Consider the following 288,358-nt stretch of genomic DNA (forward strand, 5'->3'; position numbering starts at 1 on the left):
AGCGGCAGTTGGATTTTGGCCTTTTTGTATCTTATTGTTCATATTTTGCCCCAACTGTGCATGGGTGCAGTTATTTTTAGTCCCTTATCATTTCTTTGTATTCTGTTGCTGGAAGAGACGTTTGTCCAGGTGCAAGCACTGCAGCAAAGGGTCCCAGGTCCCAGGTCCCAGCCTGTCTCAGGAGAAGCAAGCTGTGACCTTATCTTGAATGGCCAGCTTTCAGATGGGTTAGCTACTGAGGACTCAGTAAATGCTCATCTCCCCATCACTGGTGAGGTCGGCAGCCCCCATGTTACCTCACCGGTTGCCTGCAAACAGCAATCAGCTGTGAGATGAGGGCATCTTCCTTTTTGGTTTAGATAATCATACCTAGTAGTGGGTAAACTGGCAGAAAGTATTCCTGGGCCAGACCCATTTTATTCCTGACTATAGCATCTGGCTCACCTGTTACGTTAGCCAGAGGATATTGGACATACAATGCAAAATACCATCACATAGGGACCAAACAGCTGGTGTAAGGGGACAGGTATGGCCAGGCCATACTCCATGTGCCTCTTTATGGGAGGCCAAATCAGAAAGGACAGGGTGGGCCTTCCTGCAGACTCTGGGTAATGTAGAGATCCTGTCCAATCCCCATGCCCCAGGGGGTGCTGGGGAGGCACCAGCCAGTCCATGCTGGCCACTGCTGAGGCCCAGAGTGAGTTATTTCTCTACATACACATACCCTTGTGAGGGAATTTTGGAGCCCAGGAGCAAGGTTGTCTAAAGGTCCATCCACTTCACAAATATGTATTGAGTACTTACTATGTGCTTGGCTCACCTGGCCACATTGAAAAAGACTTCCTACCCTTTTTCACAAAAGGGGCAAAGCCTCAAGGTCATGTAAGACACAGCCCTTCTCCCCCTGGAACAACAGTTGACTTGTTTCTGAAGGACTATTTTGGGAACACCAGGAAGTGTGCTAAAGCTCAATACGGTCATTGGTGTCTTGGGGGAGATTCATAGCACTTTGTCTCAAAGGGTTGCTTGGTGAGGTTCCCCCACCAGCCACTCGATGCCTGGAAGGAGGGAGCTAGAAGAGAGTGAGACGACCGTGCATGTCTGGAATGACAGAGATGTATCTGGGGACTACAGTGGCACAAAGTAAGGAAACGCATGGAGAAGGATGATGGGATGGTAACTTCTCAGTGGAGGACAGCTCTCTGCCGGGTGGGCTGCAGAGGGTGAAATCCCCAGAAAGTCTCCCAGTGAGAGGAAGATTAGGTGAAAGGAATTTGGTGCTGATGCTGAGCTCACGGTTATAATTTGTCCTGCATGGACCTTGGCTGCTCTGAGTGGTGATCTCTTCCTCACAAGGTACGAGGGTGGAGGGATTTAGGAGGCCCCCTGCCATCTCTCAGTGGGAGTGTTATTGATGCTAGTAGCAATGGTAATGATTATAGAACAACTAAGATTTACTGAGTTCTCACTGTGTGCCACACCCTGTTCTAAGTTGTCTATCCATTTCATCCCCACGAGAGCCTGTGAGGCAGGCATGGTGTTCCCTCTAGGTGCCCAGAGGACCTCCTGTAGGGACCACAGGCCTAACAGTCAAGAAGTGAACTGGCTCTGGGTCTTGGAAGCCATCAAGCTCTCCTTGGCCCTGGATGGAGGGTGTTAGGGGCCCAGACCTGGGAGGAAGAAGTATAATGGGCTGGAGCATCTCCTCTCCAATCAGCTTCTCAGGTACTTGTTCCCTGTGTGTGATTTGCTGAGATCCTGCCCAGGAGCCTGTTCAAAATACACAATGCCAGACCCTCTGCATTCGAACATCTGGGAGTGGAGCCAAGGATTCTGCATTTTCAACAGGGCATATTTGTAGGCATATTAAAGTTGCACGTCTCCACTGTAGGGTGTAATTCCTACCTTGAACAGTTTCTACTTTGTTCTACAGGAGAGGGTGGAGTACTGGGAAGACTCACATATAAGGAATATAATTTTATATTCCTGGCAGGAGGTGAATCGTTTATATTCAAATTTATTCTGGAAGCAGAGGAACACGAATGAAGGTTCCTGGTAACATAGGTAGGGTTGTTAGGTTGTGCCTCCAAAAAATCCCGGAGAGAGAGGTTTGAAACCTCATGATACGCTCCAGCAATCAGAGCGTAAATCCAAATGATGGCGGAGTTGCTTATAAGTGAAAAGGGCCATCTCAAGGAGATTGAGTCATCCCAGCCTTAGCATCACAAGCAAAACTTTTGCAGTGACACACTCTTGCAGGGTTCAGAGAAGGCCTGCCTGATGCAGACTCCTGGTTAAATGCCACCTTGCCTGGACACTCAAGGGGATGTCATGGGGAGTGAGCAGAAACCCCAGAGGCCTCTCCAGAAGTGTCTAGAATAATTCAAACATGCATACAGATAATTCTTAGGGAAAGTAAATAGATCATTGCCCAGGGAGCAGAGATGTGAGATGTGCCTCGGGAACTGGGCTGTTGGTAGAACTTGATGTGTTTCTCAGGATCTCAGCCCCAGCAAAACAGCAAAGGAGATGTTCCTCTGCTGGATGCAAGGTGTAGGTTAAATATATTAACAAAGAGAGGAGATGTGAAAAAGGAGGAGGAGAGAGCATTATTCAATTAACCCCCAGAGCAATCCCGGAACTAAAAGTCCCCAGACCACCAACCAAATCCTAGCCCTTGGGAAAGTAAAGGAAAAAGACCTCCTGGGACTTCCCTGGTGGTCCAGTGGTTAAGAATCTGCCGTCCAATGCAGGGAATGCGGGTTTGATCCCTGGTTGGGGAACTAAGATCCCACGTGCCACGGGGAAACTAAGCCTGTGAGCTGCAACTAGAGAGCCCACACACTGCAACTAGAGAGAAGCCTGCGTGCTGCAACAAAGAGCCTGCGCACTGCAGTGAAAGATCCCGTGTGCCTCAACTAAGACCCAACATGAAAGAAAAAGAAAGAAAGAAAGAAAGAAAGAAAGAAAGAAAGAAAGAAAGAAAGAAAGAAAGAAAAAGAGAAAAAGACCTCTCAGTTAGACACTGCCGTCTTTTGGATGCTGGGGGTTGGAAATAGGATATAAGCAAGAGTCTGAGGTTGGCCATTTAGCCCCAGAATATTCCTGGAACCCTGAATATCCCTGTGTGGTCCGTCTTTTGGAAGATGGTGAGCCCACTGTCCCAGGAAACCCACAAGAGAGAAGCAGCCCTAGAATGTAGCAGGATATGTGTTATTTCTGCCTTAGTTCTTATAGATCTAAAGATCACAGTACAGCATCCTTCAGATGGAGTCAGTTGTTTCCTCCAGGGTCTGCTGAAGTGTTGCCAGACAACACCCTGCCCAGTCCTCACCTCTGATCTCTCTGGTCCAGCCAAAGTGACACACAAAGGGCAGGCTGTCAGGAAGGGCAAGCTGGAACCCTTGAGCACTGGCTGAAGCTGCTGTCCACAGGAAGAATTTCTCCTTCATCGAGGAAGCTTCAGTTCTGCTCTCAAGGCCTTCAACTGATTGAATCAGACACACCCAGATTATCTGGGATAATCTCTCTTAAGGAAAACTAGTTATGGACTTTAATCATATCTACAAAATACCTTCAGGGACTTCCCTGGCAGTCTGGTGGTTAAGACTCCATGCTTCCACTGCAGGTTTCCACTGCAGGGGGCTCGGGTTCGATCCCAGCCCCCTGGTCAAGGCAATTGAATAAGAAAAGAACTTAGAGAACTGGTCAGGGAACTAAGACCCCACATCCCAATATTTTCAAAATATTAAAAAAAAAACCAAATCTTCATTGCAACACCTAGGTTAGTGTTGGATTGAATAACTGGGGACTGTATCCTAGCCAAGGTGACACAAGAAAAAAGACCATCAGAGTTTCCCTGATGACTAATGATGTTGAGCAGTTTTTCACGCACTTATGGCCAATCATATATCTCCTTTTGTGAAGTACACAATAAAATCTTAAACTTAAAAAAAATTGGGGTGGTCCGCTTTTTTATTATTGAGTTGTAAGAGTTACTTTGATACCCTAAATACCAGTTCTTTATCAGATAATATGTTTTGCAAATAGTTTCTTCTAATCTGTGCCATATTTATTCATTTCCTTCTTGGTATTGAGCAGAAGTTTTAAATTTTGATAAAAATTAATCTATTAATTTTTTCTTTTATGTTTATTGCTTTTGTGACCTTGACCTGGCAAAGAAATATTGGCCTCCTCTCATGGTCACAAAGATTTTCTCTTATGTTCTAGCTGTTTTTTAGTCTTAGAATTTACATATAGGTCTATGATACCTTTCAAGTTAATTTTTATTTATGGTATGATGGAAAGGCTGCTGTTCACTTTTTTTCATATGCTTATCCAGTATTTCCAGTATCATTTGTTGAAAATAATTTCTTTTCTCATTCAGTTGCCTTGCCACTTTTGTTGAAAATCAGTTGGCCATATGGCTATTCTTTCACCAACACCACATTATTGTTTACTGTAGCTTTAGACTAAGCCTCGAAATCAGGTAGTTTAAATCACTCAACATTGTCCCTTGTCAAGAATGCTTTGGAAATTCTAGTTCCTGTACATTTCCACGTCCATTTTTAGAATCAGATTCTCAGTTTCTATCAAAAAACCAGCTGGAATTATGTGTGCAATTACATTGAATCTACAGGTAAATTTAAGGACAATTCACATCTTAATAATCTTGATTTTTCCAATCTATAAACATGGTATATCTACTTATTTTGGTCTTCTTTAATTTTTCTAAGGAATGTTTTATAGTTTACAACATAGAGGTTGTTATTTTTTTGGTTAAATTTATTATATTAAGTACTTTGTGGTTTTGGACACTATTTTAAATAGAATTTTAAGAATAGTTTTTTTAACTTATTTACTGATTGTCATGACTTTTATTTCTTTTTCTTGCCTATTGCACTGACTAGGAACTTCAGCACAATGTTTAATGGAAGTGGTGGAATGAGGATCCTTCCCTTGTTCCCAGTTATAGGGGAAAGTGTTCATCCTTTCACCGTTAAGTGTGATGGTAGCTGCAGTTTTTTGTTTTTTTGGTAGATGTCTGTACAGGGTTTGAGGGATCTGGGGACTGATCAAGAAAAAAGAAATCATCAGGGGAGGCAATAACACACCACAACAAGCTATCCAAGTGGGTGACACTTGGATAGGGTTGAATGAGAGAAAGTCCCTCACACCATGAGGGCTTTCAAAGGCTTACAGTGAGGACCACGTCCAGAAAGCAGGCAAGGGACCGGCTGGGGAGAGGAAGGTCGGGGAGAGGGCTTCTGTGTCTAGGTGGAGTCACTCAGCAACAAGGCAGGGAGGGAGTCTCCGGGTGGGAGACCGCCAAAGGGCAGCAGCTGCTTGGGACCTAATAATTGCAAGGCCCTATCAATAGGTAGGGAACTGCTGTTCAGTGAGGTTTCATGGGGTATGCAAAGCAGGCAGGGTTTAAATAGCTAGGAATATGCTTGTTTGGACTATTTTAAAAGTAATTAGATGTGCAAAATTTTGAGTTTGGTGCCAGCAGGCTCTTGAGCTAATGGGTTTCTCCTAGACAGAAATAATTTATTCCAACATAAAGGATCATCTCCTATTTTCTTGAAAGTTTGTATCATGAATGGATCCTGAATTATGTCAAATACATTTTTCTCCATCTAGAGAGATGGTCCTTTATGTTGGAATGAATTGAATTCTACTCACAGAGTTTTGATTGTTAAAACAATCTTTCGTTCCTGGGATGAACCTGACACAGTCATGCGGTAGCATCTGTTTTATGTATTGTTGGATTTGATTAGCTTAATATAGTAATTTGCCTCTGCTTTAACTTTTGTTCTGATGTTAGAGTTATGCTAGGCTCATAAAAGTTGAAAAGTGTGAACCTCTTCCTCTATTTTCTGAAAGGGTTTGTGTAAGATTGGTGCTATTCTTCCAATCTTTGACAAAATTCATCAGTGAAACCATCTGAACCCAGAGCTACTTTTGTAGAAAGGGATTTGATAACAAATTACATGTCTTTAATAGATAAAATGATTTGGATTTTGTGCTTCATTTTATGTCAGTTTTGATTTGTTGTATTTTTCAAGGTCCATTTCTTCTTAGTTTTTGAATTTTTCAGGAAAAAATTTGCTCATAATATTCTTTCATTATGCTTTTTTTTATTCTTGAATTTTATTTTATTTATTTATTTTTATATGGCAGGTTCTTATTAGTTATCTATTTTATACATATTAGTGTATATATGTCAATCCCAATCTCCCAATTCATCCCACCACCACCTCCCCCTTACTTTCCCCCTTTGGTGCCCATATGTTTGTTCTCTACATCTGTGCCTCTATTTCTGCCTTGCAAACCGGTTGATCTGTACCATTTTTCTAGATTCCACATATATGCGTTAATATACGATATTTGTTTTTCTCTTTCTGACTTACTTCACTCTGTATGACAGTCTCTAGGTCCATCCACATCTCTACAAATGACCCAATTTCATTCCTTTTTATGGCTGAGTAATATTCCATTATATATATGTACCACATCTTCTTTATCCATTTGTCTGTCAATGGGCATTTAGGTTGCTTCCATGACCTGGCTATTGTAAATAGTGCTGCAGTGAACATTGGGGTGCATGTGTCTTTTGAATTATGGTTCTCTCTGGGTATATGCCCAGTAGTGGGATTGCTGGGTCATATGATAATTCTATTTTTAGTTTCTTAAGGAAACTCCATACTGTTCTCCATAGTGGCTGTATCAATTTACATTCCCAACAACAGAGCAAGAGGGTTCCCTTTTCTCCACACCCTCTCCAGCATTTGTTGTTTGTAGATTTTCTGATGATGTCCATTCTAACTGGTGAGAGGTGATACCTCATTGTAGTTTTGATCTGTAGGTCTCTAATAATTAGTGATGTTGAGCAGCTTTTCACGTGCCTCTTGGCCATCTGTATGTCTTCTTTGGAGAAATGTCTAATTAGGTCTTCTGCCCATTTTTGGATTGGGTTGTTTCTTTTTTTAATATTGAGCTGCATGAGTTGTTTATATATTTTGGAGATTAATCCTTTGTCCATTGATTCATTAGCAAATATTTTCTCCCATTCTGAGGGTTGTCTTTTTGTCTTGTTTGTAGTTTCCTTGGCTGTGCAAAAGCTTTTATGTTTCATTAGGTCCCATTTGTATATTTTTGTTTTTATTTCCATTATTCTAGGAGGTGGGTCAAAAAAGATCTTGCTATGATATGTGATATGTCAAAGAGTGTTCTTCCTATTTTTCCTCTAAGAGTTTTATAATGTCTGGTCTTATATTTAGGTCTTTAATCCATTTTGAGTTTATTTTTGTGTATGGTGTTAGGGAGTGTTCTAATTTCATTCTTTTCCATGTAGCTGTCCAGTTTTCCCAGCACCACTTATTGAAGAGACTGTCTTTTCTCCATTGTATATCCTTGCCTCCTTTGTCATAGATTAGTTGACCATAGGTGCATGGGTTTATCTCTGGGCTTTCTATCCTGTTCCATGGATCTATATTTCTGTTCTCATGCCAGTACCATATTGTCGTGATTACTGTAGCTTTGTAGTACAGTCTGAAGTCAGGGAGTCCAATTCTTCCAGCTCCATTTTTTTCCCCTCAAGATTGCTTTGGCTGGGGGCTTCCCTGGTGGCGCAGTGGTTGAGAGTCCACCTGCCGATGCAGGGGACACGGGTTCGTGCCCGGTCCAGGAAGATCCCACATGTCGTGGAGCAGCTGGGCCGTGAGACATGGCCACTGAGCCTGCGCGTCCGGAGCCTGTGCTCCGCAACAGGAGAGGGCACAACAGTGAGAGGCCCGCGTACCACAAAAAAAAAAAAAAAAAAAGATTGCTTTGGCTATTAGGGGTCTTTTGTGTCTCCATACAAATTTTAAGATTTTTTGTTCTAGTTCTGTAAAAAATACCATTGGTAATTTGATAGGCATGCATTGAATCTGTGGATTGCTTTGGGTAGTATAGTCATTTTCACAATATTGAGACTTCTAATCCAAGAACATGATATATCTCTCCATCTCTTTGTGTCATCTTTGATTTATTTCATCAGTGTCTTATAGTTTTCTGAGTACAGGTCGTTTGTCTCCTTAGGTAGGTTTATTCCTAGGTATTTTGTTCTTTTTGTTGCAGTGGTGAATGGGATTGTCTCCTTAATTTCTCTTTCTGATCTTTCGTTGTTAGTGGATAGGAATGCAAGAGATTTCTGTGCATTAATTTTGTATCCTGCAACTTCACCAAATTCATTGATTAGCTCTAGTAGTTTTCTGGTGGCATCTTTAGGATAATCTATGTACAGTATCATGTCATCTGCAAACAGTGACAGAGTTTTACTTCTTCTTTTCCAATTTGTATTCTTTTTTTTTTCTTTTTCTTCTATGATTGCTGTGGCTAGGACTTCCAAAACTATGTTGAATAATAGTGGTGAGAGTGGACATCCTTGCCTTGCTCCTGATCTTAGAGGAAATGCTTTCAGTTTTTCACCACTGAGAATCATGCTTGCTGTGGGTTTGTCATATATGGCCTTTATTATGTTGAGGTAGCTTCCCTCTATGCCCACTTTCTGGAGAGTTTTTCTTACAATAAATGGGTATTGAAGTTTGTCAAAAGCTTTTTCTGCATCTATTGAGATGATCATATGGTTTTTATTCTTCAATTTGTTAATATGGTGTGTCACATTGATTGATTTGTGTATATTGAAGAATTCTTGCATAACTGGGATAAATCCTACCTGATCATGGTGTATGATCCTTTTAATGTGTTGTTGGATTCTGTTTGTTAGTATTTTGTTGAGGATTTTTGCATCTATATTCATCAGTGATATTGGTATGTAATACTCTTTTTTTGTAGTATCTTTGTCTGGTTTTGGTATCAGGGTGATGGTGGCCTCATAGAATGAATTTGGGAGTGTTCCTTCCTCTGCAGTTTTTTGGAAGAGTTTGAGAACGATGGGTGTTAGCTCTTCTCTAAATGTTTGATAGAATTCACCTGTGAAGCCATCTAGTCCAAGACTTTTTTGTTGAAAGATTTTTAATCACAGTTGCAATTTCATTACTTGTGATTGGTCTGTTCATATTTTCTATTTCTTCCTGGTTCAGTCTTGGAAGGTTATACCTTTCTAAGAATTTGTCCATTCCTTGCAGGTTGTCCATTTTATTGGCATAGAATTGCTTGTAGTAGTCTCTTATGATGCTTTGTATTTCTGTGGCGTCCATTGTAACTTCTCCTTTTTCATTTCTAATTCTATTGATTTGAGTCCTCTCCCTCTCTTTCTTGATGAGTCTGGCAAAAGTTTTATCAATTTTGTTCATCTTCTCAAAGAACCAGCTTTTACTTTTATTGGTCTTTGCTATTGTTTTCTTTGTTTCTATTTCATTTATATCTGATCTGATCTTTATGATTTATTTCTTTCTACTAACTTTGGGTTTTGTTCTTCTTTCTCTACTTCCTTTAGGTGTAAAGTTAGATTGTCTATTTGAGATTTTTCTTTTTTCTTGAGGTAGGATTGTATTGCTATAAACTTCCCTCTTAGAATGGCTTTTGCTGCATCCCATAGGTTTTGGATTGTCGTGTTTTCATTGTCATTTGTCTCTAGGTATTTCTTGATTTCCTCTTCGATTTCTTCAGTGATCTCTTGGTTATTTAGGAATGTAATGTTTAGCCTCCATGTGTTTGTGTTTTTTACCTTTTTTCCCCTTGTAATTTATTTCTAACCTGACAGCGTTGTGGTCGGAAAAGATGTTTGATGTGATTTCAATTTTCTTAAATTTACCGAGACTTGATTTGTGACCCAAGATGTGATCTATCCTGGAGAATGTTCTGTGTGCACTTGAGAAGAAAGTGTAATCTGCTGTTTTCAGGTGGAATGTCCTATAAATATCAATTAAATCTATCTGCTCTATTGTGTCACTTAAAGCTTGTGTTTCCTTATTAATTTTCTGTCTGGATGATCTGTCTATCAGTGTAAGTGGGGTATTAAAGTCCCCCACTATTACTGTGTTACTGTCGATTTCCTCTTTTTTAGCTGTTAGCATTAGTCTTATGTATGGAGGTGATCCTATGTTGGATGCATACATATTTATAAGTGTTATATCTTCTTCTTGGATTGATCCCTTGATCATTATGTAGTGTCCTTCCTTGTCTCTTGTAAAATTCTTTATTTTAAAGTCTATTTTATGTGATATGAGTATTGGTACTCCAGCTTTTTTTTGCGGGGGGGTACGTGGGCCTCTCACTGCTGTGGCCTCTCCTGTTGTGGAGCACAGGCTCCAGACATGCAGGCTCAGCGGCCATAGCCCATGGGCCCAGACGCCCCACGGCATGTGGGATCCTCCCGGAGCACGAACCCATATCCCCTGCATCGGCAGGCGGACTCTCAACCACTGCGCCACCAGGGAAGCCCTCCAGCTTTCTTTTGACTTCCATTTGCATGGAACATCTTTTTCCATCTCCTCACTTTCAGTCTGTATGTGTCCCTAGGTCTGAAATGGGTCTCTTGTAGACAGCATATATATGGGTCTTGTTTTTGTATCCATTCAGCAAGCCTGTGTTTGTTTGGAGCATTTAATCCTTTCACATTTAAGGTAATTGTCAATATGTATATCCTACTACCATTTTCTTAATTGTTTTGGGTTTGCTTTTGTAGGTCCTTTTCTTCTCTTGTGTTTCCCACTTAGAGACGTTCCTTTCTCATTTGTTGTAGAGCTGGTTTGGTGGTGCTGAATTCTCTTAGCTTTTGCTTGTCTATAAAGCTTTTGATTTCTCCATCGAATCTGAATTATATCCTTGCTGGGTAGAGTAATGCTGGTTGTACGTTCTTCCCTTTCATAACTTTAAGTATATCATGCCACTCCTTTCTGGCTTGTAGAGTTTCTGCTGAGAAATCAGCTGTTAACCTCATGGGAGTTCCCTTGTATGTTATTTGTCATTTTTCCATTTTTGCTTTTAATAACTTTTCTTTGTCTTTAATCTTTGTCCATTTGATTACTATGTGTCTCAGCATGTTTCTCCTTGGGTTTATCCTGCCTGGGACTCTCTGAGCTTCCTGGACTTGGGTGGCAATTTCCTTTCCCATGTTAGGGAAGTTTTCGACTCTAAGCTCTTCAAATATTGTCTCGGGTCCTTTCTCTCTCTCTTCTCCTTCTGGGACCCCTATAATGTGAATGCTGGTGTTTAATGTTGCTCTAGAGGTCTCTTCACTGTCTTCATTTCTTTTCATTCTTTTTTCTTTATTCTGTTCTGTGGCAGTGATTTCCACCATTCTGTCTTCCAGGTCACTTATCCGTTCTTCTGCCTCAGTTATTCTGCTATTGATTCCTTCTAGTGTAGTTTTCATTTCAGTTATTGTATGCTTCATCTCTGTTTGTTCTTTAATTCTTCTAGGTGTTTGTTAAACATTTCTTGCATCTTCTTGATTTTTGCCTCCATTCTTTTTCTGAGGTCCTGGGTCATCTTCACTATCATTATTCTGAATTCTTTTTCTGGAAGGTTGCCTATCTCCACTTCATTTAGTTGTTTTTCTGGGGTTTTATCTTTTTCCTTCATTGGTACATAGCCCTCGGCCTTTTCATTTTGTCTACCTTTCTGTGAATGTGGTTTTTGTTCCACAGGCTGCTGGACGGACTGTAGTTCTTCTTGCTTCTGCTGTCTGCTCTGTGGTGGATGAGGCTATCTAAGAGGGTTGTGCAAGCTTCCTGACTGGAGGGACTGGTGGTGGACAGAGCTGGGTGTTGCTCTGGCGAGCAGAGCTTAGTAAAACTTTCATCTGCTTGTCTGCTGATGGGTGGGGCTGAGTTCCATCTCTATTGGTTGTTTGGCCTGTGGTGACCCAGCACTGGAGCCTGCAGGCTCTTTGGAGGGGCTAATGGCAGACTCTGGGAGGGCTCACGCCAAGGAGTACTTCCCAGAATTTCTGCTGCTGGTGAAACAGCAGCAGTGAAACAGAGCCATCCTCCGCCTCTGCAGGAGACCCTCCAACACAGGCAGGTAGGTCTTGTTCCATCTCCTGTGGGGTCACTGCTCCTTCCCCCTGGGTCCTGATGTGCACACTATTTTGTGTGTGCCCTCCGACAGTGGAGTCTCTGTTTCCCCGTCCCGTTGAAGTCCTGCAATCAAATCCCGCTGGCCTTCAAAGTCTGTTTCTCTGGGAATTCCTCCTCCCGTTGCCAGACCCCCAGGTTGGGAAGCCTGATGTGGGGCTCGGAACCTTCGCTCCAGTGGGAGGACTTCTGTGGCATAAGTGTTCTTCAGTTTATGAGTCAGCCACCCAGCAGTTATGGGATGTGATTTTACTGTGATTGTGCCCCTCTTATCATCTCACTGTCGTTTCTCCTTTGTCTTTGGATGTGGTGTATCTTTTTTTGTCACCAAAACAGTTCCAGTGTCTTCCTGTCGATGATTATTCAGTAGTTAGTTGTAATTCTGGTGCTCTCACAAGAGGGAGTGAGCGCACGTCCTTCTACTCTGCCATCCTGAACCAATCTCCCATTATGCTTTTAATGCCTGTAGGGTCTCTAGTGATAATTCCTCTTCGTGTTAATTTGTGTTGTTTCTCTTCTGTTTTACTAATTAGAGGTTTTTCTCTTTTGTTGATTTCTTTCAAAGAACTAACTTTAGAATTGGCCATTTTATCTTGCAGTTTCTTCTTTGTTCTATCGATTATTCAGAAATGTGTTTAATTTCCAAATATTTTGAGATTTTAATGAATATCTTATTGCCATTGGTTTCTCATTTAATTTCACTGTGGTCCAAAAACGTGTTCTGTATGATTGTAATTCCTTTAAATTTATTGAGACTTATTTTATGGCCAAGCATATGGGCTATCTTGGTAAATCTACCATGCATGCTGGAAAAGAAAGTTTTCCAGGATTTGGAACTTAAGTTGAGGTAGTTAAGATAATCTTGTTTATTTTAATTTATTTTATATTTTATTTTATTTTTATTTTTTAAATTTTTAGTCTACTTAAGTGTCAAAAGAAAAAAGTTAGTATCCACACCTATGTAAAATGTAGAAACCTTGCAGTCATATAAATCCATTTACCACTCTACCAGTTGCCTTTCAAGCCACAGTTGTCATATGTATTATATCTATATGTATACCATGAAAACTGAGAGGAAAAATAGTTAACAAATATTTCCTAGATACTTACCATTTCAGACGCTGTTCATTCCATCTTTAAGATCTGATTTTCTATATTGCATCATTTCTCTTCAGACTGAAGAATTTCCTTTAGCATTTCTTACAGTACAAGTATTCTCATAATAACTTCTCTTGGTTTACTTTTATCTGAAAATGCCTTTATTTTTATTTCATTTTTGAAGGATATTTTCAGATGATACAGAATTTTGGGTTGAGAGGTTTTATTTTCTTTCAACAATTTAATGATGTTGTTTCACTGCCTTCTAGCTTCTATAGTTTCTGATGAGAAGTCAGTGATTTCTAGTTATTGTTCCTTTATGTGATGTGTCATTTTTCATCTGGAAGCTTTCAAGATTTTCTCTTTATGTTTGGTTCTCAACATTTTAACCATCATGGAGTAATTTTCTTCTTATTTATTCTGTTTGGGGTTCACTGAACTTCTTGAATCTATAAATTTGTATCTTTCAAGAAATTTGTGGTATTTTTCAGCCAGTGTATCTCCAAATATTCTTTCCTTCCTCTCTCTCATTTTAAAACTCCAGTTACAAAGGGTATTAGATTTTTTGATATTCTCCAAAGTCCCCAAAGTCCACGAAAAAAGTCTTTTATCTCTTTTTCAGACCAAACAATTTCTTTGATCAATCTCAGTTCCATTAACTCTTTCCTTGGTCTATTCTGCTCATAAGTCCAGTCAGTGTTTTTTTTTTTTAAAACTTAAGATATAATTTTTTGTTCTAGAATTTCCATTTTTAACAGTCTTTTTCTCTACTGGGATTTCCTGTCTTTTCATTAATTATAAGCATGTTTTTCTTTACCTCAATGGACATAGTTATAATAGCTGCTTTAAAGTTCTTGTCTGATAATCCAACATCTGGGTCATATCAGGGTTAGTTTGTTGCCTTTTCTCTTGAAACTGGATCACATGTTTATATATTGAATAATTTAAAATTGTATCTCAGACTTGTGCATATTAGCTTGTAGAGATGCTGGATTCTGTAACATTCCTCAGAAGCCTAGATATTTTTGTTTTAACAGACATTAACTTTGTTGAACTTAAATGGAAATCCCTGCCTCTTTGGTGGCAGCTCAAATTTCCATGTAATTTTTTAACCTTGGATGGTGATCCTGTAACCTGATTGTGCATGTGTGGTTAAGACGTCAGTCAGAAATATGGGAAGAGTTTGTATACACAATATTTTTGGTTCCCTGTCTCTGGCTCTCTCCTTGCTGGGATTCTCTCTGCACTTTTCAGAAGCTATAGTTTTTCCAAACTCTGTTTTCTGGTTTTTCAAGTCAGAAAGACTATATGTTTTCATTCAGATATTAAACCTGCCCATATGGTACTGACCACGTCCTGCCTCAGGTTCCCTCAAGCTAAAAAAATATAATAACAGGAAACTCACTACATCAGAATCTGCCTGTCTTTGGTGACTTTTCAGGATCTCTGGGTAGTTGTTATTTGTATGCTGTCTGTCAGAGGGTTCTGTGTTAAGAGTTTACGTTTTCAAATGTACTGGAAGTGGAATTTCTCTTGCCTTTATTGTTGAAGGTTAGTTCCACTGAATATACAATTCCTTGTTACATATTTTTGTTATTTTCCTCTTTCTGTGTTAAGAGGGTTCTGTGTTAAGAGTTTATGTTTTCAAATGTACTGGAAGTGGAATTTCTCTTGCCTTTATTGTTGAAGGTTAGTTCCACTGAATATACAATTCCTTGTTACATATTTTTGTTATTTTCCTCTTTCTGCACTTTCCTGTCCCAATATCTTCTGGTTGCCACAGTTTTTGTTGAGAAGTCATTGATATTGTGTCATTGTTTCCTGGAATGTAACACACTGCTCTTCTCTGGTCACTTTCAAGATTTACTTGCTATCATTTTTCAGCAGTTTGACTGTGACGTGCCTGGAGTGGTTTTCTTTGTATTTATCATGCTTGGGATTATTTAGGCTTCTAGGATCTACTAATGTTTTCCATCACATTTTGGAAGTTTTCAGTCATTGCCTCTGAATATGTTTTTTCTTTCTCTTTTCCTGTCTCCTTTTCTTCTAGGTCTTCAATTTCACATATTTTGAAATCATCCCACAGGTCTCTGAGGTTCTGTTTACTTTTCTCTAATCCCCTTTCTGTTCTTTTTGTTGAATTGGGAAATTTTTATTAATCTATCTTCAAGTTCAATGATTCTTCCGATCTCTCCTCCTGCTGTTCAGTCCATTTAATATGTTTTGTTGTACTTCTCAGCTCTAGAATTTTCCTTTTGCATTTTTAATACCTTCACTTATCTATTGAGATTCCCTATACATTTCTTCATTGTTTTCCTTTAATTCTCTGTACATATTTATGATTGTTGCTTTGAAGTTTGTTAAATACAACATCTGGACTCAAAATTTCTATTGACTGTCTTTTAGCCATTAGAATGGAACACATTTTCCCATTCCTTTTCATGTCTAAGTTTTTTGATTCAGAAATAAGACACTGTAGGCAGTATATTCTAGCAATGTTGTAGTCTACTGTGTTCTTCAAGGTTTTTGTTGATTTATTTTTGGTCTGTTGTCTGCTTTTTTTTTTTCCTATTCTAGTAGGAAGTTAACTTGCCTGTATTCAAACTGCAAACTTTTCTCTCCTGTAATATGAAGCAGCTCACATTTTAACTGTTTTTATGGTCTGTCATTGCTGCTTTTCAATCCTGGCACCTTGGGTGTTTCCTCTATGGCTACATAATTTGGTGTCAGATTTTGGAGCTCACTCTTTCAGTGATTTCCCTCCTTAAATTTTCAACTGCATTGCCAGCCTTGGAGTCTGTCCCCTGACACTATAATCCCACAGGACTAGATTACTGCTGCCCAAGCTGTACATGATTTGGAAATACACTGCAGTTAACAAGGAGCCAACACACAGACTTTACTCCATGCAGTTCTATTTCATGAAATTCCTCTGTTTTCTGCCTATTTTGGTTTTGAATAGGGCTCCCTGGGTTCTCCCCTGTACATGCTTAAATAGTTTAGTGATCAGCCAGGAATAAAAACAGTTTATATTTAGATTTCATGACTCACTCTTTCTGTGGTTTCTTGCTGCCAAGATGTCGTCTGTAAAGTTTCGCTTCTTTTCTACCCTTGAACTCGTATCTCTGGCACCTTGAGCCAGTCAGACTGTAGTGTTCCGTGGCCTTGGCCATGAAAACTGGGGAGTGCCCTTAGGCCAGAGTGTCACCACCTCACAGTTCTTACCTCTTCCAGTTGCAGTTTTTGGAGACTAAACTCTCCACATTCTGTATGCTTTTGAACATTTTCTTGTGAATTTAAATACTTGTTGACTTTTAAAAACATTTTATCCAGGTCTTAAAATTAAGATTAATTAAGGGATTAGTTAAGGGATTTGGATTACCACTTCACATTGCCACATTTCTGGAAGTTCTCTAAATGTAGTTTTAATTTATATTTCTCTTAACATGAGTGAAGTTAAATATCTTTTCAAACTTTTAGGTTTATATATTTGCAAATAGTTGCTGTCCTTTGCCTGTTTTTCTGCCATGTTTTTGGTCATTTTCCCCCCTCAATTTTTAAGAGTTTATGATATACTAAACTCTTTATGATACATTAAATTTCCATTTTTATTTGGGTCCGTTTCTAGACTCTATTCTATCCCATTGGTCTATTTCTCTTTTCTTGTGCTAGCACCATACAATTTTAAGCGTGAAGGTGTTATAGTGTTTTATGTGTTCTTACAAGTCCGTCCTCATGGCTTTTCTTTTTCAGTATTTTATAGTTACTCTCACATATTTATTTTTCCATATGAACTTTATTATCAACTTTTCAAGCCTTATAAAATATTTGCTGTTATTTTTATTGGGATTGTGGTACATTAATAAATGAGCTCACGGGCTTCCCTGGTGGCTCAGTGGTTAAGAATCCACCTGCCAATGCAGGGGACACAGGTTCGAGCCCTGGTCTGGGAAGATCGCACATGCTGCGGAGCAACTAAGCCCATGCGCCACAACTACTGAGCCTGCGCTCTAGAGCCTGTGAGCCACAACTGCTGAAGCCTGCACACCTAGAGCCCGTGCTCCGCAACGAGAAGCTACCGCAATGAGAGGCTCACGCACTGCAACAAAGAGTAGTCCCCATTCGCCGCAACTAGAGAAAGCCCGTGCACAGCAACGAAGACCCAACACAGCCAAAAATAAATAAATAAAAAATAAATAAATGAGCTCAGGGAGAACTAACATCTTCATGATGTTGAGTCATTCTATCTAAAAACAAGGGATATTTATTAAGTGGAATTTTGTGTCTTTCAGGAGTGTTTTAAAGTTTTCCCCATATTGTTTTTGTTTATTGTTAAGTTTATTCAAGCTACAGTTGATCCTCATTATTCATGGATTTCATATTTGTGATTCACCTAGTCACTAAAACTTATTCCTAACTCCAACATCAATACTCAAAGTATTTTGTAGATATGCATAGGCTCAGAGTGGTGAAAATCTGAGTCACCTTTCTGTCTCTTGTTTCAGCTCTCTTACTGTAAAATAGTGTCCTTTTCATGGCATATTTAGTGCCATGTTTTTCACATTTTTGTGTTTACTATTGGTGATTTCACTGTTTAAAATGAAGTAGTGTTGAAGTGCTGTCTAGTGTTCTTAAGTGCAAGAAGGCTGTGATGTGCCTTACAAAGAAAATATGTGTTAGTTTCCTTCAGGCATGATTTATAGTGCTGTTGGCCATGAATTCTATGTTAATAATTCAATAATACATATTAAATAATGTGTCTTTAAACAGAAACACACATAAAAGAATGTTAGATATTGATCAGTTGGTAGAAATGATGTGACCAGAGGCTCACAGGAACCTAACCCCTAAGGGCCATAATTCAGTATTTGCTAAATTTAGTTTTAGAGATGACTTTATAGAACAGAACTGCCATTTTTAAAATGAGAATTGACTATATTTAGTTTTCTATGTTTCTACTGTAAATGAGGTTTTCATTACCAATATATCTTGTAATTGATCGTTATTTGTATATATGAAGACTATTGATTTCTGTATATTAAATTTCTATCCTGCCACCTCACTGAATTATTTTTTTGTTTCAATTAGTATTATTATTTATTCTCTCAGGTTTTTCAGGTATATTCTCTTATCACGTGCAAATATAGTTTTACTTCTTTTTCAATTCTATTCCCCTAATGAATTTTTCTTATCTAATTGTGTTTGCTACAACTCCTCCTCCCTTTTATAAGGATGGTTTTTCATCTATGTTGAACTGCTCTGAGTTGGTAATGGACTAGGTTATTGATCCATAGATTCCTGAAGTTGAAAGGAACTTAGAGGTAATGTTGGTGATTCTGCCAGTTGATGCATGAATCTTTTTTACATCATTCAAGTGGTCATCCAGTCTCTTCTTGAACCATCTGTTCCCTTTCTTCTGGTAAGAGCTTATCACCCTGTATGCATTCCACACAGTTCTGTGTGGCTACTTGTCACTTCATCCTGATGCCTCTGCACCTGACTTATGACCCAGGCCAATTATATAGGGTAGGCTATAAAATCTGGATATATAGCTATTATTTTTAACAGATTGAATCCCTTTTATTACTTCTTTTGTCACACGCTAAAAGTGCAGATTCATTCAGTGAAAATCAAATACACAAATTACCTGAGGCAATGCATACAGATGCACATGAAGGATGGACGGTAATGCATCCCCTCCATTTGCTGCAGCCTGGAAACTGTCTCTAGACAGTAAGTAGGGCACTCACAGGGCTCACTTCGATTGTTTCTCAGAGATCAATGCTTCTGTCCAATGTTTTGGAAACTGTTGTTACATACATTTTATCAGGTGTTTTAGTTGTTTCAGGTGGGGGATGGGGGTTGGGGTGGAAATCCAGTTCCTGTTATTCCATGCTGGCTGGAAGTGGAAATACGTAGTCATTATTGCAGTCTTCCCCAACACATAGAACTGGGCATTATCATTGAAGGACAACACACTGAACAAATCACTTGATGTAACTGAGCATATCATGCATTGTAACATAATATCAATACACTATTTCATATATTTGTCCTGTGGTTCATCCTTGCATCCCCGTGGAGATGAAGAGGGGTAGAATAGTCTCATGGTCTCTCTGCAGCCTGGCTCACTGTGAGCACTCAATTGCTTGTTGAATAATTGAATGAATACATGCAGGCTTACATGAATGCACTCATGCATGAATGAATCACTTTGACTGTGTGAATGGATTCTGTCCTACCTGCCCCACCCCCACCCCCCAATTCTCCACTGGGCAGACCAAACCCAGACGACTGCTCCAGAGCCTTCCTGCCCGGGTTCTGGGTGACAGGATGTCCAGTGACAGGACACTGTCCCCAGCCTTGTTCCAGATCATTTCCTCACTCCTCAATTTCTTCCTCCCTGCCTTACTACTTTTAGCCTGATGCTGAGCTGATGTCCCTTCGTCTTACATATTTTTGGAAGTGGTTAAATTCTTCACCATAACCCTGGTGACCCCCTAGCTTTTGAGAATGTAAGTATCACTTTTAATTAGGTTGTGGATTTTAGAGTATCACAACGCTGCCCTATCATTTCTTTTTCTTTTTTTTTTTTTTTCGGTACGCGGGCCTCTCACTGTTGTGGCCTCTCCCGTTGCGGAGCACAGGCTCCGGACGCGCAGGCTCAGCGGCCATGGCTCATAGGCCCAGCCGCTCCGCGGCATGTGGGATCCCCCCAGACAGGGGCACGAACCCGCGTCCCCTGCATCGGTAGGCTGACTCTCAACCACTGCGCCACCAGGGAAGCCCTGCCCTATCATTTCTATTTGTAAAAAGCATCCAATAGTTTTCTTATTAATAATCTGTACTCTATTATTATCTAGCCCTAGGGCTATTATTGACTAGAAGACAACAATTTGGGAGACTATTTCATTTTTAAAATTAATGATGCTAATTTTACTAAAAATTTTTTTAAGTGAATACTTTGGTACCTCATTGCTAAAATGTGTTCAAAGAAAACAGTAACAGCCCAATAGTTCTGAAGTGTTTCCAGTGTAAGAGTTTTTATTCTGGTTCCACGCTCAGAGGTACCTACAACAGACTACAGATAAAACTAATTAGGGAGAGCTCAATAAAAATTTTCAGAAAACAGTAAAATAGGCAATGTTCAGTCTTGCAGCTCTCAGACAAGTTACTAGGTCTTAATTTCAGTCCTAATATTTAATTATAAAATCTCTAATTCTGATGAGATAATCAATTTAAAACAAGACTGCAGGCTTGGATTAAAACTACATAATTTCAAGATTAGAACTACAGATTTCAAAAAATTTGAAAATCCTATGATGGTAATCTATCAGATTAAATTTATGGGTGTGGGGAGGCTACCAGAAGATGGTATTCAATCTGTTTTGTGGGGGCAGGGAAAATAATAGGATAAAGAATGGTCCAGAAAAGCCAGAACCAATAAGCTCAAACAGATCCAGGTGGAGGATGGCAGGGAAGTCTACCTTTGTTACAACCGGGGAAGGCAGAGGTAGAATGAAGCATGGCCTTACCTCAGCAGAGGGGCTAGTTCCACAATGTCTGGCGGCTGAGGGCAGCCCAGGAGGAACACTGATTCTCTTAAACATGGTTGCCACTAGACTGCTTTCAGGTTTCTCAGTGATGCTCCTCAGCCCTTTGCTGCTGTGGGTGGCTTTATAAGGGCAGGGCAGGGCTGCTCGAGGTGGAGGTGTAGCAGCGATGGTGTGGCTGGTTGACTCTTAGACCCCGGCCGAGGACCTCTGGGGAATCGGATGTAAGCGTTACTTAAGGGTGTTAGAGTTTTTGCTGTCCTGGGGCCTAAACTGGCCCGGAAACTGGGGAGTGATCTTACGTGCACTATCCTTGAGAGATGTTTCAGGGTGTTCCTGAGAGAAATGATGTTGTCCCTCTCCCAGCCTGGGCTTGGGGTGTGTTTTGGGGTAGGACTCTCGGGACCTGTTTCCATGGGAAGAGTCATCTGAGTCCGAGGAGACCATCTCCTGGAGAGGTAGCCTCTTGGTGGCTTTCTTTTTCTTCCTTCTAGGGTTCTCCTGTCTTAGTGCTTGTAAATCCCCAGTGTTAACTTTGATTGGCCGTATTAGGACAGTAGAGTTCTTTATCTCCATGTCTTCCCTAGAGACAGAGAAAGAGAGTGAGAGAGATAGATCAGGATTATCCTGGTCTTGATGGCTGCTGTGTCTACAGAAATGTTCAAGCCAAGGGATAACAAGTGTGGTGAGGATGTGGAGAAAAAGGAAACCTCCTGCACTGCTGGTGGGAATGTAAACTGGTACTGCCACTATGGGAAATAGTATGGAGGTTCCTCAAAAAATTAAAAGTAGAACTACCATGTGATCCAGCAATTCCACTTCTGGGTATATACCCAAAGGAAATGAAATCAGTATCTTTTTTTTTTTTTTTTTTTTTTTTTGCTGTACGCGGGCCTCTCACTGCTGTGGCCTCTCCCGTTGCGGAGCACAGGCTCCGGACACACAGGCTCCGCGGCCATGGCTCGCGGGCCCAGCCGCTCCGCGGCATGTGGGATCTTCCGGGATCGGGGCACGAACCCGTGTCCCCTGCATCGGCAGGCGGACTCTCAACCACTGCGCCACCAGGGAAGCCCTGAAATCAGTATCTTGAAGAGATATCTCCACTCTCATGTTCATTGCAGCATTATTGACAATAGTCAAGACATGGTAACAACCTAAGTGTCCACTGATGGATGAATGGATAAAGAAAATGTGATATACATGGAATATTATTTAGCCGTTAAGAAAGAAGGAAATTTGCCATTTGTGACAACATGGATGGACCTTGAGAGCATTATGCTAACTGAAATATGTCAGACAGAGAAAGACAAATACTGTATGATCTCACTCATATGTGAATCTAAAAAGAGCCAAAGTCACAGAAACAGAGAATAGCATGATGGTTGCCAGGGGCTGGGGAGGTGGGAGAAATGGGGAGATGTTGGTCAAAGGGTCTAAAAAAATAAAAGAAAATATATCAGGCAGTTTATTTATCTAGAAGTGTCATCCTTCAAAGAAGGCATCTTGGGAACACCACGACCCCATCTCAGCCAGGCCATCATGGCATACCATTTTGGGAACTTGCCTTTTCAGGGCCTTTAGGGTAAAGTAAGGACACCAGCTGTTCAACCTTATTTTGTTCCCATAATCAGTACCTGCCACCTTGATCACCCAGTTTTCCTTTTGGAAATTGTCAAGAAAAAAATTAGAGTGGAAAAAGATTTTTAGTTACTTTTTTTTTTTTTTTTTTGTGGTACGCGGGCCTCTCACTGTTGTGGCCTCTCCCGTTGTGGAGCACAGGCTCCGGACGTGCAGGCTCAGCGGCCATGGCTCACGGGCCCAGCCGCTCCGCGGCATGTGGCATCCTTCCAGACCAGGGCACGAACCCGTGTCCCCTGCATCTGCAGGCGGACTCCCAACCACTGCGTCACCAGGGAAGCCCAGATTTTTAGTTACTTTTAAATAGAAAATTTCATCAATCAAATTCCTCTTCAAAGGATCAAGATTCACCACATGTGATACTTTTCAAAGATTGGCTCAAGGACTCAGGAAGTGATTTCCAAGAGACATTAAAAAATTGGCCTGACCAGTTCACATGCATTAGGATAGCTATTGCCAAAAAAAGAAGAAAAAAAATCAGGAAGTAACAAGTGTTGGCAAGGATGTAGAGAAATGGAATCCTTGTGCACTGATGGGAATGTGAAGTGGTACAGCTGCTGTGGGAAACAGTGTAGCAGTTCCTCAAAATACTAAAAATAGAATTATATAATCCAGAAATTCCACTTATGGGTATATACTCACAAGAATAAAAGCAGGGACCCAAACAGATATCTGTACACTGATGTTCATAGCAGCATTATTCACAATAGCCAAAAGGTAAAAGAAGCCCAAGTGTTCATTGACAGATAAATGAACAAACAAAATATGATATATACATGCAATGGAATATTGTTTAGCCTTAAAAAGGGAGGAAATTCTGGCATTTGCTGTAACATGGACAAACATTAAGCTGAGTGAAATAAGCCAGTCACAAAATGGCAAACACTATGATTCCACGTAGATGAGGTACCCAGAGTCGTCAAAATCACAGAGACAGAACATAAAACGGTGGTTGCCAAAGGCTGAGGGGAAGAGGGAGTGGGGAGTCCGTGTTCATGGGTGCAGAGTTTCAATTTGAGAAATTGAAACAAAGCTCTGGAGATGAATGGTGGTGATGGTTGCACAACCATGTGAATGTACTTAATGCCACTGAACTGCATGCTTAAAAATGGTTAAAATGGTCAATTTTATGTTATGTATATTTTACTACATAAAAAACTTGGCCTTAGCAATAGCAGTAGCATTGGAAAAAGGCTTCCCAGGAGACCACCAACAAGATTATCTTTAAATATAAGGCCAGCGCCTGTGTGGATGGGTAAGTTCTGTGAGGCCAGGTTCTCAGAGACTCAACTTGAAATCATGCTGCAAGACTGTAATCACCAACCCTGTTCTTTGAAATCTAAAATCTTATCCACCACACTACCATCAATTCTCCCGCAAATCGCTACCCTGCTCCAGAGGAGACTAAGTTGATACATACTATTTCCTTTTCAGAGGTTTTCTCTGTTTCCCATATATTAGAATTGGCCACAGTCCAGTCTATAACCTATCAGCTCTCCGACAGAAGAGCAGCAAGGAAGGAATGCGAAGAAGAGAGTTTTCCAGGTGTACTAAAGGCACCCAAAGAGTAAGGTAGAGGAGGGGCCTACCTGCCCACCTGAAGGACACTAGGAGATGATCTTGGAAGGAACCCAGGAAGAAGAGCATGAAAGACCAAGAAGCAATGTGTGTCCAGCCCTCCCTCAGTAGGGGGTTGGTCACATAAGTGGTGGACCACCTGAACAATTAAATTTGAGGCAGGCAATAATGAAACAAGAAGTGCCCTTGTCATGTAAAGATGCAAGTAACATATTAAGTAGAAAAAAATGGTGCAAAACAGAATGTATGTTACATGTTCATTTCTGTTATTAAGATTGTGAATATGGGGGATGATTGGAAACCTTCACATCCATTTCTTAATAGTTGCCTCAGAGAAATGGATTCCAGGAGAACTGTCACTTTCTCCACATTAAGAAATCTTTTTTCAACTGTCATAAATGATTAAGAGAAACAAAGGTTTCTATTTTGAGGAAAAAGAAGCAAAATAGCAGAGAAAACACTCTAGAACGATATACATCAAAATGCAAATGGTGATTACTCTTGAAATGTGGAACTACGGATGGTTTTTATATTCCTTTTGTTTTTTGCTTTCAATTCCTAAATTATATTAACTATGCATTACTTTTTGAATAAGAATAAAACAGTATAAGTTAGCATGATTCGAATAAAAATGGGCCGGGATTTTGATCAAGGAAAAGCCTTTACATCAACCAAGCAGATGCTGCTAGGCCACCCTATTATATTCCCCAGAATGACTGATGTAGACCAAATTCAAGATATTCTACAAGGAAATGTCCTCTTATAGGATGGGGGAGCAGGGTAGGTATGAATCTGATGTGAAAGCTCTTATCCACGCCCCCCGGCCCCCCATGCACCCTCACTCTGCTCTGTGGGAAGGGGAAGGGTGGCCATGCTCCCGACTTCAGCCAGTGGACATTCTCCACCAGCACACCTGGAAGGGCCCTGCTAAATGGCTTTCTTTTGCCCTATTTCATGCCAAAACCGAGTTAGATTTAGTGCCCTATTAATTATTTTAGGCTACAGAGTTGGTCAACACTGCAGGGGATCATGGAGGAGCCAGGCACTGTGCCTTCACGGGCTCTTCAGAGCAGCTCGTTCCACTTTGGGGAAGAGTTCTGAGCATCCTGTCCATTGGGTCAAAATCCACCGCATTCACCTGACCGGGCATTGTCAGTTAGCCCATATTCTTGTTGGTTCCCTGAGGCCTCATGTCTACTCTGCCCTAAGTGTGTCTCTGTTGGCAAGGCCATCCTAGAACATGAAGAACAGGAGGACGTCTGGGGTAGGCACCGGATAGACATTTGATGAGGACCAGGAGGCCCCTGAGTTTTAACAACGGAAGGGGCATAAAAAGGAGAGACTGATAAGAAAAGGCAGTTTTTGCTGTCCAGGTTGCTCTCACCGGCCCTCCGGGGTAACGAACCGCCATGACTCTCTGTGTTCTTGTCCCAAGTACCAGCACGCCTTCTGAGGACAGGCAATGGCACCTGTCCCTCTGGATAAGGTAGGACACTCACAGACAGGGTTATGGCGGAACTGCTTGTTTTCCAGGCCTTAGGAAATGGGGCTCCTAATCTGACCAGAAGGGACCGAGGGAGCTAATGACATACACAGGCTTAATGATTTCCAGAGGCACAGCTCCTTCTAAGGGAAAAATAGTCAGTAGTGACCGGGTGAGAGGATGGGAAGTGATTCATCTCAGAGGCAGCACTGAATCTTGAAGTTTTAATCGATGACAATATCCCTGCTGTCAGGAAGGCAATGTGAGGCCAGGCTACATGGATAAGGGGAGGAGGGTTCAACAATATGGGAATTATCATTTCCTTTGGGGGCACAGTCCTAAATCCGAATAGCTTGATGGAAAATTGCTAAACTGCTCAAAGAAAGGTATCGAGAGGCTAATATTTTGTGTAATAGGAATTAAGAGCTGGCTGCAGACCCAGACAAACCACATCAGAACGCTGGGAGGGGGCTCTCCCCTCCAGGATTCTCCTACCCAGCCACGTCCCCAAGACCACACAGTTACAATCGTGCACCAAGGGAAGAACACTCTTGTCTTCAGGATCTCACTGCCCAGCAACCTCCTTCAGACGCCCAGTGATTTTTCCGGAGCACAGAGAAAATGATTAGTCCAATCTGGTTTTCCTGTGATCCCATTTAGAATGCTGCTCAGTTTTTCGAGAAATCAAACTCCCTCTGTGGTGAACCTTCTTAAAGAGGAAACTTGAAGGTCATTTGCCCAAGCCTTGTTCTGTCAACAAGGAAGGGAGGATGGATTCCAGCTCGGCTGGGAGGGGTTTCCTGCCAGTTACATGGCACCAGAGGCGCCCTGCCCAGAGGAGCACGTGGTCCCCACCTGCGGGTGGTTGAGTAACACCTGCTAGAGGCACTTCCCTTCAATGGAGAAAACCGGAAGTCAGAGCATTAAGCCCACCAAACACGCTTTCCCTGAAGGAGCCGGAGGCCGCAGCCTTCTGATGTGAACAGGACCCCAGGGCAGGTAGTCAGGGAAGACCTCATGCTGTGAATCTCCTGCCTGGCAAGGAGGGAGGATGCCAAAATGAAGGAAAATTCCTTCTGGCCCCCTTGCTTTTTGGAGTTAGGAGAAATTACATGTGTGTTCTCTAAATGGAGAAAGTTACTGACAGGTTAGGGAATATTTTCATTCAGAACAGACATCTCTGATGGCATGAAATGCAGAAAAAGCTCAGGGACTTTCCTGAAGGTAAGGCAAGGCAAGAGCAATCATTTCCCTCCACCAGACACACCTCTTTCAGTGGTGCAATCAGAGAATGCAATCATCAGGTTTCCAAGGAAAGAGAAAATTGGAAGAGCCTCACCTGACTTCACATCATAAACATGGTAATACTAAAACTCTCTCCTTTAAGGACTAGTTATTTGGAATTTAGCAAAATGGGTAACATATTTTGCAAGACAACCTTGCTATAAGTCTTCAAGAATCATTTGTGTTGGGCTTCCCTGGTGGCGCAGTGGTTGAGAGTCCACCTGCCAATGCAGGGGACACGGGTTCATGCCCCGGTCCAGGAAGATCCCACATGCCGTGGAGCGGCTAGGCCCGTGAGCCATGGCCGCTGAGCCTGCGCGTCTGGAGCCTGTGCTCCGCAATGGGAGAGGCCACAATAGTGAGAGGCCCGCGTACCATAAAAAAAAAAAAAAAAGAATCATTTGTGTCGAATTTTGAATTGAAAATGAAAATTTGTATCAGCTGTGGCCATATTCAATCAATTTTGAACCCTTTACCTTCTAAATACTTTTCTTCCTGCCTCTCACTGTGTACCAGCCTTGTTAGGAACCAGAGGAAGGGCTTGCAGAAAATACTCTCAGTGACCCCAAACTGAAGACCCCAAGAAGGAAGGAAAAGAGGAGGGGCGGAGGGTGGAGAGCTGGATGTCTGGCATCCTGCTCCACAGCTGTTTGGGGCCATATACCCCTTGTCTTACCAACCCCAAATGGATGGTTATAGTGGATTCAGTATTTTAAAATTAAATTTAGCCATATGATATCCCGTTGAAGTTGTAACCTACAGTACATTTCTTTAATTAGCCCATGAAGAAAGCACCATGACTTTTTTTTTTTTTAATGGTCTCATCTGGGGTAAGAGTGTGAAGATTATTAAAGAACAACCAAAGGGAGGTGGCACATTTAGAAAGGAAGTGAGAAAGAGTTTCTGATGAGAAAGGACCTACCAGAAGGAAATCCCAGTGTAGATACAAAATAAGACCTACCCCTTTATTCTGTGTGCTCACATCTACCAGCCCTGATTATGGAAACAGAGACAAATTAAGCTCTGAACATAGTGGGCTGGATGTGACCTCTGTTTAGGAGAATTAAGTGCAGTCTCTTTCTAGCGGAGAGGCAGCTAGAGCAACAAAACAGTGGAAATTACAATGGGAGACAAGGGGGTCAACGAACGCTTCCGCTGTGTAAAGCCCCAGGAGCTGGGGTAGGCAACTAGCAGCAGAGCTTTAAATAAGGCCTGGGGTAGTACTAAGGCAGAAAATAATGAAAGGTTTTTCTCAGCATAGAAAGAACTGAATTTTAATTCTAAAATAGTGATTGATAATACTGAGTTTAGTGAAGATGGTACCTAGACAATACCTAGACACATGTATCCATAGTCCTTTATAATGTACTGTAATTTGGATATCATATTGTTTGAGTAGGATTTTGATACCAAGAAAAGTGCTCTTATTTAAAATGATACATTCATCTAGAAAAGGACTGAAGGATTGTAGAATATATTTTCAACAATCATACCTAATAGAAGCTTCTCTGTGGAACTACATGCCCCTCAAGGAGCCTTGCTGGGCATCCCCTAGTATTTGTGTGTTCATGGGTTCATTCTTCAAAGAGTCCTCGGGTACATCCTGTGGGCTGGACCCTGGCAACCAGGATTTAGAAGCAGATAGAACCTTGCCCCCGCTTTCAAGGACTGACGCCTAGTAGGGATGATGGTCCTGAAAGTACATGGCCCAACACAAGGTAAAATTCCTATAATAAAAACATCTACACAGGGCTTCCCTGGTGGCACAGTGGTTGAGAGTCCGCCTGCCGATGCAGGGGACACAGGTTCGTGCCCTGGTCCGGGAGGATCCCACATGCCGCGGAGCGGCTGGGCCCGTGAGCCATGGCCACTGAGCCTGCACGTCCGGAGCCTGTGCTCCGCAACAGGAGAGGCCACAACAGTGAGAGGCCTGCGTACTGCGAAACAAACAAACAAACAAAACATCTACAGGATGCAGTAGATCACCTCACCACACAGGGCTGGAGTCCTGGAACACAGGGCTTGTGTTCAATGTTGGAGTTCCCCAGGTGGCCAAGAGCAAGAATAGCATTCCAGGGAGGAGATACTTAAGTCTCTGCAAAGGCACAGAGCCTTGAAAAAGCACAGCATGGGAAAAAAACTGCAAGGTTTTTTTTTTTTGCGGTATGCGGTCCTTTCACTGTTGTGGCCTCTCCCGTTGCGGAGCACAGGCTCCGGACGCGCAGGCCCCGGATGCGCAGGCTCAGCAGCCAGGGCTCACGGGCCCAGCTGCTCCGCAGCATGTGGGATCTTCCCAGACCAGGGCACGAACCCATCTCCCCTGCATCGGCAGGCGGACTCTCAACCACTGTGCCACCAGGGAAGCCCTGCAAGTTTTTTTAATGGTTAGTTTACAAATTTAGTATGGTTAGTGTGCAGAGGGGCTTTTGGGAGGTTTGTTGGGGAGTGGCTAGGGGAGAAGTAAGGCCAGCTAGGCAGGCCTGGTTCAGGGCAACAAAAGGCTAAGCTAGGATAAGAAGAGGGATTGGGCGGGGGGGGGGGGGGTCGTGGGGGAGGGGCTAGAGCAGATTTACATGTGAGGAAGATTCCTCTGCTCAGCACTTAGGGGAGATGGCGGGACCTCAGGGCAGGAGGAGGTGGGAGGAGGAGGCTTCAGGAAGTGAGAGCACTGAGAGCCAAGCTGAGAAATATTTGCAAGCTGTTTACGGAATGTGTATGTCTCTAAATAAATCCACTTCTTACCTATCACTTTGTCTCTTCACTGAATTCTTTCTGTGATGCGACATAAAGAACCTGAGCTTCCAGGTGTGTGAGACCAGGTGTGTGATCTCAGTTAAAATACAGTGGGTTCAACTCCCAATCTGGATTTTGGCTGGATTCGATCCCAGCCCGTGGGTTCAAGTCCCAGTCTGGGTTGTGCGGTTTCAGATGTGGGTGGCGAAGGGAGAGGAGGGTGCTGGGTCACACTGCAGCAGGCAAGGAGGTCTAGTTATTTAGGATTGTGTGTGCACACGTGCATGTGTGTGTGCAAACAGAAGAGGCAATTTTGGGGTTTTGCAGAGGTGAAGGAATCGGTGGAGAGGAGCTAAGGAGAGAGGGGAGGAGAGTCCAGGGGTAAATCACAGAGCAAGGACCTGGGCAGTGGGGGACAGGCCTGCTGGACGGATCAGCATCGGAGGAGGAGGGACTCTGACATCAGGGGGAGAGATCCAGGCTTCCACAAGCCCAGAGGTGAGGAAAGCAGCACAGGAAGAGAACGTCTGGTGGTTTCTGTTTATGAAGCACAAGGTGAGGCCACTGGGAGATTGAAGGTTGGCACCCAAAGACGGCTCAGCCCGTGCTCAAAATCCACCTTCACCTCCAAGGTCAGGGCTCTGACTCCAACTTTGATGCCCCTCGTTGGCCTCATGGACTTGGTCTCGCCTGCTCTTCAGGCCTCAGCTTTTTCTTACTGATTTCGTTTTAATCCATCTTTCCAGCTGTTAGTCATCCTGCTGCCTCTGATGAAAATGTGTTTACCCCACTGTTGCCCCTGGAAACCACCAGCCACCCACCCACACTCACCTGGGCACAGGCAAGCCAGGGCCAGCACCTCACTCTCACCCCCAACAGGGAGAGGTGATGGGTGATTAGTCCCAAGTGCAACTTAATCTAACCTGTGCTTTATAGTGAGGCTTCATTAGAAGACCTTGAATCCTTACAAATAAGAGGAAAATAATCCCTTCAGAGTCATGACAGGATTGAAAGCTTTGCTGAAGGGTCAGTAAAATACATAATGTTGAATTTGAGATTAGAACAAGATAGACAAATAACCAGCAGGTAAAAGCTGTGACGTTGAAGGAACAATCATCATGGACTTGCACTTTGGTAGGAAGTCCTCCACCTCTGCTTTTCTCCCCAAGTATGTAGAGATGGTGGATCTCAGATTAAAAGATTAAGAAACAGATTAAAAGTGAAAAGATATAAATAAAATTCAGAAAGTAGAAAGTTGGGTCCACTTACACTTTTGAATCCTCCTGAATTGGGGGAGACTTAATATGAGCACAAGAGAGAGCATGTTTCCTTTGGCTGATCTTAATAAGTGCACTCCGAGGGCAAAATTCCTGTAATAATACCAAAAGAGTTCATTCAACTTAAATCAGAAATGTCCACAATTCAGATGTAATTTTAATCTAGCTCAACCCACTCTAATAGCTACCAGCCATTATCCTGTTCCGGTGATACTTAAGAGGGCAGCGTAAATGCAGAGTTTAGCTTGATAATTTTACGCTGAATAAAAGTCATCATTGAGTCCTTCCTGTCATTTCTCCACATCCTGGATCATTTGTCAAGTCCACCATTTGTCAAAGTGTGTGTGTGTGTGTGTGTGCACGTGCATCCACTGATGTACACGCGTGCACACAAACACACACAGACACACACCTTCATATAACCACCTTCCTTTCTAGCTTAATTCCAGCCTTGGCCATCTCTTTCCTGGACTTATAACGTATCGCCACCACCCCATACTGTATGTCCCACTGTCAGCCCCTGGGTCTCCCAGAATTTCTATCAGAATTGTCCTCAGCATCCATCCCCAAGACCATGCCATCTAGTCCAGAGCCCCAGTGCCAAGGGGGGTAACCTCCAAGGTCCTTCCTGGGCTCTGAGGCTCTTCCTCAGGGATCCTGGGTCACCAGCTTCATCTCTCCCCACACCTGGGACCCACCCACGGGCATCTCATCAAACGTCCCTTGATCTGCTTTCTCCTCTCTTGCCTGGTAGATGTCCCTAGAGCAGGGCCACCTGGAAGCAGAGATGCTTCCCACCCGCTGCCCTTCCAGGCTCCTTCAATGTCATCCAAACAGCTCCAGGAAAGTCCATTATCTCTCACGGTTTTTCCTGGGTTGATGAGAAGATGCCCTTTCTCCCTCTTGTTCTGTCGGATGGGATACAGTGCTCCTGGGGCCACTGGCTCTGACAGCCTTCACTCATCCATCCTACATTTCATCCCTTCATCCTAAAATTCATTCATCATGACCCCTTCCCTGATGGACATACCCCATGCTACAGTCAAGAATCGATTATAGAGAGTCACTTTGTTATACAGCAGAAACTAACACAACAATGTAAAGCAATTATACTTCAATAAAGATGTTTAAAAAAAAGAGAATTGATTAGATATTTTTGTTCTGTTTACTAGGCAGATGGGCATAGACATTTAGAGTGCGGGCCACAGAACCAGACTGCCTGGGTTCAAATGCCTGTAACACCGCTCACCCTGGGTGTGACTTCACCTCTCTGCTTCAGGTTCCTTATCTGAAAATGGGGATAAGAGTACCAACCTCACAGTGTTCTGAGCAGCCAGCTGTTCACTATGTGTGAAGCACCTGGGTTAGTACCTGTGCCACATAGTAAGTGCTGAATAAGTTAGCACGACTCTTTCGTTTGCTGCTTTTCACTTGCCAATCCATTTTCCAGGCGTATTAAGTGGACCATCAAAACATGTTATTTCCGTTAGAAAACATCATTCATTCAAGTACCTTTTAAAGCAATTGTGAGAACTTGCTCTTCATCAGCAGCGGTACCAGGGATGCAAAGATGGATAGGACCCGGTCCCTGCCTTTAAGGAGTTGGGAGATTGGTGAGGGAGCCGGGGCAGGAGGAAGGCAGGACAGTGTGCAGGGGAACCTGAGGGCCTCAGCAGAAATCAGGCAGTGTCTTTGGGTGACAGGAGTTTTTATGGAAAGAAGATGGGGAGGGCGGTCCAGGAAGGGTTAAAACCCAGGGGCTTGGGAAAGCCCACTGTGTTCGGGAAGCAGTGAACCTTCCATAGGGCTGGTAGCCAAGCTCACAGGGCAGGCAGGGGGTCGGGCTGGGCTTTTCCTTGAGGTTGCTGAGAAGTGTGTGTGTGTGCATGTGTGTAGGGGGGTGAGGGACAGGGGCCACGTCAGGTAGGCAAGTGACATTATCAGATTTGTAAACTGATAATGATTTTTTTCGAAAACTTTTAGGAAAAATACAGAGGGAACAGCAGCAGTAGCAGCAGGGAGAGAGAGTGGGGCTGTAAGAACCTGGGGAGGCTGTTGACGAAGCCAGAATTGGAGCGAGCCTCCCCAGACCCCAAACGTGGAACGAGAGCCCCAAAGACCATCTGACAGAGAGGAGTTAGGAGGCCAGGGAGACCTTAGCAAAGGCGGATTTTATGTTGTACAGCAGACAGAACTCTAACCACAGGGGGTGGACGTGCAGGGGGAATAGAAACAGCCAGGGAGATCGCTCTTCCGAGACATCTGGCGGTGCCAGGAGAGAGCCAGGCATTGCCTGCAAGAAAGGCAGGGGTAAAAGGAAGCCACTTTCTGCCTAGCAAGAATGTTCGTTTCTAAGTGAAAGTCTACTTACTCTCCGGTTGTTACATTTTAAAACTGTGTAGACTTTATCTTCAGCCACATCTGGATTTGGAACTGCTATGACAATGGCGGGGACATAGAAGTCAAATCTTCGGGGTATCACAATTTTGGCAAACACATAATCTCCAACCTGTAGATGAGAACATCTTTCACGGCAAATATTTTGCTTATCCATCTTAGAGACAATATGCATATAAGCTTGTTTTAAAACACCCCAAGATGACGAGCAAGTACTGATGCTAGAATTCAAAGACATATTTTTTTTCCTCAGTTGGAAAGAGTCGCTAGTTCCAAAATTCTCTGGGCTCATTGGGCCATAGCTGGAATTTTGTGACCAGTTTGGGGAAGCCGCATTTTAGCAGGGCTTCCCCTGACAAGGGTCTCAGGGACAGTCAGCCAGATGGTGAGGGGTCTGGAAACCATATCTTACAAAGACTGGTTGAAGGAAGCTGTCATGTTTCACATGAGGACCTGGGAGAGAATGGACGGTGCCCTCCTGTGTCTGAAGGGTTATCAGGGACAGAGGACAGGAGCAGATTTGTTTAATGTGGTTCCCAAGCTCACACCTGGAATCCATGGGACAAAGGCACAAGAGAGAACTTCCAGCAGAAAGAGAGTCTTGTGAAGGGACATACAAAGCTGCAGGGCATCTGTCAGATGGGAGAGGATTCACGGTCGGGGGAAAGTGCACTGATGTGCCCTCTGAGTCTGCCCAGGGGAGGTGGGAACAGACAACCAATGTGAATCCTATGAGCACTCCTCAGCACTCTTCCTCCTGGCTCACACTATCCAAGAAACAGCAGCAGTGCAGCTTTGGGGGGTTTTCTCTCTACACTCTCGCCTTGGTGCGGGGATGAGGATAGCACAGGAGGATGTGCCAGACACGGCGCAGCTCTGATGAATCTATAAGCAGATGAGAACACATCAGCCTGGCTCACCCCTGGAATGCATGTTCAGGGGTAACTGCATTATGGCATCAAGGTCTGGCATCAACTGACTACAACGTCAAGGAAAGGGCTACCTCTGCCTTTGTTATTAAATCTGTTTTAGTATAATCTTCTGCAGTGAAAGCTTCAAGAGCACCAGCAGTTACAGCAACTCCCGCCGATGACCATCTATTGTCTGTAAAGCAACAAGAGCCTCAGGGGCAATGCAAGCAGGTCTGTACAGTCCTGAGCTATTTAACCGGGCGTTAGCAGATCAGGGTCAGGAGCAAAGAAATTGCTAGGCAAGGGGTCATAGGAACAGGGGTCACTGTTATCCAGAGCTCTAGGAACGGTGAAAAGGGGCCCAGGAGCAGATGGCTGGAGCAGGTACCTGGAGCAGTGGGCAGGGCATGGCGCCCCCCACAGGTGTGATGAACGAGATGGGCACGACCTTGGTGTTTCCATACCTGAAGCCCACGAGCACGTGGGTGGGGCTCACACACTTCTTCACAACCCCTGTAAAGAATCACATTTAAAATAAAACAGAAAAGCAATGCCTATTCCCTTAGGCTTGCCCCATCCTGTTGGTCAAGCTGAGTTACAGCACTTTGCCTGCTTACATCAGTGTGCCCCTTGGTTTCTCCACCAGATAACACTGGATACTCTATGATGCCTGCTGGGGTTGACCAACTCAGAGTGCAGTGCCATGCTCTGCTCTAGAGCTGAGCTGGGAAGCTAAGAGGATGCATGGAAACTTGTTCAACCAGCATTACCAGCAGCCATCCTGCTGGGTACAGTGTTTCTAGAAATATCCTTTCCCTGGACACTTCCTAACGTCTGATTCCCTTATTTATTTTAGTCATATTTCCTTCTGTAATACTTGGAGACAGAAAATCGTTGTTAGTATACACACTACTATATATAAAATAAATAACTAATAAGGACCTACTGTCCAGCACAGGGAACACTACTCAGTTCTCTGTAATGACCTATATGGGAACAGAATCTAAAAAAGAGTGGATGTAGGTATATGTATAACTGATTCACTTTGCTGTACACCTGAAACTAACACAACATTGTAAATCAACTATACTCCAATAAAAACTTAAAAAAGGAAAATCATTGTTAAATTGTGAAAGTGAAAGGAAATATGAATTTTCATCCTCAGCTTTTCATCTAATATTACACACCCCGTAGTGTCCCTAAAATGTACAATCAGAAAAGGAAGAAAAAAAGAAGTAAGAAGTTTTCCTGTCTTTTAGTTATGTGCAGAGATTATTGTAACAGGAAAAGAAAATATTGGTGTTAAGGTTCACATATTTTGTCATTTATCCTAGTTGAAATTTATTATATTTTCCCATTTAAAAGGGATTATAAATACTGGGGGGACGTTTTGACTTCCCCGGCAGTAACAGCTGCACTTGGACCCCCTAGTTTGAGACAGAAATGTGCTCATCCCCACTGGGCTCCCACAGCATGAGTGCCCGGCATCCTCGCCCCAGCTCACACACCGGCGTTGGCAAAGTCCTATATGCTTTCAGGTGGCAAAGAAACGGCTGCTGATTTTCATCTCAAGTCCAGGTGTCTTGTTTTAAATGGCCAAAGAAACGGAAAACTTACTTTTTTAAAAAACACCACACGCACATGAAAACCAGCTTCATATTGTCTGTTTTCTTATTGGACTAAATGTTTCTGAAATATTCTTTACACATGGTTCACACACTTTCTACCATAAACTGACTCTACCCTTTTAATTAGGAAAACTAACAGTACTTTTTAGAAAGAATTCCTATTATGAAAGCAAAGAACCCCTCTGAGTTGAGGAGAATCCTAGCATCCCCAGCACACAAGCCCATCCCAACCCACCCCGACCCTGGCCCTGACCCAGGCAGGCGTAAAGGTCTGGGCTGCCAAGATGACCTTGTTGGCCAGTGGGACCCTCCTCAAATTCTTAGCCTTTGGGACTTTGTAGAATCCAGTCTTAAACCTGGGATGCAGTTTTTCAGGTATCTGCCTCAGGTGAGTAGCTGTGCAACTGTATGGCCCGCAGCGTCTAAGTCATGTATCGGCTGCCTTTTACAGAAGAAGGCTGCCGACCCCTGCTCGAGATCGTTAGACCTAGACTTTTGGTATGTTACTACCAGCTTTTTTTTTTTAATCTCTTTCCTTATCTTTTATTCTGATAACAAGCAAAATAGCTCACTTAGTGTCTTGTATTCTTTTTTTTTGAATTTTATTTTATTTATTTTTTATACAGCAGGTTCTTATTAGTCATCCACTTTATACATATCAGTGTATACATGTCAATCCCAATCTCCCAGTTCATCCCACCACCACCTCCTCCCGCCACTTCCCCCCTTGGTGTCCATACGTTTGTTCTCTACATCTGTGTCTCTATTTCTGCCCTGCAAACAGGTTCATCTGTACCATTTTTCTAGGTTCCACATATATGCGTTAATACACGATATTTGTTTTTCTCTTTCTGACTTACTTCACTCTGTATGACACTCTCTAGATCCATCCACGTCTCTACAAATGACCCAATTTTGTTCCTTTTTATGGCTGAGTAATATTCCATTGTATATACGTACCACATCTTCTTTAACCATTAGTCTGTCGATGGGCATTTAGACTACCAGCTCTTTTATGTTCCAATCTCTGCATGTGTGGACCTTTGTTCGCCTCCAGAAATTAGTGTAGTTTCTTCCAATCTAACTCTAGAACCAGCCTCACGGTGTTGACACCTGGCTGTCCTCCGAGGCGGGAGGACCCAGAGCTGCTGGCCTGTTCGGTCGTGGCTCAGCCTCTGCACTTACCCCTTCTCCACCTCAGTAAGGAGTTGCTACCATTTCTAGGCCCCGATTCAAGATCACCTTCCGATTTCTGGCTGCCCTTACACTGCAGTTTCTCTTTGCCCTCAGCCTCAGAGAGGTGAGATGGTGTTTCCTGCTCTGAAACGTCTCCTGGGACCATGTTACGTGGACTGGGCTCTGGAGGTTGGACCAGCAGGCAGAAAGAAGCATCTCTACTCCATCATCTTCCTGGGTACGAGTCGGCCTCCCCACCTCAGCCAGGGGGCTCTCCTGTACCCAGGTGCGGGGGAAAAGGGGGCCCACCTTAGTTGAAACCCTCAGCAAAAACACTGCCTATGCCCAGAGGCCAGGGGAGTGAAGAAACAGTCTAGGCAGACAGCATGGGTGAGTCCATTTGGTGAAAGAAGCAGGAATGGTTTTCAATCTTCGCTCCAAACAGGAATTTCTCAGGCTGGAGAGTGGATTTTTTTTTTAACCTCTGGCTATAAGAACCTTCTGATATTCACAGCCCGGCTTGAATCCCATTTCCTGAAAAAGGCGTCAGTTCTGCTCCACCAGAAGCATCCCCTCCACCTGCCCCCCTCCACTGAATGCCAGCCTACACGTCACCACATTCTCTTCTTCTTTAGTCTCAGAGGTTTCCTCTATAGCCCACTGTTTTGCCTTTTCAAATTGCTCTTAAAGGTTTAAAACTGTTGTTAAAGTTTTTAAACTGCAAGCAGCTCCCTCTACCCCCAGGTGAGTTGTTTATATCTCCCAAGAGGAGGTAATAGAAATACGCTACAGGTAATGAACACTTTCCAATTTCAGGATGCTGTACATTATCATATTTAATCTACATCATGATCTTATGGGGGGTTTAACTGTTTTAAATCTCATTTGGCAAGATATGGAAACAGGCTCAGAGAACTTCAGTGATTCCAGTCACATGGCTGGTAGAGGCAAGAAGCAGACTTCGAATAAATAAAAACTTAGGATTGTGTGACCCTAAATCATGACCCCTAAGAAAGTATTCAGTCCTCCCCTGCCCCAGCCTTTTTCTTCCGTTATAACTTGTTCCAACGACATAGTGCAGAAATCTTGCGGCCCAGACTTTTCATCACTGTGAATTTCCTGAGATAAAATGCTGCTTCTTGCTGAACAATGGGAAGGATGATCCAATTCCTACAAATAACGATTTAAAATAAGGTTCTGAAGTGTGTCTGCCTCCTTGCCTTTCAGCATCCTAATAAGCCAGTCCATCAGCTTGTCCCTTCTGTTCTGCACAACACAATCCTTCCTCAACTAGTGAATCCGCACTGACCCCTGAATGGAGTTAGTCATACGGAAATCCCTGCCCTGATTCCCAAGGATGGCAGCTGCAGCTGGGCCAGCTCTGCTCTAGTGTAGACCTGGCCTTGACTAAGGGATGCTCGGATCTCATTGCTCCAAAGCCACCTTCTGCTCAGGTACAGTTTAAAGCTATTTTTCATTAAAAACATTTAGGAGGTCTTGAACAAAAGTTATCAGAAAAGGAGTCATCAGTAAATATCATGCCCCAAAACTCTATGTGGCCTTCTTTTTTGTAAGGGGTAAAAATAGTCACCTGCAGTGACCAGGTGATCTAAATGAACATCACTAATGAGGGCATGTGGACATCATGTGCCTTTGGATAGGTTGCCCTGAGAGGGATGTGGCATCAATGATATCACATAACATTTTGGCTGGAAACACATAACCCGAATCTAATTTAACCCAAATTGAGGAACATTCCATAACATAATTGGCCTTACTGTTAAATAGTGTATCATGAAAGATGATGGAAAAGGCTAGAGAATGATTCTAGATTAAAGAAGACTAAAGAGAAATAACTAAATGCAATAACGATTCTGAATTGGGACCTATACTAGAGGAAAAAAAATGCTATAAGGGCTATTCTTGGGACAATTAACCAAATGGAAATATATAGATAAAACTATATAATATTAACTTTCCTGAATTTTATAACTTGACTGTGGTAATATTAAGAGAATACCCTTGTTCTTGAGAAATACACGTATTAAGGGGCAAAGGGGCATGATGTTACCTAATCTCAAATAGTTCAGGAAAAAATAATGTGTGTGTTACGGTAGAGGGAAGGAGACAGAGAGAGAGAGAATGGAAAAATAAAATAATAGATTGGTAAAATAAATGTGACAAAATGTTAAAAATTGGTAAATCTGGGTAAAAGTATACAGGAGTTCTCTATTATTCTTGCAAATTTTCTGGAAGTTTAAAATTATTTTTTTTGAAAAAATAACTCTATGAGGGTAAAATAGAGTTGAAGTTCCCAGTTAAAGAAAAGATACATTGACTTTGTGGTGGGGAGGGGAGTGTAAAGGGGGGCTGCGGGGAGGGAAACAGAAACTAAGTCCATCCTTAACCGATACATCATCATTTAATTCAGCTGAGTCAATATTTACTAACTCGCCACTAATCAAAATAACTGATTATATGACTAAATTCAAGTGTTTATGTTATTAGCTTTTTTTTTTTTTTCTGGCCACACTACGTGGCTTGCAGGATCTTAGTTCCCTGACCAGGGATTGGCTGAACCCGGGCCCTGGCAGTGAACGTGACAAGACCTAACCACTTACCACTTGACTGCCAGGGGATTCCCATCAAATATTTATTACCTTTCAAGTGACTTACCTGAGCCACAGATTAAAAATTCCCAAATAGCCAAATCCCATGGAGCTATTAGGACTGTGTGCTGTCTGCTTCTAGCTGCATACTTAAAAACAACCAGGGCAATAATCATTGCTGGCATGGCCTTAGGTATTGCATGTGGCTATGTGTTACCTGTTTCCTCTACTTCCCCAGATCAGCAGCGGTAGGTCTTCTGCATTTCCTTATCACACAGGGATGGTTGGGGGAAAAGTTTGAGCAATATTATTTTTTTCTGGGACCCTGGCCAGCAAACTGATCTCAAGCCCTAGTCCAGCCATTTGGAATCCTGTCATTTTCAGCATTTTCATTCAACTGTTAAATTAGCCTTGGATCCTGCTCCATGGCTCAGATTCAGAAAACCAAGCACAGGTGGCCTCCTATGATCACCTCTCAGCAAATCTAAGCCCCAGAGAAATAGGAGGTTCTCAGGCCCTGCTCTGGCAAAGAAGAGTTTCATGCCTCAGCCTAGGAGCTCATCTCAAATGCCTGGATCCATTTTTCTCTCAACCAGTCAACTTCAAAGCACAGTTACCAAATTTCAAATAAAATATCCTAGTTATAAGTTCTACACATATGCCTGCTGGAAACCCAAACTCCTGATGAAGTATTTTTCTCACTTAAAAAGCAGATTAAATTAAGTTTAATAAAGAACTACTTAACTGGTGATTGACAGATAATGCCTACGTTAACATCAGCTGTATTTTGAGGTACAGTCTTTCTGCTTGACAGCTCTTCCTCAGGGTTCTTTCTCTAAGCTCTCTTTCCCAATAGGCCTTTACCATGATTTCAATGACTACCTTTGTGCTGACGTGTCAAAACTCTCTATCTCCCGACAGATTTCCTCCTCCAGACTCTGGACCCATTATCTCCAATTGCTTCTCTGACAACTTTAGCGTCTTGTGGTGCACCTACAATTTGTCACGTCCCAGACACACCTCGTTATCTTCCTGTCCATACCACCATCTCCTATAGGTACCATCCTTTACCTTATGACTCAAGCCAGGGACCCGAGTGACATCCTAATCCACTCCGTATATACTCTTCACACAGCGCTGGGAGGGAGCCTTTTAAAACTTCAAGTGTGATTGTGTTTCTTCCTGCTTTAAATGTGACTCCCCAGTAAAGTTCAAACTTCCTAACATAACCCTTTATGAACAGCCACACACTCACCTCTCCGAAGAGCTTTCTTACTTTCTACCCTTCCTTTGCATTCTAGGTTCCAGCCATAATCTATTTTATTTCTCCAGGCATAAAATGTTTTTCTTCACCTCTAGATCTTCACACATATCATTTTCATTATTCATGAAGCTCTTGCTTAACTTCACCTGGCTGATTCCTTCAGGATCACATGCCCCAGAAAGTCTTGGGCAAACCTCTCGGGTCCAGTCACACTGGCCTCTTCCTTCAAGGAAGAGGGTGTCATGGGCACTCCATCCTCAGGACTTCGTACTGATGTTCCCTGTGTTTAGAACTCTCCCTGAGATAATCTCATGGCTCCTTTTTTTTTTGCGGTACACGGGTCTCTCATTGTTGTGGCCTCTCCCGTTGCGGAGCACAGGATCCGGATGCGCGGGCTCAGCGGCCATGGCTCACGGGCCCAGCTGCTCCGCGGCATGTGGGATCTTCCCGGACCGGGGCACGAACCCGTGTCCCCTGCATCGGCAGGTGGACTCTCAACCACTGCGCCACCAGGGAAGCCCTCGTGGCTCCTTTCAAAACTCCTTATTAATATGCCTTCCCTGGAAGCTCTTCCTTGACCACCATATCTAGAATCGCGAGCTTCACCTTTGACACGCTCAACCCTCTTCGTAGCTTCATTTCCCCTCATAGTCCTGTATCTGACACACTACGTATTTTACTTATTTGATTGCTTGTCTGTCTCCTCTACTTGCATGTAAGCTTCATGAAAACAAGGATTTTCTTCTGGGGTCTGCTCACTACGCTAGACCAGCACCTTGGGGATATTACATATGTGGAACATAGTAGGTATGCAGGAAAACTTTACTAAACAAAAGAAAGATTAAAGTAAGTTTTTCTGGCTGTGACTTCCCCACAAATATGGGGAGAAACTTCATCATTTCAATTTAGAAGTGGAATACCTCAGCAGAGCTCATGAAGTGTTAGTGTGCTAGGGAAAGCAGAGTGTGAGAACTTCTGGTTCCCCATATCATATTATGTAACAAAGGAATCTTACAAAATAAAATACCTACCTGGAAAATAAAAGCAATTTTCGTCACATCTTGCAATAACCTTCTGGCCTTTGAGTGGATCCAATTTTTTGGATTTGTTTTTCTTTGTTGAAGTTCCTTGAATTTTCTGTTGCTAAAAAAAAATAAAACATTAATAGTTGATAGAAAAAGTAAGTGCCGACAGTGAAAGTCACAGATACAGGATAGCGTGCGATTCTTTACTTAGAATCACACTGTTGAGGAATTACAGGACATGCATATACTGTATATTTACTCTGGAGTACTTTCTGTTCTATGCTGTTGGGAACAGGCTTTTAAAACTGAACTGATATGGGAAACACTGCACATAGAAAATGAGGCAGAATTTACAGTCTAAATCTAATCAAGCTTTGTTAAAACAAAACAAAAAAAGGCAGCCTTTTCCAGAGAATTTAAACAGGATCCAGAGTTTTAAACTATAATATTCAATATATGCATACACGATCCAAAATGCAACATACAAAAGAAGCAAGCAAACATGACCAATTCTCAAGGTAAAAGGAAATCAACAGATCACAGTATTTAGATGGCTCAGGTGTTGGAATAATCAGATTAAGATGCAGATCAGCAGTTACAACCATAGTACATGAGGTAAAGGTAAATACTCTTTTTTTTTTTTTTTGCAGTACGCGGGCCTCTCACTGTTATGGCCTCTCCCATTGGGAGCACAGGCACTGGACGCACAGTCTCAGCGGCCATGGCTCACGGGCCCAGCCGCTCCACGGCATGTGGGATCCTCCCGGACCAGGGCAGGAACCCGTGTCCCCTGCATCGGCAGGCGGACTCTCAACCACTGCACCACCAGGGAAGCCCAGTAAATACTCTTGAAATGAACAGTAAGGTAGTTGTTTTCAGCAGAGAAAAAGGAACTATAAAAAAAAAATGGAAATTTTAGAAGTAAAAAAAAACAACAACAATATCTGGAAGGGCTAAATAGCAGAATTGATACGATGGAGGAAAGAGACCTGTAGACAAATGAACAGAAATCATCCAATCTGAAGAACAGAGAAAAAAAGATATTTAAAAATGAGCAAGGGCCTTTGTGTTCCAGATAACCCCTTCAAAGCCCAGCTCAGTTATAATCTCTCTGGGAAGACTTCACCCCCAGGCAGTTTCAGAAAAAACAAAGGAAAGTACTGCTCTGTTATTTCCAAATGCTACCACATGAATCAAGGCTTGGAGTGAATGTGATTGCTGTGTCCACTACAGGAAGAAACTGTTAGCTTCATTTTTGATCTGTAAAGTCCAATTCTATCTAAAGTCCTATTTTCTATGCTTGATGACTGATCATTAGTAGAAAGACCCAATCTCCACTACTCCTCCAAAAAAACCCCAAAAGCCTCCATTCCATCATCCAGAAAAGTCATTATTTTTGATTTCCAATCAATGTGAGGACCAACGATCTTGTAAAATAAATTTAAAATGAATTACTAGAAAACAAAATAAAAAACAGACATATAGTGTTTGGGTTTCTAGGTAAAATCTATTTAAGAATTCTGAAAAGCGATTGGTAGCAAATGGGTTGGAAAAGAAGACAAGAATTCAAAGTACCACCAAATTGGTAGGGTGTTTACCATTTTTTTTCCTCTGGTATTCCCTGGCCTGACCTCAAGACAGCCCAAAACACAGAAGTGGGCTCCAGGGTATAGACAGAGAGAGCTCTAAAAGAAGCCCTCTAGTTCTGGCTTGAGGAATGGGAAAAGGAACTCCTAACCCTTGGAGAGAATACAGAAATCCTTCTCCCCTTTCTCCCTCCATACTCAGACCTCAGTCCCTAAGCAATTCTGTGCAGTGGCAGCAGTGTTGGCAATACGAGCCTGAAGGAGCCAAAACTCTGCAGGAGTGGAATCTTGCTCCAACAGGGTGGGTGAACCCCCACGGTTCTCTCTCTCTATGTATCTAGCCTCTGTTTGGTCCCAAAGGCAAGCACAATATGTGGAAGCACATGACTGAGTTAGGGACATAAAACCCTGGATTTCTGGCTGAAGGACTGAAAAGAGGAACCCTAGGAAACCAGAAATTACTAAGAAGGTCACTTATATTAGAAAAGGGAAGGCCAAGTATTACCCCAATACCAAAACAGGCAAAGACATCACAAGAAAAAGAACACTACAGTCCTATATTCCTCATGAATATAGATGCAAAAATCTCTTAAGAAAATATCAGCAAAAAATCCAGCAACATATGAGAAGAATTATACACAATGACCAAAGAGGAGTTATCCAAGGAATGCATAGCTAATTTAACATCCATAATTATGCATCCACAGTTAATGTAATACTCCAAATTAATATGGTAAAGAATAAAACCATATTATTATCTTAATGCATGAAGAAGGAGCATCTGACAAAATCCAACAGCCTTTCATGATAAAGACTCTCAACAAACCAGGAACAGAAGGAGACTTCCTCAACTTGATGAAAAGCATCTGTAAAAAGCCTACAGCAAGCATGACACTTAATGGTGAAATATGGGATGATTTCACCTTAAGATCAGAAACAAGGCCAGGCACTCTTGCAACTTCTACTTAACATTGTACTTGATGTTCTAGCCAGTGCAATCAGGCAAGAAAAAAATAAAGGCATCCAGATTGGAAAGGAACGGGTAAAGTTGTCTTTCTTCATAAATGATATAATCCTATATGTGGAAAACCCTGGGGAAAGCACACAAACACTACTAGTGTTAACAAGTTCTGCAAGATGTCATGATGCAAGTTAAATATACAAAAAAGAAAAAATTGTATTTCTGTGTACTAATAATGAACAGTCTGAAAATAAAATTAAGAAAAGAATTCCATTTATAGAATCAAAAAGAACAGACTAAGGAATAAATTTATCAAAAATAAATGAAAAGCTCATACACTGAAAACTACAAAACACTGCTGAGAGAAATGAAAGATCTAAGAAGCTGAATATCATGTTCATGGACGAGAAAACTTGATATTGTTAAAATAGTCATTTTTACCAAACTGATCTATAGATTCTACATAAATCAAACAAAATCCCAGTATTTTTTTTTGCCAAAATTGAGATGCTGATCTTAAAATTTACACATAAATGTAAATGACCCAGAAGAGCCAAAATAATTTTGCAAAAGAACAAACTGGTGGACTTACTCTTCTTAATTTCAAAACTTACTCTAAACCTTCAGTAATCAAGAAAGTGTGCTCCTGAATTAAGGACAGTCATATGATCAGTGGAACAGTATTCAGAGTCCAGAAATAAATCCTTACATTTATGGTCAATTGATTTTTGACACTTTGGAAAAGCTTTTGGCAGTTTCTTTAAAAATTAAACATAAACTTACTGTATGCCCTGGAAATACCACTATTAGACATCTAGCCAAGAGAAATAGAAATTTTTCTTTCTTTTTTGCGGTATGCGGGCCTCTCACTGTTGTGGCCTCTCCCGTTGCAGAGCACAGGCTCCGGACGCGCAGGCCCAGCAGCCATGGCTCACGGGGCCAGCCGCTCCGCGGCATGTGGGATCCTCCCGGACTGGGGCACGAACCCGTGTCCCCTGAATCAACAGGCAGACTCTCAACCACTGCACCATGAGGGAAGCCCAAGAAATAGAAATTTTTATCACACAAACACCTTTATGTGAATGGTCATATCAGCATTATTCACAATAATGGAAAGATGGAAATAATCCAAATGTCAGTGGACTGGGGAAATGGGTAAACAAATGTGGTATATCAATGCAATGGAATATTACTCAGCCATTTATATACGAAACTTACAGAAAACACAAATTTATAGAGACAGAAATTGATTAGTGGTTAGCTGGGGCTTGAGGTGTAAATGGAGACTGGCTCCAAATAGGCATGAGGGATATTTTCTGGGTGATAGAGATGTTCTGAAACTGGATTGTAGTGGTGGTTGAAGCTCTGTCAGTTTTGCTAAAAATCACTGAATTGAAATAGGTGAATTTTATGGTGTGAAAATTATATTTGTATACATCTGCCTTTTTAAAAAAGGTTAAAATAGGCAGCCATCTACTTCTTGTTTCCTCTGTGTAACTGCTCATGGTATTTTGCAGATAGTGGGCTGAAGAAGTGAATGAACATAGAAGTTTCTGAATCTACTCTTAAATAAAAAAATAAACAAAATAGGCCTTTTTCTTCAAATTGCTATATTGTAGAAAATGGGGGTCTTCCCACCCAGATTTTTTTTCATTTTTTTCTTTCTTGACCCTTAACTTATTAATTTTTGGATTTCTCAAAGAAATTAGTCCTCCAACCCAATCAAAGCACCCAATGACATCATTCACCAGCTTCTCATCTTTGCAGACCATCAAGTGCCCCTCTTCTCCATGATACAAAGCCAATATAAACTGTTTTCACATGCATTTTGATGCCATCTTTTTGCACTGCTATAGCTATATCATCAATAAAGTATTCGATGCATATTTTATGAGTTTATCTGCTGGCCTTCACTTAAGCAAGTCTCTAGTTTATGAGGCAATTGACAATAAAAATTTAAATAACTTCAGGTGGTGTGAACACCACTTACTCTTGGGTCATGATTCATGTTCAGTATGGTTTGGGCTCCTGAAACCTGCAGCTCATTTCCCTGGTGCCCTGATATAACTGAGCATTTTGCAGCCATCTATCATTTGTATCTGTTTGGTGATACTTTTCAGGTTCACTAAAAGAAATGGGAGTATGCTTTATTTCCTGGGAGCTGAAAAGTTAGAGCTAGGTCCTCAGGGAAGAAATAATGAACTAAGGGCTTAAAGTCTCTTGCAGGATGGTGGGATATGATCAAGTCTTCAGACCTGTGTTGCTTGTAGCCTTTGTGGCCACAAAATGTAAGATGAACACCACCCTTTTGTTTATGATGTTCCCATCTAGTTGAATTTTGCTGGGGACCCTCTATTCTCATGGAATTTCTATTTTTACCGATGTACTCAATACATCAAAGAGGATGGCCCAACATCACTGGTAGCTGGTGAATGTCATTTGCCTGTTCCTGGGCTTCACCCAGAGAAGAAACCTAAGCACTCCTTCCCATGGGCAATCAGAATGACCTCCTGCCCATCTGAAATGGCCTCAAAGGGGGGAGACTGGACCAGGGGACAGGAGAAATGGGACTGAGTGCTGTCCAGGTGGCTGTGTGACTTTGGGCAGTCTATTAACATTTCTGGGCTTCAGTTTCTACATGTGCAAAATAAGGGGATAAAATAAATGATCTCTAACATCCTCTTATATCTGTCCAGGAGAGTCTAGGCCTTACTAGCCTTTCTGCAGTGCTGGAGAAACCGTCAGGCTATGTGTGTACACGGACAGGAACACAAGCATGATACCCTTGCTTGTAGTTTTTACAATATAAAGGAAATGTAATGGCCAGAGCTGTGACAAGAATAGCAGTGTTTTCCATCATAATACTCCAAAGAGATGCCCACACCACAGTTTCCTACAGTCAGTTCCTCGATGGAAGATTCCATGTACAGTATATTCTCATTATTGATAGAATTTAGAATCTTGAGAATTTGGAATAAGCCAAATTAAATCAGCTGTTGCATAAATACCTCACCTGTACATAAAGTGAACCTCCAAAGCCACCTTACTTCACACCATCAGTGTTCATATCAAAGACCAATCAGCCAGGGAGGTGCTGTTGGTCCCTGAGGCATCAGACAGTCTTATCACCTCCAGACCAGTAACAACCTGTTATTACAAAAGATGTCCACATCGATTCCAGAAAGCGAGTTTTCCCCTTTAGATTTCATCAACAGACCAGACATTTGTTAGAACCTATGCCTAGATACATTTAAAACTCCTTTTCAAAATTCTAAATGAGTATAATCACATAATTTATTTAAATAGCCCCTTTTGATCTCTAGATTCCAAATACTGATTCTCTCAATATACTAGCCAGAAGCTAACCAATGTGATTACTTTCTACAGTTTCACATGTACAAATCTGTGAAGTCAGTTGCCAGAAATCATCAGGGAGCTCTTTTTTTTTTTTTTTTCCATAGTTGTCACTCACTTCCCAATTCATCTGATATAGGAAAACCACTCACTCTGTGAGGACCTTCCCTGCAAGGGCAGCAGCAACGAACAGAAGTGATACAGAGGGCTGCCGGTGTTCAGTTTTAACACACTGAAAATGCCACCTAAGAAACTGCCTTTTTAAATCGCTGAAAAGTGTCACCTCCCATTCGAGTCATTCACACATCTTCGAGTTTACCTGAAAGAATCATTACAGCTACTAAAGGGCTTTGCACACTCACATTCACTCTGCTCTTGTTTCCAACAGTTACTACTATGGGCAAGAATTCATTTCTGGCTGTTTCCACAGCACGTAGCTTTATGGAAGGAACTGCTCACTGTACACTCAGTGATTCTTCCATATCCCTGCAGAGGCAACTCACCGACACCACAGATAGAGCAGAGAAGCCGTGGCAAAACAAACCAACAGGGCCAGCATTAATACAATGGTTCATTCACAGAAATAGAGCATTGGTCTTCCAGGATGGAAGGACATCAATCAGGGCAGCTAGACACACCATCCCTTCAGCCACAAAGTGGACAGCACCTTTCCAGAAAGATGACATCCCTCTGTTTTTGAGTCTTGCCGAAGACTTTAGAGACCCCTTACAGCCCATACTAGAGGACATTAGCTTCCCTGCTCCTTTCCTGCCATCAGTCACCTATGCACGTGCACAATACAAGCATGCTACTGGGCTTTAGAATGAAATCTATGGGGACTTCCCTGGCAGTCCAGTGGTTAAGACTCTGCACTTCAAATGCCGGGGGTGCGGGTTTGATCCGTGGTCCAGGAACTAAGATCCCACATGCTGCACTGTGCGGCCAAAAATAAAATAAAATAAAAATAAAAAACAAAATAAAATAAAATAAAATAACATTCTTTACCAAAAAAAAAAAAAAAAAAAATCTATGGAGGACAAGGGGATGGAGAATGAGAGAACAAGAAATGCTAGCACTAAATAAATAAGCCGACCCATCTCTAGGTTCAAGTGCCTGGGAGTAACTGCATGCCAGTTTCAGTGAGGAAGTCAGATAGGCAATGATGCTGGCAGTTAGGGATGCTGTCCACTGGATAATTTGATTTTGCCTTGTCTCCAAAATTCAGAGAATCCAATTCATTTCTTTGCCAGATTCAATTATCAGGTGATGCAGATCAGGATCCAACATGGTCTACCCTCCTTTCATTTCATTACTTAGTTTCAAGGTCATGTTCTCAGGTTTGCATTGGGGAGTAAAGTTACTAAATGTTTGATGCTTTAGAATTTTCCATTTAATAAACAACATGTTTTCACATCAGGTACAGAATGCACTTCCATGATGTAACTAGAACTAGTCTTCGGCTCAAAATCTTGTCATAAAACCACTATATTTTTTCCTGTCCCAAATCACTGAACTCTGCTGGACCCAATCCCCAAACTGTACTAGTGGCAGTTCCAAGGGCTTGTCTGTCCATGTTTTGTCCTTAAAGCCAAGTAAAGTCTGTGACTGTGCTAATCAAGATAATACACGTAGTGTCAGGCATGTTCTGACCTTTCCTCTCGCTAGGATACCTAATTATAAGACCAGAATATTTGCAAACTGTCTCTGAATAATTCAACTCTTTTTAAAACCTTGGTGAGGAGGATACAGCCAGCCTGGAGCATTTTCTGACCTTCACTATCTCCCCCTTCATTTAGATTTAGAGGGGTTTCTCCACCACAAGAGTATCCAGGGTCTGCATCCCTTTTGGAAATGGGTTCTGGAGAGAAAATGAGAAAAAGGCCTTACAGGAAAACGTAAATCAGGGGTGGCAAACTCCTGCCCTGCCCCTCTAGGCAGCAGAGTGACCGACCCATGGTAAAGAACTGAAAGGACTTGGAGCGCTTTCCTTCCTAGGCTATTTGCATTTTAACAGGAGTCAAACCATAAGGCTAAAGAAGTGAAGCTCTGGGTGGAATTTCCAGCCTCAGCCGCTCCGGTCTGAAGAGGAAGCTAAGACTCCTTGCAAGATCTCTCACAAGCACAGCAGGTCGGCACTGGGCTCCTGGGGACACTGAGGACACCGTGCGTGAGCCCAAGGCTTAAGGCGGAAGCTGCGGCCAGGAGGACGTGCAGAGAGAATTATCGTCCCCTTTCAGAAGCCTCAGGCGCTTAGCCGTGCTTTAAAATCCAAAGCAGCATTAGGGTCGTGCTTTTTCGGAGCTGTTTCCCCCTCCTCCTCAGGGAACATCATAACTTTAGGAAACACAGCATGAGCAACACGTGTCCCCAAAACTTCTGTGCGGGTTTCCACTTCCCCTCTCCGGGGGCTGCTTCCTGAGCAGATCAGGACTGGTGAGCTGCTTGGCCTTCCCCTCTTCCCGATGTGGTTCCTGTGCTGTGTGAGGGGCTGCTTAGGAAGCTCAGGAAACAATTACAGGCTGATGCCCTGAACTACCAGACAGCCCCCAGACAGGTCCCCAGCACTGGGCAAGGGAGAAGACTTAACCATGCTGACAGTAAAATCTCCAGTCAAATCTCAGTCAATAGCAACTCAAAGGGCTTTTGTGGGAGGGTGAACTTATTTTGGGTGGTTTTTTTTTGTTTGTTTGTTTTGGTAGTAGCAAAGGAACCTAATAAATATGCATTAGATGCTGAATCGGACGATTTCCCTAGCTTGAAGAGCACACTTGTAACATCTTCTCAGGGAATACTCCCTTGTTGCTCTTTTAGGGAAGAATCAAAGAGAGAAAAACTTGAAATGTTTTAAGTATTTAAACCTGAACATTACTACAGCGCTGTGGCCTGCAATTCGGATGTTACTGACATAGTTATCTACAGGCAGCTACTCCAGAGATGCACCACAGCCATACACTGGAGCCACTTCTGTGTCATTGCCTGGAGCGTGGACCACCGCCAGCTGTCTGCTGTGGTTGTATACAGATACCTCACACGAGGTGATGGCATAAAAAGAAATGCTGGGCCTTTAAGAAAACTTTTCAAGAGATCTCTGTGCTGGTTACTCTGGGCCATCCACCTGCCCCCAGGTCCATTCTCTGCCCTGCCCCGCTCCATGCCCCAGGAGGCTGAACCCCCAAGGACAACATGACCCAATTTCTCTTGTTGGCTGACTTTCCAATAGGCTGAGCCAATGGGAGGTGAGAGGTCAGAGGGCAGCAGGGGGAGGAAGACTGGGGTATTGGCTCTGTGCTCCCTCCCTGCCCTTTGTCTCTCTAGGAATACTTCCTACTCTGGCTAGTGGCCTTCACTCTTACAGGCTCCAGTAGCACTATTTTCCTTCACCCTTCAAGTCTGGGGGTGGTGACAAATTCCTGCTATTGCCAGTGCTGGGGTGAAATCCCCTTTTGGCTGCCGTAGACCTGCCTCCGCCTCTGCAAATAGCCCCTTCATTAATGTTTCTTCACTTGAAGTGACTGAATGGGATTCTGTTTCCTGCCTGGACCCTCCTGATAAGCCCTCCACATTTGGTTCTCCTCCTTCAGACTGGGAGGTCAATGACCATCCCCAAACCTGTTTAGGGTAGAATTTATGCCAATGAAAAAAGATGAGCCTTGTGGCAAAAGAGTGCTAGGGTCCACCCAGCTGAAATCTCCAGCCAAGATGGTTGTCTCCAGCTTTAGAATGAAAAGACAATCTGGCAGTGATTTTTGTCCCTGGAGCTGATACCCTCCTTCCCACTCCTAAACATCAGGATACTAGACAGAAACCTTTCTGGATACTATTTAGAGTTGGTGTGAGTTTTTCTTCCCTTCTGTGAATTTCCTTCAGTGGCTGGTCTTCCTGAGCAGGATCCTCTCCTTAAATCCCCAGCTAACTGTGGCATGATCATGACATGGCAGCATCTTCTCTTTGGCATCCTCACACATCCCATCCAGGCACCTCACTCTCTCTGGGATTTCAGTCCCACCCTGGCCACATGTCCTACCATTATCTCTCAGGAACCCATCAGGGGTCTGGTTTCCATATGTTAATGTATCACCAAGGCACTGGCCTGAATGTGCATGTGTCATTCTCTGTGTGATGGCATCACTGATGCACAACCCACACCTGCTAATGCCCCACCCTTGCACCAGGGGATCTTCTGTGTCACTGTCACTAAGGAGTCAGTCCTCCTACCAGACCCAAGTATCAGCAGAAGAGACTAAAGGTTTTACTTGTGGAATGAGAAAGGCCGGCTAGTCATAAAGGGTTAAGGTGTGATGCCTCCGTTCTCCCCTTAAAGAGGGAATAATGAGAGCTGTAAGAGGATGGGTTACAATGCAAGGATGACAAATGGTCCAATTATTATTTGGGAGCAGATATAACAAATGACGCTACTTATTCTGACTTCATTTTATATACAACTCAAAAGAAATTTCTCTCTAAGTCTCCCCAACTAACGTTCTCCTGTGTAGTGTCAAAGTCACAACCCAGTATAATGTTTTCAAATCCACGTGGTCTCTTTTCGTCCCTTCATTCTCCATTTCCCATCTCACCCAGCCTCCCCCATATCCTCCCTCCTGCTGTGCATTTTCCTAACACTCTCTTTCTCCTGGACAGTTTTCCATGGAGTGAAGCACTCAATTTGTCATTCTTCAAAGCTAGAGACTCCACAATGCTTGCCAGTCTCAACCTGGAAAAGTAACCACGTACAGCCAACTATGTAAGTACATTTCCAAGGCCTCTATTAGGGTTGTTTAGAGCTACTTAAAATTTAACAAGACTTTCTGCCTCCGAGTTTTTCAAGGCAGCCAAGGTTGGGTGCAGAAAGCCCGTTGGATCTTTCTGGGCCTGGATTCTGTGGGATTTGCTCTGGAGAACAATCCTTATTTACTAAGGAAATGCTGCAGGACAACATAGCTGGAGCTGCCCTAGACCAGGCTCCCAGCAAAAACTTGGGAAAGTTAATTACAACTCAGATGCCCTTGGTGATTTCCACCATACTGCAGCTCTGAGGGCTCAGGAGTGGCCGATGACGTTGGACTCTGCAATCATGGCAACAAGAGGGGTGCTGGTGAAGGGAGCTTTCAAGTGGAATTTACAATTTCAGAATTAAGATCTTTCATTATGTAGTCAGTAAGCCAAGCACCTGTCTCCAGGGATGCCACAAAACTAGCAGATTACAGAAATATGGAGGGACAATTAATCATGGAATGTGTCCAGTATAAGGTGCTGGGCAGAGCAGGTGGGATAATGATTCTTGCCCTACATCTGATCCTGAGGCCAGCAAGGGACTGCCAGTGAGAGCCTGAGTGGAAAAGCAGAGCGCATTCTAGCCAGACACTGGCATGTATAGCCACTTCTCCCCACCTCTGATCCTCACCAACAGAAAAATCATGAAGCTGTCCCAAACTCAGGAACCAATGCGGCAGCTACTCTGGGTGCCAGCGTACTGTAGGGGAAAGAATCAGAGAGCCACAGACCTCCAGACTCCATAACATATTCTGGAGTGGATCCAATAGTGACCACTCCCTTCTGAACACATGTGGGCATTTCTGATTGGGCATCCCATTCCGACCAACTTTGATCACCTTTTGTTACTTGTTATCAATAAACTCTAGGGGGGTCTTAATGAAAAACAGATGGTTTCTTCCTCTCCAAATTACAGTCATTGATCAAAATCTTTGGCCTCTGCTAAAAAAATTTAAAGTGAGACTTTTTTTATATGAGTCAATAAAAATGACTTGCATCTATGATGGATTTTCACCCCAGGATCTCAAAAGGCCTTGCAATCTTGAGCTTTGGTCCGAACCATTTTTCACGCTGAAGGATGAGACTTGTTAGCAGGTCATGAAATCAACTCAACAGAGCACGATAAAAATGGAATAAAAATACCACACAATAGGGCCTCCCTGGTGGCGCAGTGGTTGAGAGTCCGCCTGCCGATGCAGGGGATACGGGTTCGTGACCCGATCTGGGAGGATCCCATATGCCGCGGAGCGGCTGGGCCCGTGAGCCATGGCCGCTGGGCCTGCGCGTCCGGAGCCTGTGCTCCGCAACGGGGGAGGCCACAACAGTGAGAGGCCCGTGTACCACAAAAAAAAAAAAAAAAAAAAAACCACACAATACATCACACATGGTAAGGAGAAGTACCGTTTTAAGAAAATAATACAGAAAATCTTCCATTGCAGAGGGCCATGTTGAGAGTGGAAAGAACTGTGTAGATGAGCTGCCACCTATGAACCCCTCCCCGCCCATCATTACCTACGGGCTATTGTCCTGGGCACATGGGTGCTTTCCTGAACTGACAGTGGGGGCTCTGGTCACCCTATGTAGGGACAGGGCAGTGAAAGGACAGCCTTAGCCCCTGACCAAGAAAGGGGGCAGCAGTGGACCCATCAATACCATTACACAAACTCAATGTCTTCCTCACTCTGGCTCCCACATCAAGTTCCCTCCAGGGCTTCCCTGGTGGCGCAGTGGTTGAGAATCTGCCTGCCAATGCAGGGGACACGGGTTCGAGCCCTGGTCTGGGAGGATCCCACATGCCGCAGAGTGGCTAGGCCTGTGAGCCACAACTACTGAGCCTGCGCATCTGGAGCCCATGCTCCGCAACAAGAGAGGCCACGATAGTGAGAGGCCCGCGCACAGTGATGAAGAGTGGCCCCCGCTTGCCACAACTAGGGAAAGCCCTCGCACAGAAACGAAGACTCAACACAGCCAAAATAAAGAAATAAATTAAGTTCCCTCCATTTTTTCTCCTTTGCTTTCTAGGAAGATCTTGAACAAAAAGTCTGTACTTCCTGTATTTACTTTCTCCACTGCTCTCTACTTCTCCATCCTCTGCACACTGGCTTCCACTCCCAAAATGCCACCAAAATGGTTCTGGCTAAGATCACTAATGATCTCCCTCTTGAAAATCAAATGGTTTTCAGACATCATCCTGTATGACTTTCCAAACTCCTCAGTAATATTTTAACAATGGAAATAGCAATGACGGGCAAGGGGTGTTGAGGGCATTTCCTGTTGAGCATTTAGCATGGCACACTGTACTGAGCATATTATGTGCATTGTCTCACAACCATCTTGCAGGTGGCTACTATGATTTTTCTAATTTAAGGATGAGGGATCTAGGCTTAGAGTGCCTAAGGAAGGTCCACGTCGGGAAGTGCTGAGACTTGCATTCAGGTCTCTCTGACTCCAGACCCAGGGCTCTTGCTGTCTCTCCTCCTCAGGCTCTGACATCAAAGCTCCCTACCCTGGGCCTTCTGCTCCTCTAGCTTTCCTGTCTTGGCCCTCTCCACAGTCTCCTCTTCCTTTCTCAGCACCTCAAATGACCTCCAAATCTATCTCTTTAACATGGACTTCTCTCCTAAGCTCCAAACACATGGCTGCCTGTCGACCTTTCTTGCCGGGATGTCCTGTGGACATCTAAGAATCAAGAGGACCTAAAGTGAGTTACCTTTCCCTGAAAATCCACTCTGCTTCTCATGGTACCTCTTCCTCTTGTTCTTTCATTCAGGTATTCATTCGAATACCTGGGAGTGCCTACAAGGTGCCAAGCAATACTCCAGCAACACTAGGAATACCCAGAACACAAGGGACCAAGTCCCACCCTCATTCCAGATGATGAACAGATGATGAACAAATACGTACATAATGTCAGGTGGTGAAACGAAACGTGCTGTGAAGAAAACAAAAATGTGGAAAGGGGTTAGAGAATGACAGAGGGGCTGTCTCTCTGTGGAGCAGAGGTGACACGGATGTGGTGGCTAACCGTGCCTCTGTCTCCCAGTTGTCCAAGACGGGAAGTTTGTGGGTATCCTCAACGTTGCCCTCTGGCTCACCCCACACATTCACTTTCCACCAACTGGTACCTCTTTCACCCATTCCCTCCCCACTGTACTGGCTTGACTCAAGGACTCAACGCCTCTCAGTGGAGTCTGCACCTGGTTTTGGTCTTTCCCCCCTACACTGAGCCTCATCTTGCTGCCAAAATAATCTTTCCAAGACACAAATCTATTCATGTCCTCCACTTGCTGAAAATTCCTTGCTGGTATCCATTTCCTACAGACTTGGTTCCTGATCCTAGGAGAGATTTCCAAGTTCCTTGTATTCTGAGGCCATCTTCCCTTTCCCGTCTTGTCTCCTGCCACGCCCCTGGTGAACATGCCATGTTCTTTCCACCTTCCTGCCTTTGCACAAACAGTTTCTCTCACTCAGAACATTTCTCACACTCCCCCCCTCAAATTCCTACACATCCTTCCAGACCAAATTCAATCATCCCCCCCATGAAGACTTCCTCAACGCCTCAGCCAGAATCGTTCGCTTTTTCCCATCTTCCAGTTGTTCTATGGCTATGCCTCTGTTGTCATATTTATAATACTCTGCTATAAGGATCTGGGTTTCATTCCTTCAATAAATATTTTTGCGTGTCCACTGTGTGCCAGGCATCATTCTCAGTGGATGTAGCTATGGATACAGCTACAAGTAAGGCCAGACAAGGTCTCAGCTCTCACAAAGGTTATGTTCTATGCCAGTATGTCTCCTCCACTAGGCTGGGTCCATGTCTCCATTGCTGTTAACAAACCCCTATTTTGTGTCCAGTGTATAGTATCACCTTGGGAGGCCCCAAGGAAAGAGAGAAGAATGTGGCAGGCTGAGACCACCTGTGCCAAGGACAGAATTTGATCCATGGTAGGGAGTGAACAAATGTTTTTGGATGAAGAAATTGTGGAAATTATTTTAATTCCCACTCTGTGGACAAGGGAATAAAGAAATAGAGCAATTGATTCATATCCCATGAACAATAAGCTTTTGATTCCCACAAATTCAGGAGACTACACTACGTTCTGAAACACAAGAGGCTTCTTTTCACTTCATTAGCAACACTTCCCATTTTAACATTTAATATAAAGTATAGATAAAAGAATAATGCTTGCAAATTCTGCTGTTAGGCAGTAATGTCACCAGAGCTCAACATGCAAAAGTCCATCATTTAGAACCTATCTGTTCACCTCAACTAGAATAAGAGTGGGACTTGGTCCATGTGTTTAGGTACCTCTAGTGCCTAGAATAGGGCTTGGTACCTCATAGGAACTCATACATATTTCAATGAATAAATGAAAGAACAGAGAGGAAGAAGCATGAGGAAAAGAAGAGCAGATTTCCAGGGAGAGGGATTTAATGCATTTGAATTCAGTCTTCTTGATTCTTGGTGTTTACAGGGCATCTACGTGAGGAAGGCCAGTAGACAGCCACATGTTTGGGGTCATCAGATGGTGCCTTCCAAAGAAAGACTGAACAACTCTTTGAGAAGGTCACTTTGAATAAAAACAACCACCCCCCTCCCAATATATATAAATAAATTAAATAAATAAAAACAAAAATATAAATAAAAATAAAGATATGATAAAACTTTTGTACTCTGCACAAAAGAAATAGCTTTCTACACTGAAGGAAAAAAAGCTATTTGCAGGGGAAAAATTAAATTAAATAAAAATAAGCAAATAAAACACAAGAATCTAGAACAGCAAATACAGAATTTAAAACCAGGCAAAGCTGGTATCACTTAGCAAAGACTGAAATCAAAAAAGATGAATCTCAAAGGTCAGTTCCTTGGATATATCTTTTAGACTATCATATGGTGAATATATGAAAATTATATAGAACTCAGTAAGATTCTGCATGAACTGTTCCAGGTTTACACACACCCTACTATAGTCAGAAAGAGGATATTACACAGGCTGCAAGTATTTAGAGCCCCCAAATGTTCATGTCCTTTGGTCCAAGAATCCCACACCTAAGAATTTATCCTAGCAAAATAGTTCAACTATATGCACTATAGAAGCATTAAAACATGATGTGAAAGAGAAGAAAATTGGAAAAAAACCTCAAATGTCCAACATCCAGTGAAGAGTTAAACAAATCAGGGTATTTACACACCATGGAATATTATGTAACCACAAAAAATATCAGTCTGATGATTCAGCAAAAACACAGAGAAAATACATGAGACAATGCTAAATTGAAAAGCAGACCATAAAATGATTATGGATACTCTAACTGCAATTATGTGTAAAATTTATTCAAGGAAGAAAAACAATTAAAAGTAAATGATACAAAGTGGTAATAAATAATATGGCTGCCAGAAAATAAATTTTCCTTGTAGAAGGTCTGTTTTACTAGTAATAATAATTGCAAACACTTATGGGGGGAGCTTTCAATATTAAGTACTTTAAATGCTCATTTTGCTTCCATAAGAAGCCTATGAGGCAGATACTATTAACACTCTTATTTTACAGATTAAAAAAATAACCCTAAGGTTTAGAGAGACACAGTCACTGGCCAAGATCACACAGGGATTTATTAGGTGGCAGATCTGAGGCTGGACTTTGGTCTGGCTCATATCAAAGTCCAGGCTTTTAATCACTACACAATACTTCTGTTTAGCTTTATTTTTCAATTAAAGCATGTATTGTTTTAAAAATAAGGCCAGAGTAAAATCAAATGGCATTTCCTTTCTGTTGAAAGAAGTCCTGAGACCTTAAGTGGGTTGGCTGTAACTCTTAGAAATCAGTGCAGTGGGAGGTGGGAGAGAGGGGAGGCCAGCACAGGAATGGCAAGGGCTTGGGATAGGAGGGAGGGAGGGAATACAAACACCTCCACGGTACACACCTCTTCAAGGGCCCTGCTCACATGATTCTCCTTCCTGGCAGCCTCCTGGAGCTCCATGGCCTGCTGCATGTACATTTTCCCAGCTAGGATTTCATTCTCCAGCACTGACAGCTCCTTCAATGAAATGGGCCAGTTCAACCGTTCTAATGCCTTGTTTAAAGCTGCCTTGTTTTCTAAGTAACGCATTGGTTTGTTTGCACCTAACCTAAAAAAAGAAGAAGAAGAAAGAGAAACATAAAGTGATCATAATAGAAAACATATGGAAAGATGTTTTTTCTGTAAACCCTCCCGAGAAACATCTGTCAAAGCAGATGGCAGGTGTCAGTTGACAGAATCACAGCCATGCCTTCTGGCCCGCCAGGGCTTTGGTAGTTTATGCAAGTTAGAAACAATCATCTCCGAGGCATGGTAGGCACTTTTCCCCATTACCTAATTTGATGATCTGATTTTATAGAAGTTTGATACACATAAGTTATTTTTTCAACAATTTTTTCACCGTATTTGGAACCCATTCCTTTCTCCCTAGGTCTAACATTTGGCAGAACCAACAGTGAGTTTCAAAGAAATTTCACACAACTATGCCTAGCAGTGACTCTGGAAAACAAAGCAAACACTAAACTCAAATATTTGTCTCAGTGCAGTAATTCTCCTATTAGCTCATTTTAGCTATTTTTATCTTCTCTCCTCTTGTAAGCCTAAATAGGCCTAAACTTTCTGGCTTCACTGTTTTGGTACACAAAGAACAGAAGCCAAACTTTCTATCAGCTGATGAACAAGCTGTGTGATTCCAGGGGAACCCAGTGGGGTGTGGAGGTCCCAAGTCCTGGATTCTGTTTCCAGTCCCAGTACTTCTGAGTCAGATACTCATGGAAGAGGGTACAGAGATTGACTGATTGAGGGACATGGGGGAGGAAAAACATTTCATAATTGTCATTCTCTTATTGTTGAAAATGTCATGGCATTTTTTAGACGTTGGGTGTTGGAAGAGCACACTGTTAAACCAGTACAGTCACAGGACTCAATCCACAAACAAACTTGTCAACAGAAGACATTAAAAATTCTTATTAAAAAATCTAAATTGGTGTGATGTCAGCAAAATGGTGAAATGAGAAACCCCAGGCCCTCATTCCCACAAAGATGGTGACTAACCATATAAAGACCAAACTGCCTTTGTGAGAATTCTAGAAACCAGTTAAAATGTACCTGCCCTCCAGGAGCACAAAGCCAAGAAGAGTAGGCATTGAAGCGAGTAGGAAAATGTGTTGTATTTTGTCTGGCCAAGCCCATCACCTTCCCTGGCACACTGCAGAGCAGCTGGGAGAAAACTCCTATTCAACATGTATCCAAAATTTTGGTCTTTTGTGGGGCTGCCCGAGAGACTGGCTTCTGTCTCACTTGACTCAGAATGTTGATAAAAATGGCAGTATACTTTGGATGCCAGGTTGGGGCAGCTGAGAACAAAGGCAAATTTCATGGGTGGTTACAGCATGAGAGATACTGCAGTACTAAAGACAGACACCAGGGAGAGCAGAGATTACGGGTTCCTGAGAAAAAAACAGGGGCAAAACCTCTTCAACTGGGAAATGACATGCACAAGCCTAGAAAAGACATATCCCCAGAAAAGGTGTGAGAGGGTCCCAGAATCTCTAGCCAGAACGATTGGTGAAGGTCTTCCCCTGTAAGAAGCCATCTGTAAAGACTGGGAGAAGTGTTTGTTTTATCAAATGCCCAAATATTGCCTAAAGATACTAAGGCATACAAAGAAACAGAGAAAGATGGCCCAATCAAAGGAACAAAATAATCTCCAGAAATCTACCCTAAAGAAAGGAGATCTATGAATTACCTGACAAACAATCGAAAATAACTGTCTTAAAAATGCTCAATGAGCTCAAGGAGAATACAGACAACTAAATGAAATCAGGAAAATGATGCATGAACAAAATGAGAATATCAACAGATATAGAGATTATAAAAAGAACCAAACAGAAATTCTGGAACTGAAGAATACAATAACTGAGCAAAATGGATGGCTAGTGGGAAGCTGCTGCATTGCACAGGGAGATCTGCTTCGTACTTTGTGACGACCTAATGGGGTTGGATAGGGAGAGTGGGAGGGAGGCTCAAGAGGGGATACGGGGATATATATATATACATATAGCTGATTCACTTTGTTGTACAGCAGAAACTAACACAACATTGTAAAGCAATTATACTCCAATAAAGATATATATATATAAAGAATACAATAACTGAAAAATTCACTAGAGAGCTTCAAAAGCACACTTCGTCAATCAGAAGAAATAAATAAGCAAATTATGACTATTTTAAGTCATAAATTGTTACAAGGACAAAGAAGGACATTATATAATGGTAAAAGGGTCTATCCACCAGGAAGATTTGACAATCATAAATATATATGCACCTAATTTCAGAGCTCCCAAATATAGAAGCAAACATAAACAGAATTGAAGGGAGAAATAGAAAGAAACAGTATAAAAGGAGGAGATTTCAATAATGGATAGAACCACCAAACAGAAGACCAATAAAGAAACAGAGGACTTGAAAAACACTATAGTTTAATTAGACCTAACAGACATATACAGAACACATCACCAGCGAACAGCAGAATACATATTCTTCTTAAGTGCACATGGAACATTCTCTCCAGGATAAACCACATGTAAGAACACAAGTGTTAAAAGTTTTTAAGATTAAATCATATAAAGTATAATCTCCAATAACAATGGAATAAAACTAGAAATCAGTAGCAGAAGGAAAACTGGAAAATACACAAATATGTGGAAATTAAACAACCCACTCTTAAACAACCAATGGGTCAAAGAAGAAATCATAAGGGAGATTATAAAATATCTTGAGATATTTAAAAATAAAAACACAACATATCAAAATGTCTAAGATATAGCAAAAGCAGTCATAAGAGGGAAATTTATAGTGCTAAATATTTACATTAAAAAAGAGGAAAAATCTCAAATCAACAACCTAACTTTACGCCTAAAGGAACTGGGAAAATGGAGAATAAACTAAACCTAAGTTAGCAGAAAGAAGGAAATAAAGATTAGAGCAGAAATAAGTGAAATAGAGTATAGAAAAACAATAGAAAAAAATCTATGAAACTAAGAGTTAGATTCTGGAAAGAACAACAAAACTGACAAATGCTTATTAGCTAGATTAAGAGGAAAAAAGAGAAGATTCAAATAACTAGAATCAGAAAGGAAAGAGAGAACATTACAACTGTTGTCACAGAAATAAAAAGGATCATAAAAGGCTACTATGATCCATTAGACACCAACAAAATGGATAACTTAGAAGAAATGGATAAATTCCTATAAAATTATAACCAACTAAGACTGAATCAGGAAGAAATAAAAAATCTGAACAGACCTATAACTAGTAAGGAGACTGAATCAGTAAGCAAATAATTTCCAACAAACTTGAGCTCAGCACTATGTAGCTTCCATGGAGAGTGCTACCACACATTCAAAGAAGAATTAACACCAATCCTCCACAAATACTTCCAAATATTTAAGAGGAGGGAACATTTTGAAACTCATTCTATGATGCCAGCATTACCCTGATACCAAAGCCAGACAAAGATACCACAAGAAAACTACAGCCCAATATTCCTTGTGAACATTGATTCAAAAATCCTCAACACAATACTAGCAAACCAAATTCAACAGCATATTATGAAAGGATTATACACCATGAAGAGTGAGATTTTATTCCTGGAATGCAACATACAAAAATGAATCAATATAATACATCACAGTAACAGAATGAAGGAAAAAAACCACTTGATCATCTCAATTGATACAGCAAAATTATGACAAAATTCAACACTCTTTGTGATTAAAAATTCAAACACTCAACAAACTAGGAATAGAAGGAAACTATCTCAATATAATAAAGGCCTCATAACTTACTCAAACCTTGCTTTAGATAGTGAGGAGGGAAGTGATGTCATGCAAGATGGTGGAGTAGAGAAGTCAAGGAATTTGTTTTTTCACCAAAACAACTATTGATAGAATTAGCTATTTTGGAACTCTGGAATCTAGTTGAATACTTACAGTATCCAGGGGAATGCTTAATGAAGAGAGAGGCTGGCATTTAGGGAAATCTCTGTCAGGTCATGGGCTGACCACAGAGATGAAACAATACTTCAGTGAATACACATGACAAGGAATATAGACTTTGCAAAAATAGTGTGGAAAGACACTAAACAGACAACTGCAGCCTTCATCAGGCAACAACAGAAATTTCTGGGGAGGGTAGAGAATCTAATTTCCAGAGTTACTACGTTACAATGTCCAAAATGTTCTGTTCTCAATAAAAAATTACAAAGAATACAAAGAAGCATGGAAGTATATAACCCATTCACATGGAAAAAAATAAACTGACAGATGAAGTCCAGACACTGGATTTGGTAGAGAAAGACTTTAAAATAACTGTCTTAAATATGCTCAAAGAGGTGAAGGGAACCATGGACAAAGAACTAAATGAAATCCTGAGAATGATGTATGAGCAACTACACAATATCAATAAAGAGAAATTATGAAAATGAACCAAACAGAAATTCTAGAGCTGAAAAGTACTATAGGTGAAATGAAAAATTCATTAGAGGCTTTTAACAGTAGATTTGAGCAGGCAGGAGAAAGAATCAGCAAACTTGCAGATAGATCAAATGAGATTACATAGTGTCTGGAGCAGAAAGAATACAAGAATGAAGAAGAGTCTAAAGGACATATGGGATTCTATCAAGCTTAACAACATGCATTATGAGAGTGCCAAAAGGAAATGAGAGAGAAAAGGGTGAAAATATTTGGCAAAAATGAAAGAATGGCCAAAAACTCTCCAGATTTGATGGAAGACATACATCTACACAATCCAAGAGGTACAGTGAAGGAAAAGCAGAATACACTCAAAGAGAGCTATACCAAGACACTATACTATAATCAAACTGTTGAAGACAAAGACAAAGACAGAGAATCTTGAAAGGAACAAAAGTGGCTCATGAACAAGAAATCCTCAATAAGATCAACAGCTGATTTCTTATCAGAAACCATGAAGTCCAGAAGGCAGTGATAGGGTTTGTTTGTTTATTTATTTAGGCCGTGCTGCATGGCATGTGGGATCTCAGTTCCCTGAACAGGGATTGAACCCATGCCCCTTGCATTGGAAGAGCGGAGTCTTAACCACTGGACCACCAGAGAAGTCCATTGACATGGTACATTTAGAATGCTGAGAGGAAAACACTATCAAGCAAGGATTCTATATCTGGCAAAACTATCCTTCACAAATGAAGGAGAAATTAACACATTTGTTAAAACATAACAAAAACCAAGGGTGTTTGTTGCTAGTAGGGCTTCCCCATACAGGAAATGCTAAAGAGAGCTCTTCAGGATGAAATAAGAGGACACTGGAAGACAAGTTACACTGGCCATATGAAGAAATAAAGATGACCGGCAGGGCTTCCCTGGTGGCGCAGTGGTTTTGAGAGTCTGCCTGCCGATGCAGGGGACATGGGTTCGTGCCCCGGTCCGGGAAGATCCCACATGCCGCGGAGCAGCTAGGCCTGTGAGCCATGGCCGCTGAGCCTGCATGTCCGGAGCCTGTGCTCCACAGTGGGAGAGGCCACAACAGTGAGAGGCCCGCATACCACACACAAAAAAAAAAAAAAAAAAAAAGATGACTGGCAAAGATGACTACATATGTAAATATAAAAGCTAATATTCTTGTATTTTTGGTATGTAACTCCTCTTTTGTTTCCTATGTTATTTAAAAGACAAATGCATAAAACAATGATTATAAACTTATGTTAATGGACACATAATGTAAAAGATGTAATTTGTGACAATAACAATATAAAGAGGGGATGGAGCTGGATAGAAACAGAGATAATGTACACTATTGAAAATGAGTTGATATCAATTCAAACTATTTGTTATACATTTAGGATGTTAACTGTAATCTCCATGTAATCATTAAGAAAATAATGAAAAACTATGTAAAAAAGGAAATGAAGAGGGATCATAATGATACATTAGAAAAAAAATCAAATACAAAAGAAGGTGTTATTGGAGGAATTGAGAAACAAAATAGACAAGACATATACCAAACAAATAGCACAATGACAGAAGTAAGTCCTTCATTATCAGTAGTTACTGTAAATGTAAATGCATTAAACTCACCAGTTAAAAGGCAGAGATAGGCAGAATGGATTAAAAAAACCACGATCCAACTATATGCTACTATAAAGAGACCCACTTTAGACTTAAAGACACAAATAGGTTGAACATGATAAAATGAAAAAAGATATTCCATGCAAATAATAACCAAAAGAGAGCTAGAATGATTATACTAATATCAGATAAAATCGATTTTAAGTCATATACTTTTACAAGAGAAAAAGAAGGACATTATTTATATTAATAAAAATGTCAAATCACCAAGAAGACATAACAACTGTAAATACATATGCATCTATCAACAGAGCCCAAAAGTATATGAAGCAAACATTGACAAACTCGAAGGAAGATACAGACAGTTGTACAAAAAGGAGACTTCAATATCCCACTTTCAATAATAGAACAACCAGACAGAAGATCACAAAGGAAACAGAGAACTAGAAAACACTATAAAACAACTAGACTTATACATAGAACACCTCACCCAACAACAGTAAAATAAGTATTCTTAAATGCACATGCAACATTCTCCAGGATAGACCATATGTTAGGTCATAAGGAAATTCTCAAAGTATTTTAAAGATCAAATCATATAGAGTACCTTTTCCAGAACAGTGGAATGAAGCTAGAAATAACAGAGATTAAACTGGAAAACTGGAAGTATATATGTATAAATTTAAACACCACACTCTTAAACAACCAATGGGTCAAAGAAGAAATCACTATTAGAAATTGGGAATTAGAAAATACGTTGAGATAAATAAAAATGAAAACACAACATATAAAAACACATGGGATGCAGCAAAGCCAATGGTCAGAGGGAAATTTCTGGCTGTAAATGTCTAGTAAAAAGAAAGAAAGATCTCAAATCAACAACCTAGGTGTACACCTTAAGGAACAAGAAAAAGAAGAGAAAACTAAACCCAAAGCCAGCAGAAGGAAGGAAATATTAAAGATTAGAGTAGAGATAAACAAAAGAGAGAATAGAAAAATAACAGAATCAACAGAATGAAAAGTTGGTTTTTGACAATATCAACAAAATTGGCAAAGCTTTAGCTAGGCTGACTAAAAGGAGAAAAGACAGAACTACTAAAATCAGAAACAAAAGCAAGGACATTACTATTGATCTTACAAAAATTAAAAGGATTATAGAGAATAATATGAACAACTGTATGTTTTCAAATTAGATAATCTATACAAATGGACAAATTCCTAGAAACACACAAATTACCAAAACTGACTTCGCACAAAACAGACAATCTCTACAGCCTATAATAAAGACATTGAATCAGTAATCAAAAATCCCCCAACAAAGAAAAGTCCAGGACCAAAAGGCCTCACTGATGAATTCTACCAAACATAAAAAGATCAGTTAACATCAATCCTATTCAATCCCCAAAAAACAGAAGAGAGGAGTCACTTCCAAATACATTATATGAGGACAAGATTCATCTGATACCAATGCCAGACAAAGATGCTAAAGAAAAGCAAACTACACGAACATTTCTGCTTATGAATATAGAACTAAATAGCCTCACCATATTACTAGCAAAACAAATCCAATAGACCATTAAAAGGATTATACACCATTACTAAGTGGGATTTATCCCAAGAATGCAAGGGTGGTTCAACCTAAGAAAATCAATTGATTTAATACACTACATCAATAGAACAGAGGAAAAAAATACCCACATGATCATCTCAATAGATGCAGAAAAAGCATTTGACAAAATTGCACAAACACACTTTCATGATAAAAACAATCAACTTGGAATACAAGAGAACTTTCTTATCATGATAAAGGGCATTTATGAAAAACCCACGACTAACATCCTGCTCAATGAAAAAAGACTGAAAGTTTTCTCCCTGTGATCAGGAACAAGACAAGAATGCCTTCTTTCACCACTGCTATTCAATATTATACTGGAGGGTTTCCCTGGTGGCGCAGTGGTTGAGAGTCTGCCTGCCGATGCAGGGGACACAGGTTCGTGCCCCGGTCCGGGACGATCCCACATGCTGCGGAGTGGCTGGGCCCGTGAGCCATGGCCACTGAGCCTGCACGTCTGGAGCCTGTGCTCCGCAATGGGACAGACCACAACAGTGAGAGGCCCACATACCGCAAAAAACAAAAAACAAAAACAAAAACAAAAACAAAAAAACAATATTATACTGGAATTCTCAAATCAATTAAGCAAGAGAAAGAAATAAAAGACATACAAGTTGGAAAGAAGTAAAACTATCTCTGTTTGTAGATGACTATTTCTATACATAGAATATTCCATAGATTCCCCCTGCTGCAAAACTACCAGAACTAATAAAGTCAGCAAAGTTGTAAGGTACGAGATCAACACACAAAAATAAGTTGTATTTCTACATACTAGCAATACTAGTTGTATTTCTATATGCTGGAAATAAAATTAAGAAAACAATTCCATTTACAATAGTATCCAAAAGAACAAAATAATATAAAGGTAAAAGACTTGTATACCGAAAACTACAAAATATTGCTGAAGAAAACTGAAGACTTAAATAAATGGAGATATATCCCATGTTCATGAGTTGGAAGACTTATTGTTAACTTGGGAATACTCTCCAAAGTAACCTACATATTTAGTGTAATCCCTATCAAAATTCCAATGGTTTTTTTGCAGGAATGAAAAAGCTAATCCTCAAATTCATATGGAACTTCAATGGGCCACGAATAACAAAACAATTTTGAAATAGAAGAACAAAGTTAGGAGACTTTCACTTCCCAATTTCAAAACTCACTACAAAACTACAGTTGTCAGAAGAGTGTGGTACTGGTATAAAAATAAGCATATAGACCAATGGAATAGAAAGAGAGTTCAGAAATAAATGCAAATATATATGGTTATTGGTTTTCAACAAATATGCCAAGACTGTTCAATATAGTCTCTTAAACAAATGACACTAGAAAATAGTCTCTTATACAAATGTTACTAGGAAAAAAATGGGTATCTTCATGCAAAAAAAAGAAGTTGAACCCCTACCTCACTCCATATACAAAAATTCACTCAAGATGGATCAATGACCTAAATGTAACAGCTAAAACCATAAAAGTATTAGAAGAAAACACAGTGGTAAATCTTCATGACTTCATATTTGGCAATAGATTCTTAGATTTGACACTAAAATCAGGAGCAATGAAAGGAAAAATAGATAAACTGACTTCCTAGAAATTAAAAACTTTTGGGCAAAAAAAGGACATTATCAAGAATGTGAAAAGACAGTCTATAGAATGGGAGAAAATATTGGCAAATCATATATCTGATAAGGCTTGATATCTAAAACTCTTACACCTCAACAACAAAATACAAACTACTCAATTTACAAATGGGCAAAAGACCTGAATAGATATTTCTCTGAAGAAGATGTACACATGATCAACAAGCACACAAAACAATGTTCAACAGTATTGATTGTTAAGGAAATGCAAGTGAAAACCACAATGAGATATTACTTCACACCCACTAGGATGACTTCAGTTTTTTATTTTTATTTATTTATATAAATTTATTTATTTATTGGCTGCATTGGGTCTTCGTTGCTGCACACAGGCTTTCTTTAGTTGTGGTGAGTGGGGGCTACTCTTGGTTGCAGTGCGTGGGCTTCTCATTGCGGTGGCTTCTCTTATTGTGGAGCATGGGCTCTAGGTGCGCGGGCTTCAGTAGTTGTGGCATATGGGCTCAGTAGTTGTGGCTCATGGGCTGTAGAGCACAGGCTCAGTAGTTGTAGAGCACAGGCTTAGCTGCTCCGCTAAGGGGATCTTCCCGGACCAGGGCTCAAACCTGTGTTCCCTGCATTGGCAGGTGGTTTCTTAACCACTGCACCACCAGGGAAGCCCAACTTCAGTTTTTTAAAACAAGAAAAATAACAAGTGTCGGCAATAATGTGGAGAAACAAGAACCCTCATACGTTGCTGTATGTATGAGGTGGGAACGTAAAAAGATCAGTTGCGGAAAGTAAATGAGACGTTTGGCAGTTCCTCAAAAAGTTAAACACAGAATTACTCTGTGACCCAGAATATCCACGGCTAGGTATGTACTCAAGAGAAATGAGAACACATGTCCACACAGAAACTTCTAGGTATTTTGCAGCATTGTTCATAAAAGCCCCAAAGTAGACACAACCCAAATATCCATCAATGGGAGAATGGATAAACAAACTGTGGTATATACATACAATGGATCATTACTCAGGCATAACAAGGAAGGAAATACTACATATGCTTACAACTTGGAGGCACCTTGAAAACATTAAATTTTTACATTAACTAAGTAAAAAGAAGCCAAACACAAAAGGTCACATGATATATGATTCCTTTCATGTGATATATCCAGAATATGCAGATTCAGAGAGACAGAAAGCAGATTGGTGGTTACCAGTGGGGGGAGAGGAACGGGGAAGGAGTACTTAATGGGTACAAGGTGTTTTCTGAGATGATAGAAAAGTTTTGAAACTAGAGGGAGGTGGTGGTTTGCACAACATTTTGAATAACTTAAATACCACTGAATTGTACATTTAAAAACTGTTAATTGTAGGTTATGTGAATTTCACCAAAATTTTAAAAACTTTTAAAAAGTGAGAAGAAACTGGCTTACTTTTTCTTTTCCTCTTGAGATAATGCTTGCCAAACAATTTTATTCAGGCGCCTGTTTTAAAAAAAAATCAACAATAGTTATTTAGTAGCAACAGTTCATTTCATGACAAAAAGCTGACCCTGGGCAGCAAGATCCCAAGCCACGCAGCACCACCACCGCTGGACCACGTCATTGCCACTCGCTCAAAGAGATTGGATGTGTCTCCCTCCCATCCTCAGCATCACTGCAGACGCCTCATGGCTTTGTGGCAATCCCGCTAAATATTAAAGGAGGGCACAGCTCTCAGCTGGATCAGGTAAAACCCGGGCTGAGAAAAGGCAGCAAACAAACTGGTCCTCATTATCTCTGCATGAAGATATTTCTAAACACCCACTGCTTTTCTTCATAAGGAAAAATATGTGTGCCCTTAGCCTGCCTTCTGTAGGCATTCTTCTGTCTGGATTCTCAGAGCAAAAAAAAAAAAAAAAAAGGTTAATAGGGTCATAAATAAGAGGATTGGGACACACTTTAGAGATCAACCAGCCTGATCTCCTTGTTTTCCAAATGCGGACGCTAAGAGGGGCAGACAGATGAAGCGCCTTACTTATCCAGCACCGAGAGTTGGTGGGGCTGAGACTAAAGCTCACCGAACGTGTTTGCAGAGAGATGCTGGCAACCCAAGAAGAAACGAGGAAGTTGGAGCCAGTGCTTTCTATCAGGTAGTTACAGCTCCTTTTCTTGTTACTAATCAGTGGTGCTTTTTCCAGAGCTTCCAGCCCAGTTCTGTAGTGCTACATCATCACCCAAATCAGGCTTACTGGGGCACAGGGCACAGAACACTGGCTCCACAGGTGGTGAGCTGGTGTTCCATGAAGCAAAAAAGCTTCAATAAAATGGGGTGGGAGAATACTGCCTCTCCCCAGGAGGCATGCGTCTAATCCTTGGACCCAGCGTCTGTGGCACAGGGCTCTGGGAGCACACTTTAGGTGGTGTTATCCTGCCCTGATCTCCCATCACAGGCCTGGTGAGATCATGGAAAGGGGGTCTGGCATGGTGGTGAAAAGCACAGACCCTGGAGCCAGACTGCCTGGGTCCAAAGCTCAGCTAGCTCCTCCTCTTATCAGCTGGGAGACTTCGGGCCAGCAGCCAACTTTTCTGTAGAAAGGGGGTAATCACAGTACCTCCCTCACAGTGCTGCAGTGCAGACTCAATGAGCAAGTTATGTGCACCACACACAGAATTGTGTCTGACACAGGTAAATGCTCTGTAAATGACAGAAAGAGTCAGGAAGTGGGAAATAAGCCAGCTCGGCTCCTGTGTCTCTTGATGTTCTTGGTTCTTTGGGGCCTATTTGGAAATGGTTTTCTTTAATGATGTGGTTGATGAAACAATGATCAGGGCTTCTAAGGCTTGCGTGCATTGCTGGGGAAAAAAACAAAACTGTAAATCCTTTTAAGTCTAAACCTTGAAAGTGCAGGCAGTAGAGTAGGGAGGCTGGGAGTGTGACAAGGGCTTGGGAGCTACGTGGGTCTGGGTTCAAATCTCAGCATCTCCACTTTGCCACTGTGTGAACCTGTTACATAACTTTTTGAAACACTGTTTTCTTATTGATAAAACAAAGATAACACCACCTACCGTTGGAGTTGCGAGGATTAAGTGAGCTGTATGGTATAAAGTGACCAGGAATAACTAAGGCTCATTCCCTCCAGCTTCTGAAGGAGGGTAAGGCTTAGACACTCAGAAACAGTTGGTGAGTGTGGGTCCAATTAGCTAGGACATGTCTCTAATTTTAATTCGGTTCTTCAGAAAATATTTTTCCAAGAGGGTATTTTCATAACCTCTATTATTCCTCTGTTTTCCGCCTTCACTGAACTATTTCAAAGCACACAGGGCAGAAAAAGCGAGTGGGTGTGAGCTGAGGGCAGCAGAGAGTGTGTGAATCCCGGCTCCACTGTCCCGGAAGGCAACCGTGGGAAAGCCTCTAAGCGTGCGGGACGAGGGCAGTCCTTGTGGGATGCTGGGATTTGACAAACCACAGTTTTCCTCTTTGTTTTAGGAGATTGAAATTTGGCTGAGCGTAGCGTTTACTAGCTTTCTCTACCTCTAGTTTGCAAATCCACTTGTACCGAGTGGCTCATTTGCAAAGCAACTTGTAACTAATGACACTTCAGAAGTCTAGTCAGCAGCCCAAGCAAATCGATGATAAGCAGAGGTTACTATGCCTGGTCCCTGAGCCAGAACTGATGCTTCTCCTGTGGACCTGAGGGCTGAGACCTTGACCTTAGATTCACAACACAAGCTGTGGAAAAATCACCCCAGAATCCAGCCAACCCTGGTAATCCTCACTCAGAGCTTATGCTCAGACTCACAAAGCCAAAACTGCTTCTGCAATTCTTAAAATATGGAACCAGAAGGACTCCTACACATGGGCACTAAGTGTGACCAAAACTGCTAGTTTATGTCACTATTTTGGCCAGAGGACTGTGAGCTTCCCACTCATTTGGTCATCCCTAACCATACGGACTTAGGGTTATATCTGGCTTTCTTGTGGTGGGAAACTCCTTAGAAACGTTTTATTGGGGATGAGATGGGGATAAACTAAGTTTCATTAATTACTTTTCATCTTTTCATATTCTGCATATCTTTAGAAACATGAAGCAAGATGGAAAAGGGAACTGACATTTATGCCAGCAAAATTCTTCAATACTATTGAATACAGAAGATCAGGAAGCTTTGTTCTGTATAATATTAATGTTAATATTATTAAATAACAATATTAAATAAATAATTCATTCAAAATAAACATCAAGTTATTAATACCAAATAATTAATACTAATGCAATCAATAATATCAAATATTAATCATATTAAAATAAATGTTAATGATCATATTTAAATTAATATCATTTTAATAAACAATATAGTATAATATTCCTCTAAGGGTACTAAAAGGCTTTTCTGGATTCACTCATTGGAAGTAAGAACTGGAACAAATCACTACTATGTCTGTATTTTGGTTTTGCCATTAACGAAGGACTCTCTTCTGCCTGGGAAGGAAGGGTCCCTGTCCTTCTGGAAACTCTCGGGAAAGGGTCAGCTCAGTGGGAAGAGCTGTGTGACCCTTCCATTCCATGTATTTATGGTTATTTTAGCATCAGCAGATATAGGGAATGAAAGAGGGAAATAATTAACATTAGTTGCTCTTTATATACAATTTACGTAACCCTCACAACTGCCCCGTGAGCCAGACTTTGCAAATGAAACTCACAAGTGTCATATGACCTGTCAAGTAGCTGTCAGAGCCAAGAATGAAACCCCCGAGCTATCTGACCTCAAAGCCCCAGTTCATGGCCTTGCATCAGGCTTTCACAGATCAGGTAATTACAGCACCCAAATATTTGAATGAGTCAAACAAATTAAATTACAATATGAATGATATTATTATATGTCATTTTGAATAACTGAATTGGAGCAATTTTAATAAGTAAAATTGAATTAGATCAAATTCAAATTAAATTCCAACAATCAAATATATATATAATATATAGTGACACCTGCTAGGAAGAGAAGAAGACCAGGGGGAACGCAAGCAGCCCAGCCCCTGCCTTCGGGGGCCGACATCCTCGCAGGGAAGGGACAGGCCTGTACAGAAGCTGTGAGCGCTCCGAGGGCCACACGCAAGGTGGGTGGTGCAGAGTCGTTGGGGAAAGGCCTCTCTGCGGAGGGCCATTGGCGCTGAGGCAGGAAGGGAAGAAAGAGGACAGCTGGTGGTGGGGAGCAGGAAGAGGGGCAGTGGAGCTTCAAGGCAAGGGAAGGACTGCCTGGTGCAGGGGTGGGGAGGCGGAGAAGAGGGCCAGCACCAGTAAGAGAGTAACTACAGAGCAAAGTCTCAGGCCCACGGGGGAGGGCGAGCCTTGGCAGAGTTCAGCCTGCCTTTGAGAGAAACGAAGGGCCCACAAAGACTCAGAGAAGTCCTGAGAAGCCCGTGGAGGCAGCTGCAGGAGCCCATGCGACACAGCCTCAGTTCTCAGGCAAGGGCAGTGGAGGAGGCTCAAGTGTAAGGAGATTTGGAGAGGACTGTGATGGGCGTGGGGTGGAAAGGCCAGCCTCTGAGCTGGGTCGTGCACTCCAGGCAACAGAAGTCAGGCTTTATACTTTTTTTGAATACACAGTAGACACACTGCAAAAATGACAACAGATCAGTAAATGCTGGCCTGGGCCCCGTGGTTCACTTTGGCGTACTTTATTACCTTTTTCCCAACCACATGGTAGGCAATGAAAACCCAATTGCACAGCTTCCAGAACCAAGAATAGGCTTGCCTGGAGGCGCTGGGTAGCTCAAAGTTTAATTAAGCATGTGCACCAAGGGCTAATTAAGTGCTGAGGGGCAGGGTGCGGAGGTGATTAGAGAGCTGGGCGAAGGTGAGATTCCAGGCCCAGAGCTGTGTCCTCCACCAACTCTCCAAGGCAGGCTCCCAGGCCAGGCCGGAAGGAGCCAGGCCCCAGGAAGGGGCTGGGATTCGAGGACCCTGGGTCTCCTTCCCATCTGGGTCTCCTTCTCCAGCCTGGCAGTTGCCTGGCAAACCCTGGGTTATTTGCCCTTGAGAAAAAAGGCCCCCTAACTCAGTACTAACACAGTGGCTATTTAAGAGTACAGTTTTCACTGTAGTCAATTTGGTCATCTTCTTGATTTTGATATAAAAATTGTTTAAATAAATTATCTCATTATTGTGGCATTTTATCTCTTTATTGTGGTGTGGTGTCACTTTACAGAATGTTAGATGCTAAAATGGTCCAATTCACTCTGCTAAAAGCAAAGCTTTAAAAAGTTCATGGAAACATGAGATTTCTACAGAGTTTGGAAAGGGAAGATGGTTTCTTGAAAACCCTGTTGGACATACTCAGGTAAAGTGTTGGGTTGGCCAAAAAGTTTGCTCGGGTTTTTCTGTAACATCTTACGGAAAAAACCCGAACGAACTTTTTGGCCAACCCAGTACTCAACGCAGTGCTGGCACAGAGGAAGCCCCTTATGTTAGCTGCTGCTACTGTTAATATTCCTTATGGGTCACTGTTAAATAGCTGCGCCAGATGAAAAATTTACGCTAAAAGAAGAGAAAACAAGCCAAAACAAATTCCACATCCATTAAAGAGTAGCCAGGTGTAATACTCACTTTTCGTAGGACTTAATTGCCTGTTCCACTTTTTGCTTGTAGATATTAAGCTTCACTCCTTGGGGGTTAATTAAAGTCATCTTATTTGTGTCATTGCACACATGTGCCAGAGGGAACACCTATATGCCAATGCCAAAGGAAAGGGTCACTTGATAGGTTAACTCGTGCCTTCAGAAATGGATCTAATGGCTGTACAGTATGTTTTTCTGACTATAAAATCAATACATTATATTTGTAGAGAAATTAGAAAATACAGAAAATTAAAAAAAAAGAATCAGAGATATCACTGCTAACCTTTTCCTTCCAATTTTTAAAACTACATATTTAAAAAATACCACCCCCTCCCCCCAAAAAAACCTGTTTCAGGAAACCCAAATCAGAATCAAGTGTTATCTTAATAAGCCTCTGTCAAATAGAAGGGCATAGGTGATAAGAAACAGAATCTCATTGTTGCTACTTTGTAAATTACTAGCTGGGTTAAACATCTTTCTCACATATTTATTTTAAATTTGATTTTCTCTTAAGAATATCTGATTATAGCTAATATCTTTTGACCATTTTCTTTATCAATTTATAAGAGATCCTTATACATGTCAAATAAAGAAGGCTTAGTGATCAATGAAACCACTTTCTGTAAGAACAACAGAGTACCAGAATGAGAGGGCAACTTTTTGAGTTCTTTCTGTGTCTGATGCTTCCTTCTGGGTTTGGGGATGCCTCTAATTCCATGCTATCTTAATAGTACCTGTAATATTTTACATTTACCTGTCTGCATATTACTTTGTTTCATTCACTGCTGTATTCCTATCACCTAGAACAGTGCCTGGCCCTCAACAAATATCTGTTGATAAATGAATACATGTATGTTTGCAAAAAGGCTTCTTCCATATCTTAATAGTTACATAAAAAGAAGAAGTCTAACAGGAGAATACAAGGTCTAACAGTGTTTCGATACTGTGTATGATTCCAACCACGAGGAGCATGTAGGCATTTTAGAAAGGTGGGGAATCAAAGCAACTATACACCAATAAAAATTAATTAAAAAAAAACTAATTAATCATAATAAGATGAAAGAAAGCTTTGGCCTTGACAACAGGGACCTGTGATATTTACTTTCAGAATATTTTCTATCAGTAATTTCAATAAATTGATATGTTAATTTTAAAAAATGTGGGAATCACTTTTTTTTTTTTTTTTTTGCTGTAGGCGGGCCTCTCACTGTTGTGGCCTCTCCCGTTGCGGAGCCCAGGCTCCGGACGCGCAGGCTCAGCGGCCATGGCTCACGGGCCCAGCTGCTCCGCGGCATGTGGGATCCTCCCGGACCGGGGCATGAACCCGTGTCCCCTGCATCGGCAGGCGGACTCTCAACCACTGCGCCACCAGGGAAGCCTGGGAATCACTTTTAAGAAGTAAATTTTTACTTCCAATCCAGATGATACAGAGCTCATGTTTTATGTTCCCCTTTGCCTTCAAAATCATACAAAAATTGTATTGTTGTTATTTAAGGAAAAAAATGCATAAAAAGAAAGGAAGGAAAGGAAGAAGGAGAGAAGGGAAAGGAAGAAGGAGAGAAGGAAAAAGAAAGATGCATGGTTGATGTATTTCTAGAGACAAAAAGTTGAATAAGTCAGCAGGGCTGAAGTTGTGTGTTTGTTGACTCTCGTAGGCAAAGATGGCAGGGGCGGTGGGAGCTCAACTCCCGGAAAGCAAGTGGGACTCTGAGTCAGGCTCAGTGCCTGAAGCCAGCACTAGTATGAGGTTCTCTCACCCCTGCAAGAAGGCCCTGCCTGGTGAGAGAGGACACCAGTGCAGTCTAACAACCAAGACTGAACCAAGCCACCCTCAATCTACACTATCCCAGTATCATCATGGGACAAGAGCTCTAAATACCAATGACTGGGATACAAGGGGATGGATTTTGGTAACTTCAAAACAGAAGACAGAGAAAAAAACAGATTTTTTAAAATCTTGTCAAAATGTGCCAACAGGGCTTCCTTGGTGGTGCAGTGGTTGAGAGTCCGCCTGCCAATGCAGGGGACACGGGTTCGTGCCCCGGTCCGGGAAGTTCCCACATGCTGCGAAGCAGCTGGGCCCATGAGCCATGGCCGCTGAGCCTGCGCGTCCGGAACCTGTGCTCCGCAACGGGAGAGGCCACAACAGTGAGAGGCCCGTGTACCACAAAAAATATGAATTATGATTAAAATTAAGTATGATTAGGTCGTTCAAAGATGTAACAGTCATATAAAAGTGTAAGAACAGAGTGCCGTTACGAACAAAAGGATGAGAAAAAGAACAGTATTTTAAATAATAAAGTCATGTAAAAAAATAGATATTGAAATTGCAAACTACATAATTTTGCAATTAAAACATCAAGACCAAAAGAAACAAACAAAATAGCCAAAGATTCAGAAGGCTGAAAAGCAAGAAATTTAGTTTGGCTGAATGGTCAAACCTTGCTACTTGTCAGACACAAGAATTCATCATGTGGCTTCTAAGCAATCTTTGTCAAAGAGAAGAAGCCAAAACAGTGGGTTAAAAGTTGAGTTGACTGGACTTTGAAAACTTAATGAAATTTGCAGAAGTGGAATAAAAAAACCCAACCAAACAAACAAAAAACACCATCTCTTAAAATTTCACACAAACTTTCAGAGGAAAAATAATCAGTCTCGGGCTTCCCTGGTGGCGCAGTGGTTGACAGTCCGCCTGCCGATGCAGGGGACACGGGTTCGTGCCCCGGTCCGGGAAGATCCCACATGCCGCAGAGCGGCTAGGCCCGTGAGCCATGGCCACTGAGCCTGCGCGTCCAGAGCCTGTGTTCCGCAACGGGAGAGGCCACAACAGTGAGAGGCCCGTGTACCACAAAAAAAAAAAAAAAAAAAAAAAAAGAAAAATAATCAGTCTCAACAAAATGGAAGACCCTTACATATTTATCTCCCCTGGGAAAAAGACCCCTCTAGAAGTCTATAAATAGCTCTGCAAATTGCCAGCTTATGGCTCAACTGCAAATCAACACCACGAAATATTTAGCAGCATTGTACCATTTCACTAGGATCCGGTGGATGCCTTACTGATGGTGAGTAAAGAAAACCCATTGTTTAATGTTCTACCTCCCTCTTTGGTGGATTTGGATCTCATGCCTTGCGTGGCCATCATGGACTTCAGTGTGGGAGGAGTTCAAATTTGGCTCGTGTGCACTCACTCTCATTCATTTCTGCATGCAGGTTTGGGGAAAGACAAAGTCATACTCCACACGTTCAGTCTGTGGTCTTAGTTTTTACAACATGGTAGTCACGTGGAGGTCCCATGGGCTATTCCCTTAATGATGTCAAGTTTTGTGTGACTATGAGGTCATAGGGGTACTCTCACAGGGACTTGGGGGATCAGAACAATGGCTTCCCAGCTTCTGTAGGGAAGCAGGTGGGGAGGAGAGTGTGATTAATGAGGAAATTGACACTATTTGAGAGGGAATGAAACCACCTGGTCACACCTCCTGAACATGTTTTACTTGTTACCTCTTTCTTTTTTTCTCTTTTTTTTTAATAAGAAGAGGGAAATGTAGACACAGAGACAGAGAAGGCCAGGCCATGTGATGACAGAGGCAGAGACTGGAGTAATGCAGCTCCAAGCCAAGGGATGCCAAGGATTCCACTACCAGAAGCTAGGAACAGTCAAGGAAGGGCTCTTCCTTAGAGCAGTCAGAGGAAGCATGGCCCTGCCAACACTTAGATTTCAGACTTCCAGCATCCAGAATTGTGAAAGAATAAACCAATTTCTAAGCCACCCAGTTTGTGGTACACTTTGTCACAGCAAATCTAGGAAAGTAATACAGAGATATGAATACATATATAGAACTGTTTATGTTTTCAAAACAAAATAATGGAACAACCAACTAGCTGCTGGCTGATCTAGGAATGACTTCTTAGAATGACTGGGGGGACTTGGCTCTGCCCCACGTGTCTCTAGCTTGACCAGGCATGTTCCCAGGCACAAATGAATAAGCAGAAATAGCCAAGAAGCCTTAATGCCTGTGCTTGGAACTGGTATACCCTTGCTTCCATTTCATTCTATTGGTCAAAGATACTTGCTACCTCTTATAAGGCAAATCAAGCATTAACAACTAATGGGAGACCCCTCTGGACACTGTTTGAAAATAAAAGGGAACCTCAAGGTATGACCTACTTCAATTCTCTTGAGGTAAACCTAGAAGCCTTACCAAATTGATGCTAATCACACCCTGTGTGAGATTTTAACTGTGAGGGATGGAAGGCAGAGGGAGGAAGGGGGAGGGCAGGGGGGAGGCAGGGAGTGAGAGATACTGACCATAATTCCTGGAATTCATGGACAGCCCTAGTTTGGGTTGATTCTGTTAGAATTTTTCCCAGTGTTAGACCAGAGAAACACCTTAACCACTAATTTTGTCAATAGGTGAGAATAGTTTTATCAATTCTATTAAGAATAGTTTTATCAATAATGGGATTGTAGCTTCAAGATGGCAGAGTAGAAGGACATGTGCTCACTCCCTCTTGCGAGAGCACCAAAAGCACAACTAACTGCTGAACAATCATTGACAGGAAGACACTGGAACTCACCAAAAAAGATACCCCACATCCAAAGACAAAGGAGAAGCTGCAATGAGATGGTAGGAGGGGTGCAATCACAATAAAATCAAATCCCATAACCGCTGGGTGGGTGACTCATCAACTGGAGAACACTTATACCACAGAAGTCCTCCCACTGCAGTGAAGGTTCTGAGCCCCACGTCAGGCTTCCCAACCTGGGGGATGGGCAACAGGAGGAGGAATTCCCAGAGAATCAGACTTTGAAGGCTAGCAGGATTTCACTGCAGGACTTCAACAGGACTGGGAGAAACAGAGACTCCACTCTTGGGGGGCACACACAAAGTAGTGTACACATCAGGACCCAGGGGGAAGGAGCAGTGGCCCCAGGGGAGACTGAATCAGACCTACCTGCTAGTGTTGGAGGGTCTCCTGAAGAGGTGGGGGACAGCTGTGGCTTACCGTGAGGACAAGGACACTGGCAGCACAAGTTCTGGGAAGTACTCCTTGGCATGAGCCCTTCCAGAGTCTGCCATTAGCCCCTCCAAAAAGCCTGTAGGCTCCAGTGCTGGGTCGCCTCAGGCTGAACAACCAACAGGGAGGGAACTCAGCCCCATCCATCAGCAGACAAGTGGATTAAATTTTACTAAGCTCTGCCTACCAGAGCAACACCTAGCTCTGCCCACCACCAGTCCCTCCCATCAGGAAGCTTGCACAAACCTCTCAGATATCCTCATCCATCACAAGGCAGACAGCACAAGCAAGAAGAACGACAGTCCGGCAGCCTGTGGAATGAAAACCACATTCACAGAAAGAGAGACACAATGAAAAGGCAGAGGACTATGTACCAAATGAAGGAACAAGATAAAACCCCAGAGAAACAACTAAATGAAGTGGAGCTAGGCAACCTTTCAGAAAAAGAATTCAGAATAATGATAGTGAAGATGATCCAGGACCTCGGAAAAAGAATGGAGGCAAAGATCAAGAAGATGCAAGAAATGTTTAACAAAGACCTAGAAGAATTAAAGAACAAACAAACAGAAATGAACAATACAATAAATGAAATGAAAACTACACTAGAAGGAATCAATAGCAGAATAACTGAAGCAGAAGAATGGATAAGTGACCTGAAAGACAGAATGGTGGAAAACATTGCCATGGAAGAGAATATAGAAGAAAGAATGAAAAGAAATGAAGACAGCATAAGAGGTCTCTGGGACAACTTTAAATGCACCAACATTTGCATTATAGGGGTCCCGAAGGAGAGGAGAGAGAGAAAGGAACCAAGGAAATATTTGAAGAGCTTACAGTCAAAAACTTCCCTAACATGGGAAAGGAAATAGCCACCCAAGTCCAGGAAGCACAGAGAGTCCCAGGCAGGATAAACCCAAGGAGAAACATGCCGAGTAATCAAATTGACAAAAATTAAAGACAAAGAAAAATTATTAAAAGCAACAAGGGAAAAATGACAAATAACATACAAGGGAACTCTCATAAGGTTAACAGCTGATTTCTCAGCAGGAACTCTACAAGCCAAAAGGGAGTGGCATGATATATTTAAAGTGATGAAACAGAAGAACGTACAACCAAGATTACTCTACCTGGCAAGGATCTCATTCAGATTTGACAAACAAATCAAAAGCTTTATAGACAAGCAAAAGCTAAGAGAACTCAGCACCACCAAACCAGCTCTACAACAAAATGCTAAAGGAACTTCTCTAAGTGGGAAACATAAGAGAAGAAAAGGACCTACAAAAACAAACCCAAAACAATTAAGAAAATGGTCATAGGAACATACGTATTGATAATCATCTTAAACGTGAATGGATTAAATGCTCCAACCAAAAGACAGAAGCTTGCTGAATGGATACAAAAGCAAGACCCATATATATGTAATCTATAAGAGACCCACTGCAGACCTAGGTACACATACAGACTGAAAGAGAGGGGATGGAAAAAGATATTCCATGCAAAAGGAAATCAAAAGAAAACTGGAGTACCAATACTCATATCAGATAAAATAGACTTCAAAATAAAGAATGTTACAAGAAACAAGGAAGGACACTACATAATGACCAAGGGATCAATCCAAGAAGAAGATATAACAGTTATAAATATATATGCACCCAACATAGGAGCACCTCCATATATAAGGCAACTGCTAACACAGCTATAAAAGAGGAAATCGACAGTAACACAATAATAGTGGGGGACTTCAACACCTCACTTACACAGATGAACAGATAATCCAGACAGAAAATTAATAGGGAAACACAAGCTTTAAATGATGCAATAGGACAGATATATTTAATTGATATTTATAGGACATTCCACCCGAAAACAGCAGATTACACTTCCTTCTCAAGTTCACATGGAACATTCTCCAGGATAGATCACATCTTGGATCACAAAACAAGCCTCAGTAAATTTAAGAAAACTGAAATCATATCAAGCATCTTTTCCGACCACAATGCTATGAGATTAGAAATAAATTACAGGGGAAAAAATGTAAAAAACACAAACACATGGAGGCTAAACAATATGTTACCAAATAACCAAGAGATCACTGAAGATATCAAAGAGGAAATCAAAAAATACCTAGAGACAAATGACAATGAAAACACAATGATCCAAAACCTATGGGATGCAGCAAAAGCAGTTCTAAGAGGGAAGTTTATAGCAATACAATAAGAAACAGGAAAAATCGCAAATAAACAATCTAACCTTACACCTAAAGGAACTAGGGAAAGAAGAACAAGCAAAACCCAAAGTTAGTAGAAGGAAAGAAATCATAAAGATCAGAACAGAAATAAATGAAATAGAAACAAAGAAAACAATAGCAAAGATCAATAAAACTAAAAGCTGGTTCTTTGAGAAGATAAACAAAATTGATAAACCTTTACCCAGACTCATCAGGAAAAAGAGGGGGAGGACTCAAATCAATAAAAATAGAAATGAAAAAGAAGAAGTTACAATGGATGCCACAGAAATACAAAGCATCATAGGAGACTAGTACAAGCCAATTCTATGCCAATAAAATGGACAACCTGCAAGAAAAGGACAAATTCTTAGAAAGGTATAACATCCTAGACTGAACCAGGAAGAAATAGAAAATATGAACAGACCAATCACAAGTAATGAAATTGAAACTGTGATTAAAAATCTTCCAACAAACAGAAGTCCTGGACCAGATGGCTTCACAGCTGAATTCTATCAAACATTTAGAGAAGAACTAACAACCATCCTTCTCAAACTCTTCCAAAAAATTGCAGAGGAAGGAACACTCACCAAATTCATTCTATGAGGCCACCATCACCCTGATACCAAAACCAGACAAAGATACTACAAAAAAAGAAAATTACAGACCAGTGTAACTGACGAATATAGATGTAAAAATCCTCAACAAAATACTAACAAGCAGAATCCAACAACACATTAAAAACATCATACACCATGATCAGGTAGGATTTATCCCAGGGATACAAGGATTCTTCAATGTACACAAATCAATCAATGTGATACACCATATTAACAAATTAAAGAATAAAAACCATATGATCATCTCAATAGATGCAGAAAAAGCTTCTGACAAAATTCAATACCCATTTATGATTAAAAAACTCTCCAGAAAGTGGGCATAGAGGGAACCTACCTCAACGTAATAAAGGCCATATATGACAAACCCACAGCAAACATCATTCTCAATGGTGAAAAACTGAAAGCATGTCCTCTAAGATCAGGAACAAGACAAGAATGTCCACTCTCGCCATTATCATTCAACATAGTTTTGGAAGTCCTAGCCATGACAATCAGAGAAGAAAAAGAAATAAAAGGAATACAAATTGGAAGACAAGAAGTAAAACTGCCACTGTTGGCAGATGACATGATACTGTACATAGATAACCTTAAAGATGCCATGAGAAAACTGCTAGAGCTAATCAATGAATTTGGTGAAGTTGCAGGATACAAAATTAAAGCACAGAAATCTCTTGCATTCCTATCCACTAACAACGAAAGACCAGAAAGAGAAATTAAGGAGACAATCCCAGTCACCATTGCAACAAAAAGAATAAAATGCCTAGGAATAAACCTACCTAGGGAGGTAAAAGACCTGTACTCAGAAAACTATAAGACACTGATGAAAGAAATCAAAGATGACACAAACAGACAGACAGATATACCATGTTCTTGGATTGGAAGAATCAATACTGTGAAAATGACTATACTACCCAAAGCAATCTACAGATTCACTGCCATCCCTGTCAAATTACCAACGGCATTTTTTACTAGATGGAGACACAAAAGACCCTGAATAGCCAAAGCAATCTTGAGAGAAGAAAACGGAGCTGGAGGAATCAGACTCCCTGACTTCAGACTATACTACAAAGCTACAGTAATCAAAACAATATGGTACTGGCACAAAAACAGAAATATAGATCCATGGAACAGGATAGAAAGTCCAGAGATATACCCACACAGCTATGGTCAACTAATCTATGACAAAGGAGGCAAGCAAACACAATGGAGAAAAGACAGTCTCTTCAATAAGTGGTGCTGGGAAAACTGGACAGCTACGTGTAAAAGAATGAAATTAGAACACTCTCTAACACCATACACAAAAATAAACTCAAAATGGATTAAAGACCTAAATGTAAGACCAGACATTATAAAACTCTTAGAGGAAAAATAGGAAGAACACTCTTTGACATAAGTCACAGCAAGATCTTTTTTGACCCACCTCCTAGAGTAATGGAAATAAAAACAAAAATAAACAAATGGGACCTAATGAAACTTAAAAGCTTCTGCACAGCAAAGGAAACTATAAACAAGACGAAAAGACAATGCTTACGATGGGAGAAAATATTTGCAAACGAATCAATGGACAAAAGATTAATCTCCAAAATATATAAACAGCTCATGCAGCTCAATATTAAAAAAACAAACAACCCAATCCAAAAATGGGTAGAAGACCTAAATAGCCATTTCTCAAAGAAGACATACAGATGGCCAAGAGGTACGTGAAAAGCTGCTCAACATCACTAATTATTAGAGAAATGCAAATCAAAACTACAGTGGGGTATCACCTCACACCGGTTAGAATGGGCATCATCAGAAAATCTAGAAACAACAAATGCTGGAGAGGGTGTGGATAAAAGGGAACCCTCTTGCAATGTTGGTGGGAATGTAAATTGATACAGCCACTATGGAGAACAGTATGGAGGTTCCTTAAAAAACTAAAAATAGAATTACCATATGACCCAGCAACCCCACTACTTGCCCAGATTAGGGCAAAGCAGGAAGCCTTGATGCAGTGCTGGTAAGACATAATGATGATGGTGGTGGTGGTGATGTAGTGGACTTTTCAACGATGCAAACTAATGTTCCCAAATTGTTTCTTTTTTTTTCAAAGCCATGGGCAATAAAGAGCTTTAAATTCCAGATTCATCAAATAACTAAAGCAGTTTTACTCTGTATATGACTTGGTGATGAATTAATCTTTTTGAAAAAGCTAAGATTAAACTTATCTAGTCCACTGAAAACTGAAAGTGCCAGTTAGCATCTTGTAATGAAGAGTTGCTAGGGCAACCTCCCTGCTCAACACTTCATTTCCGAGGTGACAGATTTGATGCTGGTCCAAGAAACATGAAAACCAAAATAGCATTGTGTTGCAGAAGAAGAAACAGCCCATACCTAAGTCATGAATGAAACAAGTAGCTGGGGATAAAGCCAAATGCTGCTTTACGATTCTACCCAGACAGATGTGGCTGCACATAGAACACAGGAGTAAAAGGCAATTACAATTCTCAGTGAAGTGGGTTAAGATTCATGTTTCCTTTTCAGCTCCAGTCTACTTTTTCAAAAAACTGTGAAGTCCAAATCTCAGAAATCTATGTATCTCACTCAGTGGGATTATATTTTTCGATCATTGTTTTCCCATTCTTTCCATCAGAGGAAATATTAAATAAAAGATGTAAGTGTGCTTTGAGGGTGAAATTGGAATTTATTGCAGTATATTTCCTTCATCACCGTGATTCTTGCTCTTATGAGCAATAATGGAGGGGGGAGAGCATGTCATGTGCTACGTACCCACAGGCTTGTGATGAGAATTTACAAAGCCACAGAAGGCACGAGCACAGGTGCCCGTGGTGGGATGCACGTGAAAAAATATACATCCTCTTCCCTTGGCTTTGCCTTCTGTAGTCAGAAGACAAGTTCTCCAGAAAAACAGGACCCTCATTACTCTTCCGTTTTTTCCTTCTTGGAAGTCACTCAACATTTCTCTCTCTCTCTGCCCCATGTGGTTTAGTCCTGTCGACTTGACTTTATGTAGAGCCTTGGATCCATCCTCAGCGTTGTCACCTGGGTCACGGGCACCTAGACCTTGCCTCCTGAGCCCCCCATCGTCCCAGCCTTGAACCTCTACAACCCTTTTCCACATAGTAGCCAAAGACCAAACCTGATCTTCTCTGTCCTCTGCTAAAAACCCTTTCGTTTCCCTCAGGATGACCTTCAAAAAATCCTTAACTCGACCTTCACCAGCTTTCACACCTTCCTCCAGTTGCACTAAACTTTCTTTGGAATGGCAAACTTCCTCTGACCCTTAGACTTCCCCCTAGGTCACTCCTCACTCCCCTCCACCTCATCACCCTCGTAACTCCTCCTCCCCTAGGTCCAAACCTGGACTGATCAGATCCCCCAGGTCTGAACTTTCCAGGCCAGGTCCAAAGCCCTCTCTGCCAACTCAAGGTGGTTAGGGGACTCTGAGGCATCTTCACTCTGCTCTTCCCACTCATCACATTTAACTAGAACTTCTTATTTTAATTGCTAGTTCCTCCATGAGACTGTAAGTTGTGATTGGGTAGGCTGTAGTCTAGCCCAGCTCAGAGCCTGCATACAGTAGGCAATGTAATATTTATTGAATATTTTTATAATAAAAGCCAACGTTTATTCAGTGCTTGCAGCCCATTACATGCATTACTTCTTTTTATACTACATATATATACCTATACTATATATATTCATTATACTATACACAGTATAACAGTCTCAGAGTAGGTATATTATTATCCCCAGAGTCCAGATACATTGCATACAGCCTGGAGAGCAAATTTCAAACTGCTGCAGTGAGTTACTATGTTTATTTCTTCTAAATATGAGATGACAAGTTGAATAAGATATCAGGTCTGCACACTATTTTTAGGGTTTTCAAAGTATCTCTACACTTGTAGAACTAATGCTTATCAACAAGTATGATATACAGTTCCTCTTAGGAAAATGGCTGTCTTTCTGAATATAAACTAGTGGAAATATAGAATCTATTTGGACGGTGATTTGGTTTAATCTGTCAAATATTTAAATGTACACATCCTTTGGGTCCAGCAATCCATCTATCACAAAGACAGACTTGTAGACATGCCCAGAAGTCTCTGTGCAAGGAAATCCATTACAGGATTGTTTGTAATAGGGGGAGGAAGGACACAATGTAAATGTCCATTAACAATGGGGAAGAAATTTGCAACTAACAAAAATGAGATAGACCCATATCTACACACAGAGAAAAGTCTCTAAGACATATGTTTTTAAAAGATAAAATAGCAAAGTTAATAAGGAATTACCTTATTAAAACTGTTTTGTATATTAAAATTGTTATGTGTATGTGTAAAAATATATATAATGTATTCTTATATATGTGTGTGTGTGTGTGTGTGTGTTGAAAAGGATTAGCAGGATATTCATCAAACTATTCAGAGTGTTTCCTTCATAAATGAGGTTGGTGGAGAGAGAAGCTTTGACATTTTCCTCTAAAGACTTCTATATCGTCATTCTATACAAGAATGTACTCATATATTACTCATCAAATAAAAATAAACCAATAAATTAATTAAAAATCAAGTGTCCTTTGCATTTAAACTATTTTATCTCTTGTTTCAGGTCTGTTTTTCTTAACTTTTTTTTTTCTCAGCATATCATTAATGTATGTTCAGAGTTGAAAGAACTACAACAAAAACTAAAAATTATATAAACAAACCCCCAGATCTCCAATAATCTCACCCCTTAGATAAACACTAGTAACATTTTGGTCAAAGAGAAAAGGGAGAGAGAAAGAGTGCTATGTCTGCATCATACACACGTGTAACCAAATTAATGTACTATCTATGCGGTTTTGTACCCTGATTTTTTCATTTAGCATTGTATTGAGAGCTTTTCCCCATGTCATTACTTATTCTTCAGAAACATGATATTTAATGAACGTATGACATTCAATCATATGGGTGTACTTATTGGATATTTAGGTAGTTTTCAATTTTCTCATTGTTAGATATAAGGCAGCAATAATTATTCTCTGAATATATTCTTCAGTATTTCTGATTATTTCCTTCTGTAGATTATGGAATATCTACATATGAATTTGCTGGAGGAAAAGTTGTAAGCCCTTAACACCTCTGAATGTATTGCCAAGGTTATACCGACTTATACTCCCCCCAGCAGGATGTAAAAGTTCTAATTCCATTCTATTTTCACCACCACTGTTTATTAGTATTTTTTCACCTTACAAATTTGATGATGGGGGGAAGTTGTCTAATTTTTTTTAATTTGCATTTTTCCAAAAATGCATTTATTTGGTTACCAGCAAGAAATATTTTTCTATGTGGTTTTTGATTTTTTATTTTTAAACTTTTTCCCCTAGATTTTCCACTAGGATATTTATCATTTTCTTATTCCTTTATGGTATGGGTGCATGTGCATGTTTGTGTGTATACTGAACTCTGTTTTATACACACGCACACACCACATGCATGTGTTAACTTACGTGAATACACACATGCAAACACATATTTAACATATTACTCCTGTAACTCTTTGTTGTATATGTTAAAAATATTTTTCCGAGATTTGCCTTCATTTTATTTATATGTTTCTAATGTAAAATAACATTTTTATGTATTCAATCTATAAATCTTTCCTTTGATTTTATGTGCTTGCTTTCCTACCTTCTCATATTTGTTTTTTGAGTATTTACTTTTCAATGTATCTCAGGTTGTTGGGAGGCTTAGAAGGAGACATATAAGTACCAGAAAATTCTATTTCCAGGGATAGTTCACCAAATATATTTTCTTTCAAACAAAACTCAAGAATATTAATAAAATAAGTGCACAGAATATGAGAAGCTGTCACCAAACTTCCTAGAAGGAATAAATCAGCATTCAGTTTCTCTCTCTTGCTTTTGGAAGAAGTCGAATTCAAATGATAAGTTGGTATCTGACTTATCAGGTTAGAGTTCACTGAAGGTAGAAATAGAATCTTCCAGTCACAAGGTCACAGCCAGGGATAGGACCGCTCACCTTCAGGCAAAGTCATCAGGAACCCAGCCTATGGGGTCATATACCCAACCTCCAGAGCAAGAACTGCTGGTCATGTCAAATCAGGATGCATATCAAACTCCATGGGTATAATCTCTTAAATGTGACTAACAGAAAAAGTCCACCAATTTATCTGCTTCTTCCAAATACATCAAATTTCAGCTATTGCAAGACCAGTTAGATAAAGCCTTTTTTTAAAAAAAATTTCCCTGCCTTTGCTTTTTCTCAACTTTTTACTATGGAAACCTCCAAATATATAAAAAAGCAGAGAGAATAGCAGAATGACCCTCCCCCGACTCAATATTCTTATTATCCAAATTTAACAATTATCAGCTCATGGCCAATCTTGCTTTATCTACTCCTCCCTTCGCCCAACTACTCCCACCATCCAGATTATTTGGAAGCAAATCCCAAATTTCCTACATACCCTCTGTAAAATTTCAGCATGAGATAAGGTCTTTTAAGGTGGATATTATTTCAATTCAGTGACTGTAAAGCTTGACACATTCCTATTTAAATCATTAGTTGCTGCTATATTTGCCGGGAAGCACCAGGGTTCAATCTTCCTATTCTTGTTTCTCTTGTGTTCCTCATCTCTGTGCAATCTGGCTGCTCCACTGGATCCGTTCTTGCGTAGGGCAAGGACTTTCCAGTTGCCCAATTCAAGGCAAACTTTACAGTGCTTGGCTTTCCTCCACAGTTAACCCCAACTTGCGCCCTCCTACCGGAAACTTTTTTTCTCCTTCCAGGACATGACTCTCACTTTCTCATGGCTCTTGTGCTCTGGCTCACTCCCGATCCTCTCTCTCAATCTCTCTCTTTTTCTGTATCTTTGTCTCTGTGTCTCTCTCCCTACCTCTTTCTGACTTTTTCCTTTGGAGACTTTTATGATGGAAAAGATGCCACTGTATTTAGGAAGAGAAGGTAAGCAAAGGATGGACAAAATCTCTCACAAGCTCTCCCTGTCCTTTGATACAGACTGATATTCACTCGTGACTCATGACTCTGACCTAGAGGCTTTTCAGACATTTCTGCAGCTCCACAATGCCACCCATCAGCAACGAGCCATGAACTGCCAACCCAACAAAGAAGAAATTGTTCCTCTCAGTTTAGAAGCAAAAATGCTTAAGAGCTTCTCTCTCTCCTTTTTACTGCCTTTGCAAATAATTTTTTCCCAATGGCTGAAATACATTTCTGTTACAACTGTACAAGATGTCAAGTGGACGACTATTTAGGCAGGAAATGAAAACTATATCAAGCAGGGACATATAGAAAATCAGTTTTACCTTATCAAAGACCTTGGAAGCGACATGCTTGTCCAGAACGAGGACGTAGGTGGGGCTGTGAGGGATGGCGGTCATGGATGGCATCCATGATGGTGAGCTTCTTGGCCACCAAGCCATGGATCTTGAGCCAGTTTGCTGAAGACATTCCTGCAGAACTAAGAACAGGAGACTGTGACATTTTAAAATTTATATCAAACAAAAACACAACAAAACTGTCCCAGTAAAATTACTCACTCTTGGTGATAAACTAGGCTTCCTTCGCTAGTCAGTCTTTCTAATGACTTGTCATCTGGAAACTCATTTGTCAGCAGGATGCCCATTTCTGTGGAAAGGGAAATGGCAGCTGTATAATTTCCTCCTATATGGGGTTTATATCAAAATGCAAAAGGATCACACTTATCTCTGAGTTCAGTTGTGACTGAGGGCTAATAAATGGACTATTTTTCCCAGAACTGATCTGTCAGAGGGGGTTCTAGGTAAGATTCATTTGCAATGGACACTAAAGACCAATGCAAGAGTAAATAGGGTACTCTCATTGCTTTGCTAATCTATCTCACCCCATACCCATTGAGATCTCTCTCCATAAAAGGATGAGACATACTCATTCTCCAGAAAACATATTTTTAAAATGTCAAGTAAGAATACCATGAACCAATAATTGTTCAATGTGGCCCTCACCACTGAAGAACACAAGGTTTGATTAAGCTATGGCTCAGTAACAACAGGTGTAAATTTTCCCTCAGGTGCTTCCTACTACTTAGGGGCTTGTGTGGATGTGTGTGTTTAGCTGGGGGTTTATTATTTATCAACTCTTTGAAAGATAGGGAAAAGTGCTACAGGAATTAAACTTTTAGGAAATTTACTCTTAAAATTTACAGTTTTAAGAATAATGATATTATCAATAGTCAAAACAATTGAGTGGAAAAGTCTTGTTTTCCTCACATTTAGCCCCCAAACGGCTGACAATATGGATCAGAGAGGGGCTTGTCGGTTGGCGCCACCTGTGAATGAGGGGAAGAAAATAAACCAACTATGAAGTATTAGGTTTTCACATTCAAACCACGGAGTGACAGCAAGCATCACCACTAGTGCCGCGGTTACACGAGCCACGGGTATATTAAACACCCAGGCACCATATATGCAAGTCTGACCTTAAGAAAATCCAGTTCACTAAAGCAAGACGACCTGATTTACAAGGGAGTCCTTTGAAGCGGAAGCTCTCTGGACTCACTTAAAAATGATTTGTTTCCCCCCAAAGTACCTCTACCCAGCTCTTTCAGGAGCAGACACACTGGGGAGAGGAGACCACCCTGGGCTTCCCGACATAGAGACCCTTGCTGGCTTGCCTCTGTCACTTGGAGTGTTCCAGCTGCTGGAATTGGAAAGGCCGTCCTTCCTCTCACCGCAAGCTGAGCTCCTGAGGGTGGACAGCTGGCTCCTGAGTAGGCTGGTTTTGGTTGGTTCTGTGGGTACCACAGGGAGAAGGGTAAAAGGAATGTGGGTTGGAAGGAGGTATTTCATGAGATGCAACTACATTCTTGGATCCTTTAAAAAGAAAGCAGGTTCAGCCTCCCAACCCTCAGGGGGACAGTACTGTCACCAAGTAAATGCTGCGGTAACGGCTTGTTCCACTGATCTGAGTTCAAACTCTGCCCCTCTTGGAGAGAAATCTGTTTCCGAGCTCATTCAGGTTGTCGGCAGAATTTATTTCCTTGCAGTTGCAGGACTGAGGTCCCATTTCCTTGCTGGCTGTCAGCTGGGGTCCTGTCTCAGCTCCTTAAGCACCCCCATTCCTACTTATGGGCCCCCTCTATCTTCAAGCCAACAATGGCACACCGCTGCCCCCATGCCCCAAATCTCTCTGACTTCCTCTTTTGCCACCAGCTGGTAAAAGACCCTGCTTTCAGGGGCTCACATGAGTACACTGGGCTCTCCTAGAGAACCTGGCCGAGGTCACATAACACTCTTATCACTCCCAGAATCATGGGAGTGATGCCCCATCACATTCACAGCTTGCAGGGTTTAGAGCAGGACATCTCCGTAGTTCATTTTATAAACTCTGCTGACCACAGTTGCTGTCTAAGCCTTTATTTATATTATTTTCTACCCTCTGTTGGGTCCTTTCAACTAGCAAGTAGACACTTATCACATTCTGACATTGAATCTGTGTGCTTTAGAGTATAATAAGTTTGTACCAAGACATGTTGATTACTCTTCCCATGTGGTCACAGAAACCACACTAATTGTAAATGTGTTCTGTACTTCACGACCTGGATGCCTTCTGTAGTACCAAGGCATTAGGTAGTATTCATAAATGAAATGCGTCCTATTTTCGACAAGAAGGGACTTACCCTCTCTTACAAGAAATTAGACAATTAGAGTGAAAATTAGCTAACAATCTGCATTGTCTATCTTTTTTTTTTTTTTTTTTTTTTTTTCAGTACGCGGGCCTCTCACTACTCTGGCCTCTCCCGTTGCGGAGCACAGGCTCCAGATGCGCAGGCTCAGCGGCCATGGCTCACGGGCCCAGCCGCTCTGCAGCATGTGGGATCTTCCTGGACCGGGGCACGAACCCGTGTCTCCTGCATCGGCAGGCAGACTTTCAACCACTGCGCCACCAGGGAAGCCCTGCATTGTCTATCTTTTGCACAGGAAGATAACACCAGTAGTCTCCATGCATGGAGTTAGGAGTGTGCTATGTGTTATTTGTTTTCCTAGGCAACAAACAGGGTGATTCCTGTTTTGGTTGCCTCTGTAACAAGCAATTAAGAAGGATAAATTTTCTCAGGAGCTATGTCTGTGAGCAAAAGAGATGAATGATCCACATAGGAGAGTTGAACTCCTGTCCCTGACTACACCGGCAGGCCACCTTGATCAAAATCGCTGGGCAAAAACAAGAGGTGTGTCCAAATGAAAATGAAATTTAGCTCCTGAAGTCCCCAAACATAACAATTATACTATTCCCAAACTTTGCATATAATGAGTAAAAGTATATTGATCTGGCAGTGGATTCAAGCATTTAACTCCTCCCCCAGCTCTGTACAGTCACTCACCAGATTTCATCACTCTTCTAAATTATAAATTGAAACAGAATAAAAACTCAGCACAGGGATGCCTACCAACAGCAACAATCCCAAATCTAAGTGACATGGTACAAATGACAAACGGCCATTAAAATGTTCAGGATGAGTGGCAAGTAGCATTTCTAGCAAAAGTCACGTTTACTGGAATGGGCAGGCAAGACGGGCAGAAGGGATGCTGCTGCACAAGTGGCCCAGTATGGGAATCCTCTTTGTCCCCACGGGCTTAAGACAGAGACACCAGGGCAAATGGACAGATCATGCAAGAGGGATCAAGCTTCAGCCAATGCCTCTTGGTCCCTATAGGGTTGAGGCTCTCTTCTCCTGCCCAGAGACATGGGGACACACAAGAAACAGTGTGTGTGTGGCAGGGGAAGCCACCACAACCTTCCTCCACTGAGAGGCATCCAGCATCCTGGCCTGGGATACTCCTCTGTTTCCTCAGGCAGCACCAGTAGGAGCCCCAGTGACACCAGGAAACCAAGCACCAAAATAGCACCACAAAGGCTGTGAAAATGAAATTACCACCGGAACCACAACCCACAAGAGCAGGTCATGACCTATGGGCTAATTTTAAACAGGACAACTGCTTCCTAAAATAAAAGATTTACACAGCATCCAGGGTCCCTAACGTAATAGACAAAACATTCAGGATACTGTAAAAAAAATCATCCATCATATCAGGAATAAAGAAAATCACACCTTGATAGAGAAAAAACAATCAAATGATGCCAATACCATGATGAGTCAGAAGCTGGAATTACCTGACAAGGATCTCAAAGCATGTCAGAAACATGTTTCAGCAATTAATTACAAGTTCTCTTGAAACAAATAAACAAATAGAAAACCTCAGCTAAGAAACTGAAGTTATAAACGTTTCCAAGTGGAAATTGTAGAACTGAAAAATAAAATAAGAGAAATTTTAAAAATTTGTTGGATGAGCTCCATAGTAGAGTGAAAATGGCAGAGGGCAGTATCAGAGAACTCTGGGGACATAAAAATAGAATTCAGCCAATTTTAACAACAGAGAGAAAATACAATAAGAAAAGATAAACAGAGCCTCAGGGACCTGTAGAATAATAGCAAAATACCCAACATTCATATTATCAGAGTCCCAAGACAGGGAGGAAAAAAGTGGGGCTGAGAGACCATTTGAAGAAGTAATAGACGAAAACTTCCCCAATTTGGTGAAAGATACAACATACAAATCAAGAAGCTGTGCAAACCCCAAACAGAGTAAACCCAAGGAAATCCATGCCAAGATGCGTTATAGTTAAACACTGAAAATTCGAGACAAAGAAAAAAATTTTAAAGCAAGCCAGAGAGGAAGGACCCAGTACCTAGAGGGAAGCACCAGTTTGAACAACAGCAAATTTCACATTTAAAAAGTAGGAGGCCCGAGGAAGAGGCACTATGTTTTTCAACTACAGACAGGAAAGAACAATCAACTGCAAATTCTGAATATGGCAAAAATGTCCTTCAGGAACGAAGAGAAAATAAAAACATTCCTAGACAAAGAAAAAATAAAAAAGAATTGTGGCTAGCAGACCTACCTTTAAAGACTGAACACAGGAAGTTCCTCAAACAGACAGGAAATGATAAAAGAAGGAATTTTGGAGAATCAGGAAGGAAGAAAGAACAAAAGAGAGCCAAAATATGGGAAATACAATAGATTATCCTTTCCTCTTGAGATTTAGAAATCATATTTGATGATTTAAATAAAAATTGTAGTATCACCTGATACTCAAGACAATGATATTTAAAACTGGGGAAGGCAAAGAAACCTAAATTGAAGTAAGATGTCCACACTGACAAAAAGTGGTAAAATGTTGATACCAGAAGAGCGTTATAAGTTATATTTATATGCTGTTATACCCAGAGAAACCATTACAAAAACCATACAAAGAGTTACACTCAAAAGCACTGCAAATAAACACTAAGGCCAAGTGGAAGATATCCCAGACATACAAGGCTGCTTCAACATTTCAAGCAATCAATGTAATCCACCATCATATCAATAGACTAAAGAAGAAAAACCATATGATATATCATTTGACACAGAAAGAGCATTTGACAAAATCCAGTACCAGTTCATGATAAAAACTCTCAGAAAACTGGGAATGAGGGGAACTTCCTCAACTTGATAAAGAATATCTACAATAAACCTACAGCTAAAATCATATTTACTGGTGAAAGATTGAGTATCTTTCCCCCTTAAGACCAGGATAAAGGCAAGGATGCCCACTCTCATCACCCTTATTAAACATAGTACTGGAAGTTCTAGCTTCTGCCAACAAGGCAAGAAAAAGAGATAAAGCCAGAAAGACTGGAAAAGAAGATAAAACTGTCCAAATTTGCAGATAACATATTGTATATGTGAAAACAGTAAGGAATTCACACACACACATCAAAATTTAAAAAAAAACACCCACAAAACCCAAAAAACTCTTAGCATCATTAAGTGAGTTCTGTAAGGTTGTTCATTATGGGATCAACACACAAAATCAATCACATGTTGATACACTAACAATGAACATACAGCAACCTATATTAAAAAACCAATACCATTTGTAATTGTTCCAAATACTAAAATGAAATAATTAGGTATATACTTAACAAAATATGTACAGAATGTGTAAGCTGAAAATTACAAAATGCTGCTTGTAAGACGTCAAAGAAGATTTAAATACATGGTCATGGTCAGGGGTCATGTTCATGGGTCATGCCACATTCAGAGGCTGGATGAATCAACCTTGTAGAGATGTCAGTTGTTCCCAAATTGATCTACAGGTTTAGTGCAATTCCTATCAAAATCTGAGAGGTTTTTTAGTAAACAGAGACAAACATATTCTAAAATTTAAGCAGAAATTTCAGGCCCTAGAATAGCTAAAATAATTTTGCAGAAGAAAAATAAGGTTGGAAGAATCACTGTATCTGATATTAAAGCTTACCTTGTAGTTACATTAATGAAGACATTGATCAGTGATCTATGTGGAGAGATATACACATAGATCACTGAAACAGAACATATAATCTAGATTTAACCCATGCAGATATGCCCAGATGATCTTTGGCAAAGGTGCAAAATTAATTCAATGGAGTAAGTATAGCCTTTTCAACAAATGCTGCCGAAGCAACATCTATAGGCCAAACAACAAACAAACAAACATAAAAACCCTTGATCTAAAACTCACACCTTATACAAAAATTAACTCAAGTGAATCATGGACTTAAATGTAAAATATAAACCTACAAAATCAGTAGGAAAAAACATAAAACCTAATCTTCAGGAATTAGGGTTAGGGAAAGAGTTCTTAGATTCGACACCAAAACCATGATCCATAAAGGAAAGACTGATAAATTGGATCTTATCAAAATGAAAAGCTTTTGCTTGGCCAAAGACCCTAATTAGAGGATGAAAAGACAAGCTACAGACTGGGAGAAAACATTTTCAAATGACATATCTGATAAAGACCTAGTATCTAGAATACATGAAGAACTCTCAAAATTCACCAATAAAAAACAAACGATCCACGTAGAAAATGGGCAAAGCACATGGGCACAGACATTTCACTAAAAAGGATATATGGAAGAGGATATTTATTTCACTGAAGAGGATATATTGTGAATGAGCACATAAAAAGATGTTCAATATCACTAGTCATTAGGGAAATGCAAGTAAAAACCACCGTGAGATGTTACACACCTATCAGAACAGTTAAAATAGAAAATAGCGACAATCAATACCAAGTTCTGGCGAGAATGTGGAGAAACTGAATCACTCATTCTTTGCTGTGATAATTTAAAATGGCACAGCCACTCCAGCAAATAGTCTGGCAGTTTCTTATAAAACTAAACATTCAATACTATACGACTCAGCAATGGCACCCTTGGGCTTTATCTTAAAGAAATGAAGAAGTATGTTCACATAAAACCTGTACAAAAATGTTTATAACTGCTGTATTCGTGATAGCCCAAACTGGAAACAACCCAGATGTCCTTCAACAGATGAATGGTTAAACCAACTCTGGTACATCCATATCACAGGATACTACTCTGTAATGAAAAGGATTGAACTGTTGATACCCGCCAAAAATCTGGATGAATCCCAAGGAAAATATGTTCAGTGAAAAAAGCCAAAACCCAGAGGTTATGTGCTGTATAATTCCATTTTATATAACATTTTTGAAATGACAACATTTTAGAGATGGAGAACTTAGTGGTTCCCAAGAGTTGGGAAAGGGTGTCAGAGGGAGATGGCTGTGGTTATAAAAGAGCAATGCCAGGGATTCTTGTGGTGATGGAGATGTTCTGTATCTTGACTGTGATGGTGGAAATATGAAACCATGTATGATAAAATCATATACAAGTACACACACACACACATAAATGAACACACGTAAAACTGGGGCAATCTGAGTAAGATCGTGCATTGTATCAATGTTGATCTCCTGGTTGCAAAATTGTACTATTTTTTCAAGATGTTACCGTTGGGGGAGGCTGGGTGAAGAGCAGATATACGGGAGCTCTCTGTATTATTTCTCATAACTGCATGTGAATGTATAATCACTTCGATAAAAATTTCAATTAAAAAAACACAGGTTTAGTCTTCTTTAAAAATATTATGGGGCTTTAGCTTTATTCTACCTTCTTGCATTGAAGGAAAACTGGTAATGAGAGTCAAACCATTTTGTTCACTGATACCTGCATGGAGGACTTTCTTTTTCTGAATCTTTTGACTTGACAGGTCGCCTGGTACTTTTGACATTCGTGTTGATTCGACATCAGCGTGAGATTTTGCACATTTTTCTGGGGTTGAAACAATGGAACAGATTTCTTTTTGATGCCTGTTTTAGATAAAAAGTAGACAAAGAAGATGAAAGAAAAAAAAAGGAGGGGGAAACAAAATTTCCATCAAGAAGGCAGAGTTAGATCAATACAATCGTGTTGAATGCTGCAAGCTTAAGAAGTGAGTCTCTCCCCTTATATTTGGTTAAAATAAGAATAGTCATTTATCTCTGCCCCCGCAGAAGAGTGGACAGGAGCCCAGCCCTGGCTCACACCACAGCTTTGTTCCTTCCCAGCTAAGTGACTAAGTGCAGTCGCTCAATCCTCTAAATTTCATCACTTCCCTCACCCTCAAACTGAAGGAAACATCAGCTGGGCCCTAACAGCATGGAGCTGATGAGAGGATTAACTCCAGAAAGAGTCTGTTGTAAAGCAGAAAGCATTATAGAAACCCTTTTCTCTAACTAAAGGGTTGAACAGCTAGCTCTTATAAAAGCCAGAGAAGGGAAACCCCTGCCTTGAACCCTCTGCCAGCACCAGATCATGGCAAAACATACTGTTGAAGATCTCGGGCCAGGAGGGATCCCCAAAAATTCCTAAATATTTTCCCAGACACACCTTCTCTGACACTCTGAACACAGAAGCCACAGAAAGGAGTTTCCAGAACAACCTCCTGCTCCAACACTGTAAAGCACGCCCTCCTTCCTTCACCTCCCCCTCCAAGCCCATCTCCACGGAGCACCCGCCCAGTGTCCCATGATGCCCCACCACACTGCATCCTGTGACAAGCGCCCAGGCTTACATTCATCTGTGCACCCCAGTTCACCTGGCGTATGATTTGTACTCAGTAAATGTTTGAAAAAAGAAAGAAGGGAGATGAGATTTGGAGGCTGTAACATTTATTCCACCTGGTAAAAAACTCAAACAATCTGTTTTCAACCACAGCTAGGTAGGCGAATTAACTTTTCCTAATGATATGTTATAAGGAAGTACAGAAGCATAATATCTATAGAATGAGGCACTGCATTTTACTCTTTTCTTTATATTAATTCAGAGCTCTTATTATGTGCCAGGCATGCCCTCATTTAATCCACCCAACAACCCTATGATGACCATTATTCCCCTCTTATAGATGAGGAAGTTGAGGCTCAGTGAGGTTAAGTAGCTTGCCCAAAGTTACTAACATGTAATGTAACATGTTGGAAGCCTGGATTAAAATAGTCCTCTGCATGACTCTAGAACCTGCTCCTTATAGCCCCTAAAATATATATACATATAAAAAAATCAAGAATACATCTACTAGTCAATCAATAGCAGATACAGTCAACTGACCAAACCAACTTCCAAGCAATAGCTGGTCATGTTGTCCTGAGATTTTTTAGTTTGATTAAGCAAGGGGAAGAAGACAGGTAAGGTACTAGCTTAAAGTATAGAGAAGATAATTGACACTGATGTGCTGCTCATTTATTTCTTAGTTTATTTGCTTAAACTCTCCAGATTTAGGAGATGTATCTAAGCTTTCCCAAACAAATTTAAAAAAAGTAATGCTGTAAAATCTCATTATAAGAGATGCCTGGTATAACGTTTATCTTTTTACTGATTCCATGCTCATGCCCTGCCCCCAGCCCATATTAAATGCTTAGTTTGCTAAGAGGAAGACAATAAATTTCGAAGAAGGAGAAATCCTGATTAATATGTATTTTCAACTTCTTTCCATTTTGCTATCCCTCTTTTAAAGAAAAAGACATCCTCCTGATGGGGTATTTATATGAAGCTGTGACGCTTGAATATGTGTACAATGTGAAATCATTTAAATAAGATTTGACACGTTTTCTGAGTGTTTGTTAGGGTGGTTTTGATCTTTATTTAAGAACTACTAGTTAGAAACATATTAGAGGGAATTCCCTGGCAGTCCAGTGGTTAGGACTCTGCGCCCTCACTGCCGAGGGCCCAGGTTCAATTCCTGGTTGGGGAACTAAGATCCCACAAGCCATGTGGCACGGCCAAAAAACCCTCAAACCAACCAACCAAACAAACAAAAAACCCCCCAAAATAAACATATTAGAACGCAGGATGGGAAAAGACCTGAGGAATCATCTATCCCAAATCCTACCACCACAGCCATCATTTTAAAGATGAGGAAACTGAGACCCATGGCAATGGACAATATGGAGATCCACCAAGGTCACACAGAGTGAAGTCTGGACCTTGGCCTCCTGACCCTGAGTCAGATCTCCTTCATGACACAGCACTTCTGCTCTGCTCTGTCACTGCTTCAGTTGGTGGGGGGTATTGTCCACACTGGGTGGAAATGAGACATCCTTAGGGTCCATGCAAGGGTTTCAGAATCTACATATAAGGATGACTCTGTGGCCTCTCTAAGCCAATCATTATTATTTTTTTAATATATTAAAATTTTATTTATTTATTTTTATTTTTGGCTGCGTTGGGTCTTCGTTGCTGTGCCCGGGCTTTCTCTAGTTGTGGTGAGTGGGGGCTACTCTTCATTGCCGTGCACAGGCTTCTCATTGCACTGGCTTCTCTTGTTGCAGAGCACGGGCTCTAGGTGCATGGGCTTCAGTAGTTGTGGCACGCAGCCTCGGTAGTTGTGGCTCGCGGGCTCTAGAGCACAGGCTCAGTAGTTGTGGCACACAGGCTTAGTTACTCCGTGGCATGTGGGATCTTCTCAGACCAGGGCTCGAACCCGTGTCTCCTACATTGGCAGGCGGATTCTTAACCACTGCACCACCAGGAAAGTCCGCCAATCATTATTAATTTACTAGATTATGAGTTCCCTTTGCTTAAACAAAAATCCTAACGTAATCATACTATGTGATTCTTTAAATCTCACAAAGCATTGCAGAAAGAAGTGGCAAAGAGATCCAGCAGAGCATCCTAGAGGACCCCCTGTGATGGGGAAGTGGGAGCTCTGCTGTGCTCACCTGTCTCCATCTTTTTCTCCGTTGTACCACCAGTCCATGACCAAGGACTCCGTGTAAAGGTCTTGTACCTTCTCCAGGTCACTGCGTCCCTGCTCCATTTCCTTAATTAAAAGAGTCAGATCTTCATTATGCCAAAATAAGTTAATGCATTACGAGATTAGAGTTCAGATTTCAAACATTTCTAACAGAAAATGAACTGTATCAGGAAAAGAAGAATCTAAGGAATTTCATGTAGTTCTTATATTATTCCTTCTTTAGACAGCCCAATTGAGGTATAATTCATTTATATTATAATAAACTGAATGTACGTGAAGTGTGCCATTTGAATAGTTTTGACATTCACACCTGTGAAGTCATCACTGCAATGAAGATAATAAACATATCCATTACCCCCGAAAGGCTCCTAGTTTCCCATTGTAAATCTGCCTTTCCTTTGCCTCAAAACCTCTCTTCCCCCAACCAACTACTCATCTCCTTTCTGTCATTATATAATATTAGTTTCGATTTTCTGGAATTTTATTTAAATGGACTCATATAGTATATACCCCTTTTTTGGTCTAGCTTGCTTTACTTTTATAATTATTTTGAGATTCACCCATGATGTAGCATACATCAGTAGTACATTCATTTTTATGGCTGAGTAGTATTCTATTACACACCGAATTCAAAATTTAGTCACCTGTGGACAGACATTTGAGTTTCCAGGTTTGGGCTATGATAAATACTAAAGCCGTGAACATTTGTGCACAAGTCTTTGTATGGACATCTGCTTTCATTTCTCTTGGGTAAATAAATAGGAATGGAATGGTTGGATCATATGGCTGGTTATGTTGTACTTTTAGAGAAACTATCAAACTTTTCCAGAATGGTTGTACTAGTTTACATTCCCTCCAGTAATGAATGAGAGTTCTAGTTCCTTCATATAATTGCAAACACTTGATGAGGTCGGTTGTCTTAATTGTAGCCATTCTAATAGCTGTGTAGTGGTATCTCATCATGGTTAATGTGTATTTCCCTAATGACGAATGATGTTAACCATCTTTTCATGATCTTGTTTGCCATGCATATATCTTCTTTGATGAAGTGTCTGTCCAAATCTTTTGCTCATTTTTTGTTTCTTTGAGTTTTGAGAGACCTTTATATGTTCTGGATACTAGTCCTTTATTAGATATACAATTTGAAAACATTTTCTCCCAGTCTACAACTTGTCTTTTCATTATCTTAGCATTGTTTTTTTAAAGAGAAGCTTTTAATTTTGATCAACTCAAATTTATCAGTTTGTTCTTATACAGACTATGCTTTTGATATCCTATTAAAAATTTTTGGGGGGCTAACACAGTGTCTCAAAGGGTTTTTCATATGTTCTCCTTTACTTGGAAAAAGACCTAGATTTTACATTTGGATCCATGTATCATTTTGATCCATGTATCATATTAATTTTTGAATATGGCATGATGTATGGAGGAAATTGTGTTTATTTTGTCCAATTGTTCCAACACCATTTTTGGGGGGAATAAAAGCTATATCCTTTTCCCACTGAATTGCCTTTGCATCTTTGTTGAAAATCAGTTGTCTACATATGTATCAGTCTATTTCTGGTTTTGCTATTCTGTTCTGCTGATCTATGTATCTATCTTTACACTAATACCACCCTGTCTTGATAACTATAGCTTTATATGTCTTGAGATCAGGTAGTATTAGTCCTCCAACTTTGATTTTCTTTTTCAAAGTTTCCATGGAATTAGTTTGTCAATTTTTAATTTAAAAGGTCTGCTGAGATTTTGATTGGGATTGTGATGAATCTAAAGATCAACTGAGAGAGAATGCACATATTAACACTGTGATGTCTTCTGACCTGTAAACAAGATACATCCCTCAGCAATGTTTTGTAGTTTTCAGTATACAGGCCCTTTCACATATTTTGACAAATTTGTCCCTACATGTTTCGTATTTTTGATGCTATTGTAAATGATAACTTTTATTTCAATTTTTATTTTTCTTTGCTAATATGTAGAAACAAAATTCATTTTTGTATGTTGACCTTGTATCCTACAATCTTGCTAAATTCAATGATTAGTTCCAGCAGCATTTTTGTATATTCCACTGGATTTTCTACATACATAACCATGCTGAATGAAAATAAAGACTGTTTTACTTCATCCTTTCCATTCTGGATGGTTTTCCTGCCCTCTGGTTTATTGGGCTAACTAGAATTTCCATTACACTGTTGAATAGGAGTGGTGAAAGCAGACAACCTTGTCATTTTACTGATATGAGGGGGAAACCGTACAATCTTTTACTATTAGAGTATGGTGTTAGCTGTAGGTTTTTCCTAAGTGCCATTTAACAGAATGAGGAAGTCTGTTCTGTTCATATTTTGCTGAGAGCTTTCATTAGAAAAGTGTGTTGGATTTTGTCAAAACTTTTTCTGCATAAATTGAGATGACTGTAAATTTTTTAATAAAGTATGTTAATTTGGTGAATTGTATATCAATTTTCAAATGTTAAACAAAACTTGCATTTCTGGGATAAACCCAACTTGGTCATTACGCATTCGACTTCTGTATGCGTAAGGAATATTAGCCGATAAGTTTCTTGTCTGATTGTATTTGTGAGGGTCTGGTATCAGGTTAATGCTTGCCTCATATGAAAGTATTCCCTCCTTTCATTTTCCTAGAAGAGTTTGTGTAGAACTGATATTATTTTCTCCTTTAAATGTTTGATGTAAATCAGCAGTAAAGCAATCTGGGCCAGGAGGCTTCTATGCATAAATGTTTTTAACTACAAATTCAACTTCTTAAATAGATGTAAGGCTGTTCAGGTTATCTATTTCTTCTTGAGAGAGTTTTGGTAATTTGTGTCTTTTGAGCAGTTTATCACTAGATGTTGAATTTATTATTATTTTTTGCTTTACCAGTAAATTGCCTTTTTAAAATTAAATAACTGTAGATTTCATGCAGCTGTAATAAATAATACAGGGTACTCTTCACCCAGTTTCTCCCAAGGGAACAGCAGACACTCCCAGTCTTTTCATCCTGTTAACAGGGTCTTTTGCAAAGCAAAAGGTTTTATTTTTGATGAGGTCCAATTTATCAATCTTTTCTTTTATGGATCATGCTTTTGGTCTCAAGACTAAAAATTCTTTGCCTAGCCCAAGGTCCTTGAGATTTTCTTCCATATTTCTTTCCAGAATTTTTATAGTTTTATGTTTTACATTTAAGTCCATAATCCATTTTGAGTTAATATTTGCATGAAGGGTGAGGTTTAGGTTGAGGTTCACTATTTTGTCTATGAATGTCCAATTGCTCCAACCATTTTTTGAAAAGGCTCTCCTTCCCCCATTGAATTGCTTTTGTACCTTTGTCAAAAATCAGTTTGGCATACTGTGTGGGTATACTTCTGGGTTCTATACTCTATCCATTAGTCTAGGTGTCTGTTTCTCCACCAAAGCCATACTGCCTTAACTAACACAGCTACACTGTAAGCCTTCATACTTCAATTATTTCTCCCACTTTATTCTTCTTTTTCAAGATTTGTAGGGTTTTCTAGGGCCTGTGACTTGCCATATAGATTTTAGAATAAGCTTGACCATGTCTGTAAAAAACCTTTCTGGGATTTTGACAGGAATTGAATTAAATCTATAAATCAAATAGATCTCTAATATGTTCAGTCATCCAATCCATGAAGAAGGTATATGCCTGTCCATTTATTTAGGTTTTCTTTGATTTCTTTCTTCAGCCTTTCGTAATTTTCAGCATAAAAATCCTGTACATATTTTTAAAATATATATCTAAGTATTTCATATTCTTTGGAGCAATTGTAAATAATATTGAATATTTAATTTTGACTTCTCAAAATGTGATTGAATTTTGTGTGCTGATCTTGTAACCAGTGGCCTTGCCGAACTCACTTAATAGTTCTAGGAGTTTTGTTTTGTTTTTTAGCTCCTTGGGGTTTTATGTGTAGAAAACATGTTACAAGCAAATAGGGACAGGTCTCTTTCTTCCTTTCCTATCTGTATGCCTTTTGTTTATTCCCTTGCCTTGTTGTCATGGGTACAGCTTCCAGTAGTATGTTAAATATGAGTGGTGAAAGTGGATGCCTTTGCCACTTTCTTGATCTTAGGAGGAAATTATTCAATCTTTCACTATTAAGTATGATTTTACTCGTAGGTATTAAGTTGATGTAAGTTGAAGAAGTTCCCCTCTATTTCTATTTTGCTGAGAGATTTTTATTATTAATGGGTGTTGCATTTGGTCAAGGCTATTTGTGCGCAATAATATGACCATATGATTTCTCTTCTTTAGCCAGTTAATATGCTTGATTACATTGACTGATTTTCTAATGTCAAACCAGCCTTGTATATCTGAATAAAATCCCCCTTGGTCATAATGTATAATTCTTTTATACACTGCTGAATTCAGGTTACTAATATATTATTGAGGATTTTTGCATCATTGTTCATTGGTATATTGGTCTGTGGATTTTTCTTTTTTTTTTAATACTATCTTCTGGTTTTGGTGTCAAGGCAATACTGGTCTCATAAAGAGAATTAGGAAGTGATCTCTCCTATTTCTTTTTTTCTTTTTTTTTTTTTTTTTTGTGGTACGTGGGCCTCTCACTGCCGTGGCCTCTCCTGTTGCAGAGCACAGGCTCCGGAGGCGCAGGCTCAGCGGCCATGGCTCACGGGCCCAGCCGCTCCGCGGCATGTGGGATCTTCCCGGACCGGGGCATGAACCCGTGTCCCCTGCATTGGCAGGCGGACTCTCAACCACTGCGCCACCAGGGAAGCCCTCTCCTATTTCTTGAAATAAATTGGTTTAATTATTTTTTAACTGTTTGGTAAAATTCTCCATGGAGCCATCTGAGCCTTGTTATTTCTTTTTCAGAAGTTTTAAAATTATAAATTCAGTTTATTTTATGATTTTAGTGCTATTCACATTGTCCATTTTATCTTGGTTGAATTTTGGTAGTTGGTGGATTTTGTGGAAGTGGTCCATTTTTTTTCTAAGTTGTCAAATTTATGAATGCAAAGTTGTTTGTGGTATTCCTTTTATTATCTTTTAATGACTGTGAGATCTACTGTGATGTCCCCTATTTCATTCCTGATATTAGTGCTTTGTGTCTACTCTCTTTGTCTTTGTCAGCCTTCTGAGAGGTTTTATCAAATTCTTGAATCTTTTTTCAAAGGAACAGCTTTTTGTCTCATTGATTTTCTCTACTGTTTTACTATTTTCAATTTCACTGATTTTATGCTCTTATCTTCCTTGTTTCCTTCCTTCTGATTGCTTTGGGTTTATTTTGCTCTTCCTGTTCTAGTTTCTTGGGGTGAGAATGCAGATTGTTGATTCAGTACGTTTTCTTGTTTCCAACATAAGCATTTAGTGCTATAAATTTCACTCCCAACACTGTTTTAGCTGCGTTCCACATAGTTTGATGTGCATTTTTGTTTTCATTCTAAGCAAATTGAGAACTTTTCTTTGAGCCATCGATAAAGGGTTTTCCTGGAGTGGACACTTTGCTTGGGCTGGGTCCCTCCTGCCTATTTTTCCCTCCCACTCTGGTGTCTCTGTACAGAGGTGGAGTCTCAGGACCATGGGGATAAAGAGGCTTCCCAGAGAGGGCCACCTGTGGCTGTGTCCCTCTGGCTAGTCCTCTCACTCCAGTAAACCTGTTTTTCTGGAACACGTTTTATACATTTGGGAACTTTTATAGTTAAAGTTCATTTTCATTTGGGCATACCTGTGTATCTGGTGATTTTTTTTTTCAGCTGTTTTTTTTTTTTTTTTTGTGGTACGCGGGCCTCCCACTGTTGTGGCCTCTCCCGTTGCGGAGCACAGGCTCCGGATGCGCAGGCCCAGCGGCCATGGCTCACGGGCCCAGCCGCTCCGCGGCATATGGGATCCTCCCAGACCGGGGCACGAACCCGTATCCCCTGCATGGGCAGGCGGACTCTTAACCACTGCGCCACCAGGGAGGCCCTCAGCTGTTTTCATCAAGGCAAACTGTCACAGTGGCCAGAATCAGGAGTTCAGCTCTCTTTTCGTGGGACAGTTATCTCCACTTTGTTCACAGTCAGAGCTCCTAAGGGTAGGAGTTAACAGAGCACTGAGTAGTCCCACATAGCACACCTCCTTTGACCTTGTTGATGCCGGATAGAGGTCGAGGCTCAGCTCTCCACTGGGGGAGGACCGCTGTGGGGTTAGTCCTATTTCACACTACCTCATCTAGCTTATGCTGGTGGGTGTTGTGGAGGCAGCTTCCCACCAAGCCTCACTGACACAAGGGATGGGGGAAAGTGGAGTGTCACTATCCCTAGCCCACACTTACTTTTTCATTTTCATTGATGCTGGGTGTTTGTGGAAGCTTAGCTCCTTGCTGATCCCTCTGCCGTGAAGGCTGTGGTGAAGAATAGCAGTGATGCCCCTGATCTCACAGTGCCTTGTTAAGTCTCAGTACTGCCTGGTGAGACAGTTGTTCAGCTTGCCACTGGACACCTTGGACAATACCCTGCTTAGGGAATGAGGGCACTGCTTACTTCTACTGGAGTGGGGCGGGATGGATGATCAGCTTCCCTCTCAATCCTCTGATACTACCCTAGCACAGGATTTGCAGCACACCTGCTTCTCCCTGGTGGGGTTTGGAGAATCAACTTTCCATTCAGCCTCGCTCACACTACCCAAGCAGAGAAGCATTGCCACTGGCTTCCACCATGTCGGGGCTGGAATATTAGCTCTCTGGGCAGATATACTGATACCACCTGACAGGGATATCAGAGCACCATCACTTCCTTCCATGGAGCAGGTGGGTGGTAATGGAAGATCATCTCCCTGTTCAGCTCCACTGAAATCCTGGGGAAGGGGATGTAGTCTTCCCATTGGTGTATGGCTGGAGTACGGCAGGTACTGCCAAAAAGGTCTTTGGCTAAGCTAGGGGAAATAGGTTGTTCTTGGGTCATTTTTTGGGTCTGTGCCTGTTAGGGATTCCAGGTTGGAGGCTTCGTCAGTGCCCCAATCTGGGGTATATGGAAGACAATAACAAAACCCAGAGAACTCATGCCATGTCATTCCTTAGGTTCTGAGGTCCTCAAGGCATTCCACCCCCTTCTTTCTACTTTTCAGAGTCTTCCTTTGCTTGTTTGTTGTGTTATGTCCAGGGCTTTTAAGCTGTAAGACAGAGGACCTAGGAGGAATGGGGCTACCCCATTATTGCTGGAACTGGAAATCCCTCCAGTTATTTATAATTAGATTTAAATAACAAAGTAAAAAAACTTACATATTTACCCATGCAGTTACCATTTCCTTTGCTCTTCATTCCTTAGTGTAGATCTGTATTTCTATCTTGTATGATTTTCCTTCTACGTATAGTACTCTCTTTAACATTTCTTGTACTGCAGGTTTATCAGTAATGACTTATTTCAGTTTTTGTATATCTTTATTAACTTTCCTTTTTGAAATATATTGTGTATAGATTCTACACTGACAGTTGTTTTTCTTTCAGTACTTTAAAAATGTCACGTCACTCTCTTTTCACTTGCATTGTTTCTAATGAGAAATCTGCTGTCATTCTTATCTTTGTTCCTCTGTACATAATTCACCTTCTTTTAAAATTTTCTCTTTGTCACTGTTTTTGAGAAGTTTGATTCTGATGTAACTTGGTGTAGTCTTCTTCATGTTTATTGTGCTTGGGATTCATTGAGTTTCTTGGATCTGTGGATTTACAGTTTTAATCCAACTTGTAAAATTTCTGGTCACTATTGCTTCATATATGTTTAAGCTACTTGAATTTTTCCACAGCTCACTGATGCCTTGTTTTCTATTTTTCTGGGTTTTTTTTTGGTTTTAATTCTTTCTTTTCTATGTTACATTTTGGATATTTCTATTGCTATCTTGAAGTTTACTAATCTTTTGTTCTGCAATGTCTGATCTGCTGTTCATCCTATTACATGTATTTTTTTATCTCATACATGGTACTTTTTTATCTCCAGAAGCTTGATTTGTGTCTTACTTGTATCTTCCATGTCTCTCCCTAACTTTTTGAACATATCAAATACAGTTACAATAACTGTTTTCATGCTCTAATACTAACATCTGAGTCAGTTTTACATGTTTCAATTTTTCTGTTTGTTTCTTCTCATTATGGACCTGTATTTTTCTGCTTCTTTGCACACCTTCTACTATTTGATTGGATGTCAGAAATTGTTGATTTTACTTTGTTGAGTGGTGGATATTTTTGCTTTCCTATAATTATTCTTGGGGTGTGTTCAGAGATGCAGTTAAGTTCCTTGGAAATGGACTGATCCTTTCAGGTCTTGCATTTAAGATTTTCTAGACAGAACTGGAGCAGTGTTTGGTTGTTCCCACTGGTAAGGGAAGATCATTCTTTAAATTCTACCCAATGCCCATAAGATTAGGAGGTTTTCCAGTATAACTGATGGAAGTAGTCAGTATTCTCTGCCTTGTGTGGGCTCAGAGTACTGTTCCCTCCAATTCCTTTGGATGATTCATTCCCCAGACTCTGGTAGTTTCCTCACATGTAAGCATTGATCAGTACTCTGGTTTGTCACTCCTTAGAGCAGACAGTAAGACAAAAACCACATTCTCTAGAAGGGCATTCTTTTTTTTTTTTTAAAGGATTTTTAAATTTTATTTATTTGTTTATTTATTTATTTGGCTGTGTTGGGTCTTTGTTGCTGCGTGCAGGCTTTCTCTAGTTGTGACAAGCGGGGACTACTCTTTCGTTGCGGTGCGTGGGCTTCTCATTACAGTGGCTTCTCTTGTTGCGGAGCATGGGCTGTAGGCGTGCGGGCTCAGTAGTTGTGGCTCACGGGCTTTAGAACACAGGCTCAGTAGTTGTGGCACATGGGCTTAGTTGCTCTGTGGCATGGAGGATCTTCCTGAACCAGGGCTCGAACCCATGTCTCCTGCATTGGCAGGCGGATTCTTAACCACTGTGCCACCAGGGAAGCCCATACAAGGGCATTCTTGAAATGCATATCTTCAGGCCAAGACTGGAAGACTGGAGCATAGAATTTTATTTACTTTCTCCCATTAGTGCATTAGAATGGATTGCTTTATCAGGTGTCATGTGGTTATATAGCCTGAGAAGTCAGAAGACAACTACCTAACATCTGAATTTTTTGAAAGTTTCCCACAAATGTCTGTAAACAGGCAGTGGTTAACAAACTTTATGTATGGACCCCCAGGATGCTTGTTAAAAATACAGATTCCTGAAGTTTGGCAAAATGTTGATAATTGTTAAACTTGACTGATAGGTACATGGTCCATATACTCTCCTACTTTTGTGTTTGTTTGAAACTTTCTATAATAAAAAGCATAGAAAAAACCAAAATATATTAAGATTCCTAGGCCTCTATGCCTAGAGCCTGACTTAGTAGCTCTGAAGTAGGACCCAGGAATCTGCATTGTCACAGGTGGCTTAGCTCAGGTGGTCCTTAGACCACAGTTTGTAGTACACTCACTGTTAAGTGATTCATTTTCTCAACTTAGTTGTCCTTGTGGTTGCTGTTTTCCCAATTAAAGTCTCATCCATGGGCCTCCAGCCATTAGTGCTGAAATAAGTGAACACTCTCTTCTCAGCCCATTAAGCTCTTACCTGAACAGCCTCTGGAGAACAGGGATCCTTGTAACCGAAACTGTAAGAATGGAACTCTCCTCCAGTCCAAGAAGCAAGCTCTTTCAAAAATCCATCTGCAATCTCATCATTGTAACAGAAGGAGATGGTGTAAATAGGAACTTTCTGAAAACCTTTGGCCTGCTCTAAAACCATTTTAGGTGGCTGAAATGATACATTTTGAGGGGGAAAGGGGAGATGGAAAGAGAGAGGGAGACAGAAAGAAAACAAAAAAAGACATGAAAATCCCTAGTATTTGTTCTAGATAGTGAAATTCTCAAATAGTAATCCTGTATACAGTGGACAGTGACTTCTTGGAAAGGTGTAAATTCAATTCAATAAACAAAGCAAACACTGCCAGATAGTGAGAGTATGAAGACCAATGACTCAGCTCTTCCCCTATGAGGGCTCACAGTTGGTGGGAAAAAATCTGGGAGAAATATTTGACTAACCAAACTACTCAATTTCAGTGCACCTAAGCCTAGAGTCCATGCTTTTAAAGTGCTGGGCTATACTTCTGAGCACTTAAAGTATTAGGGTCATGGGTAATACACCTTGGCTACTGGGATTCTACAGAGTGAGGCCACCAGATCTCCATGTGGCTTCCAAAGCATCTACTCCCAAAAAGTAATTTCTAGACCATGGTCAATGTGTCTCCCACAGAGTGAAAAAAGAGACATTGATTTAGGGTCCTTCCATGTGCTGGGCACTCTGTTGGGGACATAATATCCCAGTTAATCCTCACAACCATCTTGTGAGAGAGTTTTGGAAAGACTGCTAGTTGCCTACCTCTCCTTTTTTTACTGTCAGAGCCCTGGTTTTCTTTTCATGGTAGCAACATACTTAGTTAAAAACAAACAAACAAACACAACACATACACACATACAAACTCATCTTCTGACACTTTTTTTGCAGCTAGGTGTGGCTAGGTCTGTCCATTGAGATATAAGCAGAAGTCTCAAGGGAGAGATTTTTTTTGGCAATAAAAAAGACAAAGACTTAACAAAAAAGTGAATATCCTCCCCTTTTCACCCCTGCCCCCTGGGAAGTGGACACTTTGCCTAGAAGTGGAGCAGCTCTTTTGTGACCATGAGGGTGGACGTCACACACAAAGACAGTGAAGCATAAAGATTAAAGAAAGCCTATTTCTTGGAGACGTCCTTGAATAGCTGTATAACCTAGACTACCTTCTGCTGGGCTTCGTAGCCATAGGGATATAAATCTCTCCATTGTTTCAGCCATCATTGGTCTGCTCTTTTGCTTTTTTTCCCAGTAACATGAAACCCTAATTGGCACAGTAGGTATGGATATGGACTCCACTTAAAGATGGAGAAATTGAGGCTCAGAAGGATGAAGTTTCCTAGGGTCATCAACCTCTTAAGTGGTAAGACTAGATTCAAAGAGTTTTTACTACTAGAAGCAATGCCAGACTATTTGTTTCCCCACCGTTTGCAACAAAGACCGTCTCTTGGTAAGGACTGACTCTCTGTAAACATGACCCGACTCTCAGGAAAGATGACTGATGAACTGCCCTGCCACCTCTCTACCAGCACCACCACACCCAGCTGAGCACCCTCAGAAGTGCCTCTGATTGTCTTGCTTCCACTGCCTCTGTGTTTCTCAGTCATTCTTTGATGGACCCAAATTGCTGGCTCCTTCAGCCAGTTCCCACTCTCCACCCCCAGTTCCTATCCTTTGACTGTTAACCCTTCCTATACGTTTTCTATGAGCCCTGGGGAGGCAGGGGGATGAGGGAGGCCTCTGGACTCACCACTGGGAGATGGCCAGTTGAGTGGTCCCCCAGAGACTGGTCTCATTCCAGCCACCACTTACACATGGCTTCAGTCTCTGTATCTGACCAGCCTTGAACCTGTCCCTGCCCATAAGCCCACCCACACCTCTCCTCCTCTCTTCTCTCCCCTCCCCTCTGCCCATCGGCTCGTTCCTAACCAAACAGCAACCTAACCTATCTGAGGGCTGATCCCATCCCTATTGTCAACTTCAAGGACAGAGCAAAGCCCTCTCTGCTGCCTGCTCTTCCTTCAACCTAGCTTCCGTTTTGAGGACTTACCATGTGCTGGGCACTAAGGGCTCTGCTTGTGCTCTCTCCCTGCATCCCCCCTACAACCCACCATGGAAGGTACTATCATTATCCTCATTTCTTACAGGACTCCTGGCCACTGCCCCTCAGCCCCATATACCAGACTGGAGATGCTAGACCTAAATTCTGTTAATTTGATAGATAGGGTTTTAGCTAGACATTACTCCTACACTGACTTACAGCTGAGATATTTGGGAAGGGAAAGAAACTAACATTGATTTAGTGCCAACAGTGTGGGTGCCAGGGACTGTGGGCAGCATTTTCATCTATACGCTACCTGACATTATTTCATAGAGTCATTTGCTCATTGCCTATCTCACCATAAAACAGAAGCTTCACTGAAGGCAGGTATGTTGTCTATCTTCCTCCCCACTGTATCCCAGACTGATAGCAGTAGCTGGCATATAAAAGGTGCTCAGTAAATAACCATAGAATGCCAAAACAAAAACAACCCCCCCCCAAAAAAAACCCCAGTGTTTAGGGACTTCCCTGGTGGTCCAGTGGTTAAGACTCCGTGCTTCCAGTGCAGGGGGCACAGGTTAGATCCCTGGTGGAGGAACTAAGATTCCACATGCCGGGTGGCAAAAAAAAAAAAAAAAATATGTGTGTGTGTGTGTGTGTGTGTGTATAATCTCCATGTAATGCATTCACGAGAACATCACCTCATTCACTCATAGCAACCCTTGAGGAGGGAGCATTAGCTCTAAGTCACGGATGAGGAAATTCACATCGGGGGCACTTGCCCAGGGTCACTCAGATGGGCAGTGCTGGGGATGAACTCTAACCCAGGTCTCTGGCTCTAAAGCTGTTTATTTCCATCAGTCCTGACAGCTCAAGAGAGCATGAGCATGAGAAAGTCTCTTACGTGCATCGCTGTGAGCCCCCTACCAGCACACAGCCCCAGGTAGTGTTTGCTAAACTGGCACGAGGTTCTAGTGCCCAGCGTGGTGGTGGAGAGTTGGGCAGAAGGTGGGGCTGCACCTTGATTGCAGAAGGAGCTCCATCCCTGCAACGGAAGAGAGCCACGCCTGTCCTCCTGCCCCAACCCTGCAGCCCCCAAGGATCCTTTTTGCTGGTGGGTGTCCTCACAGCTTAAAAGAAGACTCAGTTTGTTGAAGTAAGCCTTTCACCACCAGAGTCTGAGTCACCCTGACTCTTCCCAGCCACTTACTATAGTAGCTCAGCTCGCAGGGCTGTGCAATGCGGGGGCCATGTCTGTAGGACACCGAGGAAGCCTTTCTCAGCCCAAGAGTCCTTAGTCTGTTCCCCTCAGAGGTCCTGTCGGTCCCTAAGATGGGGCCAAGCAGCACACCCGAGACACTCTCCCCCAGTGCCCTCATCCCGAGTCTAAACAGGTGTGCGGCCAGATGTTCCTTTCACCACAAAGGTCAACTTGGGGTGCCAAGAAAGGCAGGGATGGTTCTCCCAACAGCCTGAAGGAGGTTTGTTTGTGCAGAGGGGGTCACCCTGTGCCTTCCCCTGCCCTCATCCCTCACATACCCTACGTGGGGCTTTATTATCCATCCATTTTTGTTTAGAACGGTGCAGATACCTTCCTCACGTCCATTCTTGCGAGGGTGAGTCCCTAACTTCAAAGAAGTCCCAAAATAACCACAGCCAAAGATGTGCTGGGCTGCTCCTGACAGAGGCCCTGCAGTGTCCATCTGCACCTACAGATGCCCACCAAAGGACACCTAGCAATCCCAGGTTCATGAAGAACCCTTTGAACTTGATTAATTAAAAGACTTATCTTCTATATAATTCTGCCCTGGACATTTAATAAACAAGCAGCACGCTGATGTTCATGGAATTGAATCCTGAACAGCATCTCTGTGTGTTCTTCCAAGTAGAAAATTCTGTGGAGTACCAGGAATAATGACATTGGTCTTACATATTCAGGTCCTACAGTCAGTGAAAATTCAAAAACAAATCGAGATTGAGTGGTACATCTTAATTTCCTCTATATAGAACATGAATATCAAATATCCGTTTGTTTTTCTGAGAGAGTCTGAGGAATAATGCAAAATAAGTAGATTGCTTGTGGGGAAAAGGCAGATACAAATATGAAATGCCTGAATAAGAGTTTATAAATCACTTTTTCAGTAACTTGCATATTTCTGATTCCAGCTCATTCATTTCCCTAGTGCCATATCGTTAAGTGGACCACAGACCCTCTGGGAATTTGGGAGCAAGCTACTGATCTTCTCCCCAGAGAAATGTATGAGTGCATTTTTTATATAATTTTGGGAGATTCCAGACCCTCATAAGTCTATGATGGACTGTAGACCAAGAATCCTTCTCAAAACACTGCTGATACAGTGGTACTTGGTAAATCTTCTTCAAGGGCTATTTGGCAGTATCTACCAAAACATATAACTTTTAACTGAGTTCACTTCTCAGAATTTATGCTACAGATACACATGTGCAAAATGATATATGTGATATATACTTTTGCAACCTTGTATATAACAGGATGATTGAAATAACCTAAACATTCATCACTGGGGGACATGACTAAGTAGCTGTGTGATGGAATAGTAGGCAGCTATAGAAAAAACAAGGAAGCTCCTTATGAAATGATATTAAGCAATCTCCGAGGTATATTGTTTTATTAATACAGTTGCAGAATTGTGCGTGTAATATGCTACCATTTATGTATTTTAAAAGGAAATATACATAAACAAATATCTGTCTGCATAGCAAACTATCTCTCAAAGAAGATGCAAGAAACTGGTAATATCACCTGCCTCATAGCTGGTGAAAGGAGGTGGGAGGGAGGATTTTCTCTACATTCTATCCTTTCGTACCTTTGTCATTTGTACCATGTGAATGTATTACTATTCAAAAATTAAATCAAGTCAATTTTTAAGGTAGTTTTATTAAATCTATGTCATTTAATATGATGCACTCATTGAGAATGATGTTTCTGAAGAATTTCTCATGACTTGGAAAAATGCATATATTAGATGAGAAAGAGCAGAAAATTGAATTATGAACAATTTACATCTTATTCTTCCTTATGATTATATGCTTACTTATATTTTCTAAATTACAATAAAATCAGTTAGGATTTATTAACAAGAAAAAGATCCTCTGTCCAGATGACTTGCAAGTCAGAACCTGCAGCCTACTTCTTCCCCCAAATGCCAGCCCCATCCTTCTAGGGGCTTTTGGACAGCCGTAAACTCCAGGTGCTCAAACTCAGCTTCCTCCACCAGAAACTCCCAGGTCTCTCCTTCTTTAGATTTCAATCAGTTAATAACAATCACTAGAAACCAGAAATCAGTCACCTTAACCCCTTTCTCCCTTGTTCCTCACCCAGCCCCACACCTCCTGCCCCCAAACTGGCCACCAAGTCCTTTGATGCTACTTCTATGATCTCATCTCTGAAGGGTCCCCTCCTCCACATTTCTGCCACTCCTCCCTGAGGTGGGACCTCACCAGCCCAAGATCTAGTCTTTCCCTGGCTCTCCCATCCACCTGTGCATTAGAGGCATATCTCTAACGCACAGGTGGATGGGACCATCTGCTCCTCTGAGAGTCCCTACTGAGGTAAAGCCCATCCTTTCTGTGTGACATTCAAGGACCTTCACAATCTCCCCCAACCAAACCTCCGAGACTCGGCCCTGACACTTTTCCGTTCATTGCTCTCGGGTTGTTCCCCAGAGCAGCCCACATATTTTCACACCTCTGTTCCTTCTGCCCAGGATACCAGTAATCTCCCCTGTTTAGGAAATTTCTTCTCCTTCCAGACACAGCTGAAATGCACCCTCCTCGGTGGAACCTTGTCTGGCCTTCTCTCCATCGTGTACAGCAGAATTCATCACTGTGCTCCCGTACAGCCCGTAGCACAGGCAACTCCACTCCCTATATCTCATCAGAATTAACTGTATATGCTGGCACATCCTCCAATGTGTAAGCTCCCCTAGGGCAGGATATTATTCACCTCTGTAGCCTCAAACGTGCAGCCGCCACACAAGGAACATAAACAAGGCACGATAAATTGCCTCTGAATAGAAAGTGTAGTGAAGTTGATAGGAAAATCATTCCAAATAAAATTTCACTTTATACAACTTCGTGGCCATAAATCTAACACTGTAGTAAAATCCAGTTGCTTTAGTATTTAAGCCCTGGACCATTTGACACCGGATATTTTACAATATTTGTCTAGCAGTCTTCACATGCAGACATTTCACAATGAAGGAAACAAGTTGATACTAATTCATTTTAGTGGTTAATTTACATTGTACTGGCCTGCACATCCGTATATTTATTTAATGCCCAGAGCATTAGTCTTTCATTCACAAAGCTCAAAAGAAGATGAACAGACGCCGCTAAAACTTTTCAAATATTTTCCAGTCAGGCTAAACAAAACAAAGAACATTTCACCAGAAAGGCATGCTTTTGTTTAAATGATTACTGAGTTAAAATTAGGGATAAAACCAAGGACACTGTGCAGTGACATGTTTTAGATTCAGCGTCCCCAAAGGAAAAAAATCAAAAAGAATCTCCTCACTCTTAGTTTATAATAAAATATAAACTAGTCTTCCATGGAAGGCATACATCTCCTTTCATGGGGTTGGTCTCCAGGTCTATGGGTGTGCATCAAATTAACCAAACAACACTCACTGTCACTTAAATTCTCCACACTGTTGTAGTAGACAAAGGAATTTCTTAGTGTGTGTGTTTTTACCTCAGTTCTGTGTCCCTAAGCCAAGCAAGTATCTCTCAACAGCTTTTTAGTAGCAGTGGAAAAGGTCCCCCAAACCCACTCTCAGCATTCACTTTCAGGGGATTAGTGAGTCCCTCTTTGTTCCCAACTTTGATAAGTACCTGGTCAGGTCTCCCATCTGTCAAAAGGTAGATTACTTGTGTTTCTTTATCAGCAAAAGCAATTTGCAGGGCACTCAAGGTGTTTGTGGAACTTCCAATCTACAGAAAAGAGAGAGAGAGACATACCAAGTACATACTTGAATCTCAAAAAAGATCTCACAAACAAGTGTTATTTATTCTCTGCTTCCAAAAAGAAAAGTACTTGTGAAATAAAAGATACACTTAAATTAGTTTGAGATAATAATTTAAGTCCAGGAATTCCAAGAAGACAAATCCCTGAATATGTCATAAAAGCATCTATGCAGACAGTCCCAGGATAGCTAGAAGCCAGGACGATGGATTTCCTGGCCTGACGACAGAGCTCTTAATTCAATCTTACCTTTGTGTGTTTCTGTGGCAGACACTAACTCAGTTACTGTTCATTCATCAGTCAGCATGGCTTAAACATGCAGCCTGGATTCCCCCCGGGCGGGGACCATGTTAGTTTCCAACCAGGATTGATTCACGACACCCAGTATTCAGCAAACATGAGTGTGGTGTCATGAGCAATCCAGAGGTACAGGAAACTGTAAAGTTGTAAAACTCCTGCAGTTTCTGCCCAGGGAGGTACAGAACTGGCAAAGGTGTCACTCCAAAACTCAGAATGAAAAAAAGCCAGACAAACAGCAAGTACATGACTTTTGTTACGCCCGTGAGGGCGCTCAGGTCACAGGGCAACCAAGTGGCCCCAAATCTGGGGAGGGATGGGCCCCTGGAGAGTCAGGCAAGAGGCCAGCCTTGGCTTTCTGGGACAGGATGCAGCCAGACACTAAAAGAAGAGTTGGGCTGGGGTGACTGGTGAATCAGTGGAGGCTGCCAGGTGTACGTTGGCGAGAGGCCACAGATATGGGGGCATCCGCGCTCTCTTGAAGGCTGTTTCGTCACAAACCCCACAGGGTGCTAACAGAATAGACTAGGAGAGTCTAGAGAAAGTCTTCTTCACAGTGCAGAACTGGGGGAGAGAAGCACAGGAATCTCCATAGAGACCCTCTCCTCGCTCTCCCCAGCAGAACAAAAGCCTTAATCTGTGTGTGTATATGGGGTGGGGGGCAACAATGAACACGCTCACCCTAGGGCACTGGTCAAAACCCAGGAAGGCTGGGGGAAGGAAAGAGGAAACAACAAACTCTCTACACCTGCGGAAGGAGCAGGGCTATGTGCTGGGCTCAGAGACACTGAGAAGGCCACACCCCTGAGACTCCTGGACACCATGCCTGATTAAGACTGAGGCTTATTCAGAGAACACCCACCCCATCACTCCCCTAGAAACAGCAACTAACAAATAACTTTCAAGAGAAATGCTCTCTTTGAGGCCCAGTGTGAAGGGAAAAATCAAAAGCCGAAGATGAAGCAGACAACCCTCTGGCAGGTCATCCCCTACCCTAACACAAAGTGTCGCTACAAGAATTAGAGGGATATGGTGCAAACAAACAAACCTCAAACCCAGCCCAACTCCTAATTAGAGTAATTTTAACCCACCCCACAAAGAAAGGCATGCTCATTTCCAGGCATTAAAAATATTTATCTCAGTCTCTATATACTGCACATGATGTCCAGCTTTTAACAAAAAATAAGCATATAAATAGAAGAGTAAGCAACATACTACCGAGAGACAAAACTACTCATCAGAAACAAAAACAGATATGACACAGATGCTGAAACCACCTGACAGAAAATTTAAAATAACTGTGATTCATGCATTTAAAACTTCTAATGGCAAAGGTGAACAACATTCAAGAGCAGGTGGGTAATTTCAGCAGAGATGGAACCTTAAGAAATAATAGAATAAAAATGCTAACAATAAAAAACTCAGTGGGATGGTGAAGAAGTCTTTCAAAGAGTTCAGAGTACAGTTGTTCCTTGGTATCCACAGGGGTTGGTCCAGGACCCTCTCCCTCTGACAGATACCAAAATCTGCAGATGCTCAAGTCCCTTATATAAAATGACATAGTATTTGCATATAACCTATGCACATCCTCACATATACTTTATTTATTTTTAAAATAAATTTATTTATTTATTTATTTTTGGCTGCATTGGGTCTTTGTTGCTGCACGCGGGCTTTCTCTAGTTGTGGTGAGCCGGGGCTACTCTATGTTTTGGTGTGCGGGCTTCTCATTGCAGTGGCTTCTCTTGTTGCAGAGCACAGGCTCTAGGTGCACAGGCTCAGTAGTTGTGGTGCACGGGCTTAGTTGCTTCGCAGCATGTGGGATCTTTCCAGACCAGGGCTCGAACCCGTGTCCCCTGCATTGGCAGGAGGATTCTTAACCACTGCGCCACCAGGGAAGTCCCATCCTCCCATATACTTTAAATCTTCTCTAGATTATGTATAATACCTAATACAGTTCAAATGCTATGTAAATAGTTGCCAGCATGCAGCAAATTCAAGTTTTGTTTTTTGGAATTTTCTGGAATTAAAAAAAAATTTCCATCTGGGGTTGGTTGAATCCATGAATGAGGACCCTATAGATACAGAGGCATGACTGTAGATTCAAAACAGCCAAGGAAAGAACTAGTGAACATGAAGACAGAGGAATAGGAATTACCCAAATTAAAATACAAAGAGAAAAAAGAGCAAATCAAAACAGAAAAGAGCATCAGAGAGCTGTGGAACAGTATCAAATGGTCTGATATACATTTAATTGGAAACATAGGAGAAGAGGGAAAACAGGACAGAAGAAATATTTGAAAAAAAAATGGCTGAGAATTTTCCAAAAACAATGACAGACATAACCCCTTGGACCCAAGAAGGTCAGATAACACCAAGTAGGATAAATACAATAAATCACCTAACACTTCTGCCAGAGTGGTATACAAAGAAGCCAAGTAGTGAGCTGGGACTTTCATCCCCACCAACCGTACCACGTCCTCCCTGCTCCATGCTGTCCACTCCCACCCAGCAGTAACAAAGTACTACTCCCCATCAGGTGTCAACAGAGTTTGAGTGGGGAACCTGAACTTCAACCTGCACCTGGAAATATGAGGCAGGGCCCACCCATCCCCCTGACAGAGCAGTGTGAGACACAGCCAACTAAATAGGAGGCTAGAAGAATATCCAGAGTCTCATAACATGAAACAAAAATGTCTAGGATTCAATTGATAATCAGTCCATCGCACCAAGAAGCAGGAAGCTCTCAACCTGAAATGAAAAAGATAATAGATACCGACAGCAGGAAGACAAATATGTTAGAATTATTCGACAAAAATTTTAGATTAGCCATGAAAAAAATACTTCAGCTAGCAATTACCAACAATCTTGAAACAAATGAAAACTAAAATGCATCAGCAAAGAAAACGAAGGTCTCATCAGAGAAAAAAAAAGACATGAAGGAGAATCAAATGGAACTTTTAGAACTTAAAAATAACAATAACTAAAAACTTTTAAATTCTCTGACCCAAGGACTGGCTAGGCCAGCTGACCACTGCTCTGTGACACCAGCACACGTCAGGCTCAGAATGTCTGAGTGTCGTTCCTGAACTTACTGGGTTGATTCCTGGGCCAAACCAGTCCAAAGAATAATAGAGGAATCTGGTCTTCTTGAAAATGAATTTTGCACATTCAGCAAGCAAGCAAGCGTTCTTCAAACTTTTGAAGAGAGCACAATCACACTTTACAAAAAAATGAGCTGACATATTTTTAGCCACTTAGATGGCTGATACTATTCACCAGTGATTTTTACACAAAGCAGAACACACTTATGTTTTTACCCAATGAGATTACACATATAATATCCTGTTATCACAAACCCTAAATTAGTGGGCTCTGAATTAAGATATTTCCTACTGTAAAAGAAGACAACATATATCCCAAGGAACTTCAATGGATAATCCTGGACATTTAACAAATTGGTTATGAATTTAATATTCTATCCCAGTTAGGACAAAATTTTACAGGCATTAATATTTCTTATAGATTTCCTCCCCCCATCTTAATTTTATTTATTTATTTATTTATTTGGCCATGCTGTGCAGCTTGTGGGATCTTAGTTCCCTAACCAGGGATCGAACCCGGGCCTTTGGCAGTGAAAGCACGAATCCTAACCACTGGACTGCCAGGGAATTCCCCCTCCTTCCATTTTTAAAAAAACAAATCCCAAGGGAACTCCAGAACATCCCAATGACAGTGCAAGTTCTGCTTGGTTAATACTCAGGGAGCGTCACTAACGCCCATGTGTGGCTTCCTGTCAAATCCAGGACTCGAAACTCAGGCACTGAACTATTGTAAAGATACTTGCGATCCATATTGGACTTCTAAGAATAACTCTTGGTCTCAGTTTTAGTATATCTTAAATATCTGGAATGCTATGTGGTTCTAGAAAAAGAACTTTTAAAATTAAGTTCAAGACAAGAGAAAATTTGAGGAAGGGCAAATTCTCCCCAGTAGTCTGTGTAAAGGCCAAGAGCAGCAGCTTTAAAGTTCTCCAAGTAAAATGCAGACCTGAAGAAAGTATTTCACCTTCTTACGATATCCTGATGCCCTATCTCTCTCCTTGCTTTCAGCCCTTACCACTCACACTGTATTGTATGTTTCCACAAGTTCATTACTTTTGAACAAAGTCCACTGTTAAAAGCAGCTGTAATATATCATTTGAAGCAAGAATGAAGCATCAGAAGAAACAAATATGAATGTTTAAGTAAAAAAAAATTATACTTTGAAATTTGTTTTCATAAAAGTGCTGAGACTTGAGCCAAGAGCAGTGCTGTCAACAGAAGCTTATCTAAATGTTAGATAGTGACAGAAAAGATTGAATTAACATGACCTCTGTAAGCAAAATGAACGTCTATGCGAAGCCATGGCTATCCCTGGTGTTCAAAGCACTTTCTCAAGCATTTCTATCCTGATCTCTATCCTTCTTCTCCCAGACCCAGCCTCCTTCTTACCTTAATGTCTCTAACCCAGGCCTGGGCCCCTTTCAAATTATCCTCATCAATTTCAACAAGTTTTTCCCGCCAAGCAACGGCTTAAGCATCAAACTGCACAAAATTGAATTTCCTTTTATACTTCAGCTGTTCCTGTAAGAGACAATTATTATTTAGCCATGAAACTACTTATGTGTGAGAAAAGATTAGGACAGGTCAGGGTTTGATACATTTTAATCGTTTGATATCTCTTTTCAGTTCTAGAAGCTAAAAATTACATTCAATAGAGAAAATCTTTTCTAGTTCAAAAGGCATTTAAATAAAATTTACACACAGTTTGGATATTAAAAATTTACAAATGTATATATGTATAAACATATATATATATCACATATATGTATAGGTTTATATATATAATGTGATATTATATCTTGTGTTTAATACTGACATTAATGGTATACCGAATATGCACACTAAAGGCTTAAAAGAATCCAAAACAGGGTTATCGCTTTGGTCAACATCTTTTTGGTAAAGCTATTTTATTCACTTGCCTTCCATCAATCAGCTCATGTTTCTCCAGCAGAAGTTCATCAAATTAAAAATTCTATTTTGTATTTGTCAAACACTCCCTGCAATTGTTTTCTATGGTTCCTACTCACATCAGTACTACCAAGTCATGAGAGTACTCTGATACCCATTTATATGTGTGGGAACTAGGAGGTAGGGAGTGTTAGCAGCCTGCTTTGGGTAGCACAACTCAGAGGCAGCACAGGTGGAATAAGGACCAGAAGCTCCTGACCATCAGCCCACGCTCCTCCCACACGTTAGTTCTGGGGCCAGTGCATGCAGCATCCCTAACACGCACTGGTAATTAAAATAAGCATGCCGAGCTGGAGAGTATCTGGAAAACAATGGAGGCGTGTGCACACCATAGATTCCAGGATAGAGAAAACTTGGGGCAACGGACGTAGAAATTTCCTTAGCAACCCATATATATTATAGGAAGGACCCACAGAAGGAAGGGTCTGCTTGCAAAGAACCGATGATGCTCTCACTGGCAAAAGGGAGACTTTTTCTGAAGTGGCTTTTCTGTGATTTCTGAGTGCAAACCTGGCCTGTGCATCTCTGATAACCACTACAGGTGTTGACTGGCGGAGATGCACTCATGATACTCAGGCCCCCAGGTGCCTGATCCTGACAGCTCCATCTCACCTGTATGAGCTGGATGATCTTGTTCTTCACCAGGTCCAGTTTCCCCTTCATTGAGTGAGATGTGTCAATGAGAATGTAGACACAATCACTAGGCACTTTTCCAAAAAGGACTTGACTCCCATCCTGTAGCCATTTAATCCTAGGCAGGAAATAGCTGAAAGGGAATGGTTAGAGCCTGTGGCACTCAGAGCATCGTCCTAAGAACTTAACGATACATCTACAGAGGAGAATCAATAGGACAGAAAAATAATTCCAATACTGGGCTCCAAGGCCAAAAGTAAATTACTTCCAGTCATCTGATATTTTTGAGGCCTTTAGCTATGACTTCACACCATTTATTCTTCTAACCCTGCTGACTGCAGTCAAGCTAGTAATGCCAGCACATTCCTGAAGCTTCAGTGAAGCTTATGGATAGAATCAAGCAACCCCAGATCTCAGTAATAACCAAGCGCTAGGTGGTCATGTAAGCAGGACTGCTTCTGTGGTCCAGGCTCAGGATCCCATCACAGGATGTAGATTAAATTCATGGTTGCAGGCAAACCCTGGGGGAGAAGGTGGGGCAGACAAAAAAAAAATACTTGAAACTGAGTTCCAAGTTCAGCAAGGCCCAATCACCTAGACTTTACAGGGCAAAACACTGAAGAGGAGATCACTGCATAGGAGAGAAAGAGCGTCAGAGAGGGATGGAAAGAGAGATTGAAAGGGAGAGAGAATGTGCCCCAGATATCTGCAGAAGGATGCCCTGGAGATTCTGGCTAAGTTATGATCAGGGCAGTGTGTGAAGAAACTACTGAAGCCAGGGAATAAATCACCAAAAAAGTAATAGATGGACCAACCCCTCAGAGCTCACACAAGTCTAGAAATAGTTCATCTTCCAATCAGCCAGAGTGGAAAAGCCTCCATAATGCATGTGGCCTCAAGTAGAGTCCTCACAAGGGTATTGCCTTAATAATAGGACCAAATTAGTCCTGAACTAAAGGCTCCCCTGCACCTACACTGACATAACTTAAAAGCAAGCCCCAGAGTAACTTACTGCATTCCAAGTAACAACTGCATCACAGAACACACATAAAAAATGCATCAAAATCCAGTACCCAACAATGTAGAATTCAAAATATCTGGCATCCAGTAGAAAATTACCAGGCACACAGAGAAGCAGGAAAATATGACCCATAACCAGAGGAAAGACACATCAAAAGAAACATACCTCAAAATGACACAGATGATAGAATTTGCAAAAAAGGATGTTACGCAGCTATTGCAAACATAATCCATATGTTCAAGAAGGTAAAGTAGGAACAGAATGAGGAGAGGAATGGAAGATCCAAAAAAAATCCTCTGAGGAAACGTCTAGAGATATACAATGACTGAAATGAAAAATACACTGCATGCTATTAACAGTGAAGTAGACACTATCAGAGGAAAAGATCAGGGAATTTTAAGAAAGACATAGTAATAGTAAACAATTCAAAATAAAACACTGAGAGAAAAAGGTTTAAAAAATATAACAGAATAAGCAACCCATGGAACAATATCAAGGAGTCTAACACGTGTAATTAGACACTAAGGAGGGGGAAAGGGGCACAGAAAAATATTTAAAGAAATACAATCAAATGTTTCCAGTTTTGATGAAAACAATACACCCACAGATCCAAGAAGCTCAAAGAACCCAAATAGAAAGAAAAAAAAAAAAAACACAACACCATGACACATCATAATATAATGGCTGGAATTTAGTGATAAAGAAAAAAATCTTAAAAGGAACCAGAGACAACATAGGAATAATAGGTGACTTCTCATCATGCAAGCCATAAAGAATGGGGAACGATTTTTAAAGTATTAAAAGATAAAACTGTAAACCTAGAATTCTATATTTAGCAAAAATACCTTCCAAAAATAAAAGTAAATTCAAGAGTTTTTCAGACTAAAACAGCTGAGAGAATGCATCACCAACAGACCTGTGCTAGGATCTATACAAAAAGAGTACAGAGCAACAGAAATCACAAATATGTGAATAAATACAAAATACATTTATTCTCATTTTAAATCTGTTTATAAGACAATTGATTGTTTATAATGTATTTTGGGTTTATAGCATATGTGGAAGTAAAGTGTAGGACAGCAATAGACAAGTCAGAAAGGGAATGGAAGCTGAAGACTTTCATGATGTACGTGAAGCAATATATTATTATTTGAAGCTAGACTGTGATAAGTTAAAGATGTGTATTGTAAATGCTAAAGTAGTCACACCACAACAAAACAAGACAAAGAGGTAGAGTTAACAAGCCAATAGTGGGGATAAAATGGAATCGTAAAAAATACTCAAACAAAAGTAGGCAGAATAAGAGTAAAAAGGGAACAAAGAACAAATAGGTGGAACAAATAGAAAACAAACAGCAAGATCTTAGGTTTAAATCCAAGTAAATCAATAATCACATTAAATATAAATGATCTTAACACTCCAATGGGGCCTCCCTGGTGGCGCAAGTGGTTGAGAGTCCGCCTGCCGATGCAGGGGATACGGGTTCGTGCCCCGGTCTGGGAGGATCCCATATGCCGCGGAGCGGCTGGGCCCGTGAGCCATGGCCGCTGAGCCTGCGCGTCCGGAGCCTGCGCGTCCGGAGCCTGTGCTCCGCGACGGGGGAGGCCACAACAGTGAGAGGCCCGCATACCGCAAAACAAAAAAAAACAAAAAAAAACAAAAAAAAACACTCCAATGAAACGCAGAGATTGTCAGATTGGATTAAAAATAATATCCTTACATATTCTGTTGACAAGAAGCCTATTTTAATATAAGATACATATAGGTAAAGGTAAAAGGACAGAAAAAAGAAAAATCCTGCAGAAAATAACAAAAGAAAGCCAGAGTAGCTATACTGATACTAGACAAAGCAGATTCCATAACAAAGAATATTACCAAAGATAAAAAGGGACATTTCGTAATAATAAGGGAGTTGATTCATCAAGAGGACCTAAACTAACAACACTAAATGTACATGTATTGGCTAATCGAGCTTCAAATTACATGAAGAAAAAATTTTAGAACTGAAAGAAAAATTGGACAAATACACAACTATAGTTGGAGATTCTAACACCCTTCTCTCAATAATTTATAGAACAATTAAGCAGAAAATCAGTAATAATATGGAAGATTTGAATAATACTATGAACCAACTTGAGCTGAGATATTTAAAGTATACTCCACCCAACAAAAGTGGTTTTTTCTTCACGTTCTGGGCCACAAAACAGATCTCAACAGATTTATAAGAACTGAAATCATACAGTATTTCTCTGTCCACAGTGAAATTAAAAGCTATCAGGAAAAATCCACAAATACTTGGGAAGTAACCCTTTGGTCAAAGAAGAAATCAAAGGGGAAATTAGAAAATGTTTTGAAAAACATAGGCAGAACACTCTATGACATAAATCACAGCAAGATCCTTTTGGACCCACCTCCTAGAGAAATGGAAATAAAAACAAAGATAAACACATGGGACCTAATGAAACTTCAAAGCTTTTGCACAGCAAAGGAAACCATAAACAAGACCAAAAGACAACCCTCAGAATGGGAGAAAATATTTGCAAATGAAGCAACTGACAAAGGATTCATCTCCAAAATTTATAAACAGCTCATGCAGCTCAATAACAAAAAAACAAACAACCCAATCCAAAAATGGGCAGAAGACTTAAATAGGCATTTCTCCAAAGAAGATATACAGACTGCCAACAAACACATGAAAGAATGCTCAACATCATTAATCATTAGAGAAATGCAAATCAAAACTACAATGAGATATCATCTCACACCAGTCAGAATGGCCATCATCAAGAAATCTAGAAACAATAAATGCTGGAGAGGGTGTGGAGAAAAGGGAACCCTCTTGCACTGCTGGTGGGAATGTGAATTGGTACAGCCACTATGGAGAACAGTATGGAGGTTCCTTAAAAAACTAAAAATAGAACTACCATATGACCCAGCAATCCCACTACTAGGCATATACCCTGAGAAAACCATAATTCAAAAAGAGACATGTACCAAAATGTTCACTTCAGCACTATTCACAATAGCCCAGAGCTGGAAACAACCTAAGTGTCCATCATCGGATGACTGGGTAAAGAAGATGTGGCACATATATACAATGGAATATTACTCAGCCCTAAAAAGAAAGGAAACTGAGCTATTTGTAATGAGGTGGATAGACCTAGAGTCTGTCATACAGAGTGAAGTAAGTCAGAAAGTGTCATGAAGAACCTAGGGGTAAGACGGGAATAAAGACACAGACCTACTTGAGAATGGGCTTGAGGATATGGGGAGGGGGAAGGGTAAGCTGTGACAAAGCGAAAGAGAGGCATGGACATATATACACTACCAAACGTAAGGTAGATAGCTAGTGGGAAGCAGCCGCAGAGCACAGGGAGATCAGCTCGGTGCTTTGTGACCGCCTGGAGGGGTGGGATGGGGAGGGTGGGAGGGAGGGAGATGCAGGAGGGAAGGGATGTGGGAACAGATGTATATGTATGACTGATTCACTCTGTTATAAAGCAGAAACTAATAAAAAAAAATTAAATAAAATTAATTTTAAAAAAAGAAAATGTTTTGAGATGAATGAAATGAAATACAACGTATCAAAATTTGTGAGAGACAGCTAAAGCACTACTCAGAGGGAAATTTATCAAATTAAATGTTTCTATTAGAAAAGGTCAAGATCAGTGACCTAAGTATCTATCTTAAAAAACTTAAACCCAAAGTAAAGAGAAAGAAGGAAGTAATAAAGATAAGAGTAGGAATCAATGGCATGGAAAGGAGAAAACCCTACAGAGAAACAAAACAAAACAAAACAACAGTGAAACCAAAAGCCAGTTATTTGAAAAGACTGACAGGACAGATAACCTCCAGTCAGACTTAGAAAATAAAGATGACATAAATGACCAATATCAGCTCTATGTATATTTGAAGACATTGAATGCAGAGTTAAAAAACAAACAAACAAACAAACAAAAAAACGTTCCCACAAAGAAAAACTCCAGGCCCAGATGGCTTCAATGGTGAATTCAATGAACATTTACGGGGGAGATGATACTAATTCTCCATGAAGTCTTCCAGAAAATACAAGAGGAGAGAAACCTTCCCAGCAACCCTTGATACCTGGTGGGAGGAGAGGGACAAACAGACCCAGGAGCTGCCAGGTGGGGTATCTTCTAAGCAGCTTCCTTTTCCCCAGACTTGAAATCCAAACTACTCTCCTTAGGGAGTCAATCCCAAAACCACAAGCACAGAAGACTCCAGAAGCAAGGATTACTTTTTCTGAGTAACCCATCACCAGCTGGGTTTTGAGAAACTGGGGCTCTGCAGAGTATATATGGGAGGAGACAGGTGTCTGCAGCTTGTGGTTTATAACAGAAAACATGGAAGGAGGGAAAAAGCTCTGATTGCAAGTGACTACTACAGGCTGGGTACTAGCCTAAACTCATTACACTTAGTATCTAATCTAATCCACAGAACACATTTGTAAATGGCATTATCATTCCTGCTTTATAAATGAGAAAGCTGATGTACAAAGACACTGACTAACCTGCCCAGGGTCACAGAAAATAGCAGACTGGGATTAGAATCCAGCTCTATCTGACCTTAGGGCCCATGCACTTAAATGGATGTGGTCTTCATATTCTAGAGCATCATCTAGAGCACCTCCCTTGGCATCAGCGAGATGAAAGCATTGAGCTAGGTCACCCCATGGAGCTGATGTTGAGGTCACAGCCTAGTACACTAGACTCTTATGAGCATTACCATATTTTAAGAACCAGCAGGGTTGAGAGGGATCACATGAAGTTATTTTTAGCAGATTTCTAATATGTATATATATATATATTATTCCATTGCATATAAATGTTTCACAACATTGTAACAGTTGCCTTGAAAGGTAATATTCAAGAGTACAGAGGACAGGTGTCATACAGTCTGCTATGTACCTGAGGCCCACAAAAAATGCAAGACATAAGCAGAAGTGTTCCTTTGCCTCCTACAGTGACGCACAATCAACATGATAACTACATCTTTGTTTGCTGTTTTTCAGAGTCTGCACTGGCATCAAGGCGGCTCAGAATCTGCATCCAAACATACCCTTTGGTTATTAACAATGAGGCCAACAGCAAACCATCAGATGGCAATCTTGACGTAACAATGCTTATTGGCCATTTTTCTTGGTTGGGCTTTACCAACAGCTCAAGCAGACTTGAATTTCAAGAGAGACTGGATCATGCAATGTACCCTCATGCAATACACCAACCTCCTCTGGATCCGGGCCAGGACTGCATGAATTCTCTCACTGCACCATGTGTACTTCTCCTTGGTAATGCAGACGTGGACCAAGCTCCCATCCTTCCAGGGAGCATGGACAAATCTGCTGCAGTATTTCGCATGCACTGTCTTCTTGTTGGTCTCCTAAGGAAAAGACATAGGACAGAAGCCACTCAGAAACCATTCAAAGAAGAAAAGTCCCCAGATGGTACCTCCACCTCTGCCTTATTTATACAGCTCCTAGCACTCACTCCTACCATAAAATCATTCAACAGTTGGTTCAACCAAACATATTACCGGGGCCTACTCCATATGGAGCCCTGTGCTGGATGTCGTGAATGACGGTCAGAAAGACACGGACAATCCCATTTGTGCCCAGAGAAGCTAATGTTTCCAGCAGGGAGATGCTAAACACACACACAGGCACACACCTACATATACAAACACATAGAAAGTAGCAATGTAGAACACTAGCACCCAGTACCTGGTCCTGGGTTGAGACAGTAATGATTGGGCAAGTTCTGTCAAAGCAGAAAGAGTTCACAATGGACTAGAGGGTCAGGGAGATCTAGAGGAGGTGGGACTTAAGACACCCCAAGCATCTTTCCACTGTTACTCCCAGACCCAATCGAAGAAAAGTAGTAAAGAACCCCACACCACATCTAGTGTCCTTCCTGGACACACGGAACTGGCCCAAGGACAAAGTCTTCCCACAAAGAGAGCTTTCTGAAGGACTGTCTCTATCACTCATCCAACCAGTTTATAAATGCATCAAGCACCACTCCGCCAGGCCCTGTTCTAGGCACCAGGAACACAATCCATAAAAGAAGACCAGAATCCCTGCCTTCCTGGAGCTCACATGACAGGAAAAGAGCCAGATGATAAACCAATACTCATCTAGCAGGTCAGAGGATGACAAATGCTGTGGAGACAAATAAGGCCAGGAAGGAGAAGAGAGAATGCTGAGGGACAGGGGAGGGGAAGGGGCAAGTTAAAACCTAGAAGGGAAAGCCTCAAAGAGAAGATGAAATATGAGTGAAACCTGAGGGAACAAAGCGTGTGGCCCTTTGGAGGTCTGAGGGGAGTCTGAGGACACATCAACGACAAAAGCCCTTAGGTAAGTGTTTGCCTAGCATGTCTGTAGACTTTTAGGGAGGGCAGTATAGTCGAAACATAGTGAGGGAAAGAGCAAGATGAAGCCAGAGAAATAGGAGGAGAAGGACCAGGAAGCAGATGCTGTAAAGCTTGCTCACTGATGGAAATGATTCTGGCTTGTCCTCTGAATGAAAAAAGGAACCATCCAAGGGCCTTAACATAAGAAGCGACACAATGTTTTAAAATTGAGATACAACTGACATTTAACATTTTATTAGTTTTAGGGGTACAACATAATGATTTGATATATGGATATACGGGGAAATGATCACCATGATAAGTTTAGTTAACATTCATCACCCCACAGTTACAATTTTTTTCTTGTGATGAGAACTTTCCAGATCTATTCTCTTAGAAAAATGACACAATTTATACTTGTCTTACTCACAATTTAAAAGTTTCATTTCTAAACAGTTTTCGGGTTTTTTAAAAATAAATTTATTTATTTATTTATTTATGGCTGCGTTGGGTCTTCATTGCTGTGCGCAGGCTTTAGTTTCAGTGAATGGTGCATGGGCTTCTCATTGCGGTGGTTTGTCGCGGAGCCTGGGCTCTAGGAGCGCAGGCTTCAATATTTGTGGCACGCGCCCTCAGTAGTTGTGGCTCGCGGGCTCTAGAACGCAGGCTCGGTAGTTGTGGCGCACGGGCTTAGTTGCTCTGCAGCATGTGGGATCCTCCCGGACCAGGGCTCAAACCTGTGTCCCCTGTATTGGCAGGTAGATTCTTAACCACTGTGCCACCAGGGAAGCCCCCTTTTTTCATTTTAAAGGATAACTGTGGATACTCTGCTGAGAATAGACTGTAGATAGTCAAGGACAGAGTCAGGAGATCAGTGAGGCGGCGTGGACCAGGGGTAGGAATGGTGAGAAGTGGCCAGATTCTGATTTACAGATATATTATGAAGGTAGAACTGACAGGATTTAATGAGAGGTCAGATGTGGGTATGAGATAAAAGAGGGGAGTCAGGAATGACTCCCAGGTTTTTGGCCCAAAAAACTAAAAAAGTGGAGTGGCAATAAATTGATGGGAGGAAGATTATGGGAGAGCAGCCTTGAACGGAAAGATGGGGATTCAGTGTCTGATGTGTTAGGTCCCAGATGCCTATTAGACATCTCAGTAACATGGCAAGTAGTCCGGCAAAGGCCACGGAAGGATGCAGGGCTGGAGATTTAAAGTTGGAAATCACCAGCACGTACCCAGTATTAAAAGCCACGGGGCTGGGGGCTTCCATGGTGGCACAGTGGTTGAGAGTCCGCCTGCCGATGCAGGGGATGCGGGTTCGTACCCCAGTCTGGGAGGATCCCACGTGCCGCGGAGCGGCTGGGCCCGTGGGCCATGGCCGCTGAGCCTGCGCGTCCGGAACCTGTGCTCTGCAACGGGAGAGGCCACAACAGTGAGAAGCCTGAGTACCGCAAAAAAAAAAAAAAAAAAAAAAAAGAGCCATGGGGCTGGAGGAGGTCATCCAGAGAATGAGAGCAGATAGAGAAGAGGTCCAGGGACTGCGCCTTGAGGCCCTTCGGCAGATAGAGAGTGGGAAAATGAGAAAGAAATAACAAGGAAGACTAAGATTAGCCAGGATGAATTGGGAGATGGGGATTGACATTTATACACAATTGATACTATGTATAAAATACATAACTAATGAGAACTGGCTGTATAGCACAGGAAACTCTACTCAGTGCTCTGGGGTGACCTAAACGAGAAGGAAATCCAAAAAAGAGGGGATATATGTATACATATAGCTGATTCACTTCGCTGTACAGTAGAAACTAACACAACATTGTAAAGCAACTATACTCCAATAAAATTTTTTTAAAAAAATAAAGTGTTTCATAAAATTCTCTGATTTAAAAAAAAAAAAAAAGATTAGCCAGTGAGCTAGGCAGAAAAACAAGACAGTGTATTTTCTGCAAGCAAAAGAATTTCATGGAAGTAACCAACAATAGCAACTGGTGATAACAGGTCAAGTGAGAAAGAGACTGAGAATTAACCTCTGAATTTAGCAATTCAGGGATCCTCAGAAAGAGTGAGACCTTTGCCTGATTGGAGTGTATACAAGAGAGCATGGGAGAACTATGGAATTAGAGAAAAAGAATTTACAAAACTATTGAGGCATTGGGTTCCAAAAATGAACAGAGGAATAAGGCCAAAGAGGCAGAACCAGAGACAAAGATGGGGGTCAAAGAAGTGCATTTTTAAGATGGGAGAAGTACCGCCATGTTTTTATGCTGACAGGAAAGATCTAGAAATGAGGACAATATTAATGACACAGACTAGAAAGGGGGAGAATGGATGAAAGAGGGGATAGGGGTCAGTGCACACGTGGAAGGGTTGGTTGGTGAGGACAAGTCAGCCATCCTAGAAGAAACAGGTGCAGATGTCCGGGGATTTGTAACGTGCAGGCAAATGTTCATGGATGTTCACTTCAGTGTTCAGTGAACTGCGAAGCAAGGTCTCCTGCTAAGAGCGGGTGGGGAGGAGGAGGTGTTGGAGGTGTGAGGAGAGAGGAGGCAGGCATCTTAGAGAATAGGAGTCAGAGTGGATTGTAAACCCGAGCAGGATGCTGGGCAGCGGCACAAAAGATCTGCCTGAAATCAGACGTCAGGCATTTAAAGTGAAACCAGGTGGCTGTGAGTTTTTCTCCAGTTTCCTTCATCAGAGTCAATTGCACGGGTATAAGGCAGAAAGCTGGGTTTAACAAAGGTTGGGGTTTTGCCACATGAGTGCAAGAATGTAAGGCAGGGGGAGTAGCTGAGGATGATGAGAGGGACAAAGGACAGAGGACAGAGAAAAGGTCACAGAAACAACCAGCTGTATATCCCCATGGGGCTGAAAGACTGGAATTAGGGTAGTGGAGGAAATGACCTAAAAAGAGTGGGACCTCTGGAATTGATTATGTGGGTTATGATTACACAGTTATTTGCAACGACGAGGTCAAGGGTATGCCATGGCAGGATGGAAGAGAAGGAATGGAGGAGAAAGTCACTGAACAGGTCAGAGAAATGAAAGGTCTGGGTATGGGAAGGGTCATCCACGAGGAACTGACATCACTAAGGACGGAAACAGTTGGAGCCAGTGACAGCAAGCCAGAAGCTATAATCTTCAGGGATGGATGGGGGTGACCTGAGGCTCAGTGGGTGTCAGATACAGAAGGTACCTTGGGTGGTACATTCTGATGACCTGGGAAGAGAGAGGGAGAATGATCAAGAAACAGCAAAGAGGAACAAGGAGGTCACCACCCTCCTCTGTGCCCACAGATCCAGGGAGAATGGGAGAGAAACTAGGGTCCCTGAGCAAGAACCCAGACAAGCAGGTGAAGGGAACATTTCAGAGTATGCGAGGCTACAGAGGGTTTGCTAATGACTTCCAGTTCCAGAGAGCACAGTGGAGGGGTTTTAAGAGTCAGCGGGGGATGGAAGAGGCTCACAGAAAGGATGCCAGAGCCACACAGGGATGAGAATCCGGGGGTCCAGGGGTGACTGATGTAGGCAGCGTTGAAGCACATAATGGGATCAGTCCTGATGTTCTCAAGGCAGCCAGGAAGGCGAACCATGTCTCCAGCGCAGTGCAAAGATGGAAGGAGAAACACATCCTCTCTCTGTCTCACCATGTGCTCCCTACTCTGAATCCCATCACGTGGCATTTCCCAACCGTGCCTCGTGCATTTCCAAATGGAAACACACCAGACCAGAAGTTACAAGAACACAGGTGCCCAGCACCAGAGTGTCCAAATGGGAAAAGCACAGTGTTGAGAGCCCAAGAGATGTGAATTCAAACCCTGCCTCTACTTACCACGAGATCTCAGCTGAGTCGTCTAAACCCTTGGAGGCCCTGGGACTTCATTTTCTCATGTGTGACACAAGAGCACAAGGATTCACCTTGCATATAAAGTGGGTAGGCATTCCATAAATGCTCCTTTCTGACTCACCATGTTTGTAATAAAGAAAACAAGGAAGGCAACATCTAGTGGGCATCTCCTAAGTGCCAGGCACGGTGCTCATACGTTCAAGTTTCAAATTTAGACTTTACACCACCCATTTTACAGATGTGGAGAGTGAGACTCAAACAGGTTAAATTATTTGCTCAACATCTCATATTTAGGAACTGGTAGAAGCAGTATTTACACCCAAGTCTTCTCATTCAAGTCCGGTGTACTTTCCACCATACCACACTGCCTGGTACATCGTGAAGGCTCAATAAATATTTGTTGGAGGAGTAAGTGATGAGACTAGGGTGGGTCTCTGAACATCAGGGCTGGCTTTGTGCTCAAGCAACCTAAGTGGCCATGAATGCAACGTGACTTCAAGGGGTGCCCCAAGACATCAAGTTACTAGACTTTGCCTGCAACTCCCTAATTAGAAATGCATTTTTGTCTCCTCTCCTCCCCTGCTCATCCATCTTAGAAATGCTACACAGCAAGGCATTTTTCGTCGTTTATTTCCCAGTGTCTCAATTTCCTGGATCCATACCTACAAAGCAGTTTTTATAGTTAAAAGTCTAGGGGGTCCTTCCCAGTGGGAGTCTGGGGGAACCCTGAAGAATCAACCTATTTTACAGCTTCAGTTTCTTTCTACCTTATATACACATAACAGTTTTAGGTATAAATCCAGTTTCAGATACATAGCCCCAAATACTAAAAATAAAATTGTCGGGCTTCCCTGGTGGCGCAGTGGTTGAGAGTCCGCCTGCAGATGCAGGGGACACGGGTTCATGCTCCGGTCCTGGAAGATCCCACATGCCGCGGAGCGGCTGGGCCCGTGAGCCATGGCCGCTGGGCCTGCACTTCCGGAGCCTGTGCCCCGCAATGGGAGAAGCCATAGCAGTGAGAGGCCCATGTACCGCAAAATAAAATAAAATAAATAAAAAATAAAATTGTCCCTTTTTCATCAATATTGGTGAACAAGGACAGCTATACTGTACACTTCTCAACTTTCACTATATTATAGTTTGTTAGTGTCAGAAGTTTGAGGTAAAATTCCCCATTTATAAAGCCAAATTCTTCAAACCATCCCTGTAAAATTTCATTTAAATTTGTCAAGAAAGCAAAGGAAAAAATCAGTATTAGAGAAGACCTGTGCATACCACACTGTTGGGAGCCTGCAGTAGCTATGTTCAAATTGACACGAATTCATATTTTAAAATATCCAGGGCCTAAAGTATTTTAAAAATGAAAATTTAATTAGGTATGATTTCCTGAACTAATAACATTACTGAATAAGGTCTACAAAATCAGAAAACGGTACTGGGGGAGGAAACCCACAAATGAGATTTCCCTGCAATGTCGCAATTACTCTGGATCCCAATATGTAAGCCAGGAAACAAGTCTTGCGTCAATTCTGCATTTTTTCTCATTCAATTTCGATATTCTCCTCCTTGCAGTTCATTGTAAAAGGCAATCAGAGGGCAAAAACACAACGTCATGTGGCTAATGTGGCCCCAAAGAAAAACAGCACTTCCTCGGGTGGACGTGTGGAATCAGTGGCCATGCAGCCTAAGAGGGAGTGTCAAAGAGACTGGGGTTTCACCTCTGTAGGATTGAGAGACTTTGCAGTGATGATCTTGACACTGAATCAGAGCCTTAGAGAATACATAAAGGGACACTGCATTTGGGAAGGACATTGATTTCCTCTCCAAGTAGTCTCTGCTGGGCTGCCGTGACTGACATGTCTGCTCTGTCGCTTGCATTTTAGCTCTCACTTCAGTGTGTACCTGGGTTTTCACGACCTTCTAAAAGAGATTTCCCTCAGTTTTACAAATTTACAATATTCATTTTACCCTGATTTTCTGTTTCATATGGAGACACTTTTTAGTCTTTCTATAATTCTAAGCTTTGGACAGTCTTCTGGGTCCTGTTCTACACATCAGTGTTTCTCAAAGTGTGGCTCCCAGATCAGCAGCTTCAGCATAATCTGGGGATTGTTATAAATGCACTTTCCTGGGCCCGGCCTCAAACCCAGTGACTCATGCACACTAAAGGTTAGGAGCCACTACTACAGATCATTATCCTTCCACTACGAGCCAGAGTCAGGCATTTTGAGAAGCTGTATTCCTTTCAGGCCCATTGTCACAATGGAACTACACCTTTCAAAAGTTTACAGTATAGACCCTTACCACACTATAACCCCTTAGAGAATATAATTTTATGTTTACTGGAAATCCAGTAAATGCTGGCTGGTAGCCACTTGAATAATGTAGCTCCAATATAGTGACGGTTTAAGAGGACCGTAGAAATGCCTGCTTTGGGGCATATTCACCAGCAGTTTCTCTCTTCCATTCAATATGGGGAAACAAAGGGCTTCTTTTTTGACACAATGCCTGAATTTCTATAAGCACAGCTCCTGGCTTATGTATAATTATTGTCTAATTCACTTATATCTAGAGGCCATTCTCAGACTTGAGCTCCACTCCCACAAGTAGCATTCAGAAAAGTGTAAGGCAGGGAACAGAGAGGCATCCTTCTTCAAATGCAGCATTCATGCTGCCTTTCAACCTTGGTCCTGCCCTGGGTCCAGCCCTGGTCCTAGATGCCCCTCTCAGGGCATCCCCGTCTAGGGGTTCACTTCACTTACCGCACTGGTCTGCACCGACTTGTTCTCTGGTTTGGCTTTTATATCAACAACTCCATCAGCATGGCGGAAAGAGCAGTCAGCAATGACATCATAAAATGACAGCTTCTGGGATTTCAAACCGTATTTCTGTAGCCACTTCTCAGAGTCCCAGGCGTCCTCTGGATTTGACTCATTTTCGGCAGAGGTTGCTCCTAATTGTAGTTTTGGAATCACAATTCATCAGCCGTTCATATGACACAAGACTTTCATATGTCATCCTCAACTTAATATTTTAAAGAAACATGTTCTTTGTTAGCTCACATTCTTCTCAGGAAGCATGCTTTCCAAAGCAGGACTGGCAGAGAATTGGTTCACAAGACTGGAAGGCAGGAATCTGCTACTTTTCATTTCACTTCCTCTGCTGCCTAAATTGACTGGACCCATGCAGAGGGGTAGGTGGCTGATAGGCAAGGCAGGAGAGCATTAACCGTAGGGTCAGAAGCTCTGGGTTCAAGTCCTGGCCCCGTTACTTACTAGCTTGGGCAAGTTGCTCAAACTTGGGTGAGTCACCCCATTTAACCTCTCTGAGCTTCAGTGGAATTCTTCACCTGCAGGTAGCATCTGCTTGGCCTTTCTAAGGGCGTCGAAGTGATTCAATATGAAAAGTTATGTGAAAGTGCGTTGTAATGGGGGGGGAGGGGAATCAGGGACAGGAGCTCCCCTGTTAACTTGGTGAATTTGTCCTGATTCAGAGCCTGGCTCTCAACTCTGCAGGCTCAAGAACCCCATGTCAGCTCAGGCGCCTGGATCTGTATCTATGACTCACTTTAGGCTCACACGATCAATTACAGCAAGAAGGCCAATTGCCCAAATATCCCTAGCCTTAGGCGCATTCCCTTGGTGTTTTCCAAATCTTATCTGTACTCTAAGTGGGAGGAGGTGTTATGTTACCTGCGCAGAACACCAGAGAAGCCAGCTTATCATACAAACAGCAAAGTATCTATCCATGTGGCTCAAAACCCCTATGGCCACCTAAGGGAGAGTGGGGTATCTGAGGGTGGGCACAGAGGAGGCATGGTGTCTGCAGCTGGCCTGTGAGAGCTGACTGTGCCCCTTCCCTCCCGACTCCAGGCTCAGTGGTAGCGCGTGGTGAAACTGACCATGCCTGCCGGGATCATTTACAAAATCTGAAAATCAGCAGATGCTACAAATGAGGGCTTTCTTATTCCAGAGAGTGGTTGACAACATTTGTCTGCATGCCCCTGGAAGGAAGGCAGAAAGGACCCTGAGCTCTTAGCCCCAGTGGGACCAGTAGAGCCTTAGGAGAACTGGGAGAAGGTGCTATGCAGAGAGGTGGTTTTTAAAACGGGTACTACCACGTATTAGGTCCACCAGCCCTACAGAGTTTATTTTCACTCGGATCAGTGGTTCTCAACCCTGCACACTGGAATCCTCTGAGGAGTTTTAAAACATACTGATGCCCGGGCCCCATGCATTAGATTCTGTTTTAACTGATCTGGACATTGAGATTTTTCAAAGTTCCCTAGGTGATTATTCTGTGCAGCCAAGCACTAGGGTAAGATGAAAAGAGCTTTTTCTAAATTATGATTTGGTGATACCTTCATTTATGCTTCTATCAGACAGATTCAAGTTAAATTATACTTTTAATGGGAAACAAAAATATTACCCATAGTTATCCATTACTATATTTAAGGGGATATATAATTACAATAATATTTGAAGAAATAAAACACTTGAGAGCCAATTATTTCTCAATAATACATAAAGGATCTGTCCATTAATGTTACATATGTCCTCAAATTTTAATAGAACAGCTTTTAAATAATGCACTCTGAAACCTCCTGGAGCTGGAACTTCTCAAAGAAGCTTGATTTTGGCTTTTGAACTTTAAACCAATCTGGCATCAAAAGCCCCTCTGGACACCATCCCCGATGTCAGCAGTTGGTTTCTACATGATTCACAAAGTGTCTTTTCAATCTGCACAGGGGACTGAAATCAGAGGTTTCCCAGAGCTTCTGATCCCAAGGTTCTCGTGCAAGTTCTCCTGCATCGCAGGGAAAAAGCAAAAGGAAATTGGAGGCATTTTTGTCAGTGGGGTCAGCCTCCTTGGAGAAACCTTTTGGGTGACTATTTTTCCTCAATTACTGCTGATTACATTCTGAGCCTTTGTCTCCCCTTTACTCCTACTTTATTCTCCTCCCTCCTTTATGATCAATAGGTGTAGTAGGAAATAAACTTTTCATTCAGTTATTTCCATAGCAACACACACACCTATCACATGCTCTGCTCTGTTTTGGGTTGCTTTCTTTTGAAAAGACAAGAGCCTTTTATCAATTAGAAATTCAAGCCAATCATAAAAGAATTTCCTAAAAACACATCAAACAAATTCTAAGAAGGGATTTTTAAAGAGCCAGAGACTAATTTTTGACTGTAGCTTCACCCAGGACCAGGCAGTGCAGTCACCCCGAGGGTATGATTCAGGCTCCCAATTACCCTCTGAAAAGGGGTTGGAGGAAGACCCCAAAGCAACTTGAACTTCATAAAGGCAAGAAGGGGCAGCCAAGCATACAACAGCAATGAGCCTAGGTGCCCCAAAGCTGAAGAAAGGAGAGAAAGGGTGAAATCTTTTCACTTTCAATGCTAATTACACCACCCCCATCTGAGCCTCATTTTCCCAGGGAGAGGAGAGGAGTGTTGAGGGAGTCATCCATTCATTAGAGTCACTCACTAAGGGGTCCTTCCCATTCCCCTGCAGTTATCTTAATTAAATGTGCTACATAAATTCTCACCTATGGAGCCAAGGAAAATACCTTCACTTATGATAGAGATGTGACCTCACAGTGCATCCTAGATTCTCTCTAATCCATGGGCAGATCACATCCATGTCACAGGCTAACTTACCTGCCACCCGGCCCCTGTCCCACTTATCAATCTCAGAACATTTTTCAACGAGTAAGACCTACCGGCCAGTGCTTTCGAAACATCACAGCTACAGCCAGGGCGCAGCAAAAAGACAAACTGGACACAGTCCATCAGTACCCACTCCTCCCCTAGAGGCTCACAGCCATCAAGGGCTTAGAGCCACCATAATTACCCTCCCCTTGGCGATGGTTAATCTTATGTGTCAACTTGGCCGGGCCACACTACCCAGATATCTGACAAACATTATTCTAGATGTTTCTATGAAGGTATTTTAAAAGTGAGATTAATATTTAAATGAACAGACTTTGAGTAAAGCAGATAATCCTCCATATTGTGAGTGGGCATCTCCATTCAGTTGAAGCCTTAGTAGAAGACAGACTGACATCCCCTAAGGAAGAGGGAATTCTGCTTTTAGACCCAAACTGCAATACCAGCTCTTCCTTGGGTCTCCAGCCTGCTGGCCTGCCCTGCAGATTTTGGACATGCTGGCTTCCACAGTCATGTGAGCTAATTCCTTAAATCTCTCTCTCTATACACACATGTATACATACACACACACACACACACACACACACACACACACACACACATATCCTATTGGTTTTGTGTCTCTGAAGAACGATGACTAAGAGGCCCATCCTCCTCCGCTGAAAGTTACTTGTCCAGCACCTCATTCCTGCCATGGTCCATGTGCCTTTCAAGGGAACATTCAGCTAAGGACTAAACTACAGCTCTAGATCTGGAACCAACCTCACAGAGCATCAAGTTCAATGTTTCCCACAGTGTGTTCCTCAGACTCTACTTCTACTGCATGTCAGTGGCTATTACTCAGAAAGAGGGTTCCTTAGCACAAAGTTTGGAGAGCTTGAAAATAAACAGTTTCAACAGATTTTTCAAAGAAGGGCTTGTCTAAGTTTTTGTTGTAGGAATCAGCAGTGGGTCTGACCATGAGCAGAGGCATGAATAGTATTTCCTAAAGGCATTTAGTCTAGGCCCTTTCTCCACAAAACATTGTGTAGGGCTTTTATTTGATAGATCACAGCTTGGTACACACTGTCCAACATCCCTGTTATCACAAGTGTCATGAGACAGTAAACTAACCCTTGGCTACCATGTGGAAAGTGGCACATGGGAAGTGGCACAGGAAAAGTGGCACACCATGTGGGAAGTGGCATTGTGAAACAGTTACAAAGAAGCTGGAAGTGGTGTCCAACAGCAAGCAAGCGAGAGAGAAGAGAAAGAGAGAGGAAGGAAGGAAGGAGGGAAGGTGGGAGGGAGGGAAGGAGGGAAGGAGGAAAGGAAGGAAGGAAACAGAAGAGAAGAGAAGGAAAGAGAGAGAGGGAGGCAGGAAGAATTGAGGACAGCTGGGAAGGGAGAGAGAGGAAGGAGAAAGGGTGCAACTGCCAGGGAAAGAAATCCGGACACTCCTGCTGGTGAGATGGGTGAGATTTCAACAGGCTCAGCAGGGCAGCAGCTGGTAGGACTGAGGGTTCTCTGAGGGTGGGACGATGAGGCCCACCTGGGTCAGGAGCCCAAGAGACAGGTGCTGACAGCGTGGCTCAGGAGAGTAGACTGTCTCCAGGCAGTTACACACTTTGTTCACTGCACTTGATGACTGACTGATATTTTCTGTTCATCTACACTTGTTAAAGCACCGAGGGCTGAGCATGTTTGCCCGGCACTGGGAGGGGAGCCAAGCCAGGGGGAGGAGGAGATGGAAGGGCAGAGAAAGGTAGCCACTGAGATTCTGCACAACCGATTCACTTGGCAGATTGGGGTAAAGGTTCTCTGGAGTGCCCCAGGGGTTGCACACATGAGGGCAGGGGTACAAGGAGATGCAGTGACGGGCCTGAAGTCATATCTCTAATATGTGCCTGAGTCCAAACTGGCAGCTCTAGAGTCTGCCCTGAGTGGACTGTTGAATAATCTTGGGAATGACGATTAGCGTGTGCAACCATTACGTTCATGGGAGATTGGGAAAGAATCTTGATGAATTCTAGGCCCTTTCTCCCCTGAAAATGATTTTTACTTCCTACTTGTAATGCTTGTAAAAATCAAAGTAGAATCTGTTGAAAAGAAGGGTTCCGTGGTTTATGCAACTTCTATAAACAAGCAGAAAAACGATCCCAACCCTGAGTTCTCTAACTCCTATAATCTTCAGGGGGTGTAAGCAGGAGGGGAAGGAAGTTAAATGAACAAAGAGGCAAAAAAGAAGCAGATGCAAAAATAAAGAACATAAAGCACGGATAATGGATAGGATGTGGGAGAGGAGCTAATGCCTCTCGAAGATATCGTTCTGTTTTCTAATTTTTTTTCTTCTGCCTCGTGATTCTGAAAGGGGGAAGCTTAAAAAAAATTACAAGTAGGCTGTGGATGAGGCAGCTGCAGGAAGAATGTTTCCTTTCTGATGATACCTGCAACTAGACACTGAGAGATAAGGAGCAATAGCACATGACAAACCTGCATGAAGGCGAGGAAGAACCCCCCAGTAGAGCACAGACTCCAAGAGAAGAATTTCGAAAGCCACGCATTTCATGTGTCTATGTCTAAAATGACATTGAAAATAAATTCAAAATAGTTGAGGATCAGTGACATAGGCAATAAATTATACCAAAGGCAACTATTTCTTTAAAAGATAGCATGACACGGCAAGAGAAACACAGACCCATTCAAGATGTTTGGTACCAAGTGAAAAAATCAAGATTAAGAAATGAGAAAAGGATTAATGGAGTTTGGGAATTTAAGGTTAAGAACCTGAAATTCTTGCGGTAGTGAGAATGGCAATTCTTAGAGTGGGAATACTAAAATTAAACCAAGACAAGAGATCTGAATCTGCTTCCCTTGGGAAATTAAAATATTTGCCACTTTTTTGATCTTACATCAACAGAGCACATGTTTTGTATTATTTTAATCCTTTTAAATGTATCGAGACTTATTTTATGGTCCAACATATGGTCTCTTCTGGAGAATAAGCTGGGTGCATTTGAGAAGAATGTGTATTATACTGCTGTTGCGTGGAACAGATATCTATAGATACCTATTAAGTCTAGTTGATTTATTGTGTTGTTAAAGTTTTCTATTGATCTTCTGCCTGGTTATTCCATTCATTTTTTTTTTTTTTGCCACCTTGCAGCATATGGGATCTTAGTCCCCTGACCAGGGATCAAACCCATGCCCCCTGCAATGGAAGCATGGAGCCTTAACCACTGGACCACCGGGGAAGTCCCTCCATTCATTATTGAAAGTAGGATATTGAAGTTTTCAACTATTTTTGTTGAACTATTTCTCCTTTCAATTTGCCAGTTTTTGCTTAAAGACCTGCTGTTAGGTGCATATATGTTTACAATTATAATACCTTCTTGGTAAGTTGACCCTTTTAATATTATCAGATGTTTCTTTCTAAAAATTTTTTGTTTTATAATCTATTTTGTCCAAAATTAGCATAGCTACTCCAGCTCTTTGATTGTTACTATTTGTATGTCTTTTTCCATCCTTGACTTTCATCCTATTTGTGTCTTTCAATCTAAAGTGTGTATTTTGTAGACAGCATACGGTTGGAACATGTTTTTTTTTTTTTGGCAGTATGCGGGCCTCTCACTGTTGTGGCCTCTCCCGTTGCGGAGCACAGGCTCCAGACGCAGAGGCTCAGCAGCCATGGCTCACGGGCCCAGCCGCTCCGTGGCATGTGGGATTTTCCCGGACCGGGGCACGAACCCGTGTGCCCTGCATCGGCAGGCAGACTCTCAACCACTGCACCACCAGGGAAGCCCCAGCATTTCTTTTACTAAATTTTTTTGAGTTATATTTTTAGTGGCTGCCCTCAGGACTACACTTAGTATCTTAACTTACCACAATCTAGTTCGGATAAATGCCAAATTAATCTCAATAGGTACACAAAAGTTTTGCACCTATATAGTTCCATTCTCTCCCCACTCCTTGTGCTGTTATTCTCATATAAATTATATCTTTATACATTATGTGCCCATCAACACATATTTATAATTATTGCTATGTGCAGTTGTCTTTTAAATCAAATAGGAGAATAAGTTCAAACAAAAGCTACATTTATACTGTCTTTTATATTTACCCATGTAGTTATCTTTATAATGTGGATTCAAGTTACTCTCTAATACCCTTTCATCTCATCCTTAAAGACTTTCTTCATTATTTTTTATAGGGCAAGTCTTCTAGCAATGAAATCTCTCAGTTTTTGTTTATCTTGAATGTGTTCATTTCTCCTCCTTTTGATGGATAATTTTCCCAGATACAGTATTCTTGATTGACAGACTTTTTCTTTCATCACTTTGAATATTTCATCCCACTGCCTCTGACCTCTATGGTGTCTGATGAGAAATCAGTTGTTAATTGTACTGAGGATCACTTGCATGTGATGAGTCACTTGTCTCTTGATGCTTTCAGGAGTCACTTTTAGGGCCTGGTGCTTTCTGTTGTGGACAGTTGTTTGTTATTGATTCAATTTCTTTAACAGATATAGGCCTATTAAGATTGTTTGTTTCTTCTTGTGGGAGATTTGACAGATTGTGCCTTTCAAGGAATTGGTCCATTTCATCCAGGTTATCAATTTTGTAGGCACAGAGTTGTTCATAATATTCCTTTATTATCCTCTTTTTTTTTTTTTTTTTTTTTTTGTGGTATGCGGGCCTCTCACTGTTGTGGCCTCCCCCGTTGCGGAGCACAGGCTCCGGACGCGCAGGCTCCGGATGCGCAGGCCCAGCGGCCATGGCTCACGGGCCCAGCTGCTCCGCGGCATATGGGATCCTCCCAGACCGGGGCACGAACCCGTATCCCCTGCATCGGCAGGCGGACTCTCAACCACTGCGCCACCAGGGAGGCCCTTTTATTATCCTCTTAATATGGGATCCCTAGTGATGTTTTCTCTTTCATCTCTGATATTTGTAATTTGTGTGTTTTCTCTTTCATTCTTAGCTAGCCTGACTAGAAGCTTATTTATTTTATGGATCTTTTCAAAGAACCAGAACCAGCTTTTGATTTTGTTGATTTTCTTTACAGATTTTGTTTTCAACTTCATTAATATCTGCACCAATTTTTTTTGGGGGGGGGGTTGCGGGCCTCTCACTGTTGTGGCCTCTGCTGTCGCAGGCTCCGGACGCACAGGCTCAGCGGCCATGGCTCATGGGCCCAGCCGCTCCGCGGCATGTGGGATCTTCCCGGACCAGGGCACGAACCCGCGTCCCCTGCATCAGCAGGCGGACTCTCAACCACAGCGCCACCAGGGAAGCCCTCTGCTCCAATTTTTAATCATTATTTTCTTCTGTGTACTTTGCCTTTAATTTGCTCCTCTTTTTCTAGTTTCCTAAGGTGGAAGCTTATTGACTTTGGATCTGTCTTCTCTTTTAATTTAATTGCATTCAATGCTATAAATTTCCCTCTAAGCACTGCTTTTGCTGCATCCCACAAATCTTGATAAGTTGAATTTTTATTTTCATTTAACACAGTCACTTTCTAACAACATGATTCTAGCTTTGACATTTCATCATATCTTGTATTACATTCCAATAACCTTCCTGAATTAAATGCACCACATCTACAGAATCCTAATGAAATAATTCTTCTTCCACATTTTGGGGGGATTTTTTCAGTGAGAGCCTTAACACTGATTTGTGGAAGCTTTACATGCTACTCTTATGCAGATGTTTTTATGTTTGTGTTTTTTGTCTAGAAAATACAGAGCTCACTACCCATGAGAAAACGTATGCTTGAGTTAAACAAAATACTGGCCCTTTCTAGCACTCTCACTTGCTGCTTATTAATCAGCTTCATCAATATTCATCTAGGAGCTTAGCTTTGACACCTATATCTTCTTTAGCCCTAAGTCCTGCCAGGTTCAATATTTGAATTCTCCCTCAGATCTGCCCGTTTAGCATCATCTTCACACACTATCACCCTAGTCCAATATTCTTTCATTTCTTGTCTATACTAACATCCTAACTCTCTTCCCTCATCCTCACTTGGTCCCTCCCCTCCAATCTTTTCCCACACAATAGTCAAAGTGGTTTTTTTTCTAAATGCAAATCTGATCTTATCATTCCCTTGCTTAAAAGCTTACACTGGGTTCCCATTGGTCTGAAATTAAGAACTGACTTCTCATGCCATGGACTCCAGACCCAGCATGGTCTGGTCCTTATGTACTTTTCCAAACTCATCACAGGCTAATTGCTAACTTGAATTCTGAGCTCTGGCCACACTCATCTTTTCCAGCTCAACTAAAGTGCCATGCTCCTTCCTGCCTCAGGACCTTTGCATGTGCTATTCTGCTGCCTAGCATAAATTCTTCCCTTACTCCCACCCTTCATCTCATTAACTCACCCCCTCAACCCTCAGATATCAGCTCCAGGGTCATTTCCTCAGCGAGGCTTTCCTTTACCCCAAACACCTCAGGAGCTCACCCCTTTCCTTAGTCATACTACCCCAGGTGGGAATTATACTTCCATGTGTTTCTGATTTTCTACCCTTTCTGAACAAGAAATGGTACAAGATCTTGCTTTATTAGGGGCCATTCCATGTCTGTTTTTCGTCATTATACTCACTCTCTGGCACAGAGCTACGTATGGTGAGTATTCAATAAACAAAAGAATAAATAAATGGATCAAACTTTTTTAATGCTATCATTACATTCTATGTGTCAGCACAGTTCTAAGTGTTTTACATATATTTTCTCATTTAATTCTCACAACAGCGCACTGGGTAGGTATTATCGTTATCCCACTTTTGCAAATAAGGAAACCGAGGCACAGATGATAAATGTCTTGCCCAGGGTCACACAGGAGTGTGCAGAACCAAGATTAATGTCTTTGTAACTCCAAACCTGTGTACTTCACCATCACCAATGACTACAGGGAAATCCGGCCAGTTATTTAACACGATGCCAATAAAAATGAGCATTATCTCTTTCTCCACTTGTTAAAAAAAATGCTCAAAACTCCCATAGAGCTCCTTGACGGAACTTCCTACAGAGCCTGAATGGACCTTTTGCCTTTTCCTTGTCTTTTGACATTGAGTTTGATATTCTGAACCAAGTATGCAGTTATTTCCAGTGTCCTTAATTCCTTTGTGTAGAACCATATCACCATTCATTTCTTTCCATATAAAAGTATCACATGCTCCTTCTGCCTGAAGGATTCCCTCTAACTTTTCGTGCAGTGCAGATGAGCTGATAATGAATTCTTTCAGCTGTTGTACATGTGAAAATGCCTTTATTTTGCCTTTGTTTTTGAAAGATATTTTCACAAAATATAGAATTCTAGATTGAGTTTAAGGTACTGGATGAAAAAAATAAGATGTTACTCCACTGTCTTTTCACTTGCAACAAGAAATCTGCTGTCATGCTTATCTCTGTTCCTTTTACAGAAAATGTCTTTTTTGCTCTGCTTGCTTTTAACATTTTCTCTTCATTAGTGGTTTCAAGCAAATTGATTGTGTTGTCCTTTGGTACAGTTCCCCTCATCTTCTTGTACTTGGCATTCATCAAATTTCTTGGATCTCTAAGTTATAATTTTCATCAAATTCGGAAAATTTTCAATCTTTATTTCTCCAAATATATTTCTATTCTCCCTCCTCCCCTGTCCTCAGGAATTCCATCTAGATGTATATTTGTTTACTTGAAGTTGTCCTACAGTTCACTGACGCTCTTTTGTTATTTGTTTTTATTTGTTATTTATTATTGGGTTTTTTTCTCCGTATGTCTCATTTTGGACAGTTTCTATTGCTATGCCTTCAAGATCACTAATCTTTTTCCCTGCAATGTCTAATCTGCCATTGATCCCATTCAGCATGTTTTCAAGTAAGATATTTTCTTCCCTAAAAATTTTCATCTCTAAAAGTTCAACATGTATTTTTTAAAAATACTTCCCTGGGGCCTCCCTGGTGGCGCAAGTGGTTGAGAGTCCGCCTGCCGATGCAGGGGATACGGGTTCGTGCCCCGGTCTGGGAGGATCCCATATGCTGCGGAGCGGCTGGGCCCGTGAGCCATGGCCGCTGAGCCTGCGCGTCCGCAGCCTGCGCGTCCGGAGCCTGTGCTCCGCAACGCGGGAGGCCACAACAGTGAGAGGCCCGCATACCGCAAAAACAAACAAACAAACAAACAAACAAACAAACAAAAAATACTTCCCTGTCTCCACTTAACTTTTTGAACATATGGAATACAGTTGTAACTGTTTGAATGTCTTTTTCTGCCAATTCTAACATCTGTGTCAGTTTTCTTCTTTTCGTGCCTAGTAAACTTTGATTGGATACCAATTGTTGTGAATTTTACCTTGTTGGGTACTAGATGATTTTATATTCTTATAAACCTTCTTGAGCTTTGTTCTGAGATGCAGTTAAGTTACCCATAAAGAACTCTCCACTTTCATGTCTTGCTTTGATGATTTCTTAGAAGGGCCCAGAGCTCAGTTTAAGGCTAGTCAGTCCCCATTACTGAGGCAAGACCTTCCCAAGTAGTCTACCCAGTGCTCTGTGACATAAATTTTTCCAATCAGGCTGGTAAGAACAGGCACTGTTCCTAGCCCTGTGTGACCTCTAAACCCTTTCTTTCTAATTCTTTCCAATGGATCTTCCCCAGCCTCAGGTAATTTCCTCATAGAATGATCAATATTGAGCAGGAATCACAAGAGGGGCTCTTTGCAGATTTCCAGAGTTCTCTCTCTGTGCACCTCTCTCCTCTCTGGTACTTTGTCCCGTGAAATCTTGATATCTTGATCTCCCTGGACTCCTAACTCTATCTCTCAAACCTGGAAGTTTGCTGTGCTCTACCTGGGATCCTTCTCCCTACACCAGGCCATGGTGTAGGGAGAAGGATCCCAGGTAGAGCACAGCAAACTTCCTCTCTTCCTCTCTCAAAGCACTAAGCATTAAGGTGGGACAATCAAAGTTTACCTTGGATTTTCCTGTATCTCAGAGACCACTGGCCTTTGTTGCTTAGTGTCAAGCACCTTTAAAAACCAATGTTTCATATATTTTTGTCAGTTTTTTTTTCCCTGAGGGAATTCTCATGCACTGCTCTTAGTAATTAAAAGAGGTCAAAATTACCAACGGCCAGATTGTGTGGCCTCTGCATCTTCTTATTCCAGGTATCAGGCTGATGAGCCATCCCTGCCAGGAACTGCCCTCCTGGTCCTGGTCCTATAGGTGCCAGTTGGTCCCTGAACCAGTGCACCCAGCCGAGGGGGCAGGCGGGGGCCGCTATGTCCAGGAAGGAAGACTTTGTCTAATTCACATGAAGGTTCCACGTGTAATGACAGCTCACCTGATCTCCTCCATCCTACCCTTCCCCTCTCCAGATGGCTACCATATCTCCTCTGGCCTGCAGGCTTTGGGCAGGCAAAAATGGAAAATGGCTGCTGCCCTCACACAAAGCAGATGCAGGGTCTTGGGCTGACACAGGCTTTGCTTCAATAACATTGGGCTGTGGGCGGCAACGGGAGCAAGTCAGACGCTACATGTGGCCTTTGGGGCCAAAGCAAGGTTACAAAAGCTTCTTTTGGTAACCAACAGTGGAAAGGTCCTGACCAAATTTTCCTTTTTAAATAGAAATGGTAGTGACTTCCCTGGTGGCGCAGTGGTTAAGAATCCGCCCGCCAGTTCAGGGGACACGGGTTCAAGCCCTGGTCTGGGAAGATCCCACATGCCGCCGAGCAACTAAGCCCGTGCGCCACAGCTACTGAGCCTGAGCTCTAGAGCCCACAAGCTACAAGTACTGAGCCCACGTGCCACAACTACTGAAGCCTGCGTGCCTAGAGCCCATGCTCTACAATGAGAGAAGCCACCACAATGAAAAGCCCATGCACTGCAACAACGAGTAGCCTCCACTCGCTGCAACTAGAGAAAGCCAGTGCACAGCAACAAAGACCCAACGCAGCCAAAAATAAAAACAAAATAAAATAAATAAATTAAAAAAAAATAGAAACGGTACATTTAAAGCATCTTTTGGGACCTCCCTGGTCGTCCAGTGGTAAAGAATCCACCTTCTAATGCAGGCAACACGGGTTCAATCCCTGGTCGGGGTATTAGGCTCCCACATGCTGCGGGGCAGCTAAGCCCGCATGCCACAACTACCGAGCTCGTGCACCTCAACGAGAGAGCCTGTGCGCCACAACTAAGACCCAATGCAGCCAAAAAAAAAAAAGCATGTTTTGAAAGTTTATGCTTGGAGTTATTTTGGTTTTTAGTTCTGTGTGTGTATTAGATTAAAACAAAGGGATGAGAAGCTATCCTTCTAAAGATTACGGAGGCCAAGAGCTCTTCTGTTTCCTTTAGAAACAACATCTAAAAACCTTCCGTTAACCCTCAAGATTACCCCAAGCTTCAATATTCCTTCTGTCAGTCTGCTCAATATGCCATAACAAAATACTAAAGACCGGGTGGCTTAAACAACAGAAGTTTATTTTCTCACAGTTCTGAAGCCTGGAAGTCCAAGATCAAGGTGCCTGCAGGTATGGTTTCTGGTGAAGCATCTCTTCTTGGCTTGTAAATGGCAACCTTCTGGCTGTGTCCTCAAGTGATGTGTGAAGAGAGAGAGGTCTCCAGTGTCTCTTTCTCTTCTTATTAGGACACCAGTTCTATTAGATTAGGGTCCCACCCTTATGATCTCATGTAACTTTACCTCCTTAAAGGCCCTTTCTCCAAATATAGACACACTGGGGTTAGGGCTTCAATGTCTGAATTTGGGGGAACAGAGTTCAGTCCATAGCACTCCCCCAAACAAACACCTTAGCAGCGAGTATTTGTCTGGCATGAATGTTTGCCTTATCCCAGGTCCCCTGTTTCATTTTCATTCTCTCAGGATGACGGAGGACTCTCTGAGTCCTTGACTCTACGCTCACGCTGAGGGGGGGACGGGTGTCACCACAAGTGAGCAGCCCCTCCAGACAAGCCTGATTGGGCCCCTCCTTGGAAACCCCACACAGCTGGTCCTGGGGAAGCAACTGCAGCTGCTGCTGCCCCAGACCCAAGTCAGGACACCCACTCACAGGAAAAAGTCACTGTTGCCAGGAATTTATTAAGTCGCACAGGGCAAGCTCACCCATGCCTTCTATCTCCTCCTCCCTCTATTCATGTCCCCTTCCCCGCTTCTCCTCTTCAACTGCATCCCTGACCCCAGCCAGCCTGGCCTTCTTGCTCTCCTCCCCCACTGATGCCTCTGTAACACAGGCAGGGTACCAGGAGGCAATACAGCATGGCAGGAGCTTCCAAACTTTGCTGCACATTAGGATTGCCTGGGGAACTCTCAAAACTCCCAATGTCCAGATTGCATCCTTCATGGATTAAATCAGAATGTCTGGGGTGGGAGCCAGACATCAGTATTTTTACTAAGGAACTAGGTTTTGAATCCTGGCTTCGTTACTTCTAGCTTGGCCTTGGGCAAGTTACTTAACCTTAAATGGAGATAAAAGTAGCAGCTATCTTATAAGATTGTGGTAACGATGAAAGCTAATACTCGTGAAGTGCTTAGAACAGTGCCTGACATGTAAGGTATGTGCTTTGTTAGCTACTGTTTTTACCAGCCGTGCCCTAAATGAAACCAGTCCCCTACAGAGGAAAATCCTTTACTACCTCAAGAGCTCAGGAAGAAGAATCAGTATTCTCACCGCCCTAACTGTGAAAGAGAAAAGATCGAGCTAACATTTACCAAGTACCTGTTTGGTGCAAAGCATGTATTCTTTTACTTAATTTTTACAATAATCTCTTAAGACTGATGTTATCAATTATTTAACAGGAGAATAAATTAAGGCTCAAAGAGATTGACTCAGGTTTATCTAGTGATGGAGCTGGGATTTACAACCAGATTTCTCACTCCAAACTCAGGCTCCTCTGAATCCTCTTTTCAACTGGATCTTGACCTATGGACTTCCGTGTTTGTCTTTGCATAGCCTAATTTTAGCAAAAATCCTGAGAAGACAGTTTACCAGGATCCCCCACCCTCCATACCTGAGCAAATTCCTCATTACCCCTGTCCCCCAGGTGATGTCTGGTCACCCCGGCCTTCAGCAAGAATCCTGTCAGATAGGTTTATCCAGAAATCCCCTTTTAACCCTGATGTTTCTTCTCGGTAATTTTCCACCCACCAACCCTCCACCCTGCTCCTTGGCTGTAAATCCCCACTGGTCCATGTTTATTCATAACTGAGCCCACTTCCATACTGAGGTCTCTTTTCCCCTCTTGCAATAGTCCCTGTATAGAAGTCTGATTTTGCTTTGACAACCTACAGACACACACATGTGCACACACATACACACACACACAGAGCACAGCAGAGCTCTGGAGAGTCCCCTCAGGAGCTGGGCTAAGGAGCTCTCCTTGGTAAAGGAACACGGAAACAGCCCCCATCCCCAACCAGTAGCAGTTATGACTCTTTTACACTCATGCCCGTAAACAGCACCCACCGTGGTCTGTTGCGGCCACGTCGGTATTGGGAGGCTCAGCCACCAGACTCTGGATCTGGGCCAACGTGCTGCTGGCTTCCTGCATCTCCCTCCAGATGAGAAACATGTCCTCTCTGACCCCAGCTCCTGGAAGGGAAACACGTGTGAGCAGGCAGCTGTGGAAGGCCCCAGAATGCTCTGGTGGTCCTAGCAAGCCTGGCACACCCTGGCCAAGTTTCTAGAATATTTCTGAATATCATCTTCCATTTGCCCCACTAACGTCTTTCTGAGATTCAGAAGTGAAATCCCTAAGAAAATGCTGTCATCTCAAGAAATCATAAATGCAGACTTTAGGAGGTAATAAATCCTTATAAAGTAAATATTTGTGGCAGCCAGGATATTTTAAGATGAATTTATTGATAATACTCAAATAAGATAAAGAATAAAAATATTCAAAAGCACCCAATAAAAGCCAGGGTGATCACTGTGGGCAAGGGAAACTCAATGGTATATGAAACTAACAACCCCTCACCTTTCTTGATTAAGCTGAGATTTCCTGCTTCTTTGAAACCACCTTCACAACTCTATTTTTCCCTAATGTAGTAACAACTCTTTGGCCTCCTTTTCTGGACCTCTCCTGTCTCAGTTAAGGGTTTGGTTTGGCTGTATGACATTTTTTAAATGATATGGCTTAATTAATATAGATACTTATATCATTTCAGCAATCAGTCAATAGACGTTCATCCCATGGGTAAGAAGTCCAAGGCTGGGACACTCTGCCTCCACCAAGATCCTGGCTCTAACAGATTAGTAATTTCCAGAGGTTAAGGAGGGTGTAGGAGCAGGAGGGGGATGGGTATGACTGTAAAACGCAACACGCGGGAACCTGGGGTGGTGTCCTGAGAGCATCGATATCAATATCCTTGTTGTGATACCGTCCTATAGTTTTGCAAGATGCGACCATGGGGGAAACCCAGTAAAGAGCACGTGGGCATTTCTGTTATTTCTTACAACTGTATGTGAACCTACAGTTCTCTCCGCCAGAGCCTGCTGTGCATACGAGGCCAGCAGTGACTCCAACAGGCAACCGTGCTTAGAAGATGCCACTCACCCATTTTCAGTGGCAGCCGCGGGCCCAGTTGCCAGCCTGGCACCACTCACAGCATCGTGGGGGCTACAGGGGAGTCCCTGCTCTGGGGTGCTTCTAAAAGGTTGCTCAGACAAGAATTTAGCAGACGTATTCTCTAGTTTTAAAGACTCCATTCCAATAAAAGTTTATTTAGAAACAAACATGCACAAGAAATCTACTTCACAGACTGTGTACAGTCGGCTCAGAGAACACTGATGCTGTTATTACTTAAGTAAGCTGAGTCCCGATTCTCTAATGATAAATGCCTTTTTGGGGTACCTGCTACGTGCCTGGCGTTGTGCTTAGGCCTTTCGAAACTGTCTCATCTCTCCTCATGACAATTCTCCGGGCAAATTCTATTTCTGTCCCCATTTCACAGTTGTGTAAACTGAGGTGCAGCCAGTTAGTTGTCCAAGGTCATACCCTCAAGAGTGGCAGAGCAGGGTGTCAAACCCAAGTTGGTGTAACTGTACCAACTCAGCCACCCTGACTAGGTGTCCTGGAAAAGGGACGGCTAGTTTATAGAGGTACCTACCCAAGCTGCTGATGGCATCCCACTTAACAGTCCACAGATGCCTGAGATCCCACAACCACAGAGAAAGAGAACAGCCATCAGGTGTAGGGGCCGCCCCAGGAGATTCGTCCACCCTGGGCCAAAAGACTGAACTTAAGCTACCAGGGCAGACCAGAGTTGATGTTTCTGACTTTTAAAATGTAGTCCAGAAGGGTGGGGCGGAATTAAGGGAAACCAGAGCTCTGGCCCTCCTGAAGTTGGCCAGGTCAAGTGAGAGAGTATTAATAGCTATATTTATTAAGAAGCAAGTGACGAGCCCTGACAGAGATGGATGGCCATCAGGGCTCCACAGCCATCAATAGCCCGAGGAGTGAAACATGATGAGTACCCAGCTCCACGCTGGAACTCCAAAAATATCGCAGGCTGCTGCCCATTGCAAACCTGGAGCCCCCAGGATTTTCTAACCCTGTGAAAGCAAAACTGGCTTCCAGCTGCTTGCTTTAGCCTGAAGGTGTTAAGTAGCAGAATTCTCTCTTTAAAAGTTTCAAATGAGTCAAGGCTTTCCATTTCCCCCAGGCTTGTCAATAACATCGCAGACTACTCCTTCAGCCTCAAAGGAAGAACTTCCAAGGAAACACAGCTGCCGCTGGCTGATCCAAGGACAAGAAGGCGCGTTTACGGGGCAGCAGTGACCTGGGATGTGCTCTCCTGAGCAAGCGGTCATCGGACTCTCACTCCACTGGTTTAGTCGTTATAATCAGGCAGCTACAGATTCCTACGCTGGTGATCAGAAAACAAAACAACTCAAAACTACCCATTTCACTTGGTTTGCTTTAAAAACAAAACATAATGAAACAAAACCAGCTAGCAGACAAGAAAAACCACAGGCAATAAAAAGCCTGACTTAGAAGGTAGAGGTTTTATTTCAAGTTATTCGACAGGCAGTCAGGAAGGGCTGCCATTTTTATCTGGGTCACTTCTAAGGAACTTAGCTGGGAAATCAGACAGCTGCAACCAAGGGGGACAGCCCCACTGGAAACGGAAGAGCGTGGAGGACAAGGCACAGGAGATTTCAGTATTCAGAGAGCTTTGTGAGTTTGAAGTTCTCCAGGCCAAACCAGAAAGGAGATGAAACCACAGCGGATCCTGCTGCGCACAGAGACAGGATATGGCTCCTCAAACAGACACCCAGGTGACCTAAAAGGTCCTCCAACCCCAACTGCCCCCTCCCACCCCAACCCCTGACATCCCCCATAGGCCTTGTGGTAACCACCTGAAGGCTCACAGAATGCTGACACTGGCTGGAGGTGATGCCACATCAAGCTGCTGTTTGTTGTCAGCACCGGGTACTGACTGGCTTGTTTAACATATGAAGGAGACCCAGGTCAGATACGTTTTGATGTGTCAGGGGAAGAGCCCACCTGCCACCAAATACCACCTCCCTGTTAAATCTTCCTTGTCTCACTTGTAGGATAAAGTCCAGTTGTCAGAGTCCAAGTCATTCATCTATTCACGTGGCAAATATTTGTTGAGCACTTAGTATATGTGGTGGGTGGGCACTGCCAGTGAACCCTGAGCTGGCATTCAAATCCAGGGTTCAAGGCCCCCGCCATGACACCCCCTCTAATAGTCTGCCACCATGAACCCAGTAGGAGCACCGTCCTCCCAGCCCTCCAGGGCCCCTGCACTCCCTCGTGCTCCCCATCAGGGGGCTCGGAGCCCTCCACTGCACTCACCCAGCCCCACCCTTCATTCAAGGCAGCAGCCTGACTCCACCATCAAGCTCTGCCCCGTCACCTCAGGGAACAGCCATCTGCCTCTTGCTCCTTTTCAATTCCCATGAAATGAACCAGCCACAACCACTGCTCTCCGTGCTTTTGCTGCCAGGACACACTGTCAGGCCACACGCAATTAAAGAGGCTGGCGCCATATGCAATTTCTGGCTGCTTGGCAGGCCAACCTCCAATTCCAAAGAGCATAAAGAAGCATCAGCCGGAGATGGTGAATTAGTGCATCCAGACCTTGAATTCAGGCTAATTTAAGTCAGTCCTTCACAAACACGAGGCTTTATTTTTAGTAAGCAGCTTCTTACAACACAGCTCACTACTCAGCGGTGGGTCCAGGGCCATCCTGGGGCCCGAGAGCTGTGATCTACAGCTTTCCTGCAGTATCAGCCTGCTGTGTCGGATTACGGTTTATGTTTGCAAGGGCAGAATGTCTCTTCTCTCTTTGTATCCTCCACGGCACTCAGCACAGGATCCAGGGTTTCCAGGAAGGATTCCTATCCTTCCTGCTTTTCATTTCTCTTTACTATAAAGAAACAATGACGGAGCACCTAATGCGTTCCTTCCTCAAGGGATTGCTCTCACAACCGACAACCCCCAATAATGCAAGAAACTCTTCTGAATGGTAACAGACTTATATCATTTGAGCATATGGCTATACCCTAGGTGTTCCAGACAGTAACAGTGACATGCCCTAGAGCAGTGAGTCATTTCTTTTTAGGTCCTCGTGCCACAGCAAGGCAAGGCCCCCACCCCCCCACCCCCATATCTGAAATATTACCAATACCAGGGGCAGGAAGGGAAGGGATATTAAATTAAATTAAAACCACCCTCAGCAACCGTGAATCCCAGACCATCCCCTGGGTCCCGCTGTGGCCCTTTCCCCATCGCCCAGGACTCCTGGGGGAAGAACTGGCCCCCCTGGGTGGAGACTCTGCTGACTGCCTGAGCCCTAAATGCCTACTCAGTCTTGAGGATCTGAAAGAGTTGAATATGACTATAAAAGGCAGTATTTTCAGGAAAACACAGCACCTCTATTTTCAGAAAGTGATATAACATCTAAAAATAATAATGAACAATGAGGTAATTAAAATCCCCAGAGACCTAAAATTATAATATGCATCTGGTAAAGGGTATATATTACATCCATAAAGGGATTGAAAGTGGTGAAATCAGTAGTTTTTGTTGTAATGGAAGCATTCCCAGTTCCTTGTGTTAAATTACATATTAAGATATTTTGCTCAGTCTCGCCCTATGGAAATTAACCATTAATTAATTTAAAGCAAATAGAGTCATTTCACCATCTTGATAAATATCAAACGTTTTCTTGGGACAATGAATATATGTGTTTCACAAACATCATGATGCCTTAAAAGCAGTTTCAAATATCAAGTATAGACAACTCTTAATAGGCGGCTATGGTACCATCTCCTGGGGCCTCTTTCTTCTAAGTTTAACACTGTAAAATGCAAATGGAATGCAGTCTAATTGTTCAATATTCACATAGAAAACCTGTATATAAACCATAACTCTTCTCCCCACGGTAGAGAGCAAGTGTTCCACAAAACTCAGTAAGAAGCATGACCCCAGACTCTGGGGGCTACTAGCAAACAGGTGATAAAGACACAGGCACAAGAACAGAGAAGCAATATCTAAAGAGAAAATGCCCCAAATGCCCATGAATAAAGTTTAGTTGGATAAATCTATTCTATTTAGAATCACTAATGCCATTCAGAAGACACCAACTCAAAGGTAAGTGTTTTAATGAAATGGTAAATTCGAAGGAACTTTATGAGTTTCCTTTAGAGCAAATTTATCAAAGTTTTTGTTTTTCAGCTTTTCTAATCACATAAAAGGCCTGCGCTTCTTTTGGTTCTAAGGGACTTACAGTGCCCCAAAAGAATTATAAGATGCTCACAGGGCTACTCACTGATTTCTATCAACCAACTCTGAACCAAGAGAGAAACAGTAAGGCTAGGACTGCTGTTTTGCGGGAGCGATCCCACGCTAGCATCTGCTATGCCTCCTGCCCTCAATGGAAACCCGTTTTGGGGATGGTAGGTCACACGGGCTACTGGGGACTGGGTCTCACTCACTTAGAGGGGTCTCTTCCCAGCTCTGCCAGGTCATTCAGGAATGAGTACGTTTTAGGAGATTCATTATTTCTTCAAATTCACAAGAGTCTAACCTAGAAACCAGGAAGCCAATCATTTAAAAATATACTTTTCACAACAGGACATCTTCTCGGAGAATCGTCATTCATTCATTTCTTCAACAAAACTCAATCAACGCCCATGATATCTGGGCACTGGAAATACACAGTGAATAGGAAACAGTGTGAGCTTTGAAGCGGCTCCCCCTCCAGAGTGGTCTTCCCAAAGTGTGGTCCTCAGAACTTGTGTCAGAACCCCCAATCAGCTTATCAAAATGCAGATTCCTAGGCCACACCCCAGACTCACTCTGAGGGTGGGAATCCAGGAAACTGTACTCTTACAAGCATCCCCGTGATTCTCTTGCAACAAAAGTTTGCGAAGCTTTAGTCTCTCAGGCAAGTCAGGCATGTACGCAAATTATTTCTAGCCAGCATATGCTTGGAGAAAAAACAAAAAAGTTGGGTGATTTCTGGGAATGGTATTCTAATACCCTGATGTCCCTACTTCTGCCCTAAAGAAATGCTCCTGAAGAGTCAGAGCTCTTTTTGTGTCTGACCTTCAAGGTGTCAGACAGTCCTTGACATACCATCTTCCAGATACCCGTGCCAGGCCACTCTCATTGATATGGTTCATGATATTCTACTATTTCTAAGAGTGTCGTTTATTTTAGATGTATTTCATAATGGCTGCTTCCTGTTGATACATAAAGAAGGAGGAAGGGGGGAAAGTAAAACTGACTTTGTACCTACTATGTGCCAGTCACTGTGTTGGGCACTTAAACATACTACTTCATTTGTTCTTACAACCATCACCCAAGTAGGGCTCATCACTCCCACTTAACAGATGAGCAAACTGTGGTTCAGAGAAGTTAAGGAACTTGCCCAAGGCCACACAACTAATAAGTGATGAAGTCAGGCTTCAGCCTCAGGTCTGTCTCAACTCCCCCTCCCCATACTCTTTCCATGTGGAGCAGTGTCCTTGTATATCCTCAAAAATTACCACAATGCAGGATTTGTGTAAGCAAACCTCATCTGTTATGTACTGGTTGCTTTTAGTTTCCTTCAAGGGGCTTATAGGCTCATCTCTTCCTGGTATGGAAACCACCCAGTTTGTAATTCTGATCTGTAGACGATGATGGTTGGTGAGTTGTACCACCAAGGTCAGGACCTAATGCAGCACTCTGCTGAGTTGTAGCACACACCTGCTTGCTTAGCTGTAATCTGCCTGCGCTGGGATTGGCAGTCACCCACAGGCAGCCCCGATGGGTTCTACTAACTCTGAGAGCTCTCCAGTGTTGAGCTTCTACTATTGGCATACTGCATCCCTTATCAAACTGTTATTACTTTGAGGACAGACTACGTTTACCCCTTTTTGTAACTACTCTCCTTGGTACATCCCTGACACCCTGCAGGCTGCTCCAGAACATCAGCTTCTTGAAGAGAGGGACCCCCTTTTTCATCATTGTAACCCCGGAGCTCAGCACAATGCTCCACTTTCAAATAATATATGTGGAGGAGATCCCTCACCTTGAAATCAGAACAAGCGTATTCAAATGTAATCAGAAATCTACACTAGCTCTTTTTCCTAGTAATTCAATTTAATTTTTAAAAGATTTTTCAGAGGTTTCTCTATGCTTCAATGTTTTGTTAGGTGATGCAGGATGTCTGAACCCACTTGATTATTTCAGTGTGATTCTAAGAGATTGATTATCTTGGTGACTAAAGAACTGAGCTGAGCCCACCACTGCCTGGTGCCAAGAGAGGGTTCCAGTGAGCAGTGCAGGGGTCCTGGTGACAGGCTAAGAATAAACAAGGAACCCAGGATTTAAACCCACTATGGGGGAAAAAAATACAGGGGGTCCCTGCCCTTAAAGGGACTTACTCTCTGGTGGGGAAAACTATACCTTCCTACACATTAGGTGAAGGTGTGAACTAAGGGAACAAGAGGGTTGAGTGTAGGTGGGCAATTCTTAAATCCTAAACTGAGATCCTGCAGTTGTGATGGGAAGGAGCAGCTTTTTTTCCCCACTTTTATTATTTTTTAATTAATTTTTATTGGAATATAATTGCTTTACAATGTTGTGTTAGTTTCTGCTGTGCAGCAAAGTGAATCACCTATACATATACATATATCCCCTCCTTTTTGTGAAGGAGCAACTTTGAAATCATCAAGCAGAAGCATAATTGATATCCTAAGAGTTTAGGGTTCCCTGAATAGGAAACTTGTCTTTTATTCCTTCTGAATCTCCTCCTCACCCCTAGTGAGACACTAAAGCACACAGAAGGCGCTTCATAAATGCTTTGCTAACAAGAGGACTGTCTCACAGCAGTAATAAGAAATCCAAGGCAAGCCATTATTAGAAGGAGCAGGACTTCGGAGATAAAGTCTCAGCCTTGTAAACTGGAATGTGGCAGCAATTTTGGAAGTGCAGCTGCTCCAGCTCCGTCCACTGAATTAAACTGAGTTCTAGGGAGCAGGAAGGAGACCTCTGAGAGAACTGCTCTCGGTAGCCCATGAACAGGCACCAGTCAGTGCTTCTATATTAAATTAGAGCTTACAAACAAAGAAGCCAAGGCAAGCCTCAGTGATGGGCCAGCAAACTTTAAATATCTAATTAAAGATCACAAGTGTCTTCCAAAAATGAGGACTTGGTTGTTTTTTCTCCTTAAGCCTGCCAGCCTGAACATACCTTAAAACAAATAAATTCTGGTTTTGTAATATTGAGTTTCGTTCATGCATTTTTCTCCACCGACACACAAAAAATTGCAGTTTCCAAAGGCAGAATCAGCCAAATTTTTACAGCTACACCATTTTTGGACTTCAGAATAATACTGTTGAGCAGAACAGATTTTCTAACACCATTTTGCCAGAAGTACTGGACACAAACAAAAACACTCTCAGAAAAACACTGTCTTTTCCTATTACCTGAAATTCACTCCTTTTTTCCCCATTTAAAAAAAATTGAAGTATAGTTGATTTACAATGTCAGGGGTACCGCAAAGTGACTCAGTTATACTATACATATATGTGTGTGTATATGCTTTTTCAGATACTTTTCCATTATAGGTTATTACAAGGCATTGAATATAGTTCCCTGTGCTGTACAGTAAGTCCTTGTTGTTTATCTGTTTTGTATATAGTCATGTGTATAGTCCCAAATTCCTAATTGATCCCTCCCCGACCCTTGCCCCCTTGGTAACCATAAGTGTGTTTTCAATGTTTTTGAGTCTATTTCTGTTCTGCAAATAAGTTCATTTGTATCCGTTTTTTAGATTTCACATACAAGTGATATCATATTTGTCTTTCTCTGACTTACTTCACTTAGTATGATAATCTCTAGGTCCATCCATGTTGCTGCAAATGGCATTAGTTCATTCTTTTTATGTCTGAGTAATATTCCATCATATATATGTACCACATCTTCTTTATCCATTCATCTGTCAATGGACATTTAGGTTGCTTCCATGTCTTGTCTATTGTAAATAGTTCTGCTATGAACATTGGAGTAGATGTATCTTTTCAAATTAGAGTTTTCATCTTTTCCAGAACTCACTCCTTTTTACTTATTCATTGCAGGCTTTCTCTTATCCCATGAGCAAAATATGGTGATGAGCACACTGAACCTATTTGCTGCTTCTGCTCAAGGAGCAGAGGCTGGCCAGCATGCTGGGCTGAGCTGGCCGAGGGGAGTCCAGGCTCAGAAGGAAGAGGCGATCACAGATCTACTAACAATGGCTGATGGCGGGAGATGGGGCTAGAAGCGAAAGGTGGTGAGCTGCCTAACCCTGACCTGGAGCCATGAGGGGGTCCTGAGCTGTGGGCTGTGGTTGTACATATGAAACACGCTAAAGTTAAGACTGCCCCTCAAGTGTCTGCATCTTCCTCTTCTTCTTCCTCCCCCCCCCCCACCCCTCCCCTTCCTCCTGCTCTGGTATGAGATACCAGCTCTGGCTTGAAGTGGGAGCTCAGAGCTCCAACCACGGCCATCAGCCTGGGTGCTCATCCTACCGCTGGATGTCTTGCATTCTCAATTCTGAAGAGCCTGGCATGGAAAAAGAGTCCACTGCCAGCTTCACCGATGAGTCCGGATTTCGAGCTAGCCACATCAATGCCAAAATTATTGATTTTTGTTTAGGCTGATGCCAGGCCCTCAGTGAAAAATTTTACTCTAATGTGATTTTCTCAGTCCATACTTACTATTTCAGTTTAATTAAATTTTTTTTTTTTTTTTTTTGCTGTACGCGGGCCTCTCACTGTTGTGGCCTCTCCCGTTGCGGAGCACAGGCTCCGGATGCGCAGGCCCAGCGGCCATGGCTCACGGGCCCAGCCGCTCCGCGGCATATGGGATCCCCCCAGACCGGGGCACGAACCCGTATCCCCTGCATCGGCAGGCGGACTCTCAACCACTGCGCCACCAGGGAGGCCCAGTTTAATTAAATTTTTGAGGACAAAACAGGAAGAGAAAAACCAAAGTAAAAGATGAGGTCTGCTCCGAACCCTAGAGATCAGAAGCCTTTTTCCTTCCTGAGAGGGAGCCCCCAGACCACTACGTAGACCCCTCACTCTGGGCCCACAAGGCTTTCCTAACTTAAGGAGCAGCTTCCCATGGAATTAGGACTGTACCCCTTAAAGATACAGTCCCTGGAAAGGACCAGCAGTTAAAGTTCCTTCCCAAGTCAGCAATAACCCAGCTCCCATGCAGAACAATCCATCCCATGCAATCATGAAAGCTTCTGAGAACTGAAAATTACCACGTCCAACTGACAAATATTCCTGCACCATTCACACCTCTCACTGCACCCAATGTGACAATAGGGAAATGGGGGAAAGTCATGCCCAGAAAGGGCCCCACAGTATAATCCTATGTACCACTGCTAGTAGATGAACAGGTGCTCCTGATTTCCTCTAGAAAGGTCCTGGTCACCTACCCTTAATATAAACCTTGGAAATGGATCCACCTCCAATCAGGACGCAGCTAATCAGTACAATATTCACTTCCTACTTCCAAATTCCGATTCCCATCCATCACTATGCATGCGAATAAACTGGTTAGTATCATAACTAGTCTGAAAATGCTCACTATCCTGTTGGATTATTTCACTTTCTAGAGCCAATGTCTACAATAAAAGCCCACTTGGAATCCTAAAAGGAAACTAATATTAATTGAATGTCAATTTTGTACTAAACATTACCATGGGTGTTATATGCCTTAATTCCCCCAACAATCATATGAGGTAAATGTGATTTTTCCCATTTTTACAACTAAGAGAACATAGCTCAGAAAGATTAGGTAACTTACCTAAAGTCACACAAGTAGTTAGTGGCAAAACTAACTAGGGTTTGAATCCAGGTCTGCCTCCAAAGTTGATTCACTTTCCAGCAAACACTGTTTGCCAGAGCCAAAAAAAGAATCATACAAGAATAAAACATTGTGAGAGCTTGCATTATTGTTTAGCGAATATTCATTTCCCTGCCCACCTCAGTGTGAGTGAAGTAGATGTCCTCATCTGCTTGATGTGGGACTTGGTCATGTCATTTGCGTTGGCCAACAGAATATTAGTGGGTGTGACATGAGCAGAGGCCTTAAGTAGGGCTGCATGGCTTGGCTTGACGCTTGTGCTCACTGCTCATGCTGACTGCCACAACAGAAATATATCCTGGAGAGCACTAGTTAAAGGAGGACACGTCCCTCCTCAATTAATCAATCTGCAGTTGACCTGTAGACCTGTGATCAAGAAATAATGGCGAAAGTATTACTAATTTGATGAAAACTATAAACCAGCAGGTCCAAGAAGCTCAGTGAACCCCAACTACAAGACACAGCCGTCAGGATTGGAGGGGAGACTCAGTGGCAGGCTTTGCTCTTGAAAAGAAATGTTGAGAAGCTTCAGGAGGCAAAAGGAAGAAACAGAAGGGAGGAGCCAGGGAGGATGTATGTCACTCTTTCCTCTTCCAGTGGCTCAGCAGCAGCTATTAAAATATCACCTAATGGGGACTTCCCTGGTGGTCCAGCAGTTAAGACTCCACACTTCCAATGCAGGGGACAGGGTTCGATCCCTCGTCATGGAACTAAATCCTGCATGCATGCCGCAACTGAAAGATTCCCACATGCCACGACTAAAAAGATCCTGCATGCCAAAACTAAAGATCCCGCAGGCCACAACTAAGACTCGGCACAGCCGAATAAATAAATAAATATTTTTTTAAAAGAATCACACCTAATGAAGAGTGTGCGAGGAGGATGGTGGGAGGGAATAAAGAGAGGAGCTGAATTTTCATCCAGACTAGCATGGAAAAAGCAGACACAGCGCCAGGCAAACAGAGGATCCCAGAGGGCAAGGAGAATAGAAGGGTAGTCCCGCTCCCCTAAGAGTTCTCAGAAATCCAGGGGAAGGTCTTTGGACAGCACAGAATCAGAGGTGAGAGGCAATTTACTCTTGATTCCTGAGGTGGGCAGCACCACCATATGCGCAAGTGCTCAGCGGGGCTGACGCAGTAGGTGCCATGAACCTTAGTCCTCTTCCTGTCCTCTCTCTAAACATTCCTGACAGCCAAAGAAAACTGCCCATGAACTCTTAGGAAGTAATGTAGGAAAAATTTTTTAATGTAATGCACTATTTAATGTACCACCCTAAGTAGCACATATTGCCTGTGTCAAAACACTGGAAAAGCTTTCTATCACCCAAAAAGAGCAGTCCTGGGAAAATGAGCAAACAGGAAAAAATTCAATCTGGGGGGAAATTCTTCCAAGTACATATAAGAATCCAAAGCAAGCAGAGAATAAAGAAATGATTGTACACAATGTATCTATTCCTGTCTTTGCAAGGAAGCAAGAAACAAGACAAAATTGTTCTCAGCCTATAACTACTTTTTGCTATCTGAGGGTAAGAGGATGATGTAAGGATTTGCCCCAAAATATGAGGCCTAAAAGTTCGTTAAAATTCACACATAATTAACTTATTTGTAGATACTATGACGATTCATTTATCAAACCCATTACAAGAAATGCAGATTCCTACAAATATCTATTTATGTACAAGTATCACTCATCAAAATTATATGAAATAAGAACCTGTAGCTATGCATTTATCTAATTTATCCAGTCACCCCTAATCTGAGTTGGAGTAGCCCAAAGGACTTCGGAAACTTTAGAGAATAATTATAGCCTTTTAAATCTTGAATCCGTAATGGGCACAAATGCAATATAATTGGTCCAAATTTTTAAAGGCTTTATAATACACTGGCAAGGAAAGCTGCAGTAAGCAAACTGCTGATACAACTCAGTCTTTTTTTATTTAAACATCTTTATTGGAGTATAATTGCTTTACAATGGTGTGTTAGTTTCTGCTTTATAACAAAGCGAATCAGCTATACATACACATATATCCCCATATCTCCTCCCTCTTGCATCTCCCTCCCACCCTCCCTATCCCACCCCTCTAGGTGGTCACAAAGCACTGAGCTGATCTCCCTGTGCTATGCGGCTGCTTCCCACTAGCTATCTATTTTACATTTGGTAGTGTATATATGTCAATGCCACTCTCTCACTTTGTCCCAGCTTACCCTTCCCATTCCCCGTGTCCATAAGTCCATTCTCCATTCTCTACATCTGCATCATTATTCCTATCCTACCCCTAGGTACTTCATAACCATTTTTTTCTTTTTTTAGATTCCATATATATGTGTTAGCATACAGTATTTGTTTTTCTCCTTCTGACTTACTTCACTCTGTATGACAGACTCTAGGTCCATCCACCTCACTACAGATAACTCAATTTCATTTCTTTTTAAGGCTGAGTAATATTCCATTGTATATACTGCCACATCTTCTTTATCCATTCATCTGTTGATGGACACTTAGGTTGCTTCCATGTCCTGAATATTGTATATAGAGCTGCAGTGAAGACTGTGGTACATGACTCTATTTGAATTATGGTTTTCTCAGGGTATATGCCCAGGAGTGGGATTGCTGGGTCCATAAGGTAGTTCTATTTTTAGTTTAAGGAAGCTCCATACTGTTCTCCATAGTGGCTGTATCAATTTACATTCCCACCAACAGTGCAAGAGGGTTCCCTTTTCTCCACACCCTCTCCAGCGTTTACTGTTCGTAGATTTTTTGATGATGGCCAGTCTGACTGCTGTGAGTTGATACCTCACTGTAGTTTTGATTTTCATTTCTCTAATGATTAGTGATGCTGAACATTCTTTCATGTGTTTGTTGGCTGTCTGTATATCTTCTTTGGAGAAACGTCCATTTAGGTCTTCTGTCAATTTTTGGATTGGGTTGTTTGTTTTTTTGATATTGAGCTGCATGAGCTGCTTGTAAATTTTGGAGATTAGTCCTTTGTCAGTTGCTTCATTTGCAAATATTTTCTCCCATTCTGAGGGTTGTCTTTTCATCTTGTTTATGGTCTCCTTTGCTGTGCAAAAGGCTTTGTTTCATTAGGTCCCATTTGTTTATTTTTGTTTTTATTTCCATTTCTCTAGGAGGTGGGTCAAAAAGGATCTTCCTGTGATTTATGTCCTAAAGTGTTCTGCCTACATTTTCCTCTAAGAGTTTTATGGTGTCTGGCCTTACATTTAGGTCTTTAATCCATTTTGAGTTTATTTTTGTGTATGGTGTTAGGGAGTGTTCTGATTTCATTCCTTTACATGTAGCTGTCCAGTTTTCCCAGCACCACTTATTGAAGAGTCTGTCTTTTCTCCATTGTATAGTCTTGCCTCCTTTATCAAAGATAAGGTGACCATAGGTGTGTGGGCTTATTTCTGGGCTTTCTAACCTGTTCCATTGATCTATATTTCTGTTTTTGTGCCAGTACCATTCTGTCTTGATTACTGTAGCTTTGTAGTATAGTCTGAAGTCAGAGAGCCTGATTCCTCCAGCTCTGTTTTTCTTTCTCAAGATTGCTTTGGCTACTCGGGGTCTTTTGTGTTTCCATACAAATTGTGAAATTTTTTGTTCTAGTTCTGTGAAAAATGCCATTGGTAGTTTGATAGGGATTGCACTGAATCTGTACATTGCTTTGGGTAGTATAGTCATTTTCACAATATTGAATCCTCCAATCCAAGAACATGGTATATCTCTCCATCTGTTTGTATCATCTTTAATTTCTTTCATCAGTGTCTTATAGTTTTCTGTATACAGGTCTTTTGTCTCCAGAGGTAGGTTTATTCCTAGGTATTTTATTCTTTTTGTTGCAATGTTAAATGGGAGGGTTTCCTTAATTTTTCTTTCAGATTTTTCATCATTGGTGTACAGGAATGCAAGAGATTTCTGTGCATTAATTTTGTATCCTGCTACTTTACCAAATTCATTGATTAGCTCTAGGAGTTTTCTGGTAGCATCTTTAGGATTCTCTATGTATAGTATCACGTCATCTGCAAACAATGACAGCTTTACTTCTTTTCCGATTTGGATTCCTTGTATTTCTTTTTCTTGTCTGACTGCTGTGGCTAAAACTTCCAAAACTATGTTGAATAATAGTGGTGAGAGTGGGCAACCTTGTCTTGTTCCTGATCTTAGGGGAAATAGTTTCAGTTTTTCACCATGAGAACGATATTGGCTGTGGGTCTGTCATATATGGCCTTATTATGTTGAGGTAAGTTCCCTCTATGCCTACTTTATGGAGGGTTTTTATCATAAATGGGCGTTGAATTTTGTCAAAAGCTTTTTCTGCATCTATTGAGATGATCATATGGTTTTTCTCTTTCAATTTGTTAACATGGTGTATCTCATTGATTTGCGTATATTGAAGAATCCTTGCATTCCTGGGATAAACCCCACTTGATCATGGTGTATGATCCTTTTAATGTGCTGTTGGATTCTGTTTGCTAGTATTTTGTTGAGGATTTTTAGGTCTATGTTCATCAGTGACACTGGCCTGTAGTTTTCTTTCTTTGTGATATCTTGCTCCCAAAGTCCACTGCCTCAGTTTGGGATGATTCATTGTCTATTCAGGTATTCCACAGATGCAGGGTACATCAGGTTGATTGTGGAGATTTAATCTGCTGCTCCCGAGGCTGCTGGGAGAGATTCCCCTTTCTCTTCTTTGTTTGCACAACTCCTGGGTTTCAGCTTTGGATTTGGCGCCACCTCTGCGTGTAGGTCACCTGAGGGCGTCTGTTCTTTGCTCAGACAGGACGGGGTTAAAGGAGCAGCTGATTCGGGGGCTCTGGCTCACTCAGGCCTGGGGGAGGGAGTGGTATGGAGTGTGGGGCGAGCCTGCGGCAGCAGAGGCTAGCGTGACGTTGCACCAGCCTGAGGCACGCCGTGCGTTCTCCTGGGGAAGTTGTCCCTGGATCACGGGACCCTGGCAGTGGCGGGCTGCACAGGCTCCCAGGAGGGGAGGTGTGGACAGTGACCTGTGCTCACACACAGGCTTCTTGGTGGCTGCAGCAGCAGTCTTAGCGTCTCATGCCCATCTCTGGTGTCCGCGCTGATAGCCGCGGCGCGCACCCGTCTCTAGAGCTCATTTAGGCGGTGCTCTGAATCCCCTCTCCTCGCGCACCCCGAAACAACGGTCTCTTGCCTCTTCGGCAGCTCCAGACTTTTCCCCGGACTCCCTCCCGGCTAGCCGTGGCGCACTAGTCCCCTTCAGGCTGTTTTCACGCAGCCAACCCCAGTCCTCTCCCTGCGCTCCGACCGAAGCCTGAGCCTCAGCTCCCAGCCCCGCCCGCCCCGGCGGGTGAGCAGACAAGCCTCTCGGGCTGGTGAGTGCCGGTCGGCAGTGATCCTCTGTGCGGGAATCTCTCCGCTTTGCCCTCCGCACCTCTGTTGCTGCGCTCTCCTCCGTGGCTCCGAAACTTATTCTCCCCCGCCACGCGCAGTCTCCGCCCGTGAAGGGGCTTCTAGTGTGTGGAAACCTTTCCTCCTTCACAGCTCCCTCCCACTGGAGCAGGTCCCATCCCTATTCTTTCGTCTCTGTTTTTCCTTTTTTCTTTTGCCCTACCCAGGTACGTGGGGAGTTTCTTGCCTTTTGGGAGGTCTGAGGTCTTCTGCCAGCGTTCAGTAGGTGTTCTGTAGGAGTTGTTCCATTTGTAGATGAATTTCTGGTGTATTTGTGGGGAAGAAGGCGATCTCCAGGTCTCACTCCTCCGCCATCTTGAACGTCTCCTCACAACTCAATCTTTTATTTGCTTTCAAATTATATCACTGGACCTACCCAAATCTATACTAATAAACAGGGTAGGGGAGGAGTGGAGAAAAGAAAAAGAAAGGAAGAAAGGAAAATGTATTGGGGGCAAAAAATGAAAAGCTTTAAAAGCCAGTGTATATTATGAGAAAAAGCATGTGTTGAATAAGACAGCACAGAAACCAAGAATATATGTGCCCACCACTTAGAATATTCAGTCCAGCAATACACAAAATGAACGTTTATTCGGATAACATCAAACCCATTTTTCACATCTACAGTAAATATACAGGGCAGATAGAAAAACAAATTGAATGTCAAAAGGTCATTACCAATCAAGAGTAGAGTGCGACAGGGCAATGAAGCAGAGTAGATGGCCCAGGGCAAGCCTATCACATACAGGAATGTAATAATGATATATTGCAAAGGAATCCACATACATCAGTGGAGAAAGAAAGGTTAATCAGTGAATGGTGTGAATATCTTTTTTGGTGGTGTATTTCTTTCTGTACTTTAGACTTCTGGGGGAGATAGATTTCTAGTAGTGAAAATACCAGATCAACATGATTAAACATTTTGGGGTAATCTCTCACACTGAATTGCTTTCCAAAAAAAAGTTTTAAGACAATCTAAGTCACATCAGCAGTGTATATGGAATACCCATTTCACTGAACCTGAATTAGCATAAAAATAATATCTCACTGTTTCCAGCTGAATTTGCTTTGATAAAGAAATTAATGTCAATTAGTAGTGAACAGTAGTGAAATTGAACATTTTTGTATTTAACTTCTTTTGCCCATTTATCTGTTGGGGTCTGCCGACTTGGTTCAGAAAGGCAAGAGGGAGAGCATCACAAACTATCACCCAGAGAAAACTTATTTGCAGGAACCACTCTCGGTAACAGCAAAGAAGAGTGCCTTTAGCCATGAAGCATAGCCCCTTCCCCACACCATCTGCCATATGAACCACCAGCAGATACCTATCTTGTGTCCTTTCAGTGGTGAATAATAAAGAGGAAGCCAGCACACAGCATCCAAAGAAGAACATAAGAAAAAAATGAGGGGAAGAGCAGCAAAATTACCAAGAGATGAATAACACTCACTAAAAATGTTACCAGGGAATACATGAAAATTATGATCCAATATTTCACTATGAATTTAAAAATATATATGAAGCCATCATTTCCCTGAAGGAAGAAAACAAAGCAGACATGCAAAAACTCAAGAATGTGATGGCAAGATAACAGGAAGAGATGAAATATGAAAAAGTCAGGAAAGAAGAAAAAAAATCACAGAAATTAAGATGAAAATGGTGGGAAATCAACAAAGAAAATATATGCTGGAACTCACTATAAGAAATCAGACAAGGTGAACACAAGCAGAAATAAAGTATTCTAAAACATTAGAGAGAAAATAATAGGAGACAGTCAAAGGAGAGCTATCATACTTTATACATAAAGTGAGTCACCAAAGAAGAAAACCAGCCTGGCACAACGGTTAAGAAAATGAAGTGTTTGACTTCATGTCAATGAAGTGAATGTGAATTTGGACAAGTTTCTTAACCACTTTCTTTCTTGGTTTCCCCATCACTAAATTGAGGATAATATTAGTACCAACTCCATAGGGCTGTTAGGAAGTTTAAGTGGGTTAAAATTTGATAAGAGGCTGGAACAGTGCCTGGCATATTCCATGCAATGTCCAAGTGTTTGTTAAATTTAAAAATAGTAATAAATAAAACAACAGAGCAGAGAAGTATTTTAAAGTATAGTTCAAGGAAACTTGCCTGAAATAGAAGTCTTAGATGTTCATATTAAAGGGTACACTACATACCAGGGAATATCAACCACAGCAGTCAAGGTTGAGACATATCCTAGGACTTAATGGATTTAAAGATAAAAAAAAGAATCCTTTGGAACAAAATGGCTGAATAAGATATTCCTTGATCATAGCCCTGCCTCAACAACAATAATTTGGCATCCACCCACAGACAAAAGTGCCTTCATAGGAGCTTTGAAAGTGCCTTCATAGGAGCTTTGGGATCCAGGTAGGAGATTGTGAAGTCCAAGACCAACAAGAGGTGTTTTGAGAAGGCAGGTCTGCCCCATGCTGCTGACTTACCAACCATGATCCCCACTACAAAAACAGAAACAGCTTTGTGCCCCTGAGGACTTGACTACAGCCCTGTTTGGCTTGGTCCTGTCCCCAGCACCATATGCCAAAGGACCCAGGAGGAGCCATGCTCACCCGAGTATCAGGTAATAGACATATAGCCCTCGGTCCCAGCTGTGGACCCTGAATTGGCCCGTGAACCAGTTCCAGCCCCTCTTGGCCACAATCTGGGAGCCCCTGGAGGTAAGCCCCCAAACTCAGTCAGACTGTAGATTCTGAATAGGCCCTGTAATTGGGCTCCAGCCCATCCCAGCCATTGTCCACAGTCTTGCTGGCACAGGGATCCTACAGGAGAAATACCTGTCTATATCCCCAGAGATCCAGAAAGGGCCCCATACTTTCCTCTAACCCCCTCACAGCCTCCGTCTGCCAGCAGTCCTTAGGGTCCAGGGCCCCAGTGGGACACTCTCCAGTCTGAACTCCCAGAAGGGCCCTGTACTGGGCTCCCTGTACTGGGCTCCAACCTCAACACAGCTTCAGTCCACCAGCAGACCTGCCAGCAAGGGACCCAGTAGTACACACTACTGTCTGTGCTCCAAGAGACTCTGAAAAGGACATATACTCAGTTCCAGGCCCTCCCAGCCTCAGTCCACACCACTGAGCCCAACCTGCCCCGGGACCTGGTGGGAGACATACACATCTGTGCCTCCAGGGCCAGGACTGCAGACATCAAACATCGCTATAGAATCTCAAACAACCCTGGGGCCCCATTCCAGCCCCTCTCAGCCATGATCCAGGGCCAGTCCTGCCCACCTAGGGGCCCATCCAGTGACCAGGCATCAGTCCTCCCAGGGATCTAGTGGGAGCCATGCCCCCTGCACACCTAGTAATAGACCTGCTGTCTAAGGACCCAACTGTGGAACCTGAAGAGGATCCAACCTGAAGAGGATCCTTATCCCACAACATTCTACTGAACAAGGTACTGGAGGTAGTCCCATTCACCCAGAGACCAGACAGGATCCACACCTGTCCCAGCCCCTGATAACAAGCCTGCCAACTGAAGATCCCACTACAGACCCAGCAACAGCCACATAACTGGGTCTAACCCAGCACAACTGAGATTTCAGAGGTAGTCCATCAGCCCAGGGAACAGACAGGAGAAGGTTTTTACCTATGGAAACCAATCTGTAAAGACTGGAAGAAGTGTATGCTTCTTCAAATGTACAGATACCAATGCAAGGCTACATGAATCATTAAGAATCAGGCAAAGATGACACCATCAAAGGAATTAATAAAGCTCCAGTAACTGACCCCAAAGAAATGGAGACCTACAGATTACTTGAAAAAGAATTCAAAATAATCATCTTAAAGAAGCTCAGTAAAATGCAAGAACACAGATAACTAAACAAAATCAGGAAAACAATGCATGAACAAAATGAGTTTAATAAAGAAACAGAAACCATAAAAAAGAACCAAAACAGAAATCCTGAACCTGAAGAATACAATGTCAGAACTGAAAAATTCTATAGAGAGCCTCAACAACATACTTGATCATGAAGCAGAATCAGAAAACTTGAAGACAGAACACTTGAAATTAGCCGATTAGAAGAACAAAAAGGAAAAAGAATGAAAAAGAGTGAAGAAAACCTATATGAATTATGGGACACCTTCAAGCAAACGAATATTCACAACATAGGAGTCCCAGAAGGAAAAGACAGAAAGGGGCAGAAAGATTATTTAAAGAAATAATAGCTGAAAACTTCCCAAATCTAGAAAGAGATATGGACATTTAAGTAGAAGAATCTCAAAGGACCCCAAGGACCCCAAGCAAGACCAACCCAAAGGAGATCACTCTGAGACACACTATCATCAAAATGTAAAAAATCAAAGACAAAGAGAAAATTTTGAAAGCAGCAAGAGAAAAATGACTTATCATGAACAAGGGAACCCCATAAGGCTATCAGCAGATTTCTCTGCAGAAAGTCTGCAGGCCATGAGGGAATGAGATGATATGAAATATTCAAAGTGCTAAAAGCAAAAAACTGTCAATCAAGAAAACTATACCCAGCAAAACTGTCCTTCAGAAATGAAGGCGAGATAAAGAATTTCACAGACAAACAAAAGCAAAGGAAGTTCATCATCACTACATCTACCTTACAGAAATGCTAAAGGGAGTTGAAATGAAAGGATGCTAAGTAACAACTTAAAAATATATAAAAGTATAAAACTCACTGGTAAAGGTAATTATATAGTTCAATTCAGAATACCCAAATGTTGTAATCGTGGTGTGTATATCACTTTTATCTCTAGCACAGAAGTTAAACAATAATATTAAAAACAACTATAATAAGCTACAATAATAAATAAGCTACAATATGTATAACAAAACTAAGACAGTATTTTGGAAAGATAAAATTGACAAACCTTTAGCTAGACTAAGAAAAAAGAGCAAAGACTCAGTGATCATGGGTTGCCTGTGCCCTGGTCATCGATAGTACTGGGAGAGGAGTCACTGAAAGACATTTTTCCATGTTTGAAGGGCCCAGTTGTCCCTTCCAAACCCTGGATCTTTCACACACTATCTTTTTTCTCCTGCCATTCCCTTCAGAGCTCAGGCCTTTGCTCCCCATCCCACCCCTGTGATATGGTGACCAGGCTAGCGCCCCGACTGCAGGGATTCACTTTGTCTTTGAAGTTAAGGAGTCTCCTGGTAGAAACCAGTCAATACATCTATATTTGGGTCTCACACTGGAACGAGTTCAGATCGGTTCGGTGGGAGGTAGAAACCCTGAGACAGTGCCTTTGCTTAGTAGACTCCACAGATGCAACATGGTGCCCCCAAGAGGCATGTCTGGCTCACAGATAACAGGTCAGCCTTAGATCTGGAGACTGTTGAGGAAGTCCCATGAGTCAGTGACCTTGGGGTGACTTGGGATCTGGGATTGCTGGTATTTCTCCCCAAGATTCCTATTGTTCGTGGACACCAGTGGGGCAGAGAATGGACAGTGAGGTCTCCATGTGAAGAGCTCCCTGCTGCCTGCTCAGAGCATCAAAGGAGAACTGTTCACTCAGCATGAGAGATCAGGGGCAAAGCGCTGGGACTGGGGGCTTGGCGTCCCCTTTAGCTGGCTCTGAGTCCTGACAGCAGTGCCCTTGCAGGGCCAGGGAAGGCTGGCCCTGGTCCCTCTGCTGTGCCTGGATGACTTCAATAACCAAGAGTTTTTTTCTTGAGTTGGCAGCTGCTCATCATCATCATTTTCTCTCCATCCATCCATTCAATAAACCATATGGACCCCCCCAAAAAAAGAGCAAAGACTCAAATAAAATTAGAAATGAAATCTAAATATGACACAATAGAAATACAAAGGATCATAAGAGACTATTATAAATAATCACATGCCAACAAATTGGATAACCTAAAAGAATGGATAAATTCCTAGAAATACAGAAACTACCAACACTGAATCATGAAGAAAAAGAAAATCTGGGCCAGGTGCCTGGAGGCATGTCGTTTGGGCCTTCGGCGGGCTTTTCGGGGACAAGGATGGCTATGGCCAGTGGTTTTTACCTACGCTACTATGTAAGGCACAAGGGCAAGTTTAGACACGAGTTTCTGGAGTTTGAGTTTTGGCCGGACAGAAAACTTAGATATGCTAACAACAGCAATTATAAAAATGATGTCATGATCAGAAGGGAGGCTTAGGCACACAAGAGTGTAATGGAAGAACTGAAGAGAATTATTGATGACAGTAAATTACAAAAGAAGATGATGCTTTGTGGCCTCCCTCTGACAGGGTTGGCCGGCAGGAGCTTGAAATTGTAATTGGAGATGAACACATTTCTTTTACCACATCAGAAATAGGTTCTCTTATTGATGTTAATAAGTCAAAGGATCCTGAAGGCCTTCGAGTATTTTACTATTTGGTACAGGACGTGAAATGTTTAGTTTTTAGTCTTATTGGATTACATTTCAAGATTAAACCAATCTAAACTGTAAAAAAAAAAAAAAAAAGGAAAATCTGAACAGATTAAGAATTAATACCAATCCTCCTCAAGCTCTTCCAAAAAACTGGAAAAGAGGGAGCACTTCCAAGCTCATTTTATGAGGCCAGCACTACCCTTATACCAAAGCCAAATAATGACACTACAAGAAAAGTTTACTATAGACTAATATCACTAATGAATATGTATGCAAAAATTCTCAACAAAATACTAGCAGACAAAATTCAACATCACATTAAAAGGTTCATACACCATGATCAAGTAGGATTTATCCCTGGGATGCAAAGATTGTTCAACATACACAAATTAATAAATGTGATACACCAAATTATGATTCTCTCAATAGATGTACAAAAAGCATTTCACAAAATTCAACATTCTTTCATGATAAATGAACACAAAGTGAACTTTCAAGAAATTGGGTACAGAAGGAATATACCTCAACATAATAAAAACCATATATGACAAACTCACAGCTAACATACTCAGTGGTGAAAGGCTGAAAGATTTCCCACTAAGATCAGGAACAAGAAAAGAGTTTCCACTCTCACTACTCCCATTCAGCATAGCACTGGAAGTCCTAGCAAGAGCAATCGGGCAAGAAAAATAAATAAATATATCCAAATCAGACAGGCAGAAGTAAAATAGTCTCTGTTTGCAGATGATATGATCTTAAAAACTCCACCAAAAAACCTATTAGAACTAATAAACAAATTCAGTAAAGTTGCAGGATACAAAATCAACAGGCAAAAATCAGTTGTGTTTCTATATACTAACAACAAATTATCTGAAAAAGATATAAAGAAAACAATCCCACTTATAATAGCATCAAAAATAATAAAATACTTAGAAATAAATTTAACCAAAATGTTGAAAGATCTGTACACTGACAAATTATAAGACATTGATAAAATAAATTGATGAAGACACAAATAAATGGAAAAATATCTCGTTTGTGAATTAGAATAATTAATATTGTTAAAGTGTCTATATTACCCAAAGCCATCTATAGATTCAAGGCAATTCCTACTAAAATCCCAAAGGGGGCTTCCCTGGTGGCACAGTGGTTAAGAATCTGCTTGCCAGTGCAGGGGACAGGGGTTCGAGCCCTGGTCCGGGAAGATCCCACATGCCGTGGAGCAACTAAGCCTGTGTGCCACAACTACTGAGCCTGCGCTCTAGAGCCCACGAGCCACAACTACTGAGCCCACGTGCCACAGCTACTGAAGCCCGCGTGCCTAGAGCCTGTGCTCCCAACAAGAGAAGCCACCACAATGAGAAGCCCATGCACTGCAATGAAGAGTAGCCCCCACTCGCTGCAACTAGAGAAAGCCCGTGAGTAGCAATGAAGACCCAACGCAGCCAAAAATTAAATAAATTAACTAATTAATTAATTTTTTTTAATTCCAAAGGCATTTTTCACAGAAATAGAAAAAACAATCCTAAAATTCATATGGAACCAAATAAGACCCTGAATATCCAAAGCAATCCTGGGAAATAAGAACAAAGCTGGAGGCATCATGATCCCTGATTTCAAGCTCTATTGCAACACAATAGTAATCAAAACAGTATGGTACTGGCATAAAAGTGACACACAGACCAATGGAACTGAATAAAGAACCCAGAAATAAACCCATGCATATACAGTCAACTAATACCTGACAAGGGAGCCAAGAATCCTCAATAGAAAAATTATAGTCTCTTCAATAAATGGTGCTGGAAAAACTGAATATGCACATGCGGAAGAATGAAACTGGACCCCTATATTATACCACTCACCAAATTAACTTGCAACAGATTAGAGACTTAAACATAAGACTTGAAACTGTAAAATACTAGAAGAAAACATAGGGGGAAAGCTCCTTGATACTGGTTTTGGCAACAATGTTTTTGGATATGACACCAATAGAGCAAGCAACAAAAGCAAAAATAAACAAGTGGGGCTACATCAAACTAAAAATCTTCTGCACAGCAAAAGAAACAATCAGCAAAACAAAAGGCAACTTACAGAATGGAAGTAAATATTTACAAACCATCTATCTTAGAGGAAGTTAATATGCAAAATATATAAGGAACTCATACAACTTAATAGCAAAATACAAACAATCCAATTAAAATGGACAAAGGATTTGAATAGATATTTTTCCAGAAAAGACATACAAATGGCCAACAGATACATGGGAAGGTACTCAACATCACTAATTACCAGGGAAATGCAAAAGATATCCCTGCACACCTGTTAGAATGGCTATTATCAAAAATACAACAGTGTTGGTGTGGAGGTAGTGAAAAGGGAACTTTTGTGCCCTGTTGGTGCGAAATGTAAATTGGTGAAGCCACTATGGAAAACAGGATGGAGGTTCCTCAAAAAAATTGAAAACACAAGTACCATATGATCCAGCAATCCCACTTCTGGGTATATACCCAAAGGAAATGAAATTACTATTTTGAAGAGATATCTACACTCCCATGTTCATTCCAGCATTACTTACAATATTCAAGACATGGAAGTAACCGAAGCATCCAATGACAGATGAATGGATAAAGAAAATGTGATTTTATATATTTTTTATGGGTATAAAAATTTGAAGTGTATCAATGCAATATTACTCATCCATGAGAAAGAAGGAAATCCTGTCATTTGCAACAACATGGATGGACCTTGAGGGCATTATGCTAAGTGAAATAGTCAGATAGAGAAAGACAAATACTGTATGATCTCACTTATATGTGGAAACAAAAAAAGCCAAACTCATAGAAAGAGAGAGTAGAATGGTGGTTGCCAGGGGCTGGGGCTGAGAGAAATGGGGAGAAATTGGTCAAAGGGTGCAAACTTTCAGTTATTAGATGAATAAGTCCTGGGGATCTAATGTACAGTGTGGTGACTATATTTAACAATACAGTATTATACACTTGAAGGTTGCTAATTGAATGTTCTCACCACACACAAAAAAATGTAATTATGTGAGGTGAAGGATGCATTAACTAAGCTTAGTATGATAATCATTTCACAATATATATGTGTATTACATTGTACACCTTAAATTTTCACAATACTATATGTCAATTTTATCTGGTGGAATAAAAGAAACCTCTGAGCAACCAGGCAAAAAGATAAAGTCACTTACAAAAGAAAAAAATCAAGTTGGCCTTGGATTTCTTCTCAGCAGCACACACTATGAGAAGACACTGGAGCACCACCCATGACACACACAAGACAAACAAAAAGTGAGCCAAGGGCATTCTATCCAACCAAGCTGTCCCTTAAGTATAAAGACGTAGAAAAGAACATTTGGAAACCCTGGGAATATTGTTCCTCTGATTCCCTCCTTGAGGAAACTATTAGAAGATAAATTTTAGCCAACCAAGAGGTGGCTGGGGAAACCAAAGGAGATGGACTATAAGTGAGAACAGAATGTACTTAATAGCAGAACTATTAAAAAACTAAAAACAAAAAACTATTAAAACAAACATGAGAATTGGGATGACAGAAGAAAAGTAAAGGTGATAAAAAAAACTTAGTCTTTAAGTTGCTTACCTAGTGGTAATAACAGTAGGGTAACCCACAGGATGATGATGGTCATGGCCATAACAGCAGTTATAATTATTGACTGGCTAACTATGTGCCAGGTACTACATAAAACACTGTGTGTGTGTGTGTATACACACAGTGTTTCATACAGTGTATACACACATATACACATATATACACACACTCATATATATATATATATATATATATATATATTCCTAACAACCCATAAGGTAAACATCATCATCCCCATTCATAAATAAGAAAGCTAAAGCTCAGATTAGTTAAGTACCTCAACCACGATCACACAGCTAAGTGACAAATCCAAACCCAGGCCTGACTCCAAAGCCCAGGCTCTTGATTTTACTGCATTTGCGTTCATTGAACATAGGACAGTGCCTTATTCCTCTCTGTCTCCTCATCATTTAACACAACTAATATAATATAGCATAATATAATATAGTAATAACAATCTATTATTCCCATTTTATAGATGAGGAAAGGAAGCAGAAAGGTTAAATGACTTTCCCAAAGTTACACAGCTACTTAATCGACGGGGCAGCTAGCATGGCTCTAGAGCAGCGCTATCCAATACTAATTCAATAGTAGGTGAACCACATGTATAATTTCCAATTTTCTAGTAGCCAAATCTTAGGAAAAACTTAATTTTATTAATATATTTGATATAACCCATATGTTCATATTATCATTTTGACATATAATCTATATTAAAAACTATTTATGTCATAATTTACATTTTTTTCCTCACTCAGTCTTTGAAATCCAGGGTGTATTTTATACTTACAGCACATCTCAAATTGGACTCACATTTCAGTGCTCAGTAGCCACATGTGGTCAGTGGCTCCCATATTTAACAGAACAGCTCCAAAGCTACATGTGGCACCAACTTAATAGCACACGAACTCTCCATTTTCCATTCTCCAGCACTGATTCCTGAAGTGTTATTTTATAAAATCAAAAAACAAAGTAACTAGTTATATTATCTACCTCCACAGAAAACCCATCCTGGGGTTAGGGTTTCACTCTCATAAAAAGGTCGTACTTATGCGTGTCGTTGGATCATATTTTTGATGGTAATCTGTTATCCCTATACTTCCTCCTCCCTACCCACTCCCTCCACATTCAAGCAGCCATTCTCCTTGCCCTAAAGAAGGCAGAGCAGAAAGATAAAATAGGCTGCAAGACATTCTGGCTTTTTCTTTTTAAGCCTAACCCCTGAGGAGAGGCACTGGCGTTTACCGAGCAGGCAGCTTTAAGAAGCAGGAGGTAGAGAGGAGTCATCCCAGATTAGAAGGAGGTTCCCCTTGGCTTGGGGGAGAGGAGGAGAGCATCCCAGGAGAGGGTGGGAACTGGCTCCGTGTCTTTGCAGCACCTTGGGAGGAAGGCGCAGGGTGAACGGGGGTGGGGCAGAGTCTGCAAACGACTCCCACATCCAAAGCCAGCATGGGAGCAGCAGAGAACTGCTCAACCTGGAGTGGCCGTGAGACAGGGGACAATGGGTATTTATAGGGCAGTTTTCAGGAAGAGATGTCTAATTACTAGACACCCCTCCCGATGCCTTAGCACTGCCTAGGATCTCCAAGCTGTGGGAAAAGCTCAGGAGGAGTCCCTGGGAATGACTGGGGTTAATTTCCCCCCAATCCCCTGGAATAGAAGGGCACTGGAATCAAAAATTAAACTGAATTCTAGAAATCAAAGAAAGTGTCTGGCTGGACTTGTTTTTGTGACCAGACATTCATATCTGTCACTTAGGGGGCCTCACTTGAGCCTGCCAGAGGCAGTGGGCAGTGTCCCCCAACAAACCATTACACCGGAGCCAGTTCATCTCCAGTGGATGGCTGTAACCCAGGAGGAACTGGAGTGCTGAGGGGTGTGGCCTCTCAGAAGTCACTGCTGACTTGGGGAACACCAGTGGCCTGGGATGAAACCAAGTTTCAAAGAATATCACAGAATACTTTTAAGTCCTGATCAGACACAAAGCAATCAGCAAAAAGGCCACTTGTTGGAGTTTGCTTAAATGATTAATTTCCCTGACTCCCCGAGAAGACCCAGAAATAGAGGGGTGTAGAAGATGATTTTCAGGCCACTATTTCAGACTCTGAGGAAAGAAGGGCTATTTCAGCAGCAGCAGCAGCCAAAGCTCTACTAGACAGGACAGATGAAGACCATCACTGCAGCCAAGCCCTGGCTGACACTGTAACAGGGAAGAACAAATCTGACTCCATGTTAGATCTGTTCCTTTTACTTTAACCCTTTGTGCTTTGTTGCTTGTGCTTAATCATGCGGGCTCTGCACCTTTTGTAAAAGAATGTTGCCTATAGCCTGAAGTATACAGGATAGCCTACTCTCAGGACTCTGACCTTTAAGAGTCCATTCATATAGAGATAAAAAGTTGCAGAACAGGGCTTCTCTGGTGGCGCAGTGGTTGAGAGTCCGCCTGCCAATGCAGGGGACGCAGGTTCGTGCCCCGGTCCGGGAAGATCCCACATGCCGTGGAGCAGCTGGGCCCGTGAGCCATGGCCACTGAGCCTGCACATCCGGAGCCTGTGCTTCACAAGGGGAGAGGCCACAACAGTGAGAGGCCCATGTACCACAAAAAAAAAAAAAAAAAAAAAAAAAAGTTGCAGAACAGAGAATAACATTTGTCTTGTTGGAGGTTTACAGGAACATCGTGACCTGACCTATGTGGACAGCTCCAAGAGCAAAGGAATCCAACACCAAGAAGCCTGCAACAACTAACCATACCCCTCCCTCACCTGGCCTTTAAAAGTGCTTTGCTGAAACCCTTCAAGGAGTTTGGGGTTTTGGGGGCACAAGCCACCCATCTCCTTGTGGGTCCCTGCAGTAAACCTTTCTCTGCTCCAAACTCTGACATTTCAGTACTGTTTGGCCTCACTATGGATCAGGCACATGAACTTGCATTCAGTAACACCATGTTTAAAGACTTTAGGAAGAGAGGCAGGAGCACTGTCCACAGATCTCTACAAGCCAGGTGTCAAGACAAGGAGACCCCCGCTACCTGCCCATCAGGCCTACTCCTTAAACTGCAGTCAGTGACTGCTAGGAGACTGTGGGGGAGGGAGAGCCCAGACCCAGGGCAAGAATGGGGAAAGTGTTGCTCAGTCCTGGAGAGAAATCTTTTCCAAGGAAAAATGCCTGGAGTTCAGGGAAAGTCAACATGCCTCTGTTTTATTTTGCTTATAAGTGAGATGAATATTTCACAGTACACAGAGACTATGAAGAGAACCCACACTCATTAACAGGGAAGGAAACCCAAACTTCAGGAGACTGGGTGGCTCAGAGGAGCTCCAGAAGGTAGCATCATCACTCTGGTCCCATAGCAATCTAGGCTCTGTTGGCACCCTTTCCCCTCCCCAGTAAATAGTCAAAGAGAGTAGTTAAACAGAGAAAGAGGCAAGGACACCTACATGGAAGGTGCTGGCTACACAACAGAGCAGCCACCCCCCTGCTGTATGCCCTGTGAATATAAACATGAGCAGGGACCCACCCAACTCTGGGCGGAAAGCCAAGGGGAAGGATGGCTATGAGGAGGAAAAGTGTAGAGCTACAGCTTCAGGTCAGCGTCACCTGCCATATTAGATCCCCCACGCTTCTTACATCTAAATCACAGATCCTGGGCTTCCCTGGTGGCGCAGTGGTTGGGAGTCCGCCTGCCGGTGCAGGGGACGTGGGTTCGTGCCCTGGTCCGGGAGGATCCCATGTGCCGCAGAGCGGCTGGGCCCGTGAGCCATGGCTGCTGAGCCTGTGTGTCTGGAGCCTGTGCTCTGCAACGGGAGAGGCCACAACAGTGAGAGGCCCGCGTACCGCAAAAAAAATTAAAATAAAAATAAATAAATAAACAAACAAATAAATAAATAAATCACAGATCCTGCTCCACCCAGTGAGGGGAATCCATCTGAGGCTGATGGAGCATTCCTACATGGGATGGAGCCTGCGCCGGAAGAAAGCAGGATTTCTAAGGCAGAAAGTCATCCCTGGAAGGGAAAGGGGAGAAGTCTACTCAGTGCCCAGGTTCATGAACTCAACTCCTGGGAGCCTGAGATTATGACCCACCCAGCCAAGTGCTGCCAACGTCCTGGGATCCCAGTGCAAGCCAGTGCTCCAGCCCCACCCTCGTGCAGGTGAGAAGCCATTCCTTTCTAGAAACAGAGAGATTTGCTTCAGGAGATGTGGATGGCTGGGATCATGTCATGAGATAGTATGAGATATTGCAACACACACACACACACACACACACACACACACACACACACACACACACACACACACTTTTAAACCAGGAACCTGGGAGATGAATACCTCACCCAGGTAGGAGACGATGCCCTGCTTAATTTAAAGATGTCGATGCCATCCACTGGGCCTCACCCTGAACCACACTGCGCCACTGAGGAGTTCTGTAACCTCGGGCAAGTGGTTTAGGTTCAGTTTCTTCACTTGTGAAAAGGGAGATTATGCAGTTGACTTCATGACTGAGCTTCAACAAGATGGCATACACTTATGTACGTATATAAATCACAGAAAGTAAAACCACAGGTAGAGCCAGGAACACATATCATCTAAACCTGCCCCTAAAAGCACCCTAAGTGATTGTCTCCACAGATAACTGGGGCAGAAACCCCCAGCAAATATATTGTGTTTTTTAAAATATTTATATATTTGGCTGCGCCAGGTCTTAGTTGTGGCATGCAAACTCTTAGTTGCAGCATGCATGTGGGATCTAGTTCCCTGACCAGGGATCAAACGTGGGCCCCTGCATTGGGAGAGGGGAGTCTTAACCACTGGACCACCAGGGGAGTCCCTGTATTGTGTTTTAAGGGATAAACAGATGTCACCAGCCCTTTAGGATTCATGAGCTTCTAATCACACATCCCCAATTAGCTGAAGGTAAATAGTCAATTACCTCACCTCGAGTTCAAAGCTGGGACTTAAAGCTACCTGGCCCAGAGAGAGGTGGGCTGAGGGTCAGCTCCCAGCTGCTTAGGACACCTGGTCTGCGGCAGCAGGGGGCAGGCTGTGCCCAAAAAGGCAGGTGGGGAGAGGGTGGCAGAGCGGCCAGGCTGGGAGTTAGGAGACCGCCGGGGTGGGAGCTGAGCCCAGCCTACTTCAGCAACATTCCTCCCCAGGCTGGGCACAAAGAGTCTTCCTGCCCCCATGACTCTCTCTCTCAGGCCCTTCATCACAAAGTCCCTGACTTTCAGAAGTACCTCATGGGTGGTAAAGACTGAGGAAGGTTGTACATTTCTCCCAGTCAGTCACCTGAGAAGCAGAAAAAACACTGACAGGAGGAAGAAAGTGTTCTCCAGATTCCTAATTATACAACTAATACTGTTCTTCCAGAAAATGCATTCTATGTTGTTCTCTTCCCGGTGTTAGACACTACCTTCTGTAAGACGTCTTGAATAGGCTCCAGTGAGTTGCAGTTACTAGTTTACCAGCTGTGTTGGTGCCCAAGTTTAGCATGAGGACAGCTTCATCCTCTCAGAGGGTCTAAGAACACACATGGCTCAAGACAGGGGAACAGACCCAGGGAGTATATTCTAGGGTTTGGTAGATCAACAGGGAAGTGAGTGAGGACAAACAACTTTGGCTGGTCTGTCGGCAGCTTCTGACTCCCTCTGTCTCCACTGCATGCTGCGTAAACACAGCTTCTTTGCTCTGGCAATAACCCAAGAGCCTGAAATCCTCACACAGAGATGTTTTTTCCCTGGAGACTTCAGCAAACTAGAAATTGCTATAGCCAGCAGTGAGTCAGGATTTCCTTTCCTTCATTAATTAAGGCTATGGAGTTATTCACTATTCACTAAGGTCCTTACTCAGCTTCTTAGTTGCCTGTGTTTTCGGTCAACTCTCAGTTATCTGTGCTCTAGATTTCCAGGGATACGCTTTCCCAGAGACCAGCTACCTCACCGCCATCTGCACACTGCCTTTCTGCCTCTCCTTTCTGCTCACATAATGACATTTAGAAAAACAGAGAGGACGATAAATATGCTACCTACTACTATCCCCCCAAATTTGGCAAAATGCCTTTGAAAGTGAAATGGCTTTGAGGTCATCTGCTATTGGGGATGATAAGCTAACATAAATTTGAATTCTTGTTATCATGACCAGTTTACAGATGAAGAAACTGAGGCCTAGACAGGTTATTTGACCCGGGTGAGCAGCCAGTGAACCCAGCCTGCCTGACCTCACGAACTTGTGTCCTTGCTTTTTTCAGCCACTGCACTCTGTCAGCTCATCATGGCAAGACTGGTCCTCACATGTTAGAGATGATGGTGAATCCCAGAAACGGAGAGGCGAGATCATGCGACAAGAAGGTGGCCAGGGGTGGGCACTGTTTTCATCTCCTTGGTCCCCACACCATCCAAGGCTCCTACCCCCAATCTCACTACCACTGACCAAAAGTTGGGTCCAGGAGGTTGTCTGGCTCAAGGGAATTACCCTCATGGGAATCCTCACTCCTTAACCAGTACCTCTGTGCTCCTTGAGGGCAAGGGGACCTGGAGCAGCTTCTGCACTGACCAGCATCGCCTTAAATGCTGATTTGTACCGAATTTGATAACACCAGACATAGAAAATACTGGGGCTCCATGCAGCTATTTAACCATGACTCAAAAACTCTTGCCACTTTATACTACGTAAAATAGGTTGGAGCCTTTATGTTTTCACTTGATATGTCTCATTCTGTCGGGCCACATGCTCTGCAGCTTCCCAAGGTTAACCTGCAATCCACCTGACCAAGGAGGTCTTGCCATCTTCCCAGCCATGGGTTTTGGGGAAAAGAAGAACCAAACTGGGAGCAGCTGCTTCCACTCTGCCCGCCGTCTGCTCCGGCGTGTCAGAAGCTCCCAAGGCCTCTGGGTGTAAGAATTCCCACTTTGCAAGGAGACAAAAATGAAAGTCAACCAGAACAGCAGTGAGAGGCCCAGCAAAATCTGTCTTATCCTTCATATAACTTTGACCATTACAACAGTGCTGACCGACTCCAGAGCTTGGATCTAACTTCCAGATCTTCCCTGTGCCTGGGGCCGCCCTCCCTGGTTCAGCCCATTTGGATTTTCTGACCACGCGCTCCCCCCAGGGTGGTGGTTGCCCCTTGCTATTGATCCAGCTCCCTTCTCAGATTCCTCCTCACACAGCTGACCATCACCAACGTTCCGGCCTCCTGGGCTTCAGGATCCCTATTCCAACCCAACATCCCCATCACAAGCATAGAAGGCTCAGCAAATTCACCCACCTGGTCCCATGCAGACCACCTCCCTTCAATTCAAAAAAATTCAAATCCGGGGCTTTCCTGGTGGCGCAGTGGTTGAGAGTCCGCCTGCCGATGCAGGGGACATGGGTTCCTGCCCCAGTCTGGGAAGATCCCACATGCCACGGAGCAGCTGGGCCCGTGAGCCATGGCCGCTGAGCCGGTGCGTCCGGAGCCTGTGCTCCGCAACGGGAGAGGCCACAGCAGTGAGAGGCTTGCGTACCGCAAAAAAAAAAAAAAAAACTCAAATCCGTACCATAGCTTGGGGATGGGAATCTCTTGGATCCACATCTAACCCCCAATCTCGAGAATATCGACATTATTTCCTTTCTATTCCTTCACTGTTCAACAAACATTTATCGAGCCCATGCTAGGCACTGCCATTACTAGGCAATGCTAGGGCAAAGATGAAAAGATGTGATGCCTGTCTGAGCCGCAGCAAGGAAGAAAATGAAATGCCAGGGTCATGACTGATGTGGCCAGGCCTTCTGCTCACTGTCCGCTGGTGAAGGTTCCTTATGGAATCATGTGGGTCTGCCTCTAATTCACCCACTTAGTCTCTCAGTGAATATGACTTTTTTTTAAAAAAGTAAACAAATGTGTACCTATCAGGTAGATGGAAGAGAGGATGAGAGAACACAAAGAGAAATACAGGTGCCTTTGAAAGCAGAAGGCAGGTCCCTCCCTTAGGTAGCTGGGAACTGGGGCTTTGGATAAACAGCCATCTCTTTCCTAAGGACCCTTCTCGTCCTGGGTCAGCAGGCCATCCAGGGCCTCCTGACACAGCACCCCTCCTCAAAAAGGCCATGGAAGCTACCAACTTCCAAAAGATGCATCCAGAGACCAGAGGACGCTGCAGAGTAGAAACCCTGTGCCAGACACATGCCTGGGCTCTGAAGGCAGCACCAGCCCCCTCTAAACATCTCCTCAATACTCCAAGGGCCGCCCTTCCCAGGCACCAGGTTCTTTTTCACAGGGTACACCAGTGATTCATCCATCAATAGTGCTCTTCATGTGCCACTATGAGATACACGAATTAAACAGACCCCACACTCTGCCTGGGCTCTTCCTGGACCCGAAGGCTCACACTCTGTCATCTGTTCTGGTAAATCTTCCTGGCCCACCCATGGTTACAAAGACCAGTCCTGGAGGCCAGTGGCCTCTGGGCATCCTCCTTCATCGTAACCAAGCCCATCAGTCAGCCCTCCTTCTTCACGTGGACGGGTACAAAAACCCACTTCCCTGTTAATCTCTGAACACAAGACAATACCCACTTTCTTGGTTCCTCTCAGGATCCACTCATGGAGGAAGATGAAAACTCAAAGCAGGTTATCATGAGCAGGAAAAGACTGGGGTTTTAGATTTACTGTTCAAAACATTTCTTAAGCCTTAAATCCTTTCTGTTCATAGCAAACTGCAGCCACATGGATCAACTGGAAACTCACTGGGGTGGACATGAGGGGCTCAGGGCAGAGCAGCAGGTCTTTATGGGAACCGTTTCTCTCCCCACCCCTAACACATGCATGCTTTTCTGGGGTTGTTTTTGTCCACTCTGCAAGATATGCAGGATCTTAGTTCCCCAACCAGGGATCAGACCCATGCCCCCTGCAGTGGAAGCGCGGAGTCTTAATCACTGGACTGCCAGGGAAGTCCCCATGCATGCTTCTCTTTACTCCTCATAAGACACAGAGCATGGCATTTTTATATGTGCGGCAGTTGCATTTACTAAACTTGTCCTCAGGACCACAACCAGATATAAGCTCTGGGTGCAGAATACCATGGTCTGAATATGTTTAGCATCTTTCATACCCCGCGGTCTCTTCTCAAGAGTTTTCATGTGACATTTGATGACCAGCGCCTGGAAGCTTCTTTCTTGGTTATCCTTCTTCTACAGAACTTCCCTGGAACTCACTAAATTGTTACACATTTCCTGGGCTAGCGAGAAACCCCCCAGAGAAAGGAGACATACAAACCAGAGGGAAGTAAAACAGAAAGTCAAGGTCACCAAGAAATCTTGCAGTCAGGTCGGGTTGCCAGAACCACGTATGACCGGGGAGCCAGGTAAACAGACAAAGAAGGAGAGCACCCCTGTACGCGCACATGCGCGCGCACACACACACACACATCCAAGAGCCTGTGAAATATTCCATTTCTTGAATGCTTATTAAGGTGTCCAGACATTTGAAATTTTAAATGATGTTAAAACAAACTTAAAAGGCCAAAGAACAAAGCTGCTTGCATTTCATTCTTCTTTAATGGGAAACATTTGTTCCTCTGGCTTTCTGAGGATAAACAGTATGTTTCCAATTTCAAACCATCACCCTCGGTATCAATAAACACAGTCTGGTGACCACTGGGAGCTCTCCTTTGAAGGTGCCAGCACATGGCCACCTTGCCCAAGAAAGGACTTCTTAATGCGGCAGAGTAAAGCTTGAAACCTGCAGGATCCCCGGGATTCCAGAGTGGAAGAAGCAATTAAGTATTAATATTAATCAATTAGTAAGGATTAGTTAAGCATCTGTATCCCAAGAAAAAGCAGACTTATCCCTACCTGGGGAGTAAGGCTGGCCTAAGGACCTCATGTGCCCAGAGTACTTCCTCTCTAGCCTGTCACCACCCTTAACAGTCCCACCATTAGAGCTGCTCACAAAAACACACTCTTGTGGCTAAAAGAGATATAAAACACCACCAGTTAATCACTTCTTCCAGGTAAAGCTTTATATCCGAACGGTCCTTATCAAAAAGCTTATGTGAATGCATCGGCATTCAAGAACGGATGACACACTGACTGGGATACACTTCCCCTTGGAAAGCACATGATGGACCCATCTGTGAAGAGGAGGAACTGGGAAAGATTCAGAGCATGGATGCTGGGAAACCCTATTTCCTCATCCTCAAGGTTCAGTGACAAGTCTTCCAACCTCTCCTCCCATAAGAGATGGGTTTATCTAATTGTCAGGAGAGCAAGAGTGGAATTGAAGCATTAGAGATGCACACTCACGGCCTCACTCCCTTCCTTTCTCAATGCTCGGGGGCTGTGAGCAGCACGTGGCTCTCCTGGCAGCGGCTAAATAAGGGCCTGCCCTGCGGCCCCAATGACGCCCCCTAGGGGAAGCCCAGCCAGGCTCAGGTGTTAGAGTCTCATTTTGGTTGGTCCAGCCCTGCCATCACCAGAGATGCTCTTTTGATCCCCATCCGGGGCCTGTCACCTATTTATCAATTGGTTCCAAATTCAGAGGTGAACAGGATTAAGACTGCTGGGGCTCTTGAATGCCAAGGATGCAGGCTCTGTGGGATGCAGTTGGAAGGGCCCAAGCTCAGCTGTAAGGCAGTATGCGGATACTGAGTGTGAAGGAATAAGCGCAAAGCCACCTTCGTGATGTGGCAGCAGACACAGACACACACTTACCGATTCGTCTTTCCCCGCCTCCAGCAGAGCGTCTAAGCGGCGAGTCTGGCTCAGAGCCAGCTCAAAAGGCGATTCCTCAACCCAGCTGATGGCAGCGGCTATGGATTGTGCCGTCACAGGAACAGCACCTTCCTGCCATTTCACAGGCTCTTGAGAAACCCTGAAAGGGACCGCATGGGGCTGTCACTGGCAGTGGTCAATGTAGCTGTCAGCCCTCAGTCTCACAGCTACAAGCAGCAAGACACCTAATGTCACCAGAGCTGAGAGAAAGAAAACACATCTCCCAGCCCTCTCAAAGTTACCGAGAAAACAGGTGAGCTGTTTAAGGCAGGTTTCCAAAGCACTATGACCTTCCATAAGCTGTACTGACTGGGAAAAACAACGTTTACAGGATAATTTTAAAATCTCAAAAATTCGAACATTAACAATTGCATTAAAATTACTGAGGAACGTGCACAGGGAACTACGCTCAGTATCTTGTAATAACCTATAATGGAAAAGAAGCTAAAAAGGAATATATATATATACATATATAAAACTGAATCACTTTGCTGTATACCTAAAACTAACACCACATTGTAAATCAACTATATTTCAATAAAAAATTTTTAATGTCAAAAAAATTATTGGGGAGAGTTATTTTCATAAATAGGAAGGTTTAGATGCAACTGTCTTCTGTGAATAGTTAAGTTTCTAAGGATTCACAGCATTAAGATTTACAAATCAGCAACAATTTTGTTACTCCACAATTTTATTTCTAATTCTTTTATTACATTGTTTTCATTGTTCTGAAAGATTCCCATCAGTTACCTTTTTTGGATCAAAAATAGTATTGTTCTGCGTTCAGCAGAGCATAAGTTTTTAAATCCTGGGACATTTTGATTCAATCATTTAATTTGAGCTTAGAAATGTGATGGAATACCCCCAAAAAACAAGGGCCACTTGAGTTTATCTCTGTGTTTATAATTAAATGAATTTTATGAATCACTTATGAATTTGTAATTATAAGAATTATGTGAATCCTGGACTAAATGAATCAGCCTGATTTGCCCCTCCTAGCCCACCTCCAGATACAGAGGCTGCCTTACCTCTGTGTGGCCCTTTGGGTAGAGAATCTGGCTGAGTGGCATCTATGCTACACATTTCCAAGGAAGCTAAAGCACTGTAGACTTAATCACTTAATTCCTTCAATAATATAACTGCGACAGAAATAGAAACCTGGGATAGAACACAATTAGGCAGCATCCTCAAAGGTGTCATCTGTTTAGCTGAAAATATTTTACTTAAAAAAGAAAAACTCAATTAGATAGATGTCCCTCTCATCCAGATGTTTTCTGTCAGGGAAGTACAGCCACTGTTCCACATGAGAAGTCAGTGCTAAAGTCCAAATTCTCTTGAATCCAAGAATCTGTAAAAAATTGATTGTGAAAACTCTGAAATATGAGAAAGTCTATAAAGCCAGCCACCTGTTGTTCTGATTAAAGGGGGTCAACTTACAGGGGAAATCAATTTGAGCTGCAAACTCAATCTGAAAAGCAGTGAAATTTGTGACACTGGAATTCATTATTGAATCTAAAGTCTAAAACGTGTGAAGGAATTTTAATTTTAAGAATTTATATTCTTATATTTTGACCTTGCCATACTATACACTGAAGAAAACAATGTTTCAAAGTCTCTTCTAATTTGAAAACTAAGATGCCATATACAAAGCAGATAAAAGTTTTTAAGATTTACTCATTGTGGGTTTTCTGCTGGAATGATATATTCTAGGAAATTACAAGATTATAGCTCCTCCCTCCCCACAGATCTAACTGTGTTAGTTATGCTCCTTAACTCCAAATACATGAAAATTACTCATGAAGTTTCAGGGAAATACTCCTTTCCTATGGGAACTCACCATATGATATTGAACTTGGCTATGTGAGCCACCTGCTCCTGGAGGACCATGATTAGAGCATCTTGGCACAGATTAAGCTCCTCCTCCAGCATGCCGCCAAAATCCAGCACTATGGTGATGCACTGTTCCAAGATGACACCAAATATCTACCGGCTGTTGCTGGTGAGCCAGTCCATCCGCTGCTTGTAGCTCTCCACAGCTTGTGTTAAGTGTTCCACATACTGATAGATCAGTTCTGATTTGGCTGTCAACTTAATGAAAATAAAAGTAACAAAATAAAATAAAATTAATAAGAGCACACCAAATCAAGTCATTTGAACCACACTGCAGCCAGGAACAATAGGGCCCACTGAGTCATGGGCTATGCCATCAAGAACTGTACATTAATAACAGTTTCATAGATGATCCTTCAAACTCCACATAATTCAGGAGGAAGTCTTCCAATCTTTCAACTGAAAAACCCTTGGATAATTCCCCATAGAAGGAAACATGGTGATAAAATCTATTCAAAAATATAGCACTCTTTTTTAAAAAATGTGTTTCCAGATTGCATTTAATCTTTCTAGTTACAGAATGATTTTTATCTGAAAATGCTCAGGGGTACTTTAAGAAATTAGGTAGAAGAAAAGAGAGATTAGCAAAGGCAGAGGGGAAAAAAGTTCCTCAAGGAACTAGAAAAAGATGAACAAACAAAACACGGAGTTAGTAGAAAGAAGGAAATCATCAAGATCGGAGCAGAAATAAATGAAATAGAGACTAAAGAAGCAATGAAAATAACAATGAAACTAAGAGTTGGTTCTTTGAAAAGATAAACAAAACTGATAAACCTTTAGCCAGACTCATAGAGAAAAAAAAGAGAGTGCCCAAATCAATAAAACCAGTAATGAAAAAGAAAAACTTACAACCAACACTACAGAAATACAAAGGATCATAAGAGATTGCTATGAACAACTATACACCAATAAAATGAACAACCTAGAAGAAATGCACAAATCTCCCAGATGGAACCAGGAAGAAATAGAAAATATGAACAGGCCAATTATCAGTAATGAAATTGAATCAGTAATAAAAAAAAACCCAACAAATCCCCCAAAACAAAAGTGTAGAACCAGATGGCTTCACAGGTGAATTCTACCAAACATTTAGAAAAGAGTTAACACCTATCCTTCTCAAACTATTCCACAAAAATTGCAAAGGAAAGAATACTTCCAAACTCATTCTACCAGGCCAGCATCACCCTGATACCAAAACGAGATTATCACAAAAAGAGAAAATTACAGGCTTATCACTGATTAACATAGATGCAAAAACCTTCAACAAAATATTAGCAAACCAAATCCAAAAATACATGAAAAGGATCATATATCATGATCAAGTGGGATTTATCCCAAAGATGCAAGGATGGTTCAGCACCTGCAAATCAATAAATGCGATACACCACTTTAACAAACTGAAGAATAAAAATAATATGATCATCTCAATGGATGCAGAAAAAGTTTTTGACAAAACTTAACATCCATTTATGATAAAAAAAAAAAAAACTCTACACAAAGTGGATATAGAGGGAACATACCTTGACAAAATAAAGGCCATATATGATAAACCTATAGCTAACAGCATACTTAATGGTGAAAAGCTGAAAACATTTCCTCTAAGATCAAGAACAAGACCAGGATGCCTGCTCTTGCCACTTTAATTCAACATAGTATTGTAAGTCTTAGCCAGAGCAATCCGACAAAAAAGAAATAAAAGGAATTCAAATTGGAAAGGAAGAAGTAAAACTGTCACTATTTGCAAATGACATGATACTATACATAGAAAATCCTAAAGACACCACCAAAAAACTACCAGAGTTCATCAATGAATTCAGGATACAAAATTAGTATACAGAAATTTGTTGTAGTTCTATACACTAACAATGAACTACCAGAAAGAGAAATTAAGAAAACAATCCCATTTACTATCACATCAAAAAGAATAAAATACCTAGGAATAAATCTAAGGAGGTAAAAGACCTGTATTCAGAAAACTATTAAGACACTAATGAAAGAAATTAAAGATGACACAAACAGATAGAAAGATATACTGTGTTCATGGATTGGAAAAATTAATATTGTTAAAATGACCATACTACCCAAGGCAACCTATATATTTAACGCCAGCCTTATCAAAATACCAATGGCATTTTTCACAGAACTAGAACAAATAATTTTAAAATTTGTATGAAAACACAAAAGACCGCGAATAGCCAAAGCAATCTTTAGAAAGAAGAACAGAGCTGGAGGTATCATGTTCCCTGACTTCAGACTATACTACAAAGCCAGCAATCAAAACAGTGTGGTACTGGCACAAAAACAGACACATAGATCAACGACGCAGAACAGACAGCCCAGAAATAAACCCATGCATTTATGGTCAATTAATTTATGCAAAAGAGGCAAGAATATCCAATTGGGAAAAGACACTCTCTTCAATAAGTGGTGCTGGGAAAACTAGACAGCTACTTGTAAAAGAATAAAATTAGAATATTTTCTCACACCGCATACAAAAATAACCTCAAAATGAATTAAAGACCTAAATGTAATACTGGAAACCATAAAACTCCTAGGGAAAACATAGGCAGAACACTCTTTGACATAAATCACAGCAATATCTTTTTGAATCTGTCTCCTAAGGCAAAGGAAACAAAAGCAAAAGTGAACAAATGGGACCTAATTAAACTGAAAAGCTTTTACACAACATATGAAACCACTGGCAAAATGAAAAGATAACCTTCTGAATGGGAGAAAATATTTGCAAATGATATGACTGATAAGGGATTAATATCCAAAATATAGAGGCATACAAATTAATATCAAAAAAACAAACAACTCACTCTCCGCCCGGGGTCGCCGCAGCCTCCGCCGCTTTCAGGCCTAGCAGCCTGAAGAAAAAAAAAAAAAAGAAAGAAAGAAAGAAAAAGAGTGAATCCTCCTCAGAGAACCCGCGGGTAAGTCACTTTGGCACGCTTCCGGCCTGCCCTACGCTGCAGCCGCCGCCGCCCGCGGTCCGGTGGTGAGCCGCTCGCGCGCTCGCGGCCGCGCACTTCCGCACGCCGCCCGGCCGTGCCGCGTGGCAGCCCCGAGCCCGCCGCACCCGCCCCCCGCGCGCTGGCCTCCGCGCTGCACGTGTCCGCGCTGCCCTTTGCCTGCCTGGCGTGGGTGGCGCCTGCGCGCTCGGGCAGCCTGGGGGCTTGCCGAGTCGGCACCGACAAATACTTGGGTTTCCCGTTTCCCCGGGCTGCCGTAATCTTAAACTGCCGGGAGCCTGAGGCCTATATTTATAGAGAAACGCACGTTCTGGAGGCCACCGTGGGCACCACAGGGTTGCCTCTGGAAGAATTTTTGTAATTTGGAGGACAGTCCCCGTTTTAATTTTTTTCATTTTTTGAAATTGGGAGCTGCCAGACCAGGACAGCTGAAAACTGCAAACTCCCAGGGAGGGCCATATTGTTCTTGAGGGCCTTTTGTCTGCGGTTTGGCAGTCTCCGGCCCGCGGAGCCGACTCCAGCTTCTCTGAGCTTCACTGGCCCCTATGAGCCGCGGCACGGGCCACGGCTCCGAGCGGAAACCCCCTTTGTCCTGTGTGGTCCCTCTAAGAAGTTCTCCTGGCGGGGCTCAGGGTGGTGGGGAGATGAACGCTGCACCCAGCAGCTACCCCATGACCTCCCTGTACGTGGGTGGCCTGCACTCAGATGTCACCGAGGCCGTGCTAAACGAAAAGTTCAGTCCTGCAGGGCCTGTGCTGTCCACCTGGGTGTGCCGCGATATGATCACCCGCTGCTCCCTGGGTTATGCGTATGTCAACTTCCGGCAGCCGGCTGACTGCTGAGCGGGCTTTGGATACCATGAACTTTGATGTGATTAAGAGAAAGCCAATCCGTAACATGTGGTCTCAGAGGGATCTCCTTGAGAAAGAGGGATCTCTTTGAGAAAATCTGGCGTGGGAAACATCTTCATCAAAAACCTGGACAAATCTATAGATAACAAGGCACTTTATGATACTTTTTCTGCTTTTGGAAACATTCTGTCCTGCAAGGTGGTGTGTGATGAGAACGGCTCTAAGGGTTATTACGTCTTTGTCCACTTCGAGACCCAGGAGGCTGCCGACAAGGCCATCGAGAAGATGAACTGCATGCTCCTCAATGACCACAAAGTGTTTGTGGGCAGATTCAAGTCTCGAAAAGAGCGAGAAGCTGAGCTTGGAGCCAAAGCCAAGGAATTCACCAATGTTTATATCAAAAACTCTGGGGAAGAGGTGGATGATGAGAGTCTGAAAGAGCTATTCAGCCAGTTTGGTAAGTGTCAAGGTGACGAGAGATCCCAGTGGGAAATCCAAAGGCTTTGGCTTTGTGAGTTATGAAAAGCACGAGGATTCCAATAAGGCCGTGGAAGAGATGAATGGAAAAGAAATCAGTGGGAAAGTCATTTTCTTTGGCCGTGCACAGAAGAAAGTGGAACAGCAGGCCGAGTTAAAGCGAAATTTTTTTTTTATTAGTTTCTGCTTTATAACAAAGTGAATCAGTCATACATATACATCTGTTCCCACATCCCTTCCCTCATGCATCTCCCTCCCTCCCACCCTCCCCATCCCACCCCTCCAGGCGGCCACAAAGCACCGAGCTGATCTCCCTGTGCTCTGCGGCTGCTTCCCACTATCTACCTACCTTACGTTTGGTAGTGTATATATGTCCATGCCTCTCTTTCGCTTTGTCACAAAAGCGAAAATTTGAACAGCTGAAACAGGAGGGAATTAGTCACTATCAGGGGGTGAATCTCTACATTAAGAACTTGGATGACACCATTGATGATGAGAAGTTAAGGAAAGAGTTTTCTCCTTTTGGATCAATCACCAGTGCTAAGGTAATGCTGGAGGATGGGAGAAGCAAAGGGTTTGGCTTTGTCTGCTTCTCATCCCCTGAAGAGGCAACCAAAGCAGTCACAGAGATGAACGGATGCATCATGGGCTCCAAGCCACTGTATGTCGCCCTGGCCCAGAGAAAGGAAGAGAGAAAGGCTCACCTGACCTACCAGTATATGCATTGGGTGGTTGGGATAAGAGCGCTCCCTGCCAATGCCATCTTAAATCACTTCCAGCCTGCAGCTGGGGGCTACTTTGTTCCAGCAGTTCCACAGGCTCAGGGAAGACCTCCGTATAACCTAACCAATTAGCACAGATGAGGCCTAATCCACACTGGCAGCAAGGTGGGAGACCTCAAGGCTTCCAAGGAATGCCAAGTGCTATATGCCAGTCTGGGCGTCATCCAGCTCTTTGCCATCTGGCTCCAGCTGGTAATGCTCCAGCCTCTCACAGCCTCCCTACTACCACTCAGAGTCGGGTCTGAGTGCCCAGACCGCTTGGCTGTGGACTTTGGTGGGGCTGGTGCCGCCCAGCAAGGGCTGACTGACAGCTGCCAGTCTGGAGGTGTTTCCGCAGCTGGGCAGAACCTAGCACCTCGTGCTGCTGTTGCTGCCGCTGCTGCTCGGGCTGTTGCACCTTACAGATACGCCTCCAGTGTCCACAGCCCTCACCCTGCCAACTGGCCCCTGCAGGCACCCCAGCCTGCACCCCATGTGCAGGGGCAGGAGCCGCTGACTGCCTCCATGCTGGCCGCAGCACCGCCCCCCCCAGGAACAGAAGCAGATGTTGGGTGAACGTTTGTTCCTGCTCATCCAGACGATGCACTCAAACCTGGCTGGGAAGATTACGGGGATGCTGCTGGAGACTGACAACTCGGAGCTGCTGCACATGCTGGGGTCCCCCGAGTCTCTCCGCTCCAAGGTGAAGCTGTGGCGGTCCTGCAGGCTCATCACGCCAAGAAAGAAGGTGCCCAGAAGGTGGGCGCTGTTGCTGCTGCTACCTCTTAGACAAGGACAAACCGATTCAAAAGCCAAATAACCCCTCATGGAATTCAGCTCAAGGTTTGAAGATGCCCTAGCTTGTCCTATGGACCTCAACACCAAGAACCACAAATTGCAAATTTAGTAAGTCATTTTGTATCAAAAGGTCAATTCTGAAGCGCCTAGAATTTTTCAATTGAAAGATTATATTCTCTGGGTTCTGATATGGCACAGACAGTGTTAACTTTTTTTTTTTCTATTGCGAGTTTTGATTTTTTCCCCCCAGAAATTGATTTTATTTGATGTACCCAAGTCTTAAGTTTCTCAATAAAGAAAAAAATCTCCATAAAAAAACTGAAAAAATGGGCAGAAGATCTAAATAGATATTTTCCCAAAGAAGACATACAGATGGTCAACAGGCACATGAAAAGACACTCAACGTCACTAATCATCAGAGAAATGCAAATCAAAACCACAATGAGATATCAGCTCACACCTGTCAGAATGGCTATCATCAAAAAGACGAAAAAATAACAAATGCTCAGGAAATGGAGAAAACGGAACCCTCCTACACTGTTGGTGGGAATGTAATTGGTGCAGCCCCTATGAAAAACAGTATGGAAGTTCTTCAAAAAACTAAAAATAGAACTGGCATATAATCCAGCAATTCTCCTGGGTATATATACAAAGAAAATGAAAATACTAATTCGTAGGTGTACATGCAGCCCAGTGTTCATAGCAGCATTATCTACAGTGGCCAGATAATGGAAGATATGGAAGCAACGTAAGTATCCATCAACATATGAACGGATAAAGGAGATGTGATATATATATATATACATATATCACACAATAGAATAGAATATTACTCAGATAGAATTTTACTCAGCCATAAAAAATAATGAAATCTTGCCATTTGCAACAACATGGATGGATCTGGAGGATATTATGCTCAGTGAAATAAGTCAGACAGAGAAAGACAAATATTATGGAATCTGAAAAATAAAATGAATGAATATAACAAAAAATGCATCTGTATTATATTTGCATCTGGCGTTGAATTGTATCATTTCATAAATGACATCAAATTTGTATTCAACCTAGAGATTATCATACTAAGTGAAGTCAGACAAGAAAGACAAATATCATATGATATCACTTATATGTGGAATTTTAAAAAATGATACAAATGGACTTATTTACAGAACGGAAACAGACTCAACAGACTTTGAGAACAAACTTATGGTAACCAAAGGGGAAAGGTGGCGGGGGGGAGGATAAATCAGAAGTTTGGGATTAACATATACACACTACTATATATAAAATCAACAAGGACCTACTGTATAACACAGAGAACTCTACTCAATAATCTGTAATAACATATGGGAAAAGAATCTGAAAAAGAATGGATATGTGTATATGTATAACTAAATCACTTTGTACACCTGAAACTAACACAACAATGTCAATAAACAATGTACTCTAATAAAAAATAAAAATTAAATTAAAAAAAATTTGTATTCAACAAATCTAGATAAAATTCAGACACTCCAGAGAAAACTGGGTTGGGCTGGGGGAGAAATTAGGTAGAAGAAAAGAGAGATCAGCAAAGGCAGATGAAAAAAAAAGTCTCACTGAAACATCTGCCTAAGCATAATATGCCAAAAATATTTCTGAAAATGCTTCTAAACATACCAGCACATCTGCCTGGCTTCCTCTAAGGGATGCCACCCCACTACCCAGCCTCCCGCTCACAGCCTTTGTCCTATGTCCTCTTGTCTCTCAGGCCAAGCTCCCCTGTACCTGGATCACTTGATCACCCAGAGCTGCCACCAACACTCTAGGGGCTGCCCCTGAAAGGTGACTTACAAATAAAGCATCGTTCACACAGGTCAAGCAAAATCGTGCAAGGCCTTTTAGGGTGTAGGGAGGCAGGAGACAGACAAAAGGAATAAGAAAAAAGTGTACCCTATGCTGTGAAGAATCAGACGTTAAAAGATCTGGTACTTAAAAAAAAAAAAACAGGGCTTCCCTGGTGGCTCAGTGGTTGAGGGTCCGCCTGCCGATGCAGGGGACACGGGTTCGTGCCCCGGTCGGGGAGGATCCCACATGCCGCGGAGCGGCTGGGCCCGTGAGCCGTGGCCACTCGGCCTGCTCGTCCGGAGCCTGTGCTCCGCAACTGGAGAGGCCGCAGCAGTGAGAGGCCCGCGTACTGCAAAAAAAAAAAAAAAAAAAAAAACAACTCTAACAATCTTCACAACACCCCCAAACACCTAAATGGTTAAGGAAAATGTGTCTTTGGAACACACCATGTAATTCTACGGTTTCATGCTGGCCCCTCTGCCTTCAACTCCTTTCGTTCTCATCCCAGCCCCCTCCCCAAACCCCCGTGTCAGCAGAATTCCTAACTCCCTCGCCAGAGTTCATGGCACTTACTACAAACCTCTACCATAACACAGAAACCAGGGTGGGACCATGTCATAGGGGCCATGCGGGTGGAATTAGATGGCAAAGACAGACGTTTTCAATACTGCCACATTGATTTTAAGGTGGTTCAGATAAAAAAAGCTGCGCGGCGCCACCAAAATAAAATAAAATAAAAATAAGAGTAATGTACATTTTTTAAATGTTAAGAAATAACCATCCAGGTGGTACATGAATGTACAGTGACATGAAAAAGTATCCATGAAGCAACATGATGGGACGTGTGTCTCTGGAGCTCCCTGTGGTGGCTGGGGTGTGCACAGCGCCTGACATGTTAAGGGTGCGCAGGAATCACGTGTTGAATTGCTGGGAATGAAGGACTCCAGTAAGAGGTGCCACTCAATCTCTGTCCACTACTACCTGCATCAGGGATCCTCTATTCCTAGAGCATCTACCAGACAACAGCAGCTTGCGCTTGCCTTCCAGCTAACTTCTGTCATACTGCTTTGTTTCTCTATTTTCCAGGCAAAACAAAGTGTTGATATGCAAAGGTTTTCACCTCTGGTCAAGACCTTTCTGCTCTCATCTCTAATGGGTCAAGTGCTTCTCTCCCCAGTTCCTGGGCCGTGACATTCACCACTGTCTACACACAGTCAGAAGAAATCCTCCAGCCCTGATAAGGCCTTGGCCTGCCTGCCTCTCCATGCAGACCTCAGTTGCATGTCTCAGGACCTGGCCATCGAGGGAACTCCGACTTACATTGTACGCTCTGCCATCTTCCGTTGTGTAGATCCGTGGAAACAGGCTGTCTGCATACCGGGAAGCCACAAGTCTCCCCAGAGCCGTCACATAATCTGCATGTTTATAAAGAAAAGCAGTCAAAATGGTACATTATCAACACTTATTTTTATTTCAAAATGCTATTCTCTGACATCAGATGATGTCCCCAGGGACACCAATAATCCGTGATGCTTAGTATTCTGTTCTAGATAATGAAGTATTTCTAGGTGCTATGATAAATGTGACTGTTTATGACATGTGAAATCCTGTAATACATGAATGAACGGGGAGGAAGAACAGGGTTTTTTTCTTGGTCTCCTGGTTCTTTTGTCCAGAATGATTAAGGCAGAGGTCAAAAAGATGACATAGAAACTGTGTTTAATTCCGGAAATCTTTTATTCAGGACTCGGGCTTAGTTTTCAGAATTTTAAAAATTAAACTTAGATATTATCTACTGTTCTCTCGAGTGGGGATTCATGAATAAATGAGTGAGATGAAGCAAGTAGGGAATAGAGTCAGAACACTCATACAGGATGTCAAGACCACTTTCTTCTCAGAGCATATGCTCAGCTGTTCAACATCCATCCCATAAACACTCATTGAGCACCCGCTATGTGCTAGACACAGTGCTTACAGAATGGGAGTACACTGCTTCCTGAAACATATGTTTACTCCTTCGCAGAACTAACAGAAGGTTTCAAGGACTAATTATGACTTGGCAGGACAGAGATGAGGTAAGGCTTCATGGAGCCGTTTTATTGTGATAATTATTTTATTGTTGTTGTTACTGTTAGTATTATTAAGTCCTAAAGGTGGTAGAGAGAGTGGTGGTACTCTTTGATCCAACACTTCCTTTCCTTTGCCTTTCTAGGGAGGCAGGATCACAGCCTACTTGGAAAAGGCAGAAGGGGCAAGGCTGAATTTTAGAGACCAGGTTTGGTCCCAAATCACCAGGAATGATAAAATTCACAAGTCTTGAAGTTCAATGTCCATAATAGTAAAGAGCAAAGAATGGATACTTGAATCCCACCAGCAATAACCTCACTCAATAAATCTCTCAATCTTTAAAATCTTCATTTCTAAGATTTCAACATTCTTTTTTTTTTTTTTTCTTTGCGGTACGTGGGCCTCTCACTGTTGTGGCCTCTCCCGTTGTGGAGCACAGGCTCTGGATGCGCAGGGTTCAGCGGCCATGGCTCACGGGCCTAGCCACTCCGCGGCATGTGGGATCTTCCCAGACCGGGGCACGAACCCATGTCCCCTGCATCGGCAGGCGGACTCTCAACCACTGCGCCACCAGGGAAGCCCCTGATTTCAACATCTTGACTGACATTTACAGAGCAGCGTCAAATCACCAGCAGCATTCTCTCTTTACCTAAGGCATTTATCTGGAGTCAAGAGAGAGGGCTATTTTCTGAGAATTGAAGAAGATGAATCTATATAAGGCTCCATAGCTGTATTGCCAAATAAAATTAAGTCATTGTGAATTCCCCATCCAATAATGGTGAAGTAGATTTTCTTGGCTAACTCTCACACAGAAAAAAAATTATAAGCCCTGGACAAAATATTAAAATAGCTACTTGAAGGCACTAGAGAGCAATCAAGAACAGGCAGAAACTGGAGTAGCATTAATCCTTGAAAAAAGGAAATTGGTGAGATTTGCATTCATTTAATAAGGGAGGCAGAGTTTAGAGTTTGAGTCCAACCAAGTTAACTGCTTGCTAGAATAAGAATCAGCTCTCCACCCATCAACTGGTAAGTGGATAAACAAACTGTGGAATATCCATACAATTCATCTCCTGATTTTATTTGGCCATAAAATGAATAAAGTTCTGGTACATGCTACAACATGGATGAATCTTAAAAACATCACATTAAGTGAAAGATGTCAGGGACTTCCCTGGTGGTGCAGTGGTTAAGAATCCACCTGCCAATGCAGGGGACACAGGTTCGAGCCCTGGTCCGGGAAGATCCCCCATGCTGCAGAGCAACTAAGCCCGTGCACCACAACGACTGAGCCTGCGCTCTAGAGCCTGCAAGCCACAACTGCTGAACCCGTGTGCCACAACTATTGAAGCCCACGCACCTAGAGCCCGTGATCCACAACAAGAGAAGCCACCGTAATGAGAAGACCGCACACCACAATGAAGAGTAGCCCCCACTCGCCATAACTAGAGAAAGCCCACACGCAGCAATGAAGACCCAACTCAGCCAAAAATTAATTTTTTTTTAAGTGAAAGATGTCAGTCACAAAACACCACATATTATATGACTCCATTTATATAAAATGTCCAGAACAAAAAAATCTATAGAGACAGAAAGTAGACTGCTTTGGGCTGGGGCCTGATGGACAGGGTGCATAGCTAAAAAATACACAGTTTCTTTCTGCAGTGATGAAAATGTTCTAAAGTTGACTGTGATGATGGTTGCACATATCTGTAAATATTGAATTGCACACTTTAAATGGGTGAATCGTATAGTATGTGAATTACATCTCAATAAAGCTGTTATTTTTAAAAAAGCAGATATGGGAATCTAGCTGTTTTCTATTAGGACAAATATTAAAGGGATTTTCAAAAAGGTAAAACAGTGCCACTCTTCTCTCTACCATTTTTATTTTAAAAAACATTTTTCTTAAAAATGTTATGTTAACATATAATGGGTTTGTTACTTTTAAATGAATTAATAAATATTTTTAAGGGTTTTAGTTTTAACTTCCAATATGATAAATATCAACAGATGTAAAATGCATAAATTCTTGTAAGAGATTAAAAATGAGGACATGATATGAAAGTGTATAAAGGAGATGTAATGAACTGAATAAAGAAACATTAGGGTAAAAACATTTACATAGTAATATAGGTAATCAATTCTAATGACAGTGGATTTCTCATCAGAAATCACAGAGGCCAGAAGGAAGTAGCACAATGTCTTTTAAGTGCTAAAAGAAAAGAACTGTCAACCCCAAATCTTATATCTGGTGAAATTATTCTTCAGGAATGAAGGAGAAATAAAGATATTGTCAGACAAAGAAAAAAAAAATGTTGCTAGCACAGGAAGGAGATGATAAAAGAAAGAACCTTGAAACATCAGGAAGGAAGAAAACAGTAAGCATAAATATGGGTAAATAAAACATATTTCTCTTCTTGAATTTTCTAAACTGCTTGATGGTTGAATCAAAAAGTATAGTACAGCCTAATGTGATTCTCAATGTATGAAGAAAAACTATAAAGCATACTATAAATGAGGAGATTAAAGGGACATAAAGGGAAATAGTTACCATTCTTCATTCAAACTGATAAAATGCTGACACCAGTAGACTTTGATAAGTTACATATTTATAATGTAATACCTAGCACAACCACTAAAAGAGCTGTGTGAAGAGATACACTCAAAAAATACTATAGATAAACTTTTTAAAATTCTGAAAAATGTTTAAGTAACCCAAAGATAGGCAAGAAAAAGAAATAAATGGAAAACAGGAAAAAAACAGAAAACAAAAAATAAAATGTCAGACAAACTCTAACATATAAATAATTACATTAAATATAATTGGTCTAGATACAACAATTTAAAGAGATTGGCAAAGAGGATTTTAAAACTGACCCAATAATAAGGTGTCTATAAAAACTTGCTTCAAATATAATGATATATAAGTTAAAAGTAAAAGGGCAAAAAAGATAAGTCATGTAAATATTAAAAAAAAAGAAAGCAGGATTGGCCATATAATGTAAAAAAAGTAAACTACAGAGGAAAGAATATTACTAAGGATAGAGGAGAACATTATATAATTATAAAAGTGTCAATCTGCTAGGAAGACTTTGCAATTCTAAATGTACATGCACCAAACAACAGAGCTGCAAATATGTAAAGTAAAAACTGATAGAACTGAAAGTAGAAACAGACAAATCCACAATTATAGTTGGAGCTTTCAATATCACTCCTGTCAACAATTGATAGAATAACTAAACAGAAAATCAGCAAGAATACTCAACAACACCATCATAAACAGGATCTAATTGGCATTTATTTTTTAAATTACTCCATACAACAACAGAAGAATACACATTCAAGTACCACAGAATATATACCAAGGTAAACCATATCCAGGGCTAGAAAACAAACCTCGAAAAATTTAAAAGAATTGAAACTGAGTATGTTCTCTGTCCACAGTGGAAACAAACTAGAAATCAATAACAAAAAGATAAGAGAAAAATCTCCAAACTCTTGGAAACTAAATAACATGCTTCTAAAAAAAAAGTCCTTGAATCAAAGAAGTCTCAACAGAAATAAAAAATACTTTCTTAACTGAAATGATATACAATGAATTGATAATGAAATGAAATGATAATACAACATATGAAAATTTGAGGGACACAGCTCAAGCAGTCTCAAGAGAGAAATTTATAGCACTAAATCCTGACATAAGAAGAGCTGAAAAGTCCCAGATCAATAATCTAAAGCTCCCACCTGAAGAAACTAGAAAAAGAAGAGCAAAATAAAATCTAAAGCATGCAGAAGGAAATAATAAAGATCAAGGCAGAAATCAATGAAATTAAACAAAGAAAAATAGAGAAAATCAATTAAATTAAAAACTGGTATTTTAATAAGATCAATAAAATTGACAAACCCCTAGCAAGACTGACAAAGATAAAAAGAGAGAAGACATGAATTACTGATACCAGGAATGAAACAGGGACTATCACTTAAAACCCTACAGAATCAAAAGAATAATGGAATACTACAAACAACTCTGCACACATAAATTAAAACTTAGATGAAATGAATCAATTCCTCAAAAAACGCAAACTACCACAACTCATTCAATACAAAATAGATCATTTGAATAGTCCTATACCTTATTAAGGAAAGAAATTTGTAATTTAAAAACTTCTAGAAAAAGAAATCCCCAGGCTTGGATAAGTTCTCTGGATAATTCTACTGAACACAGAAAGAATTAAATTCTATACAATATTTTCCATAATATAGAAGATAAGGGAACATTTCCCAACTCATTTTATGAAGCCAGCATTACCCTGATACCAAAACCTGACAAAGGCAGTATAAAAAAAGAGAAACTACAGACCAACATCCTTCATGAATACAGATGCAAAACTGCTTAACACAAAATTAGCAAGTAGAATTCAGCAATATATAGTATAAAAAGAATTATACAACATGATAGAGTCATGTTTATTCCAGGATACAAGGCTGGTTCAATATTCAAAAATCAATATAATCAACCAAATTAACAGGCTAGGGAAGAAAAATCACATGAACCTTTCAACTGACACAGAAAAAGCATTTGACAAAATCTAACACCCATTCATGATAAAAACTCTCAGAAAACTAGAAATATAAGAGACCTTCCTTAACTTGATTTTTTTTTTAATCTACCAAAAACCTAACATCATACTTAATGGTTAAAGACTGAAACCTTTCTCCTAAGATCTGAAATGAGGTAAGGATGTCTACTTTTACCACTTCTATTCAACATAATACTGCAAGTTCTAGCCATCACGACAAGACAAGGAAATAAAAGCCATATAGATCAGAAAGGAAGAATAAAAACCTTCCCTATTTGGAGGTGACATGATGGTCTACCTAGAAATCCCAAGGAATCAACAACAACCAAAGAAAACCTCGTAGAACTAATATGTGAGTTCAATAAGGTCACTGGATAGAAGATCAACATTTAAAAATCAACCATATTTCTACATACTAGCAATGAACATGTAGAAACCAAAATCAAAAATACAGTTTCATTTATAATTGCTCAGAAAAATGAAATACGCAGTAAATCTAACAAAACATGTCCAATACTTGTACACTGAAAATTACAAGACAGGTGATGAAGTAAATCAAAGATGTAAATAAATGAAGAGATACTCCATATTCATGGACTGAAAGACTCAACATAGTAAAGATGCCACTTCTCCTTAAATTGATATACTGGTTTAATGCAATTCCTATCAAAATCCCAGCAATATTTTTGTAGACAGACATGGTTATTCTAAAATTTATATGGAGAGGCAAAGAAAATAGAGCAGTAGTTAAGACAATTGTGAAAAAAGAATAAAGAGGGAGGAATCAGTCTACCCAATGTCAAGACATTATATAATTATAGTAATCAAGAGTATGGGGTTTGGTGGAGAGACAGACATACAGATGAACAGAACAAAACAGAGGACCCAGAAATAGCCCCATATAAGTACAACCAGCTAATTTTTAACAAAGATAGAAAAGCAATTCAAAAGAGAAAGGATAGTCTTTTCAATAAAAGGTGCTGGAGAAATTGGATATCCATAGTCCAAAAAAATCAACCTTATACAAAAAATAAATTAATCACAGGCTAAATGTAGGGTGTAATATCATAAAAGTTTCAGGAAGAAAAGGGGGGAGAAAAACTCTAAGACTCAGCAAGATCTATACAAGAAAAAAATAAATTGGATCTCATCACCTGTGCACTGAGAAACTCTGTTAAAAGGATGAAAAAAGAAGTTACAGACTAGGAGAATATATCTGTGAAACACGTATGTGACAAAGGACTTCTGTCTAGAATACATAATGAATATTTAAGACACCAATCTAATTAGAAAACAATCAAAAGACATGAAGAAACATTTATTTTGCCAAAGACGATATATAGCAAATAAGCACATGAAAAGGTATTCGACAAAACTAGACATTAGGGAAATACAGATTGAAACCACGGTGAAATATCACTACACAACTGTTAAAACAGCTAAAATTTTTAAATGGTGACAATACCAAATGCTGATATGATGTGGAAAAACTGGATCCCTCATATATTACTGATGTGAATAGTACAACAACTCTGGAAAACAGTTTGGCAAGTTTCTTAACAAAACAAAATAAAAACAAAACATACACTTAACATACCACCTAGCAATTGCATTCCTGGGCATTTATCCCAGAGAAGTGAAAATTTATGTTCACATAAAAACCTGTAAACAATTATTCATAGCAGCTTTACTTGCAATATCCCTAAACTGGAAACAACTTAGATGTCTTTTAATGGGTGACTGGTGAAACAAACAGTGGTACATCCATACCATGGAATACTACTCTGTAATAAAAAGAAACAAACTATTGATACATGCAACAACTTGCATGAACCTCAAAGAAATAATACCAAGTGAAAAAACTGCCAATCCCAAAAGGTCATGTACTATATGATTCCATATATATAAACACTCTCTAAATGAGACAATTATAGATGTGAAAAACAGACTGGTGGTTGCCAGGAGTTAAGGATTTGGGGAGATAGAGTATCTGTATGCCTATAAAGGGGTACCACAAGGAAGGGAGATCTTTGTGGTGATAAACAGTTCTGTATCTTGATTGTGGTGGTGGTTACACAAATCTAAACAGGAAATAAAATTACATAGAATTAGTCACACACAGTGTATCAATGTCAAATTCCTGGATTTGGTATTATACTATGATTTTATAAGACATACCAGTGGGAGAATTGGATGAAGGGTATGTGGGATCTCTTTATATTATCTTTGCAACTTCCTGTGAATATATCACTTCAGAATTTAAAAACTGTCAATCAATCAATCATCCAAAAAAAGAGAAAAAAAATAAAGACAATATCAGATGAACAAAAACTGAGAAAACTCTGTCACCAGCAGACTAGCACTACAAGAAATGCTTAAAAGAAATTCTTTAGGAAAAAACACCAGATGGAATTTCAAATCTTACAGGAAGGATGAATATTATAAACAGTAAATATGTGGATTTTAAGATGCTATTTTTTCCCACTCAATTTCTTTAAAAGACAAATGCCTTTTTTTTTTTTTTTTTTTTTTTTTGCTGTACGCGGGCCTCTCACTGCTGTGGCCTCTCCCGTTGCGGAGCACAGGCTCCGGACACACAGGCCCCGCGGCCATGGCTCGCGGGCCCAGCCGCTCCGCGGCATGTGGGATCCTCCGGGATCGGGGCACGAACCCGTGTCCCCTGCATCGGCAGGCGGACTCTCAACCACTGCGCCACCAGGGAGGCCCGACAAATGACTTTTTAAAGCAATAATTATAACACTGGATTGTGAGGTTTATGATATATGTAAAAATAAAATATACTAAAACAATAACACCAAGGACAGGTGTGGGGGATAAGTGGAGCTATACTGTTATAAGAGTCTTACATTTTACGTGAAGTGGTGCAAAGCTAACTTTTACCAGACTGTGACAAGTTACGGGTATAATCACTAGAGCAACCACTGAAAATGCAATGCAAAAAGGTATACCTTGGGCTTCCCTGGTGGCGCAGTGGTTAAGAATCCGCCTGCCAACTCAGGGGACACAGGTTTGAGCCCTGGTCTGGGAGGATCCCACATGCCGCGGAGCAACTTAGCCCGTGCGCCACAACCTCTGAGCCCGCGTGCCACAACTACTGAGCCTGTGTGCCATAACTACTGAAGCCTGTGTGCCTAGAGCCAATGCTCCACAACAAGAGAAGCCACCACAATGAGAAGCCCGTGCACCACAACGAAGACCCAACACAGCCAAAAATAAAATAAATAAAAATTTTTAAAAAACAACTTTATTTTTTTAAAAAATGGTATACCTTAAAATCCTATTGCAATTCAAATGGAAAATAAAAATGGAATTAAATGAAATACAAAAATATTCAATGGGGCTTCCCTGGTGGCGCAGTGGTTGAGAGTCCGCCTGCCGATGCAGGGGACACGGGTTCGTGCCCCGGTCCGGGAAGATCCCACGTGCCGCGGAGCAGCTAGGCCCGTGAGCCATGGCCGATGAGCCTGCACGCCCGGAGCCTGTGCTCCACAACGGGAGAGGCCACAACAGTGAGAGGCCCACATACCGCAAAAAAAAAAAAAAAATTCAATGTACCCAAAAGAGGTCAGGAAAGGAGAAACAGAGGGGAAAGAAAGTGATGGGACAAATGGAAAACAAACAATGAAATGGTAAACCTAAATCTAAGTCAATTACTACATTAAATGTAGAGACCCAAACTACAATTAAAAGACAGATTATGAGACTGGGTTAAAGGGGCACTCTTTAAAGACAGAGAGTACAGATAATTTGAAAGTGAAGAGTCTAAACATACATGCCATGTAAAAATGAAGCACAGGGAAGCTGTAGTGGTTATATTAATATCAGACAAAGTAAATGTCAAAACAAGGGCTACCATGTGATATAAAGATGGACATTTCAAAATTATTAAAATTTGCCAATTCATCAGACAGATATGAAAATCTTAAATGTGTATGCATTTAGAGCTTCACACTACACAAACAAAACTGACAGAACTAAAGGGAGAAATGGACAAATCCACTAGAAAAAAAAACACTGAAGACATAGAACATCTCTACAATACTATCAAGCATCTGGACCTAATTAACCTTTATAGATACCACCTAACAACTGCAGAATACACATTCTTTTCAAGCATGTATGAAATGTGCAGCAAGATACACGCTGGGCCATAAGTTAAATGTCAGTCAATTACAAAGACTAATAGATGTTCTCTGACCTCAATACAAGTGAATTAGAAATCCAACTACAAAAAAGATATCTTTAAAAGTCCTAACATATTTGGAAATTAAATGCATTTCTTAAAAAACATGAATCTAAGAAAAAAGATTATGAATCTAAGAAATCTAAGAATATGAATCTAAGAAAAAGAGGAAATAAATACTTTAAACTCAATAATAATGAAAACACCACCTATCAAGATGTCTGCGATTCAGCCTAAGCAATGCTTAGAGGAATACTTATAACTTTAAATACTTATATGAGAAGAGAAGAAAGATTTAAAATCATTTATCTACATTTCCACCTTAAAATAGAAAAAGAAATGCAAGTTAAACTCAAAGTAAGTAGAAGGAAATAAATAATAAATATCAAAGCAGATATCAATGAAATAGAAAACAAGGGATAGAAAAAAAAAATCAACAAACCCAAAATTTGATTATTTGAAAAGAGGTATGATATACCCCTAACAAGACTTATCAAGAAAAGTGAGAGAAAACACAAATTATCAATATCAAGAACGAAAGAGGGAACATCACTACTGATTCTATAGGTATTTAAAAAATGTTAAGGGAATATTTTGAAAAATGTTTTGCCAGTATATTAGAAAACGTTCATGAAAGGGACAAATTTCTTGAAAAACACAACTTTCCAAAACTGACATGATGAAACTGAAAACCTGAATAGTTCTACGTCAATTACAGAAATTGAATTTCTTATCAAACTTTTCCTATAAACTCCAGGTTCAGATAAGTTTCGCTGGTGAGTTCTATCAAACATTTAAAGTTGAAATAGTACTAATTATATACAAACACCACCAGAACATAGAGGAGAAGGGAATACTTCCAAATCATTTTATGAGGCCAGCATAATCCTGATGCCAAAACCTAACAAGGACATGAAAAGAAAATTACGGAGCAATATCCTTCATGATCTTAAATGGAAAAATCCTTGACAAAATATAAAGAATTGCTATTTTGCTAATATTAATGACTGAATTATAATTATTTGAAACATGAGATAAAACTGCTTTCAGTTTGTTTCTTTAGAAAGGAATCCCACAGACCCTGACTCTGGCAGACTCCCCCACATCTAAAAGGTATTTAGATGGTACAGGGTCGGCTGTACTAGCCTTTGTGGAAGGATAAATAAGAAAGCACAGCTTGAGCCCTGAAGAGCAAGGCCTTGCCGTTAGGATGGGGCCCCAGATCAGTCTGTAACACCCACATCCCCTAGATCTTCCTTATTACCAGCATGGAACAAAGCTGTCAAGGGAACTGGTGAAAAATGTGAAAAACACAGTATTAATGGCTGCTCAAAAAATATGTTTAATTGATTAATTAACTGACAAATTCAGAATAAAATCCTAGTAATGAAAATTGCCCTGATTGAAGGAGTGTTTCCCTCAGGTGGGGTGTTACTGAAATGTGGACCAGCACAGACCCAATGGGTGGGCAATCACACAATGTAAGACACTCAGTATCCCTGGTCCCCAGGCCCTACATTTCAGTAGCAACTCAAGTCAACATGTCATTTAAAAAAAAAAACCCTCACACATTTCCATATTCCCTGTTGGAGGGCGGTACTCCTGGGACTTGAAAACTAACATTCTAACCAAGACATTTAAGAAAATACTGGACCATTAACAGGCAGGTCACAACAGGAAAATAGCACGTTCTCCCTGAAACCACACACAGCTATTGTTCTAATCAATAGCCTCCAAAAGGGTTTGCATATGCCAGGGGGTGAGCAAGACATCTGCGGGGTACAAGGGGTATAACTCCTATTTATTTTTTATTTTATCTTTAAAAGAAGAAAGAATGAAATTAAGCATTATTAATATTTAATATGTGGATTGATGACTGTACATCTAAATAACATATTGATACATATATTGGGGGTCCGTGCGCAAACCTTTTTTACCCATGAGGATGTGAGATCAAAATAAACTCAGAGACCTGTGCTTTTGAGGGACCTTCAGAACTGATGCGACCTCCTCAAAGGCTAAAGGGCAGCATGCTGGTTGGGTTCTCCAGCCAGTGTTGCTTTGTGAGTATTATACCTTCACAATGTGGAAATCCAATCTGCGACAAGATCTGTTTCAAGGTCAATTTGTTGCTCTTAAGCCCATGCAGTTGAAGCCATTCCTCAGAAGAGATGAGACTCTGCTTGGCCGAGTCTGTTCTGGTGTTGCTCAGTCCCTCTTGCCACCGCAGCTGCTGCTCAGAGATGGTGGAAGATGAGCCTGGTACCTCCATCTCTGAACTAGGATCTAAGTCATAGGGACCTCCTGTAAGGGCAATTGTCAACATCAGACTTCCCGAAAACTTGGAAACAATCTAACATCAACCAAGGATTGGTTTAATATAAATTACAGTGCAACCATTCGCTGGAATTCTATCAGGTAAAAATTGTAATACAAACTGTATATTTGTTGGCAAAGAAGATATCTACATGTATGGCTAAAAGGTATCCATAAAACTCAATATCGGGCTTCCCTGGTGGCGCAGTGGTTGAGAGTCCGCCTGCCAATGCAGGGGACACGGGTTCGTGCCCTGGTCCGGGAGGATCCCACATGCTGCGGAGCGGCCGGGCCCGTGAGCCCTGGCCGCTGAGCCTGCGCATCCGGAGCCTGTGCTCCGCAACAGGAGAGGCCACAGCAGTGAGAGGCCCGCGTACCACAAAAAAAAAAAAAAAAAAAAAAAAAAAAAAAAACCTCAATATCTACATGTGTATACCCACAGACACTCAGAAAAACATCTAGAAAGATATATGCCAATTTTTACAGTAGTTTTCTCTGTGTGGTGGAGGCACGTGTAGTCTTCGCCTTTTCTATATTGTTTAAACTTTTACACTACTTAAACGCTTCTAAACCAAGATTTACTTTTATCATCAGAAAAATATAAAACTCTTCCATTTTGGAGAATAAACATTCATTCCTGAACCTTCATGACACATCAGTATTCCAGTTATAATCACACCTGACCTTTCTCTTCCAAAGAGGATAAAGAGGATAAAACGCTGAAAGGAAACCTTTTCTCAGGTGGAGTGGCTAACTGGGAGCTAGGGACATGGAGGGAACCAGACAGAGGCTCAGCCCTGATAGAATACAGGGACTCACCTTCCCATGTTTCATTCTCTGGGACTTCACTCGAAAGTTGTACTTAAACATTCTGGCTCATGTAGCCAGCTGTTCTGGGACCAACCAGACTCAATGCAATGTACAACACACTAAACTGATCCAGCCCTGCCTAAACATAGCTGGTGCACACACAGGGAAGGAGGAGCCTGACTGTAGTGTAATCTTAACCCACTCATTGCAACTTCGGGCAGGGCCTCATGACTTGGAGAAAGAGTAGAAACCTCTGCTTCCCTCTGTATGTAGAATGTGCAATGCATATAAATGTGTTTCCCTGGAATGTAACATTTTTCAACAATGGAAAAACTCGCTTTTCCCATTTCTAAAGCTCTAACCCTACTTTCTGAAAGTATCAGTGTTATGACATGCAAATTCAAACAGAAATCAATCGGACCCACGCTGGGGAGGTTTCGTGAAAAGAAGTCAGAAGTATTATTATTAGCAAACATTTATTTAACTTTATATATGTTCTGTGTAGTATATACTTTTCCTTACAATAACCTTATGAGGTAGGTAGTACTATTATTCCCATCTTACAGATGAGGAAACCAAGACAGAGTGCTTAACTAACTTGCCCAGTTCTCACAGCTGGTGGGGGTGTAACTGAGATTCTAACCCACTCCAGAGTCTATGTTCTGTGAACTTTACAGTAATAAAACCAATTGCAGCAACTTCCATTTGTTGGCCAGGAACTGAGCTTTTTAAAGACACTACCCACAAATTCTTCATCATGGTATCTGTTACCCACTGCTATCACCCCACTTACCTTTGAGGAATTGGAAGCTTCAAGAATTTAAAGAACTTGTTCAGGACCCATAGCCAGTAAAGCAGAAGCAGAAGTCAAAGCCATTTCTTAACCACTCTGCCATGGTGATAAGTGACCTCCAACCTGGTCCTACGGTACAAGCTTATGGATTCCTTCCAGTAAGACTGCTGTCCATCAGGGCTCCTGGGTCCTCACTGAAGACAGGGCACTAACCTTTATTATCAGAGCTCAGGCTCAATAAGCTTCCTGGCTTATCATTTTCAAGTTTTTGAAGATAATGGTTTATACTTTAAGGTTTATGTGAATTTGTATTGTCCATATATGTTGAATTCCAAAGGTACACAAACCCATGCTATTGGTGAAGATCTTTCTACAAGGGCTCAATTTGATGAGAATGTTACAAGAGTATCTGGAGAGCATCATGTAGGAGTGGGAAGATTTAGAATGAAAACTCTGTGTAGGTCCATTGTGCCATTTTAGGCAAGCGATTCCTCCTCTCTACATTGGTAATACACCCTAACTCCACTGCAAGGAACAAATGTGGCAATACATGAGTTATGTGTGGGTGAGCACATGATGTATTGGAAAGAACTATGTACAAATAAATTCCTTTAAGGTCATTACCCTTTATATTACTGCATGTTTATGAGTTAATACATGGATGTTTTGAAGCTAAAACAAAAAAATAGTCATTACCCTTTAGTACTTTGTTTCATATACCCACTTTTTCTCCAAGCCTCTTTTTTTTTTTTTTTTTTTTTGCGGTACGCGGGCCTCTCGCGTTGCGGAGCACAGGCTCCGGATGCGCAGGCTCAGCAGCCATGGCTCACGGGCCCAGTCGCTCCGTGGCACGTGGGGTCCTCCCGGACCGGGGCACGAACCCGCGTCCCCTGCATCGGCAGGCGGACTTTCAACCACTGCGCCACCAGGGAAGCCCTCTCCAAGCCTCTTTTTACCCACCATGTCCCCAGAGCTATGAAGTTTGGGCTCCTCCTCCTCCTCCTTTAGAATCACAGAACATGAAAAGAGCAAGGAAGGCAGACCAATATGCTTCTACTCTCTTTTTGAGATCTGTCCAACAGAGACTGCCAGCTGAAGAACTTTTAAATTTGGCCAGTGGTTCCTACAGAAACAAGAAAAAGGAAGTCCCAGAATATTTTTTAACTATTTCACCATTTCCAGTTAATCTTTCTCCTTCTCAAACACATTCATCCACCTCCTGTAGTCTTCTTACTAGAGGAAGCTACACGCTCTAGGTTAAAAAGGGAGCACAGCTACATAAACTGTCCTACTAAGACTACTAAACTGGATTTGGAACCTTAAAGAAGATTTCAGAAGAGTCATAGCTTTTGTTTTTAACCCAAAGGGACATGTTCTCAATTCCAAACAAAAGGCAACTGAATCCTCCAGCTAAGGTGTATGCCCCAGTCCCTTTTGCATTCGAATGATTTTTTTTAAAAATAAAAGTGTTTTTTTAAGTCTGGTTGGCTCTACTGGATCAGAGAACCTACATGAGTCATTCTAATTCAGATCTTGATTCTTCAGGCTTTTTAGCTTGAGAATACCCATTTTGTTGGAAATGAAAGCTTGGAAAGTTGAACTTATCCAGAGAAAACAAAGAAGGAAGGAGAGAAAGGGCACCTCCGACAGAAGGGATCATTTACTCAGATGGGGTAAGAGCTACTCTGTCAGAGCAAGGAAGCCTTCGAGAGCAAAGCTGTCAAGTAAACTGACAAAGCAACCCTTCCACACAGCCTTCCTGCTTTCCTACATCTAAGCTGCTCTCAGGTCGTTCTCCCGCATGGAATCTTAGCCTTGAAGGCCCATTTTCAACCCTGCTCCTTCATTAAGACTCTCCAGATCCTCTCACCAACCTTCTGCATCCTCCCCCTGGGAAAGCCCTAGTTTTTGCTTTGATACTTCACCCATATGGCCTTGGCCACTTCAGGTTTGTCCTGCCTAGATTGAAAGAAAGTTCAATGACTACAGGGACGAACTACATGAATGTCCTCAGCAAAGTGCCTGATATACAGCAGGTACTTTGTACAGGTGTTGAGTTGAATTAAATTGATCACTCAGAATTACTGAGAATCCTGATCTTCAAACAAGGCAAAGATTCTCAGGGCAGGAAAGAGCTGTCTCTTTAAACAGACATTTCCCAGATATTACTATGCTATTATGATTACTATTATAATTCAGTTTCTTCTTCTGAGGTTATTACAATATAGAGGAACCCAGAAGTTAGAAACCACAAATCCCAGTTGCGCACTTCCCTAAGTTTTAAAAGCTATCCCAAGAGCCAAAGTTTGGGGAAATAGAAAGGGGGTTCCTAAATAGAAAGAGGAAGTATAAATGGAAAAAAGAAAAAAGAAAAAAAAAAGAAGTGAAAGTCTGAGCTGAAGGCAGGGTCGGGCAGGCAGAATTTGGAGAAAAAATATAAAGTTGATTAAGCTGGCACAGTCCAAAAGGTCCCAACCAAGGTAACTAGGGGCTCCGTGTACAGCCAGCCTGGGGCTGCTAGGGTCTGCCGGTTCTAGGCGGTCAAGAGCTGTCCCGCGGTGAGCCCCTGTGGAAGTCCTGACGCCTTAAGAGAGCGGGTCCTATATGGTCAGAGGTTGAGGGACCGTGCATGACTTAATTACGCATTAATTCAGCTTAAATATTTGGAAAACTCTACCTGCTTCACCTTATTACTGCTGGCCTATAGTACAGGCAAAACTTTTCTAAGCTGGTTCTCTACCAGAGAGACCGAGCTTTCCCTGGGAGTGAGGTATGGTGCAAAGAGCTCTGAAATAGGAGGGGTCGGTTCCTTGTTTCTGGGTCTGACCCTCGTAGGAATTAGTTAAGTGAGTCAGAGCAAGTCGCTGCGCTTTTCTGGGCCTCTTTCCGCATCTGTAAGCGGGGGCTAGTCCAGCTTGGAAACTGTATGATCCCAGGGTTTCCCTACGCAGCTTGCTGGAAAACCTCGGCACCTCAGAGGTTCTGACGTGAGGGTATAGTATCCCACACTTACTAGGCAACCTGTCAGATGAAAGACAAGGCGATTCCTGTTCAGCAGCCACCACCACCCCCATGCTCGGGGCGCCGTCTGGCCCGAGAGGACGGGCGAGCCACGCATCCCGTTGGGTGATAAAGCGGGCGCAGGATCCGCGCTTGGCGCGATAGGATTCCAGCCTTTCGATATCTCTGTGACCCGAGCGCAACCTGTTGACCTCTGCGTCGCCACTGCGTCGCCGCGGTTGCTCGGACACCGCCAATCAAGGCCCCCGTGGAGGCGGAGCCAGAGGAGAGGGGGTGGGGCTCCCAGGCGGTTCCCCCGTGGGGCGGCGCGGTACTGGGTACCGGGTCCGGCTGAGACAGACGGATTGGAAGAACAGTGAGGTGCGGTTTTGCAAATTTGCAACAGGTGGGGTAGGGCGCTTCAGTTACCAAAATTCCTCATATCTTTGGATATAAGTATTCCTATAGGCATTATTTTCACTTACTTTATCTGTAGCTTAACGAGTAAGCAAAGAGCTCAAAATATGCGCCTGTGATTTTTCAGTCACTCGGAAATAAAATTGTGCTTGTGAAAAGCGTCTTTAAATCCTTAAGAGGAGATCCCACAGGCAAGAATTGTTTTACTATATGTATTGGGGTATTAAACTGTGACTTAGATTTTTTTTTTTTTTTTTTTCGGTACGCGGGCCTCTCACTGCTGTGGCCTCTCCCGTTGCGGAGCACAGGCTCCCGACGCGCAGGCTCAGCGGCCATGGCTCACGGGCCCAGGCGCTCCGCGGCATGTGGGATCCTCCGGGGCCGGGGCACGAACCCGTGTCCCCTGCATCGGCAGGCGGACTCACAACCACTGTGCCACCAGGGAAGCCCTGTCTTAGATTTTAAAACTCAAAAAGTGACCAGATTATTTGTAGTCTCAAAGATCTAATAAAACATAGTTAATATTAGAACTGAATAATTCTGTCCTCGACAGAAAAGTCTACTTCGTCTCCAGGGTTTACTTTTCCTACATTCTTTTAATGCCTTTATAACTTTAAAAGTACGGAAAGGTTTGATCTCAGATCATAAATCATTACGCAAAGGTAGTAGATTGTGTACCATTGGCCCTGCAAATGACGTCTGCCAACCACACCCCCCAAAAACAAACAAAAACTCAGCAGTACTGAAGATCCTGTTCAGAAGGCAAGCAGCACAGCGGCCACGCCCACACCCACGTTTGCCAATGCCACCTTAATCCCTGCTGTCCACACCCTGCCAGACTCATATTCTTGGGTCAGGTGGGTGAGATGGAGCGCACAGCATCCGCTGAGCCAAACCCACTGCCTCGTGCTGCCACACCAGGCGCTCCTGTCTCCACCATCACCCCATGCCTTGTCCCTTCCCTGGGACACTTGCCAATTATATGCAAGTCACTGCAGATGACTCTGTGCTTCTGTCATTTATGTTTATGTGCCTATAAGCATAAATTCTTAGGGAATGTTAAATATTAATTATTTAAATTGTAGACAGATAAGTGAGCAGTTTAGGTCATTTTGAAGTATTGCAAAGCTGATATGGACTTCAGCCAGCCACAGGATGGTTCACCTCATTTTTGTTTGCTGGTCTGGCATAAGAATACCTTTAGCACAGTTGTGATATGCCATTGGACTGAACTGTCACACGTTTGTTTTGAATTTACATTTTACAGATATTTTGTATCCTACCATCAAACTCAGTAATTGACATTTTTATTTCACTCCCATCCTTAAAGTAATGTCTAACCTGAGTTTATCATTCAGGGCCCGTATTGTACTTTCAGCCTCTTTGTCCACAACTCAAACCCTCCAGCAGGGAGACTAACCTGGTCCCTCCCTTTGATCACACGTGCCTTTACTCCAACACCCCCTTCACCTGAATTACCACAGCTTGGGAGCCACAGACCTGCCCAGGGCCTACAGGGCGAGCTCAAGCTCCTCTGTCTTCACTTGGCCCTTGGGGACACACCAGCCCCAGTCATTTCTTTCCACCTGTCCAGACTCAGAGCATCAGTTGTCAGTGCCACATTCCTGGCACTGCGTCCTGCCGTGTGACAGCCCTTACATTGTTATTTGACCTTTGTACTGGTTACTTTTCAGGTTGAATGGTTTTTCCTTTTCCTTAAACAAGCCTATCACTGGCACTGCTGGGCTTATGGTCATGATTAGAATCTCGGTGGGCAAGGGGCAGGGATGATGATAAATGAAAAAAAGGAGGAAAAGCAATTTTCCTGAGCCCACCACAGAAACTGGAACCAGAGAAAAATTAGAATGTTAATTCAAGAGAATTGTATGTATGTATGAGAAAGAGTCTGAGAGAGAATTAATGCTACACAGTAGCATTCCCAAATAGAAAGGAGGAAGTGGAGAGTGAAGCACCTGGATCAGGCAGCAGTTGCTCTTGAACCTTGGTTGGCACTGTTGGTCCAGGGAGTTTGGCTGCCCAGGGGCTGCCTGAGATAGTTGGGGTGGGCAAGGTCCAAACAGACATTTGTATATATTGTGATGTTCTTCAATTCACTGTTCTTTGTTTGAGGAGTGACTGTAGGCTTGCGGCTCTCAACCTAACATCTTCCATGAGGAACAGAGCTTTTAAGGATAACTCTTCTGCCCTTGACGATTACTATGTTCACTGTTACTCGACATTTAAAAATAATAGCTAGAATTTCTTGAATGCCAGACAATGCTCTAAGCACTTTAATTATATCACTTCATTCAATCCTCACAAAAACTCCAGGAGGGAAATACCATGATTATCCCCATTTGACAGACAAGGAAACTGAGACATAAGATCAAGCAACTTCTCCAAGGCTACTCAGCAAGTAAAGGGTGGCTGGAGAACTTGAACCCAGGCAGCCTGCCTCAACACCCCACCCTCGTACTTACATGCTGTGATGATCAATTGTTGGCTTTAGCTTTCTCCAAAAGAAATGTTCTGCCGTCTCAGCTGTACAGTATTCATTTAGAACTGGATATTAATGCCACAATGAAAACCTCACTGGACTTGAATGGGCTTTTAACAGAACACATTTCAATTTTAAATGGCATAAAGCAGGTCCATTTTCTAATTGCCTCTGCCTTCCACACTTCCTGTTAATCAACCCCTTGGCAACTCAGTGTCGCCTTTCAATGAACTGGATGCCTTTGAGTCTACAGTCATATCCCAATAGCTGAATTAAGACTTGAACAACAATATGTTATCTAAGAAGGAAGTCCCAAACACTTGAAAATTTTAAATCACTCTTCAAAATAGATGCTTACACCAAAAGCTGGCAAAACCAACACTCCTGGGATGAGATTTTGATCATATGGAAGCGATATTCAGGAATGGGCCTGAATCTTGCTTTGGCTGAGTCATCCTCGTCTTGTGGTTCCTAAGGAGAGGAGTAGACAAGCTGGAAATGGCAAGGGGAGATAAGACATTTCCTCATCTTAGGGCCCTCTAACCCTAGGGCAGGGTGACCTGGCAACACTTTGTGTGCACAAGACTTGGGCACAAGGCTAGGGCCTCTCTCTGCTTGTAAGCTCAGATCTCTCTACCAGCGTCTTGCCAATCCTGGAGGGGCAAATATGGGTGGGAGGAGGAGAGAAGAGGGTCTGCCCACCAGAAGACCTAAGCTCTGGTTTTGCTGCCCTCTTCTCCCCTTTGCGAAAGAGCTAAGTGCCAGAGGGAGAAACACACCTGGTGGACAGCTTCACACTCTAACCTTGGCACCAGTAGCATCCTGAAATCTGATCCAATTAGATCAATACTCACACTTCTTGAGGAGTGAAGGGAAGAGGGAAGAGAGGAAGAGGATAACATTAAACGAATTACAACATTCTCACTGATGAATCTAATTGTGAAAATCCCAGGTAAAATACCAGTAATTTGAATTTAATAGAATTTTTTTTTTTTTTTTGCAGTAGGTGGGCCTCTCACTGTTGTGGCCTCTCCCGGTGTGGAGCACAGGCTCCAGACGCGCAGGCTCAGTGGCCATGGCCCACGGGCCCAGGCGCTCCGCGGCATGTGGGATCTTCCCAGACCGGGGCACAGACCCGTGTCCCCTGCATCAGCAGGCAGACTCTCAACCACTGCACCACCAGGTAAGCCCTAATAGAATATTTTTTAAATCAGTTTTTAAAAAATTGTAAAAGTACATACTTTTCTACCAAGCCATTCCACTTGGTTTCCTTGAGAATATGTAAAAGTGTTTTTATAATAGCAAAATAATGGAAATCATCTAAATGTCCATCAATAACGAAGTAGTTGAAATTATGGTATATTCTCACTGTAAGATAGTAGTTTAAAAAAATAAGTTTATTTATAATGATGTAGAAAGATCTCCACGGTATGTTATTGAGTTATTTTTTAATCAAGTTACAGAACAAATGCAAACATTTTATGTTAATACGCACGTATACACACACACACACACACACACAATTATATTGATGCAATCATATGTTTGCTTCCACTCACAGCTCATTGGCCAGAGCAAGTCACATGACCCCACATCATTACTAGGAGATAGGGAACCTTGGGAAGCACAGGATAATCACTGGGCAATGGGAATTTCTCTCTGCCATATAAACCAAGGCTTGGGCTTTTGGAGAACAGCAGTCAGAAAGAGTTGCAGGCAAACACACTCTGCTTTCCACTGTGCTACATGGAAATAAAGAAGAGGCTGCCTGGTGGAATGTGGCAGCAAGGGCACGTGGAGTATACGGAAACTCAGAAAACACACACACACACACACACACACACACACACACACACACACGGTCCAGCTAAAATTATATACTAAGAGTTTCTTACTCAAATAGAAATGCTGTCACAGAGACAGGGTTTATAATATTATATGCCAAGGGCTTTTTTAAAATACTAATATAATAATGATCATTTGAAGATTATATGTTCTAAAAGTATCTATTAAAGACACCATTATGTTGCCATAAGCCCCAATTCAAATGCCCTACAAGCTTCTCTGGGAATTTAGTGCTGTGGAAAAGTGTGCCTCTTGTCGGGTTGTTTTTTGTTTGTTTGTGGGGTTTTTTTGGCTATGCCTTAGGCTCACCTAAAGTATCTTTCTGAGGTTATTGGCCTCCCTCCTATCTTTCACCTCTCAACTGTTATAATTCTACTCTGGTCTCAACATTTTTGGAAGTGTGTATGGGAAGGACCTTTAACTGTAGCTCAGTGCCTTTCAAGAAGTGAGAAGAGCATAAATAAAATCTCAAACAGAAAAATGGAGGCATCTTTGTACGATGCCCTCCAAAGCCTGCATGGTTGCTGGGAGGGGCTGAGCAGGAATTGCAAGATGAGGTGGGGCATGATGACTGCTCCGCCTCTGGGAATGGGCCAATGGGCACTCAGATTTCAGAGCTCAGAAGTCCCGGGGAGAAAGGCGTCTGCCTTTTTCTTTACTTGAGGCTCCTTCCCCCAGCTCCCCGCCCTGCTGGAGGTGGAGAATCCCTCTGTGACTGAGGCTTCCATGGGGCAAGCTGAGCCCCCCAGGCCTCACTCACCCAGAGCCCCCCACAAGAGGGAGCCCCTGATCCCATCTCTTTGCTCAAGTTGGCAGGAGTTTGCCCCCACCTTCCAAGCCCCAGAGCCTGCTCTCCCCCTCACCCCACTCAGTTTCACAGGTGTCCTTCCTCCTGACTGATAAATTAACCTGGTTCTTGAATCATTCACAGATAATGGACAAAGAAGTATTAATTTTTAACTGCAGTGAAATTTTAAGCAAAACTCCAGAAAGTCGTTACCTGAATGCCACTTTTTTGTCTTTTGAAGAACTCTTTAACTGAAAGGATGTCTTCAAAAGAATACATAATTAGTAGGTTTCTTCCTCCTATTGAAAACTTTTCTATCTTCTTGATGAAGGCCAAGTGCTAATGCAAAGCTGCAAGCCTGTCTTTAAGACCCCAACTACATTTCCTGAAAGAACAGGACAAGGAGTAAATGACGACTAATGTGAAAAAGAAATTCCACAGAACCATTCTGTGGAAGAATAAATTTATTTACATAAGAGAAGCAAAAGGTGATGTGTCTCCCTTTACTGAAAGGTACCTGTTAATTGTATAAAATTAGGTGCCTAGTATTTGGGACATATCGCTCTTTATTCCCTCATCTATTTAGATACACATGGGTATCTCAGTGAGCACATAATTGATTATTGTAATCAACGGCCCTTCATTTTAAATAGAACTTACAATTTGGGAGCTTATAAACCAAACATCAGAAAACTGATAAATATAAAATAATTTCTAAAAAAAAATAAAATAATTTATGCCCCTGGGCCACACCTATCCTATCCAAAGTGTACCAAAAGGAAGTTTGTAGGGTATAGGAATCAGAGATGATGGGCCAAGGGGCCCATGCACTGAATAAAGACACCTACTAGCTGTGTGACCTTGGTCAGGTTAATTACAGTCTCTGATCATTTTTCTCATGTGTCATGTGTCATTTGACAGGGATCATAAAACATACATGCCTTCATACCTCCCAGGGTGATGTAAGGTACAAATGTGAAAGAAAACAAACTACCCTTCTTAAATTCTATGTATCAAAATAACATCATGTATCTGAACTCAGCTCTCTAGGACGAATTGGATGAACTATCGTGTGTGCATATGAGGTGGGCCTTTAACTGCAGCTCATTGCCTTTCAAGAAAGGAGGGCTCAGTGGGAGACGGAGTCAGGAGACTTTTTTCTGGGCCCAGAGCGATGAGCATGGCTGCAGAGGAGAAAGCAAATTGTGAATAACGTACAAGCTTGTAGATTCAGAGAACCCTGAATGTACTGACCCAAAGGGCAAAGCACAGGGAAATACACCTGGAAGGAAATTAGCACCTGGAGGAAAAGGGCTGCAGAGAGATAATAAGGAAGTTCAGGGAAGGGGCTGGTCAGTCTGGGTTTCCTATAGGTGTCCGTCAAGCTGCTAGGACAGACATGGGACAGACTTGGAAGGAGCCTGGCTGTGAACCAGAGGATGGAATGCAAACAGACTAAAGGAGGTCCCACAGCCTGACAAGAAGGGTGAAGACAGTCAAATCAATGGACACCAGCAGTGGGGCCCCAGTGAAGCCAACTCTGCCAGGGCTGCCCGGGACGGCACACTCCCAGCAGCTCCGAATCCACTCTCGCCGTGGCCAGGTCCCCTTGTGCCCTTGAACCTACCCAAGATGCTGGTCCAGAGGGCAACAGAGAAAGCAAACATCACCAGTCGCCATGCTCGGGGCCCAGTCACTGACAAAATCCTCCTCCCATCCCCACCCAGGTTTGATTTTTTTAAACTGGGTAATGGAAGTAGAATTTTACCCTGAGTGCAAACAGGGCTTTATATTTACTGTTCGCCCTCCTGAAATATTCTTTCCCCAGATAGTGAAATATAAGTTATAAATTAATGAAATATAAGTGTAAAAGTGTTACCAACCTGGGTCCTTGGACTCTTTATTTTTTTATTAATTTTTATTGGAGTATAGTTGCTTTACAAAGTTGTGTGTTTCTGCTGTACAGCAAAGTGAATCTCATACATGCACATATATCCTTCTTTTTTGAATTTCCTTCCCATTTAGGTCACCACAGAGCACTGAGTAGAGTTCTCTGTGCTCTACAGTTGGTTCTCATTAGTTGTCTATTTTATACATAGTAGTGTATATATGTCAATCCCAATCTCCCAATTCATCCCCCCCCCCCCGTATCTATATTGGACTCTTTAATCAATAGAAATTATAAGAGGCCAGACAAGGAATTCAAGCAAGGCTTTACTGGGACTCGTGCTGTAGCACCAGGGAGCGAAAACAAGTAACAGGTGCTCTTGCTCGCTCCCTGGGGGCTGGGGGAGGGGCGAGCTGGTCCCTTAATGGGGCGAGGGTGGGGGTGGATCTGGGGGGGCCAGAGGGGGGGCTTAGGTGGTCTGCCCACCCCCTTGGTGGTGCCCTGCGCAGGGATCATGCACAGGACCCTGCTTTTGCTACCAGCTCCTCAGAAGCGGCAGTTGATTGGTGGCCTTTTTGTATCTTGTTGTTCATAATTCGCCCCAACTGCGCATGTGTGCAGTTATTTTTAGTCCCTTATAGTTTCTTTGTATTCTGTTGCTGGAGGAGACATTTGTCCAGGTGCAAGCACTGCAGCAAAGGGCCCCAGGTTCCAGATCACAGCCTGTCTCAAAAGAAAAAAGTTCTTATTTCTGTGAAACTTAGGATGAATGCTTTGGAAGCCCTAGATGGAGGTGAGTCACTAAGTAACATTGCTATGGAGTTAGGAATGGGTAAAACCCACCCTGGGGGAAAGTGACTGGGGCAAGGAGCAAGCAGTTTTACAAATCTAGAAGTACTCAGCTTGCCAATCTTTAAGCTCTATTTCCACTTTACAGAGAGTGAAACTGGAAATCGTTGTTGTCTGTGACATGTTATGAGTGTGGTTTTTGAAAAAAAGAGAAGTAACTCTCAACAGTGGACAAATATTCAAAGGAAATAGCCTTGACCCTAACAAAAAGATAAAATCATGACTCTCATTCAGATATAAAAATGAACACATGTTAAGATTCTATTAAACTCATCAAATGAAAGAACCAGGCGGATGTTATAAGTGCTTCAAAGAAAAAATTTCTAAAAATTACATGGAGTAATTTTGAATTGAATATACAAATAGACACAGACTGGCTCTTCCACAGGAGAGGGGGAAGCCCATCTCTACCAGATGGGACAGAATTTGCATGTCTAGCAGTTACCCACACTATAGATGTACAGAATCAATCTGATAAGGCAGAAAAGTACACTATGGACAACACATCATTTTCCATTGAGGTACAAATAGTTTTCCTACAGCCCTATACCAAAAGATTGATTTTACATCTTGACATGAGCCAAATTAAAATGAGGTATCTAAGATCTGTGTATCGTTTTATGGTTCCAACATTTTCAATTAACTGGTTAATAATTAGCCCCAGTCGCTTGAATAAGAGAGTCTTGGGTATGATAGATTTCCTTTCACTGGATGAAAGGACTTAAAGGAAAGTTTCTATATTTCCTAGTTAAAAAAAAAACAAACAGAAATTGATTATTTTTTCCAAACGTTGTAACCTAACAAATGAACATTAAAGTAAGCGCCGGGAGAAATGGGGTGAAGGGTACCAAGGACTCCTCTGTATTATTTTTGCCGCTTTCTGTGAATCTATAATTATTTCCCCCAAAATGTTAAAAAGCAAAAGACCATTAAAGTACAGCACCAGGGGAGACCCCCCCAAAGATTGCACCTCCCCTTCCTGGTAGAAGGATGGAAGCCTCTCTTGGGCACGAGGAAGGAGGGGCAAGGGAGGTCTGCTGTGTGTGTTCAAGATGAGGGATTATAGGAACCGCATTTCTCTGCCTAAAGAAGGCATGGGTATTACAAAACCAAAGGAGTCTGAGCAGGGTGAAGTGTGGAGAACTTGAAGCTGGTAGCATAGATCTTATCAGGAGATGGAATTTATTCGTTCTCTTAGGTTTTAGGACTTTCAGTTCTTATGCTGTCAGAAGTCAAGATGAATAGTAGCAGTAGCATCAATGTCAATGTCCGTTTCCTGGCTTTGATATAACTATATAAGATGTTCATATGGGAAGCTGGGGGAAAACTACAGGGAACTCTCTCTACTATTTTTAAAACATTCTGTGAGTCGATAATTATTTAAAAATAAAAGTTAAAAAAAAAAGAATGGTGGCATATGTTTCAAAGTTTACAGTGCTGACTTTATGAACTTTTGCTGAGAGAGGCAGAACTGTAATTTCTCTGGTGTGTTGGATCCATTGTGAAGTCAGATGCATTTGGGGTACACATGGGCCAAGTTAAGGTTAAAAGTATCATTCCGGGATTACTGGAAATTTCTCCATCAGCATCTTAAGGATCATCATAGAAAAAATTAACGAGAAGTGGAGGTGATTTTCATAACCTTCAGGGAAAGACAGACGCAGGAAAGAGCTTCCTGCTGCTCATAGACAAACGTCTAGTTGCCAGAGAAGAAAATAGCCTGCGATTGTTTCTCTTCTCTCTCTGTAAATGTTTTCAAAGTCAAACATTTGCAGGGGACTTCTTTTCACATGCTCAAGGGTAAACCTAGACCTGGGCCTGACTGTGCATGTTTCCCTTGAGAGGAGGAGCCCCAATGCCATGGTCCCTGACACTCTTGTTACCACCAAGCACTCAGTGTCCCTGGTCTTTGTGGATGTCTTTATGGCCGGGCAAAGGCTTTGTCAACACAGGGTCCGGCAGTCTCTGGACATTCTTTTTAACTTCGGGTGTTAACCTTTGGCTGAGTCACAAGTGGAACTTCCATGACGTCCTGCTCTATCTGCCTTCCTCTTTCCCTTGTCTGCCTCTTGCCCTGGAAGCATCCTTCTTTGTCCCCACCACAGAGACTCACAGTTAAGGATGGAAAAGATTTCTTTGCAGACTGACCAAGCTAAAAGGGGTCAGTTGCCTGGCTTAGAAGAAAAGTAAACTTAGACCACCATTGCCTAGTGACCATCATCTTTTAAAACAGACCTTCCCTGAGGAACAGGGGATTGTTTACAGAAAGTAGCTTTTTGTAATGTGTTGAATGGCATCGTCTTACAGTCATATGTGGAGAGTGTTTTATGTGATGTTTTCAGCTGATATGGGTGCCCTAGAGCCTTTTTATTCCAGTGGTGTAAAGTGTACCCTTCTGTCCTACTACAGCAAGAATCACAGAGAGTGCGGCTTACCAAAAATGAAGACCCTTTTTGTGACCTTGTTATTGTATTTAAGAGCCTTGGTCACAATTCTTCTTCTTCTTCTTTTTTTTTTTTTTTTGCGGTACCCGGGCCTCTCACTGTTGTGGCCTCTCCCGTCGCGGAGCACAGGCTCCGGACGCGCAGGCTCAGCGGCCATGGCTCACGGGCCCAGCCGCTTCGTGGCATGTGGGATCTTCCCAGACCGGGGCACGAACCCGTGTCCCCTGCATCAGCAGGCAGACTCCCAACCACTGCGCCACCAGGGAAGCCCACAATTCTTCTTTTTATGCAAGAGAATAAGCAAGCCCTTGGTGTGTCTTCAACAGGATTTGTAGCCATAGGTGAAAGAATGCTGTCCAGTCGTCCAAAAAGCAATTTACATGAGAAATCAGAAAACTAATCTTTTCTGATGTTTAATTTCACTTAGATAAATACTTTTTGAGGTTTAATTTCCCTTAAAATTGCATTTTTATTGCAAATTTGGTCTTTTAATAGTTAAATTCACACAGCCAGGCACTGTGCTGTAGGCAGATAACTAATCAAGATAAGCACAGTTTTTCCCTTAGGAAACTTGCAGCTAAATTACCACATCATCAATAAAGACTAAACATGTGAAGGTTTGTAATGATGTAAAATTGTAATCAACTTGAGTTGCAAACAAGAGGCCTTGGTAAATAAATTATGGTCTACACAAACAAGCCATTAAAAACGGTGTGGAGAAGTCACATTTAATGACTCGGAAAGGTTGAAACACTATCATAAATGAAAACAAAAAGACCTCAGCGTAATATATTGTGTGCACCAAGTAAAAGTACTAGAAGGAAGTATAAATCATTGTAGGTCAGCAGAGGTTATCTCCAAATGGTATGATAATGGGGAATTTTCATTTTCTTCCTTTTCCTTTTTGTAGTTTCTAGATTTTCTATAATAAATATGTGCTATTTTAGAATTTGAAAAACTAATAACCATTTCCCCCTTAAATGAAAGAAAATACATTCCCAATGTCATTTACAATAAGAAAATCTGATGCTAGTCAATTATTTTCTTTAAGAATATATATGTGATTGCTTGTCTGTGCATAAATTATCTCTGGAAGGAGACCAAGACTGCAATATTGGTTGCCTCAGGGGAGGGGAAATGAGTGGTTAGGGACACCAGTGGAAAGAAGATTTTTCACTAAATATTGTTTTATATCTTCTGAATGTTATACCATATAAATGTGTAGCCTATTCAAAAAATTAAAGCTTGAAAATTAAGAATTTAATCAGTATTAGCTGAAACTAAGCTTTAGAAACCTTAATCAAGTCCCTGTGTTGATGTCACTGGCAAACCTTCAGTGCCTGGGACCACAACCAATACACCCGGTAAGGACTTTTCCCAACTCACTCACTACAAAGTAACACATAAGAGGACCACGCATTCCTAAAGCATGGTCATGGCTACTCTTCCCAGGAACCTGATTGCTGGGGGTAGAATATTGAATCTAATATGGTCTAATGTGGTATAAGGGCTACAGTTGGCAAAGCAGCCTGTCAGTTAATTCTGCTTGCTACACAGTTGTTGATTCACTGGGTAGAGAGAAGAAAGGGTGAAGGAAAGTCATTGATTTAATTGACTGGGTAAAATATGTTGACCTCAATGATCAAAACTGAGCATAGCCTTAGCATCATTACTCTGATGGCCATACCAGATCTTTCTGTGTGTGGTGTTTCTCTATGAGTCCTGGGATGCCCTGAGCCCCCCTTTCATGGACCACCCTTCGGGATGCATGTCACTGTTCTGTACTGTCTGCCTAAGGCTCCATTCAGCTTCTCCTCCCATGAAGCTTATTCTCACTGCTCTGCTCTTGGGCCATGCAGGCTACTTGGCACTCCTGTGGCACCGTGACTCTAGCACTGCATTCTCACATTGAACTGACTGCTGGGGTCCTCTCCCCCAGGCCCACTCACCTTTCCCTTTGAATGTAGCACTTAGCCATGTCTAAACATAAAAGAAACCAATATATTTTTAAATGCATCAAAGAATAGCCAATAACAATTGTTTCTCAAACTGGACTCCCAACCCTATATTCCTTAAATTTCTTTTGGAATATCTATGAATGTTCTATGGAAATTTATTAATTTTGTTTTCATTTCCATTATTCACCTTCTTTAAAAATATATAACTATATTCTTAATGAATTCATGAATATTTGAATGACGTCCTGCTAACTGGTGGGATTTGAGTGACCATATTTACATGTGTTTATTGATGTGTTGGTGTCAGAAATTAAATGCCTCAAATAATCAGACAAGAACTGGGAGGATACCATGAGTATGAGATAATGCATTCTGCCCAGTAAAGGCCAAATGGCTGTCAAAGCTACCTCTATGTGAGAAGCTTTCACTGTAGTTTGAGAGAGACCAGTGGTGGGGAAAAAGTCATCATCATCCAGCAGTGGAGACTGCACCGGGGACAGGCAGCGGTATTCTCATGCACAACAGCACCATATCCCAGGAGATGTCAACTTGAATTATACTGGGTTTGGTCACTTTTTCATGTTTATTTTATAAATTTCTTTGGGTTTTACAATTATATGTGTGCTGTAAGCCCAAGGAGTTTACTACTAGCTTACGTTGTTGCATATTTAAGAAATATCACAGTGTAAGGCAATAGTGGCTGTTTTCTTTTCCTTCAAGTGAGTCCACATATTCCTCAAGAAACTCTGGCTTTTAAGAGTCTGTCTTTGACAGAAAACAAACTTACAGTTACCAAAGGGGAAAGCGGTGGTGGGGGGAGGGGAATGAAGGATAAGTTAGGAGTTTGAGATTAACAGATGCATACTAATACACATAAAATAGATAAACAACAAGGACCTACTGTATAGCACAGGGAACTATATTCAATATCTCGTAATAACCTATAATGGAAAAGAATCTGAAAAAGAATAGATATAAATATATATAATATATTATATATAATATAAATGTTTATAAATATATTTTTACCTATACATATGTGTATATATATATAACTGAATCACTCTGCTGTACCTGAAACTAACACAACATTGTAAATCAACTCTACTTCAATTTTTTTTTTTTTTAAAGTGTCTGTCTTTGGACTTATCTACCATATGCACTAACGCTCTAAAAGTTAGTGACTGTTTGGTTTGCTTGCTTCCTATACCACCTACTATAGTACTTAGCAAACGTCTATAATCATTATGATGACAGGCAATAAGTGCTATGTTAGTATTGCCCTTTTCCAGCATTTGGACACAATGATAAGTTTCACGTTGATGTTTTTCAGTGAACCTATCTTCAAGTCCAACCTCATCAAAACTATTCCAGAACATCATTATCCTTTGTAAAATTTCTTGTATTGGTTGGGAAAATCTTAACTGGTGTCTTGGCCCTTGGTGATAATTATTCCAATAAGTACTCTCTAAGAAAAACTTTTATGGTGCATACATTTTACCGGTATATGTGTAGGCAGATGGGTCCCCTCATCCGCTATTCTCAGTACATACATTATTTCACTAAGGGCCTCAAGACATCCATTGCCTGCTGCAATGGTACCAGCATGTGGTACCAAGCCTGGTGGACCCAACAGAGAAAACCAAAGAAAATCAAATAATGATTTAGTGAAGGAGGAGGAATAGCTCAAGAAACTCCAAAAACAGATCTAAGTACTAGTACAAGTTCCTTTAATAGGTTAATTATATGCCTCACTTTAGCATCTAAAGAAAGAATGTTCTCAAGTTTTGATAAGAATTCGATGAATTTGCTCACGTATGATAGTTCGGAATACGTCTTCTTAGATGTTCTACTGCTTAAAGTAGGTATGTCAACGTGGCATTCTTTTGTACTTAGCAATTTTCGGCTCCTTATTAATCTTGTCATCTTCATTCTTGATGATATTATCATCCCCTTTACTTGGGTGTGAACCATGTGCTTACATGTTCTAAGCCCGAGTCAGAACAGAGTAACATAACTCTTTACTCTTTTTCTCAAGACAAGAAGGAGTTGGTAGTTTCAGACTCCTGAAACTTAGATCCAGTACAATTTGGTGTAAACCCAAGGAAAGGGGAACTGAAATGAATACTCTTCATGGCCAAAAAAACTTAGCTTACATTTGCTTTCATCACTAAAATCTTAGTAAAGATAAGTAAGCTCCCAAACTTTCCCTATTTAGGCAATCTGGCCCACTTCTCTGTGCTTATGTCTCTCCATCCCAAAAGCTGTTATACTCGAGAAAGATACAACTGTCATCACTTAAGCAAAGCAGTGAAAATTAAAGCTAGCTTGAAGCCATGTATGGTCATCACAGTTGTGTGAAAATGCACTAAAATTAGATTTACGGGACCAGGACAACCTTTAGAAATGATCACTTCTCCCAATCAAACTTGTGCTTCTGGGTAGTATGGATTATGAAGGTGGAGCAGTGACAGCTGAACAAGTTTAGGAGAAAGAAACAGTTTAATCCTTTAGAGGTCACTTGCGACATTTATGTATAATTTCCGTAAAACAGCAGTTCTCAAAGTGTGATCGGTGGACCCCTAGGGGTCCCTGAGACCTTTTTAGGGGATTTGCAATTTAAAATGATTTTTATAGTAATATTAAGATATTATTTTTCTTCATCACTGTATTGACATTGTTATTGATGTCACAAAGGCTATGGTGGCTAAAACTGCTAGCATGTTAGCACACTGTACTGGAAGTCATTATATTCTTCTCCACTACATACAAGGGGGAAAGAAAAGACAATTTCACCTAAGAATGTCCTTCATGAAGCAGTAAATCTATTCACTTTATTAAATTTCAACATTTGGGTTTTTTTCAAATTAAAATTATTTATTTTATTAAATATCAAACCTTTGAAAACATGTATTGTGACAAAATAGTACATTGCTGTATACCAAAATACAGTGGCTGTCCCCCTAAAGAAAAACTAATTGAGAGATTATTTGTGTTGTGAGCTGAACTTTTTTCACAGAACATCATCTTTACTTGAAAGAACAACTGATAGACAAACTATGATTATTCAGGATTGGGTACTTGGCAGATGTTTTCCTAAAAATGAGTAAAATGAGCCTATCACTTTAAGAAAACCACTGACAGTATTTGTTACTCATGATGAAATTTATGATCTCAAATGGAAATCAGAATTTTGGAAGATTAGTGTCCACCACCACAAACTTAACAGCTTCTCAACACCTAAATATTTTTCTGATGAGATTGATTATAACATTAACAACTGTTTTAAATATTATATGCTAAACTGTGTCACTATTTGAAAGATCTGTATACTCAGTGAACCAATATTTTCCAAATGACCAACACATGATATTACAAAATTATGTGTGATCAAAAGAGACCATTCAAAGACAGACCAATGAGTTTAATATAACAGAGATCAACATTGCTATTTTATTTCATATTATAAAATCAAGTGGGATTTATCCTAGGAATGCAAGATTGGTTCAATGTAATATACCTTATTAATAGAATAAAAGACAAAACCCACATGATTATCTCAAAAGTATGCAGAGATGCATTTGACAAAATCCAACATCCTTTCGTGATAAAAACACAACAAACTAGGAATAGAAGGGAATTTTCTCAACCTGATAAAAAGCATTGATGAAAAACCCACAGCTAACATCAGACTTAAGAGTGAAAACTGGCTGCTTTCTGCCTAATTTCAGGAACAAGACATGGATATCTGCTTTGGCACTTATAATCAACATTATACTGGCAGCTCCAGCCAAGTCAATCAGGCAAGAAAAATGAAATAAAAGACATTCAGATTGGAAAGAAGGAAGTAAAACCCAATTTTCAGATGACATGATCATATATAGAAAATCCTAAAGAAGTCACTAAAAAAAAAAATATTAGCACTAATAAACAAGCTCAGCAAAGTTAGGGGATACAAGACCAATATACAAAAATCAATGGTACTTCTGTAGACTAACAATGAACAAACTGGAAGTGAAATTAAGAAAAAACTTCTGTTTACAATAGCATCAAAAAGAATAAAATATTTAGGAGTAGAATTAAGAAAAATGGTGCAAAACTTATACTCTGAAAACTGCATAACATTGTTGAAAGAAATTAAAGAACACCTAATTAAGTGGAAAGACATCCCATGTACAAGGATTGGGAGACTAAATATTGTTAAGATGGCAGTCAGTACTCCTCAGATTGACCTACAGATTCAATGCAATCCCTATCAAAATCCTGGCTGACCTTTGCAGAAATTAACAAGCTGAACCTAAAATTCATATGTAAATGCAAGGGACCCAGAAAAGCCAAAACAATCTTGAAAAAGACGAACAAAGTTGGAAGACTCATACTTCTTGATTTCAAAATTTACTACAAAGCTACAATAATCAACACAGTATGATACTGGCATAAGGATAGACACATAGACTGATAAAATAGAATTGAGTGTCCAGGAATAAATCTTCACATTTATTGTCTATTGATTTTCAAAAAGGATGCCAAGACCACTGAATGGGAAAAGAAACGCTGTTGTGACAACTGAATCTCATCAGGCAAAAGAAGGAAGTTTCTATATACAAAAATTAGCTCAAAATGGATCGAAGACCTAAATGTAAGTGCTAAAAATATAAAACTCTCAGAAGAAAACATAGGTTTAAACTCCATGACCCTGTATTAGGCAATGGTTTCTTAGATATGACACCAAATGCACAAGCAATAAAAGAAAAAATACATAAATAATTCATCATCAAAAGTAAAGACTTTTGGGCTTCCCTGGTGGCACAGTGGTTGAGAGTCTGCCTGCCGATGCAGGGGACACGGGTTCGTGCCCCATTCCGGGAAGATCCCACATGCCGCAGAGCGGCTAGACCCATGAGCCATGGCCACTGAGCCTGCGCGTCCGGGGCCTGTGCTCCGCAACGGGAGAGGCCACACAGTGAGAGGCCCGTGTATCGCAAAAAAAAAAAAAAAAAAAAAAGTAAAGACTTTTATGCCTAAAAGAACAGAATCAAGAAAGTGAAATGAGGGACTTTCCTAACGGTCCAGTGGTTAAGACTCTGCGCTCCTAATGCAGGGGACACGGCTTCGATCCCTGGTCAGAGAAAGTGAAGTGACAATCCACAGAATGAGAGAAAATATTTGCAAATCATATATCTGAGAAAGGTCTTGTATTTAAGACCTCGTAATTCAGATTCGTTATTCAGCAACAACAGCAAACAAGTAACCCAAATTAAAAATGGACAAAGGATCTGAGTAGACATTTCTCCAAAGCAGATACACAAATGGTCAAAAAGCACATGTAAAGATGCTTGTCATTAGGCATTGGGGAAATCAAAACCATAATGAGATAATCCTCTACACTCACTAGGATGGCAAAAATAAAAAAGGCAGATAATTACAAGTGTCGGAGAGGTTGTGGAGAAATTGGATCCCATATACATTTCTGGTGGAATAGGAAATAGACTGTGGAAAACAATCTGGCAGTTCTTCAAAATGGTAAACATAAAGTTACTATATGACCCAGCAATTTCACTCCTAGGCAGATACCTAAGAGAAATGAAAATATATATCTATACAAAAACTTGTACAAAAATGTTCATAGCAGCATTACTCAAAATAGTCCAAAAGTGGAAATACGGCCAAATGTCCATAAATGAAAGGATAAAGAAAATGTGGTATATGCACAAAATGGGATATTATTTCACAATAAAAAGGAAGGAGTCACTGAAACATGCTACAAAATAGATAAACCTTGAAAGTATTATGCTAGGTGAAAGAAGCCAGTCACAAAGGACCACGTAATGTGTTCCATTTATATGAAGTGTTGGAATAGGCAGATTCACAGAGACAGAATGTAGATTGGTGATTGCCTAATGCAGTGCCATGGGGGTGAAGGGTAAGAGAAATTAGGAGTGAATGCTAATGGGTACAAGGTTTCTTCTCAGGGTAATGAAAATATTCTAAGATTAATTGCGGTGATGGTTGCCCAACTCTTTGAATATACTGAAAACTATTGAATTATACACTTTAAATGGATGAATGGTATGCTATGTAAATTATATCTCAATAAAGCTGTTTTTTAAAAAAAATATTTATTTATTTATTTGGCTGAGCTGGGTCTTAGATCCTCATTGCAGCAAGCAAGATCTTAGTTGCAGCATGTGAGATCTAGTTCCCTGACCAGGGATCGAGCCCTGGCCCCCTGCCTTGGGAGCACAGAGTCTTAACCACTGGATCACTAGGGAAATCCCTAAAGCTGCTATTTTAAAAAAGTACATATGAAAATCTAGATACTTTCTTTTGAGACAGTCATTCAAGAGACTGGCAAAAATGTAAAACAGTGCCACTCTTCTCACTAAAATTTTTGTTTTAGAAAATATCCTTACTTTTATTAAAAATATAGTTTATGTAACATATAATGTTTACTGTTATTTTTAAATGAATTGAATATTTCTAAAAGTTTTTAGTTTTGACTTGTAATATACTATCAGTAAGTGTAAAATACATAAATTGTTATAAGCATATGAGATTATAAATGAGGCCATGACATGGAAATGTATAAAGAAAGTGAAATTAATTGAAATGAAATTCCAAGGTAAAAATATTTACCATTTTACATACTAGTAGCAGGTACTATTAAAAGAAAGAAACACTGCTGAAAATTGCTCAGAACTTTATTTAAAAGCAACAAACAAACAAATGCCCTTTTCTATTATTATTTGAAAATGTATATCATACTTTCAAAATTGAAAGTATACCTAGAATAACTATAGATTCATTTAGAAAAAAACCTAGCAAAATGAATTTATCTCTTTTTATATACTTTAAGGCTAAATGGTGTTCTCCAAAGGTATCTTTAAAACTATTTTCATCTTGTAGGGCTTTAGTTAGCTGGTGGTGTAATAATAGCCCTGCCATGAAGGAGAACGTCAGTGATGTCAACTGGGCAATGCCAGATCCAACAAATGGTTGTCATGAGGACAAATGGGGCCCAAGTGGACTGTGCCCAAGAGAATCAAGTTTCCAGTCTTTCTGTGGACATTTAAGTTTGTTTCTGTTTGCACTGAAAGTTAGCAACCACCCACAGCAACTCTCCAGGAATTAGAAACAAAGGTTCCTGAGCTTGGCAAACATTCTCCATGGTTATCAAAGCCTTCTTGCTAATGAAGTATGTGTGACTTCAGCTGACAAAGTCAGGGTGCTGGGTGTTCTTTCACTGGGCCTGTGCTGTTCCACCACACCTCCCTAACACCTGACTCCCAGCCCCTCCTGGCCATCTGCACAGCCACCTGCTCCTATTTCTTTACACAACGAGTAAAGAGAACTGAATACGATTGGCCTTTCAAAGTCAGAGCACAGAGCTTCCCTGCTCACAAGGCCTTCACTAAAGAAGTGTTAATTCAGTAGAACTGGGACTGGAAAAGGGTTGAAAAAAGATAAAGGAACAGGCAAATCCAAAGGGACAGAAATTAAATTAGTGGCTGCAAGGCCTGGGGGAAGGGGAGAATGGGAAGTGACTGCTAACGGGCAGAGGGTTTCTTTTTGCGGAGATGAATATGTTCTGGAATTTGATAGTGCTGATGGTTACACAGTTCTGTGAATATATTAAACACAGATGGATTTTTTGGTATGTGAATTATATCTCAATCAATCAATAAATGGGAGCTGGTTCACTGGCCAAAAATAGCAGAGGGAGGAGGCGGGTAGTTTAGTAACATGAAGGGCTGGTTCACAGACATTTTGAGCCACAGCTTTTTCTTCCACTGAAAACTTGATTTGGGGGGGCAAGACTAGATATTTTAAAGAAGCTTTTGTATGAGACCAAAGGACTTGCAGAGTTTCTTCTTCTGGAATGGAGGAGAAGGTTGAGGGCTATTTTTCTAATGTTTGAAGATTGGATTACATGTATATAGATTTATGCAGGTCAATATTTGACTTTGTATTTGGTCTGGGAGAAACTATTTATTGAAAAATTGGGTGGCTCTTAGGAATGCTCTAGTGTATTTTAAAGGCTATATATATGGATATATGTTTTAAAGGATATGAATATATTGGGCGCAGAAGTAGACTTCAGTACACATTTCTAGGCAAGAGCAGAAGGCAGACGTCTTAGTGGAAGGAAGAATTGTCTGGGACGTAGATTCAGAGCCAAACCTGAAGGAAACGGGGACTTCAGAGGCATGGAGCTCCAAGCAACGAGATGTCCCTGCCCCTACAGATTCTCCATCCTCCACCACCCCTTGCTTGAGTGCCCAAATCAGGGAAGTAAGAAGGTCAAGGCCCCAGAACACTTCTGCTTAAGAGCTCAAAGCATCTTCTAAAATGCGTGTCTGAACTGGTACCCGAATCTAGTTTTGACTTCTCCGGTAAATAGGCTATTATGTTGATAAAGAAGAGGGTCCTGACAGGACCCTGCCCACTCCCAGGAAGTAGACCAGGTGGAGGGCTAGCAGCCCATTGGGTAGACTTGCATACGTCCCTGTGGAAGGGACTGAGCTCCCCTGGGGAGGGAACTCACCCTAAGGAAAAGGGAGACACAGTGACATGGAACCAGCACAGATTTTGCCCATGAGTTTGGTCCCCACCCTACCTTCCTTGGAGTTGAGTTTGAGCCCCAGGGAAAGAAGGGGCAATGAGTGAAAATGTAAGGAGATGGTTTCACTTGAAATGTTTGTGAGGTGGGGGCAGCTTTAGCTGAGTGTAACGCAAAAAGGGAGAGGCATTCTGTTTTCAACGGAGCTCAGCTCACCCCGAGGACCAACAATTTTACTGCTATTTTGGGTATCTCTAGGCTCTGCCAGTTGGAAATGGGTGGCTGCTATATATTTCCTTCCCCACAACCTCACAATCAGATGGTACCTAACAATCAGCGTTAGGCTCAGATGAGATTCTGCCACATGTACAAATCTTATTAGCAACTAGGCTCCAAAAGTCACACAACTGGTTTTGTGACTTCAGTGAAGTTTCCACTCTCTTTATTAGATACTCTGACAAGCACTGAGTTTGTTTCTTAGGGCTGCACTAACAAAATGCCACAGTCTTGGTGGTTTAAAACAACAGAAATGTATTCTCTCATAGTTCTGGAGGCTAGAAGACTGAAACCAGGGTGTTGGCAGGGTCTGTTCCCTCTGAGACGTAGGGTGGGATCCTTCCTTGCCTCTCTCTGGCTTCCAGTGGTGGCCGGCAATTTTGATGCTCCCTGGCTTGCAATTGCATCACTCCCATCTCTGCCTCCGTCATCACATGGTCTTCTTCCTGTGTGTCTCTTCTCTTCTTATAAAGACACCAGTCATGGGACTTCCCTGGTGGTGCAGTGGTTAAGAATCCACCTGCCAATGCAGGGGACACGGGTTCGAGCCCTGGTCCGGAAGGACCCCACGTGCCGTGGAGCAACTAAGCCTGTGTGCCACAACTACTGAGCCTGCGCTTTAGAGCCCATGAGCCACAACTACTGAGCCCACGTGCCACAGCTACTGAAACCCACATGCCTAGAGCCCGTGCTCCGCAACAAAGAGGAGCCACCGCAATGAGAAGCCCGTGCACCGCAATGAAGAGTAGCCCCCGTTCGCCACAACTAGAGAAAGACCACGCACAGCAATGAAGACCCAAAAATAAATTAATTAATTAATTTTAAAAAAAAAGACACCAGTCATATTGGATTAGACTTCAGTATGACTTCATCTTAACTTGATTTCATCTGCAAAGACCCTATTTCCAAGGTCATGTTCACAAGTACCAGGGGTGAGGACTTCAACATAGTTTGGAGGACACAATTCAATCATGACACACACCTTGCCAGAGAGGGTCACTCCAAAGCCAACGCAGCAGTGTCCTCGCTACAAGACCAGCCAGGCTTCTGGTTAAGCCAGGAGAGAATGTCCTTTGTAAAAGGGTAGACCAAGTGGGGTCCAAGATCTGGGTCTAACTGGCAAGTGGTTAGACAGCGAGGTCTTCTGATTCTTGTGCCTCAGTTATGAAAAGACGAGACTCATAATTTGAACAGCTCTGATTATCTGGGGGAAAATAATTTCTAACATCTGTTGTGTTAATTAACCCTCTAGGGCAGCGTTTCTTAAGCATTTTGTACCACGGACCCCTTTGGCAGTCTGGGAAAACCATGGACCCCTTCTCAGGGAAAAAAAAAGCTTTCAAATGAATAAAATACATAGATTGTAAATGCAATCAAATCTATTAAAATACAGTTCTCAAAATTTTTGTGTCAGTAACACTTTAACAAGATCTAGTGGAAGGTCTAATAACTTTTGTGATTTTAAAGTAGTGATGCGTATAAACAGTATTTGGTGATGTCTATAACAATTGTAACATCCATGCAAATACCTGAGGCATCTGCTGTGGCAGAAAATTTGGTACTTTCCTTCTACCGCGGTTTGCTACCTACTTTCACAATGAAGGAAAATGCATTTTTTCAGTTTGAGGATAGTGAAATTGAAGATGTAATTTTTTTCCCCATCCAAAGGGACAGACTTGCTGAATGCTATTCTTGGCCTCCTGGGAGGTCAACAGACTCCAGGTGAAGAAGCCCTGACTCCAGTGGATATAGAGAGTATATTCCTGATTAGGGAGTTTCCAACGGTAACTAACAGCCCTGGGGGAAGAAAATGTGAATGTCACTACACCGTCTGCACTGAATCATCTTAAAGTAGGCTATAAATCCTTTAACTGCGGAATTCTGGGAGCCTGGGCCAGGCAGAAACCATGGAAGAGATGCAGGGGTCCTGGCCAAGATGGGAGGAGTGGGGCTCTCAGAGAAACAGTCAACAGGAAACAGGGCAGGAGTGGACCTAAGAAATAGTTGGGAAATGGAGGTGATGGGGCTAACCAATAGACAGGGCCGGCACAGGGGAAATTAAACTGTAGAAATGGCCAACACCATTTGGTAATTAACTAGATGTATACGTTAAGTACTTGGAAAGTACCCCTGGGCACCCCTAGAAATTACCTGGGGACATTCCTATATCATTTGGTGGGTAGCTAAAACCAATGAACTGGTTATAAAGCAGAAACTAAAAAAAAAAAAAAAAAAAAAAAAAAAAAAGAATAAATAAATAAATAAATAAATAAAACCAATGAACTGTACATTATGTTAGAATATTTCTGATGGGTTTCATCTACAAACAGCACAAGTTCAAAGCTTGAAAGTCTGTCATTTGACCATCTACTCAAGGTTAAAAAACTTAAATTTCAGAATTTATCAGCCTGCTTCAGTAATGATGCCCTCAGAGAAATAGGTCTTTTTTTTTTTTTAAGCAGAAGAGAACCTACCAACAAAGAACCATAGAGTAACCCGTTTTCTATTGCATACAATCTGTGGCACCCATTTAGAAATGTTAAAAATAGCACTTCAGCACATCATTTGTCATCTTCTGCACTTATTCAAATGTAATAGAGGTAGAGTAGATGGGAATGCTGGCCTTGGTGGGTGGGGCCTGATGTCCAATCTAGTCTGTAAACTTCTTGTTTTTCAATTGTGTTTGGCCCACTGTTGGTGTATTCTGTGAGTCAGGGGTCTGCAAAAGAACAAGTAAAGTAACCAGCCTCTGTTATAGAGAAGACATCTCCATCCAACCGTCTGGGGCTGCATAATCCACCATCCTGGATCACTTTTCTGAAAAGCCGTGCCTTGGAAGGGGGCCCAGGCTGGACACTAGGAGACCTGGTGCTATAACAGCCTTGCTGGGGATTAGCTGTCTGACCTTGGAAAAATCCTTTAATCTCTTGGGGTTTAAGTTTCCTCTCTACTAAATCTCTGAAGAACTTTCCAGTTCAAAAATTATTCTATATGACAGCATAATGCTTAAAGGAAAAGCATTCTTGTGAACTTCCACTATTGTTTTTTATTATATTAATCAAAATAGTACTTAAATATGTAAACGTAGAACTAGATATAAACTCCTTATGCACGCCATTTTAGAGATTTTGAAATAAGCAAAACAACAAATCCAATAAAATTTTAATATATATTATTATTAAATTTCAATTACTTTCTTTTTTTTAAATGTTGAGCCTTCTTTTAATTAATTTATTTTTATTTTTGGCTGTTTTGGGTCTTCGTTTCTGTGCAAGGGCTTTCTCTAGTTGTGGCAAGCGGGGGCCACTCTTCATCGCGGTGCGCGGGCCTCTCACTGTTGCGGCCTCCCTTGTTGCGGAGCACAGGCTCCAGACGCGCAGGCTCAGTAGTTGTGGCTCACGTGCCTAGTTGCTCCGCGGCACGTGGGATCTCCCCAGACCAGGGCTCGAACCCGTGTCCCCTGCATTAGCAGTTAGACTCTCAACCACTGTGCCACCAGGGAAGCCCTCAATTACTTTTATTCATTAATAATTGACAGTATTAAGTCAATTCAATGGCTAATACTGCTTTGCTGGACATAAACTGCTGCTAACAATTGGAAAATAATTTTCCAGAGCACTGCCTCTACCACTGTGTTCTGTTTGATGACTCCGTTCTCCCATTCTTTCCCTTTGAACTCTTGTGAAACTTTCTTTAGAGCCGTGGCATCATTTGGCCTTTACTTTGGAAGAATGCACTGTTTATGTATTATGTTCTCCTTTGCTCTTTTCTCCTGAGCCTGCAGTTATTAAAGTAAAACAATATGGCTCCAAATGACGCTGCAACCAATGGTGATATCTTCATAAGGAGTCATCCAGATGATCCCAAACGTGTTTACATTAGTATTTTTGTTGGGTATTATGAGGTTATCATTGAAATAAAAACACGAGCATTTTAAATTTCTTATAAATTCCCCATTCCCTGGGATCTCAGTTTGAGAAATGTTGTATTATGACTTTACAGTGGCCCTGGCAGAATCTTCCTCTAGTGCCTGCATGATACCTCTTAGAAGGACATAACACATACATTAGGCCCTCAGTTCGTCTAACGTGTTTCTGGAAATCAGGACGTAGAACACATGATCCAATATGTTTCCAAACGTCATCAAACACAAGGTGATGCCCAGGAAAGAAAAACCCATGCTCTCTCTCACAGAAATCCAATTCCCATTCCCTGCTTCCCAAAAGGTCTTTAAGAAAGAAAATAGAGGGCCTCCCTGGTGGCGCAAGTGGTTGAGAGTCCGCCTGCCGATGCAGGGGATACGGGTTCGTGCCCCGGTCTGGGAGGATCCCATATGCCGCGGAGCGGCTGGGCCCGTGAGCCATGGACGCTGAGCCTGCGCGTCCGGAGCCTGTGCTCTGCAACGGGGGAGGCCACAACAGTGAGAGGCCCGCATACCGCAAAAAAAAAAAAAAAAAAAAAAAAAAGAAAGAAAATAGATCAGTAAGTTCCAAAGAACAAAAGGAGTATTACTACAGTGAAGAAAAAAAAAAAAAAGCATGGCCTGAAATTTACTTCTTGGCCTCCAGATATGCGGTCTATTTGATTTTAAGCAGGCTGCTGCCATAGAAAAAACTCATGAGACTCAGACACAAAGAGAAGCTCATGGTGACCATTCTGAAGTGTGCTTGTGGGAGAGTGGACAGCCTTCGTCACAGAGTTCAAGGTCTGCAATCTCCAGAAACAGCCTACAATACACAAGAAAGCCATCAGCACCCTCGAGGCATGGCTGACCTTCACAGTATAGCCCCAAGACTCACACCTCAGCGCAAGAACAAGGTGAAGGTAGCACTCTCATGATCAGGCACAGGAAGGTGAACTTGGCATCAGAATTGGTTATGACATAGATGCCAACCACCACCCAGGAAGTTAGGAGTCCACTGGTGGCCTGGCGGAGTATGGTGGATCCGGAAGGAAACTGTCAGCCTCTGTGGGAGTTTGGCCACTCTCACAAAGAAGCACAGAATATTCCTCTCCCTGAACTGGTGGAGGAAAACTCAGAGGGCCAGGCCATTCAGCGGCAAAGCAGCTGCCAACACCAGCAGAAACGGACACTGACAAGGTCCTGACACTCTCAGATTTTATGGAGGAGTTGAACACCCGGGAAGCCTGCATTTTTACAAATATTGGGGTGAGATTTTTGTTTGTTTTTTATCAAAGATAGAGTTCTTTCTTTAAGGTCTACTTCTTACCTCTTTCCTGTGGAAATCCTTGTCTAGGAAGGCACAGAACAATTGTAGTAATTGCTGCAAAGGTGGGGGGAAAAAAGAAAAAAGAAAAATCAAGGGTAGTTACAGCCTGAAATGGAACATTATTGAAAACCCCTTGTACGTCCTTTCTTTTTTTAATTAAACTTTTTAAATTTTGAGATAATCGTAGATTCACATGCAGTTGTAAGAAATAAAACAATGAGATCCCATGTACCCATTATGCCCTTTCCCTCAAAGGTAACATCTTGCAAAACTATATTACAGCTTAAAAACCAGGATATTGACATGGATACTATCGACATACAGAGCATCTCCATTATCCTTCGCATTGCACTTTTATAGCCACATCTACTTCCCTCCCACACCCACTCGCTCTTTAAACCCTGGCCAACCACTACTCTGTTCTCTATTTCTATAATTTTGTCATTTCAAGAATATTACATAAATAGAACCACGCAGCATGTAATCTTTTGGGATTGGCTTTCTTCACACAGCATAACTCCCTGGGGATTTATCCAAGTTGTTGCATGTACCCGTAGTTTGTTCCTTTTTATTGCTGAGTAGAATTCCATGATATGGGTGTACCACAGTTTACTTAACTATTCCTCTGTTGAAAGACATCTGGGTTGTTTCCAGTTTTTGGAATGAAGTTCCAAATGAAGTATTCTATTATAAACTATGGTGTTGTAAACATGCCTGTATATTTTTGTGTGTGACTGTAAATTTTCATTCCCCTAGGAAAAATACCTATGAGAACAACTGCTGGGTTGCTTGGCGGTTGTAGGTTTAGTCTTTTAAGAAACTGCCTCACTGTCTTTCTGCTGTACCATTTTACATCCCTACCAGCAAGGTATAAGTGTTTATTCTAAAATAAATAAGGAAAGGAAAAGGAACTGGGTATTAAAACTATTTGAAAAAGAAGAATAAACCAGGAGCGTTTTGTGGTTTTCAGTATACAAGTCCTGAACAGGTTGTGTTAGATTTACACCTATTTCTCTCTTTTTAATGATTGTAAATGATAATGCATTTAAATTTTTAGTTTCCATGTGTTTATTGCTAGTATCCAAATATACAATTGATTTTCTTTTGATTTGATATACATTTAATGGGGTTTTTTTGAATAGCAAAAGTTTTACATTTTTTTAACATCTTTATTGGAGTATAATTGCTTTACATTGGTGTGTTAGTTACCGCTTTATAACAAAGTGAATCAGCTACACATATACATATGTCCCCATATCTCCTCCCTCTTGCGTCTCCCTCCCACCCTCCCTATTCCACCCCTCTAGGTGGTCACAAAATACGGAGCTGATCTCCCTGTGCTATGTGGCTGCTTCCCACTAGCTATCTATTTTACATCTGGTAGTGTATATATGTCCTTGCATGTTGATCTGCATCCTGCAATTTTGCTAAACTCACTTATTAGTTACAATTTTTTGGTTTTTTGGCTTTGGTAGGTTCCTTGGGGTTTCCTTTGTAGACAAAAGTGTCCTCTGCAAATAGGGACAATTTTAGCTCTTTCTTTCTGATCTGCATGCCTTTTATTTCCTTTTCTTGCCTAATGATACTGGCTAGCCTTCCAGCACTATGCTGAATAACAGTGGTGAGAGTGGACATCCTTGCCTTATTACTGATCTCAGGCGGAAAGCATTCAGCCTTTCACCGTTAAGCATAATCTAAGCTATAAGGTTTTGTAGGTGTTCTTTACCCAGTTGAGGAAGTTTCCCTATATTCAGTTTTCTGAGAGTGTTAATCATGAATTGGATTTTAAACATTTTTTTTCATCTTTCATTGGTATGATCATGTGATTTTTATTCTTTCTCCTGGTATTTTAGTGGACTGCTTTCATTGATTTTTGGATAATTAAACAGTCCTGCATCCCTAGAATAAACCTCACTTGGTTGTATTGTATACTTCTTTTTTTATATTGACGAATTCTATTTGTTAATCTTGTGTTAAGGATTTTTGCATATATATTCATGAAGGATATTGATATAAACTTCTCTTTTTGAATGTCTTTGTCTGGTTTTAGTGTCAGGGTAATACAAGCTTCATAAAACAAATTGGAATATGTTCTCTCCTCTTCCACTTCCTAGCCTAAATTGTGTAGAACTGGTGTAAAATCTCTAACCTTTTGATAGAATTTGGGGGGACTAGTATTTTCTTTGGAGGGAAAATTTTAAATTATTAATTCAATTTCATAATATTTATAGGGCTATTCAGTTGAGTTATTTCATAAATATGAGTTGTGGTAGTTCATGTATTTTGAGGACTTGTCACATTTTATCAAATTTTTGTGGGTAGAGTTGTTTGTAGTATTCTCTTATTATTATTTTAATAGGTAGAGGGTCTGTAATAATATCCACTGTTTCCTTTCTGATAATGGTAGTTTGTGTCTTAGCTCTTTTTTTCCTCTTGTCAGTCTTGCCAGAGGTTTTACATTTTATCGATCTTTTCAAAGAAATAGCTCTATTTCCTTGATTTTCTCTTTTTTTTTTTCTATTTTATTTTCATTGATTTCTGCTCTGATCTTTATTACTTCCTTCCTTCTATTTGCTTCAGGTTTATCTTCTCTTACTTTTCTAGGTTCTTGAGGTGGGAGCTTAGATTGTTGGTTGGAGGCATTTCGTCTTTTCTAATGTTTCCATTTAGGGCTATAAATTTCCCTCAGTACTGTTTTAGTTGGGTCCCACAATTTTGAGTTGTATTTTCTTTCAATCTAATGTATTTTTAAATTTTCCTTGAGAGTTCCTCTTTTATCTGTAGATTATTTAGAATTGTGTTGTTTACTGTTCAAGAGTTTGGAAATTTTCCTGTTATCTTTCTACTGTCAATTTCTAGCTTGATTCCACTGTTGTTGAAGAACACACTCTATCACTTCAATTCCTTTAAGCTGTGGAGGTGTGTTTTATAGCCAACAATGTGATCTATCTTGGTATATGTATTGAGGGCACTTGAAAAGAATGTGTATTCTGCTGTTGTTGTGTGCAGTTTTCTATAAATATCAATTAGATCTTCTTGGTTGATGGTGTTGAGTACTTCCAAACTTTTGCTGATTTTCTGTCTATTTGTTCTATCAATTGTTGACAAAAAGGTATTGAATTTTCCAACTGTAATTATGTACTTGTCTATTTCTCCTTTCAGTTGTATCAGTTATCCTTCACATCTTTTGCAGCTCTGTTATTTGGTACATACATATTTAGGATTACTGTGTCTTCTTACTGGAGTGACCTTTTATTATATAATGACCCTTTCTGTTTCTAGTAATATTTTTTTTCCTCCCAAGTCCCTTGGATTATTGATTTTAGACCTTTCTTCCTTTCTAATATGTGCACTCAATGCTATAAATTTCCCTCTAAACACTGCTTTTGCTACATCTCACAAATTTTGATGAGTTGTATTTCATTTTCATTTAGTTCAAGATACTTTTAAATTTCTCTTGAGACTTCTTTGGAACACATGTGTGTTATTTAGGAGTGTATTGTTTAATCTTCAAATATTTGGGGATTTTTCCAGGCATCTCTCTGTTATTGATTTCTCATGTAATTCCATGGTTGTCTGAAACAATACTTTGTATGATTTCTATTCTTTTATATTTTTCAAGGCATGTTTCATGGCCTAGAATGTGGTCTATCTTCATTCTAGTGAAAGTTCCAAATAAGCTTAAGATGAATGTGTATTTTGTTGTTGTTGGATGAGGTATTTTATAAATGTCAGTTCGATCCAATTGATTGATGGGTGTTCAGTTTAACTCTATCCTTAATTATTTTCTGACTGTTGGATCTGTCAATTACTGACAGAGACGTATTGAATCCCCAAGTATAATAGTGGATTTGTCTATTCCACTTTGCAGTTCTATCAGTTTTGGTCTCATATATTCATGTTAAAGACCTTTATATCTTTTTGACGAATTGATCCTTTTATCATTATCTGTGATAATTTAACTTGCTTTGAAATCTTTATCTGAAATTAATATGGCTTCTCCAGTGTTATGAATTGAATTGTGTCCTCGAAATAATGTTGAAGTCCTAACCCCCAGTACCTCAGAATGTGACCTTATGTGGAGATAGTGTCACTGCAGATGTAATTATTTAAGATGAGGTCATACCAGAGAAGGGTGAGAGTCTAACCCAATAGAACTGATGTCTTCATAGAAAAAGGAAATTTGGAGACAGATATGTACACAGGGAGAACATCATGTGAAGATTAGAATTATGCGGCCACAAGCCAAGGACCTGTCAGAAGCTAGGAGAGAGTCCTGGAACAGATCCTTTCCTAGCACCTTCAGAGGAAGCATGGTCCTGCTGACACTTTAATCTTAGACTTCAGGCTTCCAGAACTGGAAGACAGTAAATTCCTTTAGCTCAGGCCACCTACCTACGGTATTTTGTTACAGCAGCTCTAGCAAACTAATTCATCCAGGTTTCCTTTGATTAGCATAGTATTAGAACAAGTCTTAGGACTTAAGTCTGCCATTTATTTTTTGTTTTCTGTTTTTTCTGTTTTTCATTCCTCTGTTTTCTTTTTCTTCCTTGACTTCCTTTGATTTAGTTGTATATTTCTCAAAATTCTGTTCTGACTTATCTATAATGCTTTTGAGTGTATCTCTTGGTATAGCTTTTTTTAGTAGCCGATTTAGGTGTTATATTATACATACATAATTTGTCACAGTGTCCTATTCTCACTTTACCAGTTGAGCGAAGCATAGAAATTCATTTCCCTTTATGGCCCTTTGCTCTCTCCCACTAACAATACAATGTTCTCCAATATTTCCTCTGTGTACATTTAAACCACATCAGATAGTGCTCCAATTTTTGTTTCTGCCATCAAACATAATTTAGGAAAATCGAGAAGAGAGGGAGAATATATTATATTTTTTCTGTGCTCTTTCTTCCTGCTTTTCCAAGGTTCTTTTTTCATTATACCTTTCTGTTAAGAGAACTTACTTTATTCATTTTTTAGATTAGCTCTACTGGCAACAAATTTCTTCAGTTTTTCTTCATCTGAAAGTGTCTTGATTTCCTCTTCATTTTTAAAGAAAATTTTCACTGGATATAGGATTCTGGGTTAACAATTCTTTTCTTTCAGTACTTGAAAAATATTGTGCCACTTCCTTCTGGCCACCATATTGTCATTCAGATTGGTTTCCCCCCATAGATAAGACGTTTCTCTCTGGATGCTTTCAAGGTTTTTCTTCTTTCTCTTTGATTTTCAGACTTTGACAGTACTGTGTCCTGGATGGATTTCTTTATGTTAATGCCATTTAGGGTTTGCTCAGCTTCCTTAATCTATAGTTTTACATCTCTCAACAAATTTGAGAGTTTTCAGCCATTATTTCTTCCAGGAATATTTTAGCCTTGCTCTCTTTCTCCTCTCATTCTGGGAATCCAGTGAAATAGCATTAAATTTTAGGTTATAATCCCACAGACTCCAGAGGCTGTGTTGAACATTTTCAGCCTATTTCATCTTTGTTGCTCAGACTGAGTAATTTCTGTTGTTCTATCTTCACGTCCACATATTCTTTCCTCTATTTCATCCATTTTGATGTTGAGCCTATCTATTACATGTTTGGTTATTGTACTTTTCACTTGTAAAACTTCCATTTGGCTTTTCTTTATATCTTCTGTTTCTTTGCTGAGAATTTCTACTTTTTCATTTGCTTCAGGCATTTTCATAACTGCTCACTGAGGTATTTTATCACAGCTGCTTTAAAATCTTTATCAGATAACCCTAACATCTCTGTCATCTTGGTGTTAGCATCTATTGTCTTTTTTTACTCAGTTTGAGATCTTTCTGGTTCTTGATACAATGATGAGTGATTTTTTTTATTGACTCCTGGACATTTTTAGTATTGTTATGAGACTCTGGATCTTATTCAAACCTTCTGTTTTAGTTGGCTTCTTTTGACACTACTCCAGCAGAAGTGAGGTTGCCACCTTCTTTCTGCAGGGGAGGGTAGAGTCCAGGTTCACCATTTGGCCTCCTTTGACACTCAAAGGTGCTGGGGCTCTTCATTACTACTGCATGGGGGTGAAAATTCTGACCCCTCACTAGGCTGTACCTCCCTGGCTGGGAGAAGTAGGAGTTTGTCATTTACTGCTCCCCACTGACACCATCTGGGAGTGGCCTAGTTATTGCTGGGCAGTAGCAAATATCCTGATTCTTCACTAGGCTTCTGAAACACTACTTGGGTGACTGGGGCATTTCTTTACACCTGGTAAGGGTGGAGGTCTAGGCTTCCCACTCAGCCTTTGCTGGAATAGGTGGGAGTGGGGCCACAGGCTTTTCTGTAGTATTTAGCTGGAGGAAAGCAGTTATTGTCTAACAGTTTCCTGTCTTGTAGGTGGTCCCTTTCCTGATCCTATGGCTAAAAGAGCAGGCTCTGTTGAGGCTTTTTTTCTTGTCTGCACCATTGGCATTTCCAGGCTTCCATCATCTTCTACTCTAAGTCTGGAATGTAAAAGGTCAAAAGAAAAAAATAAATAAATCTGGGGAACTCACCACCATGTCATTTCTTGGATCCTGAAGCCCAAGCTAGTCTGCCTTCTCCTCTCTACCCTTCAGAGTCTCCTTATGTTTATTTTGTATACAATGTCAATGGCTTTCAGATATACTTAGTGGGAGGAATAGATAAATTGCACCTACTCTATCTTCCCGGAAGTCCACTGGTGTATCTTTTAGATTTATTTTGGAAGTTTTTCTTATATGGATAAAAGGAATAGAGATTCTCGCTTTCTTTAAGCCCTCGTTGCCTTGCGAAGGCCTTTTCAATGGTCATCCAATTAGAGCAGAGCCGTCCCTGCCTGTCTGACAGTCAGTTCCCAGAAGTAAACCTGAGGCAGGGATTTAGGTGAAAGGGATGTATTAGGAAGTCAATAACCAGTAGGGGAGTGAGGAAGTGGGACTGGGAAATGAAGGAAGCCAACAAGGGTGCATTATCCACAGAGTAACATTGGCTTGAGCTCAGTGAGCAGTGGAGACGGTGCATGAGTCCCCTCTGTGTTTTCCTAATCAGAGGCAAGTGCAGGGGCAGCTTCACGGGAGTCCACGGTCATGCAGGGCTCCACCCTCGGAAGGGCGCCATACTTAGTTTAATGCTCTGCTGCCATCATTCTGAAATTCTTAATAATTTTTTAACAAGGGGCCCTACATTTTCGTCTTGCACTGGGACCTACAAATTATATAGTCAGGTAGTGGGATATTTATACCTACTTCCATTGGAGGGATGTAAATTCCTAGACATTCTGGGTTCTTCTTTAGCTCAGGGGTGCTGGGTTGCACAGTATCTCCCCAAAATTCACGTCTACCAGAACCTCACAGTTTTATTTGAAGATAGGATCTTTGCAGATATAATCAGTTAAAATGAGATCATACTGGATTAGGGTGGGCCTTAATCCAATGACTGGTATCCTTACAAGAAGTGAAAACAGATACACACACACACACACGCACACACGCACACACACAGGGGAGAATGTCATGTGAAGACAGAAGCAGAAGTAGGAGTGAACACCAAGGGTTACCAGCAGCCCACCAGAAGCTAGGACATGCGTGGAGCAGTTTCTCCTGCAGAGCCTCCAAAAGGAACGAACCCTGCTAACACTTTGATTTTGGACTTTCAAACTCCTTAACTGTGAGAGAATAAACTTCTGTTGTCTTAAGCCATCCAATTTATTACAGCCCTTAGAAACTAGTACACCAGGCAAGGTAAACTCCAGGTCTTGGCCGTTGGGATTGAAGGCACACCTGGACCATCCTGCAAAAAACTGACAAAGGATCTGAGGGGCAGGGCAGAGCCTTGCTGGGGCCAGGCCCTCTGGCCTTGGCTTTTCATTTAACCAAACCAACCTCTCCTCTCTACAATGAGCATGTGGCCTAACGAACCAGCCAAGGAGGAGCCATTCAGACAATAGGGGGGGTGGGGCTCCGGTGAACCAGAGAGGCTGACCCCACTTAATTGCATTTGCATTCAAATTTTACAAAACCAAGCAATCGCAACCAAACAAGGACTGTCAGAGGGCCAAATTCAGCCTCTGTGCCTGGAAATTGCACTTCTGGCCCAGAAAATTGTGTTACAGCTGTTCTCTGGAGTGAAGATTCTTCTATCCCAAAGGCAAGCCAGCTTTATTCACAACTCTATTGTTCAGTGTTCTCAGCTATTCATAAATATCTCCCCCAATGGCTCTAAGGGTTCTGAAATTCCTAGCTGACTTACTTCTTGGGTTAAGATATTAAAGTTATTTGCTTTATTGCAAATATCGTTAATGTCTCAGGCTACTAAAGCAATGGAAAATTAATTCGAATTATCGATACATTACCACATAATCTCTCTGAAGAACCTTGCAGAGCCTTAAGCATGTAGGATGCTAAGCAGGTACATTTTGATGAGAGTCAGGAGAGCGTGAACCATAGGCCACTGCCAGGGAGTGTAGTCCAGGCTGAGTGACACTGAACAAGATGGCGGGCAGCAGGGGAAGGAGTGTGCTACGAGTTGGAGGGAAGTTTACACAGATAAATAAAAAGGAGACCTGGAAGATAAACAGCCTTGAATCAAAATATTGCACGTGGCTGGCACTGCCCTCAGGGATCATGGGCACAAAGAAGTTTTCTCCCAATTTTAGGCATTTTGCTTGACGCCAGAGCCTCAAAAATAATACAACCATAAATGTAAACATATATGTTTTCTTCTTATTTCATTTCACCCTCACAGCATCTCTGAAAGGAAACTATTTACACGGTGTAGGTGAGGAGAATTCAATTCATGAAGATTGAGTTTTCCAGGGAGCAAGGAGGAATGCCAACATCAACTCAGCTCCTTTCCAAAACCTTACGCAGGGGTTCCTGGCACATGGAGATAAATCCTGCCAGTGGGAGACCGGACAGAAGTGATAAAGGGTAAATGGCAATCTAGGTCGGCTGCGTAGACCTGTGACCAGTGTGTGACCACACAGTGCCACATGCTCAGAAGGGGGCCCCGTGCTTGGGGCTTAGTGTTCTGTGGTTGCCATCTTGAAACTCTTCATGATTTGATCTTTGAATCTGTGTTTTGTGACTGAAGTCCAATGGAGCAATGGAATACATGCCAGGGGCTTGGAGGCTCTGCTCACATGTAGTCTCACCTCCTGCTGCCTGCCAGCTACCCAGAGCTCAGTTGCTCATCCCCCCATCCCCGCCCAGCAGCCACTACTGCCCTCTATCCCTGCTGGGGGCTGGGCTTGGACTCAGAGAAGGTCGAGGTCAATCACACTTGTCCGTGCAGTGAATTGTAGGTTGGGGTGCTGGGCATCTGGGAGGGTCTGCACTTGCCCCACGAAAATTCCCATGCATGAAGTACATTAAAAAGAGAATTAGGGCTTCCCTGGTGGCGCAGTGGTTGAGAGTCCGCCTGGCGATGCAGGGGACACGGGTTCGTGCCCCGGTCCGGGAAGATCCCACATGCCGCGGAGCGGCTGGGCCCGTGAGCCGTGGCCACTGAGCCTGCGCGTCTGGAGCCTGTGCTCCGCCACGGGAGAGGACACAACAGGGAGAGGCCCGTGTACCCACCCCCTCCAAAAAAAAAAAAAGAATTAAAAAACACCTTATCAGGTCGAGAGAATATAGAGACCATAAAAGAAAAGAAAAAGCCCTTTTCTCCTAGTAAACAAAGGGGTCCACATGTTCATCTTGCACCGGGCCCTGCACATGATGTAGCCAGTCTTGACAGCAATGTCCCAACATAATTGTGTATATAGGCCACTTGCTCAGGCAAGGAGCCCCTGGGCAACTTGCTGGCACCCTTAGCACAAGCTCCACCACACTTAAGACGTATGTGTAATGCTAAAATAGTGTCCCAGGGACAAACAGTCTGTCCACACTACTCTCAACACCCTCCAGTCTCTGACCCGCTCTGCAGCTCAGAACTATGCAAACCAGCTACGGACTCTCTTACACAGAGCCTCAGCTCAGCCTTTCCTGTGAAGGAACTGTAACACATACTCTTACATTTGTGATATTCTATATACGAATAAATTATGTTAATTTTGTTCACTGCTAAACTCCTTCAGTAGACTCACTGGGAGGAACATAACAAGTAGTCCTGAGCACATCTCTTTTTTTTTTTTTTTTTTTTTAACGGTACGCGGGCCTCTCACTGTTGTGGCCTCTCCCGTTGCGGAGCATAGGCTCCGGACGCACAGGCTCAGCGGCCATGGCTCACGGGCCCAGCCGCTCCGTGGCATGTGGGATCCTCCTGGACCGGGGCACGAACCCGTGTCCCCTGCATCGGCAGGCGGACTCCCAACCACTGTGCCACCAGGGAAGCCCGCATCTCTTAACCCTGGCCTTCTATGGAAACGTGGAGGAGATGCCCAAGTTGTTACCTTCTGCTGGCTTTTGACCCTTGACTTCCACAGATCATGGCTGCAGCATTACCCCCCTATGCCTGAGGATGTGCAAGCCTTTTCAGATTAAACACTATTGCTGTCCAAAGTGGGGCTTTTTTTTTTTTGCTCCAAGTCTACCATGATCTTTCCTGTGGTCTCTCCACTTACTTGTGTTGCTCCAGGGATATTCAGCCCTGCTGTTGTTGCTGCTTCCAGCACCAGCTGACAGGTAGGACAAGGTCCTCCTGGGCCTGCTCCAGGACAGCTGGCAGGAACAGAGGCGATGCACTTGAGCCCTGTAGCCTGGGCACAGAAGGGAAGCAGGTGAGCCAGGCAGGGGCAGCTGGGATAAGGGGGTTCTGCTGCCCTGTGACCAGCAGACCTCGGGGCACAGAGAGCAGCAGGATGCACCCAAAGGACAGCCATAGGCTTCCTTATGCCTGTCCATTTGCAGTCCATGGAGGGGCATAGAGAATATGCTTGTGACTGTGTTCGCAGAAAAAATTAAAGCACAAATGAAGAGCCTGCCTATGTGGGGACCCCGAAGTGACCGGAGGCTGCACCCACAGCCAAGCTCGCTATGGCTATAGTCCTCTGGGTCCCTAGCAAATGAGCTCAGACAACTTAAGATACTTGCTTAACCCACTTCCTCAAGTCACAATAAAACAAATGCTCCAATGGGACTGATGCAAATGGGTATGAGGAATTTTACTGGGGTGATGGAAATCTTCTAAAATTGAATTGTGGTAATGGTTGCACAACTCTGTACCTTTGCTAAAAGGCATTGAATTGTACACTTAAATAGGTGACTTTTATGATACATAAATTATACCTCGATAAAGCTCTTTAAAGAAAAAAAGAGAAACATCTACTTTCTCATTCCCTTGAGAATTCCTGTCCATTCAGATCCCAGCTCCAGATTGCATTTATGTTCTTGTTTTTAAATCAATTTTATGGAGGTATAGTTTGCATATAAATAAATGTATAGCTTGATGAGTTTTGACAAGTGTATATATCTGTGTAATCACTGTCACAATCATGATATAGCACATTTCTGTTCTCCCCAAAATGTCCCTCTGACTGACTCACTGCAGTCAATTCAGCCCCAGCCCCAGGCCAACACTGATCTGTTTTTTGTCACTGTAGATTAGCTTCGAGTCTTCTAGAATTTCATATATATGTACTCTTTCATGCCTGGCTTCTTTTGCTCAACATAATGTTTTTGAGAATCACCCTTTGCCCCTCTTTAAAAACCAAACAAAATAAACTTGTGTTGGTGGTTTCTTTAAAGCGAGACAGTATCTCTTTGATGTCTCTTTGATAAGATCAAGTTTTCTGACTAAGAAACAACTTTCCTTCCTTAGCCTAAGGCTCCTAGCTGATATTTTTCTTAGTACTGAGTTCGGAAGAGGAAATAGCACTTCTAATTTAGAATGAATTTTTATATTATCTCTGTTCAATTGTTTAAAAAGTGAAAGAGAAAAAGGGTCAGGTTGGAGGGAAAGAAACACACTAAGACAAAAGTATTTTAAACTAAAACACCTCCCTAAAGATGTCACACATTTAAAGCTTTCAAGCTAGGTGAGTAATTCCTCAGGAAAGGCAGAATGTTTCATGTTATGGCATGTAGTAGACACTCAAGTCATTGTTAAAGGTTGAACGAATTTGAAAAAATGTATAGTACTCACAGGAACAGACAATGTCTCTCCAAACTCGCCTAAATTGCTGAATGAAGCAGTCCGTGTGAAATCTGCCTTTCATCGTGGGCAAGTTTTGCTCACAAGATAGCAAGCGGTCACTTTGAAGATGCAGAGTGACGTTTAAAAATAGCCAAACCGAATGGAACAAAATGTGGGTGTTGGCTGACGTAGAAGGAGTCTGCTGTGTCGAAAGTGAGGCCACGAGCTGTTATTGAAGCCAAAGGGTTGACCTCAAATGGTTTAAGCCACTTGGGGAAGGAGATGAGGCCATGAGAATGAGCAGAAGTGGGGTCCAGGCAGAGCACACAGACCCCCATCTCTGCCTCCCACCAGGGAAAAAAATCATTCCATTGATACTTTCCAAAGAGGTTAGGTGTTTCTCTGCGCTGTACCCTAACAACACACTCCATCTCCAGAAGTTTCCAAGAATGTGCTCCCGGAAATCTGTTTCCATAACTAGCCCATATACTGGCATCTGAAGCCTCTGCTTGGGCTTCCCTCTCCCTGCCATTCTAACTAATTGTATCATTTTTTTCAAGTGTTTCAACTTAGAGGAGCACCTGGGAATCTAAACTCGCTGATTTATTTGCTTTCTTTGTTCCCTGCTGTTCCCAGCTTCCATTAGGGATCATCCTCCCTGGACAATCTAACTATTGTCTTTGATTCACTTTGGGTCACCCAGATTCCACAGCCTCCTTATTTCTTTTCCCATGACCACTTGGAACCACCACCTCACTGGCTCATCCCATATCATCTCCAGGCCCAATCCCTGCTGGCAGCAAGGGCAGAATTGTTCTCCACCTACATGAGTTTACACAGGCACTTTCTACCCAAAGAGCCTTTACCCAATCCAGGACCTGCTCCTGTTCTTCCCCAGGTATTGTGGATTGAATTGTGTCCTACCCAAAGAAAATTTGTTGAAGTCTTAACCCCCAGTACTTCAGGGTGTGACTTTATCAGGAACGAAGATCATTGTAGATGTTAGCAGTTAAGATGAGGTCATGTTGGAGTTGGCTTCTAAACCAATGTGACTGGTATTCTTGTAAGAAGACAGCATGTGAAGACACAGACACACAGAGAGAATGCCATGTTATGATGAAGGCAGAGATTGGAGCTATGCAGCTGCAAGCCAGGGCACATCAAAGATTGCCAGCAACCCATGAGAAGCTAGGAAGAGGCAAGGAAGGATGACTCTCCTATAGGCTTCAGGGGTGCATGGCCCTGCCCACAACTTGATTTTGGACTTCTAACTTCTAGAACCATGAGACAACAAATTTCTGTTTTTTTAAGCATCCCAGTTTGTGGTACTTTGTTAGGGAAGCCCTAAGAAACTAATACAATGAGTAACTCTCATTTGCACCTGACTTTCACTGTAATAGGGAAAAAATAAATCTGACTCCAATTGGATCTGTTTCTTTTACTTTAATCTTTGTATTCTATTGCTTTTGCTACAAGTTAAGAATGTTGCCTATGGCCTGAAATATACAAGAGAGCCCATTCTCAAGGCTATAAACTTTAAAGGTGTAACATTTTTCCATCCTTACAGAGATAAAAAGTTGAAGAATAGAGAGTAACATATTTCTTGTTGTAGGTTTATAGGAACATCGTGACCTGACCTGTGTGGACAGCTGCAAGAAGGAAGGAGTCTGATGCCAAGAAGTTTGCAATAACCAACCCCACCCTATCCCCTTTTAGTATAAAAGAAGCCTGAATTCTAACTCAGGTAAGATGGTTCTTTGGGACACGAGTCCACCATCTTCTCTGTCTGTTGGTTTTCCAAATAAAGTCACTATTCCTTGCCCCAACAACTCATTTCTCAGTTTATTGGCCTGTGGTGAGGTGAGCAGTATGAGCTTGGACTTGGTAACACACCTTCTCCAGGAAGCCAGTCAAGGTTAGGAGCCACTCCTCTGAAATTGTATTTTATCCTCTGTTTAATCCCCTAGTAAAATAAGATTTCTTAAATTATATATATATATATATATATATAAAATATATATATACACGCACATATATATATATATATATATATTTTTTTTAATATATATTTATCTTTTTTCACTTTCCTGGTAATTCCTTCCAAGTAAATGATCAGCCCTGATATGGTCAAAGGTATGATAGAATAGGGGAAAAAATACTAGCAAGGTTCTTCCTGACTTTTAGATTCTAAAGCCTGGGTCCTTAGGGGAATGTGGAGGACTGAAGCATAGACATCATGTTTGGGAGGAGTGAGGTTTGAGGAATGGTTCGAAAATATTCCCCCTGGTATGGAGGGAGGAGGATGAAGAGGGGAGGAGAGGAGAGCAGAGGGTTGGAGCGTTTCAGGGAGAGAGGCTGCAACTGGCTTCCCTAGAAGAGTCCTCGGTAATGTTTGTCCAGTGTCGGGGAGGGGGAAGCAGCTCAAACCACTTTATAAGCATTTAATCTCCACAAATTCCTGGGAGGTGTTATTGTTTATAAATGAGGGAACGAGATCTAGACAGATTAGTGACTTGCACAAAGACAAACCCCAGGTAAGTAGGTGTGGTAGCCTCCAGGTTGGCCTCCACTGAGCCCAGCTTCCTGGTATTCATGCCCTTGCATGGTTACAATATTGAATCAGGATTAGTCCATGGGACCAAGACGATATGGCAGAAATGATGGTGTTTCACTTCCAAGGCTAGGTCATAAAAGAGGGACACATGAGAGCAAGAGTTTGAAGGCTGGTTTTGGAGACACTTTCCCAAGGACAGAGGGATGACTTGAGGTGTCACAGGAGTCCTTGCCTCCCTGGGAAGTGGTACCTGGTCTGAAAAGATTGTGGAAAATTCAGTCCAAGAGGTAGAAAGCAAGTTCATATCTGGTGGGGGAATCAGGAAAGGCCTGTGGGGCTTTGAAGGATAGGCAGGATTTTTTTATTAGCAGAGTTGATAGGAAGAAAAGAATTCCAAGTGGAGAAATTAGCATGAGCAATGGACTGTTAGGGGAAAGTGTGAGGCATGCTTGCTGAGCAGCACACACAGTCATATATGGAGGGGGAAGAGGAGGGAGAATGCTATCAAATCATAGCAATGTCGACTGAAAAGAAAATGCATAATCTAAAAGTTGAGAATTATGTTTTATTAGGAGGACAAAACTGAGAACTTAAGCCTGGAAGACAGCCTCTCAGATAGCTCTGAGGGACAGCTCCAAAGAGGTAAGGGAGGAGCCAAGATATATAGGAGTTTTGCAGCAAAAACTAGGTAGTCAGAACATCCAAAGATTACTGTTAATTAAAGAAAACCAGGGTCTTCCCTGGTGGCACAGTGGTTAAGAATCCACCTGCCAATGCAGGAAAACTGTCTTCGAGCCCTGGTCTGGGAAGGTCCCACACGCCGCAGAGCAACTAAGCCTGAGCACCACAACTGCTGAGCCTGTGCTCTAGAGCCCATGAGCCACAACTACTGAGCCCACATGCCACAACTACTGAAGCCCACGTGCCTAGAGCCCATGCTCCGCAACAAGAGGAGCCACCACAATGAGAAACATGTGCACTGCAATGAAGAGTAGCCCCGCTCGCCACAACTAGAGAAAGCCCATGTGCAGCAATGAAGACCCAATGCAGCCAAAAATAAATTAAATTAATTAATTTAAAAAAAAAGAAAACCAGACATCTCAAGTTAATGAATGTAGCACTTTTCTATGTATGGGTAGATGCAAGAGTCTGGGCTCACTGAAATTGTTCCTTTTATATGCATCTTAGCTATCTAGGGCTAGTGTCCTGGCTTTTCTCCATCCTCAGGGTGCACAGTGTGGGGGGGGCTGCAGTGGCTGATGGCTTGATGGATGTAGCATCCTTTGTTTACTGATATGGCAGGGGACATTCTTTGTCCACAGAATGAAAGAGATTTGACTGGTCATTTAGCCCAATTCCTTCAGTTTAGTTTTGTCTTCATGGGGTAAAGGGCTTTGAATGACAGTCTGTGGAATGTAACCATTGTTCTATGGACAGTGAGAAGACAAGGTTTGTTGGACAGCTGGGGGTAGGCTTCATTCTGAGTTAAAGAATTGGTTTCCTATTCAATAGAAAAAGAAGTGCCATGTGCTCTAGAACTCTATTTTCCTTCCCATTTGGACTATGTGCTGTTTGATTCCTAAACCCACGCTAAAATTTCAGCCTTTGCAAATATTGATGCTACTCCACAGAAGGAACTCACCTTCCTTACCAGCCAGTTGGATTCTAACCATTCTTCAGGCCCAGTTTAAATGTTATACACCATTTTTTCCAAATTTTTTACTAGCTTCCAGGCAGAGGATTATACTCTGATAGGATTGTCACTGCCTGCACCTATGCAAGTTTAGCCATGTGTGACTGTTTCTGATAATTTGATTGTCTCTTTGATTGAGTTATTTGCATTGGTAACACCAGGCAAGACTGAATTTAAACTTGAATTCAGTTCCCTAAGCACCGTTTAGTACAACTCTGAAAGATCATATGTGATGCAGAACTGAAACTAAAAATAATGTAGCATGCAAAAGACTCCCTGAGGGTGAGACTTCTGGTTTTAAAATGTGACATATAGAGGGCAATTTCCCTCTTCTCTGAGAAATCACCCAAAAGCAAGAAGGAGAATAAGAAATAGGAACAAAACTCTAGCTTGAAAGAAATAAAGAGACATCTGTAACCCTGAACCAAAATAGATGAAGTGCAGTGAAGGTCAAGTAGGCGTGTGGGAAGCTAATGAGAGAGGATAGCCACTGTTGGAAATGTCACTCAAACCTAGGAAAGCCTGGTTCCTCAAAGTAAGTGACACACCCTAAGGAACAAAACCAATAACCTCTTTTTGGAATAATGGGAACAGTACAGGTTTGTGGCTGGAAATTCTGTAGAGTGGTTAAATCTAAAGTCTTGACAAATAAGAAAGGTGGAACTGGATGAGGAAGGACACAGACGGGCCACGTTTGCATTCTGATGGTGATGCAGAAGGGTGTGAGCAATCTAATCTGACTGAGGAAAGATAAAGGATATAAGAACTCTCACACACAACCACGTTTAGCCTGGGAAATGGCACCAGCCCTTCAGCCATTTAAACCTCCAGGCAGACTCCATCTCTTTATGAAAGAGTATTAATTTTTTTTTAAGCCATAGAATCTAAACAAAGATAGCACATGAAGATAAAGATGAAAGTAACAGTGGAGAAGTGGCTGGTGAAAAACAATTACCAAAACGGCTGTTGCCACAGAACAGGTGAAAAGTTTACTAAACATAGTTCCAGGAATTTTAGAAAGAAATGAGTGAAGTATTTCCTCATGAGAAAAGAAGAGCGCACGGGCTTCCCTGGTGGCGCAGTGGTTAAGAATCCACCTGCCAATGCAGGGGACATGGGTTTGAGCCCTGGTCCAGGAAGATCCACATCCCATGGAACAGCTAAGCCCATGCACCACAGCTACTGAGCCTGTGCTCTAGAGCCCGTGAGCCACAACTACTGAGCCCATGTGCCACAACTACTGAAGCCCACATGCCTAGAGCCCGTGCTCCACAACAGAAGCCACCACAATGAGAAGCCCACGCACCACAATGAAGAGTAGCCCCCGCTCGACACAATTAGAGAAAGCCCATGCATAGCAACGAAGACCCAATGCAGCCAAAAAAAGAAAAAAGAAAAAAAGGAAGAGCACAAAGCAAGATTGAAGAGCCCAGGAAAGACAAGGTAAGGCACAGAGGAAGACAGAGTCAGCAAAGCATAGGCAACCAGAGGAATAAAAGGCAAAACCACTACAGAAACAAAGACTCAAACAGATGCGGCACACAAGAGAAGAGGGCTTAGCTGGAAAATACAATAAGGTAAAAGGAAGAGAGAATTGAGAAAAGCGAGCTAGTGAAATGAAAATAACCAAATAATTTTAAGTGATTCGGAGATATTGCCAGTATGATGGAGTAGTTTGTATCAGATCACCCTTCCCCACGAGAACAACAGCAGATTACACACAGAAGAGGGAATTAGGAAATTGAAAAATAAGTCAGTTGAAATTCTGAAAGGAAAAACAAAGAATAGGAGAAATAAGTGTAAGACACATACGGGACATGGTAAAAAAAAAAAAAAGAAGTCTCACGTACATGGAATTCAAGTCCCAGAAAGAGAGAAGAGAGAGGATGTGGCTGCAGAGAACTGGTTATTAATTTTCCAAAAGTGATGAAAGGTATCAAGTCATAGATACAAGAATCCAAGTAGGATAAGTACAAAGAAAACCACACCTAAGCCCATCATTAAAAGGCTAAAGGCTCCAGATTCTGTCTATGGAATGAATATCTCTCTAAATAAATCCACATCTTACCTTGAAAAAGAAAAACCAAAAACCGAAAAAAAAGAAGGCTGAAGGCCAAAGATAAGAAAAAAAATAGAAAGAAAGCATAAAAACACCAAAATAAAGATCCTGTAGACATTAAGGAGATAATGAAAAGATATTAAAAATAACTTTATGCCAATAAACTTAGACATTTAGATGAAAAGGGACAATTCCTTGAAAAAGAGACTTTCCAAGATTGTCTCAGAAAGAATGGAAAATATAGGGGGCGCCTTCAAGACGGTGGAGGAATAAGACGTGGATATCACCTTCCTCCCCACAAATACATCAAAACTACATCTACATGTGGAACAGCTCCTACAGAACACCTACTGAACAGTAGCAGAAGACTTCAGACTTCCCAAAAGGCAAGAAACTCCCCACGTACCTGGGTAGGGCAAAGGGAAAAAAGGAAAAACAGAGACAAAAGAATATGGACGGGACCTGCACCAGTGGGAGGGAGCTGTGAAGGAGGAAAAGTTTCCACACACTAGGAAGGCCCTTCACTGGCGGAGACAGGGCGTGATGGGGGGGAAGCTTCAGAGCCATGGAGGAGAGCACAGCAACAGGGGTGCGGAGGGCAAAGCGGAGAGATTCCCACAGAGGATCGGTGCTGACCAGCACTCATCAGCCTGAGAGGCTTGTCTGCTCACCCGCCGAGGCAGCTGGAGGTTGGGAGCTGAGTCTCGGGCTTCGGAGGTCAGACCCCAGGGAGAGGACTGGGGTTGGCTGTGGGAACACAGCCTGAAGAGGGCTAGTGAACCACAGCAAGCTGGGTGGGAGTCCGGGAAAAGTCTGGAACTGCCAAAGAGGCAAGAGACCATTGAGAGGGGATTCAGAGCACCTCCTAAATGAGCTCCAGGGATAGGCACGAGCCACGGCTATCAGCGCAGACCCCAGAGACGGGTGTGAGACACTAAGGCTGCTGCTGCAGCCACCAAGAAGCCTATGTGCAAGCACAGGTCACTATCCACACCTCCCCACCCGGGAGTCTGGGCAGCCCACCACTGCCAGGGTCCCATGATCCAGAGACAACTTCCCCGGGAGAGCGCACGGCGTGCCTCAGGCTGGTGCAACATCACTCTGGCCTCTGCCACTGCAGGCTCGCTCTGCATCCGTACCCCTCCCTCCCCACTGCCTGAGTGAGCCACAGCCCCCAGATCAGCCGCTCCTTTAACCCCGTCTTGTCTGGGCGGGGAACTGATGCCCTCAAGTGACCTACATGCAAAGGCAGGGCCAAATCCAAAGCTGAACCCTAGGTGCTGTGCCAACAAAGAAGAGAAAGGAAAATTTCTCCCAGCAGCCTCAGGAGCAGTGGATTAAATCTCCATAATCAACTTGATGCACCCTGCATTTGTGGAATACATGAATAGACATGAATCATCCCAAAATTGAGGTGGTGGACTTTGGGAGCAACTGTAGACTTGGGGTTTCCTTTCTGCATCAAATTTGTTTCTGGTTTTATGTTGCCATTTGTCTTAGGGTTCTGACTGTCCATTTTTTGTTCTGTTTTTTAGTATAGGTTTTTTTTTTTTTTTTTTTTTTCTTTTTGCGGTATGCGGGCCTCTCACTGTTGTGGCCTCTCCCGTTGCGGAGCACAGGCTCCGGATGCGCAGGCCCAGCGGCCATGGCTCACGGGCCCAGCCGCTCCGCGGCATATGGGATCCTCCCAGACCGGGGCACGAACCCGTATCCCCTGCATCGGCAGGCGGACTCTTAACCACTGCGCCACCAGGGAGGCCCTAGTATAGGTTTTAATGCTTGTTATCTTTGGTGGATTTGTTTTTTGCTTTGGTTGCTCTCTTCTTTCTTTCTCTCTTTTTTCTTTAATACTTTTTTATTATTTTATTTTATTTTTGTGGTACGTGGGCCTCTCACTGTTGTGGCTTCTCCTGTTGTGGAGCACAGGCTTCAGACACGCAGGCTCAGCAGCCATGGCTCACGGGCCCAGCCATTCCATGGCATGTGGGATCTTCCTGGACTGGAACACGAACCCGTGTCCCCTGCATCGGCAGGTGGACTCTCAACCACTGCGCCACCAGGGAAGCCCCCATTTTTAATAATTTTTTTGTATTTTAAAAACTTTATTTTATTTATTTATTTATTTTCTTTCTTTCTTTCTCTTTTTTTCTCCCTTTGCTTCTGAGCTTTGTGGCTGACAGGGTCTTGGTGCTCTGCCTGGGTGTGAGGCCTGAGCCTCTGAGGTAGGAGAGCCGAGTTCAGGACATTGGTCCACCAGACACCTCCCAGCCCGACGTAATATCAAATGATGAAAGCTCTCCCAGAGATCTCCATCTCAATGCTAAGACCCAGCTACACTCAACGACCAGTAAGCTACAGTGCTGGACACCCTATGTCAAACAACTAGCAAGACAGGAACACAAACCCACCCATTAGCAGAGAGGCTGCCTAAAATCATAATAAGTTCACAGACACCCCAAAACACACCACCGGATGCGGTCCTGCCCACCAAAAAGACAAGATCCAGCCTCATCCACCAGAACACAGGCACCAGTCCCCTCCACAAAGAACCCTACACAACCCACTTGACCAACCTTACCCACTGGGAGCAGACACCAAAAACAATGGGAACTACGAACCTACAGTCTGCGAAACAGAGATCCCAAACACAATAAGTTAAGCAAAATGGGAAGACAGAGAAATACACAGCAGGTGAAGGAGCAAGGTAAAAACCAACCAGACCAAACAAATGAAGAGGAAATAGGCAGTCTACCTGAAAAAGAATTCAGCTTAATGATAGTAAAGATGATCCAAAATCTTGGAAATAGAATGGAGAAAATAAAACAAACGTTTAACATGGACCTAGGAGAACTAAAGAGCAAACAAACAATGATGAAGGACACAATAAATGATATTAAAAATTCTCTAGAAGGAATCAATAGCAGAATAAATGAGGCAGAAAAAGGGATAAGTGACCTAGAAGATAAAATAGTGGAAATAACTACTGCAGAGCAGAATAAAGAAAAAATAATGAAAACAATTGAGGACAATCTCAGAGACCTCTGGGACAACGTTAAATGCACAAGCATTCGACTTATAGGGGTCCCAGAAGAAAAAGAGGGGAAAAAAAAGGGACTGAGAAAATATTTGAAGAGATTATAGTTGAAAACTTACCTAATATGGGTAAGGAACTAGACAATCAAATCCACAAAGCACAGAGAGTCCCTTACAGGATAAATCCAAGGAGAAACATGCCAAGACACACATTAACTAAACTATAAAAAATTAAATAAAAGAAAAAATATTAAAAGCAGCAAGGGAAAAACAACAAATAACATACAAGGGAATCCCCATAAGGTTAACAGCTGATCTTTCAGCAGAAACTGCAAGCCAGAAGGGAGTGGCAGGACTTATTTAAAGTGATGAAAGGGAAAAACCTACAACCAGGATTACTCTGCTCAGCAAGGACCTCATTCAGATTCAATGGAAAAATTAAAACCTTTACAGACAAGCAAAAGCTAAGAGAATTCAGCACCACCAAACCAGCTTTACAACAAATGCTAAAGGAACTTCTCTAGGCCGGAAACACAAGAGAAGGAAAAGCCTTACAATAACAAACCCAAAACAGTTAAGAAAATGGTAATAGGAACATACAATCAATAACTACCTTAAATGTAAATGGATTAAATGCTCCACCCAAAAGACATAGACTGGCTGAATGGATACAAAAGCAAGACCCATACATATGCTGTCTACAAGAGACCCACTTCGGACCTAGGGACACATACAGACTGAAAGGGGATGAAAAAAGATATTCCATGCAAATGGAAATCAAAAGAAAGCTGAATAGCAATCCTCATATCAGACAAAATAGACTTTAAAGACTATTACAAGAGACAAAGAAGGACACTACATAATGATCAAGGGATCAATCCAAGAAGAAGGTATAGCAATTGTAAATATTTATGCACCCAACATAGGAGCACGTCAATACATAAGGCAAATGCTAATAGCCATAAAAGGGGAAATCGACAGTAACACAATCATAGTAGGGAACATTAACACCCCAATTTCACCAATGGATAGATTATCCAAAATGAAAATAAATAAGGAAACACAAGCTTTAAATGACACATTAAACATGATGGACTTAATTGCTATTTATAGGACATTCCATCCAAAAACAAAAGAATAAACTTTCTTCTCAAGTGCTTATGGAACATTCTCCAGGATAGATCACATCTTGGGTCACAAATCAAGCCTTGGTAAATTTAAGAAAATTGAAATTGTATCAAGTATCTTTTCTGACCACAGCACTATGAGACTAGAGATCAATTACAGGAAACAATCTGTAAAAAATACAAACACATGGAGGCTAAACAATACACTACTAAGTAACCAAGAGATCACTGAAGAAATCAAAGAGTAAATTAAAAAAATACCTAGAAACAACGATGAAAACACGAGTACACAAAACCTATGGGAAGCAACAAAAGCAGTTCTAAGAGGGAAGTTTATAGCAATACAATCCTACCTCAAGAAACCAGAAACATCTCAAATAAACAACCTAACCTTACACCTAAAACAATTAGAGAAAGAAGAACCAAGAAACCCCAAAGTTAGCATAAGGAAAGAAATCATAAAGATCAGATCAGAAATAAATGAAAAATAAACGAAGGAAACAATAGTGAAGATAAATAAACCTAAAAGCTGGTTCTTTGAGAGGATAGACAAAATTGATAAATCATTAGCCAGACTCATCAAGAAAAAAAGGGAGAAGACTCAAATCAATAGAATTCGAAATGAAAAAAGAGAAGTAACAACTGACACTGCAGAAATACAAAGGATCATGAGAGATTACTACAAGTAACTATATGCCAATAAAATGGACAACCTGGAAGAAATTGACAAATTTGTAGAAATGCACAACCTTCCAATACTGAATCAGGAAGAAATAGAAAATATAAACAGACCAATCACAAGCACTGAAATTGAGACTGTGATATAACAATCTTCCAACAAACAAAAGCCAAGAACCAGATGGCTTCACAGGTGAATTCTATCAAACATTTATAGAAGAGCTAACACCTATCCTTCTCAAACTCTTCCAAAATACAGCAGAGAGAGGAACACTCCCAAATTCATTCTACGAACACTCCCAAATTCATCACCCTGATACCAAAGCCAGACAAAGGTGTCACAAAAAAAGAAAACTACAGGCCAATATCATTGATGAACATAGATACAAAAGTCCTCAACAAAATACTAGCAAACACATTAAAAGGTTCATACACCATGATCAAGTGGGGTTTATCCCAGGAATGAAAGACTTCTTCAATATATGCAAATCAACCAACATGATAAACCATATTAACAAATTGAAGGAGAAAAACCATATGATCACCTCAAGCAAAAGCTTTCGAAAAAATTCAACCCCATTTATGATAAAAACCCTCCAGAAAGTAGGCATAGAGGGAACTTACCTCAACATAATAAAGGCCATATATGACAAACCCACAGCCAACATAGTTCTCAGTGGTGAAAAACTGAAACCATTTCCACTAAAATCAGGAACAAGACAAGGTTGCCCACTCTCACCACTATTATTCAACATAGTTTTGGAAGTTTTAGCCACAGCAATCAGAGACAAAAAGAAATAAAAGGAATCCAAATCAGAAAAGTAGAAGTAAAGCTGTCACTGTTTGAAGATGACATGATACTATACATAGAGTATCCTAAATATGCTACCAGAAAACTGCTAGAACTAATCAATGAATCTGGTAAAATAACAGGATACAAAATTAATGCACAGAAATTTCTTGCATTCCTAATGAAAAATCTGAAGGAGGAATTAAGGAAACACTCCCATTTACCACTGCAAGAAAAAAAAAAAAAAAAACTAGAAATGAACCTACCTAAGGAGACAAAAGACCTGTATGCAGAAAACTATAAGACACTGATGAAAGAAATCAAAGGTGATACAAACAGATAGAGAGATATACCATGTTCTCAGATTGGAAGCATCAACATTGTGAAAATGACTATATTACCCAAAGCAATGTACAGATTCAATGCAATCCCTATCAAACTACCAATGTCATTTTTCACAGAACTAGAACAAAACATTTTACAATTTGTATAGAAACACAAAAGCCCCCGAGTAGCCAAAGCAATCTTGAGAAAGAAAAACGGAGCTGGAGGAATCACGCTCTCTGACTTCAGACTATACTACAAAGCTACAGTAATCAAGACAGTATGGTACTGGCACAAAAACAGAAAGATAGATCAATGGAACAGGATAGAAAGCCCAGAGATAAACCCATGCACCTGTGGTCACCATATCTTTGATAAAGGAGGCAAGAATATACAATAGAGGAAAGACAGTCTCTTCAATAAGTGGTGCTGGGAAAACTGGACAGCTACATGTAAAAGAATGAAATCAGAACACTCCCTAGCAGCATACACAAAAATAAACTCAAAATGGATTAAAGACCTAAGTGTAAGACCAGACACTATAAAACTCTTAGAGGAAAGTATAGGAAGAACACTCTTTGACATAAATCACAGCAAGATCTTTTTTGACCTACCTCCTAGAGTAATGGAAATAAAAACAAAAATAAACAAATGGGACCTAATGAAACTTCAAAGCTTTTGCACAGCAAAGGAAACCATAAATAAGATGAAAAGACAACCCTCAGGATGGGTGAAAATATTTGCAAATGAAGCAACTGACAAAGGATTAATCTCTAAAATATACAAGCAGCTCATGCAGCTCAATATCAGAAATACAAACAACCCAATCCAAAAATGGGCAGAAAACCTAAATAGACATTTCTCCAAAGAAGATATACAGATTGCTTAGCACAACAAACAAACACATGAAAGGATGCTCAACATCACTAATCATTAGAGAAATGCAAATCAAAACTACAATGAGCTATCACGTCACACCAGTCAGAATGGCCATCATCAAAAAATCTACAAACAATAAATGCTGGAGAGGGTGTGCAGAAAGGGGAACGCTCTTTCACTGTTGGTGGGGATGTAAATTGATACAGCTACTATGGAGAACATTATGGAAGTTCCTCAAAAAACTAAAAATAGAGCTACCATACGACCCAGCAATCCCACTACTGGGCATATACCCTGAGAAAACCATACTTCAAAAAGAGTCATGTACCACAATGTTCATTGCATCTCTATTTACAATAGCCAGGACATGGAAGCAACCTAAGTGTCCATCAACAGATGAATGGATAAAGAAGATGTGGCACATATATACAATGGAATATTACTCAGCCATAAAAAAGAAATGAAACTGAGTTATTTGTAGTGAGGTGGATGGACCTAGAGACTCATTCAGAGTGAAGTAAGTCAGAAAGAGAAAAAATACCGTATGCTAACACCTATATATGGAATCTAAAAAAAAAAAAAAAAAAGGTTCTGAAGAACCTAGGGGCAGGACAGGAATAAAGACACAGAAACATAGAGAAGGGACTTGAGGATACGGGAGGGGGAAGGGTAAGCTGGGACGAAGTGAGAGAGTGGCATGGACATATATACACTACCAAATATAAAACAGATAGCTAGTGGGAAGAAGCCTCATAGCACAAGGACATCAGCTTGGTGCTTTGTGTCCACCTAGAGGGGTGGGATAGGGAGGGTGGGAAGGAGACTCAAGAGGGAGGAGATATGGGGATGTATGTATATGTATAGCTGATTCACTTTGTTATACAGCAGAAACTAATACACCATTGTAAAGCAATTATACTCCAATAAAGACGTTTTTAAAAAAAAGAATGGAAAATATAAATAGCCCTTTATTTGTTAAACAAAATTGAACATATAATTAAAACTCCTTTCACAAAGAAAATTCCAAGCTCTAATGACTTCAATGGGAAATTTCTGCAAATAACAATAGGATCAATATTACACAGACTTGTCCAGAGAAAAGACAAAAAGTTGAGGCCAGCATAATCTTGATCACAACCTGACACTTCAATAAAAATGTTTATCACTAGAACAAAATATAAATGTTCTAATTACCAGAAAACACATACACACACACAAACACACGAAGTCAGACAACATGGTGAAAGATTTCAAAAGGAGCAATCAAAACAAAAGCGTAACATAAAATAGGACAGAATTGAGACCAAGGGTCTCAATTGAAAATTAAGTTGAAAATTCAGGACAAAAAGCATTTACAAGCTAAGGAAAAGCACTTCATTATAGCAAAATTGTGCAATTCACAAACTGTCATGAACTTCTGTGCCTCAAATAATATCATGTAGTCAGTGTTTCCAATTGACTCACTCAGCACAACCTCAGTCAACCTCTAGTACAAAAACAGCTAGAAAGCGTGGGACTTAAGTTCCTTTCATCAGACATATTGACAGGAGAATTGGAACACAAGTGAGCAGTGGGAGATGATCAACCACGCACAGGGATTGGCATCAACTGGAAAGCAGCAGTGGAAGCATTTGGTTCTTCTGGGACAGCTGGTGGAGGTGTTCCTGTCTTGTCCCTGGCATTTTGCATAGCAAGTGTCAGATGGCAGCAGCTGTGGAGTTTGGGGCAGTGGTGCAGTGGGCATGCTCTTTGCCTATCCTATGCTTGTTCCCTCACCGTATTTAGTTAGAAGATAACTTGTTTTCTCATCTTCACAGGTCTACAGATAGAGGAATTTTGCCCCAGGATGGACCATACCCCGGGTCTTACTCATAGATTTAGAGGTTTTAGAAGATGAGATTTGGGACTTTTTGATGAGATTTGAGACTTAAAGTTGATAGGGGAACAGGTCAAGACTTTGGGAATCTTAGGATGGGCTGAGTGTGTTTTGCATATGGAACAGACTTGAATTTTTTAGATGCCAGAGGGCTGACTATACTAGGTTGAATAGTGTCCCTCCAAAATTCACATTCATCTGGAACCTTAGAGTGTGACCTTATTTGGAAATAGCCTTTGCAGATGTAATTACTTAAATTAAGATGAAGTCATACTGGATCAGAGTGGGCCCTAAGCCAATGACTGGTGTTCTTATATGAGGAAAAAACAGACATACACACATCAGAGAAGGCCACATCAAGATGGAGATAGAGATTGGTTTGATGCATCTACAAACCAAGGATCACCAAGGACTGCTAACGACCACCGGAAACTGGGGGAGACAAGGAAGGATCCTCCCTAGAGCCTTCAGAGAGAGCATGGCCCTGCTGATATATCGCTTTCAGGCTTCTAGCCTCCAAAACTGTGAAAGAATACATTTCCGATGTTATAAACCACCAAGTTGGAGGTAACTTGTTTTAACAAATCTAGGAAACCATTATAGTGATCCTCTGGTCTTTTTTCTATACATACATACTTTTCTTGAATGTGTGTGTAAAATTAAGGTGTGTACACACTTTTTTAGATATAAAGCATCTTTCTATGTGATCAAGTAAACCCCATAGCTGCATACTTAATGGCCATGTGCATACCATTTCATGAATCCCACAAAATTTAGTTCACCTTTTCCTCATGGCTGGACATTAATATTCTCCTTATTGTCCCATCTAACATCTCTTTAAAGTTCACCTGCCCCGGGACTTCCCTGGTGGTCCAGTTCTTAAGACTCCGCACTCCCAATGCAGGGGGCACTAGTTCCATCCCTGGTCAGGGAACTAAGATCCCGCATGCTTCATGGTGTGGCCAAGAGAAAAAAAAAAAAAAAAAAAAAAGGTTCACCTGACCCTGTATGAGAGGTAGCAGAGGATGGTAGAACTCAGAATCTGGAGCCAGACTGAGTTCAAATCACGACTCTACATCATACCAGCTGGCTAAGAGTGCCTGAGTTATAGAACCCCTCTGTGCTCCCGTTTCTTCCTGTATGAGGTGGGAACAATGTCTGTACCATCCTCATAGGTTATTGTGAGGACTGCTGGGTACAGGGAAAGCCTTTAGAACAAATGGTGGTAACAACAAGTCAGGTGTTCTATCTAACCCTAACCCTAACGCTGACCCTGACCCTGACCCTGACCCTAACCCTATCGGTACTCCTGCCCCTCCTCCTCCACAGTAATGACCTCACCTTTCTTCACACAGAACCTTCCATTGTGAGGAGGAGTGAGAAAGCCCTGGAGAGTGTGTGGTACAACTTTAATGCCCTTAAATTCTGAGAAGACTTTCAGACCTAACTCTCTCCCCTAATTCCTCTGAGATGAGACCAACGTCCAAAGGAGCGGGAATGACACCATTCAGTGGAAACACCATCTGGGAAAGACACACGCAGGTGGCCAAACTCTTCTCCAGCTCCTCAAATAGTTCTATTCAAAGAATGCAAGGGACTCCCTGGTGGCGCAGTGGTTGAGAGTCCGCCTGCCGATGCAGGGGATACGGGTTCGTGCCCCGGTCTGGGAGGATCCCATATGCCGCGGAGCGGCTGGGCCCGTGAGCCATGGCCGCTGGGCCTGCGCATCCGGAGCCTGTGCTCCGCAACGGGAGAGGCCACAACAGTGAGAGGCCCACATAACGCAAAAAGGAAAAAAAAAAAAAAGAATGCAACAGATTGGGCAGATTACAATCCAACAAAAATGTGTTGAGGGCCTACTACATGCTAGGCCCTGAGCTGGATGCTTTCACAGTTATTATCTTTTTAAAAAATTTTATTTTACTGAAGTATAGTTCATTTACAATGTCATGTTAGTTTCTGCTGTACAACACAGTGATTGAGTTATACATGTATATATATATATATTTTTTCATATTCTTTTCCATTATGATTTATTACAAGGTATTGAATATAATTCCCTGTGCTATGCAGTAGGACCTTGTGGTTTATCCATTCTATATGAGTCTGCATCTGCTAATCCCAAACTCCCAATCCATCCTTCCCCACCCCTCCTCTCCCTTGGCAACCACAAGTCTGTTCTCTTTGTCTCACAGTTATCTTATTTCATCCTCACAATAGCATCATCATCTCACAGCAAACAAATACACAAATCTATACTAAGCTATAGAGGCTAAACGTAAAAGCCAGAGGGAGTAAACCAGTGGTTCTCAAATTAACCACGCAACGGAATCACCTGGGGAGTTTGTTAGAACTCAGGTTGACGTCAGAGTTTCTGATCAAGTTGGTCCGTGGAGCCTGAGAATTTGCATTTCTAACAAGTTCCCAGGTGATGCTGATACTGCTGGCCCCAGGGGGCATACTTTGAGAACCACTGGAGGAAATGCTGCAGTCTCTCGGCGACCATCCTGAATGCCCCTCTTCCCCGCCGGGGATGTTGCGGTGCTCTCAGAGGGCAGGTGCTTTGGACGTCTACATGTCCGCTTATGCACCTCCCTTCTGCTGCTTCCTTCCTCGTCTAACCCAGTAGTGCTTACACTTGGGTGTCCCTGAGGGCTTCTGGATGGGGTTACAGAAATGGAACCCAGCGTGCGTGCTCTATGGCAGATTTAAGAGAATTTCAAGGGCAATTTTTGTTGTACTTGATCTTGCCTTCTGTGCCAATTACAGAACATACTCTGCTCATAGATTCTGATGCCACTGCATAATAATACATGGGATAGACTGTGAGAAGAAAGGTTTTACATACACACACACACACACACACACACACACACACAAACTGAGGGGGAGGGGTGGGAGAGGAAGGATTTATGCCTGTGAAGGCATGTGTGCTTACACCTGAAGACGTCAGGAGTTCTTGTTACGGCGGGCATTCCAGGCAGAGAAGTAGCAAGTGCAAAAGCACAGAGGCAGAAATGCCTAGGTTTGTTTAGGGATTGATGAGGGGATGTGTCATGCCACCTATGTTCCTCTCTTTATTGAGAGGCATTAGCTTCTGATACTAATGGAGGGCTATACTGCTTACATTTTCTCTTTTGTTCCCAGGGCTAAAATGAGTTGGCATAGCTCTGATGGGCTAGGAGTGCAATGGACAAACACCAAGAGTATCCTGGCACTGGTTACACAATCCTCTTAGGCCAGCATTGTCCAGTAGAACTTTCAGTGATGATGGAAATATTCTAGAGCTGTGCTGTCCCAGGTTAGTCATAGGTGGCCCATGAAACACTTGAAATGTGGCTAATGGAATGGAAGAACTGAATTTTTAATTTCAGTTAATTTAAATTCAATTTTAATTTTAGATTGAAATAGGTACATCTGGTGACCTGTGATGGCAGCTCCAGAGGCAGGCCACTAGGGATCATAACTGCTATGGTCTTCCAGCTATGGCTATGGCGACTGCCTGAAAGCAAGATTCTGAATTCGATGCTGGTGGGAATAAATGATGAAGGAGATATGGTCCCTGTCCTTGAGAGAGACAGAAATAAACATGTGACCGGAAAGTCAAGAGGTGAGTGCAGCAAGACAGGGAGCCCAGGATTCTGTGAGAACACATGGAGAGCCTCGTGGTCCTGTCTGTTGCTCAGAGATGGCGTCTCAGAAGGGTGGCAGCTGGGCTGAGGGTGAGGACAAGCTGGAGTTAGTGTGAGAGGCTGGGGAAGGGCCAAGTGGAAGCGGTGGTGCCCTGGGGTTTTCATGGCGACACTGAGGCCCTGGAAATCACAGCATGCCCTTGGGCTGCTATTTAATTAAGCCACCAAACCATGGCAGGGAATTGCCATATATTTATTTTTATACTTTATTTCATCCCCAAAAGAATTAAGGAGGATTGTAGGAACAAACATAGAGCACAGCAGGATAAAAATAGAAAGCCCTTAGAGTGAAGGGAAAGTAAGGGCAACTAGTAAGATGAACCCAGAGGGCTTCTGGGTTGTCTCCATCCTTGATGAGCTGTCAGCTGCTTTACTCACATGGAGGAGTCCCTGCCCGTGCTGACATCTGGGATCTAAGGCACTTGATATCACAGTAGCTGGGTCCTGGGCAGGCTTCCCCAGGAAGCGCCTGACCAAACAATTGTCCGAAGATGGAGGTGATTTTGAAGAAGGCGGCACCACGGAGCCCTCCCAGTTCCATAAGTGCAAGAAGCAAGAACATATAACTCAGATCTGTGACCTAACACCCTGCTATGGATTGGATTGTGTTCCCCCAAAACATAACTCAAGTCCTAACCCCCAGCAGCTCAGAAAGTGACCTCACTGGAAAATAGGGTCTATGCAGATGTAATCAAGTTAAAATGAGATCATGAGGGTGGGCCCTATTCCAGTATGACTGATGTCCTTACGAAAAGGAGAAATTTGGACTCGGACAAACACACACAGAGGAAAGAGGGTCACGTGAAGACAGAGGATTGGAGTCATGCACTCATAATTTTAATGAGTGCCAAAGATTGTCAGCAAACCACCAGAAGCTGGCAAAAGGTTTAGGAAGGGTCCTTCCCCTACAGGTTACAGAGGGAGCATAGCCCTGCCAACACCTTGCTTTTGGACCTCTAGCCTCAAGAACTATGAGACAATAAATTTCTGTTGTTCTAAGCTACCTGGTTTTATGGTGTGCTGTTATGGCAGCCTTGAGAAACTAACACAGACCTTCACTCTGAACATGCTGCTTGAAAGGCAGTTAGAGTCAGAACTAGCTTGGGAATGTGTGAGGTTCCAGGTAGGGTTCTCAGGGGGACTGTGTATGGGAGAGGCCCTGGGTGAGAGGTGAGTGCTTCAGCAACAAGGAACTCTAGGAACGCTCACCATTTATTTAATTATTACTGCACCACATGGAACGGGAGCAGACCAGGAGCGCGCGCACGCACACACACACACACACACACACTTCAGTCCATACGCAATCTTAGAAAGACTTCCCATTTCCTGATTGATTTGCTACTTATTTCTGTTTTGGGTTTTGTCTTGTTATTTTTTAGTTCCTAATGTCTTTGATTAACCATTTTTCTACATACTCTGTAACATTTTATTTTAAAATACAAACAGCCAATTATAATTAATGTGCACCTTTCATTCCACGTCAGGATTACAGCATCACTTGTCACACCTGACAGAAAGTTTAGACTTGCCCTTAGGTGACTAAATTCACTGAAAATGATACAAAGGAATAATAAAAAAATGTTTAAAGTGGGAGTAAGGCCAACTAGTCAGTTTGTCTTAGTGTATAACAAAGCTTCAACATTCATTGTGCAATTTTTTTATTTCTAAATTTGTTTTGATAACAGCATTCCAATGTAAGTTGGCTTTGATTTTTTGAATACTTTTCTGGGCCTTATTTTCCTTATCTGTAAAGTAGGGATGATAATAACGCTATCTCTGAGGTTGCTGAGGCCTCACAGTTAACTTGGAAACATGCCAGGCACATACTTAGTGCTCCAGGGTGTTAAGTCTGAAAGGTATTTCGGGCCCAGGTCCTGCCCTCAAGGAGTTTATAGTCAACTTTGGGATACCAGCAAGTGAGGCAACACTGGGTTTCTTCCTCTCCCCAGCTGCTCCCCCCAGCCCTTCCTTTGCCTGGGAGAAAGTCTTTTCTAGAAGGTTAAAAAGACAGAGACTGTGATAGCAAAAGAGTGTTAAAGATAGATTAGCATCTTTCAGGCTTCTCCTTAGCTCATTCTCACTACAGTTTACTAAACTTTACTGGAGCTCTTTGTTTCTTCACGTGGATCCAGGTAACTGTTTAGTGTCCTTTATTTCTGTCTGAAGGACTTTCTGTAGGCAGGTTTGCTAGTGATGAATTTTCTCAGTTTTTGTTTATCTAGTTATGTCTTAATTTCACCTTCTTTTTTCAAAACTATCTTTAGAAAGACAGTTTGCTGGACACAGAATTCTTGGTCAACAGTCTTTTTCTTTCAGAACCTTTGACTATTTCATCCTACTGCCTTCTCGCCCTGTGGTTTCTGATGAGAAATCAATTCATCTTACTGAGAATTTCATGTTTATGATGAATTGCTTCTTTCTTCCTGTTTTCAAGATTCACTTTTTGTCTTTAGCTATCAATAGTTTGGTTTGATATTTGATATTTCTAGTTTGATATTTCTAGGTGTGGATGTTTTTAAGTTTATCCTGCTTGAAGTGCGTTGAGTTTCTTGGATGCGTAGATTATTTTTCATCAAATTTGGAAAGTTTTGAGCTATGGTTTCTTAATATATTATTTCTGCCCCTTTCTCTTTCTCCTCTTCTTCTGGGACTCCAGAAAATTCGGGGAGTCTCTGTTCATTTTTGTTCACTCTTTTTTCTTTCTACCCTTCAGAATAGATAATTTAAATTGGCCCATTTTCAAGTTCACTGATTCTTCCTTCTGCCTGCTCAAATTTGTCTAGCACTTCTAGTGAATTTTCATTTCAATTACTATACATTTCTATATTTTTTCATAATTTCTATCTATTAATACTTTGTATTTGGTGAGACATCATTGTCACACTTTCCATTAGTTCTTTAACAGGTTTCCTTTAGTTCTATGAACATATTTAAAATAGCTAATTTTAAACCATTATCACCATGATTCTGGGCACTTGGTTTTCAAGCCTGCCACAGAGCTGGGCGGGGAGGAGGGGAAATGGAAATAGGGCAAGTTAAAATGCCAGAAAAACCATTGTTCTTACTCTATTTCAGCCTTTAAAAAAAATAAATAAACACTACTTCTGGATTGCTAAAAGTCTTTGGTTAATTTCCAAAGTTCTGAAAAACATTGATTCTAAAAAGTTTGCCACTTTTTGCTTTTATGGAGTTTTGCCTATCCTTACTTTGCTATTTTTGCTGACATTACTTAATTTCATTGATTTCTGGTCTTTTATTATTTTTTTTTCTCAGCACTGCTTTAGAAGCATCCTGCAAATATTGATAAGTTGTATTTTATTTTCATTTAGTTACATGGACTTTTTTCCATTGAGACTTCCTCTTTAACCCATAGATAATTTAGAATTCTGTTGTTTTATATCCAAGTGTTTATAGATTTTCCTATTGACTTTCTTTTATTGATTCCTACCTTGATTCCATTATCTTCAAAGAACTTACTTTGTATAATTTAAAATCTTTTAAATGTTTTCAGGTTTGGGGATGGAAAAAGATATTCCATGCAAATGGAAATCAAAAGAAAGCTGGAGTAGCAATACACATATCAGATACAATAGACTTTAAAATAAAGACTTTTACAAGAGACAAGGAAGGATACTACATAATGATCAAGGGATCAATCCAAGAAGAAGATATAACAGTTACAAATATATATGCACCCAACATAGGAGCACCTCAATACATAACGCTAATGCTAACAGCCATAAAAGAGGAAATCAACAGTAACACAATAATAGTGGGGGACTTTAACACCTCACTTACACTGACGGACAGATCATCCAGACAGAAAATTAGTAAGGAAACACAAGCTTTAAATGACACAATACACCAGATGTAACTGATATTTATAGGACATTCCACCCAAAAACAGCAGATAATACTTTCTTCTCAAGTGCACATGGAACATTCTCCAGGATAGATCACATCTTGGGTCACAAATCAAAGCCTTGGAAACTTTAAGAAAATTGAAGACATATCAAACATCTTTTGTGACCACAACACTATGAGATTAGAAATCAATTATGGGGAAAACAAGTGAAAAACACAAACACATGGAGGCTAAACAATTTGTTACTAAATAATCAAGAGATCACTGAAGAAATCAAAGAGGAAATCAAAAAATACCTAGAGACAAATGACAATGAAAACACAATGATCCAAAACCTATGGGATGCAGCAAAAACAGTTCTAAGTGGGATGTTTATAGCAATACAATTCTACCTCAAGAGACAAGAAAAGTCTCAAATAAACAATCTAACCTTACAACTAAAGAAACTAGAGAAAGAAGAACAAACAAAACCCAAAATTAGTAGAAGGAAAGAAATCATAAAGATCAGAACAGAAATAAATGAAATAGAAACAAAGAAAACAATAGCAAAGATCAGTAAAACTAAACACTGCTTCTTTGAGAAGATAAACAAAGTTGATAAACCTTTGCCCAGACTCATCAAGAAAAAGAGGGAGAGGACTCAGATCAATAAAAATAGAAATGAAAAAGGAGAAGGTACAATGGACACTGCAGAAATACAAAGCATCATAAAAGACTACTACAGGCAACTCTATGCCAATAAAATGGACAATCTACAAGAAATGGACAAATTCTCAGAAAGGTATAACCTTCCAAGACTGAACCAGGAAGAAAGAAAATATGAACAGACCAATCACAAGCACTGAGATTGAAACTGTGATTAAAAATCTTCCAAGAAACAAAAGTCCAGGACCAGATGGCTTCACAGGTGAATTCTATCAAACATTTAGAGAAGAGCTAACACCCATCGTTCTCAAACTCTTCCAAAAAATTGCAGAGGAAGGAACACTCCCAGACTCATTCTATGAGGCCACCATCACCCTGATACCAAAACCAGACAAAGATACTACAAAAAAAAGAAAATTACAGGCCAATATCATTGATGAATATAGATGCAAAAATCCTCAACAAAACACTAGCAAACAGAATCCAACAACACATTAAAAGGATCATACACCATGATCAAGTGGGATTTATCCCAGGGATGCAAGGATTCTTCAGTATGCACAAATCAATCAATGTGATACACCATATTAACAAACTGAAGAATAAAAACCATATGATCATCTCAATCAATGCAGAAAAACTTTTGACAAAATTCAAAACCCATTTATGATAAAAACTTTCCAGAAAGTGGGCATAGAGGGAACCTACCTCAACATAATAAAGGCAATATATGACAAACTCACAGCAAACATCATTCTCAATGGTGAAAAATTGAAAGCATTTCCTCTAAGATCAGGAACAAGACAAGAATGTCCACTATCACCACTATTATTCAACATAGTTTTGGAATCCTAGACATGGCAACCAGAGAAGAAAAAGAAATAAAAGGAATACAAATTGGAAAAGAAGAAGTAAAACTGTCACTCTTTGCAGATTACATGATACTATACATAGATAATCCTGAAGATGCCACCAGCAAACTACTAAAGCTAATCAATGAATTTGGTGAAGTTGCAGGATACGAAATTAATGCACACAAATCTTTTGCATTCCTAAAGACAAACAACAAAATAACAGAAGGAGAAATTAAGGAAACACTCCCATTCACCATTGCAATAAAATGAATAAAATACCTAGGAATAAACCTACCTAAGGAGGTAAAAGACCTGTACTCATGAAACTATAAGACACTGATGAAAGAAATCAAAGATGACACAACCAGATGGAGAGATATACCATGTTCCTGGATTGGAAGAATCAACATTGTGAAAATGACTATACTACCCAAAGCAATCTACAGATTCAGTGCAATCCCTATCAAATTACCAATGGCATTTTTTTACAGAACTAGAAAAAAAAATCTTAAAAATTTTATGGAGACACAAAAGACCCCGAATAACCAAAGCAATCTTGAGGGAAAAAAATGGAGCTGGAAGAATCAGACTCCCTGACTTCAGACTATACTACAAAGCTACAGTAATCAAGACAATATAGACAATATGGAACTGGCACAAAAACGGAAATATAGATCAATGGAACAGGATAGAAAGCCCAGAGATAAACCCATGCACCTATGGTCACCTTATCTTTGATAAAGGAGGCAAGGATATACAATGGAGAAAAGACAGTCTCTTCAATAAGTGGTGCTGGGAAAACTGGACAGCTACATGGAAAAGAATGAAATCAGAACACTCCCTAACACCATATAGAAAAATAAACTCAAAATGGATTAAAGACCTAAGTGTAAGACCAGACACTATAAAACTCTTAGAGGAAAGTATAGGAAGAACACTCTTTGACATAAATCACAGCAAGATCTTTTTTGACCCACCTCCTAGGGTAATGGAAATAAAAACAAAAATAAACAAATGGGACCTAATGAAACTTAAAAGCTTTTGCACAGCAAATGAAACTATAAACAAGACAAAGAGACAACCCTCAGAATGGGAGAAAATATTTGCAAACAAATCAATGGACAAAAGATTAATCTCCAAAATATATAAACAACTCATGCAGCTCAATATTAAAAAAACAAATAGCCCAATCAAAAACTGGGCAGAAGATCTGAATAGACATTTCTCCAAAGAAGACATACAGATGACCAAGAAGCACATGAAAAGCTGCTCAACATCACTAATTATTAGAGAAATGCAAATCAAAACTACAATGAGGTATCACCTCACACCAGTTAGAATGGGCATCATCAGAAAATCTACAAACAACAAATGCTAGAGAGCGTGTGGAGAAAAGGGAACCCTCTTGCACTGTTGGTGGGAATGTAAACTGATACAGCCACTATGGAGGACAGGATGGAGGTTCCTTAAAAAACTAAAATTAGAATTACCATATGACCGAGCAATCCCACTACTGGGCATATACCCACAGAAAACCATAATTTAAAAAGATACAGGCACTCCAATGTTCATTGCATCACTATTTACAATAGCCAGGTCATGGAAGCAACCTAAATGCCCATCAACAGATGAATGGATAAAGAATATGTGGTACACATATACAATGGACTATTACTCAGCCATAGAAAGGAACGAAACTGGGTCATTTGTAGAGACGTGGATGGACCTAGAGACTGTGATACAGAGTGAAGTAAGTCAGAAAGAGAAAAACAAATATCATATATTAATGTATATATGTGGAATCTAGGAAAGTGGTACAGATGAACCAGTTTGCAAGGCAGAAATAGAGACACAGATGTAGAGAACAAATATATGGACACCAAGGGGGGAAAGCGGTGGTGGTGGTGGTGGTGGTGGAATGAATTGGGAGATTGGGATTGACATGTATACACTAATACGCATAAAATAGATAACTAATAAGGACCTGCTGTATAAAAAAATAAAATAAAATTCAAATATAAAAGAAAAATGTGTTGAGATTTGTTTTATGGCCCTGGATATCTATCTCTGTGAATGTTTCCTTGGCACTTTAAAAAGTATGCATATTTTGCTGTTGTTGGGTAGAGTGCTCCATAAATGTTAATTAGATCTTGCTGGTGGGTGGTGGTGTTCAGATCTTCTATATCTTTGCTGATTTTCTGTCTAATAGCTCTATCAATTGCTGAGAGTGGAGTGTTGATATCCCAAGTATATTCATGAATTTATTTTTAATATTCATCTACTATATATATACATAACTTAACACAGTCTATTGTTAAAGATGTTTAATTGCTTTTTTGGTTTTATTTCATTTTATTGTTTTATTGAAGTATAGTTGATTTATAATGTGTTAATTTTTGCTGTACAGCAAAGTGACTCAGTTATACATATATATATACATACTTTTTTGTATTCTTTTCTATTATGGTTTATCACAGGCTATTGAATATATTTCCCTGTGCTATACAGTAGGACCTTGTTGTTTATTCTGTATATAATAGTTTGCATCTACTAATCCCAAAGTCCCAAACCATCCGTCCCCCATCCCCCTCCTCCTTGGCAACCATGAGTCTCTTCTCTATGTCTGTGAGTCTGTTTTTGTTTCGTAAATAAGTTCATTTGTTTCATATTTTAGGTTCCACATATAAGTGATATCATATGGTATTTGTCTTTTTCTCTTTCTTTTTTTTTTTTTTTGTGGTACGCGGGCCTCTCACTGTTGTGGCCTCTCCTGTTGCAGAGCACAGGCTCCGGACGCGCAGGCTCAGCGGCCATGGCTCATGGGCCCAGCCGCTCCGTGGCATGTGGAATCTTCCCAGACCGGGGCACGAACCCATGTCTCCTGCATCGGCAGGTGGACTCTCAAACACTGCGCCACCAGGGAAGCCCTTGTCTTTCTCTTTCTGACTTACTTCTCTTAGTATAATAATCTCTAAGTCCATCCACATTGCTGCAGATGGCATTGTTTTATTTTTAATTAACTTTTTAGTTATAGTAAGAATACTTAACATGAGAACTATCATCTTAATAGATTTTTAATGTACAATACTATATTGTTATCTATATGCATGTTGTATAGCAGACCTTTAGAACTGATACCATTGATTAGCAACTCCTCACCTCCCTCTCCCCCAGTCCCTGGAAACTACTATTCCTACTATTCTATTTTTTGCCTCTGTGAGTTAGATTATTTTAGATACCTCATATAAGTGGAATCATGCAGTATTTGTCCATCTGTGACTGGCTTATTTCACTTATCATAAAGTCCTCAAGGTTCATTCATGTTGTCATATATTGCAAGATTTCCTTTTGTATGGTCAGGCCATTCAAGGTGACTGTTCTCCGAAATTTCGCCTTTTGCAAAAACATGGGTGGACTTGGAGGGCATTATGCTAAGGGAAATAAGTCAGAGAGAGAAAGACAAATACTGTATGATGTCATTTATATGTGCAACCTAAAAAGTACAACAAACTAGTGAATATAACAAAAAAGAAGCAAACTCACAGATATGTAGAACACACTAGTGGTTACCAGTGGTCGGGGGGCCCGGGGGAATATAGGGGTGAGGAAGTGGGAGAAACAAACTATTGAGCATAAGATAGGTTCAGGGATATATTGTACAGCATGGGGAATATAACCAATATTTTGTAATAACTGTAAATGGAAAGTAACCTTTAAAAATTGTGTGGAAAAATTTTTTAAAAAAGATGTTCTCCTACTCTCTGTGCATCACTTGCTCAACCAGTCCCTGCTTCACTCACATGACTATCCAGTTCTCTTAATTATAGGGCTTAATCAGTAACTGCCTATGTACTTGCCCACTGCCCCAGCTGCTGGTTCCCTGGTAACTGATGAGCCAACCTGATATCAATTCCCCCATAAATGGTAGGTTTCTTCTTCGCTCCCCATCCCACCCATCAGTAGTGAAGATTGCTGCCATGTCCTAGCTGCCAACTGCTGTACTTGGTGGAGTATTGCCTCAGGACATTTTGCTTCAGACTGGTAAGCTTCCCTATCCAATAAACCATTGATGTCTCTGTCACTATAACTGGGCTCTTAGGTCTCAGACTGGGCAACTGCAAGGCTCACAGGCTTGCAGGGTGTAACCCAACACCTTCTTTTTTAAAGCTGAATAATATTCCTGTGTATGTATATACCACATTTTCTTTTGCCATTCAACATCAGTGAAAATTTAGGCTGTTTTCCTATCTTGACTCTTGTGAATAGTGCTGCAATGAACATGAGGGTGCTAATATCTCTTCACGATCTTGATTTCAATTTTATGAAAAAATAAATTCATAGAAATGGAATTTCTGTATCATATGGTAGTTCTATTTTTAATTTTTTTAGGAATCTCCATACTGTTTTCTATAGCAGCTGCATCATTTTACATTCCTACCAACAGTATACCAGGGTTCCAATTTCTCCACATCCTCATCAGCATTTTTTTTAATAGTGAAAACACTATTATTTTTTAATAATAGCCATCCTGACAGGTATGAGGTGACTCTCATTGTGGTTTTGATTCCATTTCCCTAATGATTAGTCATGTTGGTCATCTTTTCATATACCTGTGGGCCATTGGTCTGTCTTCTTTGTTTTTCCACTTTAAGAGAAGTATAGAAAACTTTCTTCTATCTATCCACTTAAAAATATAATTTTTTGCTATTTCCTCTATATACATGGAGCACTGCATCAGATAATATTATGATTTTTGCTTCAACCCCTGAATATTATTTTTAAAACTCATGAGAAATAAAATAGTCTATATTTAGTCCCCTCCCCACTTTGTGTGTTTATGGGTTTTTTTGTTTGTTTTTCGTTTGGGGTTTTGGGGTTTTTTTTTTTTCATTGTTATTTCCTTTCTACAGTTCCATGCCTTCTTCTGTTACTCTTTCCTTGAAAAACTTCTTTTGGCCTTTCTTTAAGGCTAGATCTGCTAACAAAAAGTTCTCTTCATTACTCTTTGTCTGCGAATGTCTTTATTTCCCCTTCAATCTTGAAGGATAGTTTTGCCAGATGTAGAATTTATGATTGACAGTTTTTTTTCTTAGCACTTGAAAAACATTGTGCCGCTTCCTTCTGGCCTCCTTGGCTCCTCAGAAGAAATCTGCTGTCATTCAAATTGTTTTTCTTATGTAGGTAAAGTGTTTCTTTCTGGATGCTTCAGATTTTTTATTTGTTCTTAGGTTTGACTATGATGTGTCTTGGTGTGAATTTCTTTGGGTTTATCCTGTTTGGGGTTCACTCAGATTTTGGAATGTGTTGTTTTATGTTCTTTGCCTAAACTGGGAAATTTTCAGTCATTATAGCTTCAAATATTTTTTCATCTCCACTTTCTTTCTCTTCTCCTTCTAGGACTCCAATAATATGAATATTAGATTTTTTTCATTATAGTCCCACAGGTCCCTGAGACTCTGTTCTTTTTCTTTTCAGTGTATTTTCTCTGTGCTGTTCAGATTGAGTAATTTCTATTGTTATATCCTCAATCTCATTGATTCATTTCTCTGAAATATTTTTTTCTGGCATTGAGTCCATGCAGTGAAGCTTTTTTTTTTTAATTGGGTTATTGTATCTTTAGTTCTATAATTTAATTTCCCTTTGGTTCTTTTTTAAAACCTTCTACTCCTTTTCTTAGATTTTCTATTTTTTTCCTGTGTTTCAAACATGTATTTAATTGCTTGTTGAAGCATTTTTAAAATAATGGCTGCCTTAAAGTTCTTGTCAGGGAATTCCAACATGTGAGTCATCTCAGTGTTGACATCTGTTGATTGTCTCTCTAACTCAAATTGTGATTTTCTTGGTTGTTGGTATGATGAGTAATTTTCAGTTGTATTCTGGACATTTTTATTATTATATTGTGAGACACTGAATCCTATTTAAATTTTTCGGCAGACAGTCACCCGTTTTAGCATACAGGTATAGCATACAGGTCAAGATGTGGGTGGGTTTTCAGCTCCCTGCTGGACCCTGTTGACAGCATCCTGACAAAGGCTGAGCAGTGACTCATACCTCCTGTGAGTACAAAGGAGTGGGGTGGAAGTTCAATAACTCTGTTAGCACTGACTCACACTACCTCATTGTCTCCAAGTGGGGTGTAGCTCAGCTCCCTGCTGAGCTGACACCAGGGTGGGGGATGTGATGGACCGTCTAGTCCCCCCACAAACTGCCTCCTTCCATTTCACTGATTCCAGGTGGAAGTAGATGTGCAGCTCCCCACTGGGCCCCACTGACAGCTCCAAAGCAGGAAAATCAGAGGACTGCCTGCTTCTGCTGGGTTCAGATAGAAGGTTAGCTCCCTGTTTGGCCCTGCCAACACCACCAGCTGGATAAATCAGAACTTCACTCCTGTTTCCTTGAGGCTGTCAGGGAAGTGGAAGACTAACTCCCTTTTGGGCCTGGCAGAAAACTTGGGTGGGGATATTTATCCACTGTTGTTTGGCTGGAGTAGGGCAGGTGTCATCAAAAAGGTTTTCTGTTCTCTTATGCATCTCTTTTCTTGGTCCTTTGTTCAGGAGGAATAGGCTTTTCTTGGAGCCTTTTTTTTTCCTTTCATTGTTCTTGTTGGTGCTTCCATTTTTCAGGCTTCACCAATGCTCCATTCAGAATATATGGGTGGCAGAAAAAAAAACCTATTGCTTTCTCAAGTCCTGTTGTTCTTAGGAAGTCTGCCTTCTATCTTTCAGAGTCTTTTTATACTTGTTTGTTGTGTTGTGTGCAGGGATTTTTTAGTTGTAAGAGGGAAATCCTGGGAGGAATGTAACTATTCCATCTTGGGTGGAACCAGAACTCTGAAATTACTTTTTGTGAAGATCTGTAATGATGTGGGAAATGTTTCCTGTTAAGTAAAAAAGAAAGATATAATTTACATCTATTACATAACCTTGACCATGAGTGGATGAATGGAATTAACATTTGTTGGGCAAATGGATGAATTAATTCATTAATATCTTCAGTCAATGCTGTACCACCTGATCCCCCAAATTTGATCACTTTCTTACTCCAAGCCTTAACATTTTCTACAAGCCTCTGTATGTATACAGCTATGGTCTCACTGAAGTTTACCTTACAAATCCTGAACACCCTTGGAAATGTTATGTTTGTGAGTCCTGATTTTAATCTTTTGTCCACTTTTATAATATATATAGTAGGTAGTGAAATTTTAGGAATAGATTTTTAAATAAATTGGTTGGTCATTTTCCTGAGACTGACTAATTTGGTCAAATAATTTTTCCTGACTAGGAAAAAAGGCAATCCTCATTGAGGATTTATGAGGCATCTATTTATGAGGCATCTATTTATCCATCAAGTAGATATGAAGTGAATGAGAATTAAAAAGACAGCTTTTTTTTTTAATTTTTTTTTTAATTTTTATTTTTTTTTACAGTAGTTCCTTGTTGGTTATATATTTTAAATATAGCAGTGTGCACATGTCAGTCCCAAACTCCCAGTCTATCCCTCCCCCCCACCCTTTCCACTGGTAACCATAAGTTCATTCTCTAAGTCTGTGAGTGTTTTTGTTTTGTAAGTAACTTCATTTGTGTCATTTTTTATATTCCGCATATAAGCGATATCATATGACATTTGTCTTTCTCTGTCTGACTTACTTCACGTAGTATGATAATCTCCAGGTCCATCGTGTTGCTGCAAATGGCATTAGTTCATTCTTTTTAATGGCTGAATAATATTCCATTGTATATATGTACCACATCTTCTTTAACCATTCATCAGTCGATGGACATTTAGGTTGCTTCCATGTCTTGGCTCTTGGCTATTGTAAACAGCACTGCAATGCATGTATCATTTTGAACTATGTTTTTCTCTGGATATATGCCCAGGAGTGGAATTGCTGGATCATATGGTAGCTCTATTTTTAGTTTCTTAAGGAACCTCCATACTGTTCTCCCTAGTGGCTGTACCAATTTACATTCCCACCAGTAGTGTGAGAGAGTTACCCTTTCCAGCATTTATTGCTTGTAGACTTTTTGATGATGGTCATTTTGACTGGTGTGAGCTGATATCTCATTGTAGTTTTGATTTTCATTTATTTCTCTAACACTTAGCGATGTTGAGCATCTTTTCATATGCCTCTTGGCCATTTGTATGAAGAGACAGATCTTAAAGCTCAGAACTATTGGCTGACCAGTGAAAGACCTTAGCAACATCCAGGGGGTGGTCAGGATCCACTACGGCCCCTTACCAAAGCCTATCTTCCCACTTATACCAAAAGGGTAGCATGAGTTGTCAGCATGTTCCCTCATGCATTTATCACTACATTCACCTAGAATGCTTTATGCATAGGCCCCACTTACCCCTCAAGGCCAGATTAGATCTGAATCTGCCCATGAAGCTTTACCAACTCTTAATTTTTCCCTTCCCTTCTGCAGTATTTGTCTGGTCCATATGATTTGACATTTGACTGCGTACTTCCATTATTTCATATATGCAAGTGCTCTTACCTCAAGAAAGAGTATGGTCCTTCTGAGCAGGGACCTCAGCTCATTCTATTTCCTTCTGTAATGACCTCCTAGATGCAAGATCCAGGAAACGGCCATTGCAGGATACTTGGAGTGCAATAGGGCATCAGACCATCTCTGTAGATGCCTTTTGGGGTCTCAATGATTGTACAGCAGAGGTTACACCCTCTCACCTGCCTACAGAGTCCAGGCAGCAGGTTTGTGTG

At 41.6% G+C, this 288,358-nt stretch overlaps 1 protein-coding gene, 1 non-coding gene and 2 pseudogenes across 2 annotated transcripts; 3 read left to right on the top strand and 1 right to left on the bottom strand.

Annotated features, from left to right (window-relative positions):
- Nucleotides 1-20,911: 20,911 nt before the first annotated feature.
- On the bottom strand, nt 20,912-216,839 carry VWA3B (von Willebrand factor A domain containing 3B). The gene is given in 28 exon segments (XM_060116976.1): nt 20,912-21,263; nt 30,666-30,766; nt 33,045-33,182; nt 34,370-34,494; nt 41,690-41,801; nt 58,280-58,484; nt 69,108-69,158; nt 74,258-74,376; nt 89,462-89,540; nt 89,542-89,616; nt 89,696-89,783; nt 90,808-90,924; nt 97,246-97,388; nt 100,272-100,399; nt 109,887-110,069; nt 116,839-116,937; nt 121,759-121,890; nt 122,950-123,088; nt 129,237-129,391; nt 136,972-137,162; nt 152,313-152,438; nt 188,488-188,602; nt 189,346-189,505; nt 191,243-191,493; nt 194,118-194,165; nt 200,305-200,399; nt 211,912-212,139; nt 216,768-216,839. Coding segments are annotated over 28 exon segments (3,816 nt in total). The 5' UTR covers nt 216,829-216,839.
- Nucleotides 173,560-173,689, top strand: LOC132502257 (small nucleolar RNA SNORA71). The gene has a single exon (XR_009534450.1). It is a non-coding gene; the product is annotated as a small nucleolar RNA SNORA71 (small nucleolar RNA).
- On the top strand, nt 174,656-175,101 carry LOC132501558 (protein mago nashi homolog 2-like; annotated as a pseudogene).
- On the top strand, nt 194,915-197,194 carry LOC132501645 (polyadenylate-binding protein 4-like; annotated as a pseudogene).
- Nucleotides 216,840-288,358: the final 71,519 nt, after the last annotated feature.

The sequence above is a fragment of the Mesoplodon densirostris genome, chromosome 14 (assembly GCF_025265405.1).
Source record: "Mesoplodon densirostris isolate mMesDen1 chromosome 14, mMesDen1 primary haplotype, whole genome shotgun sequence".
In the NCBI taxonomy this organism is placed as follows: domain Eukaryota; kingdom Metazoa; phylum Chordata; class Mammalia; order Artiodactyla; family Ziphiidae; genus Mesoplodon; species Mesoplodon densirostris.